Source organism: Coloeus monedula (assembly GCF_965178545.1).
Source record: "Coloeus monedula genome assembly, chromosome: 4".
NCBI classification, from domain to species: Eukaryota; Metazoa; Chordata; class Aves; order Passeriformes; family Corvidae; genus Coloeus; species Coloeus monedula.
The window spans coordinates 37,289,903-37,578,260 of NC_138784.1; the positions used below are offsets into that span (position 1 = coordinate 37,289,903).

General features: G+C 38.2%; 2 protein-coding genes across 3 annotated transcripts; one reads left to right on the forward strand and one right to left on the reverse strand.

Moving 5' to 3' along the window:
- The first annotated feature begins 1,701 nt into the window (after positions 1–1,701).
- PAWR (pro-apoptotic WT1 regulator) lies at positions 1,702–74,760 on the forward strand. Its single transcript, XM_082279772.1, has 6 exons — positions 1,702–2,181; positions 40,997–41,125; positions 60,109–60,143; positions 68,541–68,688; positions 70,058–70,162; positions 74,621–74,760. The coding sequence occupies exons 1-6, from the start codon at positions 1,708–1,710 to the stop codon at positions 74,705–74,707; spliced, it is 978 nt and encodes a 325-aa protein (XP_082135898.1). The 5' UTR covers positions 1,702–1,707; the 3' UTR covers positions 74,708–74,760.
- Positions 74,761–102,983: 28,223 nt separating this feature from the next.
- On the reverse strand, positions 102,984–224,504 carry SYT1 (synaptotagmin 1; the record flags this gene model as incomplete). Of its 2 annotated transcripts, none has more annotated exons than XM_082279559.1 (8): positions 102,984–103,190; positions 107,443–107,576; positions 151,340–151,457; positions 169,608–169,775; positions 173,033–173,200; positions 176,420–176,533; positions 188,975–189,159; positions 224,333–224,504. In XM_082279559.1, 8 exons carry the CDS (start codon positions 224,502–224,504, stop codon positions 102,984–102,986), a joined length of 1,266 nt encoding a protein of 421 aa, XP_082135685.1. The 2 variants fall into 2 exon arrangements, with proteins under 2 accessions (XP_082135685.1, XP_082135684.1); XM_082279558.1 differs by having other exon boundaries at positions 176,420–176,542.
- Positions 224,505–288,358: the final 63,854 nt, after the last annotated feature.

The following is a 288,358-nucleotide window of genomic DNA, read 5'->3' on the forward strand; positions in this document are numbered from 1 at the left end:
TTTTCCGTGCAGGGTTTACCCATCTTATCACCTACACAAGCTGTTCAACAGATACCACGGACTCCCATCACGGTCCTTGCATGTTCGTTTTTCCTAACCTTTAACCCAGTCAGGTTTCTCCACTGAGGGCTGTTATTATTTATAAACGAGACATCTCTCAAGTCTTTGCAGCGTGACTGGCGGAAACCCCTTGAATCCTGGCTTCTTATAACGTCAGGAAAACACAGGATCTTTCCCAACCTTCCGCCCGCGGGAGTGAACTTCCACCAGCTAGCATGGGTCTGCCCAGCACCGGCGCGGCCCAGAGGAAGTCATTCTGCTGCGGGAGCCACTGACCTCGGGCTCTTTCCCACCGTGCCCCGACCCCGCCGCACAGCGGAGCGAGCGCAGCGGCGGCACCACGCTTTGAGGCCAAGCCGGCGCTCCCGTCCCGGCGCGTCTCCGATGACAGCGAAGCCGCGGGCTGACCGAGCCGCCTCCGCGTGCGGCTCCTCGGCTCGCCGCCGGTGACAGCGGCCGGCGGTGCCGGGGAGCCGCCCCGCCCCAGGGCCGAGCTCCGCACCTGCCCCGCGGGAAGCGGCCGCACGTCGGGGCCCTTCAGCCGAGGCTTTCCGGCAGGTGCGGGACGGGTTTGGCGAAGCCCCCGCGGAGGGGTGTGACACCAGACCGCCTTCTCCGGCCCCTCCTGGCGGGGCTCCGACAGCCTCCGCCCGCGTCCGTTAAAGCCGCCCGGGAAGCGGAGCGCGGCCCGGGGCTAGTGGCGTCCCGGCCCGCTCATCCCCACTCCGCTCCTGCCGCGGCGCCCCTCGCCCTCTCCAGCCCCCGTCGTCGGGAGCGCCGAGGTCCGTGTCCGCTCCCGCGCCAGCGCTGCCCGGGGCAGGTGCCGGGGCACCGCTGCGGGCCGGCAGCCGGAGCGGTCGGGTCGCGGCGCGCACCGGGCCGGGCGGGGCCTCCCCGCCCTCACCCCATTGTCGAGGCCATCTCGGCAGTTTCCGCCCTGGCTTCGGCTGTGTCCGCGCCGCGCGGGGAAAGGGGAGGGAGCTCGGGAAGGCTCGGGGCTGCGCCGCTCCTTCCGGGACGGCGGGAGGCGGTGCCGCTCACCTGGTGCCGCCGGCGCTGTGCAGCGCCCGAGCCGCGGCCCCGCCGGGCGGGAGGTGAGCGCCGACCGTGCTCGCCCCGCCCTGCTGCGCGCGGGAACGCGGCTCCCCGGGCAGGCAAGCGGGTGGCGGGGGGATGGCACGCGATGGCCCGGGGGCGAGGGACGGCGTTGCGTGGCCGTCGTGGCCGCAGCGGGCGGGCGGGCGGGCGGAGGAGGCGGGTACCGCCGGGCGGCCCCGCGCCGAGGGGTGAGGGGAGCCCCGGGGAGTGGCGGGCGCCTCGGTCCGAGCCGTGGGAGCCGAGCGTGCGAGGGCGGGCGGTGATGGAGACCCGTTCCCCAGGGCCGGGGGCTTCCCGGGGAGTTAGCGAGGTGGCGGGACGGGAATGGGTAGTACGGTGGGACGGCTCACGTCCCCCCTTTTGTTTCTCTCCAGGGTGTTTGTGCTTCTCCGAGCCTCTCTCCCCGCCCCCGTCTCTCCCGCCCCCGTCTCTCCCGCCCGACCCGCTGGGACCTTTCCTCTCCGGGCGGCAGCAGAGCCGCCTCGGGGCGGGCGGCGGCGGTGGTGGTGGTGCTGGTGGGGCGCTCTCGCCGTCCAGCCCGCTGGGAACATGGCGACCGGCGGCTACCGCAGCTCCGGGGGCAGCACCACGGACTTTCTGGAGGAATGGAAAGCCAAGCGGGAGAAGATGAGGGCGAAGCAGGCACCGCTGGCTCCGGGCGCTCCGGGTGGGGGTGAGCCTCGTCCCGCGGGGGGCGGCCCCTCCGCCGAGCTGAACAACAACAACAACAACCTGCCCCCCGACCGCGCGGCGCCCCCCGCCGGCGGGGCCCTGAACTGCGTCAGCCTCGCCAGCGCCGCCCTGGGCCGCGGCGCCCCCGCCAAGGAGCCGCCACCGGCTCTCGCGGGGAGCCGCGGGGCCGAGCCCGCCGCCGCACCGGGCTCCCCCGAGGGCGAGGAGAAGCTGGCCGCCAAGGGAAAGAGCTCGGGCCCCAGCGCCAGGAAGGGGAAGGGGCAGATCGAGAAGAGGAAGCTGAGGGAGAAGAGGAGATCGACAGGTGTGGTGAACATCCCGGCCGCCGAGGTGAGCGGGGACGGGGGGGCGCGGCCGCTGCTGAGTCGCCGCTTGGGGCGCCGGGCGCAGCCCCGGTGCTGCTGCTGAGCGCTCGCCGGTCGTGCCCGGGCTCCCCGCGGGGCGAGGCGTTCTCCCCGCATGCGGGCAGCAGAGCGATGGGCCGCGCCGGGGTCGGGGCAGGGCGGCATCCCAAGCGACGGACAGATGAGGTGTCATTTATCCTCAATAAATTAGACCTGTCATAACTTGCGGCTTTTTTTTTTTTTCTCTTCTCTCTTAGTAGCTTCTTGTCGACAGAGAGTAAGTTCCAAGCTTTTGAAGGATCAAACTGAGACACGTGCTTGTTAAAGTATGGTCAAAACAATAGCAATGAGAGAAAATTGATTTATCAGGTTGGAATAGATGTTCAGGTGTAAATATTATTCAGTTTGGAACCCAGAAGAATTTCCAGCACTGGAAAAAATGTAGTGGTTTAAAGAGCATTTTTTTTAAGGCAGAGGAAGATATTTTTATCAGCCAACACCACTGTCCTCTGCGGTTTGCTACTAGTATAAAAAATCTGGCATTGATTTGTAATACTCCTAGAGGAATTCAGAAGAATGATAACTAAACTTTTAGCTTGTTTTGCAGTTAATAAGAAAGGCCACAGGAAACTTTGAACAGAGTTGGATTTCTGTCTACAGTTTTGCACTAGTAATGTGACCACCATATTTTTGTAGAAAAAAACTTGTAGATCTTTTAGTTAATATTATAGGTTATTAAAGTAATTCCAGAAAATTAAATATCTTTCTTTCTGAAGCAGCAGGAGAAGATGAAATCATGTTCTTCACACCTGAAGTGATTAACATCAGTTTGTGACATTCTAGGCACTTTCACAGCATACACTTTCATGCGTGGTGGTCTTGGAAGGTTGAGGAATGAGGTTTAGGAACAGTAGAAATCTTTGTAAGTCTGGTTTTTGAGAATGATTACATGCATACCCTTTAGTTTGAAGTGAAGAGTTTTGGCACAGAACTTCAGTATCATTGTTTTGTACAGTGGTGAATACAAGTGAATTCTTTTAGCTTTTTTCAGAGTGTGCAAGCCTTATAGACTGTATCTTGATGGTTTTCTATGGACCCCCCATAAATACCTGCCTGCTGTGCCTTTTATAGGAACCTTAAAATGCTGTATCTTTGCTTCTCTAAGGGAAGTAGTCCTAGCCCAGTCAGTAATGGTTTTGCACATTGCAGCAGGGGTTGTATGACATGATATTTTAGAGGTCTCTGTTGTGTGTGTGTGTACCTTGTCCCTAGTTGTACTCTCTTTGGGTGGTTGGTTTTGGGCAGTGGGTTTCTTTTTGCTCTTTGAGACTAATGTCCTAGTTCTTTGAACTAGTTTCTGAACTACTGTTCTTCTGGTAGTTTTTGGGTGATGTGGTTTGGGGTTTGCTAGTTTTGTGGGTTTGGTGATGGTTGGGGCTTTTGTTTGTTTGTTTTGTTAAAGTATTACTCAAAATATGTCTTGCTTTCCAGGAAAACACATTCCTTGCTCAGCAGCCATTAGAATCCTGTGTTTGAATTTGCTGCACTTTAAAGGGTATCTTTATTTCTTAAAGGTAACATATTTAGGCATTGAGAAACAAGTTCTCACCTACTCCCATGTTTTTGAGGGCCTAAACTTTGCTGCATGTCACCGTGTGCTAGCACTTCTTGGAAACTTCTTCTACCTTTATACTAATTGCTTCTATAACTAGCAATTAAGCATTTCATCACGTTTTTGGGGTCAAATTTTAACGAACATAGATAACTGTTGTACAAGGTCTTATTGGGGAAATTTGCTGCTAGTAAGTGTTGCATTTTTCACTGGCATATACTTATGCAAAGCATTCTCTTTTCAGTATTTCACCTTTCTTAAATGCATTCCTAGGAATTGTTTAGCTAGGGAACACTAGATCATTCCTGGTGGTGAACAACTTCAAAAACAGTCTCCAGTGTCAAATGTGAGTACCTACTTACCAGTTAATGCTTTGCAGGCTATTTTCTTGTCGTGTCTTTCATATAGCTGTGTAGTCATGAGAAGATGTTTTAAAATATTGATTCAACTTGGTCAGCTGAAGTTCTCAGACAAAAGAAGGCTGTGATGTAGATGATGGCTTGTTGGAGTAATCTGCAACACTCCAGTTTCTTGCTGTCCTTCTCACTAGATGCTAGGCATAGCTTTCCTGTGCAGTACATAGTGACTTGGTAGTAGTACACACTGAATTTAACCACTTAACACTTGTAGCTCTTCATGGTGTATGTTTTAAAATTACTTCTCAGGGGATGTTATTTTAGAGCTTTGCTGGGTGTTTCATTTTCTTATTTTTCAAGGAAATAATTTTTGTAAGGATGAAGTAGACATTTTATGCTAAATACGTCCCTTTTATGATCATCATGCCGCTGTGGTGGAGACCAATAATAAGGTCCTCTGAAATGAAAATGGGTACCTGTTGAAAAAATGCACTCCTAGAAGATACAAAGTGCCTAGAAGCTTTTCCACCCAAAACTGAATACAAAAATAGGTTTTGCTCCGAAGAAGTAGGATTTAATTTCAGTTGCAGTGAAGCTGGAGAATTTAATGATAGGAAAGGTGTCAGAATAAGAACAGTTTGTGTCGTCTCAGCTATCTTGAAATAGGCATGAAAAATGTTAGCAGATTATTACTCATTAATGATTAATTTCTCTCCCCTTCAGTGGGAAGGTAATAGAGCCAGTTCTTAAAGAGTTATGTGTTTTAAATGTATTTTGTATTGGAATTGGTGGAGAACAGAAGCCATTGTGGAAGCTGTGAAAACACATGGTGATAGGTTGGGAGTTGACAATGCTTTGTATTTAGAGACCACCATGATAAAAGTAAAGGCTGGTTTTTACCTTCTCAGCACTACTGCTTATCTAAAAAATGGTGACTTTTGAAAATGGCTTTGGAAACATTTAAAATGTTTTCCCTTTCAGTGATCCTAAAGTAGGTTCTTGAAAGTTGGATTTGTTCTAAATATTAAGCGCTGTGGGATTTGGGTTTTGTTGACTCATAGCAATTCTTCAGGTTGTAAAAGGTAATTGAATTACATGCAATTATCATTACTATGTATGTTTCCTTCCTTAAATATTAAAATTTATAACCATTTTAAATTATGTTTGGAATGTGTTTCTCGGTTTGTAGGTACTCACTTGCTGCAGGTGAGTTTACTTGCAGTGTTTTTCTCATTTACAGTTGTGCTAGTGCCTATTCAAGAAACACAGAGCTCCCATTATTTACTTACAGTGCTTTGTGAGGACCCACATATAGGGTGACAGTTATGTTTTGTCTTGTAATTCTGTCCTGCTCCAAGCAAAACAAGCTGTACTGATGAAACTGCAGCTTTACTTCTGTAACTTTACATTTGAGGGTTATGCTGGTAGAGCTGTGTGAGTAAGGTTTTTTGGGGTTTTTTTCTGAACTCCAGAAAGGAGAATAACAAGTATTTTTATGGTTACTTTTTAAAAAAGGTGTATATATAATCAAAATCTTAATTCATTTAGGAAGGACAGTTATATAGCTGGGTTTTATGTAATGTGTGCAGTATAGATAAAGTTTACATTTTTACTTAACCAGATGGAAGTCATCTTAAGTTTGGAAGTGTTGTTTTGTTAATAACTGGGTGATGAATGATTTAAAAAGGTGTAAGGAACGCTGATCTGTGTATCTTGTACCTGAGGCTGCCAGACCCGAGACGCAACAGTCTCCTGACCTGTTCGTGGGAAATACTGGAGTGAAAAGGTAGAAGCGATTCAAGTATGGACTCTTCCAAGAATATTCAAGCAGTCTGTGTTCATCATTTGTCTTATGAACAGCAATAAGGATATAACTTCTTGCTACCCTGCTGATGGCTCCCTGTCAGGAGCCTACCTGTCTGTTTAGAAGGCACTGCATATTTGGGGCTTGGTAGGTGTCATGCTGAGCAACAACTTGGAAGTAAGTGGAGCAGTGAGTGCTTTCTGTGGGGAAAGAGAGTTCCTGCTACTAGAGAAGTCCAGTGTGCTTAGCTGAGGAGACTAACTGAAAACTGCTGTGTTCCAGTTGGAAAAACTTGAAGAAAATTTAGGTACTGCATGTGTCGACCATAGCAATTACTGGGTGTGTTGTAAAGGAATTGAAATCCTTCTCTGAATGGCTGGAAACTAGAGAGGAGTGGAATCCTGTACTAGATGTTGAGCTCTTTTGATTAGAAGTTTGTCTTCAGCATGATCTTTTTTAGTGATTTCCTACCTGACGATTGAAGTCTCTTCCTAGTATATCTTGAGATTAATGAGGTAGTGTCTTTCCATTGTCTAACATCTGTTGTATTGTAAAACAACTTGCTTCTTTTTGCATGTGTTGGGGGAAAAAAAAAGCCTCAGTAAGTGGTTGTTCAAAATACTAGAAAAAAAATCCCTGCATCTGACCACTGATACCCTTACCATCCATGCAGATGTAGTAGTGTTATAATGGGAGTCTGAAATAGATTTATTTGACCTGGACAACTATTCATGATAGGTTAAGCCATTCTGCTGACTTTGTCTAGTGAACACATCTTACTAGGATTCCATTTATGGTTCTTCCTTCAGACGTGGCAGGGAGAATACAAGCATTTTTAGGTTCTGGTAAAAGAATTGTATTGAGATTGTTTATATCCAGTTTGTTTTACTGTTAATACCTTTGTGAATTCTGATTTTGACCAAGTCTCCTGACAATACCTGTTCAAGGGCATGTTTTCTTCTTTCCATCTTTTTTTAGCACATGGTAAGCTTATCTCTTTTTTTTTTTTTAATTTTTGTTTTGTTTGAGAGTATGCTTTAATATCCTGACATAGCTAGGTACTGGAATTTATTTGGTCAAAAAAACAATCACAACTAAATTTTTAACAAACTTAAAAGTCTGGAAAACTTTCAATTCCAGAATCCATGTAGCAGCTTCTAAGTCGCTGTGTGTGTACCTTCCAAGCCTGGTGCGCCCACCCCATTGCTTATCACTGGCAAGCCTGGGAGAAACCAGGTTTAACTGTGATAAGCAATGGAACTGCATGGCTAAATTTGACGAATTGTGCTCATGAGGTCCTTCAGTCCTCCCCACGAGGTGTTCGCTACAGTGAACTGCACTTGAAACATTCCTACACCAATGCACACAGCAAGAGGAGCAAGCAAGACGGCTTCCTTAGTCCCAGAGATGTGACGTCTTTGGCATAAGTGAAACCTGGTGGGATGAGTCCTGTGACTGCTGTGTTATACAATGGACAATTACAGGCTCTTCAGGAGAAATAAGGCGGGGAAGGTGAGGTGAGGAGGTGATGTAGGTAATAGAGGGGCTGGAATGTGTGGAGCTTGGAGTAGGCAATGGCACAGTTGGGAGCTACTGGGTAAGGATTAAGGGACAAACGTCGTTGTAGAAGTCTGCTATGGGCAACCCAGCCAGGATGATAGCACTGATGAATTATCCTTTAAGGAGCTAAGGGATATCTATAAATCAGCCACCTTTGTTCTTATGGGGGACTTCAACTTGCCAGATATTAACTAAGAGCACCATACAGCTGGCGGCTGTGTGAAGAGGTGACAGGTCCAGAAGATTTCTAGAACACCTGGATGGTAACTTCTTTATATAGATGCTAAGGGAAGGTGCCCTTCTTGATTTGTTGCTTGTTAACAGAGAGGGTCTTGTGAGTGGAGTGGAGTGATTGGTGGCTGTCTTGGCCACAGTGACCATGAAGCAATCAAGTTTAGAATCTCTGTTTACGGGAGGAAAAGTGCCAGCCTGAAGTGCCAGTGGCATCAGCCCTGGACATGAGGAAAGCAGACTTCAGGCTGCTCAGGGAACTGGTGAGTAAGGTCCGTTGGGAAGATGCTTTTGAAGGTGCTGTGGTCTATCAGTGCTGGTCACTTAAGTACCATGTTCTAAGAGTACAGAAGCAGGTAATTTGAAAATGCTGGAAGTCAAGCATGTGAGACAAAAGGCTAACTTGTCTGAGCAGGGATCTTCTGGAGCTAAGGCAAAAAAAAAAGTGTATGTCCAGTGGAAGTAATGTTTGTGGACACGGGAGGATTACAGAGATGCTGTTTCACCTCTGTGGGGGGAAAATTTGTGTAGCTAAAGCTCAGTCAGAGTTGAAGCTGGCCAGAACTGTGGGAGACAGTAAAAAGGGCTTTCTGAAATACATTAATAGCAAAAGGCAGTACAGAAATAATATCAGCTCATTATGTGATGGTCACCTCACAAACTGGAACGTAGACAGAGCAGAGACATTTAATGGTTTCTTCACTTTAGTCTTCAACACTGGTGGTGGCCTCTTGGAGTCCCAGTGCCCTGAGATGGAGAACCATGACTGTGAGAATGATATTTCCCAGTGAACCAGTTGAATCCTTCGAAGTCTGTGAGACCTGATGAGGTTCATCCCAGGGTACTCAAAGAGCTGGCTGATGTAATCACAACCCCTCTCTCAATGATTCTTTAGTGGTCTCAGGAATCTGAAAAGGTCCCAATCGACTGGAACTTGATAAATTTCCCAATTTTCCAGAAGGGCCAGAAGGATGTCCTTGGTAACCACAGGTCTCTCACTTCAGTTCCTGGTAAAATTACGGAGGGGATTATGTTGGGAGTTACTGAGAAACACCTGATGGACAATGCAGTCATGGGTCACAGGCAGCACAGGTTAATGAGGGGCAAGTCCTGCTTGTCAAACTTAATTTCCTTTTATGACAAGGTGAGTCCCCAGTTGATCTGTGGATGCCAGTTGTGATCTTTTTGGATTTCAGTAAAGTTTTTGATAATGTCTGTCACAGTATCCTTCTGGACAAAATGTTCAGCACACAGCTGGATAAACACGTCACGTGGTGGGTGAGCAGCTGTGAGCAAAGGGTTATGGTGATTTGGGTTACATTAGACTGGTGACCTGTCACTAGTGGGGTTCCACAGGGCTCTATCCTTGGCCCTGTGCTCTTAAACATCTTCGTAAGTGACTTGGACACAGGACTGGAAGGAATGCTGAGTAAGTTTGCTGATGACACTAAGTTGGGAGGAGCTGTTGACTGCCATGAGGGCAGAGAGAGACCTTGGCAAATAAAAGGGCTGGGCAGTCACCAACCCTGTGAAGTTTAAAAATGACAAGTGCTGGATTCTGCACCTGGGACAGAGCAACCCTGGATGTACAGACGGACTGGGGAATGTAACACTGGAGAGCAGCCCTGTGGAAAAGGACCTGGGGGTCCTGGTCAATGGCAAGTTGAACATGAATCAGCAGTGCCCTGGCAGCCAGGAGGGCCAACCCTGTCCTGGGTGCATCAGGCACAGCATCGCCAGCCGGGCAAGGGAGGGGATTGTCCCTCTCTACTCTGCACTGGGGCAGCCTCACCTCAAGTTCTGGGGGCAGTTTTGGGTACCATGATATAGAACAGACATTAAGCTATTGGAGAGTGTCCAAAGGAGAGCCACGGAGATGGTGAAGGGCCTGGAGGGGAAGCTGTATGAGGAGCAGCTGAGGTCACTTGGTTTGTTCAGCCTGGAGGAGGCTGACAGGAGACCTCATTTGGGTGTCCAGCTTCTTAAGGGGAAGCAGAGGGTCAGGGGTTGATCTCTTCTTTCTGGTGACCAGCGATAGGACTGGTCATGTAAACTGTTGGGAGACTTAGGCTGGCTATTGGGAAAAGATTTTTGACCCGCAGGTTGGTTGGGCACTGGAACAGGCTCCCCAGGGCAGTGGTCACAGCACCAAGCCTGACAGAGTTCAAGAAGCACTTGGAAAAAGCTGTTAGGCATATGGTGTGATTTTTGGGGATGTCCTGGGCGGAGTCAGCAGTTGGACCCTGATTGTTGTGGATCCCTTCCAACTCAGGATATTTTATTCTATGCTCTAGGATAATGCTGTTATGGAATAAGGCTGGGCAGTGCAGTAGTTTTTAATGGAAAAGATATGTGGAAATGATTTTGTTTCTCTTAAAGAGGCAATATATATCACTTACTGAATTCAATAAGCTGTTTTAGTAGATTGTAGGGCAGTACCTCCATGTGGAATCCAGAGGACTCTACCAAAAAATACCAATTTATTTACATACTTAATTCTTTTCAATTCCAGCCCTTGTTTCTATTGGAGTGGGAAGGATGGTGATGGAGAAGTAGCAGAAGTTGTTAATTTTCTCTCTAATTCTTTTGACTCTGCATTTATCTCTAAGTGCAATTTTGGGAAGGTGAATTTTTGAAATGAAACTTCCAATATTTCTGGGATTGCTTGTACAGAAAACCCTAGTGTGAGAGTTGTGAACAGTACTTGTTGAAGCTGAATTGTAAAATTGTCTATATGAGAGAAAATGTTTAGGGTTTTTTAGTTGCTTCTTGGCAGTGGAAGTGGTGGAAAACTTTTGCTCCTTCCAAGTCAGCAGAGAAAAAAATCGATTGTTTGAAAGATGGCAGGAGCAGGGAGGTTGGACCAGGTGACCCCCTGTGTTGCCTTCCAACCTTACCCATTCTGTAATTCTGTGGTCAGTCCATCTTGTTGCTTTGTTGTATTGTCTCAGGTACCAATAGTAAAATAGATTGGAACTTTGGAAGAGCAATACTAAAACAGATTTTATGTGGGAAACTTGAGATACTTTAAAATTGAAGTATTTAATATTATGGATGCCTAAAACTATAGTATTTTACTGAGACTGTGATGAATAATGAGTTGGTGCTTTGGGCTCATTCTGCAGTTGAACCCACCTTTGCTAAGTCATTTCTTATAACAGTTATTTAGCACTGTCTACTGAAGGTTATGGGATTAAATAGAAATCTCAGGTATTGGTAATAATGTTTGCAAAAGTAAGTGCTACTATTCATAGCTGTGGAGGAAATAATAACCTCATGAGTAAACACTGGAAGCTGAAAAAATGAAAGGATAAATGGAGAAGCATTCCAAAGTTCCTGCATCTGAAATCTCAGTGTTTGGAATTGTCACGTCTTCAAAATGCTTTTGTAACTTTGGGGAACCTGATTCATCTCCTGAATTATTGACCTGAATATTCAGAACTAATTACTGAAAGATTCATTTACTGAATTTATCAGGAAAGGGGCAATTGGAATAAAAAAGTGTATTTTATGATAAAATTAGACTTTTGGTTTGTTTCTGTACTAGAAGGAAAAAATTGTAGACTGTATGCATTTTAGTTTTTCTCATTTTGACTTTGCTTTGACTACTTCTAGTGAAAATGTATTTTACTTTTTAAGTTCCAAAGCTAAAAGTAAATTAGTCTGTAATTAACTTTTTATTTTTCTACTGTAGGCTGAAGATAATTCCCTCAGAAAAAGGCAAAGGGAGAGCATTTGTAGTAAAAAGAGTGAGAATTCTGTCTAGACTGGGATGTGGGATTTATTTGTGATTTATGTCTTCAAACCAGTATTTTTCTATTTGTAAGAGCTACTTGTATAAATTATTAATTAAAAAACCTGGAAAAAAGTAAAAAATAGAACTCTCCTCTATTGAATTCCACAGATGTAACTTTCTCTGAGGCTACAGGAGAGTAAAAACCATGAGTGGAATAATTTCCAGAGTCATTCATAAACCATGACAAACCTTTTGAATTATTTTGAAATGTCTCCTGAATTATTTTATAATGTCTTCATACTTGCATGCTAACTTTCCAGAAGTCTGTTTGTGCTTTGAATCTACTATATCCTAGATGGTGTTGCTTTCAAAAGAACCAAGCTAAAAAAGAACAAAAAACCTCCCAAAACAAATAACTCTCTACCTCCTCTGTGAGAGAAGCAAAAACCAGTCAAACTCTTGACTATACCTTAGCCTATTTCAGTTTTCTGTTGTGCAGCTTAAATATTCATGCACCTCTAATGGCAAGTGAGTTTGAGCAGATCTTTCTTTAATACTTAACAAAAAAAAAAAAATCCAGTGTCAGAAATGTAGTTTCTGTATATCCCAGTAAGAGTGTGTGGTAAATAGATTCCTTTTGCACAAGGAAAGTTAAAAAATAAATCCCACCCCAACTGTAAATTAAATACAATAATATTAATTGAATAGCTGAATATTTATTGGCATGAACTTCTCATGCATAGTTCATTGCATCTCTGGAGCATAGTTGTTTTGTAAGTTCATTACCTTGATGTGTACAGGGGGCTGTTGGAAGGGCCGCTGTTGATTAGTTTCATACAAGTTGGTACTGAGTTCTTAAAACTATATCTACTTTACATTCATTACTTATGTGTAAACTCATGTATGGTTTTTTCTGCAGCGTTTTTTTCCCCAAAGCTGGAGTTGTGTATTTAAAGAATTTTAATTGGAAGACTAAGTGGATGACTTATTTTCTGTACTGCACAAGGTCATGGGAAATTAAAATAAAAACCACAACCCTGATGTTTTATTTCAGGATTTTACTGTATTTGATCTGCTTGCATGTTGCTATGAAGAACCGAATGGAACATTTAAATCTCTCTTACTATCCAGGCCTGCAAATCTTATCTTCAACTCTGTTGTGTAGTCTTACCATGTAATAATCACAGCATTTTAGATGTAGCCTTGTTTGGTACAAAATACAAAACCATCATCCTGGGTGAAGGTAAGCTTAAACAAATAAATGACCTAACTGAAAAAAACCCGTCAGATAAACAAAAATAATGCCCTGCCATCTGCCATTTTTACTTATCTTAACTCTCAACTGTTACTCACTTCAAACAAAATATGTAAAAAACCAATGTGCTAGGTATGGGCTTTGCACAGTGTTTTATGCAGTATTTCATTAATTTTCTTGATCTGCAGCCTAAGTAAGAGACTGATGTCTTGAATCTCTTAAGTCAGAAGCATTTTAGTAGGTGAGAGACTTGTAGAAGCATCGTCTGAGGCAGGGCTGGGTGCTTTCTTTGTGTAGGCATTGAATCTAAGTGTAATTAAGGTTGAAAGGAACCTCAGGAGGTCTTGAATTCAATCTTGTTGCACTCAGACAGATCTTGAAAACCTCCAAGGACGAAGTCTGCACAGCTTCTTTGGGCAATGCTACCAGGACATGACTGTCCTTGAGATGAAAGTGTTTTCCTTTCTTTTGGACTGTCCTTTAAATTTGCATCCATTTTCTCCAGCCATGCACTACTGCAAAGAGCCTAGGTCTACACTTGGTGTCTGCCTGGGACAGTTGGAAAAAAGATGGGTTTGGATTTTGGAAGAGCAGCAATCTAGACAGGCCTGTTTAGTTGGCAGAAATAGGTGATATAACAAGATGTGAGCTACAAAGGTAGGATAACTTGGCAAAATACATATAGCACTCAGATTTGGAAAAAGTATTGTGAAATAACAGCTGAGTGTATGTATGGTGTCTAAGCCACATACGTCTGTGAGATGTATGAGAGACCATAGCAGTAGGCAGAAGCCAAGGAGGCACTGGGATTTCCCCTCTTTCACTGTTCCTCCTCTCAGCTCTTTCTGACCCTGCTACGTATTTTTGTGAATTATAGGAACTTGTGCATGTCCTACTTGTCCACTGTAGTTACTGGTACATATTTTGTGAACTGTTTTCCATGCAATGTGCAGTTTAGTGTTTGTGGGAACATGGGATTTCCACTGTACGCACTTAAGGTGTATTTAATTACTTTGTGAAGCTCTTTAGCTTCATTTTTCCTCTCTGTACACCAGTAAAAATAAGACTAATTGTAGTGTGTCTGACTGAAGAGCCACCTAGCTCAGTGTCCTGCTTCTACCATGGCCATAATCAGGAAAAGGTCTGCAGAAATGCTGTCTGGTGTTTCCTGTGAAATGGTTTTCTAGCCACTTCAGTTTTCATCTCAAAGACTTGCAACACTGTATGAAGATCGCTAAATAGATAGACATTAAAATGAATTTATTTGCAAAATATTTGTTCAGTCTCTTCAACTTGTATAAACTGTTAGCATACAAACATATTTCTAAGAACCCTCATATATGATGAGATACCTCTCTATGATTATTTCCTCTTCCCTGCAGAAACTCAATGGGTTATCTGTTAGCCTCATGCCACGATCCCTGTTCTCTAGTTACTCTATATGTTCCTCAGGATTGTTGAGCTTCTGAAAGATGACCTTTATTGGAAAGTTTAGGAGCTAAATAATATTCTGGTACTCTGACTCAGATTATTAAACAAAGTGAACATCAAAAAAGTCTTAAACCAACAATATATGGTGAGCAGCCATTTCAGAAGAGCCCTAGGAACTCTTAGCCTGCTCTTAGAACAAATTTAATCTGGATAATTCTTCCACAGTGCAGTGAACAGAGCAATCAGTGATACAAAGTATAATTCCAATTTCTTTTATAAACATACTTTTTTGTCTTTGCAGGTTGAACTGGGAATTATTATTAATATTGATCAATTAAGCGGTGCTTTGCCCAGCCAGAAGTATGCCAATGCCTTATTAGCCTTAGTTTTTTGAAGTTTGGCAGCGGTTGTGTTTGTAGTCTGTGTCCCAGACTGTTACTCTCAGATTGAGATGCAGTGTGTGTCTTTTTTATTCGTGGTGATGAAGCTTATTAAATTTTATAGACTAAATCCAGTCTGAAATAGGACCATGACTTCATGTTTTCAACAAGTCTGATCTCAAAAGTCATATTGATCTCTGGTCAGACAACAGTACTTAGCAGTACCTTACTCTTACATCTGTTTACTGATCAACTCTCCTCATTTTGTGTTGTGTGACATGCAGAACGTAGGAAAACAGCCTGGAACCCAGCAAAGGTTCCATGCATGACTGCTCTGTTCTTTATACTGCTTTAGTAACTATTATCTTTTCACAGGTACTACTTAATGATTTGTAATTTTTCCTGAAGCTGGTAGCTGCTACAGGTGCCTCTGAAACACAGTCAAAAGCTTATCTTTATTTGTTTGTTTTCCTTTGAGGAGTAGTTTTGAGTAAGATCTGTTTCGAGTAAAGATCTAGATATTTTGGAATGTGGAAATTGGAGTGGAGCATGGAAGTGCTTTGTCCTGTAGAAAATTGTGGTTTAGATCTGTGCTGAGTTTTTTAACTTCTATTACAGAGCCATATTTAGGGTTACCATTTTCTCCTTCCTATAAAGGCTTTGAGATCCTTACGTTAAAAAGTTCTCTTTAAATTAATGTAGTGACTCCAAGATGAAAGGTTCTGTGTGTGTGTGTCTGTAATAAGGTACTTCAAAGGATGATTGTATGACACTGTCATTTCAATTAGACAAAAGCTACAAGCATCTGTAAAATGCCAAGAAATGCTGAAAGATTTAAAACGGTATATAGAGCCATTTGACAGAGCAGTCCTTTGGGTTTATTATTTTAGTAAAATAGGTGAGATATGATGAATTGAGATGGTCCACATTATTTTTTTCATATTTTAAATTACATTCCTTTCTGCTATGTTATGCTGAGAAGAGGTAAAGGATATGTTTGGAGCTTAAATTATTAGCTTACAGATTTGTCATTGTTTTTCACGATGTTTGAAAATTTATTTGTTTGATGTTGAAAACAAATTGTTCGTTTGATGTAAAAAATGGTCACATTTCTTTCACAAAGGTAGTAAATACTGTAGTATTCTCAGAAATGTGGTAGTTTTTCAGACTTGGAATTCTGAAGCTGAATGTTTAAGTAGCATATGTTTGGTGTGTTAATACTCTTGATAAAGCATTCCAATGAAGTATATTGGAATTGGGCACTTTGAGCATTCTTAATTAAATTAGGGACCTGCACTTGACAACCAAATATTTAGGTACCTGCATTCAGATACTTCTGAATGGCATAGGTAGAATTTAGCTGGTCCTAACACATCTGTGAAAGAATTTCCTATTCAGCCCATTTCTCTTCTCTTTTGATCCATTACTAATAGAAAGAATTGAAAAAGGACAAAGTCTGTAGTAATCTTAATGGCTAGAAAGACACAGAAACCCTAAAGGTAATTTTGTGAAAACAGAAATAAGCTAAACATTAACAAACTTGTACCGTGAGTGCACATAAAGATACCTTGTATCCTCTTGAAGATGATGTGCATTGTAATTACTTTGTGTGAAATACTGCCCTTCAGGCAGTTGACTTCTGCAGCAAAATTTAGGAGTTATTTTTAGCCTGAGGCAGAAACTGAGGAGTATCTCCTTATCTGACAATCTTCTTGAGTTAAAACATAAATGGGTGTTTTAATATATCCCATTTGTGGGCTTGCTTCTTCCTTTCATTTAAAAAAATGGGGCTCATCAGATGTCAAATCAGTTTTTGTCAAACTTACCCAGAGGCTATTTGAATGCAGGTGTTGCTAAGCAGCTCAATGCAAAAAACCACTTCTCATAGCATATTACGTTTTTTATGAGAGGCAAGAATGTTTCAGAATCAAACCAAGGATTTGGAAATGGGGATATTGATGTATTTTTGCATGCATGATGTATTCCTACCTACCATTCTGCTTCCCTTTTTGATTTTTCATAATTTTTTTTGGTGGTCTGTTTATTTAGAATGATCTGGAAGTTGTTTGTATGCATTTATGTTCTAAAGCTTTCATCACTTACTGCTGGCCTGAGTAGAGAGACCAGAAAAAAGAGATCTGAAGCCAGAATTACCTACACTGTACAAGCTATCAGTTAATATCTATTCCGTTATGATGAGTGTAAACATCCCTACAGCTTTGTATTTAGGTGCTACAGCTTATTACTTTAGGTTGAGGGTAGCTACTCTTCTGTTTGGAGATCCTCCTTGGATCAATGTGGAAGGACCAGGATGATGCTTGTGCACTGCTGAACTTGTGGTTAATGAATCATGCTGACCTGACTTGGCTCCATCTGGAAGCAACTGGGATGTGTGGACATGCAAATGTGATACAGTGATGTTCGAGCTGACTTCTCAGACCTTTGGATGTCAGTGTTGCTTCCCACTTTGAGTGTTTGGTGAGCTTGCCACTACATTGCCTAAGTACAGTTGTTTTTAAATCAGTGCAGATTGTGCACTTATGCGCAGGCCTGAGGTCAGTTTGGAAGCAGCAGTATTAAAAAGAATAGCTTTTGTACCACTTGGGCAGAACGGAATGGTTTCTGTCCCTTTAAAATACACATGTAAAAATCTTTCTTTAAATATGCTTGGATTTTTTAGCCTGAGGCAGAAACTCAGGAGCAGTTTAGTAGATTTACTGAAGTCATAGTAAATAACAAAAAAAGGCTAAACTGAAGGATAAATTCAAAATGTGTCTATCCTGTAATATGTTACAGAACTTCTACAAAGATGACAAATGTCCTAATATTAAAAAAAGCAGATAATAAGGAAATATAGCTAACTATAGACATAGTTTAGAAGAGACAATTCTGTTGGTGTGTCTGGAGAGAGTTAATGAACATGATAAATAAAAAGCAGCTCTCTAAACAGAGGTGATTTTCTTTAGTGCTGTTGATTGATTGGTTTATTTTTATCTTAACTTTAATTTTTTGGTCTGTTGAATGCATATTGTATCCTGTGCTCATACTTGCACATGTGAGATGGTGTTTGTAGAGCCTTCTGCTTTTCTTCATAATATGAAGACTGAGATAAACTTTTTTGAAGAATCCTGGGAAAAGCCAGGCAGGGTTGCATAAGTGTTAACTGTTTTAAATCTGCAGTGACTATATGGCTGGATTCTCCCGTAATTTTCCACAAGACCTCCAAAATGAATATGGGATAGACAAAATTTGTATTGGTAAAAAGAGGTGAGCACATGACAAAGAGAAAGTAGAGCAGCAGGATTTGAGCGTTAGAGGGAGAAAGAAAAGTATGTTCCTGTCAAGTTGTGTATTTGTTTTTTAATTATAGGTTCTGAAATGAAAGGTATGTTACAACCATTCTTAAAACACAGGTGACCAAAATTCTTGTTCATATAAATGTGTGTGAGTTTAAGCTTAAATGTGAAAATGAGTTTGGTCACATTTGTATGAGCCAGTGTTTAAAATTTCAGTTTTCAATAAACCTCTTTATTTTCCCATGAAATTGAATTGGTAGCATTTATGCAGCCAGTATTTCAGGGTATTGATCTAAATCTAAAACAAAAGTTTTGTTGTTTGCTACAGTCATTGGTTTTGCATAGCAGGACTCCAGTGGAAGCTTGGTGGGACTGTATGAACTAGGATCTGTGGCTGGACTAGTATTTGGTCAGTATCAAAAGTTGATTAGCAAAAAGAAAGTAGGGCCTGTAAAATATTTTTCCGTAGTTTTAAATTGAATTTTTTTCCATTACATCTACTTTTATTCAATTTACAGGATTCAGATTTTTCTGTCTTTTGTGCAGGGATGGTTCTTGTACTTGGACACTGTTTATTAGGAAGCTGCACTAACTAATCATGAATGAATCCCCTAAAATATCACCGGATAGTTGGGGAGAAGGACTCTGTTTTTACCATTAGGATTCGTGTTTAAAGAAAAGCTTAAAAAATAAATGAGAACATTTTTGTTTGGTTTTAAGTGCATCTTAGATGTTGCTAATATTAGTATTAAAATAATAAATTTAGAACATTAAGATTACAAATATATTCTTAAAAAGCAGACTAATTTTTAGTCATCAACAGAAAAGTAGACAAGAGACTAGGAAAGTATGGCAGGAGTATCTGACAGGGGAATTATAGAATACATTTTCTGTTAGCCATGCATTCGTAACAGAGACTGCCTTTTCTCCTCTTTGGATTAAAATCAGTACTCAAATGTCATATTGGATCTTCTAGCTGATGAAGGTTCCAAATACCTGTTTATTATTTGATTTCGTCTGGATGGTTTGGAGATCTAATTTTGCATGTGGACACAGCTATTGAAATTGCATAGAAGTGGGAGCTTGTGTACTGCCATAAAGGGGTTGCTCTCAGGGATTACAGATGCTGCCTTATATCAGGAATTTAGCCCAGACCATACTTCTGTAGCTGTCTTTATGTGTATGAACTATTTGTAGGCCAGCACTCTGTGAACTTCACAGATGATAGGGTGTAAGAAGGGAGCTCAGAGGGAATGGTGCTGGCTTGGGGTACCAAGTGCACTGAATGGGATGTGCAAGAATGTGCTGGGTGAGATGGGAAGCTGCCTGTCCAGACAAAGAAGCTTAGAGAATCCAATGATAGGTCACAGGTGTTTGTGCCTGGGGATAGCCACCAAACTCCAAATTCAGCTCTACATCTAAGGCTTGAACCAAAGTAAGCGCAGTTGGTTTCATCTGAAAGGTCTTGGCTTCGAATCAACTACAGGTCCAAGGAAGGGCATGTTTTCTCTGTGATAGGCAGCCCTTCCAAAGAGGACTACAAATATCTTCTGTCTGCTCCTTTATTATTTTACATATAGAGAAGGCTTGTTTGAAAACTAAGGTTTTGCAGTTTACTTGGCTTGTTGTTATGTAATATGTGCCTTGGAATATTTTACTCTTGTGAAAATTTTGAGTTTTCTAGTCAGTGTTTTCATGAGTTAGCTGCTGGTAGAAGTTGTTTTGAAATATGCAATTGTAACTGAAAATGAAAATTTCTTGAGAACAATAAAAAATCACTTTATTTTCTCACTTTCTAACTTCTAAGAACTTGACTAAAATTTTAGGTGGCATACATCATGTCTGTAAGAGGACATTCCCTTTATCAGTTTTAGCCACAGGTTTTATTTAACAAGAACAGTCTCAGAATGGCATGTTCGGTCATGCCTTAACTGTATGACAAACAAAATGCCTGAAGCAGATAGAGATAACAGCAAATGGGGACTGTAGTCTAGCAAAGAGATGCTGGCTCATTAAACAATCATGTTCGTCCCTGGTATTCCAACCCTTTCTTTTCTGGCACTGCGAGATACTGGTGGTAGTATACTCCAGTAATTAAGAGGAGAAAGGATGTGAACCTATATGCTTGACAAGTTCATTTAAGGTAAAAGCGTGTGATACCAGTGCAACATTTCTCATTGATCACTGCAAGTATTTAATTTGTAGCAAATCTGTTTCCCAAAATAGAACAATGAAAACCCCACTTAAAGTGCACCCATTTAAAGTGTAGCTAGCAATCTTCGAAAGTCCTTTTGTGTGTGTATATAATAAAGGAAAGTAGGAGGGTGGATAAAAGCTAGAATAATCTTTAAGGTTCAGTTTTAAAACTTCATCTTAAACAGGAAAAAAAAAAAAGGGCAGAGGTACTGGTATTTGAGCCATTGTTTGGCTTCATTTAGAGCAAGCAGGTATATTTTCTATTTTGCAAAGTACCTGGCTGCTTTATTTCTGATTTGTTTTGTAGCCTGATCCTCCATTTATCTTAGTAATTTGTTTCTGGCTAATTTTTTAAATAGCCTGTTAGGTACCATGTCCACTTCTGTAATCAACTTATGATTTATTGTTGTTCATTCTCTAGCATAGTATCCAATTTAATTAAATAAGACAGACTGTTTTCATTAGTTGTGGTAGCTATTTAATTCTTAATTTCACCATAACTCCTGGGTGTACAGTTCTAGGGATTTTTTTTCTTATTTATTTCTTCATGTCTTCATTCTTAGTACAAGTTTGTGGTGTTTATGCAAAGCTATGCTTGTAGGGGAATTTTTATTAAATTACCTTTTGAAGTTTTAATGGATTGGTGTTTATAAAGATTGTGTGCTGGGAGCTTTAAAATAAAACATCCTTTCAGCTTGTGAATGCATATTGCATGCCTTGGCCTTTTTTTTGTGTCTCCAGGTATGTCTGAGGTAGAGCAAAGGTCAAATGTTAACCATCTCCTCAAGTTACGTTTCAGATTAAGAAGACATGAATGTTAGGAATTTGCAGGATTGAGTTTAGTGAGGCCAGTAATGTCAAAGTATTAGCTGAAAAAGTGAGGAGGGGAAGAAGGGAATGTGGCGAGAGGGAGGGGGGTATTTTGCAGATACTTAAATATACTTTACCCGGGGCAGACAATGTGTTACAAGGGATCACAGAACTGGTGGTGTTGAGATGAAAAAGTGTGTTGTGTGTATTTTGGTTTTAAATTAAAAACCAGTTTTATTAGCTGTGGAATGGTTTTGTTTTGAACAAAATTAGCATTTGCTGCTGCTTGCATTTTTTTTTTTGTCCTTACTTTTGGTCAAATTGTAACACCTTTGAAAATCTGTGGAAGTGTAATCACGGATGTTTAGTTTTTTGTATTTTTTTTTTTTTAATTGGGAAGCTTTGCAAGAATGTGCTTATTTTCTGCTTAAATGCATTTGCTGCTTATAATTTAAACGAGTTTATAGTTGAGTGCTTTTTACTTCCAAGACCAATCCTCCTCAAAAGATGGAGCGGTCCTTAAAAGGTGGATTTATAAAAAGTCATTTATCTCCAGAAGGCTCTTTTTATTGTTCAGAACATAATCTTGTCTTCTAAATATTTAATCTAGTAGTCAGAGTATTTTATATGCAGTTGAATTGAATTCCTTGATTTTTAGGGAATGTTGAGCTTGAAGATGATGGTTGAGTCAGTTCTTGTTGAAATATAAGTAGATACCTGCTGTTGCAATCAACTGACCTTGGACTTGAAGAACTTGCCAGGAATTCCGTCCATACAGTTGTGTTCTGTTTAAACTTGCTACTCTCTTGGAGCAGTTTACTTGTTGTGGGTATGTCATGATGCAACAACACCAAAACCTGGACAAAAGAGAGCAAGAAGGAGCAACTTCCACTCAACTGTTTTAAAGTATTTGGAAAGAGAACCTCAGAGCTAAGTGAAGACTTGTGAATTTTTGTTTTAAGCTTTCGTACCTTTTGCTACAAGATACTTAAATGAGCCTGTAATGAGGCAGAAGGAATTGTTATTGGCTGCTTACCCATTTCAGACATTTGGCAGATACCTGTTTACTCCTCATGAAATGTCCTTTGATTGTTGTCTCTTGGCAATAAATAGCAAGAGCAAAAGGTGTGAAGCTCAGACACTGCAAATCTCTGTGCTGTATCTGCTGGTAGAGTACTGTACCAGAAATGGGCACATCACTTGCAGATGTTAATGTCTGGTAGGAGGACTGTGTAGTTTGTTTTGAGAACTGAATAAAATTAAAATCCAAAATTAAAATACACTGAAGGGTGTGCTTTTTTTACTTGAGCTTAATTTGAAGGCAGCTTTCATTTCCAAGTCAAACTCAGTAGAGTTTATTTTATGCTGCTATGAATTGGTCAGAAAATTTTTGTCTTTGGTTCCTAATTTTGCTAAAATACCAATCTCCAGCATGGCCTTTGTCAGTACAACCCCTGCTTACTATAGTTATTGACTGGAAGTTTACTTGTTTTCGTCAAATAGCTCTTTCTTACTGAAGTGGGAAGGTTGGGGAATCCTCTTGAGAAGGTACTTTATAATGCAGTTAAAAGCTACACCTGCGTATCCCTTGGCTTCTCACTGAGATCATGCAGGAACAGGATTTGCAGAGTATCTATGTGACAAACATGCATATTGTCTCATCTTACAGAAGATGAAAAGGGTTTTTTGCTTTTCCTCTGCAGCTTTTAATCCATGAGTCCCATTTCTTCTTTTCCTTAAATCTGAGAAAGTTGCTGCTCTCAATAAAGCTACAAGGTCCATAATGAAAGGCCAAAAAAAGAAGTGATCCAGCTAATACGGAGCAGAGGGAAATCCAGTGTAAGTGAATGCACAGAGAGAAAGGAGTAGAAAATAATCCATGCAAGGGACAGATTTCTGATCTTGTCAGTTTTGATTTGATTTCAGTGAACTATCAGGTCACAAATCCATTGGAAGCTGACCTTTATTGGATTTGGTGCATTTGGAACACCTTTGCTCAATATATGGTTTTTATCATATAGTGTGTGATATGAGCTGTGACTTTACTGTATATCTATTTATGTAGCCAGTAGAGTGAGAGTTGGAACAGTGAAGCAGTAAAGGTACATTTGGATCAGGCAGCTCACTTTTTGGGGATGGGTAACTTTAACAAATATTACGGGAAGAAAGAAGTGTGCTTCTGTCCAGAAAAATGTGTGCATTTTAAAAAGTCCATCTTCCTTCATTCCCCTGATGAATAATAGAGAATCAATTGGCTGTTTCAAAACCATAAGCTTTGGCTTTTAAAAGATTTTTCCTTTGCCTATTTTAGGTGAACTTCTCAAATGCATCTGATTGTTTGTGTGTACTTTTTTTTCCCAATTGTTTGCTGCTGCATGTATTTTTAGATGCATCTTTGGACTTGTGTCTGAATACTTCTTTGCACAGAGCTTTGAATTACAGGACATTTTTGCCTGAATCATCTCAGAGAGGCCATATTGATATCAGTTGTTGCCTAAATGTGGGAAAAATAAAAGCCAAGTGGACCCTGAGATTTCCAGTTTGGGGGGAAGTGGGTGACAGGGCATTAAAGAGAAATCAAGCAGCCCCACTGGCTCTGTAAATGCGTAGAAATGTTGGTTGAAGAAGGCCTTTGGAAGTCTCAGAGCAGTACTTTGAGCAGTCCTGGATCAGGTCAGTCTTGGTTTTGTCTTACTAAGGCTTGAAAACCTTTAAGGATGTCTCTCCAGCTGTCTCTCTGTGTAGCCTGACCTAGTGCTGTGCTGCTGCTCTCTTACTGAAATATTGTTCCTGGTATCCAGCTGATGCATTTTGTACCCTTTGCTTTATCATGTGCTGCTTCTGAGAACAGCCTGGCTCCATCATCTTTGTAACTAACCTTCGGATAGTTTGAGGTTGCTATTAAATTGCTCCTTGACTTCATCTTCAGCAGGCCGAACAAGCCCTTCTTCTTCATATGCTTTTGCTTTATAAACCGTCTCTAGTTTCTTTGCCTACTGTTTACTTCATTTCCTATTTTCAGAAATTACTCTGGTTTTGTACTTTAATCATGTTCAAATAAGAGTAAAGCACTCTTTATTATTTTTGTTGATTTTCTTAGTCCTTTTGTCAGTGAGCTGAAACATGCCTGAGAGAAGGGTCTTTTTTGTTGGTTCTCCTTGCTGGATAACTGTGACGTCCATAATCTAAAATTTACAGATGCAGTAAAGCTCAAGAGTGTTTAATAATAATAATAATTAGAGTAGTCATAAAGTCCATTTGATTTTATTGTTGTCTCCTCAAATAAGGCTAAATAGCATATTCTCCCCCCCAACTCTTTTTCTTTCTTCATGACTTATATGTAAGATATGTAGTTTAATTTCTTAAATATTTTGCTATTAAACTAAAGGTCATGTGAGAATCCCTGGGAATCTGCTGTTTCCCAAGAATGTGACTCCTGAAAGATGGTTTGTTGTAACGTACTGCTTCTGCAGCCATGATGTGCTGCATGTCAGAGTAAATTAGAGCACAGCTTATTCATTCTCCTGCTACATCACAGGAGTTGGGATTTTGAATACCCATTACTCCTTATTCATCAGACTTCATTAATAGTTTTGGACCATAAGTAAAGTTCTAGGTCACTGGCCCTTTCCCCGTTAGTGTTAATGGAGCCCTTTTTAAGTCTACTGGAATGTGAAGAATGAAGTTTTACTTCCCTTTTTGGGAACTCCTAATTTTTGCCAGTTGTACGATTACTTCAAGCTTCTGCATTACTTTAAGGAATAAAAGAGTATCACTAATTTATTTACTATGAATAATTAGAATTTACAACACAAAGAAATGACATTTAAGCCTTAGCCTTTGAGGAAGCTAATTATCATGTATATGAAGATTCCCTTGAAGATGGGAACTGAATGCTGAGAAGACTTGTTTTAATGAGACTGGTTTAAATTTCTTTTTTTATGTTAAAGCCTGTCTTTACTCTGATGCCCTACTCATAAGCTGAACAGAAAAGTGAGGTTTGAGTGAACAACTAAGAAATTATTTTAAGCAAGCATGTCTCAAATCATATTAAAAAAAATCAGGAGTTGAATTTGAAATTGAGATGTACAATTCTAGTCTTTAATGTAAAATTGTCTTTTCAAGTTTAAAAGTAGCAGCTTCAAATATTGTAGGATTTTGCCTAGTTAACATTCCATAGTAGTTTTGAGAAATACAGGCAGGTTTAACTTGGTGTAGAAACTATATTGCAATCAGTACTTCTTGCTTCCCCAAAACCCCCTCACATTATCTTATTAAAATGGACTTTGCATGTTGATGGTTGTGGTTTTTCAAGGAAAAAGATCAGGAGGAGTGAGAATGTTCTCTTTTGTGTGTGTGTGTGTGTGACTGTATCCAAGTTACTATCCGTAACCCAGGTTTTGTTCTTTGGCAAACTAATTTAAATCCTCCTAGGAATGCACAATGTCCTTGCCAAAGGGTTTCACCAAGCAATTGAATGCTGTGTTTCAAAATAGGCATTCTTTACAAATACTTCTATTAAAATTTTTGTCTTTAAGAATAGACTGTAGCAGCACATGTGCTTTGTGGCAAATAAAGGTAAATGTTTAGTGTGTGCTGTTGAATAATTAAAAGCTCAGCATGGGTAGCTTTGCCAGGAGTGTTGCTCACTGGAGGGTGAGCATGTGAAGAAAACCACAAATTAAGGCACTGTAGGACTGTAATAAATAAAACAAACCATTGGATTGATTAAAAAGAAAAACAAAAAATTACAATTCTTGTCTCTATTTTTAAGAGTTTATAAATAAGTTATGTATCAAAGCCAGTGGATTCAGATAAATCCTCCATGTTTCCAGCACTTGGCTCCACACACAGATAATCTGAAAACCACTAGTTTTCAGATCTTTCCTCTGGAAGTGTACAGCAGCATCTCTTACTGTGAACTGTGACCACTTGCAGATTGGGTTGGACCTGTCCTGCTTTCAGTAGAACCTGCCTTTATCTGCCGGGGAAGATCCTCAAGGGACCAACTGCTTTAGACTTGGGGTTGTGGTCAGTCATCAGCTATGATGGTGTTAGTACAGGGTTTTGTGCCTCTTGCTTGCCTATCTCATTTAAGGCAGAGTTACTAATAGTGGGTGTACTGTTAGCTCATTCCAATGCAAAATAAGAGAGTTGTTTCAAACAGTAGGTTTAGACACTTTAAATGAATCTTTACAGTTCCAATGTCTGGTAGCTCCATTGCCATGGCCAAGTGCTACATTTCATTTGGAGGACCCATCTGACTTAAATGTGCAATTTTTTTCCTCAAAAAATTATTCAGTCATAATGTAAGTCATGTTGTTGTGTCTTTCTGGTTAGATTGGCATTACTGTGCTACATTGATGAGCACTTGCCGTTAGGAGTACATGTTGAAGAAATATTTCCGTTTTCTGCCCAGTAGAAAAAAGTGTAAGTTTTCACGTCAAAGAGGTTTTTCTAGGGAGTTTGGTTCATCTCCAGTAAGAATAAACATTTGAAAATGATCATGTCCAGATAACTTCCTCTCAAAGCAGTTGTTCAGAGTAGTTTCTGGTCTGGTAGTACTGATTTCTAAGAAACCTTGGAAAACTGGAGAAGTTTTCACAGAATTTGAGTATAAAATGATTATTATAATTACTAAAGGAATTCCAGGTGCGTAAATCTAAATCAGCAGATGTTAGCTAGATAGGAGTCAGTTCCAAGTAAATCGGTGGAAGATGTATTTTATTTAATTTTCTTGACTAATGAACATGCAGTGTAATTTAGCAGATCCTTTTCCCCTAGTATTTTAACTGAGAGCATCACAGAAGTCTGTTGTAGTTATCTTGTAAATAAATTGTGTTAGCAAGAAGGCAGAGGTTGCAAGAAAGGTAGTAATTTTGACTAACAGGGAAAGTAGATGTGAACTACAGTTTCTGCAGAAGGTGTAGAAAGACTAATAGTAATTGAAGTAATACTGTGATGTGGTCGGTTGGATAAGGTCAAGAAGGGACAAGTGTGATTTAGGAACTGATACTCTGTGCTTTAAAACAAAGAGCCTGTAATCAAAGTGATAGAAGAGCAGTTGTGCTCATTCAGGGGAAGCACTCCAAAAACATCCCAACATCCTTTCTTGGCAGGGATGCATGGCAATGTGTTTGAAAGCAAAGCAGGTGTGGAACAACTTTTTTTATTTCCTTTTTTTTTAGACTGTTAACCTTTTCAGATTTGAACTATATTCTGCTTAGGAGAGTTCTTGATGTGTACCTGTGTCTGCTGATGAAGAGCCGGAGTGCAGCAATCCCGTAATGTGTGAGAGCAGAATTGCCCTGCTGCTTTTGCTCATTTCTCCCAGTTTGCTGTGCAACTGCAGATGGTTTCTGTGGGATGTAGGCATGAAGGTTGGTGGGGATAAGTATGTTCTTGGTGCGGTTTGTTATCCGTATTTGTTGTTTCTGTTGCCACTGCAGCTCTTCCTGCAAAGAATTTACTGTTAAAAACTCCCTAGAAAATAGGGCTGCAGGGAACCTTGAAGAACCATCTAGCTTGTCGTCTTGTCCCAAAAGCATTCTTGCACCTGTGTTATTCCTGACATTTATATTCCATTGATGTGTACTTTAGAATCTCCAATGATGGAGATTGCTTTTCTAGGCAAACTGCTCTATGCCCCTTTTTTGGATGTGGCTTTTTATATGTTGTTTTATATGTTTTTTGTGTGTTTTTTCTGTAATGTGTTTCTTGTTTTTGCAACAAAATCTTAGGTTGAGTGAGATGAATAAGTGAATCAGTCTGCATCCTATTTGCAAGGTGTGTTTTTGTTGTCACTACCCAGTTGGTTGTTTAAAATGTGAACTGAGATTTTGGGAGAAATCCTTTTTTAGAGTTTTGTTTTAGTAGTGAATGACTGTGAAAGCCTTTGTGGGTGTTTGATATGAGAATGCATAGATGTACCTGTGTCTTGCTTCCCTCTCCACAGTTTAGAAACAGTCTTCAAACACAAACCATAAATTGAAAAGGAGCTACAGAAGAGAGTCAGAGCCTTTCTTTATCCTAACTCCATTTAATAAGATTCTACATTTTATAGAAATAAAGATAGCCAGAAAAATCCTAGGCCACATTTATATTCCAGAAATAAACTACTACAGCTAAATTATCAATACCTTCTTTTTATCTTTACAATCTATGTCATAAGTGCAGTTAAAAAAAAGGCATAGAAGTGTGTATGTGTACAAAGCTCTACTTATAAAAAGGAGTTCCCTGTTAAAAAATGTTGAAAATTTTGCTTAAAGCATAAATAAGAGAATAATAAAACCCTGGTAGCATAGGACATAGTGCAGTACCTATGTTATGATCCTTTGTGGTCTTCTTTTTAACACGTATTTTTTCCTAAAATGACTTGTATGTGTTAGCAGGAGAAATCACGAATACAAGGAAGGCTATATATACAAGGTATACATATTTTATTGTGTTTTTGTACATCTGTGCCAAGAGAAGGGGTAATTCATTACAAATTTCATATTGAGTTAGGCCAGGTCCTTGTGCTGTCACTTGTGTTTGTGCACCTGTTGTAATAATAGGGCCAGTGGCAGGTCTGAAGATTAACTTTTTTGGGATTTATTAAATTTAATTTAGGGTGGGATCAGTGTACATACAAATATTGTGCCAAGACAGAAGGATGGGCAGTGCAGGCCTCAGGATGAACAGAAGATGAGGCTGGGCTGTTCGACCGGTCTGACTTCGTGCTGTTTATGGTGGACAAGGCAGGTTAAGTCCAGCTTGTTCTTGTCTCTCCATTCTGTCATTTGTATTTGTGTTGCAGTTTTCTTTCAGTTGCAATGGCCCTGCTGCATGTGGAGCAAAGGCACCAGAAGGAGCATGTTAATCCAGTCTTTGACTCTTGATGGGCTTTTTACCTACACAGCGATCACAGGGCTATGCCGTGACGCGGCGTGTTGGTGAAACTTCCAGTGGTTGGATGGATGAGCTCTGCAGCTCTGTACTAGTCCTCCTATTTCAACTTAGAGTAATAGCAGCTGGGCAGGTTACAAGGGGAAAACTGTTCAGTAGCACATACAGCCTGCAGATTCAAGCAGTCACCTTGGCCTTGTGTTAGAGCTCTGAAGTCTGAATCAGTAGTTTGTTTCCCTCCAAAAATAGATGGTGTTTAATATTATCAGGGACACTCTTTATATCCCAAAATAGTTAATAATGTTAAATGCTAGTATGTACTTTTAGATGAATTTCTTTTGAACCCCTATTTCTCTATTGGTTTGAATTGCTGAGGTTTTAGTTTTGTGAGACTTTATCCTTTTCCGTGTCCCTACTGCTTTAGATTCTCGCTTTTACCGGACTTGCCTGTGCTGGTCCTGGCACCCATTTGATCCTGTAGTTAGCTAGACCAAGGTGTACAAAATACTGTTCACTTTCTATAAAGGTACACTTCTGCTAGGAGATTACCCTGACATGATTTGCCAGTGTCAGCGGAGGGCATGCAGAGGACTGGTAGATGCCCTTGGGCAGGAGCAGGAAAGAGGGAGAGTTGGAGTATGGCTAAATGGACACTTGCTGATTTAAGCTGCTGTGGAACCTCAGCCCTTGTTGTTGTTAAATTTCTTAGGAATTGTTATGTTGTTAAATTTCTTAGGAATCTTGGGGGAGGGAGAAGTCTTGTTTTCTTGGCTGGAAAAAGCAATTGCAGGAGGACATGAAAATAAAAAATAGGAAGTAGAAATAAAATCAAAGCAATGCAGAGTTATTTCAGTGTTGAAGTAAAGTTTGGCTTAGCTTTAGGGTGAAGGTTCAGTTCTGATTGTATCTAGAGTAGTTTCCTTTCTTTAAATTGTCTAGTGCCCTCACACAGTTATAGATATGCAAAGAAACTTCGTGTTTCCACATTATTTTAGTGTTGTTTATGAGACTTCAGGATTCCTTGCTCTTCCAGATCTACAGCCAACAATCATGTGGCAGGGAAGGGAAAGAGTTTTAAATATTTACTGAACAGAAAGCAATATATATAGAGCCTTCTGTTAATTTTTGTTTCATTTAGTGCAGGTGCTAAAAGGTTAATAGCTACCCTATCACATCTATTGTATCAGGAGATTCTTTTCTAACCTAAAGCAATGTTAATTTCCATTTAAGGAAGAATGTCTGCAGGGGCCAGTGGTATTTACTAACTGCGCCTGTAAAAACATTCCTTTTCACCCTCAGATGCTCACTCAGCCTTCTGTTTTCCAAGCGACGTTATTACAGGCTTTAGCTTGTAGTCTGAGACATTAAAAGCATGTTTTAATAACGTGAACAGCAGAATCCTCATTCCTGACTCCTCCTCGGATACTTCTTTACTTGCTTTCCTCTGATTTGGATTGGGCTATAAGTGCAGCAATGGCTGTGGGATTTATTTTGTTGTTTTTGCGCGTGTGTTTCCTCCTGCTAACAACATGAAGATCCCTACTGGATGAATCAATTTATATTTGAAAGGTTTTTTTAATCATTAAGATTCTTTAAATCAAGAGAAAAAAGTCTGGTTTTAACTATCATTTGGCTGTGATAGGTAATTATACGAGACAAATTGAATGGAATCCCATTTCCAGTGTTGTCAACTCATATGAATTCCACTCCTTGTCCTCTTTGGTCAGAGTGACAGGCTGTCAGGCTGGGCACAGCAATGGCTCAGGGCTGCTCCATGGTAACAGAGTGAATGCTTCTACTCTGTGGTACCTACAGGATGCATGTAATTGTTTACCTTTCTTTCACTGAGGAATGGTAAAGCTTGAATTACCTTGTGTTTACCACAGTTTGGTCTACAGAAAACAATGCATGTGAACAGTTGCCATGGTGAACACGATGCATGTTAATTTTGCATCAGTCTTAACCTTAACCTCCTGCTTTCATTACACTCAATAGAAGGGGGGGAAGGGGTGTAGCCCTTCTATTCTGTGCCTCAGCAAGAGAGACCCTTGCCAGTGCCTTGGGTCTCGAGCACAGAGCAAATCCATATCACCCTGTAGCAAAGTTTCCCAGTCACCAGTAGTGGGCAGATTTCTGTGTATTTCAGAAGAGAGGACTTTACCCAGTATTCCTATTTTGAAGTTGAGAAATGCATGTTACAGCTGATGTTACAAATCAAGATAATAAATGCTTTATAAGCTGAAATCTTCATGATTTGCTTGAGCTGTCTGGTCTAAAAAGGTAGATGGAGTGGCATACAGATAATTGATTGCTGAAGACCTGACCAAGGCTTACACTACGCAAGTAACTCTGTAGCTAAAAAACCCCCAAAACTTTACCCGTCACTGAACAATTAAAATAACAGTAATGGAAAATTGCCTTTTTTGTATAAACTCTGTACTTGTGAATATAAGCTTTTATTTACCCATCATTTTCCCTGCTTTATTTATTCATGCTTAGTTCTGGTTTGATTTCCTGTAGAAATAGCATTGCTCTCTTACGCAATGAGTTACAGTACTGTGTGGTTCCAGTGAGTGCAGTTGTTTTGAACCAACTGTGTGACGTGACTCATTCCTCCCATTATGATCCTATACTATGATTTCCTCACACCTGGATGGATTTGGTTTTGTGTCTATGCATGTTGTTCTCTGTTCTGAGGTCATCATATTCAAATGCTACTTTTGTACTAAGGTACTTGAACTTCTTGGTACTGTTTTGTGAACTTAGCGTGCACATGAAATACTCTTAGTGGCAAAGTCTTGTCTATTTGCATGTTCCCACCCTGAAGTCCTAGTTTTTCTTACCTACTGGAAGTGGAGTATGCCCAGCTCTGTCTTAGGCCTGGTAATCAAAATACAAAATTTTTGGATGTATGTTGCAGGGGCAATGAGGCAGCCCACTCTGACAGTGACAGAAAGACCACAAAAAATAAGTACCTTGTGTAGTTTTGCTTCTCAGACCAATTGAAACAGATGTGTCCTTTGTTTGCTTGCTTACTTTTGCTGCTGTAATATGTTTACTTGAGTAGCTCCCTCTCACCAGGCATCAGCTACATGTTCTTTCTGTGAGCCTTTCCCACAGCTCTTTCTGTCTCCCACGCTTTCTCCTTCTCGCTCCCAAGTCAATACCATAGTTCCCTTAGTTCCTCACAGAGCTTCTGAATGGGAAGAGTCAAACACCTGCTGAGCTGGCTCAGGGCTGTATACAGTGCTGACTGCTTAGGTGGAAGGGTAACTGCCTGTTTTGTCTAGTCCTTGAATTACTGTGGCAACTAATCTGCATATTTCACTTGTAGCAAACTTGAATTAACCCCCTCACACTTGTGCAACTTTCATATCTTAAAGAATCTATTACTAAATATTAATTACTGTCTGGAGCACAACATGCACGCACCCCGCAGCACCAGTGCCTTCAAAAAGATACTGGTACAAAAGAGCTGTGATTTCTGAGCAGTTTCCATAAGAAGCAAGGGTACAAGTGGAGGTAGCAGGAGACTCTTATGCTGTTAGCATGCAAGATTGCACTGTGAGAACCTGGACTGGATTTCGTTCAAGATCCTTGGACATGGATATATTTATTAAAAAAGTGTTGGCAAGGCCCCTGAGGAAGAGGACTTCCCTCCAAATACAGAGCTAAAGAGTGATTTTGGAAGTCTGGGTTTGGAAACAGCTTCACAGAATTGTCACTAGGTTTAGTTGTCACTAGGTATAAGGTGTTTTTCCAAGAAATAGTTATAGTATTGACTACAGCAACAACTTTAAACTTTTTTGATCTTACCTGGTTATATCTGTCCTAGGGAGGCTTCAGTACCACAGATGTGTTTTGTCTGCCTGCAGAGTTTCGATCGGTGCTGCCTATTCCTGACAACAGTGCTGGGTCCATCAAAAGTGCTTGTTTATTGCCTTAAAAGTCAAATTCAAACATTTCTTTCATCCCGATAAGTGCTTATCCTCTTTGAAGTGCTTTTTCAGTACTACTTCTCCCTTTCTGCTCCACGGCTGAATGTAGAGTTCATCTCTGTCTGGTTAGTACACTTTACTTGTATTAGGAGTCAAAAGAAGCATCTGGGAAAGCAGAAAATCTGATTGATATTTTTATCAGTTTTTCTGTAGATTGAGAAGATCTCACTCCTAAATGAGAAGTGTAGTACAATTCTCAGAAAAGCATTGTGCCAAAGTTTTCTTTTTCCCTTTGGGATTGGTTCTGAGTCTGTTGTCCTGGCTTGCCCGTGCTCAGTTGGTTTTCATCAGCCTTTTTGCCTTTGTTTATTTTGACCAATCCCACACCCACTGTATGTAAACGTTTGATGAGATTCAGTGAGTAGAATAAGAAAAATGACAACTAGCCCATTAGGCAAGAGAGCAGAATCCTATGAAGGCACTGCATTAAAAAATAATAATTAAATGCAACTTGATATTCAGACAGTATAAATAGCTACAAACTGCATGCTTTAGGGGATAGGGTAGTCAGAAATACAGTTCCACTGATTAACCTGTTTGCTGCTCTCCTTTTGGAACATTCTTCAAGTACTGATCTCATCTTTATTTCTTCTCATAAGCACCACAGATGTACTAGGGAAGAGAACATTCTTTTGTGTTATAGGCTCACATTAAAATGAATAATTCTGTTTTGAAAATAGTGTGGTAATCTTCTCCAAGATTTTTTTCTCTACCTGTTTCTATGTCTTTAAAGAGGAGGGTGCTCAGTCTGTATGGTCTTTTTCTACCTGACAATACATCTTTCTCTCTTTTGGAGCAGTGTTTGTTTGCTAAGTTTTGTCAGAAACACATGGCAGTGAAAGTCAGAATGATGGTGGTTACAGACATCTTTACTCCATTATCTGTTGTTTAAGTGGCTTTTGTTCAGCCATTGTTTACATGCCCTCTAATACCAACATCTCCTAAAATCTTACCTAATACAGGAGCAAGTTTAATAGAAAAAAACAGTGTAGACAGGCATCAAGTGTGTAAACTATCACTTGTTTTCTATACATCCAGGATGAATTCTTGTCTGCTGTTGCAGTCTATGATTGTTGTTTCCTGACATCCGTGGCATGACGCAAACTGATAAATATTTCTTCTGTGAACAGTGCAAATATTTTTAACCAATTTTTTTTTTTCCCCCTGGCTGAACCAGACGAACTTTTACCAAATTTCTTCTGCTCAGCCACTGGTTTGCCATCTTTGTTTCAGATAGGATGCAGCATTTAAGAATCTTAATTAGAGGGTTAATGAGACTGGTTTGGTGACTGACTCCACTTCTGTGTGTGTGTGATTTTGGGAAACATTTCTGTAACTTTTAGATTCATATGTTCAACACTGTTAGTGATTTCTGTGTGCAGAATGTAGTTTTTATTAACTCTATACCAGAAGTCCGCCATCAGTAGAGGAGGGAAAAGACATGTTGTTACTAACAAAACAGAAGGAAGGAGCAATGTGCAAAATTTGAATGAGGAGTGGGATTTTTAGTTTCACTCTTTCAGCACACAGAGATATGCTATATAAGGACCCTATAATTTTGGAAGTCGGGTATCCTGGAATTGCCTGTAGATCATATGAACAGCGTTAGGAGGATTTGGCTGGTTTTTTCTTAGACCCTTTATTTGATGGTGATTTACATTTTCTTTTTAAGAGCATGGGATTGTGACTTCTTCTGGATGAATCATTATTCATATAATAATTTCCCTATGGAACAGGTGTAAGCAGTTTGATGTCATTGCATAAGGATCCTCAGTCATTGTTGCTGCTCGATACTTCTGTTCCTAGGTGTTGATCCATCAGAAGGGCTCTAAAATGCTAACCGTGAGTTCAGGATTAAGTAGTTTGGTGCTTAATTCTGATAGTTTTTCCAATCCATAATTTTTGTTATGTCTCTCTCTTTTCTAGGAAGATTTTAATAATGCCAGATAGCTAGCTTGTCTTTTGCAAGACACGTTTTCTTGTATCCCTGGAATTTTACTCTGTGACTTTAATGTCGTGTACTAAGTAGTTAAATTAAGCATATCCACCAATCATTCTCTACAAGCCTTGTGATAAAGGATTTTTCAGTGATTAGTTTAAGTTAAACATTGGACTTTTGAACTCATTCTTGTGGTATGTTTGAAAACACTTGTGACCAAACAGTGTATTTTGATGAGTAATAAACTGCAAACATTGCTGCTTTTTGTTATTGTAATGAGGGATAATTGACATTCTAGTGTTGATGCAGTTGATGTTTTACATAAAGCTTTAAAAGTATTCAAAATACTTTGTTATTTTGCTCTTAATACAGACAAATATGTTGGGTTCTTTTCCAGAAACATTTCTAAGAGGATTTTGAGACTTTAAATTGTATTTGCTCTGGAATATAATTGAGTATACAAAGTAGGCACTTAAAAATTCTTATTATGGGTGAGAAAAGGGTAGAGTTAAAAAAAAAGGAAATGTGACTTATAATCAGGAATGCTGTGAATTTTGTAGAGCAAGATGTGCATTTGACTGATCTCTAAGCGATGCTTGTGGTTTTGGATTGCTTTGTGGGCAGCATGGTCAAGGATGAGCAAATCCTATGGCTGCGTTCAGCTGTGCTCTGGCCCACCTGCTGGGCACTGACCCATTGTTGTTGTCGGGTCTCTTTTGATCTCAGATTCCAAAGATTCCTGGCTTTACTCCTCTTCTATGTTAAAAGTCCATGCTTGTGATTATACTGATTGTTGATATTGGACTACGCCAGGTAGAGACGTAGACTTCTGGAAGTGCACAAAAGCCATGCGGATGAGGTGTTGGATTTCAGTATCCTTATCTGGACTCTCTTAATGTGACAACTGAATTCTTATAAAAATAAAATCTTTTACTGGGTAATCCATAAAACTGTTAGTAGGTTTTAGATCCTAGGAATACCATTTGCTCTTTTCACCTCTACTGGAATGGTTTTCAGCTTGTGAAGAAAAGTACTCGAGCAAGTAAAATGTGATGAAAGGCTTGCAAAATGAAAAAGATGCAATTTTTCCAATTATACTGTCATACTAGGAAAAGATTTTATTACTCTAAACCTGTTTACTTAAATTTTTGGGTGCTGTCTGGACATTGTAATAAAAGTGTGTTACAGATAGGATTAAAATTAGTGTTTCAGAGGGGAAAGGTTATATAATCTTAAATCATAGAGGTTTGGGATTTTTGCTTGGTTTTGATGGGAGGTGATTATGAGAATTTGATACTATGCAAAGAGGTAGGGAAGATGGTATTTAGCTGATATCAAAGTTGTGCATGGTAAAGCGAGGAAGCATTTGGTTCTCAGTGTTGCAGTAAGAAGAGTGATTTAGGGAAATGATGTGTAAAATAGCTGTCTTTTATTGGCAGTTAATTTTCCAGATTTTCTGAACAGTCAGCCAGAGGAAAGATAATGTTGAATCCTAAAATGTATGTTGCAGTAGTTAATTGGCTGGATAAGTTTTTTTCAGAGTTAAAAGCAATTCTTATATTTTGTCTTGTATTTCTACTGTGGAAGCTTTTAGAAAATACTTACATTTAATAGAAACCTTTGCAGCTTTACAACATCTTGAGATGAAGTTGTGATAGTGCATTTTGAACTTTTTCTCAGCATGGGAAGTATCCTTGTGGTAAAATTGATTTTTTTAAAATTGCGTTTTTTAATTGTTTGTAGTTGTTTCTGGGAAATGGGAAGATGTCTCAATTTGTTTCCTCTTCTAGATTACTACCTTGGTTAAGCTAAGAAAACCCATCAAGATAACTGATGGTGATGTAGAGTTTCTGTTTATTGCCCAATATAAAGCGGAACATGGGGTTTTACCGAGAGTACGTATCTGCTTGCACATCTTGCTGTACTGGTTAAATATGGTATTATCTCAAGTGCTCATCATTTTCGAAAAGCTGATGTAGCACAACCATTCCTGGAGTTCTGTGAAATAAATCGTTTGAATGGGCTTGTATCTGGTCCAGGCAAAGTCAATTGAGCTAATTAAAACTGCTGAAACTAACCTGACTGACCTTTCATTGAAATGAACTGGGAAGCCCTCAGTTATGTGCTCGGCCAGCAAAACACCAAGGCAGGAGCAGGTTGGTGCAGGAAGGGGGATGGGAATAGGGACATTTTGACTCAGGACGATTTCTTGTGGCAAGAGCAGCTTGTGTGTGCTCGTAAATTGATCTGCATGTAGGAATATTGCTTCTTTCCAGGGAAGAAACAGTCCCTCCCCAACTTTGCTTGTTCTTAGCAATGCACAAATATTTATAGGAGGCAAACCAGTGAATCATTAGAAATGTTCTTTGTACAATGTCTCCTTAAACTGCAGGTTGTGGTGTGCTGGAATGTGGGGATATCTTTGTGGCTGTTTCTTTCCTCAGTCTGATTCTTTTGAAAGCATCTTATTCTGCTTGTATTTTCCATACTAGAGGTTTAAAGAAAAAATGTTTATACTGCAGCTTCAAACATTTACTGAAATGCTAGAAAACCTAAAGAATTTCTGTGGATTCCTTATATTAAGATCAGATGTGGGAATGTCACATTGAATATCTGCTGTACAAGACTCAAATGATTTTAATGGAAAATAAGAATCTGAAATGGTATGTGCCTAGTGGCAAAATAAAAAAGCAGAGGAAAGGAAACGGGCAGAGAGAATTATATAATGGGTCACAATTACACCTTGGTGGTTACAAGTCCACTTCTCTGCTGTGCTGACAGAGAAAGTAATTGCTGCTTTTGTGTCTTTTTCAATGATGTGAAACTAGTTTCACAGCAAAATGCAGTATTTGAGAGAGCCTGCAACGTGAGCAAGAGAGTAATCCAGCTGATTGAAATGTCTTGTGGATAAGGCAGTTTCAGCTGCCGGGCAGTTTGAAAGAACCCAGTTTTTAAAGTGTGTAACAAGACTTTAAACACTTATAATTTTTTCAATAATAATGTATCAACTGAAATGTGGTTTTATTGATTTTTATTATTCTAAAAGTTAGAACATAAATGGCGATAATACTAGCAATCAATAAGTGAAGATGAAGTGCATAAAGCAGGATGTTTTCAATAAGAAAGCTTACTTCATCATGAGTCAAAACAAGTGGAGTTCCTTAATTAAGGCTAATGGTTATTGAAGCAAAACTTAATAACTTACTAGAAAGCGGTAAAAGGTTTAAATTATGTAGTTGTTACCATGTTGACTTGTGCTCAGCCTGCGTTTTGTAAACATTGTGTAAATTGGTGTGTCTATGTGTTTGGAAGGAGAACATAACCTTTGTGTTTGGGAAACCACAGGCTCTGCCAATGACTAGGCATATGCTTTAGGGCAGGAAGGCCTTGGCAGCCCGGGCCAAATATGCCATGTCAGCCACAGATGGTGACTCTCCTGTGCTTGTGACTCTACCACCTCATATCTTACAAGTGATAAAAGCCTGGTGCTCCTCTGGTTCTAACCACTCAAACTTGTGCTGGTGTCAGCTGGCATGGCACCTACTCCAGTGAAGGGAACTGGAGTGGGGAGCAAGCCCCAGTAGCCTTTAAAACGGAGGTTATATGTTCTGAATTAGATTTACATAAGCTGTTTAATCAACTGTCCCATGCGTGGGAAGAAGGCCTTTAACTTTGGAAGTATGGATTGTTTGGGGTGATTGAACACCTTTGAACACACACACGATGGTACTGATATGCAGACTTTGGTGATCTTGGACCTTCCTGAGAAGGAAGGAAGGGGTGGGAATGGACATTGCTGGCAAATCCTAACTGAAAATGTTTAGTTTAAAATTATGTGGCTAGAACTTTCATACCAGATTTTGTTCCTGTCCAAAATTGCTAAAAGAATAGTTAGTAACAGGTGATCTTATATTAAAAGAGAGAAGGACATTTTTTTATTACAGATGTATTCAGAGAAAAATATTTCTGTGGAATGCTCATGGTCTCTGGAAAGCTTATGAGAAGCATGTATCTAAAGGAGAGAATTTGTGGAGAAAGGTACACTTGTCTACTTAGTCACTACTAAGACTTTTTCCCCTACAGTATTGATATTTGAGCTTCATTTTTCTCTTTAAAGAATGTTGTTCCTTGAAAATGCAAAGTTATTTTGAGGTGTGTGAAGATTACTAGTCTCTTCTGTCTTGAGTCGGATTTCTCCTACGCATTCTAGAGGCTGTTTTCCAAGCTAATTTCAAACATTCTCTTTTCTTTGTGTTTATCTGGGATTTCCATTCACTATTACGGCAACTTGGAGACTGGAAGAACAATCTGAAAGTGTTCTTGTTTCTTGAACACAGTATCATTCTTCAAGCATTCTTCATCAGCATGACATTAGTTATAATTTTTATGATATCTTCTGTGTGCCTCGTAGTTCTTTCTGAACAAGGCTGGCTTTGTAAGAGGTGAAGATCACTCCATTTCTCGTTGCTGTAGGGCCTGATTATTTCTTAATTGTGTCACTTCATCATGGATTAATATGATAATGGGATAAATTAGGACCTAAGTTTATGTTATCAAATTTTTTAAGTTTTACAGTTTATAAAAGGTAGAGGATGTTGATTTAAAGATAATTTCCTAGAATGTGCCATGACAGTGTTTTTTAAACGCCTTGTTATAAATGAACGCAAAAGAATTAAATATTTGTAATTATTTTATTATAAAAACTCATTGAAAGTGTTTTTGAATGTGTAATGATTCAGCTGTAATAATCTTCTAAGTATGCCTTTCTAAGTGATAGGAGAACATCTGCATCAGTTACATTGAAAGGTTGGTTAGAAGTAGACTGGTGAAATTGCATTAGTGTTGCTGTCATGAGTGCTGCTGTGGAGAGTTTAAATGGCTTTTATTCGGGTTCACTTGTGGAACCATATCCCTTTCTGGTTTGTCAGTTTTCTAGCACCAGGTTTTGTATCACCACAATGTTTGCTTTGGAGGAGCTGGAGCTAGTTTTTGATATACTAGTGCTATTTTCAGCTAGCAAATAACACGGGTTTTATATTTAAAGATACTGTATTCCAGCATTCTCACTATATGCTTTTGACTAGTTTTGTGTCCTCTGTGTAAGATGATGACAGAGATTGTCAGTATCTGGGTCTCAGAATAGTGACTTTTGGTTTTTTGTGCATTATAAATTTCAATGGAAATAATTTGACATTCATCTTTGTTCTCTGCTAGTCCTGTTTTCTGTTTCTCAAGGTACTGTACATTAATCTAGAAGCTTTTTCTGATGTCTTAAACTGATCAGTTCCCTGTGTTTCTGTAACAAGGTTTCACACATCTCTTGTTCTAATGTATGGTGCTAGTAAACAGCTTGTGATGTCATGGTCAGGGTTTTGGGGTTTTTTTGAGCTTTGTCTGCTTCAAGTTGGTCTTCTAACCATAAGATTGTTTTTGGTTTTTTTTTTTTTTCTTTCTGTAAATTTGTGGACATTAAATTAATAGACTGATCTAGACATAGCTGACTTAGCCCAAAGCTGGTTGGGTATTCACATTTCTACCCTGGCACTAACATAGCTTTGAGCTAGAACAGAGGCAGTAATACTGATTGTTTATTTTTTTGTTTACTTGCCTACTTACTTTTCCTGTCTCTTGCCTGACAGCAGTCAGTGTTTTAGAAACTTAATCCTTTCAAAGCAAGTATTTCAGCAAATCTAGTATGAAACATTAGTGTTGAAGAGTCAAAACATTATATATGTTAACTGTTAGTGATTAATGACTGTCCAATTAAGTTAAAAATTACTGATTTTCAGTGGTCAATTTTTAAAGACAAAATGAAAACCAAGGGGAGCAAAATTAAGATGGGTGATTGAGACTGGTACTTCAGCCTCAATAGATGCCACTATGTCAAAAAGATCAGCTGTTGAGTGAAGAGTACAATTAACTCTTTTTTTTTTTTTCTTTTCTGGATTTCCTCAAAATCTCTAATGGGTAGAGGTAATACAATTGCATATGGCAAACAGGGTTCTAGAATCATTGAAATGGAAGGAACTTCAGGTGTAGTCTGAGCTCCTGCTCACAGCAGGATTAGCACTGAACTTGCACAGCATTGTCTAAACCTTTATCAAATTGGATCTTGTTTTGATTATTTCTTACTTTTGTGATGAAGAAAAAGCTGTTAGTTGGAAAGAAAAGCATTTAAACATAAAACTTTACTGAAATATGAAATTAATATTTGAAAATATTCACTGATGCATTAATTTTGTGAAATGTGGAAAGCATGTGAAGCAACATACAAAGACTATAACTGATAACTAAATATTTTTCATTTTAGAGCCTTGATGAGTATGAAGATGATGAAGCAGGGCAGAAGGAACGAAAGAAAGAGGATGCTATTACTCAACAGAATACGATACAAAATGAGAGTTCCAGTGCAGATACCTCTGGCTCATACTTACTCCAGGTGGGATCTTAACATTGTTCATTTTGGTATTTTACTCAGATTTAAAACTCATACTGCCTTCTTCTTTGTCTTTCATAATAGTAGATTATACCCTACATGAAAAAACCCTGAAGTTCAGGAGTTGACACATTACTGAAAGCAGAGTATGAGGTTGCATTCCTCAAACGTAACACTACTGAGGTGAAGATTCTGGCAATAGAATCTTCTCTTTCTGTAGAGGCATTGAAGGTAATAGTTTTGATGTTCATCATAGAACTAGCTATTTAGTGAGGGGAAGAGAAACTGGGATAAAAATTATTCAAGTGAAAAATACTGACAGGTTTAGAATATTCAATTAACTGGAGGTAGACTTTTAAATCAGGACACACTATCCTAATTTATTTTGTCAATTAACTTCTAATTACTGATTCTGGGATTGAAAGCAACACACAAACACCTAGGGAAGACACCCCTTGCCTCTGTGAAACCTTTTCTCTCTTTTTATTGCTCTCCAGTCCCCTGACCACACTCATTACTGCAGTCCTTTCCCCCTGACATCAAAACATTGCCAATTATGCCCAGTACACCCCTCCTTCATACTGTACCACCTGTGGCAAATGTTCTGTCTCCTTCCTGAGTGCCCTAAGTCTCTTTAAGCAGTCTTGTTTCTCCTTCTGTTATCTAACAGCATGTACAAACCCAGCTGTACAAACTGAGGCCATCCAGCCCAACAGAGGCAACAGGACATGCACAGGGAGAAAAACATGCAAACAAACCAACCATGTGGTGGTCATGGGTAGTTTTCTAACCACCCATAAAGACAGGGGGCATGTCTGGATTGGTGGATCTTGATGCACTTTCCTTCTAAAATTTTGCCCAGTCTTTTACATGCTCATGGTTGCTTTTAACATTGAGAAGAGCCTGGGGCAGAGAAGTCTACAGCTTAATTACCTGGAATGTCAAGATCAGTCTCCTTTTGCTGAAGTTGAATCTGTCATTTTCCATCTGTTTCGATATGATTTCAGCAAGATGTCCCAGTGGAGGACATGGGGAACTGCTTCCTCTTTATGTAACTGAGTGCTGCAGAGAGAGGATGGCTTCTCTCAGCTGCCTGTTCCCTAGGCTGAAGAATTCTATTTTACTTGGTTGTTTCTCATATGGGAGTTACTCAGTAATGTTCAATACTTTCCAGTTTGACTCTGTTTTGTTTGGTACCCAAAACCAGAACCAATAAAACATTCAGTACAGCATGCAGTCCTAGAGTGGTTTAGTGGTGGGGTTTGTTTTTTCTCAGTTTCTTTCCTAATAACTCCTGATACCTGTCTATTTGTCTCCTGAGCACTGAATTTACTGTTTATGTTGTGTATGCCTAATCAAACGTAACATTTTGGAGTTATCTGTGAGTGAGAATAACAAGGTCAGAGGTCAATGCCTGTGTAAATTTAGAAACATGTTCACCTTTTGTTTCACTTATGTACACTATGCTTATGTACATTAAATTTAATCTCCTGTTTTACCTTCCAGTCACTCCCAGTAAAGGAGTCCTGCATGTTTTTACAGTTGATCTGTATCTTTTCTGTTCTCAATAGCATCTGTGGACATCTCCTCCCAAATACAGGTTCCAGCACAGGTTCCTGTGACACTCCTTGGTTGGTTTTTCCATCCACTGTAAAAGCTGACCATCAGGGTCCACCGTTATTTCCTGCCTTTTCACCAGTGATTTATTCACAAAAGGACATTTGTTTTTATTCTAAGAGATTACTTTCTTTAAGAGTCTTTAGGGGGTGTCTTTGAAATGCACTATGCTGTCAATCAAATTTGTCCTGGACATGTTTCTATAACTTAAAAGAGCTGTATTAGATTTGTGAAGTGCAACTATTCCACAAATGCCCTGGTGACTCTTCCACATGATATCATATTTACTCAGTTATTCCCTAATTGCTCTAGATTTAGTAGCAACACTTTATCCAATATAAATATCAAGTTTACTCTTCTGTAGTTCTCTGTTTGTTTCAAAATCTTCTTGAGGATAATGTTTAGGTTAGCCGGTGGTACTAGGGCAGTTTTATATTTTAGAGAAGTGATATTTTAAATTTTAAATTTTTTAGAGAAGTTATATTTGATGTCAAGTAGTAGCTATTACATTTTTCAGTACCATCCATAGTTTCGTCAAAGCTCAAGGAGTAAATAACTGTATAATTCTGGCAGGTAACATTTTAAAATTTATTTTATTAATTTGTTTTCACATTCTAACAGTGCTTCTGCTGTAAATAGGCCCTTCTCCAGAGGGAGTGCTCTGATGTGACACTCTTACCATTCTTTTCCCTGGTAAACATCAACAAAAATATTTCTGCAAAGCAACTGTCTCCTCTGAGTATGCCTCATATAACCGGATCTGTTGTCTTTGCAGATTCGTCAGGAGTCATCATTCTGAAAAGTTTTTATGCTTTTTTCCAAGTTGTTTGTTAGACTGTTTCTTACAGTGTTCACTCTGTTTTCACTTCTTCAGCTGATATTCCGAAAGTTGTCATTTTTAGTTTCCCCTAGTGGTATTACTGTATAATATTTTGGCTATATTCCCATGCCCTCTTTTTTCCATCCATATTTTCTATTCTTCTTGACCAGCAATCTCAGTTTTTATTTACCAGATTGTCTGTATTAATTGTATCCTACATGTTTCCAAGTTTGTCACCTCTGTATTCCAACAGGCACTACTTACTTGTTGACAGAGCACAGCAGGAGTGTCCTGTTACTGACAGTACAGAAGAGAGTTCTGGGTTTTGGATCGGGCAAAGGCCCAGGGTGGCACATGTACAGAACAGGTGGAACCTTAGAAAGTTGTAGCCACTGAGACTTAATCGGTTTATTACTGGCTCTGTCAACTCGCTTTTTATTAGAAGACTTAGAACTTGCCCATTTTGAACAGAATTTGACAGCAGTGTTATTTTGGCTTTGATTACTTAATTTCCTTCTGATTCTACTATGTGCAAGACTAATAATCTTTTTAAAAGTAGAGCTTATGCTGTAGTTGTAAGAACTCATTTTAAGGTGCGATTGACTAATACATATTTTACTTCTGTGTACTAAGCAGAATAAATACTTTTCTGTAGTTACAGCTATTTTCCCCCACTTGTCCATTCTTATTATCATTTAATGAAATTTATAAATACATAATTATTGTGAATATGATATTGACTTAATATTTGATGAGGAAATGTGTTGCTGAATAAGGTTTTCTTTCCAATCCTTAATCTGATTTTTCAGTTTTGTTTTAATATTATCAGAGATGGCAGTTCTCATTTTCTCAGGCAATATGTACATTTTTTGAAAACTCTGGCTAAATTTTAAGTTCTTGATCCAAAGCACAGACATACCAGGTTTGTTTAAGAATAGATCTAAAAATATAGCAGACTTGAGTATTTTCCCTGAAGCAGAGCTATTTGACTGAAATAATCTTCTGAATTATTTTATACTGGCAATGTGGAAAATGGTAGGTCTGGCAATGTTACAAGCACTGAAAAACTATTAAAATCAAAGAAATTGTTATTTCACTTTAGCAAAAGAGAGTGTGGAAAGCCACACCTCACCAGGTGAATCAACATTAAATCCACTTCCAGACACAAGTGTTATATCTGGCTCGGACCTTCTTGCTTGATTTTCCCCCTGTTCTTAGCTGCACTTCAGTTGTTCTAATCTTGTGAGTTGCAGAGCTGTGGGCTACTCTGATGATGTGTATGGGGATGCAGACTGAGGGTGATAAGTCCTATATCAGTAAGCTTAGAACTCTTACAAGTGAGCTACAAATCTGCAATGCTAAGGACAAGCATAGTTAAAACTACTACTTAAAAGTTTCTTAAGTTTCTACTTTAACTGGAAATCTTTGGAATCTGGTAATTGTAGAAATCTAACTCTTGTTTAGCAGAGATGGCAAAATTGAAAGTAGTGCAAAACTATTTGATAGCAATGTCTTTCTTGCAGGTGGATAGAAATGATATATTCAAAGTAGCGAACATTTCTTAATTGAAAATGGAGTTAGTATTTATGTGCTATAAGGAAAGCTTGCATCAAAAAAACCTACAAGATGTGGCAGGAAAAAACAATTTGTTTAATGATGATTTATTTTTAAGTCTTTTAGAAGACTTGCTGAGTTCCAGAATGTGGAAAAGACATTACTATTAGCTAATACTCAAAGAACCCCTGCCAAAAACTAGCATATGCTAGGCTTTTGTATCAAAGCATTCAGGTTTACTGATACCATGGTTGTATGCCTCTTGGAATTCAGTTGTTTGTGGATCTGGCCTCCTAAAATATTCCCCAAATATGTGCCCTTCTTCATGTAATCTTGTGGCAGTAGGGTTAACATTGCCTGTTATGTCATGACAAAAGTGGTATCTGAGCATGGTAGCATGTTGTGATGTGTATGTCACCTTACGGTGTTCTTGGGAAATTGGAGAGCCAATTGGGAAGGCTGAGAAGATTAATTCAAAGCTAATATAAAGCCTTGCAGTGGGAGACACATGGATAGGTCCTCCATCCATTAAAACCTTCAAATTACAACTGGCTGCTTTTTGGCAGTTATGCTATAATAATACAGAAGTATCATTCTCAATATCTTGGAAAGAGTTTGAAATCATTTGCTTTGTTATCTTTGATTCCTTTCTGCTTGCATTTTATTTCAAATGTTGTAGTGTCTGTAAATGCTAGTTGTGCACAGCACAGTGTACTGAATGAGTACACTGCAGAAAATTTATCAGCTGTGAATAACTGACATTTGAGATATGGGAGTTGAGTAAATGTGTATTATCAAAAGCATCAAGAGACCAAAGGTGTTTGAGATCTTCAAAATTACTTTTGTCTTTGGCATGAGGGTGGGGTTTATTGTGTTCTAAGATGTGTGTTTTTCTCCTCACTGAGGACAAAAAGGGTCTTGCTAGATGAGCTGAATCCTCTCCTTTCCCTGGAAAACTTGAACCAAACGTGTCAGGATGATTTTTGCTACTAACATAACATGGAAACAGGAATCAATAGAGTGAGAAATACTGATTCCTGTGCCTGTGAGCATGGAAAGAGGAAATTCTGAGTGACTTAGATAATGAACTTCAACCTCTGTGAAATTAATACTCCAAATCCTTTAAGTGAAAGGTAATGATTTATAAATACTAGAATGATTTAGAGTATCTTACTATAGAAAGGGAATGCTGATCTTTTTTATTGTCATACAGAAGCAAAATTTGTCCAGTGTATTTCTTAATTCCATATTAAGAAATTGAAGATCATAACTATCGCAGTTACTATTATGTTTTGTATCTGTACTGATTGCCAAAGATCTCTGTGCAGTCATCTGCTAGAAACCTGCCTTGGTATTTGTAGTGCTGGTATGAAACTGGTGAGGGAATTTTCTTCTCAAGCATTATGAAGCCTGGGACCCCAGTATGAGACATGACTCACTCTTACTTTAAAGCCATGACAACTGTTTTGCTGTACCTAATTGCATATTATATATTGCTGCAAAGCACAGGACGTCATTCAAGATCCTTGCACTTCAGTTGGAAATAACAATCATTTTGTTCCAACCATTTAACTTGCTTTGTGTATGCAATTGTAATGCACATTTCTTGGTCTCCCTGTAATGCTCTTAGAATCTATATGATCAAGAAATTAAGATCTTAAATCTTACAAAATTATTTTATACTAGATACAGCTTTGTGAGATACATTTTAGGCAGTTAAACATCCACACTGAATTGCAGTCACCAACACAGAATGGATTTGCTAGACAAAAAAATGTCACTTCATTTGTAGCACTTAGCCTTGTTAGACTGTAAGTTGTATTATATTCTTGCAGTAAGTACAAATTATGTGCATTAGCAGACAGGCTAAAGCTTGATCCTAGTACTGAATTCCTGTGGAGCTGTTAATCCAAGACAACGAAAGGCAAAGCTGCCCTAGTTTTCAGCTCGGAGCACTGACTTACATACACAATAGTATTGCCATGTCTTGGATTGCTTTCACTCCTCTCTGTAACAGCAATGCAGGTTTTTGTTCTCTCTAAGAGATTGTGATAGATGCTTGAATAATCATTCCGTTTGCTGTAGAAATTACCCAGGACCTTTGAAAGAATCCTTGTTTATTGGAAGTGAGGATGGGATGAAATGTCAACATAATCATCATTAATGATACAGTTATGAAATTGTGTCACAGTAGGTTGGGTTCAATTGTATTAACTTCAGTAGTGAATAGGTTAGGTGGCTGGTGAAGTCATCTAAGCTTGATTTATTAACATGACCATTTAGTTATGCCTTGTGCATTTAGTTGTAAGTCATTCAAAAGCCTTTGAAAATTGGAGGAAAACCACATCTGATCTTTTTTTAACCTTTTTTTATAAAAAGTCTTAATGTTTCACCAAAACATTGCAGGCACTTTCTAAAAGGAACATGGTCCAAAGATATTTCTACAGAAGTGTGGTTTGTAGTTCTGTTTGCTTAAATACTATTCTTTTCTTTAAATGTGACCTAACACATTGAAATTTTTGGAAGCAATGTGTTACAAAGCTATAAACGTTTAATAGAGGCACCTTATAAGCTTTGTTGAAAGCAGTTAATAAAGGTAAGGAAAAAAATTCCTTCTTAGCTTTGTGGCAAACTGTGAGAAATGCAGGGATCTGAATTTGTTACATGTATCTCCTTTCAGAATGACAGCTGAAAACATGCTTGACACAAGCTTCCCCAGAGTTTTGTACTTGAATCTTTTGCCAAGAATATACTGCCAAATAAGCCAGTCAACTCAAGTTGCACTTTTTTCCTGTTTTGCCTCTTCTGGCTTTTCATTTTGCACAGCAGTGTAATGTCATACAACATCATTTTACAATTACTCTCATTATCCAAAGTATGTGGTAGTAATACACATGCCCATTCATACATGACCACAGCTTTTCAAAGGTGTCTGGCATCTAGGTTTCATGTAGTTCTTGCAAAGAAGAACTGTGCATGCATTCCAGAGTAATAATTCATCTTTTGTAAGTGTATTGCCATGATGTTGCTTGATGTTAATTTCCATCCATAGAGAAAATGTGGTTGTGCTACACTATGCATGCCCTAATGTATTAAACATGTTTTCTTCTCAGCACTACATTTCTTTAGATGTTAGGCCAGGAATTATTTTGCATAATAACATGATTATAATATTGGTATTATATTAAAAAGTAAGAAAGTAATTGGGATTAAAATACATAAATTAGGGAGATGTATGTTTGAGTTTGTGAAGTCATAAGTAATTCTGCCAAATCAGGTTGTATGATTCTAATATTTGAGAATTAACTACCAGGTAATACTCATCTTGGGTCTTCTATTTGTAAGTGGAGTGTGATGCACTTCACAGCGATGATATGAAAGTAGTCATTAGTATTCACAAGGCACTTAAGCAATAATAGTGACTGCAGGCAGAAGGACTCAAGAGGAAATCCGACTATATGGCTAAAAGTGTTTGCATAAAATTTAGTTGAAAAGTATTCAAATTCAGTGTTGTTTAAGTATTAAAAGATCACTAATTTTTACAACATATTTCCTTAAGTCAGTTTTGTGTGTGTGCAGTGTTTTTAAAGTGACAATAGTTGGAGGGAATTTGCTGCCCTGTACAGGTCATGACATGAACCAGGTTTTTCAGTTACCATGGCTCCTGTGGCATGGGAGACCCAGATGATTTCTGTGATCTGTGTAAGGAAAACACGAACACAGGAATTTTGTGTTTTCATGGTCACACATGATCAGACAAATCACTCAAGTAATTTCTATCAATATGGGCCTATATTCAGAGCAGTTTGAGTATGTTAATAACAGTAATTAAGGCACATGTCCATGTGGTGAAGAGCTAGCAAATGCAAAATACTGAACATTACTCACTGAGTACTGTTCCTTGTGTTCCACTTAGGAGATGTTGTGGAAAAATACGTCAGGAAGGGCAGTATCATGAGTTTGAATGAAAGTTGCATAAGTCTAGGACGTTCTGACCTGTTCTGAATTGGTTGAATTTGCAGTCTTGATTTGCTTTAAATGCTTTTTTTCTGTGTGTATTATTGGAGGCTGGAAAACCCCCCACTCTATATGGTAACTGTTTAATCATCAAGGTAGCTTCTGACTTTAGGAGTAAAAATGTTGCATGGTGTTCTTGTCTGGTATAACTGGAGGCTTTGACTACACTCAAGGATTTGTTTTGAAAAAATTAGATTGCTAGTTTTTAGTTACATTGTATGGATTTGTGTTTTTAGTAGATTTCTCATGGGAATGAACTATGTCAGAAGACACTGGCAGCATGGGTTTTCTGCGAAAATCTTCCTCCTCTCCTGCCATGTGAGCAAATTTAGTATATGTGTGTCTATTGGTATAGTGCTGCTGATCCATGCGTGTTCAGTGGGTTTTACTGTGCCAGAGGATCTGCACATGCTCAGCAAATCTGATTCAGCTGTATCGCACATGCACTATCCAATACTGCTGCTTTGGAAAGCGCTTTCAAGTGAAACTGTGGTCCTTTTTGCCCGTGAGAAATGAGGAAGCTGAGAGCTAGCAGTTACTAATGTGAGACCAAAGGGAAAGAGAGTGGCCGTAAATTGCCTATGAGCCATCTAAAGTTGCTTGGCTAGCAGCATGTAGCCTTGAGGATGCAGCTTGGGCATCCCTACTTTGAGTTGCCTGACTTCTGCTCTTGGAGGGAAATGCTGATAATGACTATCAAGATCTGTCTTCTGACAACTGACCGAGAGGAGAAATCTTTCCATTTGTTTGTGGAAGGCATAATTTGTGTTCAGTGCTTGATCACTGTCAGCATAAATTTGATTACCTTTTATGGCAAACTTTGCTTTTCTTAGAAAGAAATAAAAAATTATTAAGGTTTTAACATTTGTGCTCAGTAAAGTTTATTTTAGTGGATAAGTGGCTTAAGCTTAAAATTTTGTTTGATGAATGCATTCACTCCCAGTAAATAAAGCTAAATGTACCCATGAAGTCTCTTAAAATTGAATATTTGATTTTGTGTGCCTGTGTATGTGTGCACAGCTATTTGTCACAGGACGTGCATGAAAACGAAAGCTGAATCAAGCCTGTGTCTGTGAAGACTTTTTGTTCTTAATTTAGATTCACAGTTGTGCCTAGGAACCTGCAGGGTTTTCAGCACTGCCTGCTCTTCAGGTAGTTTTTAGATCCTTATGCAGAACAAGTGTGAAGCAAAGTGTGTAACTTATGATTAGTTACTTATTATTAGATTACTCTTCCTTGTAGTTTCTCTTAACTCTGATCCTTCTGCTAGGATTTCATTTTCTGGGACCTTTGTTTACTTTTATTCCATTTTTTTCATTGTGTACAGATCTTGCTGCTATGTACTCAGCCTGTATGAACAGATACTTGTTTTGTTGGTGCCCTGTTTATTTCTTTCACTGTGGAGTTCATGAAGCTGTGCTCCAGAATTACACCAGCATTAGCTGTTGTCACACAGGTCTGGAGTCTTTTTTGTAACCTCTATACAGATGTAAGGAATAGGAAGCAGTTTCTCAAATGCCCAGCTAATGTTTTGAGCAGTCTAAAGGGGCCTCATGTAAAAAAAAAAATTATTTTTTTCTCCCCACCTGTTTTGTGTTTTGGACTGGCATGGCTTAAAGTCAGCTAGGTTACAGTGGGTATCTCCTCCCAGTCTTAATTTTTTTTTGTGGGGAAAAAAGAAAAGTGATCATGGAAGTATAATGACACACTGTAGCTGAGGTTTCTTTGGCAAGAAGAGTCTTTGAGCACGTACAAATTTATTGAAAAGGAGGATCTTCCTGACATATCTACTTGTACAAATAGATTTTACAACCTGCCTAATACCAAAAACTTCTGTAAGGTATGGTAATACTCCTGATTCCTGCACTTTTCTGCACTTCTACTCTAGAGAGAGAATTTTATTTAATACTGCTTTCATGCCAGATGCAAGTCTGAAACCTAGGTAACAGTTATGAGTACCTGCTGGGTGTGTACAGAGAGGGAGGAGGTTCTTTTCTGCAAGAACCAACATGGACCAAGAGGATCCCTGCTGCTGAGTGTCCTTGTGCCAGGTGGAGAGGGGAGACAACTTGCTTAGTATTGCAGAAAGATGAGCAGAAATGTATACTCTGCACAAATACACATAGGAATAGTTTCAGACATTTTGTAACATGTATCATACATTCATGTTATTAATACCAAGTTAGAGAATATCATAGCAGTAGTTATTCAGATGTTCTGGTGCATTTGGAAGCTGCATATTTCAGTTCCATGGTGGTGGGAGGATGGCGGGGGTGGGAGAGCCTGCTTCTCCATCTCTACATCCTTGCAGTCTGGTGTAATTAATGTGGTGGCTCAGGAGGGAGGAAGAATCCATAATTCAGAGTTGTTTGGTGGAGACAGTCTGGCTGTGTTTATACTGTTAAAAGGTGCAAGACCTGGGTGTGAGCTCAACTGCTGCACTGCTGATAGTGCCTGTGGCTTAATTATTAGCAACATTTTCTGGCATGGTTTTGGTTCATGCTTCCTAATGCTCTCTTACATCATACTCAGGGACTGTTTGAGGAATAATGTACCAGGAGCCAGTCCCTTTGTATAATATGAACATCACAGCACCAGTTTTGGCTGCCTGTGTAGTGCTACAAGGACATTACTAGCCTTTGCTAGCTCAGAAACAACTGCATACCTTTAACCAACACGTTGGGGTATGCAACACAGACCGAGGTTTCCGGCTCTGAAAACACTGCTTTGAGCTGTAGTTCAGCCCTTGGATGATTTCAGATACTTTTGTCTGAGGGGAGCCTACAGATTCTTATTTCTTAGGGATACCACATTGTTCTTCTGGTCATTTTTCCAGCTCTGCTTTTTCTGTGAGTCACTTGAGATCTAGTCAGGTTTTTTCAGCCTGATCTAATCAGCTCCTTCACAGCTTTTGTTCTGAGTGCCTAACTGCTTGTCCTGAACTCTTTTTCTGACTTGAGTGTTGAATATTGCTTGGGTACAGAAATAGAGAATAACGAGTAAAAGAAAAGCTCTGTTCATGTGTTTAAATGTGTGGTTTTGGTTTTCTTACTTCTGGGAGCTGTTTTCTTCTGACAGATGCTTGACTTACCTGGGAGTTACTTGTGTTACCTGCAGGTATTTCTTTAATTATTTTCTCTCACCTAGTGTCCTTCATAGATTTCTTCATAGGTATGAATTGAGGGTACTTACCTTTCTGTTAGAACTCTGATTGATTCCCTAGGTATCCTTGCAGTGTTTCTGCATGGCTGCCTGGCTCTGTGTGAACAGGTGGATGAGTCATAGCTGCCTTGGCTTGGCAATGATAATATCTATCACTTGAACCCAGGCATTTTAGCACATCTCTTAGTTCTTGTTTGAAGTTCTATTAATTGCATATTACTTAAAGGTAGTGAATGAGGCTGTAAAAAATAATGTTAAGGTTCTCATAAGTGAGTGAACTGAGTTAAGGACATTGAACTTTTCCCTGACTGAAGTACATTATTCCAATCTGGTTTTCTTGATTTTTTTCAGTTCTTCCCTGCCGCACACCTCCCCTGCGTTTGGGGTTTAGCTCACTACACAGGCTGATCACTATGTGGGAATAAAATTTTCACTACTTCTTTCATTTTTTCCCATATTCTTGTCTCCCTTTTTTTTTTTTTTTTGAGAAAATTTTCATCTGTAATTAATAACGTGGTTTATATTTCTTTACAAGTTATAAGTAATAATTTTGAAACCTCTGGAACATTGTAAACATATTATAGTCTTAATTTAAAAATATGTCTTAACGTTTATCAATCAGCATGAAAACAATATGCTACAATTTAACAGGAGAAGATATTACATAAAAATACTTTTATGTAAGCATTTAATATTTGTAATATAATGTCCCTTCCAGTCTTATAACCATTCATGCTTTCTTAACAGTTTTAGAAATAAAAGCTCATTTTTAGAATGTCTGCTTCCAAAAGAGATTTATTGAGTGAGTAAAGAGTGTTTAAGGTCATCCCTAGGAAATCCACACAAGTCAAAAATACGGTGACTCTTGGAAATAGATGTAAAATCTTGGCAGGTGGGAGGATAAGGGAAGGGGAAGGAGCCTAAGGTGGTTTTGTATGTACAAGTATTCTATTCAATAAGAGATCTAGAAAATGCACAGTTATAAGAGGTGCAAGTAGTTGAATTAGAATTTCTGCTTGAAGCTTATTGAAAGCATTTTGAGGGCTTCTGGAAAGAATGACTGGAGGTTTTTTTCCCCTCCTTGGACGTTAAAGCATTTTTGTTCAAAGTTGAATTTGTGTTGCATTTCCATGAAAAACATCTCTAGATGTTTTCAAAGGGATGATGCAATTGAGAGGAACTGTCAACTCCCTCAAGGGCAGAGAGGCCCTGTAGATAGACCGTGACAAATTAGAGAATTGGGCAACCACCAACTGTATGCAGTTTAACAAGGGCAGGTGCCAAATCCTGCACGTGGGAAGGGGCAATTCTGGTTGTATGTGTAGACTGGGAAGAGGCAGTGCAGAAAGAGACCTGGGCATCCTGGTTGATGGCAAGTTGAACACAAGTCATCAGTGCCTTGGCAGCCAGGAGGGCCAACCCTGTCTTGGGGGGGCATCAGGCACAGCATCGCCAGCCAGGTGAGGGCAGGGATTGTCCCACTCTGCTCTGCACTGGGGCGGCCTCACCTCAAGTCTTGTGCGCAGGTTTGGGTGCCACAATGTATAAAAGACGTGAATCTGTTCGACGGCATCCAAATAAGGCCGCAAGCATGATGAAGGGTTTGGAGGGGGAGCTGTATGAGGAGCGGCTGAGGTTGCTTGGTCTGTTTGGCCTGGAGAAGAGGAGGCTGATGGGAGATCTCATTGCGGTCTTCAACATCCTCACAAGGGGAGGTGGAAGGGCAGCAGTTGGTCTCTTTACTCTTGTGACCAGTGACAGGACCCAAGGGAATGGCATAAAGCTGAGTCAGGAGAGGTTTAGGTTGGATATCAACAAAAAACTCTTCACCCAGAGGGTGGCTGGGCACTGGAACAGGCTCCCCAGGGAGGTGGTCACAGCACCAAGCCTGACAGAGTTCAAGAAGTGCTTGGATAACGCTCTCAGTCACATGGTATGATGCTTGGGGTGTCCTTAGGGCCAGGAATTGGACTTGATGATCCTGGTGGGTCCTTTCCAACTCAGCATATTCTATGATTCTGTGATTCGAGTAAATGGTATCTCTTGACTGCTGAGAGAAAATGGCTTTTGGGGAATTTTGATGGGAAGAAAGGTATTTCATCTGTCTATTAGCTGTTTTTCATGCCTGCAGTTACTCCTGGTTTGTATTAGGATCCCACTGCCTTTCAGTTATTAAGCATTCAGATGTTATCTCACTTCAAGAGCTGAATGAAACGTTGTCTGCATTGCAGATGATGTGTAACTGCCATTTCCAAACAAATCTCAGTGCAGAGTTGTACTGAATGTGAAAAGTAGCTGTAGTTAATCAAGATGTGATTTAAGGTGTGAATTAACTTGATTTGCTGGATGGAGATAGAACCTACCTTGATATATAAAAAGGCAAGAAACCCCAGCAGTAGACCTCCTTCTTCCATGTAGTGAAGTTGTATTTGCTGACATCTTGAAGAATGTACAGGAAGCCCGTATTTGTAGGAAGCCCGTATTTGAATTACATATGTAAACAAAATTATTTTGATGGCCTAATTTCAGTCAAAATTTAACCTTGAATGTTGCAGGAATATCATTATGTAGTGATAATTCGCACTACTGTATAGTTAAATTTCAAACAATTGCACATATTCTTCATGTCAGTATATATACCAGTGAGCCCTAACAGCCTAATTGGATCCAGGGCATTTGCTTTAATTTTTTTTGCAAAGTTTTTTTTTTTTTTTTTTTTTTTTTTTTTTTTTTTTTGCAAAACTTTTTAAGTAGTGTTTCGAGGGATTCCAGTGAACCATTTTCATAGTCCAGCTGACTCCAGAGTCTGTACTTGTTTAAAAACAATGTTTGTTAGTGCATTTTAACCAGCAAATTTTAATAGTAGGGTTGGTTTAATATCTGGAAAACTTTGTCAGACACTTGTAAACACAGACAATTCTATTTATTTAAAGCCCGATGACCAGCTTGTTTATGTAATCTCTCTGTTGGCCAGATGACATACCAATGTGAGCCAGGACCAAAGAGAAGAGTTAGCCAAGTTCCTTGCATCCTAGTTTGACAGAGATTTAATTGGCAGTAAATGGTTTCATGAATTGAAATGGTCTCAGCTGCCTTTTCTGTCCTTGTATATTCTCTTGTCAGCAGGTGCATGTCTGTGTGTTAGTCTGTGCAGTGAATCAGATGAAGGAGCTCATATGGAAAGAGAGAAATCTTTGCTTTCTCCTTGTTTTTTTTTCACGTAGATCACACTCTGTCCTGCATTACTACCATCCACACAATCACTTTTGTAGACAGAACAAAAAGGGAACATGACCAGTTTTCTGGAGCAATGCTGACTTAGTCACTCTGCAGTGGTTTGCAGAGTGTTCACTAATAATTTGATTTATTAGTGAAGTATATACTGTTAAAAGGTAATGCAAGCTGCCTGAGATCATGTGCAAGAAGTAAATTTTAAAGCTGTGTTTGAAATACTGCATTGAAGTGAGTGTTTGATTTCAATCTTGGATGAAGAACTGATGTTGGTAGATGTCTTTGGCAGCAGTTACTTTTTCACCAGTATGAAAGAAACCATTGGCATTGTTATGGATTACTTCTTTACTTACTGTTTTTCCATCCTGGATTTCCACAGACTGTAAAAAGATTTCCTCTTTTAGAGGGAGACATTCAAATGAACTGATCTCTTCATTGCTCATGACAAATCATTCACTTTTATAGTAATGATTAGGTATTTTAAATGTGGGTTAAAACTCAAAGTTAAAAAACATTAAGGAATATAAACCAGATTTGTAAATAGGAATTTATGTTAAAAAATATTCATCTGCTTTTAGGTCAATTCTTGGTCAGAACAGGGATGTCCCTCCTTTTCTCCTTCCCTTTCTTCATTTCCTTCCAACCTTCAGTTCTCCAAAAGTGGAGGAGACAAGATCTTAGATTGTAGATGCTCGCCTCATTTTAAGATCTTATGAATAGTTAGAAATCTTAGATTAAATCTTGATTGATAGGCACATAATGCTATTTACAGTGTGACTACTTATATTCATGTTGCCAGTGACCTTTGGACAAAGAATGCACACAAAATAAATTTCATAAGATGAGAATAGAGATGAATAATACATTTTCCTAGTGTTTTCATCATCACTTTAAAGCATGGTTGGTTTGCATTTACATTAGAGATTTCAAAGTAATAAAAGTCGTAATTTACCAAACCTGCAATATTAATTTGGAGTTCAGAGGAATTTTTTTTATGCATCAGATGTGCATTTTTAACGTTCTGTTCATAGTAAAACTACAGAAATAAAAACCACTAATACTTACTGTAGAAACATCTGTTGCAAAAGACTTGTTAATTGGCTTAAGGTTTTTTTGTTTGTTTGTTTTAACAGCTGTCATTTGTAGCAAATGAGAGAATTTGCCATGCACTTTGTCTCTGAGCATTTGTTTGCTTTCCCAGCTTTTACTGAAGAACTAACTTTTCTGAATAGTACTGCCAAACTTTTTAAAGTGTCCTGTTGAGTTAAATGTACGAGTCTAAGTGTATGTAATTGCTTTACAGCTTATATTTACGTTTAGTGTATGAAAATGTCTTAGTAAATATGAGGGTATATGGTGAATTCATTGCATCCTTTTAGTGTCTAGAGTACAAAACAAGCATCTGATACCTTAAGATTTTTTAGTACAAGTGTATGTGTGCTTCACTAGACTGCAATCTCAGAGGCAATTTCTCCCTTTATCGTGAATTCTGCCTTTCACTGCAAACAGAGGCGAGAAAAAGCAGCTGTTAAAAAAATAAGAACTGAGGAAGATTAGAGCCCAGAGTTCCTACTTGATTGTATCTGCAGGCAGTTAGGCAAAATTTAGACCCGATGTAGCTCTCCATCCAAACCTAAAAAGGCAATTGAACCACTTGTCCATAGCTAAGGGGGCAACTGGGATGTTTCTGAGACCATCACCACCAGGAGATGTGTCTGCAATTACTGATGTGGCATTTCAGTTTTCAGATACAGTGAACATGTATCTGAATGTATTAGATGAAACAATTTGAATCCCTTTAGGTATGGGAAGTCTCTAGTCCAAGCTTTCCAGACAAAGCAGGATCACCTGTAGCAAATTGCTCAGGACTGTAGCCAGTTGGGGGTTTTTTATTACCATGGATAGAAATATGTCTCCATCATCTTTACCCCATAAGGAATTTGTACACATTGGCAAGATACCTCCTGAGCATTCTTATTCTCCTGGCTGAACATTTCCAGCATTTTCAGCTTCTCCTCATGTGTCAGATGCTCCAGACCTTTAATCATGCGTCCAGCTTTGCTGGAGTCTCTCCAGTATATTGTTCTCATACTGAAAAGTCCAGAACTGGACCCAGCATGCCAGCTGTGGTCTCATCACGGCTGAATTAGAGCAGAGGGGGATTAGAGAATAAACTGAGTTGGAAGGGACTCACAAGTCCAACTCCTGTCCCTGAGCAGGACACCCCCAATGGCCACCATGTACCTGGGAGTATTGTCCAAGTGCTTCTTGATGTGTATCTGGTTTGGTGTTGTGACCGCTTTCCTGCAGAGCCTGTTCCAGTGCCTAACCACCCTGAAGTGTGAAGAACCTTTTCCTAATATCCAGCCTAAACCTCCCCTGACACAATTTCAGACCGTTCCCTCGGGTCCTATCCTGTCACCAGAGAGAAGAGATCAGTGTCTGACCCTCCTCTTCCTCTCACAAGAAAGTTGTGACTGCAATGAGGTGTCCCCTCAGTCTCCTCTTCTCACAGACCAAGTGACCTCAACAACTCCTTATATGAATTCTCCCCATGTCCCTTCACTGTCTCTGTAGCTTTCCTCAGGATGCTGTCCCTCAGCCTGCTGGCAGTGCATCCTAAGGATGCCGTGGGCCTTCTTTGCTGCAAAGACACAGTGATGGCTCATATTCGACTTGATGTCCACCAGGACACCCAGGTTCTTTTCTGCCCAGCAACTTTCCAACCAGTCCACAGCATGTACTTGTACTTGGGATTATTCATCTCCAGACTCAGGTACAGGACTTTGCATTTTCCTTTTTTTTGAACTTCATGGGTTCTCTGTAAGTCATCTCTGGATGACAGCACAGCCACCTGATGTATTGTTAACCTCTCACCCAAGTTGTTTGTAGTGTGGAAAGTTGCTGAGGCTGTACTTTGTCTCATCATTCAGGTCATTAATGAAGTCATTAAACGGTACTGGTCCCTGTATCAGTCCCTGCAAAGTGACTGGCGTCCAGCTGGACTTAATGCTGCTGTTCATACCTGTTGGACCCAGTAGTCACTGCATCGTGGTCTACTTACCTGGTCCATATTTCCGTATACATATGTTGTGTGGGAAGGTGTTGAAAGCTTTGCTAACATTGAGATAAATATCATCTGCTATGCCTTCATTCACCAAGCCAGTCCTCTCATCATAGAAGGCTGTCAGGTTAGGTGTGGTTTCCCCTTCATAGATCCATGCTGATTTCACCATCTTGTCCTTGAGGATTTGTTCCATTTCCTACTCAGGGACTGAGTTAAGGACTTTCCTGTAGTTCTCTGGATGATCCTTCCTGAAGAAAGGAGTGACATTTACTTCGTTTTAGTCCTCAGAAACCTCCCCCTGCTTCCATGACCTTTCAAAGATAACCTACCCCTAAGTAAACTTTAAAAATAGTGTTGGTACCATTTAAAATTGTTTCTCTGCCCTTTTAGAGGTAAAATTAGATTTCTGTTTCACAGCTGTGAATCACTAATTTTCAGATGCTGTCATCAATGATAAAAATAGTTATCAGTGTTAAACTGGCAATTTTGCCAAGTTTGTGGGTTTCTTTAAATAGTTCCCATGACTTGGTTGAATTTTGTTCTTCTCCTTGTCTTAGAGATAAAATGTAGAACATATGGCAGAGCTTAAAAATGCTTCATAAAATAAAATGTACTTTCAGATCAAATTTTTCTATAATACAAATAATTTTTCAATTCTATTTTCTATAGTAAAATAATATTCTTTGGATCCTAATTTTTAGCTTGTTTACTTACAAAATCACTAATGTGCTGATCAGTGAAGGCAGTGTAATGTTTCGTAGAATTTTCAGAGTGGATGGAATTTCTCTTGCATCTTGTTTTGAGAACTCATTTACTTCTTTGCCTGCAGTAAGTGTTCTAAGTAGACAGAATTTCATACTTCGCCATTATTTTTTTCTTGTAAAGGCAATTGTCAACTCCTTAAATATTCTTTTCTGACTTTTTTACCTGTTATTTGCTGGGGGCTGTTTTGCCTGTGACTAAGAAAATAATTGGTTCATGTTCTTACAACGTCCTAAAAAATATTTATGGACTTACTCTGTCAAATCTGAGCCATTGTTTACCAGTTGAAACATGTCTTAATTTTCGTACTTGACAGTGTCAGTTTTTGTTCCCATCCAGAAGGACAGCAGTGGTGCTGAGGAATTGGAACAGTTTTGCTCTGCTGCTCTTAAAGTTAGTGAACAGCTATCAAAGTGCATGTGTTTCCATATGAGTTAGTGGTAGTGGAGGTGTGCTGGTGGCAGGGTGTGAGCTGTTTCACATCTTGTACATGCAGGGGGATGGAATAAGTGCATCCAGTTTTATGATGTAATCAGAGGTAATTTAAGGCTTCTTAGGTGGTGTTCAGAAGCAGTAACTTGTTAAGAATAATTCTGGTATTGTCTATACCTGACAACAAAAGAGTGCAAAACTGAGTTTTACAGTGGCATGGGACTGCTCTTACTGCTGACTTAGTTCTCTGTGGAGGGATAAAGTATTTTGGCAGTATAGATACAAGAAAAATATTAATTAGTCTTTCCTTTTTGTTTCTTTTAGGACTCCTCCAGGATGGTTTCAAGCAGGTATAAAAGGTATGCGATCTTTGTACACAACACGTTTTTTTTACATTTCTGCTAGAAATAATGCTGATTAAATGTTTGTTTGTAGTAGAGGCCATCATACTGCTACGGTAGATATGTAGCCTGATATTGGGCAAAGGACCTGAAAGATGCAGTAAACTTATCCAAATCCCTCTATTATGTTACTATTTTAAAATAAATTCAGCTAGTGTTTTGCTGGGTCTTACTAGGACTGAATGGTTTCCCAACCAAATGTCGAACTTGACTACTCATTGCCTAGGAGCCAGTATTTTTACAGTTTAATTTATGAGCCACTGTATTCCAAAGTTTAATAAAGGAAGATAATTTTGTTGCTCTCCACAGTAACACTGAAAGATGGTTTTGTCATACTACTGTCTCAGTTGTAACAGATGTTTCTCATATATAGCATGTCCTGTTTGTTACTTGTTTGTCTTTGAGTCAAGTATTACCCTGGTCATTACTCCAGCATTTTAATCAGAAAAATACTTCAGAAGCTCTTGATACACCTGACCAGTGTGTGAAATTTTTGCCCATGTGGAATTAAGACTGAAAAAACTATCACAACTATTAGGAAATGTTATGGTAACATGGGGTTTAAAATATGTCGAGTGAAGCAAGACAATCATGTAAGAATGTTTTTATTTGGTACATGGATACATTCTGTTTTAGGTATCCTTTACTTGGGTAAAATGTGTAGATGGTTAATTCATCATTGTGTATATATCATGACTGTAGAAGAAAGTGCAAAGAGCACCTACAATTATCTAGTCTTCACTGCTGTGTTTTCTACCCCTCAGACTTGTTCACCTGTAGAATCATAGAACTGTTTGGGTTGGAAGAGACCTTGAAGATCATCTAGTCCAGTCCCCCTGCCATGGGCAGGGACACTTTCCACTGAACTAGATTGCTTAGAGCCCCATCCAACCTGGCCTTGAACACTTAGAGGGAGGGAACACCTGTAGCTTCTCTGGGCAACCAGTTCCAGAGTCTCACCTCCCACACTGTAAAAAATAATAACTTACCCTGTTATGCTTTAGCTTTTCTAGCATGGTGTCTTTTATATTTATATTCTCGGGTTCTCATAAACCCAGCTGAGTGATGCTTTTTGTTGCTGTAGGTTTTTGGGTTTTTTTAAATTACTTTGTCATTGCAGAATGGGTGGGCTTATTGTCACAACCTTAATAACTATATAATTTCGTGATTAATTTCTTGTTAATCAAGCACATTTTAGTTCAGTCTTTACTTCCTCATCAGTCCTGGTGCAGAATTTTATTGCTGTTTGTATCTGCCAAATACTTAGTGGTATGTGTCATACTTCCGTGGCTTTTCATCAGCCTTATCTCTGCTTGCATGCTGTATATACTCACTTGCAAAAACTTGGTTGTGCGTGGGGTGGTAATAAATAGAAGTTTGCACAACCACATTCATAACTTACTTGAAAATAACCTGATTCTTCTGATTAGCATTGCAAAAGTAGGGAACGCCAAATCTAGAAAATGCTAAATAAGACTTGGTTGTGCAGTCTTCCCTCAGTCAGCTTTAGTTATATGTGGGATGTAGGGTCTTTGTCAACTTCCCCTGTCAGGACAGGCATCACATTCAGGAGGAATCTGACTTGCTGTGAGGTGCAGCTCAATATTTTATGGATGTTGCCATCTGCCTTACTCATTGCATAGTCTTGAAACTTCATGTTGAAAAGGAAGGATTACTTTCCACTGTCAGCACAGTGCCCAGTACTCACAAATAGTGGGTTTTATTCTAATTGTACCTCCCTGAGGTATACAATGCCCACTGTGATTAGAGTTAGTAGTATCTATTAATTTTCCACAATGTTTGGGAATTTCTACCTTCCTGAAGTAATTTTTCCTGTAATTTTTCTGTTGAGGTATGACTCCCAGTGGTTTAACTTTCTGGTATGAATGGTAAAGGAGTCAGAACCAGAATTGTTCTGGGCTTGTTAGCTTCCAATATCTGCAGTAAGGGTAGGTCTTACAGAAAGCAGTCTCCTCTACAGTAATTCTTACTTAGATTACTCAGATCTCACTGAAGTCCCAAATACAGTAGGAGTCCCTTGGAAAGTCAGTTGTTGGAACATGGTGCTGGTAACACTAAGGCTGCGGATTCAATTCCTGTATGGGCCATTCACTTAAGAGTTGGACTCCATGACCCTTGTGGGTCCCTTCCAACTCAGAATATTTTGTGAATCTGTGAAATGGAAAAATGCCATTCTGTGCTTGCACCTAGAACTGGAATGTGGATGCCTAAAGGCTGAATTGAGATCATAAGCTGCTTCAAGGCTCAAATACGTTCAGCTTAATGTGCTTTTAACAGTCTTGAGTGTACTCCCTTAGGTTGTCAAAGCAAACTGAGAGTGAAGCATATTCTTACATAGGGACAACCACTTTGAGATCCTATTTGAAACTTACTTGCAACAGCAAGTTGCCAGTACTTTGTGGGAGAGAGATTGTTGGTAGACTTCATAGACATATGATAGCAAAAGGAAAGCGTGTTTTCCTAAAATGTTGGATTCTGTAATAGATCCTCTTTCCCTTTGAAAGATTGCATTATTTGCCAGAAATATTCAGGTTGCTTTCTTCCATCTTTACTACTTCTGCTTCTTCTCTTTTGTCTTCTCGCTCTTCCCCAGTTATTCCTCATCAAACATGGCATCTTCCTCATCTCAGCATTTTTCTTCACTTCACTGGTTTCCATTTCCTAGCCCAGTTAGGCACCGTTTCCTTTCTCTCCCCCTTTCTCTTACATCCTTATGTTTAATCATTGAGGCCCTAGTCTTCTCTTTGTTATTGTTCTGATTTCTTGTGGTTTTTTTGTTTTTTTTTTTGGTTGGTTGGTTTTGGTGTTTTTTTCCCTTCCTGTTTTCTCTCCATTATCTGTCCTTTTCTGACATTTCGTCCTGGATTACTGATACCATTGTGGACTTCCAGTACCTTTTCTTTCCCTTTCCATGTAACTGTTTTCATATTTTATGTTTGGACTTGATGATCTTAGAGAGTCTTTTACAACTTCAACAATTCTGTGATTTCGTATCTACACTGAGACACCCAGCCTCCTGTTCCTGACAAGAGAAGAGAGACTTCAGAGCAGAGAAGATCTGTTCTTACAGAATCACTGTTTTCTTGGTGTGTTCCAGGACTCAAGCAATTCTACAGATTTTACACTATGAATTACACTGGCTACTTTCCCTTATATGGATGCAACAATCTGTGACTAAACATTTATATAACATTGCTGGGAAACCTGTTTCACTGAGTGTCCATTGACTGGAAAACATGTTTACAAATGAACTATGCTGGCTGCTGTGTGTTTCTGTGTGCTTAGTGACTTGGACAAACTGAGCCTGTCTCTTCGTGCTGTAGAGTAAATAAAAGTTTGTGATGAGGATCTTAGTCTATAAGTGTAGTCTGTCTTCTGAATTTACTTCAGAAATTTTCATCCCCCCAAAAAGTTTGTGAAGGGGTTCCTTTGTAGTTGCATGATTCAGTGCATAAAATATTTTCAAAAGAAAGTGATGGCTTTGTTGTGATCTGGAGTGGTACTGTGAGATCTATTAAAAGCATGACCAGAATCTGCAAGGTCATGCTGACATGAAGGCTGCAGGACAGGCAGGAGAGTATCTGGGAGCTGGGGTCAATCATGTGTCCTAACTGTGAGCTTCATGTGTTTTAAATGTGTAGGTATACTTAAGTTGTAATAGCCCATATCAACTTCCTATTCTTCCATTTTCCGCTCAGGTTTTCCTAATGTGATATGGCTCATCTTGGCCATTTCAAACTACTGTTATGAAACTGGGTATGCCATTTTTTGGCATTTTTCACTGCTTTGTGAGTAGTTATTTTTAAGTACCAAGCACGCTGCCATTAGTAAGAATGGTTTTCCAATTTAGGTTTGATGGTATCAGCATAGTTGGTGTTACCAATGATTTCTTAAACATGAGAAGAACAAAGTGCATTCCTTTATTGAAATATTTGAGTCTAATCTACATGTAAACGTGAATTATGTTTTTCTTGTGTTCTGTGAACTAAAAGGCTTGTTTGCAAGTAACTGTAAAGCAAGGTGTGTATGCTGACATAGGAATATTTTTGTAAACACAGAAAGTTTGTTTTATCAGCTTACTTTAAAGACTGTCTACTAGTTTTTGAACCAATTCAGTTTCTTTTAAAAAAATTGTAAAGCAAACCTTGTAGATTGGGATTTAAAGATTTTTGCATGGTTCTTGAATCAGAGAGATCAACTGGATCAGTTTACAGAAGGAGCTAGATTAAAATCTCTTCATGGTTCAGAAGTGTGTTCCCCTTAAAAGTTTGTTTACTAGTGGAAATGAATACAATATGGTATGGTTTTGTGGCTTCCAGTCGAAATGTCAGAGAGGATTTTTGCCCCCTCTTTCAGGATAGTACAGCACATTAGCATGGAACCGTAGAGATAGAGACCATTTAGCACTAATTGTAAAAGACTACATCATACTCCAGTTTATCATTCATGTAAGAGCTGAAAAATAAATGGGAAAGTAGAGACCATAAAAAAAGAGGAAGGAGGTGCTTCAGAGCACTCACTGGAGGGGCTGTGAGGGAAATGTTTGAACACTGCTGAAATTACCTTGCTCAGGGTTTTTAGATAATTATAAAACTTAAACTATAACAGTTTACTTTCCATCATAGTAACCTTGATCTCACTAATTAAAGAAAAACAGAGCCACAAAATACTGTTTCATAATGCTATGCCCAAACTTGCCTGCTTGCCTGCATTTAGGAGTTTTGCAGTGAGGGCTGGCTTTGGAAGCATTGTCTCATCTAGCTTGTTATCTTAGGACCACTACATTGCAGAAAAGAGCTTTTTTTTTTAGACAGAGGTCACTCAAGATGTTTTTCTTGACTTTTGTAGCCCTTTTTGAGTCACCGCTGATGTTATGAGAAGGCATAAACACCTAGGGTTTATTTCTGAAGAACATTTTGATGATCTAAGTTGATCTGGCTGGAGTTCCTCACTGCCCCTTGGGCCAGTGCTCATGCAGCCAAGCAGGGCACTGCTTCAGGGAGCCACTGTGACTGGAAGTTGATGGCTCGCTTTTGCTTGGCTGCTCAGTTGCTGCATCAGTTCCTTGAGTAGTTTCCCATTCACCTGAAGGCCAGAGGCAGGAAAAGTGGAGGGGGCTAGGGAAGTGCACTGTAGAGAAGACAAGACTGTCTTTCCTTAGTTCAACTCTGAAAGCCACAAATTTGGCTTAAGCAGTCTGAAGTAACAGAAGGCCAAGGTGCCCTATTTAGAAATAATTGTCCTTTGCTTCTTCTAAAGAAGCTAATAGCAACTGACTGGATTGCAGTGACATAAATAACTAGGAGTTTCCAAATCAGGTATGGTTATAAGATTCTGGCATAAAAGGAAACCTGTTGTAGTTGAAATACAGTTTTGACAGGGTGAAATGGCAATTTGGACAGTGCTTTAGAAAGACATTGAAAGAATCAAAGAAGCACTAGAAGGTGCAAGAGGTCTTCTACCTTGCTGTAATAATGCTTTTAAACCATATCTGTGTGAATAACTGATTTTATTGTAAAGGAAATAACTAGGAACATCGTTCCAAACCAAAATTTCTGTTTCTCTGTAAGAGTAGTGAAACTGATTTTGCTATATGTTTTTTGTTTAAGTACAGCTAGAAAAAAACCCTTCTAAAATATAAATATATTTGTCTATTTTTTATATAAAAATAATCTAGAGGTATACTTCCATAGACAGTATCTTCTTTGAGGGTGGTTCATAGATATTTCCTCTAGTAGACACCAAGTTCAGTGATACTGTTTTTCTGGTCATCATTGTGCCCTGGCAGCCAGGAAGGGTCCTGGGGTGCATCAGGCACAGCATCACCAGCCAGGCAAGGGAGGGGATTGTCCTGCTCTGCTCTGCACTGGGGCAGCCTCACCTTGAGTGCTGGGGGCAGTTTTGGGTGCCACGATATAAAAATGACATGAAGCCATTAGAGACCATCCAGAAGAGAAGCAACAAGGATGGTGAAGGGTCTGGAAGGGAAGCCATATGAGGAAGGGCTGAGGGCACTTGGTCTGTTCAGCCTGGAGAAGAGGAGACCGAGGGGAGACCTCATTGCAGTTATAACTTCCTTGTGAGGGAAAGAGGAGGGGCAGGTACAGATATCTTGACACTTGTGACCCATGACAGGACTCAATGGAAGAGCATAAAGCTGAGTCAGGAGAGGTTTAGGTTGGATATCAAGAAGAGGTTTTCCAGCCAGAGGGTGGTTGGGCATGGGAGTAGGTTTCCCAAGGTAGTGGTCACAGCACCAAGCCTGACAGAGTTCAAGAAGTATTTGAACAATGCTCTCAGGCACATGGTGTGATCCTTGGGGTGTCCAGGGCCAGCAGTTAGACTCAATGATCCAGATAGTCCCTTCCAACTCAGCATATTCTATGATTCTGTGATTCTTTCTCATTTAATGCTCATAAAATGACATTGCATCTGAAGACTTAAGTTCTGTTCTTTGTGAAAGATGTGTCTGTTATGTCTTGGATAGTACATTTTTTGCCATTGCTGTGTACTAGCCATTGGTTATAACAACCAAAATAATGAACTTTTTATCTGTCACATTCCTGTTAATGAAACCCTTCCTGTCTAGGTATTCTTCTGTCTAATCTTTGTGTAGGAGCTTCTGCCAGTATCACTCACTGGAGCTGAGTTGAAATACTCCAGTATGTTGGCAAAAGTGTTCATTTTTGAGTGATGAAAAATTGAGACTTTTTTGTGTGGTTTCTCCTTGAGACATTAGCAGCATGAAACTACATGTCTTTCAGAAAGCTAAATAATCTAGAATTTATAGAGTTAAGTTAAAATATTTCTCTTATGTTGTGTTGCAACATGCATATCCGGTCCTAGAAATGTTTTTTAAAAAATCTTCTGGATGAAGAATAAACAGTGCTAAATATGGTAATAACATTAAGCTACAAAATTCCTTACAATTGTGTCAGTGTGTCTTGGAAACTTCACACATACTGGAGCAAAAGAATATTTATATCCACAAAAAGATACCCCTTTGCCAGATACTCCTGCTTTTGATTTGCAGTGTATCCATCTAAATCTGCACGTTGTCAGCAGGGGTTTTCTAGAGTTATGAAATGCAAAATTGTTAAATGAACACATTAATCATACACTCTTCTGTGTTTTGAAGGAAATGTTGTAGGGATGCTCATAGTGCTTTTCGTTCTTTTCCTAAGTGGTCTAGAAAACCAGTGTATACATACTTCAGCTGTGTGATTTTGCAGAATCACAGGCTGGTTGACGTTGGAAGGGACCTCTGGGGAAGATCTTGTCCAGTCCCCTCCTTAAGCAGGGCCACCTAGAGCTGGTTGCTGAGGACCATCTCCAGGTGTTTCTCTGGATTTTTTTTTTTTGGTTTTTTTTTTTGTTTTTTTTTTTTTTTTTGGTCTTGGCAGTTTGTCTGTATATTTTCTGTCTAAGAAGTGTAATTTTGTTGAACTGGAGAGGGAAAATCAGTGTCTTCTTTGCCTGCTCCAAGGGCACTCTGTTCTGTTGTTCTTAGTTATTCATTGGAATCATCACTGAAGGTAAGTAACATTACTGTTAGGAAGAAAATGGCTGTGGGAAGGACACTGTTAGAAAATGGTTGACTTGTCATACATATTTTTACATTAGCACTGTTTTTGTACACAGCAGTAGTAATGGAGAACCCACGTGCTTTTTTAATAACTAACTTATGTGCACTTGCAGTGCTTATCTGTTGATTCAATGACAGGGATTTTTAATAGAGACATAATCTAAACCAAAAAACCCCATAGAACCACTTAAGGAGTGTCTACCAACAGAGGTGTGACAAACTCCTCTGTATCAAAGTTTTGAGGTAAAATATCTGGAGATGGCATAAAATTAGTTTGTTGGGTCACATCACTTTCTCACTTCAGTTTGCATTCCAGTCCCTTACAGGCCAAATCCATAGATCCTGAAAAGTCAGTCAGTATTCTTCTTAAGTTTTGGACATGTACTTGTTTTTCATTCTATGTTTTCATCTACTTAAAAAGGTGCTTGGTTTAAACTTTGTAGTGGCACTTCGGTTCTTGAATTAAAGTTATTTAGCTTGGTTTTTAATGTTCATGAAACTTGAAAAATAGGGTAAGTTTGTGTTTATAGTGTATTACCTATGTGATGAAAGCTGCATTATTCAAGTATTTGAATCCCTGAGGCAGTGAATTTAGTGAGTTCTCAGCTGCACAAGAGCTGTGAAATACGTTCTCTTCAGTTTATTAGACTGACCTATTGACTGCTTTGGAGAACACTTCTGTGACTGCTCTAATTTCCATGTTGTTAAACGTGTAAATAGGTGTCTGCTTTGCTCTTTGCCTTTCACAGTACAGCTAATGCACCAGAAGACGATGCTCCAAACAGATATTCCCGAACAGAGAGGACAACTTACAGCAGATACAGCAGGGATGCAAATTCTTCTGGCAGTTCTCTACCAAGTAACACTTTGGAAAAGAGGATTGAGGAACTTGAAAGGGTAAGTACTAACTAACTTTCCATTACATATATCTGAAATAAAGTACTTTTGAAACTCCATGGGGAAATTTACAAGTAAAATACATAGAAATGATGCTAAATGTTTGAAGTACAGATAGTTATGTCTACAAAATGTATAAAGAATCAGACTGAATGAGAAGAATGTGAACTTTCAAATCACAGATGTTTAGTTTTCATTTGGTATGTAAGTGAGAAATAGTTAAGGTAAAGATAATACACTTAGAGAGCCAGCAGTGCTCTGCATGCTTCTGTTATGTACCTTGTGACACACCAACGTAGACAAATATCTTGGGGGAAGAAGAGGCTCACTGGCTGTTCAGAAGGTTACAAGCTGTTTTCTGATCTACTTGTTGGTGTGGATTTTTTTAGTATACTGAAATATAAAATTTAATTGCTATCCAGTTGTTTGTTAAAGTTGTAAGCAAGTTGTAAATACATATTTAAAACAAGTTTTCATTGTTTCGCGTTGACTTCATACAAACCATTTTGGGAAAATGCAATAATGTTAAGCTGAGCTTTTCACCTAAGCCAATATATTGCTAAATAATGTCATCTCTGTAATCTATTACTGGTTTCTCTGTCTTCCTCTGAAGTGGATTTTTTGTGGGTAACTTGCCAAATATTCTTGAATTGTATAGGTGAAAGTTACTAAGTAAACACAATTTGAATGGGTCTTCTTTTGGAAAGGGTGAAAATAACATCTATTTTGTAGCAATTACTATTTTTTTTTTTTTTAAAGACTTAAGGAACATTTATTTGAGTAAAATACACCATAATCCTCTCTTCTAAATCAGCTTATTTCTGAAATGCTTAATTGCCAGTAACAAAAAACAGTAGAAAATTTAAGGTCCTTTTTTCAATATCCTGAATCTTGACTTACTGAATTCCTAATGGACAGTTTCATTTTTTCTCACGTTTGGGCCCACAGATTTAAAACTGAGTCTTCATTTCTTGTTAATGGTATTATAAAAAAACCAAAACAACAAAGGAAAACCCAACCAACAACAAAGACTAACCCTTCCAATATAAGAAATTTGAAAGCTGATACTTTACATTCACTTCTTCTGGTTTGGGCCCCTGTCCAATTCTGTAGTCATGCTTAAATTAAATATTAATTAAAACACATGAGTCAAATATCAAAAATATTTGCTGTTGGTAAAATATTATCTTAGATATGATTCTTTAGCTCCTTGAAATGTAAAAGGACTTGAAGATGTGGGTTTGACTTGCTGTAGAAAAGGAATTATAGGTGTGTGTTCTTCTTTCTTTGTTTTAGATGGTATTAACTTAAAACTGTCTCTTAAAACAAAAATTTACATTTCCAGCTTCATTCTGTATTCTGGTTATAGGAACTTGCAAAAGAAAGACAGGAAAATGCAAGATTAATGAAGATGGCGCAGGACAAAGAGGAACTAATCGGAAAGCTGAAAGAAGAAATTGATTTATTAAACAGAGTAAGGAAATACTTTCTTACATGGCCCTCTAAAGAGGGGATAAAAGTCTCTGCATTCTCTGTTGTATTCTTCAGGCACCCGCATCCATTGGGCAAGGTCAGAAGAGAAGTAATTGAGGGCTTTTTTGTATTTGTGTAGCTTTTCAAGAGGTATGTCAGTAAGTTATATTTCTTTCTAAGGCGAATTTTTACAATGACAATATTTGTCATAATTGACTTCCCTAAGTCCAGTCTTATTAGAGTACCTCAGTTCCTTGTTGCTCTGAGTGTTCATAGAGCAAAATAAAAGCAAAAGCTCTTTATGTGCTGACAGATATTCTCATACTCTTTATTGTTGATCCCAAGTAAACGCAGAACGGGACAGAGGGCAGGAGACAAGAGGTAACATCACCAGGCAAGGTGTGAAAGCAGAAGAGGGGTAGGAGAGTGAGACATGCTTGGAAATGGGACAGGATGAGAAGTTTTAAAGTTGATAGAAAAAAGTTCCACCAGTTTTAACGGCAATCAGGAATTCTTTCATAGAGTGTATTATTGACCTCATCCTGTGCTTCCTGGCTGAGGTGTGGAGTCTGGATGTACTAGAGATACATGGGTCTCTTCTAGTCCAGTGCAGATATGGCTTTGGTCAATCCATCAGTGAAGGGAGGCAATAACTGCATGAAGCGCGTCAAACTTAGATATTGCAGCTCTTCATCTATAGTAAAGGAGGACAGCATTCACAAATTTGCAAACTAACCTAGAAAATTAAAGGACATGAGATTATTCTGAAATACGTATCTTGTTTTTTATATGAAGAAAGTTTTAAGTTAATCTGTAGGATAAATGAAGCATTGTCTGTTTTAGAGAGATTTCTATTTTAATTGAGGCATTGGTCTTCATGCAGTTCTTTCATTCTGCAAAGAATCTGTCATATCTAAGCTGATGACCTTTCTACAGTTGAGGCAGGTGTTCGTTCCTTCTGTGTAGTGGATGGCAAAGCTATTTAATACTGTTGGTCACGTCTGACTTCCTGATTCAAAGGTTGGAAAGAACAAATCAAAAGAACCTAAACCACTGAAATCTTGTGGTTTAGGACCATGACTTTTTGAGAGGTTTGCTGTTCCAGAAGCAGTGTTATTTTTTGGCTATATTTGAAGTATGATATGCTAAATGAAATCCATCAAGTGTCTAACTAGAAACTGTCTTTGAAAATCTATTGTAAAGTTAGGCACTGTCTGTACCTTGCCTATGTTAACTACAAGGAGTGTTTCTGCTTGTTGGAAGAAAACATTAAACTGTCCTTTCAAAAACAACTTTGTTACACAGTGACTAAAACTGTAACTTTCCATGAGATCTACAAATCCATCTTATAGGTAGATGCTTTTAAAAGCAGAAGAGAATGGATTTTTTTTTTTTTTCTCCATCAGGTCAGCATTCTTCATAGCTTTAATGTTGTCTGTTTGCTCAATAGAGTGCAAGTTATGTCTGTGTCTCTTGGGCTTTTCTTAATGATGAAATAGCTGCCTTTTGATTTTTTGAGCGGCATAATTATTTGTCTCCCTGAAATCATGTCTCAAGTTAACTGTTAAAATACAGTTTTACTTTCCTGTTTATTAACTCTTGGGTTTATGATTGCTTCTATATTGGCTATCCATGTGGATTTAGAAAGAGAAAATGTTTAAAAAATTAAGCTGCAGAAATACCACATCATTCTCATGCTTGAAGGTTAGGGAAATTATTAGGGCAGTTATATTTGCTTCCGGTTTATTATCATAACTGAGAACATGAGAGCCAGCACTTGGACATCCATCTGTTCTTCATGGAGTGTCCCTCTGTAGGCCTAGCACCAGGATTGGATGTTTTTCGTGGAAGAACAGTTGTGATCTTCAGCCTTCTGTTCAGATAAAAGGATGTCCTGAGGACTAAACTTCATTTAGTGAGTCTATGCAGAGGTCTTCCTAAAAAATTTTGCTGGTAGGCAGCCTAAATAGGGGTCTCTAAATTTGAGCATCTACACATTCATTCATTCTCCAGCTTTTCTGTTCATCAAAATACACGGTTATTGGATGTTAAGATGCACAGGTATGGAAAGAATGTCACATCAAAGACCCTAGATAACTTCTTAAAAAGCCATTTTTTTGCATATCTTTCTGACTGCCCCATCCATATTTAAAGAAATGTTCTTTCTAGAAGTTTCAGTCAGTTTGTAACCATGGATGCATCCCTGATTGGCAAAGACCTTGTGTTGCATTTGAAAAACTTTTTCCAAGAATCATGAAAATTTCTTGGTAGAATTTTTCTGATTTTAGGTAAGTATATTTATTTAATGTGACAGTCAGTACGTCACAGAAATACTTAAAGAATATGAGCTGCATTTATACTGAGGAACAGAAAAGGTTTTCTGCAAAAAATAGCATTCTCTCATTCCAGTATATTAGACACTAAAAGTATGTCTGCGATGTTATTTGTAAGAAAGGCGCAATTGCTTTATAAAAATCTTAAATATCTTAAGGGAAAGGCATCTCAAAATATTTAAATACTTTGTAGGCAAAGTTCAGCTGTCAACTAGTTTACACTTACTCATCTCTGACCTCACTAAGATGTCGTCGTAGTTAAAAGTGTGTTTGGAGAGAGTCTGTCAGTGAGGATTTACAGTCCGGTTAGTGTCAATTGTGTAGTTATCAGTTCCTTTGGTATGTGAAGTTCAAGCTTTCCTGCTATTGCATGTTTTTTTGCTAATAAGCATAAATTAGTGTTGTAATTTTGAATAAGAAACGCTAAATTTCAGAATAGCAAAATCCCCTCCATCTCTCAGCCCATTGTTTCTGTAGATATTTAAACTGCAGCAGTTATTTTTCCTGGCTTATATTGAAGAAAGTCTTACATGTAGTAATTTTTGGAATGTTACTTTTGCAGCATAAACATTTCACAAACTTTTAATATTTGATTTTGAGTCAATTATACTAGAATTTTAAACAGGAGGTTTTTAGGTAAGCTTTAATTGAGGCATCCGTTGGCTAGGTCAACGAGTTTGAACATTATTTAAAGTTTTATGTATACCAAACTAAAAAAACCCATATTTTCTTGAAAATAAGTTGTCCTTTCCATCTGATTACTGATCTGAATTGCACAAAAGAGAATATAAAGTGTCTTTGTTTATGGTAAATTGTATTTATAGTATCTATCCATCAAAACTTTCTCTGTTTAGATGTTTAAGTCACTTTTATCCGTTATGTTGGAGTGATCAAATGCTTTTCCTGGAAGTGATTCATACTGTGACACAGCCATTACTTCTGTGAGGCAAAGAGGAATTTCTGCTAGTGATTTCTTGATTCCACACTAGAAAATAATAAAGTAATTGCAAAGGTATTGTGGTATGGATTTTAGCTTGGCAAACTGAAGAGGCTTTTTAAAATCATTATACCAATTGAATATGTGATCTCTATTGTGCATTTCTGGAATGACCTCACTAAAAAAGAAATAAGAAACTGGGCTTTGTATGTCAAATGCTGCTTAACAACTGAAAGGGCCAAGAGAGAGAAAAATCTTCTCTTCACTACTTAAGGCAACAGGACGGTTTTGCAGACTTGATTCAAAAGACACATAGGCTTTCTGGTGAGAATTCTGGTTTGTTTTCCTTTGCCCACCTTTCATTTTTCTCCTTAAAATCCTGTCCTTGACATCACCCTTCTGTTTCTTCATTCTTTTTTATTTCACATTGTTTCTTGCATGTGATTTTTGTACAGTAAAATAATTTTTAATGAAGTAATGTTTGTATTAAGCAGCCATTATCACTGGTTTTCACTTTAAAGGCTTGAAAAAACTTGGTAGGAGTGAAGAAGTGAAATGGGAACTGGACAAAAATGGTAATTAGTGGAAAAGACAAAAACATTGGGGGTGAAAGCAATCTGTTTTGAGCACCCATTACTACCGTGTGTGTGCTGTCTGTTCTTTCAGTAGCAGTTTAGACAGAAGGTACAAAATCCAATTTTATTTTTTTTCCACGGAAAACAGAAAAAAGTGGACAGGCATATATTTTTCTGAAAATTTTGATGCTTAATGCACAAAGGAGGTCTTCTTGCAGTTATAACCAGTGGTCTGTATGTGTGAGTGCCATAGTTGAAGACAAGCCATCAGGGGAGTAGGAGTAGTAGCTGATTAATACACTCTTTGTATATGCCAGAAGAATAATCACCCCTCATTCTGTTTTGGTTTCTTTATGCATTAATTCCTGATGTAGCTTTGATTTGAACATGTTTCTATTTAAAGGTGCTTGAGAATATAATATTAATGTTTTGTAATTACAGTAACACTTGGAAACAGGCTGGTTTAACAGTTTTAAGGGTATCTACTGTGACACTAATTCTTCCCTACCCCAGCTTCCTCATTTCAGAGCTGAGATGCTAAATTCCTGCTGCTACTAATTGAGAGTTTGTATTTCCGTCCTGAGAAGTGTTTATTTTTCTTTTTTCTTGTACAGGATCTAGATGATATAGAAGATGAAAATGAACAATTGAAGCAAGAAAATAAAACCCTCTTAAAAGTTGTTGGACAGCTGACAAGGTAGAAGATCCAGGTGTCAAAGAGGAAAGATTTTAAAAACTACTGATTGAACATTAAGGTCAATATAGTAATATTTCCTGTGTTGCAGTATGTTATAATAACTGTCTTTGTATTTATTGTTAGGAAACCAGATGAATGTTTATTTTCATAGTACTTTCTCCTTCGTTCAATGAAATGGCATAAAATTTGGGGTATATTTTTAGCTTCCTTTTCACATAAGCATAATTAAAATTTTTGACATGTTTCAGAATATTAAGTTCAAAAATATTTGGATTTTGTATCTTCAGATTACAACTGCATAAATTACAGTAATCTAAAATGATTAGCACCAAGATCACTTTCAGTCCATGTGGGTGTATATTTTTGAAATGTATGGAAGCAATACATATAAGCTTTGTTTACACAGATTCAAAATATGTATTTTGGGAAGTGCTTCCTTTTTTGTTCAAACAGCTGTAAAGTGGATGCCTTATTACTGATGTATAACATTTTGCAGATTGATTACTTGCTCTAGAACTCTCATATGTTGAGTTTTTTTACTGTGTCTGAAAGATTGACAATAGTAGAGAGTAGCAATTTTTTTTCTGTGTTTAACAGTATTCTGTCAGAAGGGGAAGGTTTTACTAAAAAACAACAAAACAAACAAATGCAAAACACCACAAAGCCAAATAAATCACCTCTGGCATCAGCATTAGTAAGTTCTTAGAATCATATTGAAGTTGTGCACTGCAGTTTATTTTACAGCCTTTGCTATTGCAATGAAATTCAAGTTTGCAATCAGACAGTTAGTTTGCTGTGTTGAGAATTCAGACAAAGCCTGGAGCTTTCATTTTAGTAGAGACACTTTCTGTTGTCATCCTAAAATTTGTAGTGATCATAACCCATACGAGTTTTTTGGTTTTTTTAAGCTGAGTGAAAATTTTTTGTACATAACGAAGTAGAGGGGCATACTAGTGATTTATGCCTTTTTGAAACATCAAATAGATAAAAACCCCCTTTTTATTCTTGATTTTAAACTAACAAGTTGTTTAAAAAGTGCCTGGTTAGATGTTATGATCCAGTTATGATTGTATACCGATTCTTCTATAACATGATAGCTGACAAAATTTTCCTTAGATTTTAACCACAGACCTCAGTTAACATTTAGACTGAAAATCATTTGTACTTTATTTCATCATAATACAGCCCATTTTTCATTCTTGATCAGATTAAATGTACATGTCCTTTGAGGAAAGACACTAGAAATTAAAACATTTCAAAGAGTCCAGGCTTTTTCTTGACAATTTTGAAGTTTGGTGTCAGAAAGTTACATACATACACTTCTTGTTACCTTAAAACTTAAAAGCAACTTTAATATAACAATATAACAGTTGTTATATTAATATATATTTATATGAAGTATATATAACAATTACCTTTTCAGATTTGCCAATTGTTTTCATAATGTGTATTTAATGACAGTGTTTGTTAAGTTTAAAATCCAGCTATTATTGTTACACTTGGGATTGTGTTGGATATAGAATAGGTTATTTGGCATTTGTGCATTCTGATGAGGAAGAACTTTTCAAAGCTTTAAAGTGTTTTTCAAGACACTTATAGTCCAGGATGCCTCATTGTTTTCCTTCACAGTGGATGAGATCCCATGGAACACCGTTTAAAACCTTTACTTAGGGGGTTAAATGGTAGAGGGGGTTTGTATAAGCCCTTTGAACTACAATATACACCAATGAGTATTGCTTGTAATATTACTGAAACAGTAAGAGGTCCCTTAATTATAAGTTTCATGAAATTAAACATTCAAAGTAATAATAAAGTCAGTTGAAATGTATGCCTTTTGAATAAATATGAAGCTTTCTCTGGAAGAAATCTGATTTCCTTCTCTGTGTACGAGGTAGGAAATAAACATACCCATGTACTGCGTGGGATGTCAAACATATTGAAGCATTGTTAAGGACTTACTGCAGTACACACAGATATCAATATGAAGTTGCAAGTGAGATGTTTCATAAAATGTGTTTCATGTACATTTTAAGCCAAAGAAAAATAGCAACAAAGAACGTAAACAGGAGTTATTTGTCTTCATATTACCTCTTCTTGGCAGCAGTAATGCCAGAATTAGAATTTTTTTTTTTAACTTGTACATAAAACTGACACAAGTATTGGGCAGAATTTCTGGATTTCTAATGTAACTGTTCTTGTTCGGGTTGTGGTTTTTCTGCTCTGGAAAACTTGTGGTAGTTGAGTCTTCCTCTGAAAACAGTCTCATAATCATAATGCAGAGTAATTTGCAAAAAACATCCGTTTTATGTATTTAAATAATTTAAACATCGTTAACCTACGAGTAACTGAATATCCATTTTAGTTTTGAGCATTGACTAGTTGTGGTGATACTTGTTATCGGATTAAAAAAATGATTTGAGATTCTTCTACTGCAGGTAAATGATACATGTTTAATAATAAAGATTGTTTGCCTTTGTTCAAATAAAACAAAATGCTTTTTAATCCAGGTTGAGTACTTACTGCCTTTTAAAGGAGAATTAATACTGTCTGTCTAAAATTCTAACTGGATTTGTCCCCCATATTGTGAAGTTCCCAACCTGAATGCTAAAATTAATTTTGCATTCACATTGGAATTTTCAAGTGTGTATGTATATGCAGACACGCAAGAGAAGTCTGCAAATGTACACTATACTTATTTTTTGCTTCAGGTATGTACTGAGTATCCTTCCATCAGTTCGATAGAAATGATCCTTGCTCCTACTTCAAGGTAGAAGTATAACCCTTCCCAGGAAAAGGAAGGATGTTACAGTGCTGTTTCCACGGAAAGTGAATTGATTTAACTTCATTTATCTTCTGCAGGTTCTATATAAGTACATGTTCTCTTCTCCCACACAAGCAGATTTGTTAAAGGCAATCTCCTTTTCACTCGTTGCTGCAGACTACACATAAAGAGAACAAGTGGACAATCAGTTAATACCAGAGAGATAATAACTATATCACAGTTTATCATAAAGTTTATAATGTTGTTGTTTTAAAAGAATGTAAACATAAATACCACAAGTAACCATGCATTCAACACCATGATTACTTTATGGATAAGACATTATCCATTAAGAGCATTTGCACTTAGTAAATTTAAAATATGAGGTGAATTTGGTTAAGGATGACTTCCTTTATGAAATCGTGGTGGCTTTTAGATTTGTTTCAAAATACAAAATTATGTCTTTCCTCAGGTTTTGCCTTTGGCATTTTAGGTTCCTCAGTCTTGGTGGGAAATTTTAACTCCCAAGTACACAAGTGCCTGTTCTGTGTTCCTCCTTTAGTCACTGGATTGCCATACAGTAGTTTCCTGATCTTAGCACTTGGTATGCTTTCATGTGGATATTCTCATTTTTGTCTCATAACTTGACTCTTCTTATCTTTTGATATAATCTTCTTTCCCTTGTTATAGAAATTTAAGTGGTATCTGTGAAGTGTAACAATGTCCATAAACCTGTTTGCTGGATTTTCTCCTTTCTTTAAACAGGCCTCAAATATTTATATGAAACATTTTTCTCATACAACTCTGGGTTCCTACACTGAGGAATGTACTGCTGCTGAAAGTTGGTTTGGGACACTTAAGAGCTTGCCAAGGTTTTGAGAGGAATTGAATATTGATAAGGATATTAAGCCAATCTCATGCTCTAGTTGTACTGTAAAAAGTTCTGTTAGTCTCCAACTACTAAAAGTGAAACCTTGTGGGAATATCCCATGTAAGAGTAATGGTGGTGTATGGAAACAATTTGGACAGGAGCCAACAACAGGATACACATCTGTCTAATGTGTCCCAAAATAGCCCAATTCTCTGTGGAGGTCTAGTGGATTTCCACCTAAATGTACAGGTTTGCAGTTGAGTGCTTCCTTTTTAGCAGCTGACAGCCTTTCAGGTATGGAAATTGATGCATATGTTTCACTTGGCATTCCTTGAGCAGGAAGGCCTTATTCAGACCAAATAGCCATAGTCTCTTCTGCTGGTATCTCAGGAAGGATTTCTGTTTAAACAAAATTGACCTTCAATTTTTGGATTCACTGAAGACATTTGATGTAATATTAAGCAATTGGCATGTTTTAATAATTGTTTAGGAAATGGGTGACATCTTTTATACCACATAAAAAGAGAATGTTTCATTTTCTTATGTGCAACATCAAGGCCACGAGGCCTTTTCTCGAAGTGAAAGTTGCTGCCTCCGGAAAAGACTCTTCTAATACCTTTAGGTTGGGCTCATTTTATAGCCTGATGAACATCCTCACCTCAATAAATGCAAACACACCAGGCCTTCTTTTAACAGCACTAGAAGTTAAAATGTCTTTGGAAGAATTCTATGAGCAGATTTGAGGGTAATGTCTTGAGACTGAGAGTCCTTGTTTTCTTTAGGGCTTTGAGCAACCTGGTCTAGTGAAAAGCATTCTTTTGCATGGTAAGGGAGGGGGGAACTAGATAATTTTTGAGGTCCCTTCTATACCCAAACCATTTTGATTCTTCATTGAAGAAAATCTGGCTAAAAAGACAACATCCAGCAGTTTTTCTGAGTGACTACCTTTGGCCATCTTTGGTATCTTTTAACTGATGCCTTTGTTTTGTATAAAAGCTCTTTAAAAGCCTTATCTGTACTGCAGAGATAATCCAAGTCTACCTTGATTTTTAATTAATATGTTGTAAATGTTAAAAAATATTAAATAACATAGGAGTCAAGCTTGGTTTTCAGATCTCAAATTCCTTTAATAAGGGAGGTAATGAAAATGTATGCACATTTCATGTTAAAGCTCTGCCTCATTTTCTGGTAAACAGAACCACTGTTGAAAATGAACAGGTTTTATAATTGATTCTCTCATTGTTGACCTCTTTAGGTGTTACAGCTAATAAAATGCTTTCTGAAATAGCAAAAATATATGCTTAAAAAGTGTCAGCAGCAAAAATGAGAACTTAATCTCCTCTTAGTATTTTAGGGTGGGAACTCAAACAATTTTTATTGGTTTTCCTTGATTAAGAGACCTGAAGATATTTAGGTATTACAGGCTTATTCAGTGAGCTGTTGTGTAATCTGCAACAAAGTAGCATTAACTGTTGTCCTTTCTTTGTATCAGCATTTTCTAAGAACGCTAAGCATAACTTAAAAGAAAGATGGTATTTTTCTGTTACACAAGTTTATATTTTAGAAATCTGGAGCTTGATAATTGGCATCTTGACATATTCTCCATTAGTATTTCTCTCTGGAAATCAGATTTTGTGGACAAGTAGCCTTTGGAATGAAATCTTTTTCTCTCTCAGAAATGTTAATCTCTGCTTTTGCCTGAAGGCTCATTATAACAATGATGCATTTTAGACAGTTTAAAATTTTGATTGCAACAGTGTATGTGTGTTTACAGCCAGCTACCAAATATATTTAATGGGTGGGGACAATAAAACCGCTGAAGCTTTGCAAGTTGAGACTCTCTAGAAATAACTCTCATATTTCTCTGTGAAGCAATTATGGAGAAAATGCTAATTGTTCCCAGATGAATCACTCTTTCTTCTCATTTAATTGCTTCGACTCACTATGGTTTGTAATAAAATATCACTAAAACCCTCCTGTAATTCTGTTTCTTGGCTTTGTATGAGAAGTGACATTTAAAAAAGAGTGGTCACTTTCAGTTTTCATTATCCAGATCCTAGGATTTATAAGGATGCTTTAAAGCAGAGAGAAAACAAGGAAAAATATGTGGGTTGAGATTATGCAGGATTGAATATTAGGAATAGGAAATCTGTGTGTAAGGATGAAGAAAATTAGGTTTTCTTCAGCATTTTTTTCACCTAGTTTTCAACAAGGAAATGATGACAAACTGGATATTTTACAGAGATCTAGAAGTAGTTCCGGATATCACTGCAGTACAGTTAAGTGTTTTTTGTGAAAAATGTCATCACCAGCTTTTCATTTGCTCACCTTTGCACAAACACTTGAGAAGAATATGACTTTCTACCCTTGAAGAAATGCAAATAGCTATCTTTACCCAGACCTTTGATCATATCTTTCCTAGGCTATGCTAGGCTGTAGATGAGTGGGCAGAAATGTCAGACAATGAGTTTCAAGTATTGCATAATTTGTATTATGCTATGGTAATAATGATTAGTATGGTTAATGTTTTGGGGAATGGCTAGCTCTAAGCGTTTAGATCTCTAGCAGAAACGTAACAGAGCTGGTTCTCAGGATAAGATGGGAGCCATTTGCTCAAGTGCCAGGACTGTACGGAGAACTTCTGGTTTCCCTGTATCCGAGAGCCCTCCTGCTGCATTTTGCAGATTTAAATATAGAAAAGTCTTCGTTAACAACTGCTGAGAGATTTATGAAAAAGAAACACTCCCCAAAACAAAATACTCCCTGCTTTTGTAGTGTGCCACTAGGAGTATGCAAGTGTTGTGGAACAAAATAATTCAAAAAGTCTTTTAAAAAGGATATTGAATATAATGTTACTGAGTGAAGTACTGTAGTACATTTTAATATAATTCACTGTGTCTGTGTATGGTGGTGCTTGCATGAATTTTTTAAAAAGGCTTAGAATCAGAGGAAGGATACTCTTCTGGGTGCACTGGATTGTAAAAGCCCAGAACTGGATATGGATCTCAAGAAAGGTGCTTCTTATTTTGATATAAGTGGTTGGTGCAGCTCTGTAAGCATGCTCTTCATTAAGCTCCCTTTTATGCAGCTGTCAGCAGTCTCCACTGAGAAACTCTCTATGTAGGAATCACAGCCTTTTTATTTGGCACCCTATCCATTGAGTTTACATGGCTTTTCAAATGTCGCTAATACTGTAGCTGAGGCAGTTGAGAGCAGAAAAAATTGCACTGGCTTCCTTCTGTGGGAGTGTATTCCAATATTTGGAAGCTACTCCTGGCACTAACTGTGTAACTTACTCCACTGGAAGAAGAAAGTAGATTGCTCTTTGGGGTTTGTAGTAAGAAGTGATAATGTTCACTGATTCAAAGGCAGCAGTGACCAGCAGGTGTTCATGGGGTTGCCTCTGTAACACAGAGCAGTACCACCCTTCTGAATTTTTTTAAGAGGTCTGCCCTACAGAGTAGTAGATTGACCTTAGATGACAGATCAAAGTATTCAAAGTAGAAACTAAGTCCTGTATTCAAAAGTGTGTTACTGAAATGGATGAATAAAACTGATGTCTTCGGTCTGTCTGTTCTGTGGGTAAGCAAAGATCCAGACCTTTCAAGGTCTTTTGCTTTGGTAGTTTTGTCTAATTGAAACTTTTCAAGTCTGTCACTTCATGACCTTTTTTCTGTTTTGAACCTGTTTTGAACAGGATTGAAATATATTTTATGATACTTTAAACAAAGACAAGTAGTTCTCATTTGGCTACTTGAGGATTCTACAGTAGACGAGTGCAATTGTCCTTTTTCTTGGTTTCATTTTCTTCAGTTGTCTTTTGCCTTACAGATACGTCTTGAGATTTTTAGTGCTTAACGTAAAACGCAGTTCAGTTTACATTCTAAATCTAAAGAAGGTTATCCCAGCAGATGATTATTTATCTCTGCAATTGGAGTGTTCTGTGTATTTTACTCATTTTTTAATACCATAGAGTCAAAACCACTTAACTGAAGGGTTCAGGAAATGCCTGTATTGATGCTGCCAAATACTTACTATTTGAATCTCTTAACAATCTTTTCTGGCCCTGTGCTGCAGTCAGAGCTGTGTGATTATGGAAAGTAAACAACTGAAGTACCTGTGCAGGGAGCAAGAGTTAGAGGCAAGCACTTTCTGTTTGGTTTTTTCCTCTCTCAGGCCCTGCACTAGATATACTGTGCTGTCCACTAAGCTGCTGCAGCTAGACAGCTGAACCAACATATTTCAGGGTAGTATCATTAACTGAGTGCTGATACGAAAACCCACTGGACAGCATGAATCAGCTTCCATGTATTTGCAAATTGGCAAAGCGTCATGTTCTTCCTCTGCTCTTTATGAAAATTTTATCCATCTTTCCCACTGCTCTTTTGCAAATAACAGTGTGTCCTGATATTCAGAAACAGGAAAGTTTTAAAGCAAGATACTGACTGATTTGTCAGCTGCCTTGTTCGGCACTGAGGCAGTGAGACACAGGATGCAGTTCACTAGGCGTTGGCACCAAGGAGAATTTTCCTCCTTGTAATCTGGCAAAATGCCATATCTCCTCACCAAAGAGATTGAAACAAAACATATTTTTCCTCATCATTATACAAGAATTAAAATAATAAACTGTTTTGAGATCTTGGCAAGCATCACTTTGAATTTTAATAGACTTTAATAATCTCTTAAGTAAAGTAATAATTAAATCACTTTTAATTAAATCACTTCTTCTTAACATGGCTCTAGGATCCCAGGCCCAGGATGGAAAGCTGTAAGGCCAAGGAAGGCAAGCCTCTGCTTTGAATTTGGTGTCATCTGGGCAAACAGCTGGCTGTTTTAGACAGTCTTTTCTCCTTCCTCTAAACTACACTTTTATGAAGCTTGACTTCACTGTAGGTCTGCTACAGTATTTTTTGTTTGTGTGTCACAGCAAGAATTTTGGGTGTGTCAGTGAGAGAGGGGAACATGAGCAAAGGTCAGGCTGGATGGCAGGTAGGGATCGTGGCTGGTGAGTACACCTGCAGGGAGGATATTTGTATGAGATGATGATATTTGGCTTGGGAGGGGAAGTGGTAGTGTTCTTTGGTTCAGGTGTTGACATGGCAATACTTACCACACTATCTAGGCTGTTGAACCTGTGGAAAATGGTATTTAAAAATAAGTCCTCATTCATATTGATTCTGTTTTTCCTTTTATTTCTTTAGTGCAATAAAGAGTGATAGCTTTGGGGTGCAGAGGAATGAGAAAGGGACAGAAGAAAAGTCAAGAGTGTAAAAGAACAGGACATTGCCAACAGGCTATAAAGCAAAATGGTTACAGTAAGTCAAACGCGAGAGGAGGGTGGCTGGAGCCCTCTTGCTAGCAGACAGCCTGTCCCAGCACTCAGCAAAATAATAGCAGTCAACCAGAAAGGCATCCAGCCAAGTTGGAAAGGCATCCAGACTGTGGGCTGTGGAAGGTGAGAGCTGGGGGGTTTCTTCCTTTTCAGGCAGAGGAGTTTTAAAAGCTACTGCTTTTGTCAGTTTTCAGCTGATAAAAAAATCTGTATGCTGTTATTTAGCCTATATGATCCTTGGGAAACATGACAAAAAAGGCTTAAAACTTACTATTTATTTTCAGATATATTTTGAAAGTGTATTTGGTACATGTAGTTTTTACATCCTGTCTCAGTGATAGGCAGTAAAAACATAAAGTATCCACAGGCATTGGAGGTGGCTCAGCAGAAGCAGTAGCAAATTCTGTGGAAGATCTCTGTGTACTCTGCTGGGCCTGTGCTTGAGTTGCTGTGTGGGTGAGTAACTGATGCTGGCTGACAGCAGGGTTGGTTCAGTGAAGCTGCAAAAATATGGCAGTTGGCAAACTCTGCAAGAACCAGGAAGAATTTAAAAGTTCATTAAGAGATACAGGAGTGGCTGTGGTGGGACTTTGTTCACTGAGGAAAGGAGTAATTCAACAATGAGTGGTAAGGACAGAGCAGTGTGAACTCTACAGACTACTGTTCTAGCAGTAATAACCCATTCCTTTGAATAATACCAAACTAAGAATAAGGAACTAAAGAGTAGCACAGAATGAGCTTAGCAGTGAGTGATTTCTGTGCTCAGTGTAAAAAAACCCTGAACACCTGGGCAGCATCTACTCCTTTGAAAAGATCCTTTAAAAGGAAGGAGAAATGCCATTGTGTTACTCATAGTGCCAGGTGTGTTGAAGGAAATGGAGCTTACCTTTTCATTTCTGGTCTGATGAAGAAGGATTTTGATTTTATTTAAGAGGGATTTTTTTTTTTTTTCTCTAAAGGGGATAGATCTGCTAGTGTGTTTCCACAAGAACTCAACTTGGGAATTTTCTGTTTTTTCTAACTCGTGTTCAAGAGAAGTAATGTTTTAGCTATCTAGATACAGTAAACACTTCTCATTCCTTCCCCTTTCAATTAGAATAAAATGGTAGGGAAAGGATTTAAAGTAATTATTTCTTAGAAGGGGAGAGGTGATCATGCTAAAACTGTGGTTTAATGGGTTTTGATGTCATTGGAGAGCTGGATATTTTGAAAAACATACATGTACTTTGGATGGCTGTAGTAGAATCTTTTTTAATATGTTCCTAAATTATTAATTAAAACCATATGCAGCATAAGATTAATTTGTCTCCCTGTAAAAGCCAAGTTTCCCTTGTCACCCTGCAGTCCTCCTATGAGAGCTGTATGCCAGAAAGCCGGGAAGAAGGCAGTCTCACTACAAGCAATTCCATTTTACAGGGAAAAAACCTAATTCCCAAGTATCTTCACAAATATGACCATGTTAAATAGAAGATATATTCAGGACTGCATAACTACTTCTGTAGCAGTGGAAAAACTATAATAGCAAAGCACTTGTGTTTCTAGCTCGTGTCTCTGTAAGGTTTTCTTTCCTTTTCTGCTAATCTTATACAGATATAACTGTGCAATCCATTTTTCTCTTCAGCACATTTTTTTCTCATTTTCTCATTTGTTGTTTCTCTTCCTAAGTGAAATGAGCGGAGTTAGCCTGACAGAGCTAGCCAGCTTTCTGTTGACCAGGGACATGTGATTTGTGGCCTGTAGTTGGGAAACCACTGGTATTAAGTTGTTCATGAAATCTGTTTGAGCAGCATGATGACTAGAGAAGGATGTCAGCCCTCAGGAGGGACCAAACTGGATGCTATGCTAAGGAGTGGGAGAGAGAAATCCTGTAACTTGCTTGACCACAGGCTGCTTAAATCACTCAAAACTCGGGTTGAAACACTGATCTCCCTGGACAATTAATCATAGAATCTGGTAACTCTTTGCCCTGCTCTCTGATTTGATGCTGAGAAAACAGGATCTCTATCCAGTTTATTGCTAAGTATATATGTACTGCTAGATTATGTGAACGGGTGATGCAAACTTCATTTTGAACCAGCATTTCTGTTTTCAGCAGCCTGGTTACTTGTTAGAGATATTTAGATTTCTCAGTCAAAATGTTCCAGTCAGCTGTTTCCTAGAGGCAGTGGCTCCTCACAGACCTTGCCTGTCCACTCTTCAAGGTGCAGGATGGGGATGAGGCTGCTGGGACTCTGAGCCCTGCTGAAGACAGAAATACTGCTGGGCAGCATATGCTGATAAATTCATAGAAAGACTATGATCAAAGAATTGTAGTGTGGGAAGCAGCCAGCTGAGGAATGAAATCAGAAGCCAGTTCAGCAATCCACTTTTTCAAAAGAGAGAAAATGGGCCAGCTGAGAGCTTTCTGAGGGAGCCAAAGCAGAGGCCAAGGCAAAGAAAGGATAACTTGGTGCCAAACTGCTGCCTGCCTGTGAGATCCCAGGCTTGCTTCCTCTCCCACTGAGGCTGAAGGGGACACACCTAAATGGAGTTGGTGGTGTGAAAAGTCCTGTCCCTAAGTGAGGGAAAAAGGACCTAATGAAAGACCCTTGTGACTGCTTGTGGTACAAGGTGAGGTGACTTGGGGAGCTGTGTACTGAGTGTAAAGGGCTTCCCTACCTTGACACGGTAAGACACCAAGGCACCCGGTGAGGTCCAGGTGTCTGTGTCCAGCTCTGTTTGTAGGGAAGGTTTCCATTTGTGTTTTCATTCTGAAATGGGAAAGAAAGACATCTTTGGCTGGAGGCCAGGTCATTTCACAAGGCCAGGAGAGACCAAAACAGATGAAATATCATATGTGGCAGCACTAGGTGTTAGAAAGTTACTTTCATACATGTTACCTGTATTGCAGTGTCTCTTGGAATTGCTGTTCAAGATAATTTGTTGTGTATATCATCTGTATTTTTGCAGTCATAAGAACTACTTTTAGTTTTACATGAGATATACAGAACTATTAGAGCTATGTAAAAAAAGGAAAAAATAGCAAGACAAAAACAACCACCAAAAAACCCCAAACCTAAAGGGGCCTTCATTTAAAGGTAGCATACTGCTTTTTAATTGAGGGACTTGCAAGTTTTCCTCAGAAGGAAGAGGTGGGACTTGCCTTGTTTTGCCCAGATGATGACTCACATGCCAGTTTAATTCAAAGGGGAATAAAAATTAATTGTCTGTCTTTCCTCCTATACAGAATATTTTAATGTACCTTGATTTCTCAGAGTATATTTCATAAAATAAAAGTTGAACAGTTCTACCTAGTCTTCAGAGGCAGAATCCTGGAGTTGTGCAAGGACACAAATTGCTGCTCTCCCAGCTTCCAAATTCAACAGGAGCCAGAATTTGGTTGAAGTCATGTCTCTTGACCAGTCTGTTTATTGTCTCCCATTTTCAACATTCTTCTCTTGACCTGCAGTATTAGTTTATGAACTCCATTACAAATTCCAGTACTGCAGGTCAAAGTAGGTGGTGTAGAGGTTTTAAGTAATTTGAGGCTGGTTTGGTGTGGGGATAGGGGTGTGTGATTGAATCAGGCTCAAAGTTAGGTGTGGTTTATCTTGATTTTACTCAATTGAAGTAAACCAAATGATGAGGAATATATCCTAATATAATTGTAATCAACTTCCGTGAGATATGGAAGTGCTGTATGGTACAGGAAACTAAAACATTAATAAAATTGCAGTTTTGGAGCTGAATCTGTTCTTGAACTTTAAGTGAACAATAATTTCAAGGATAACTTAATTAGTATGTATTTGTAAATAATTTTCATAACTCATTGCTAAACAGTATCTGTGGCTTATTTTTAATGCGTGAACACTTTAAACACAGTCCTTTTTTACTGCAAATTACTGCTGCAGGTAGAGGTCTTCAGATCAATAGTCATAAAGAATAGGTGAACCAAAAATCTACTACCCCACACCCTGCTTTTTGCTGAAGGCTGGGACAGCAAATTTTTTTTGTGCTGGGGAACTTAAAAAGGACACTGGCTCTTCATTTGAAATCCAAACTGTTCTGTTCTTTGGTTTTATGTAAACTTGAACCATTTGTGGATTGCCAGCTAGAAGGAAAGAAAGTCCATCTCATCACATGATCATATAATCTATAGGGGGCTAAACCTGGTGTTTCTGCAGGTTTATAATTATAATGTAAAATTTAAAAAAAAAGTGACTTGCCATCTGGTGTGTTTGAAAGTTGACACCAGAGTGTTGTTACTGCTCCACTTGTCATCCCAGTGCTCAGTAAAGATTATGGATGGGTATAAGGAAGTAGAAAACAAGTCATAAAAATCTATTGGAGTTACATTCTTTAAGGGCAAAAGCCAAAGACTAGATAAGCACTGTAATCATAAATTGTAGGTCTACAATATACTGAACTCCGTTGTCTTCTTATTAATCAAAATCTTCTCTTGAGCACCTTGATGGAAATCTGACATAAAAACTGCAACACTCAAACTAATATATTGCATTAAAACCTTTTCAGTCATTATGGAGCTTTTAATATCTAGTACACAAACTTTAGCTTCAGGACACTGTTGTGGCAGATACCATGCTTGATCCCAGAGGTGTGTATGGCTTTGTGTGTGTGTGCATGGGTATACACAGGCATGTGTGCAGGTGTGTTGCTTTGAACAAACAGGTCTCAGTGGAATGGCTCTTTTGAAATATTAAAAGAACTAGTATGAGTAGTTGAGAAACTTACTTTTAATTTTGAGATGTAACAACATCAGAAACCCTGCTTTCTGTTTCTCCCAAATTGGCATTTTCCTTAAGCATGAGGTAATAGCAGGGTATTGGCAATGACACTTCTGCCTGTGCAGTGCTTATCAGATGGGTGTTTATTTCTGTGGATTTGGCCTCCTCGGGCATTTTCCCTGCTGCCCCATCCCGGTACCCCTTCCGGCCCCTTGCTCACGGTCCATGACTGACATCTTCTGGTGGCATTTCCGTACTGCACAGTAGCCTGGACGGCAACTAATGAGGAACATCATAGGGCCTTAGGGCGTAAAAAAACCCGTAACTGCTTTCGTGAAATGTACTAAGGCTTATTTGATAACCCTCAGAATCACTGTCATCGTGTTCTGCTTCATCACCTTGTTTACATTTGTGAAGTCTTGCTCAAATTCTGTATTTGCAGTTACTCCTCTGTGTTTCCTTTGCAGAGTTCTTGAGTTTGATGACATTAAAAAAGGGAGGGAGAGGGGAGTATTTAAAAAAATAAGTATCAAATAGACAAGATGCATTTTAACTGTATTGTGAAGTCAATGAATTCTTGAAATGCATTTGGCCTCTTATGTGCAGCTTTGGGACTACTGTCATGTAACAGCAAAACCTCATAACAACACAGGCTTTAGATTCTCATAAATATAATTTCCTTAAGTAAAGCTTGAAGCAATGTTTTTTGGATGCTAGACCACTGCCTTTGATACTTCTCTGGAATTTGCTGAGCTTCTATGCATATATGCACAGAGCAGTGGGAAGATAGGTATGTGTTTAATTTAAAAGAAGCTGATGGTTTTGTTTACAGGAATTACATTCTAGTCCTTCATCTCCATTCCTTCTGCATTCTTTTCATTCAGGAACTCAGACTGTTTACATGGTCTGCTTCTCTGGCATTATGCTAAACCCTGGATAGAAAGATGGTTTCTCCATAGAGGTCTGCATGGGAAACCCCCCCAGATGAATGGTCTGTGGAGAGAGCTGGTGGGAATTTAAAGATTGCCAGCACTAGCATGGGGTGTTTGGCAGCAGTCCTGAAACAAGGGCTGTTGCTCATGCTCCAGATGTCTGCTTGCTTCTTAATGTGGTTGAGGATATGGTGTCCTTGGGCCTGGGACACACCATAGCCACTTACTAGCTGTTTTTATTCCTTTAATTTCTTCAAAGTAAACAAAACCTTCTAGAAAACTTTCTCCTCCCAGCTCTGACTTCTTGAGCAGGCAGTCCCAGCCAGAGCTTTGTGTGGTTCCCTGTTGCCAGCAGTGCCAGTGCTGTCCTGCAGTATGAGAAAGCTTCAGGACTGCTGGCACTGTCCTGCAAGAGCTTTCCCATAATTTTAAGTAAGTGAGGTATCCAGCCTCATTCTTCCTTTGGGCCACTATTAATTTTTGAGTGTTCTCCCTGCATGTGTTAGCCTGAGTGGATAGAACTACCTGTGGTGCTCCTGCACAGTGTCCATCCCTTGATGTTACATGTCATCTTCAGCGCTCCATATATAGTACAAGTACCCTTCCAGGCACTTTCCATGTCATATGAAAAACTTTTCTCTTTTTTCCCTTACTATTTGCCTCCCTGAAAGTTTTCAAATGCCTTGTGAAAATTGTTCAAAAAACACCTATCTTCTGCTTCTCACAGAAACCTGAGGTTTTTTCTTAAGACAAGGTCTTTCCTGAAATGAAACTAATTGAGACAACAGGGTTGTGGGTGAGCATTTCAAATAACCTTGTCTGTTTTCACTTTTTTGTGCTGGTCTGGTTTGAGTACAACCTACAAAGCATTAAAAACATTGGCTCTAAAATCCAAAGCTGAGATAATGCCCTCACCTACTAAAAGGATAATCCATCTCCTCTCTCTTTGTGTTACTATGATGTGGTTTTGATCAGATTGATGTGACCAGCACTTAGCGAGGCTTTACAGCTCTTGCCACAGTCTGACATTACATGAACTTAAAATTAAGAGAGCATGCTGTGCTGAAGTGTAGAATGGGGCCAGCACTGAGAGGGGTTCATAAACCCCTGCACAGTCACTTTAGACCTAAGTGCCAGAGCAGTGCTTTGTCCTGTGCAGGGCTAGCTTGTCAGAGGGCAGCTCTGAATGGTTTGGCAGAGATTTATTTTGCAACTGGCATTAAACTGAGGTGCCCACTTAGAGGTGTCTGGTGGTGCCTGAATTCCAGTGTAGTCACTGGAGCTCATTTAGAGAATGATGCTACTCCCTAATGCACAAACCCACTGCCTTGTGCATGGAATTGTTTCATTGATCAAATTTCTGCTCTGTATACTTGGAATTAAGCAGCAGCTACACTTACAGATAACTGTATGTGGATACCAATAGTCAGATGTCTTAAGCCAAATCCACACCCTCACTAGAAAGTGATCCTCTTTTTTCAACATCCAGAAGTATCAGCATTTTCTAAAGAAAGTCTATTCCAAATTGCCTTCCTGGACAAGTCATTTTAGTTCTGTGCAGTCAGTAGGTAGCCCTGTCAGAAATCCAGTCCTCTTCCTTTGTATGGAAAACAGATTTTAAAAACAATTTGTAAATATAATTGAAGTATTCTTATTAATGATTTAATACCTTTAAAAAGACTCATAACTGTAGCCCCTGGACACTCAAAACCACATCAGTTCAGCTCCAGCATGAACTCTAGAACCAGAGAATTTCCTGAGAATCGTAGTACATGAATTTCTCTCCAGCTGTTCAACAGCATCCTGAGCAGATTGAAAAATCTTCCACCTTCTTTATGAAAGATGAATCTGTGGTCAGGCAGTTTCCATGACTGCATATGTAGATATACAGGAAATAAATTTCTCTTCAGTTTTTTACATGCAGTATTTTACAGTTTTTTGTATATTTACAGCTGGGTAGGAGGAAGAAATACAGCAAGGTGTTGATTTGAGTGACTTGAGATGAGTGAGAAATGGTCTTAGTCCTCACTAATTGTTACTGGCTGATTCTGAAGACCACATGTTTTATACACCTGCCAGGTTCAGAAACTCCTCACACCCCTGCAGTTAACACACCTGGGTTGCTCTCTGCTTTCCTCATCTTCCACAAAGTGGAGCTACAGCTGCACTATGAGAAGGGAATGTGGAAAAACAATTTAAGCATAAGGAAATAATACTCTTTAGTGAAAAAAGTTGAAGCTTGACAGCTGAAGGTGAAGGAGAGAAAATTCATCAGTCTAGCTTTGCAATGCTCTAGATCCAGAAATCACAGAGGCTTCTCACCTTAATCCATCTTGAGTGAGCAATGAAGGGCGTGTATGGCTTGTACATGGCATAGCTTTTCTTTACCATGGCACAAACCTTACTGGGGATGTGTTTCTTGTGGGAGACAGTGGTTGGTTTTCAAAACTATCTGGTTTCATTTACAGGTAGAAATGTGTGGTGGCATGTATTGCAACACTGAGTAATGGTGACTAGTTTCTACTGTAATTACCCACAAGACAATGTGCAAGCAGCTGGGTGAAATCTCTAAAAAATCCTCACTGATGCTTTACAGCTGAGTGAGAGTATCCAGATATTCTTGAGGTTTGAGCTGTGTCAGGATCAAAACTCGAATCACTGCTGCGGCCCTGTGTGACCTGAGGTCAGGTAAGTGGCATTCAGTTGTGCCAACAGAAGAAGTGTAACAATGCTTACAACCTCATTACCAAAATAATTCTTTAGATATGATGGGCAATGTTTATACAACACATTGAAAATAAGTTATATAAGTTCCTAATTAGGGAATTACTGGCCTTGTTAATGTGTGACTCTGCTACATATTACCTACAAAACTGTTTTCCTCAAATTCTCAAAGAGCCAAAGATTTTAGTTTCCTACTGACATGGAACAGAGGGAGCAGACACATGAGTTACGTAGGATTCCCAAAAAAAGGCCAGTGAGAAGTAAAACCTGATCATCACAATGTAGCATTCTGCCAGTCAGGCCATTAAGTACTTAATTAGCTTCTAAGCACTCAAGGAGTTCAATTAACTAAGATAGTAAACCTGACCAAAAACCAGCTGCAGCTGTGGTTGGACTCAGAGAAGATTTCAAAAATGCACCTGTGGACTGTAAAGCTGAAGAGACAATACATCCAACTGTGGGATATAGACAAAGGCAGTGTTTCCTCCAATTTTTATTGACAAAAACAGCATAGAAGATGGATTTGCCATCTTTGTATGAACTGATGCTGACTGATAAAGGTGAGAAGCTTGAGGGATGAGAGATAGTGGCTGATGGAATCATGGGACTGTTGAGACTAGTCAAAGAATAGATGGGGTTGGAAGGGACCTTTAAAGGTCATCTAATCTGACTGCCCTGCAATGAGGGCATGGGGTCCAAACTGACCTTGAATGTTCTTGGGGATCGGGTATCTACCATCTCCCTGGACAACCTGTTCCAATGTTTCAAGACCCTCATTGTAAAGAATTTTCTTCCTTGCATCTTGTCTGAATCTACCCTCTTTCAGTTTAAAACCACTTACTGTCCAATTGCAACAGGCCCTGCTAGTAAGTCTGTCCTCATCTTTCTTTAAGTCCCTCAAATACTAAAAAGTCACAATTAGGTCACCCCATAGCATTCTCTTATCCAGGCTGAACAATCCCAAACCTCTCAGCCTTTCCTCATAGGAGAGGTGCTTCATCCTTGTAATCATCTTGGTGACCTCCTCTGGACTCACTCCGGCAGATCCATGTCCTTCCTATGCTGGGGACCCCAGAGCTGGATGCAGCACTGCAGGTGGGGTCTCACCACAGCTGGCAGAATCCCCTCCCTCACCCTGCTGGCCACACTGCTTTGGCTGCAGCCAAGGACACAGTTGGCTTTCTGGGCTGTGAGTGCACATTGCCCCTCATGTCCAGCTTCTCATCCATCACTATCCCCAATTCCTTCTTAGCAGGGCTGCTCTCAATTCCTCCATCCCTCAGCTTGTATTGTGGCTGGAGATTGCCCAGCCCAGGTGCAGCACCTTGCACTTGGCCTTGCTGAACCTCATGAGGTGCCCATGGGCTCATTCCTCCAGCTTGTCCAGTCCCTGTGGACAGCATCCCATCCCTCAGCTGTGTCCACTCCACCACTCAGCTTGGTGCTCTGCAAACTCACTGAGGGTGCACTCAAGCCCTCTGTCTATGTCATTGATGAAGATATTAACCTGTACTGGTCCCAGGACAGACCCCGGAGGGTCACTCCTTGTCACTGATCTCCATTTGGATACTGAGCTGCTGACCACTACCCTCTGGATGTGGTCATCCAACCAATTCCTCATCCAACTAACAGTCTATCCATCAAATCTGTATCTCTTCAACTTAGAGAGAAGGATGCTGGACATCCTTACAGTACAGATACTCTGGCTCCTTGCTGTTGTGTTTACCAGTAAACTTCTGACTTCCCTCTCTTGAATGCCTTTTAGGCCAAATGGGGAGGAAAGGGATGCAAAAAGGGCTGATGCAAAATCCAGTTCTGTACAAGCTGAAGTCATCTGCTCCTTGTCAGGACCTTCCTTTTTTTCATCCTGCAAAGTCTGGTGAAGACCTGACTTTATTGTCTTTGCTACACACACTGTACTTTTTAAACATGGGAAAACTGCCTGCCTGTATCTGCAAACTAAGGAAATAGGTCACTGCTCCTTAAAAATCTTTGATTTCTGTTATTACACCTTGGGCCAAGTCTGGACAGTATTCTCCAGGCAATCTCTGGGAGCCAGGTGTTATGAATCAGTTATTTTGTGGTATTATCCAGATCAGTAATTTCCAATGCAGGATTTTTTTCCCCCCTTGATAAGTACCCTGTGGCTGTGTTACCAGACATGTTGAATCATTTTGCATGACAAGGAAGAGACCATGTTGCTGCTAATAAGACCAAATTCACTCCATGGGTAACTGTTTTAGATAATTAACAGGATCAAATGTTTTCATTATGTTCCAAGTACTTCAGATGAAAAGGATACAATTCTTGCAGGATTTTGAAAATTACCTAGCTCTGCAAACCATGTCACAGTAAGTGGCTGTTCTACTATATGGGAAACATATTGTTAATGAGATGATCAGGAAATGACATTAATCTTCTCTCTCTTTTTTTTAAATTTTTTTTTAAAATTTAAGGAAGACTATAGCAATCTTTAAGGAAATAAAGATACAGATGCTTTTGAGTAAGATTATTTGGCTGATCATAATATATTTATCAAATTATGTCAATGATAATTTCAGATTTGCAGTGTTAAAAGCTGTTGATCTTTAAGCCGTTTGCTGTGGCTTCAGAATTTAAATAGCTGGCATTTTCAGTGTAGTAATTCTCAGATGTTCAGATTGTGGACCAGAAGTGTGTGTGCAACAAACCCTAGGACAAGTGAACAAGGCAACAGTGTGGGTATAAACGAAAGAGGAATGTGGTATATGCCATGTAATGCACTCATCAAGGAATGGTGTGTTACTGCTTACACGTGGAGGAGACCTAACCTGACGTACTGGGAAATACCGAGTGCCAGTGCATACCTGTGTTTAGCAGCTGCTAATGCTGAGTAATTGTGTGGGGATGTGAAATATTTTGTCATGAAGGAGCTCCTCATCTATCCTTGAACATATCAAGAGTGCAAGAGGATTTATGGAGCTGTCACCCAGGAGATAATGAATGCACACACATACAAAAGAGTGAAGACATTATAAAACTGTTATCCAGGCTGGCAGGAGAATGAAGGAGTTGCTTGATAATGCTTTTAAGTTGCTAATTCTTTCAATGCATTTTAAAGTTTAGATTGCAGTGGACTTCTGTGTCACTTGTATTGACATTCTGCTTAATGTTTGCTGTCTATTCTGTATCATGTAAATTTTTCTTTAAGATAACTAAGAGTGGGCATGGGATAGGGGTCTGAACAAAAGTTTGCTCCTCATGAGATGCCTTAAAAAGAGAATGTCAGTAAACCAGCTTAAGTGAGGTCATGAGCAGGGACAGTCCTCTTAGCATGTAATCAGATAAGTATTAGTGCTGCCAACTTCAAAAAAGGCTGGGAGGAGACTGGTGAGGCTCATGTGAAGCCCATACTGATTGTTCAGCTGCCTGAGTTATAATGCAGTGGGATTCTGTTATGGTGCTAGGCAGGGAGCATGTCCTCACTCTCTTAGGGAAAAGGTTACAGGAGGTTTTGTGAAGGCACTTGACATAATGGAAGTTGTGGTGGAAGCTGATGATGAAAGTCATGGTTGGAAGTGATTTATAATTTCTGGTGCAGGAAAAAAAAAAGCCCTTGGCTTCACCCAGTCCATCGTATTTCTTCTCCATTAAAAGTGCTGCTGCACTTTGGAGTGCTGGTTGTGACTCATCATTGCTAATAAGTTATAGAATATGATCAAGAAAAAAAATATACTCTACATGGCATAGGTACAGAACATAGGTTTTGTGCTGTGGGAAGTGAATGAAACACTGTAGCATCTTTGTAGTTTATATTCTGAAACAAGTATTAACTGGTTGAAGAGGCTTTCCGAACTCAGCATTTTTCCCGGAACCCATGTTCCTGGGAGAGTGTTGCAGAGTAGTTGAATAAACTTTAGAAAGTTGGCTAGGCAGAAGTGCAGCAAGGGAAGCATGAGAACAATCAACAAGGGAACAGCTTGTACTCAGCTGGATTAGGGAACACAGTAAATACAACACAGTAGCAAACTGGGACCAAAAGTTCAGTTAGAAGAGATCTTGGGGCTCTATTGACAGAACAGTGACATGGGGGAAGACAAAAACATTTAAGACCTTGTGGATTGGGACTCTATGGCAAGAGGGAGAGATTTGGTCCCCTGATTTGCAAAGCGATTTCTTTTTCTTCCTGTATTTTTGCCAGTTTATTCCTCTGTGTTATCTGTATTTCAAAAAATGTCAATTGGAGAAGCGTGCCTGCTTTCTTGCTTGCTGTCATTGCATTACTAAATACTGCAGATTTAATTATGGTCATGGTGCTCAAACCTTTCAGGCAGCTATTTGTTTGTGTTAAATCCAAGGAGCGAGAGCATTAACCAATTCTCCTCATGACTGGGCTGGAGTAGGAGAGCTAATTCTTTGTGTTAGGAAAAATGCTCTTTTTGGAAGCATGGAGCAAAGCAGCAACGATAACCTGAATCTTCTCAGGTTTTTATTTCGGAGACTTGGAAGGCTCCAACACAAAGCAGTATGTAACTTAGGCAGGACTCATCTTTGCTCTGGTACATATCTATGTACTTTTTCTGTAGTACAGTAGAACTCTGGATAGCTAGGATACATTTTTACTCATTAGCCCTACAGGGTTTTTTTTGCTGTTCATTTATATTGTCTCCATAAATGTCTTTGTTTCCCTCAAGACTGGGTCTTTTTAGATGTACTTTTCAGAATTTCTTTCTGCCAAGGACTCCCTCAAATCTTTTTATACCCCGTGTTTTAACTACAAAGACTTCCCTGATTCGGCTGCCCCGGAAAAATCTTTACACTGCACCAGACCATATGACAGCTCTTAATGGGATAGTATTTTCCGGTTTTCCAACAGGTATTTTCCAAGGTTTAGTCTGATCTTTGAAAAGCACTTTGAGACATTTGCATGGAGGGTGTGATGTCTCAGTGGCAGCAGTCCCACACTGAAGTCAGGAAGCATCTGGGCATCTGTACAAGTGCTGCGCTGGGACACAGAGCATGTTCTGTCCATGTGTGAAGTTATGTCTACAAATAAACATATTCCAAATAACATATATGAAGGCTAAATATGTATATGAAGATTGTAATTTGAACATCCTTTGTGTACTCCCAGTTAATCATAAGCTTTCATTACCTTCTTAGAGACTACTGAGAAGACAAATCTATTTTTCTGGAAGTGATTCTTGTACAAAAAAAGAGGTTCTGCCTTCATTTGTCTTAGTGGCTTGACTAGCTCTCTTACCTTCTCATTCGAGACCATCTTTAGAGACATTCTTTGTACTACTGCTCAGAAATTTCTCAAAAATATTGGGTGATCAGTAACATTTGAGTTGTAGTGCCTGTTTGGGTACTTGATTCTCAAAATATGAAATTAGAGATGGCTTCATAATTTAGATTTGTTCCAGCTGAAACAATTTTACGCCACAGGCAAATTTTGTCAACTCATTCAGCTGTTTTCTAGATCACTAATAAATGTTCATCTGCAGCACTGAACCTCTTTAGCACCTCACCCTTAATCATACACTATGTTGAAATTTGACCATTTAATCTTCATTTAATCCTTGAAAAGGACTCTGTGAGTCATTCTGATTACTTAATTTCCTTGATAGCCTTCCATCAGAGCTTTTATCTATTAATCAGTGTCAGATCACAGTGTATAGCTGGAGAGGAGTAAGTGAAACTAAGAAGTTTGACGAAGCAGGGAGTTAAAGCCAATTAACAATTTAGCCACTTATTATTTATTTTGGAGAACTGGTTTTAGAATTCTTAAAACTGAGTTAAACAATAGAGGCAACCTTGTATTTGAAAGAAGAAAATGTATAAAAGATGCTTTGAGTCTGACTGTTACAGGAAAAAACAAAAAGGGTGCCATGAAGAAAAAAAAACATCCTGGGCAGTTTCGTGAACATTTCGAGCCATTTTGAGCAGGATGCAAGTTACTGAGGCTCAGTCTGTCTTTCACCACAACAAGTGGATGAGAATGTTTCTGACTAAGTGTGAAATAAATGACTTCAGTGTTGCATTCTGGGTTCCAACCTGTCAGGCTTTCCATCAGGATTAACAGCCAGGAATCCTCCTCCATGTAATGAATGGTCCAAGGGAGAAGACAAATATAGATTGAGCTCAGTCTGGAACTCTTCAATGACAGATCCATGTCGTGGTTTTGGAACAAATTCTTGGTGCCAGTGGGCACTGCTCCTTCTTAGGAAAGCCATTAAACCTTCTAGGCTAAGGTACGTGTTTGTGAACACAATGGATAAAGGTCTGTGCAGGACTTTGGCGTAGTCTTCATTAGGGGAGCAGAGACTATTTTGCCACTTTTGTGCATTGGTCTTTTGTTTATGAAGAAAACTATGTCAGCTCTGTTTGGTGCTATAGCATCAGTGCATCACCACCTACTGTGTGTTTGCTCTCTTTGTTGTAAGTAATAAGACAGTATACAAAGATCTGAAATTAAATGTGAGCTGTCAAACTGATGAGATTGGTTCTGTCAGAAGATGAAACTCTTCATTTGGTAAGGTAGGTGTATTTTTTTTTGGCTAAATGGCTGTTCAAAATCTCAGCATGTTATCACACAGTGCATGCATAGAACAAAAAGACTGTACTAGCTGTACCCTCCACCTTCACCCCAGAAGCATGGAAGAGCTATCTTCACTTCCTCAATTTATTTGGCCTCTTTATAAGCTCCATGAAGGACATCCAGATCATCCCCTAGTTTGTAGAACTTCCTTTTTTATCTTGAACACAGCATAATCTTGACATACATCTCTTTGTATGGCTTTTGTGTCTGCAAGTGTTGCTGCAGGTGTTGGTCACAAAGTAGTACACACTGTCCTTTGTACCAGTTTGTCATTATGCTTTTGGAACTACTTTTTGATGCAGTATTAAAAGTATTCTCTATATTGAAGATAAAGATTTAATGCTTATACAGCAAAGGTTATGGAGACTGCTTAAAAATGTTGGTGGTATGTCAAGAAGACCCCTTTTTCATACTTTCTTTAATGCCTGGATTAACAACAGTGCTTGAACTGATACTGAAAATTGGGGCTGGACATGTATTGGTAGGTTCATGTTCTGAAAGGCAGGTCAGAATGTGTGAAACTAAACTGGCAGCCTGGAGTAGAAATGTTAAAGCATAAATAAATAAAAAAAGGCTATTAGAGTAATCAAAAATAAAATGTTTTAATTCTTGCTTTGCATAACCAACAGGCAATTAACTTTCATTGACTCAGGATGTGAAAAGTGATGGAGAGACAGATACTTTGCTTTGGTAACAGTCTGACAGTTGGGAAGAATGTTTTTCTTGACAGTTGATTAGAGGTTAAATGAGCTGAATAAAATTGGTAATTTTTGCTGCTTTCCCCACTTAATATAACAGCTATTATATGAAGCATTTTTCCTTACATTAGTTGTAATGACTGACTTTAACTGATTACCCTGTTGAAAGAACTGGTTTTGATTGACAAAGATGTCTTCTTGGTATTCTTGACAACTGTAAAAACGGCTGGTGCATATAGAACCTGCAGTACCTTCTCCCTGCTGCCCCTTTTCCCTCTTTAAGCATTTATTTAATGATCTTTAGTCTACAACAGGTTTAATTTTATGGTCAGCTTAGTGCTTGGATGTAAGTTAAAATATCCCATCTCTCTCTAAGTGAAAACTTCAACCACAGCTTTAGCACAATTGTGTGCAAGAGTACTGATGCGTAGGCAAGTACTTGGGAGTTTTTGTCATGGTCATGTTTTGATAGAGAATGATGGTTTTCGAGGCAAATAATCAGGCTCCTGGGTAAACAAGGTAATAGTGCTTCATCTGCAGTAGAGGTGCAGAATTCATCTACTGGAGCGCTGCTGGCTGTGACTTCTTACTGATGAAAGCAGCTTTTCACAGCCCCTCGAAACGTGCTGTGCTATGTCACTTGTGACACTTCAAAGTATGTGATTGTGTGAAAGTCCTGGAGTGAAATGTCTTTTCAAAATTTTAGATCAAAAGAGAAATGCCAGAACATCAACAGGAAATAAAACATTTTTATTGAATATCTGTGTAATATGTATGTTATTTTAACGACAATTGGAAAACTCTACTGTGGGAAGTCACTACACAAAGTGAAACAAAATATAAACCACCTCATCAAAAATGAAGGTAAAATACGGCTAAAGTTGTCAGCTCGCGGGCCACGAGCGATATGGCAGGATAAAACACCCCAAACATTTCTACAAGATACAGAGAAAACCCACACAGAGAAACACTCAAGCAGGCAGTAAATATACACAAAGGCAACTAGGATCTTTCTACAGCATCAGATTCTAATACTTCACACAGCTTTGTCAGAAAGGTACATGTGGCTTCTTTGAGGATGAGAAATGTCATCTTGGTCACATGGCAGGTTCAGTCTTTGAGAATCATTGTACCTTACAAACCAGTTCTAGGGTGACATTCAGTCTGGCAGTGTAGGAAGAGAAAGCATTAAGAATACCTTAACACAATGAGTCAAGTCCTGGCACTTCGAACCTGCAGCTATCCTGAATGAATAACTGAAAGCTGGAGACTTTGAAGCTCTTAGGCTGGAAAGCTGACTGTCTACTTCTTCTCTTTGGTGGGGTTTGGTCCTTAAGGATAAGATTTTAAAATATTCCAGCTTGATGCTTTGCATGTATGTGCCTGTTTCTATCAGAAAATGTCTCGCTTGTGTTTTTTCTATGTTTCATGTAAAAATGAAAGAAAATGGATCTTGCTCTTCTCACTTTTGGAGGTGGGGAGAGATACAGGCTTGTATTCTCCTCCCAGGACTTTGCTGCTGCTTTTACCCTCAAAGTACTGTAAAACAGGGGTGCTTGGCCATCCCTGCACTGACCACTGACTACTGTCACACCTCTCCCAGAAGCAGAGCCTTGAGGGAGGCTGTGGAATCTAGTTTTCAGTGCACAGTTCCCCGAATACATTCATCTTTGTTGTTTCAGTAGTTTCTCTTAGATACAGAAGATTGATAAGAACATTAATGGTTAATTCTCATGCCTCCCTCCAAAAGCAATAGCATTTCCATATTTCTAGGGTAGTTTGCATTGCTGAAAATAATGAACTCTTCAAAGCATTATAAATATATTCACAGCTTGGAAAGATAAGCGAGGGGCCTCCAAGGACGGTACATGAGCTAGAAATGATGCCCTGAATGACTTGATGAGATGGTACAGCGGAGGTGCCATGCTGGGGAGCTGTAAGATGACTCTAGGGGAAAGCAGCAGTGGGGAGGGCGGTTGGAAATGTAGAGTATTGCACAGGGCTTGACAAAATGCTGCGTGGTCAACCCATTCACTAGAGCATCCTTGTCCCCTGCATAGCTCTCCAGTTCTACATTGGTCCGTAATAACTGGAACTGCTTGTGCTATGCGTTCCTTCGGCAGTGCAGTAGAAGGGAATGGCAGTATTGTTACAATATCACTACGGAATAAATTGATTGCTATCCACTGAGAAAACTACATTTCTAAGCACACACGGCAGTCACAGTGATACACAGAGCAGTCTTTCAAGACTCTTATGGAATGACTAATAGCTTCATAATAGTGCCATTTACTACATAGTAACATTTAAAACATTTAAAAACTCCTCCTGAAACGAGCATCTAGTATACAGAAGAGGTTGCTTCAGTTTTCTAGAACTTGTTCTTTGTTTTCACTTTTTTTTTAAAGGACAAATTAAAACTTAAGTATAAATAGTATATAAAAGGTCACTAGCTGTTCTCTTTTGGCTTACTTTGAAGTGCATTTAGAACTATGGCTAAATTTTGTCATCTTCTGATGGGATTACAATACTGTCTGTTTACCATGAAACTATTTTGTATAATAAACTCACACGGCTGTGTCTAAAAAATATTCTGCATTCCTTCTAATCTGAGTTAGTATCATAAAATATTTTGTTACAAAGTCTAATGTGCAAACTCATTATAATGTGAAATCATGAATGGAAGTCACAGTATGCAAATTTTGTATAAAGGTGATAATGGAGAGCTACTCTTGTTTTCATGGCAGCATTTTACTACTGCTGCATCTCCCTCTTCCCCCTCCCTGCACAACTTCTGCAGTGGTCTGTCTTTGTATGTTAGATGAAAGTGTTGCCTCCTATGGAACTGCTTCCTCAACTTTCAGTCTAAAGCCATTTCAGTCTGTTATGTGTTTGCTTTGGAATATATACAAAAAAATTATATCCTGGCTTCTGGCTACATCTCCATGAGGTCAGCCATGGAACTGCTCAAATCATGCTAAGTTGCCTGTGAAAGAAGTCTACCCAATTGGATTTGCCCCTCCAAGATTCACTGTGGACGTGAAGTGTGTTATTAGTATGGTCCAGTTGAAAGCTCAGATTTAAGTTGTCCTTTAAGATGTCAGTGTAACACTACTAGTGCCTTACAAGTTGGATATTTTTTTTTCTGGAATGCAGACGATACAATAGTTACCCTATAATATAGTATCAGCTCTCCTATATCTCAGTCAATTTACATAATTTAAAATAGAACATCTTATTAAAAACATCTAGATATACACAGATTAGGAAACGCTTACAACATACAAATACACAAACTAGAAATAAATTCTCAGCATACTGGTGTATATATACAACTGTGTGATACAATAAATAATTTCTGTCATGCTCTATCTACACATCATATTGCTTAAAAGAAGAGTAGTTCTGGGGCGGGCAGTGGTGAAATGAAGCGCCTTTAAAAGGCTCTCTACATTTAAATTTGTGCAAATTAAAATGGGAATTTAAAAGTACAACTGATCTGTGTCAGGAACACATGGCTAGAAATGAAAGGACCCATATTACTGAGGTATTTACAGATACTGGCTAAAGAGCACTATGTGGGCAAATGCAGAAAGGCTTCTTCTTCATCTTCTTCTTTTTCTTCTTCATAATTTATTTTATTTTAATTTAATTTAATTTACTTCTTGACTGCCAGCATGGCATCTACCTCCTCCTCGGGCTGTAGGGTGTGCCACTGTGCAATGGGCCGCCGGGGGTTGGCCAGCATGTCTGACCAGTGCCGCAGCTCCGCGCCGGTGCTGTTGTAGCCCACAAAGACTTTCCCGATGGCATCGTTCTTGCCAATCTTGTCATAGTCCAAAACAGTCACAACAATTTGCACTTTCTGTAATGAGACAGAGAAAGAGCAGTGAACATGACAGTAAGGGGAAAGTTGGCAGGGATGAATGTGAGGACAGCCAGCCATGGAGAAGTCATGAAGGGGGAAGTGTGTGACAGCTGGAGTAGATTTCCCTAATGAGAAGCAAATTCAAACTTTTGTCTTTGCTTCTTGTGAGCCTTCCAAATAAAATTACGTTTACAACCTCCCTGTTAGCTTGAAACTTGCCCCCTTGCACTGAATAACTGCATATGGAAATCGAGGTTGTTTTTCCTTTAACAGATTAACAACTTACAGGTAAGTTAATTCAAAACTTGTGTAATTTTACACCCTTATTATTTAAGTAAATAAGTTAGAGACATTTCTGAACTTTAGCTGTTATGTTTGCAATGCTGTTCTCTATTCTGTTAGTTGCTTTTCTACTTCTGAACATCTCTTACCCAGCCATCCAACATGCTACTCAGGTATTTTCAGACACATTCAGAAGATAGCCTTTATGGTTATTATATACATACACACAAACACATGTGTTCTCATCTCTGTGCATGTGTGTGTGCACTTGTGCAGACATACAAGCATGTGTGTATACTGTGTATATTCTGTGTATTTATAGGGAGGTCTAGAAAACAGGCTGGCTGCTTAAGGGGGTTGGAACGGGTGGATAAACCCCCACTGTCTCAGGGCTCGGACACACTGGCACTGCCTATGACTGAGCTGATGCTGGAGTGCCACTTCTGTAGGAATGGTAACCTCTGGCAAACAGGGTTAAACAAGTCCCACACAGTCTGTGCGAGCCCATCTGTCACAGCTCATAGACAATTTTCCATCCATTTAGGCTGGGGCACACTGGGAGGTGTTTGAGCCAGGCATTTATGTTTGTAGCTGTGTGCACATACACACAATTCCTCTCCTTTAGGTCTTTAATATTTGTCAAAGAGCATAAACAGCTATTCCTTCAGTTGAGTGGTGTTCTTTCCCAACAGCACCTAAGACTTTCACAGTCTTGGGCTGATTTTACTAAATTGTAAACACTTCTCCTTATAGAGCTTTATTGTTAAAGATGAACATACAGTTCTTTTCCTGATTCCAGTGGGAGCTTCCTGAATAGAAGAAATGCCCTGAAACACATTTTCAGAAAAATCTTCTGTTCTCTAGAATTAGGTTTTTAAATTTAAAGCTTTAAATATATCTACAATCTGGACCTCTTACTAGAATGATTAATTTCAGGGCTTATAATAGGATTATCTTTTAAAAGTAGCAAGACCAGGGTCATGAGGTTTATTTTATAAAGTCCATTTCCTTACAGGATTGTACAATTCAGTGAGCCACAGAAAGAGATGATTCCAACAGGCACTAAAGTATTTATATAATTGTTAATGACAAAAGTATGCATCAAACTCAAGGTTTTCCCTCCCCAGAGCACTCATGATAAAAGGCAATAACCCAAAGCAAGTATTTCTAGGTGCCAGAATTATGTTTCAGTGTTGCTGTTTGCAATACACTCACTTTTAATGGTACTTCCCCAAATGAACACTTATGTTTTAGATGCATGGTACAATCACAGATATAAAAAGTAAGCATGAGACTATTTTTTTGCGCTAAAAAAAAAAAAAAAAAGCTTGCCTGCTGTACCTAGAAGCTTGGGGGTTAGTTATTACTGGATTTTTAAAAAAATGTTAATCATAAGATAAAAATGAGCACTGTAAATGAAAGACCCTTTTCCTTGCTCTATAAAGATGTAAGAACAGCCAGCTCAGATGATTAACTTGGAGATGATTCTCCCCTTGTGAACTCTGGACTAAACCTACAGAGAAATGTGAGTATCTCTTTGCCTTTGTACTGCATATTAAAGGAGTAACTGCATGGCAAAACCCAAGAGGTGTTAGTAGAAAGCACTGCCTCTCCTAATAAACACTTGGATTAGCAGTTTCCACGGTGTGATTAAGCCCTTTGGACTGAAAGGGCCTGAAGGCACCGCTGCCTACACAGGCAGTCTGTTTTGCATGTGGCAAAACACGTGCCTGATCTGCCCGTAGCAACAGAAGATTTGACTTCTCAGTGGTGTTCTCCCATTACCCTTGAAGACATCACTTTCTTTCCCTTAAGAGCCAAAACCCAATCACTCTAAAATTGTTGAAAATGTTAACGTTTGGCTCCTTTAAAATTACATAGATGTACTGCCATTGACCTGCTTTCCTTCCATGACCTCTCTTCATTCTCCAACAATCAAAAAACTTGTATGACCATTATTTTTTGACTGTGAAAGTTTGTTTAATGACTTTTATAGGAACTGCACAAAAGTCACAGTGATTCCTACCATATGAAGTCTAAATACCATTTAAAATATGTTTTTCTAATGATGAAATCACTTCAGTATCCATGATGAAGTAACTTCTAAACATAGTCTTTTATAACTAACTCAAAATACTTTGGCAAATGACCAAAGTCCATAATTGCAGATTTAAAATCGGGGCAATGCAGTCAAGTAGATAGCTAAAAAGTCATTCAACAAACTTACTAAAAAAAAAAAAAGGCAAAAATTTAAACACCTAAACCACAATACTTTCTAAATAAAGTATATCCACCCCAAAAAATGACTTGGGATTAGAAGGCAAAATGATCAAGTACCAAGAATGCCCCTAACCATGCCAAAGCTTTGATAGGGTAATTTGGAGGTAGCCATTCCAGCTCTTCAATCCTGTCCCTATTTGGAAATCAAGACATTCATTCCCAAACTGCCACTTGATTTGATTCATCTTTTTTTGCCTCTGGGTCTTTGATCCTTGTTATGAGATCTTTCACAAGCACACACCAGCTTTCATTAAAATCAAGGGAAATTAGCCCCCAGTAGATTTCCCACTTTTTGATTCCTAGAGTCCACAGATACCTGTACATGCAGTAGAAATTCTAAATTGACTAGTCATGCATCCAAGTCACTGTTCCCATGCTTCACCTTGTCTAGTTTTATTATCTTTGTTAGTACCAAGTCAATAAAATGCAAGCACACAGTTTTACTTGAAAGATAGGCCTTGGCTCCTGGGCTTCTCTCCAGCCCAATTGCTATCCAAATCCAAGATACAGAATGTGAAAACCATGTGTACCATGCTCTCACCTAATCAAGAGGGGGCTCCAAGCAAAGAGTTTTGTCCAAGCAATTTAAACCCATTAAAACTTTTCAACTACAAGTTTAAAAGCATGGCACCTAACTTATGCCATGACCTCTCTTAAAATTCACAAAAGGATGTATTCCCAGGCATTTTAAATTATGGTCATTTATATTGGGAGGCCTCTCCAAGGACACTTTCCCCACTCAGCTCCACCCAGAAAAGTTGTTGTATTGCTTAACATCTCCACAGTCCAGGGGCTCCATGGCCAGGTGAGAAGCCAGCATGCAGTTCTTTTCCCACAGGGCTCCTGAGATGGTTAAAAAAAGCTTCTCTCTTGAAATAAAAGACTAGTTAACATCAAAAAAAGTTAATTCTATCTCATGAGAGATGATTTGCCTCCCAGTAGCTCAAAGATAGGCAACTGAGTCCCTGAAAAAAATTACACGATGCTTTGTCCTGGTATTTCCCGCTGCTAATGTAGGTGATTTTCATCTCACTGTGCTGATTTCTGAGCCCCTTAATTTTAGGTACTGAACTCTGGGAGTACCATCTGGACAACTACTGGGGCTCTCCTGAGGTGCTGAGAGAACAGGTACTGCAGTACTGACTGCCAAGATTCTCAAATGTCTTTTTCCAAGGGATGTAGGAATCACTGAAGAAATTTTCAGTGTAGTGAATAACTGAAAAAAAGCTGTATATGAATTAGGTGTTTTACTTAAGACGGGTGCAGCAGTGCTTTCATAAACAGGGCAAATAAATGCATAAGGAACACAAATTTAACTGATAATGCCAATTTATTATTTCAAATAATTTAGGGAAAAATGCTACATATGGCTTTTCTTTTATCCCTATACCTTTTTGCTGGCACATTCCTTTGCTATCTCCCTGTGGATTTTTTTTCCCCCAAATCCATTTCTGTTAACAGAAAATGTCAGTTATCCATTTCTCACTGATGAATCAAAGCTTCATAAGTACTTCACATTTTATCATTTCCCTCTTGAAGCAGTAACACTCATCTAATGTAGCACAGGGCTGGCACCTAGGTGCTAATGAAGGCACGCACATGTGATAATTAACAAGATTCCTGTTAAATATTTATAAGGGCTGAGAAATGGAATGCAGAGGGAAGACAAAACACTGTTTGACATTACCTGAATTTGCTCAAATGGTACTTCAAAGCTGAAAGACTCATTGTAGTAGGGATTCAGAGTGTTCTTTTTAATTGTAGTCTTTTTCTTCTTCAGCCTCTTGCCATTCTGCATCAGATGGATCTTCACATAGGGATCTAAGCATTCAAGAGAAGAGGTAGAGCTAAGAAGGAGAGTTCAGTGTATTTTCTACGAATTTTTAATTCCATACATGTAAGAGTAGATTAAAAAAAAAAAAAAAAGACAACATCTACAGCTTGTATTTAAAAAAAATCTTAATTTCTACTACAGAAAAACTCCTCTACAATTGTGAAGTATTCCTGATGGAAAAACGTACAAAGTATTTATTGCATCATCTCCTTAACATCATGAAGGCAGAGTAAATTCCACCTAACTTTGTTCCACAGCTCATTAACCATCGTGCAAGCATTTCTTAGCAATGGTTAGTGGGGTGGTTTTCCCAAGACCAGTGAGTGCTGCCAAATGCACACAGCAGGTACAGGGCTAGCGTGGCTGGATGCTGTGCAACCACCTGGCAACTACACCCATCACTCCAGGGGCAGGTGCTGCACCATGGTTTTCCTGTCCTCTGACCTCCCTGGTGAGCTGTGGCTGACAGGGTCCAGCAGGGTCCAGAGCTGTCTGGCAGGAAAGGACTCTGGCCCCTTCAACAGCAGCCCTCTGCCTTAGTGCTGCAGGCAGCCAGAGTCCAGTGGGGGCCACAGTGCTGGTATAAATTACAGATTGGCTTTGCCTCTCTCTGTTGAATTCTCATTGTCATTTCACACAACTCCTGGTCTGAGGTAACAGAACTCATTTGGTACCTAATCAGGCATTCCTTGCACAAGCAAAACTTTCCTGGACATTACAGTGCTGATGAGCTATCTTGGTGATGACACTTTCAATGGAAGTTTTGCCTGCTTACAAGAAGAGCACTGTGAGTCCTTAATCCATTACAAGAGCCATGATGCTGTTTGGAGACTGAACTAGCATTCTTCCATGGAGGTGGTAATTAGCAGCACCCTCACTGAGTTCAGCTATTTTTCTGTTTAGGCTTACCACGAAGCAACATTTGAGGCATCTCCAGCTCACACTTTTCAACAACTTGTACAGTACTGTCACCAAAATTTGGGTAGGTACCTCTTTGGCTTTAGGTAGCTGAACTATGATGTAGATCAAGGCAAGCTTCCCTTGAGTGAGCTGGTAGGAGCTATATAAAATGCCTGCCAGACATAAGTCACCTGCAGCATAAATAAGGGAGCCTGAATAATGCAAACTATCAAAGGAGAGGGCTTCCTTCTCTCCTGAGAAAAGGCTGGGGCTACAGAAGGACACATGAACACTGCACTTACTATGAGCAAACCATGCTTTACGATTCTGCAATGAAATTAATTATTAGAAGAGTAATTGCACTCTTCTACAGTCAAAATAAGTCTTTCTGTGGAAGACCTGGGTGCTCAGGACAGTTAAAGCTACTGGAGTCACTTGATCACAGTCTACAGTTCCTCTGAAGGGAGCGTAATTTTGGTAGTAGATTCTTCAAGACAGTAGACAAGGGTATAAAAAGATCTAATGGCTGTGAGAAGGAAATAGAGAAATTCTAACTTAGAAATAGGCACATATTTTAGCAGTAAGACTGAAACAGCTGGAGTAGCTTCTCCAGTGGTGAACTCTCTGTTACAGAGGGTTAAGACTCCTTCTCCCTCAAAAGACTCAAAGTTCAAACAGAAATTAGATCTGGGTAGGTTAACGCTTCAGGCAAGATGGGATTGTAAGGGTTCTTTGTGGCTGCACTATGTATGAATTAAGGAATATCAAGTGAAGAGCAAAATGCTAGCAAAAAGCCAACAGAGGTCTATTTCTCTTTTAATACTGAGTTCAACATCACTGCACACAGGGTTTTGAAGATGGAAAGGAGGCGAATCAGGACTTCTTCAACATTAGTTGGTACTTGAGAAAAGCTTATCGCTTTTCCCGAGGTTCCATGCAGAATGCAAAATTGTGCTAACTTCAAAATTATGGTTTTGGTATACCTAATATATACTAAGAAAGTTTAGTAGTCAATGAGTCAGTGGTAGAGTGTTAAGAAATGAGAACAATATAAGATGCTGTAAAAATATAATTTGAGTTACTAGACTGGAAGGCTAAACAGGACAATAATACATTATTATTAAGGGTATTAGAACAAAATAATTCATTAAAATAAATGCAGGTGATATAAGCCAATTCTTTGCTGATCTGTGCCTTTGCACAGACAATACACACAGGTTTGATGATTATTCATATGTCCTTAAGGAACTGTACAGTAGGATTTATTAAGTGATGTAGAAATATTCCTATATTTATAACAAAATCCATATTTTGGAGAAGAATATTTTCAAACTAGAAATCAATGTATGTGAATGCTTGTACATCGACAAGTATGTTTGTTTTAAATTATTTGTTTCTATTGACTCTCTCTAGTTTCTATCTCCATGCTTGTATTAGAGCAAAACCTGACCCAGACAACTCACAGCCATGGGACAACACCTACGAGATACGTTTCTGTGGTTTCTTTTTCATGTCCTGATCGGTTTTCTTCTGTTTGTCAGTCTGGGGAGCTGAGTTAGGCTCAGTCAAATACCAGCTGTTTAGTAGGAAAGACCCAGTGGTGCCACTGTAGTGCAGAACTGAGTGGCAGAGGTACCAAATGGAGCACAGAATGGAGTATCACATGATAATCCAATTTTCTTTCATCTGAGCGTGAAACTGTCATGCTAATCCAAATACAAATCTATCACTTAACTGAAGCCATCTTCCTTCTTTTCTTGTTTCACAAGAAAGTATTAAATAAGTTTACGCATCACAAACATTTAAAATCAGAACAGGGCGTCCAGCTCAAGTAAGTGGATGGGCCATTAGAGATTTTGGCTGAGTTTATCCTCATTAGATGGTATATCCACTTCCTATTTTTTGAAGTATCCTGTTCCTAACTAATTCGCCCCTCTCCTCATTCTTCTGTGCCCCATACATGAGCCCCTCCACCACTGCACTATCTTGAGTAACATTCTCCCATGTTCCACAACATTAACTCCCTCAACTCCCCAGTAATCTGTTTGCTTGCACTCTACACAGAAAACCTGATACCTAAGCACAGACTTTCTTGTGACTTCATGAATAAATGTCTGAAAAGGACAGATTCTCTTCCACTAAATAACAGAAGCTGAACTGCTTGGAATCAATTACTGGAAGAAGGGATGATAATCAAAGAAAGCGGAGCCTCTGGGAAGTGCCAGTCTCCAGTGATTTTTGTGAGATAAAGTTTAGTGCTAATGGAAATGTTTCTCCTCTCTACTTGCAACATAACCTCAGTGCTGGCCCCATTACTCATGCTGAGTAATACTTTAACATGTAAATAGTCTCACTGAAGAACTGAGACTACTAAGGATGACAGAACTGATATTACAGCCCTGCAATGATAAATTGCCTGTTAAGTGTGTAGCCTGGTCATAAAGGGCAATGCCAATGAAAATAAATAAGCATTTCTCTTTATGTACCCTGGATAGTTATCTCATTCCAGAGTAAATATCTATCTTTAGTCGAATAGATTGCACCTCAAAATATTAACTTCTCTTAATGGGTAAACATCACTGGGTTTTTTTTACCAGTTTGATTCCTTTCAAGTAAACAGGGATCTAGAACCACATTATATCCATAGATATCTCTGGATGGACCACATCCATCTATCTGGAAGAAAAGATGTTGCACCCAGATGTCCCTCTGCTGAAGGAGACAGAATAGCTTTGTGTCTCTTGCTTAATAATTCATTTCAACAAGTGTGTGGGATTAAATAAAATTGTGCTATTTATTCCCTCGTTAATGGTCTACCCAGGAATGCTAAAAAGATGTACAATTCACAACTAATTGTGCATTGTGGATTTTACAATAATGTCTCAACAGAAGCTGGATGAACTGCTTTCAAAGTGTGGGGGGACCAGCTGACACATTCTGTTTTCCTGAAGTTTGCAGTCAGATGCCAATATGTTACTTAAGAAGTAATCGACACGGTATGTAATATCAAGGCTTCTACAGCAATCTGGACCATGAGGCACATATATATACACGTAACTGGAACCCTCTTAAAATAGTGACTAGTTACAGACATATTGTAGACAAGATGCACTTAGTTGTTAAAGAGATTTTACAAAAGCAAACTTTAAAAGGAAAAAATACTACAACTAAAGAAAATTGTGGCAAAAAGACAGTATGTCAGGAAAAGGTAGAACTTGACATGACTGTTTTTCAAGATGAAAAATGTTAGAGGGGTAAGTAGCTAATGAAAAATCATTTTCCACATAGGTAGGAGAGAATTCAGCACACATTTCCATTTGTACGGATCTTCAGGAAAAAAAGCAGGGTTAGGGTTATTCAGCTTGGGATGGTTTTACTACAATAGTTTATTCTGAATGCAAACAGAAGGACAGTGCCCATCCTTTTAAAAATAAAATTAAGCTTCTGTAATCTAATCAAAATATGCAAAGTAAAGCACCTAGAAGTTGATAAATTTGAAAAATGCCACGGGGATAACACTAGAATTGACTGGGTGTGCAGTACAGTCCCAAAGCTGCGGGCAGGGGAAGCATAATTGTTTAAAGAAAAAAATCCCATGCAGGTCTGTGCAGTAGGATCGCAGAAAACCCTCTACAAGCCTTGAGAAAGCATAACATGATTAACAAGAAAAAACGGAACCAGAACAAACTAGTCATAGATAAAGCTGAATAGTTTCACATGACAAAACATTGTATAAGATGTTCTCAACTAAAATGTAGAAATGGAGAAGAAACACAGTGCCAGAACTGCCTCCAGCTGTATTTTTGTCTTCAAAATGTTCAGGACAACTGGGTGCTCATTAGCACGTGTTTTTTCCCATCAGAAGAAAATTTATGCGCAACCATGCCAAAGCTCAACATCATTGATATTTAGAGCAAAAGTGTCAGCAGACAGTGGAGTTTCCATTCCAGGAAGCAGAATGAATTCCTGAAGAGCTTGGAAATTGATTCAAGAGGTAAAGAAAATGAGGTTTGGAAATGCAGCTTTACAAAGAGCTGTGCAAATGCAGTTAGGACAGGGGTGACTTGCAGGGTGCATTGGTAGTTCCAGGCTAAAGAGCCACTCTCATCCTGCAACACAGCAGGGTGGAAAGCCAAGGAAAGACCAAGCCAGGGGCTTAGACCAGAGCTGAAGCAGGGCTGGATTCAATACTGCACCCTTAGCCTGTCCCCCTTCTGTGCCAACAGGCTTCAGGTGAAGTTCTCTCGGCAGGCAGTGGGGAGAACAGTCATTTAATACAGCAAACAACTTCATTTTCTATAGAGACTGTACCTGAGATGGAGGCTGGCAGCAATACCTGCGTGCCTTTGGAGAGAAACAGCAGCACAGGCCAGAGCTGGGCTATGGAAAGCAGCAGGGCTCCAAGAGCAAAGCGAAACAGGAACAACTTTGCTGGGAGTTCCCACAGATTTGCTGATTTTTCCCAAGAATCATGGGACATGCTCCCTCTGTGGGCATATAAACCCCTCTTCCCAAGGGAGAGGGACAATTCACACGACGCCTGTGGCATCCAGGCCATGGATAATTTCCCCCGATTTTTTTCTTCTGTATATTCGTGTTTGGATGAGAGAGGATAAAAAGAAGTCTCTGAAGTAATGAGTTTAGAGTGGTACTCTGCCTGGATTTTCTGAGCTAGTATTTTTTCAGGTGAATGGAAAGCTTTGAATGGGAAGGAAAGCCAGAGGGGGGAAAAAACAATATATGGTACAATGACTAAGAAGAAGCACAAGTACCTTCTAAACTGCATAAAAATTATAGTTTATATTCACTGACACAAGCTGTTGGGCCTTCTACCTTCCTCCACAAATGAGCAAATTAAAGTTAGGACATTATTTTTAAGGAGCAGCTGATGTCCCAAGAGAAATACTGGAAAACATTCTCAAATTGGAAACAATCCTCTTGGGATAAACTATTTGGTTTGCAAGGTTTTTTTTAAAATCAGATTTCCTGAAAAACAGGCCTTACTTTTTTTTTAAAGTTGATTAGCTACATAATGTCCAATCCTCAGCTAATGCTGATATTTTGGTACTCTCATCACACTTTCCATAACCCCATGAGGCTGGCTGCAGATTACTTGATTTTATGGGCCCAGTCTATGTAGCCAGTACTTGAGAGAGAGGTGAGTACCAAAAAGTATTTGCTTTAGGTTCCTGTGCAGAGTCTATGCCAGTCCTGACCCCAGCAAATCACATTTTAAAATTCCTTTTACTGAGGAGGCTGAGGATTGAGGAGTGGAGACGCTCCCAACACCACCCAGTAGGCCATGAATGGAGTTGAGAAGTTGCAAATAGTCCAGATGGGCCATGACAGCTGCGAACAGTTTAACCCTAAAAAACTTGTATCACACTTGCCAGTGTCTGTCTATGCCATGGAGGGATGCTCCAGAGCCAGTGCACACACACAAATCATATTATATATCGCAGTGCAACAGGGGTTATATAACTTTGGATTACATACTTCCACCAGCATCTTTAAAAGAAGATACTGTAAGACTGGGTAATTTATAAATGAAAACATTTGCAATTTTATACTCAATAATATTAGACAGATTCTCATAGGAATAATGGAGTCCAGGAATCCATTTACAGTGGGAAAGAAGGGGTTGGTACTTAAAGAAGCAACAACAGCCTGCCTAGAATGAAAAGAGTTAAATGGAAAGTGTAGTAAGGCAGTCTCAAAATACCAACTCTTCACTGGTGTGCAGTTACACGAACATCAAGTTACTACTGAAATGCTGAATTCAGAGAACCAGGGAGCTTTGGGAAGAAGGAGGTGCTGTAAAACCAACAATTCCCTCACCCAAGAATCCCAAACTGAGGTTGCTGAACATGTAGAGCTGACAGTGGAAACATAAATGTTCTCAGTGGTCTAAGGGCTATTCAGCCAGCTCTTGAGTCTGCAATAGTCTGCAATTCCACCCACAGTGCTTCCAACTGGAACATAACAACAAATGTTACAGTGCCAGATGGGGAAAGTAGCAGAAAACTTAAAAAAAAAAAAAAAAAAAAAAAAAAAAAAAAAAAAAAAAAAAGAAGCCAAAACTCTTGTTTAAAACCAGCACAAATTAGTGCTTATGAGCTTATGATTAAGTTTACTGCCAGAGCAAGGACAGCTGATCTGTCTGTTGCATCCAAGGGGTTCATTTCAGCAGTTACACACAGGCAAAACAAATAGTTTTATAAAGCGCAAGTGTGGGTTGAACCAACAGGAAAATGCACCTTGAGTTCTGTCTGTGGGTAAACACAGAACACTTTTGTGGAAAAGCAAAGCTACTCAGCCAAGCACCTTGTAAATGTGATTACATGGAAACTACATGCATCAAAGCAGTAAACCTTGTTCCCCTGTATTTGCACCGAAAGGGAACTGACTGCTCATGAAGCTTGAAGGTATCGAGGCGGGGAGAGACAGCATGGCATTTTAAAATTTTAACATACTGGAGAAGGGCACCTGCAATCTCCGATAGTAATAAATAAAGAATAAAAGTGCATATTGCAATACCATGCCTGTATACAAACAGAAAGAATACAATAGCAATACGATGGAGGATTTATATCAGATAGTGGGAAGGTATTCATTCGAGCTGCTGATATAGGCAGACTCTCCAGGACAGGAATCCAGATTGAAACCAGAGCAAACTGGCAATACCTCAGGCAGCAAATTCCAGCAGACTGCTGAGTTGGAATTTAGGTAATGCCTTTTGATGATGCAGAGAAAAAGAAATGAAATTTTTATTTATTAAATTGATGGCAGTGAAAATACCAGGAGATAATACATAGAGGCTTAGAGAGATTCAAAAGACTGACCTCAAGCAAACTGGGGAGGAGGGAAGGGGGAATACACACGGCCTGAGGAATAACAACAGCCAGAAGAGTGAAGAGAGAATCAGAAGTATAGATTACAGAACACCCCAAACAAACCAAGTTAAAAAGCAGTTCTTGTGGGATGTCTTAGCTGAAAACAATAGGAGCTTGTGTACGTAATGATGTTCTGCACTGGACTGTCAGTGAGTGCCTTGAAACCCTCCAGAGCTGGGCTGGTTTGGGGACAGAGTTGGCCCATGTCACTGAGGCATATACTCCTGAGTGGAGGCCACAATCCAAACACCAGGTGGAAAAAGTGAGTACCCTGGGAGCACTAGGCGGCAAAGGCTGGGGTTTGGAAGGGCAGACACTGGGGTGGAGAGCTGCCTCAATACATCTGCATAAAGTGTGATGGACAGGAATTACACTTCAAGTCTCCACTGTTTTCCTAGAGCTGTGCCAGCTTAGGGGTTGTTGTTGTTTATTTATTTTCTTTTAGAAAATTAAGCAATTAAACACAGGTTTTTGCTCTCTACCTGCCTTTTTCTGATAGCCAAGAGGTTAAACTGCTTATTGCTGATTTAGGGTATGTTCTTCAAAGCTCTCCACGTGCTGATAGAATCCAAATCTACATTTCCCACCTCTTGAGAGAGCAAGATAAGGCTGTAAGATATACAAAACAGGTTCTCAGTCTGCTCTGGTGAGTGCTCCTTTCAATTACTCAGTGAAGGTTTTAGGAGTTTTAGTGAAGGGTTAGAAGGCTGGTGCCAGGTCCAAGTTCACTGAGTGCCCTTGTTCACATTGCCTGTGTGATCATCACCTTTGACCCTCTGCTCTTGTGGATATTTACTGCATAAAGCTATTTGACTAAATCCTGGGATGATGGTGGAGAAGCATCGGCTTTAAGAATCCCAGCAGGTGATGCTGCTGAATGGTGGTGTGAACATCAAGATTTTAGAGGACTTGAATGAAAGAACCTGGGGGACTGAAAAAAGCTTTGGTTAGTCAAGAATTTCTATTGGCATGACAATATTTCTCTGTGCTTCCAGGCTTAAATAGCTGGGGAGGAAAATCAGTATGCCATATAGAGACAGGGGTGATGACAGACACCCAAAAAAACCTGGAAGAAAGCAAAAAAGTCAAACCAAACCATGTAGTGAAAAGCTAGACCAATAGAAAGAACTGACTGAAAGGAAGTAATGCCAGTCAGAAAGAACTATACCCATTACAAAAAAAAAATTATCATGGTAGAGCGATGAGACACCTTTACTTAGGACAAATGTTATGGAGACTTAGCATGGTAGGGAACAACCTTCCTTGCCCATTTTTCTGCTCTGAAAATGTTTTAGGTTTTTTTTTCTTTCATAAAGTTCTGATTGATAATAACTAAAACTCCTGGTTTTAGTTATTTCCCCACTCCCAAAACCCCACCCATCACAAAGACCCCAAACCCAAGAGCTGTGAGGTAAAATAAATCCTAATCTCAAACTGCACTGAGAACAGATAGGCATTCCAGTATTACTGGGTAGTAAAGAAAACCACATCTGAGTGAGTGTCAGTGTTCACTCCAAGGAATTCTTCAACCCTGAAACACAGAGAAAGTCTATTAAAAACAAAAATTGGCCTAACTAGGGCATTAGCAATTTACTGTAGCAAGAATATACGTTTTGTAGTCTCAACTCTCCACGTCAACACTGCCAGAGAAAGGTTTTATTGCTTCACTGCATGCCAGCATGGCACTACTGTGTTTGATTGTCTTTACATGGAAAAAAGTGAATATACCCTGCTTAGGGGTAATCTGCGTACTCTTCCACAGAGGGTTAGAATCAACACACTCAAAACCAGGCAAAGTCAGTTATAAAGGCTGTCTCAGATCAAAACCACTGAACTATCATGTTATTTACACATGAAAATTTTCTTCAAATGCAGCAAACCCAGTTACGTCTCTGTATTCCATCCATACCCTCACACTCCAAAATAACATTAGGTGAGTTGGGAGGAGAAGAAGAGGACAGAAAAAACAGAGAAGCAAAGCAGCAGGGAGTTTTATCAAGGTATGATCGAAAGGGTAGGAAACACCCAATTACCTTAGCCTGTACAAATGAGTCACCAGAAAAATGCAAGCCAATAAACCACAAAATAATTCTGATGCTTTTAACAAAAACCTAGTGCTGCCACTTTATAAACTGCTTCTCTCATCCACGTAAGCTTTCAGTCCCAGATAATGTGAAGGAGAACATTTTTTTTTTAATTCTGATAATTAAACTAGAAATAGCACAGAGCTAATACTGCAGGAATGCTGCAGTAAAGAAGGCACAGAAAAAATAGTTTCAAAACATCAGTGTCTACCAGGTAAAGCAGCCTGACCTGAACTCTTCACAGCTGAGAAACCAACCCTAATTGTGCTTTATCAAGATTGATATTTATTTTAAGAGCATATCAAGACTTTCAAACTACATTTCATTTATCAGTGGCTGCACATATAAAAGGATTCTATCAATATCCAGTTCTCTGTCTCAATTTAAAATAATACTCAGTACTTTTTCTACCTGCGAAGTTTATATAAATCTTAGTTCTTATTTTGTTTTTATTATTTTTCTGTTGGATTTGAGCTTCAAGGAAAAATCCATAAATGGAAGGAAGAAGATACATAATTGTAGTCTTGCTTTTAGCCTACAAAACATGCATTCAGAATTACTTGCAGAAAATACTCAACAGCTCTCTTTCCCCTCCTATCCCTGCCTCCCAACATATCCAGTGTCTGTTAAGCAGGATTTTCAGAATTCATATAGGCTATTTGTGGCACCTAATTTTAGCATGACTTAGAGGATCAAACTCTATTGCCTCAACACACAGACCACCCATCCCATATAGGAAACCTAAGGCAGCCCACGATACAGTTAGTTTTTTGAACTTCTTTAAACACAGAGGCCACAAGAAACCTTTCCCTATTCCCTGCTCAGAGCCACAGCTAAGGACAAGCTTAGCTGAGGGCTTCCTGGCAGTGAGAAGATTCCTGGAACACTGCAAGGCAAGAGCTGCACCTGCTCCGAGAGTGGAAAGGGCTCTTCTCGATGATGTTTCCCAATATTGTTGGGAAAACCGGTTTTGTTTGGGATTAAATTTAACCACAGTAAGGAAAAAGAGATCAAAATCAGATTTTATTGGGATGGACAATATCTTCATCTTAATCCCACCATGAGAAATTACAAGGGTAGGTTAAATTTATCAGCAATTTCAACTGAGTTCAGCTAAATTATATCTGTTTTTCAAAAATGACAGCTGAGTGAAAACCTGTTTTTTAGAATCCCCAAACCCCCCAGGTTTTAAAAGCCTGAAGGTCAGATTTTTAACATGAGTACTTGCAGAGGAAGGGCTGGGAGGCTGCACGCCTGCTCACATTGCTGTCGATTACACATAATGAGAAGCAGTGACCTGAAACTTAAGGCAAATTTTTACTTAGACAAGAGTAACATTGAGATTATGTTTACTGAAGAGTCAGGGAAGTGCTGAAGTCCTTGGGAGAACAAACTGTTTACTTTGTTTTTTAACTCCAGACAAGTTACAAGAAAGAACAAGATGAGGAGTTATTTAAGAGCTAAGATTCAAGGAAAAGAACAAGCATTCAAGGCCAACAGCATCTGCATTAAGAACACTCTGCTGCTGAGAACATTAGTCCTGCTATAAGACAAGAGGACAGATAACGTGAAAAATGGTGCCATTAGGTGAGAGATGGAAGAATTTTTAACATGACCAATAGCTCACGCCCCAAATTCTTCGTCAAATTGTCCCAGTCACTTAATGGCACAAATGGATATTTGACTGACATGTTTGCCACTGACTGTACACCACTTCAGTTTAAAAGGCAGTCAAACGTGACACAATCTTTCAGAAATCCAAGGGTACATGATAGTTTTCAGCTCAGATACCTGCTACAAATTTATACAGCAGATAGCCAGTATGGTACAAAAGTGGTGGAGTGTGCTTCACTGCCAAACCAGATTGAATCTGGGGAGCTCAGCATATTTCTGCCTTCTACTCCATTGAACAAGATCTTGATGCAGTCTAGTCAATGGATCAGGATCTGTCATAAAACCAAATAACCCACGAATCCAAAAAGCACACAGGAATTTCTGAAACCCTTTGGTTCTTCAGAATTGAAAGGAGGAGTATTTGAAAAGATAAGCCTGAGTGTTAGTAGTTACTAGATGAGGAGGAGGAGGAAGAAGGGGATGACAGAGGACTGAAACTGGTGTTTTTATTTGGAGTCAATAGTTAGAAACCATAGTAAAGGAAAAGTGGATGACACTGCTTCCAAGCCAAGGAAGTACTCATGTATAACAGAATAGAAATAATTATAGCGAAACTAACCTCACAAACTAGTACTCTTTTCAAGCAGTGTTCACCAAATTTAGAACAGATTTTCAAAGGTATCAAGTATTTGTAGATGGGTCCATTTTCAAAGGCACCTAGCTCCTGTTAACAATCACTGGTATGAACATGAAGCAATCAATTCCCCCAGAGACGAAGGCTTCAGCTTCCCTCTGGAGATTCCTATTGGACGTTTCTCTGCATTAGTCAGTACCTAGGTGACAACAGCCCTCTTTTTTTTTGCTTGTGAACAGTGACAGTCAAGACAGTCATTCAGCAGCAATAAGAAATAATTTAAATTCCTTCTGTTTACTGCATATCCCACAAATGGCAATCAGCAAGCAGTGATACTTAACTGGTGGGTTTCAGAAATACAAAACACTCTCCTGTTAAAAATGAAGATCACAAACATAAAAAAGAATATACTAAGGAGAACTGAGATTTTAAGTTAAAAAAAAAAAGCCAGATTTAGCAAATAATAAACCTGTTTTTCTGATACTTTTAGGAGAGAGGGAGAGAAAGAGAAAGGGGGAGAATGAGGGAATGCCTCTGGTTAGCTTGCCATTAACACAAAGGAAAACAATTGGAGGGCTTAGGGAGGATTTAGCTTTAACAAATGCTTATCACAAAGTCATGTCACTGCACACTATTGTTCTGTATTTGGAATGAAATTAATTTCCAACTCCACATTAACCTTTTAGAGATCCTGCTTGGTAGAGGAATTTAATCCTTTGGATTTTGGTATGTCACCAGCAAAGGCCATTTCTAAATTTGGTGAGTTTGATAAGACTATTACCTGAAGAACTTTTATTAAAAGGAAAAAAAAAAAGTTTACTAGCAGTGGCTATTTCAGACCACTGAAAAGCTGAGTGTTGAATCAAATAGGCAAGAAAAACAAAATAAAATCTAGGAAATCCTAAGGTTTTTTCAGTTCTCACAACGTATTATTCCTCTGTGCTATAATGAATCCACTGATACTGTGACAGCATGCTCTCAAGTCATACACTAACATAAAAAACTTCATTGTGATGAAGTAGATCTTTTCTAAACTTCATGAAAAAGAGGCCTTCTGATGTGTCCAAGAAAGACCATTCAGCTGGGTAATGGGAAACAATTTGTAGCCTTACCATAAAGTAAGGGAAACGTGGTGATTTAGATAGTAGTAAAAACAGGAATTTCAGCACATGTGGGGAAGCCCATTTTCTGATCCTTATTAGTATTAATGCAACAACTGTCTTTGTTGGCCTCTGCAGGACTCTTTCCCTGCTGCATTCCAGGAGCTGAGAAGAGCCCTCTGGAAGTCAGACAAAATCTGCTGTCGCTACCATATTAGGAATCTAACCGAGTAGCAAAAGCCTCCAGCTGAGCGGAGATAAATCAGCAGGGAACGCGCTTGCCTCCCAGCCAAATGAGTAAAGCAAAGTGATTGAGGAAACAAAGTAAATAATAATTAAAAGACAAATCCCTGGCAGTAGGAGTGACTACCTCCTTTTTACTTTTATCATGCTTCTTACTGAAGTACAGGTCCAAACAGGATTTACGGATATGAGCACACCCTGTTCCTTACATTTCTTTCTTGCTGCAGAGGGAAATGATCCCAAGACATGTATCAATGATCAGCTTCAAATGTTTTTAACACATTCTTTTTAGCTGGAAAGACAGCATTTGACTGCAGTAGAGTTTAAATTGCTCTTGACATAAATTTTGGTTTACATCCAGTCTGGTCCTTCCACCAAGATTTCCCCTAATCACAGATATAGTCACTCTTCCACTTCTTGTGATCAGCCTTGTAGTCCATAGAAAATCTCAGCTGAAATACAATGTTTGCGAATGATTCAGCTCTTTGTAGAGGCAGAACAGAGGACTTGCAATTACACTTCTGCATATGTGCATGGATCTATTCTGAGCATTCCTTATTAGAGAGAATCTATAAGGTAATTAATTTATTATGGCATTGGCAAAAGGATGCAATTCCATGTAGACATGATTGAAATCCATAGATTTTGTATCTGCTGTGTGTGAACGAGGGCCAGATCTGCAGGGCATGCCAGTTCATAGCCTGTAAAAGGTGGGAAAGTCTTACTTCCATTGCATGGCATTTGGAGTCCAAACTCAGCCTGATGAACTGCCCTATGAAAAAATCTGTCTCTATTCTCTGCATGGCAGATGCTGTGAGATGGTGGATGCCCACAAGATGCAGGCACTGCAGATACCATCCCAAGAAAGAGGAAGGACTGCTGTGCCTGTACCCATGTGCCAGCCCCACATAAAGACCGATGCGCCATATCCCCTCCTGCTCCTCAGCAGCCCACAGCACAACCATCCCACCACCTGCTCTCATGCTGCGGAAGTACGCAACCACTGCAGGTTAGGAGGCTTAACAAAATCATGGTATAGGTAAGTTCAGGTTTCTATTTTGAAATCCAAAGAAGATTTGTTCTTAGCAGGTTATTTCACAGAAAGAAAACAGTCTTAAGAGAAAGAAAACGTAATGAGATGGATACATTGTTAAGCCATTGTTAACTGGCATTAAGCAACACCAGCATTTCAGCATTAGTAACCTTGCACGTCACATGTGATTGCTGTCATTGGTTGGAATGGGTCGGAAACTGACACATACACACATTTTTCTAATGCTCAGCCATTAGGCTCCCATGGCAACCCTTCTCTCATTCAACCAAAATGAATGGGGTGGTCTCCCCACAGAACTTAATGCAAAGCGTTAAACAAATAGCGGCGGAAATAATATTTTGCCCATTGAAGTATTGCCACCTCTTTGGAGAGGAAAGGTGGTTTCTGAAAGGTGGCAGACTAACAATAAAAAAGAAGATTGCATGTATGTCTTCTATTCATTCACAGGAAGAAAATCAGTAGGATTCTGTCAACCAGCAGGTTGTCTCAGTAAAAATAAGCAGCAGCTGAGGGAATGCAGAAATAGAACAGTACTCACGGCTTTCTACAGCTTTTGAGGCAAGAATAAAGCTGCAGCTTTCTAATTATATAGTGCTCACCCTCTAGCATATTGATTTCATTGTTTTATTTTCTCCTTTCTTGGTAAGATGCTGTAGTTGAATACTGTTGTCAGCTCCCAGTGTGTTGTTTTTCTGAAAGCCTGTATTAACTATTCAAATACCCATAAACTGTATCAACATTAGCAAATAAAAACTGTGTATAATACAGCTGAAGATGTATCATGATACCCCGTTTCACCCCCAAAATCAAAGGAAGGCAAAGCAGAAGCTCACAAGTCATGACATCAGCCAGTGGTGTAAGAACATAAACATTCACAGGGCGTCACACCAGTAAGCATTTATCACCAGTGGGAGTCTGGAAACTGGACCCTGGGGCCTGGGAAAGCCCTCTGGCTGAAGCTAAACTCAGACTGATTCACTCTGAAGGGCAATGTGGTGGCACCCAGAGGATGGAATTGGGCAACTCAGCCTACAATCACCTTGCTGCTAATTTGAGTATTTGAGTTCATTTTTCTATTATTTTTAGCTTGGAGTCAACAAGGAGGTTACATCCCATTTTCTCAGTTATGTTTGTGTCTGATAAGAAATGCTGGTGTGCTGGACAGAAATTTAAGGGGAATAGGGAATGGTAGGGTTTGAAGCCCTGTTCGCTTCCATTTCAGGTTATGGCATTTGTATCTGTGCTACTTATTGAAAGGAGACAAGCAGGGCAGAGTATTTAACTGAGATCTAACTTTGAATTAAGTTCACTAGATTTTCCTTTGCAAGACAGTTACCACATATTTTGTCATAGATATTGCTCATCTATAGAGTAGTATTGTTAAATTAAGAGATGGTGCCTAAGGAGTAACACCACATTTACAGCAAAAGTTGCAGATTGCACAGAAAAACAGTGAAAAGGTGTGAAAAATAGAGCTTTCATACTGCAAAAAATTTCTGTCAATCAACTTTTCCTCAAATCCAATAGAAGATAAGCTCTGAGTCTTACTGTCACACATTTGGATCTCAATTAGGTTTTCACAAAAGAATGGCTTAAAGTGCCTTTCAAGCTTTGAAATGAGCTCTCTTATATAAATTTGCCTACAACACGCTATGCAGTGCACTGCAGCATTTCAGATTTATTTTTCTTAGCATCCCTGTCATTCTAACCATACCAAATTCCAGGCAGGGCTCTAAGCAAAACCCACAGAAGCTTTTCAAAGGCTCTTTATTTTCCTGCTTCTCCTTGAATTATCAGCACCTTTGTTTCATAAACTTTTGAACTTGCCATAAACATGTCTCATTATGTTAAAGTACTGTCCTTCACCCAGCCCCTGACTGTGAAAATACAGTAGATTACAAAAAGAATTGACACGTACTTAAAAAACCCAAAAACCCTATAGCCCAACTTCATATGTTTTACTTTTTATAGGTAAAGAGGTGACTTTGCTAACCATTTCTAAAGGATTAAAAAGCCTGCTGTGTCATATATCTCCATTTAGTTTCTAATGCAGCCAGAGAACACAAAGGCTGAGAGAAAACCTTTTATCACTTGCAGTTATCAACTAGGCCAGAATACAGTATTAGGAACCTTAGAAACTTTTAGCTAAAACTTCTTTGCTTTGAAGAATGGCTGATCTCCTGAGTGAAGGAAAGCAGTCTACCCTCAAAAAGTTTGTTATTATTATTCAGAAACCTAACATATTTTAGGGAAAAATTGTTGGGGCCACTTTGAATGACAACCTATTTTCTACTGCATTGCCATAACAGTCCAAAGGTTTTTGGATGTTCTTAATCACCTCATACACCAGCTTTTGGAGAGTTTTAGCTGCCTTCAAAGATAAGGTCTTTTATTTTGAAAAAAGTGTATCTATCAAAAGGCAAAGGCAGTTTAAAAGAATTGTTGCTTCAATGAGAGTGAAAGTTAGTGTTTTGTCCTGAGGCTCTTCATCCAAGATGCAGCTGATCTTAATGTTAGGGTTTCCAGCAAAATGCAGGCAGAATCCTTTTGTTCTGACAGCCTCTTGCTCGTGCACCATGGCATGAGCAAACTGTAAAGTCAGATATTAAACACCAGAGTACTGCCCCAAACTAGGTGCCAAGATCTCTGCAAAGCAATCATACAAAATTCTATGCTTTTAAATTTGGAACTTTTATATATATAAATATAAAAATTTATTTTTAAAACCTTTCTACTTGCTTATGATTCTTGGGGTTAGGTTTGCTTTTGCATCCATCTTCTCTTTCAGTATGGATCTTATTCTTGACCTTATTCAAAGGCATCAGTCTGTTTACTGACCAGAGGTAACCCACTGAAGACTTCTGGCATTGATTGATAGTCAAGCCAGCAATCAGCTCCTGGAGGTACTATATCAGCTGAGAAGTGAGACTGCAAAATCACTATGCAAATTGTAAAAATATCCACCACAGCCAACTCCTGTGATTTTATCACAGTCCCTGAGATACTGAGTATATTTCTTGAAGCCTCAGTTTCCCAGCATTATGTTACCATCAGAGATTTGCAGCTTGCATTTAAAAAACCCAAAAAACTTCTCTAACCCTCAAGGCTAGAAATAAAAGTCTGAAAGCACTGAATCCAAAGCTTCAAGTCAAAAGTAATTTATTTAATTAATATACTTAAAGTATATTTATTTTTAAGTCACGAGCAAAAATCTGGGAACCTAGGCTTGGCAATACCACAACTATCTCCTCTTTACCAACAGCATGCTCTAAAACTGAACTGCTTGTGACCTTTTCCTTATTTATTATTTCCCATTGCAACCACTGTCAGCTTGCAGTGATAAAAGCTTGAAAAGTATAATTGAGAAGGGCTTTTACTTGTTTTGCTTGACATTTTCCCCAGGAAATTTTCAGAACTGAGTGAAATCGAAATCAATCAAAATAAAGTCTTCAGAAAATTCATGGTGTCCTCCTCGGATAGTGGCATCACTATCATACTGAACTGAGGAAAACATCAAAACAGACGTGGAAACCCAACCAGAACTGTACTGGTTGACTCTCTGTCAGGTCAGCATGAACTCACTCAGGTTGCCACCATTTTGGTAAATATTTTTCTAGCTACTGCAATCTGTGTTACACTGTTTTTACTGTTGGGAGACTTATCACTAAATTTTCTATAGTCCTCTTCCAGCTTAAAGTGCAATAGAAAGCTCTTTTCTCCATTATTATTTAGGTTTCCTCCTGGGGAGAAAATAAAGCAATTTAGAAGACTAATCAGACAAAGGTAGGATTTTGAAGTGCTGGACACAAAAAACTCTCCCTGCAGTTTCCACAGCAAAATAGCTGTGACACAATTCTCAGATGCTGCTTGTCTATTTTGCTTTAGTTTTGTTGAAAATCAACCTCTGAGCTCAGGCAAGTGTGAAAGAAGGGTGGCAAGCAAAAGGAACGGACACAAGACAGCACTGACTCAGTGCATGACTGGTGGCTCCTCAAGCAGGTGGTCTCACAGAGTCATGAGGCGAGCAGCACCTGGGTTATGCTCTTCCCCTGGATCACTCAGAAAGAATCTGTCCTTCTCTGCTGTTTAGAAAGGGACATGGGGAAGAAGTAGGGGAAAAGCTCTGCCTGCAGTTTAACTATTAACCCAAAGATTCCTGACTAATCTAGTATCCCCTCACACAGATGTGCAGCACCTGTGAGACCTCTGCATTTTTTCATGCTCAGCTACAAACACCAGGTTTCTTTCCCCATTTTGTTAACATGGAATAAAAACTTGGATCATGGTTTCTCCTGCTTTCTCTTTATGTTCTAACTGTAGAAGGTAACTATCTCATACCTGTTTATATTGTGCTCTATAAAATTGAATCAATCTCTTTAAGAGAGACTTTCAGGGAGCAGTAAATATCCAGATCATCATTTCATTGAATTGATTCATAGTACAGGACATTTGAATTTGACGGATTGTTGCCATGGCTGCAACCTGAATGAAGACATTTCCTTCCAGAATTCAGTAGACAAGCTTCCTTGTTTATTTTTCACTGAATTTTATTTGTACATGTAAAAGAAAAGGGACAACAGTGACCCATAAGTCTGTTCTTTAGCATTCATGTACCCTATTTCACCACATTATTACTTCACCAAGATAGTATCTTCTGGCCCAGCTAAGGAGGGTCTTTTAGAAAGACAACAAACCAGATTAATGGACTTTAGCCAGATTTATTGCCTCATATGCTCTAAGCTGGTTTCACATTAGATCTTGTAAAATGACTCTCTTATTACTTATATTATCAACTGTCCTCATTGCTCTGAGGGGCTTTGACAGAATTTAAAGAAATCCAGCAAACTCCAAAAACCTACTAAAAGCTATGTCTGAAAGTGATACAGTCTTTCTTCATGTAAGGATTCTGGAAATCTCTGCTTATGTGGTAGCATTCCCACATGACTTAATTTTGACTATTTCATGCTACGAACTGAAAATAGCACAGTAACACAGCTATTGCAGAATACAAAACTTGATTCACTAATTGAGAAAAATTTTACAGTTGACCAACATTACATGAAGTAAAATTTTATAGAAGTATTCAGAGCTATTACAAGCTACTCACATCACCATAGATTCAGCTTGGTACAATGATGATACAGAATATACTGAGCTTCCTCTAAAGAATGTAACTTTTCTTACCTGTTGATTGCAGTAACTTTTTCAAAATCATATTTAGGAGAAGCACTGCAAAGGTTCTCTCTATCTTTGTGGTACTCTGTATGTTTTCCAAAGTACTAGATGAAAACATGATTTAAGTCCTAGCAGAATTAATCAAATAAGCTCAAAGAACAGCAACCCATATTCCAGGCCTAGGGTCAATAAAACCAGTTGACTATTTCAAATGTGATTTTTCTTGAAAAATTCAGGAAGCCAGATAGCTAGTCTTTGCATCATATTTTTTTCATCCTTTAAAGGGATCATCCTTTAAAGGCCTGTTTGGCCTTTTCTTACAAAGCAAACAAACATTCCCCGACAAACAAACAACCAGAGTGAGACAACAGTGAGGAAGGAGCACTGAACCTAATAGCTAACAAGTTTACCTGAAAGGAGGGTGAAAGTGGTTGAAGTGCCTTCTCCAATGAATATTTAGTTACTTACAAGAGTGGAATAATTTGGGCATGGTTATGCTCTAGTAGCTGCTAACCTAGCGTAGGAAAGGACTCCTCTGGGAATGAGATTCTCCACCCTGCTCCAAATGGAGTTTACCCTCTCCAAACACAGAATTTGAAAATCCTTCTGTCTGTGTTCATCCCCAGGAGTAAAAACCTTGGTAGTATCAAGTTTTGAGGAAGTCAGAGTTTTGAGGAAGTCAGAGGCGCCTAAAGATGCCCTTTTTCTAAACTGTTGTCTTGATTTCTTAAACACTTCTGTGAACACTGTTATTTTCACAGAATCACAGTGAGCTGAGTTGGAAGAGACCCACAAGGATCATGGAGTCCAACTCCTGCCCCTGCACAGCACTATTCCCAAGAGTGACACCATGTGCCTGAGAGAATTTCTCTCCTGTAATAGAAATAAAAATTTATTTTCCACAATCAGTGTTTGCCCATCCTCCTCTGGCATTTTTGCACAAACAAGGCACCCCAGATTGGATTTACTGCCAGTTAAAAATGCCGCATACAAAAAAACGTAGATAGCCTGAGAAACAGGAATTGGCTACGTCTGTTGCAGACTGAGTTATGGCAGAACAAGCACATGGGCAGTGCACACGAGGTGAGTCAGTGGGACTTTTGTTTGAGTAACAGCTCTGCATGACACATATAAAGTAAAGGCAGGCACAATTACAGCATTTATGGTCGTGGAAACACAATTCCTCAGCTAGTGCTCAAGAGACAAAGACCGCTGATCAGTGAAAATTAAGTGGTACTCTCCTACAAAGGAAGAATAAGGCCCATGCTGTGTTACATATTTAGATGCTAGCCAGCACCCTGCTACGTCCGGATCCCAGGCTCAGCCCCCAGGCCACAAAAACCAATTGTGCTGCCCAAAGCTGCCTTTGAAGCAACCCCGGTGAGAAACTGATTCTAACAAGGCAAAGACAAGGAGGCACTTCAGACAACATCAGATAATTTAAAACTGTGCACAGCTCCCTGCTAGAATAAATGGGCACATCATCGTCATCGTTGGTGAAATTTTATCTGTTCAGATAAGCAGAGAATTAGGCCAATAATGCCCTACCAGACTAAATTATGTAACTACTTATCTGTAAAGGTTACTTTTGTTATCTCTATAATGGAATTATCTCCATGAAACAGTTATTTAGCCACTTAGCTATAAAACCATGTAGGAACACCAGAATTTCTATCATCAGTTTATGATTGTCTTTCGTTATTAATTTCAATCGTTCTATATAGTGATAATGAATCACAACAGGGGCACTGCTTCAGATATTGCAGCACAGTATATACACCAGACCAGAACAATTACCTGCTGCATTGGGATAATTCTGACACACTTTTCTCTTTTTTCCTGATTTTTTTTTGTTGTTTTGTTCTCTGTTTATCTGCTCTCAGCTTCCTAATCTAAGCAAAACCATTGATAATATTTTCCTCTTTGATAAAAGCCCTAGTGACATCTCAATTTATTTTTGAATCAGTCTGCCTGTCAATCGTCAGGTCCACCAGACACACCAAGACCAGCAAGTGAAAAGGCATACTTGATGAAATTGGAAAAGCCAACCCTAAACATACCACCCAACATCTAAAATACCGGGATCACTCCTTGAACAAATGACATGACATACTCGGTTGTTCAAAAATAATGGCATCACCTTTGTTTTAGACCTGGTCACAGCATTTGACTGAATCGTTTACACCTGTGCTGAATTTGTATAGAGCCATGCCTTGATAGTCCAGTAACACTCTACATCACCTTTCACACACACTGACATGATTGAACAAGTCTTGCTGAACTAGAAAATCAGGTTCATGTTCATCCCTAGACCAATTCCCTAATAATGATTTTTCCATCTTGCAATCTGAAGTTCAATTTAAGGACCAAGGAGAAATGAAAAGTGTTTCTTCCCTCAGAGAATTTGTCTTGTTCAGATCTAAACATCAATATAAATACATGTTAGGAATGTACTGTTTTCATTATGTGAGTAACTTTTTACTTGCTCTTTCTTTCTCACTTGAGCAGGATAGTCCACGTCCCCCTCCAGCATCTAAACCCCCCACCTTGTACCAGGGAAGTCATTTACTGTTGAGACTAACCTCTTTTTTGCAATCTGATGCTCATGCATATTAAGCATGACAGACACTGCACACACTTTTCAGGCCCTTACAGCAACAAGTCCATAAGTGGGCTGCTTAGGTCTGAAGTCAGCAGTGTTTACCAATATGATAGAACCCATGGATCTGTATTTCCTGCAATATATAAGATATACTGCAAATGCACGCTGTGCACAGAGAAAGACACTCTACCTCTTTACTGTTGGAAAAAAAAATTTTAAAATGTTTTTAAAAATTTTATGGCACCATTTTTATAAAGGGATCTGCTAATATATTGACTGGATTTTATACTGATGTAATTTTCTTGGCATGTCATTTTTCAGAACTAATGCTCATACAATTGTGATCATAAAATGCTTAATTAATATGTTCTACAAAATAGTTTATCTTTGAGACTTAAGTAAATACTTAAGGATGCTGAAATTGAACGTAATCAAAATATTCAAAAGAGCCTTCGTCCTTAGCAGAAACAAACAAACAAAAATATTAGTAATTGTTTTCTATACTTCCACAATAGGCTGATTACAGAAAAATGAGCATTTCTGTAACCATTTAAAATGCTTACATGGAACAGAATATGACAATTATTTTCAGAATGGTTAAAATGCTCCTCAGTTCATGAACATTTATCAGTGGCAGAACACATTCGTCCAAGGACTGTTGTTATCTCAGTTTCTGGTGCTCTGTGACCCTGCTCCTACCTTCAGCTATCTGCGATACAAAGGCTCAAGTTGTTGCCTTGCATTTACTAACATATTTTGCCCTCCCAGGTGGGCAGTCAAGGATCTGCTTGGCACAACAAGCAGAGCAGCCTGAACAAAAATAATTTTCAGCTATTTCCTAATCTCCTTTCTCTTGGTCACATAGTAATATGAAATTCTTATTCTCTATACATGGAGGTTAAGTAAATATTGCAATACTTAAAGAGAATGTCTTTCTCTTCTGTTAGAAATCTTACCCATGTATCAAAAATAATGAGAAGAGTCCATTGTAGCTGCTGGCCATGTTCTTGATCCATGTTAGACCTGATAACCTGTGGATTTTTCCTTTTTCTGTTATACTGTTGTCTGTTTCTTTTTTTTTTTTTTTAATTACTGGCATCAAGCTCTCAAGTTTTTCTTATATAGGATTGGTAAAGATGTTTTTCCCTAACTTCAAGATTCTTCTTTTGCAGTGTATGATTAGCTGGAACAATGCTCTGTTTAAACCGATGTTCAAAAGTTTCCTTGCAAACTCCTTTTGAGACTGATACAAATCCAGAGAGGGATTGCATATGTTTTAATACTGAACAAAAACAAACACGAAAATCCACGCTGCCTTTTTTTCACCTGATTGATACTCATACTAGCACAGCAATATTTACATGACACAGAAGTAAGAATTTACTCACAGCTGGAGGCTAGTACTCACAACACTGCTCGTTTCCCATCATGAACTCTCTCTTTACACAGTGTGAGTTGGAACCTGATCCACGACCAAGACTACTGCTCACAAATAACAATAACAGGATCACTGCACTGAAGAATCATAGGCTAAACTGTCAGACTAATGTCCACTACTATCACATCACAGGTTTTGGGTTTTTATATAAAGAAGACAAAATGTTTTTATTTTGCACTTGAACAGAAGCATTTAGTAGCAGCTCTGAGTTATGCTTAGCTTAACCCAAGTTAGGCATGGAATATCTGTATTTCAGACTGACCATAAATAACTTTTTGAGGATAAGAATCAGTTGGAGAAGGAGAAAAGCCAAACACTATTTCAGAATTTTGGTATTAAACACCCTTTATACAAACAAAATTATAAAAATATTGTCTGTGTAAGCCAAGAGAATGTCATGTAAGTGTATTAGATAAAGTGATGCACTTCTTTCACACATGCCATGAAAGCAGAATAAACATGACAGAGGTGTTTGTTACTGTTCCAATTCTGTGGTGGTACCGTACACTGAGGTATGTGAAACTAACATAAAAGGTTGACATAGAGTTCTTCAAAATAAAAGTATTTTTATGCAAAAATTTTGTTTTCTTTCATCCACAAGGCAATTAATAAAGTGATAAAAAAGTATTCAGCCAAAATAATTGAAACGTGTATAAACTTGCATCATTATTGGGGAAGCCATAAAAAGGAGAAAAAGAGGAAAACGTGCAAAAAGCATTACAAAAATGGTTGCACAAGTTTCCATAAAACACGTGACTAGACAAAATAGGCGGGAAAACGTTTGCTGTTCCAGGCAGTAGGTAACAGTATGCCAATAAATACCTGGAATCAGCCACACTGGCAAGCTTCTACCAAATACTGTTGCTCAGAGAAGTAAGCAGGTTCCCACTACAGCCTTAATAATATACTGAGTCATGAAGCAGTTTGATGTTTCCTACCTCTGCCCTAACCCTGCTGCTGACCCACAAGAAACAACCATGTGGAACTACTTTTTAAATGCTGGATAACAGTTCTGAATGATACCAAGTGCATGGGTACAGATGTGATTTTTGGTACTGTTTGCTTCCCACTCATAAGTCCCAAGTATCCATGAACATGTAACAAAATTTGGATTTCTGAACATTACTATAAAGCACAATATATAAATCTCACAGAAATTTTATTTTGCTCTGGAAATATGGTTACAGGCTTGATTTTTAAAATACTACTAGATCAGAAATTTCCATCTGTTCAGTTTAAATACCATCAATACTTGACAAACTAAAACATTGTTACTTAACAAAAAACTCTGCATCCATGCTTAATAATTTGATGTATATGTATACTGATCCCATACAGATGCAAATGTCTTCTGGGATTGGCCACAGATGATGCAGAATGCTAATTCAGTATTGTACAGGGGGAATGTTGGTTAATTTCTTCCAGGATGTCTTGGTTATAAGAACTACAAATTATTCTGATTTGGGAGCAGTGTGGGAATGAAAGAGGATGACACCTGTTCAGTAGCACTCCTGCAGGAGCTTACTCCCACACAAGGGATTTGCAAGATAATAGAAAAGCAGTGTTTTCAGGGTTTTATTTACTACAGAAATATATGTACACTATAGATTATTGACCAAAACACCAAGCATAACAAACTGGAACTCACATCTCTGCTCACATTTTCTGTTATAGCTATCACTCTTTTATGTTCCCTTCCATTATTGCTACAACAATAGCTATGCTGCTATATATATTTTTTTCCAAAAAGTCATACATATTGCATGATTAATCCTTTAAATAATGAAACATCAGCTTCACAATATCGTTCCTATTACTTGTGTGATGTATGTATTCTCAGGTACGTGTGACAAGACCAAAACACCACTCTGGCAGTGAAAGTTTCCTTAGATATATCTAGTATGATTCAGTGACATTTTAGGCAATTGAAAAGTTTGGAAAGTATTTTCTAGTCATTTCACAAAGTGTATGTGTGGCTGATGCCCCTCATCACTGCTGGATGATTCACAGCTGCCTACCTCTGAGAAGCAGTTCAGCAGAAATTACTGTTGTGTTTCTATAGCAAACAAAAGCACTGAAGCTGATTTCTCCTGAAAAATGCAAACCAAATGTACACAACTTCAAAAAGTAGTGATGCTACCTACTCTTAAAATTATATAGTTATTTTAAACCTACACTAATGCTAAGGCAAAAGACTCCCTCCCCAAAAGAAATGGCCATCTTGCATACCCAGATCAATAGCAACTCCAACACTTCCAGCTTAAACCAGCCACTGTCTTTAGTCAGGACTGTGGCTTTGCAGAATAAAAATGAACCAGAAAGCTAGAAAGCCATTCTGCAGTTTGGGGAGTGTGTGGATTGAACCCTCCAGGAAATCCACAGCTCAACAACCTGGACTGCAAGGTCTTCTCTGCATGTCCTCTGGGAGAGAAAGGAGGCAAGGGCCACAGGAACGTCATGCTATCCTTCTTGTTATTCATTTTCCTATGGGCTTACAGAGCTCCCCTTACTGCCAGACTACAAACACATTCACTCTATGACTGCAACACTTGCTGTCCACAGCATGTGAACAGGCAGGCAGGGGACACCAGCTCTTTAGTTGTGCGGTGAGCATATTTTCTGTTCCATGATGGGAGGAAGATTGGAGAATTTAAGCCCTGGCGTGCTTGCATATCAGGTGAATAGTTCCTCATTGCTGCTTCAAATTATAGACTTCAAACTCTTTGGAAGAGCTGTGAACATATGAAAGCTGCAATGCAGTTATTTTTCAGTTTTCCAGCTATTTTTGTATTTCACTTTTTAAATTATCTTGTTACATAAAATGAGCTTATCCCCACCCACTACTCAGCATCCTTAATTTCGTATCTGTTCCCCCCCACTTATTACTAAATCTTCTCCCAACGTAATTTTGCCTTTTTTGTACCTTTGGGCTATTTTATTTAAGGCACCCTCGGATATATCAGTAATCTCATGACCGATTCCAGTTCTCTCTAAAGATTTCCTGTATCATTCATTTTTCTCAGCTTAAATATTTTGCCTGATTTCAAAGAGTTAGCAGCTAACAACTCAGAATGACATACAAAGATTCTGTTCCACACATGCACATCAGGTGACTCCATGTTCTGCATAACTAATAATACATGTCTAAAAATAAACGGATTTGAGATTAATCTGATCAATCTATTTATTATGTAATCCAATCAGTTTGCCTTTAAATATGTTTTTATGTTGTTATTGGCATTTAGGTACCTCCTAAGACTAAAATCTAGTGATAAATTAATGATACCCACGGAGACTTTTCAAGCCCCAATTACTTCTGTGCTGCAGCTGCCACTAAACTGAGTAAACAGTCTTTGTTGCAGTACAGAGAATGGAGACAATGTACTGTGATGTGGATCCCAGTCCTGTGCATTAGCACAGCAGCTGAGAGTATGAAGTGTTTATACTGTGCTAACTTAAAAGAACCAGCTTCGTTCCCATGTAATACACAATTAACAATTACATTGAAAAGGCTGCAATTAAAGCCCTACCTGAAAGCTTTTCAGACCTACAGAATCCCAAAGAAGGAATGGCCAATGTCAAATAAAAATTAAAGCAAAATAATTTGATAAAAACCTTAATTAAAAGTGTGTCAGAACAAATACATCTCACTTTATGTCCTGAAGCCTATTAAATTTTCATATGACAAAGTGCCACTGGGCATGAATGTCAGAGCTTCAGTGCTGCTAGAGTCTCAGAGCTGGTTTCATCAAAGCCCTCCTTGGACCCATAAGCTTCCCCTTCTGCATCCTGTCTCTGCAGGTGGCAGGGAAAGTGACATCTTAGGAAGTGTACCTCCAAAGCACCCAAACCCACAGGTAGCTAGTGGGAAGTGGCAGCGAAGAGACTGGCGTTACATACAGAATGTGCTACCAGCACCATTTGCATCAGCTGAGAGCTGCTGTGCAGCTGGCAAAGACTAACAGAAAAGCAATCCTGGCATTTGGTTTTCTGTGCATTGAGACTCCATGTGCACATGAGTGGCCGACCAGGGCTGGCTAACCACTGCAACAGACCCTTGTTCTGCTCCAGTTTGGCAGGAGAGCAACATCAAAGTGAACCAGCAACAACCAGGGCAAGTCCAAACTGTCTTTAGAAGAGTGGACACAACACTCTCTCCTTCCAAAACTGAAACAAAGTCCCTGCAAAATTCTCTACAAGTTTCCCCTACCAAAAGCTTCTTATCTCACCCTGAGCTCATATAGGGGACACTTTTTCAGACTTATACTTTTGCCATTGAGGAGGAAGATAGAGGAGCATAGAACCTAATTGCAAAATATCTGCTGCAAAAAACTCCAGCTGTTCTAGCCAGAAAATACCAAAAAATCCACACCAACCAAGCTGTCAAAGAAAAATAAAGCAAACAGGTTTTATTCAGTTGTTGTTTAAAAAATTAAAATTAGTAGACTAACACAATGGAAAACCATTGTCATTTCTATACCTTGGTATTTTTTACAAACATAAGGGATATCTTGAAAATTTTCTGATAACAAAATGTTGAATAATTCAGTTCCCTATTATAAAAATCTACCAGAAAGGGAATCTACAAATCAGTGGCAAAACCCACAGAGAAGAAACCCAGAAAGTCATTACAGCACTATATAATTACTTGATGATCTTATCACTGTGTGTGTCAGCAGGAGCAAGAAAGAGACTGCTCTTCAGAGACAATTCTATCACAACAAGGCTTACAAAGATATTAATGTAAAAGCTTCTCATTGTCTGAAAATCCTTTGCCATGGCAACTTAAAATCAGCTGCTTCCAAGTAATTTTAAAGCTTAACCATCCATCCTAACCCTTGTGTTTCAGACCTGGTATTTCAACCACAACTATTACATCTTCCAGACAGGTGTATGCACTACCTCTACAAAAACCTGCATGGCGAGCAGGTCCATTTACTCTACGGGGACAAGTAATCAATTTGGGTCTCATATGTAGCAGAAATTACTGTATCAGGAATCCTGTATTCAAATCACTCCAACCCTTGCACATGCACTACAGGAATGACCGGGGTGCTGGTTTTGCATTACAATGAAGCTGCTTTTCATCAAACTGTATTTTCATGCTGCTTTGAACTTGCTGACAGCATTGATCCTCTTATCATCTTCAAGGATATCTGATAAGAGTTATCTGATTCAATGGAAATTTGAGACAGTTTCAGCTACAGATGTACCAAAATTTGCTTTGAAATCTACAGATGCTCCTCCATTCAGTCAGTGAGACTGAGTATGAAGGATAAGCTGAAAAAAAAATTCTGTTTCAAATTTGAACAGTGGAATTATGTACCTCAATTTCTGCGAATATAAAAACCTGAACAGCAGATTTTCAGCTGTGAGATTTTAAACTGTGTTGGCTACTGCTTCTCAGGCTTGCATGCTGCTAGCAGTGAATGTAAACAACCTAACCTCCCTGACAAAATACTTGCCTCTATGCATTTGATAAGGAGTACTTACCATTTCCTGTTTCCCCACTATATTCCTGATTCATGCTAAGGTGATGGGACGAAGAAAGAATACTTAAAACACTGCTATGTGGCTTTTATTATTAAGTTTTTCAGGGCATGAGCATGATCCAACTGACTGGAGATCTTAAGTAGAGCCATGATACGAATAATGCACAACAGTCCCAGGAAAGAAAGGGCTCTGAGCACAGATGAAAGAAGGAGGTAAAAATAAGGAAATTCAAGACTTACTGTCATTATTACTGCTACAGGAGTACATGAGAAGTCCCTCTTAGTTGGACATTGGCTCTATACAACAGGGGGCCTGTCCCACACTGGAAATAAGAGTGCAAATAAAGGCAGAAACAAATGCTCTCCAAGGTCAAACTTAGCCCAAGACCTTTATTTATGGCCAAACAAGGTACTAGTAAATCTATGAAGAGTCAACTTTAAGGCTCAAAGCAGCATTCAGGTGCATACAGAACAATGTTGGAAAACTCTGGACCCCAAAAAGATGGTGAATTGTAAAAAGACCTTACATATGCATGTGAGAGGACACAGCTGTTAGTGTTTTCTGGAAAATATTTTCTGAAGTGTCCAGTAACACACCACTGCATCTCCCATAGAATATGTTTGCTCAGTCACTCAACGTGAGGAAGTGCCCTCACTCTCCTAAACGTTTAGAGATATGGAAAAGTGCACACTTCAGATTCCTCTAGGATGTACACTGGTTGGCTCAGCTCATCCACAGAGAGACAAACTGAGAGGTGGTGACTGAGCTCTGCACAGAGAACAGCCTTTGCATGCTTGGTGAAAAAATGCAGCTGTCCCTGCAAACAGAGAAGGTTGTTCTGAAGACCAGGTTTCCATGAGTAGAACATGCACCAGGGAAGCCGTAATCCCAGCCCTATTTCTACTCTATGTGAGGCAATTTATTCCTCTACCTTCTCTAAGCATTTTCTATTTTACCAGGGTATATCTTGGTTGGAGACCAGGAAATTAAACCCTCTTCTAAAATCTACACACAAAGAAACAAGAAAGCGCCTGGGACAAGGGCATCTGGCAGGATATGCCCTAGTTAGGACTCTTAGGTGGATGAGGACAGATAAAGGTATTGAATCTACTAGATTTCACTCCTCTGGGATCATACAAGCATCTTAGGTTAAGAAGTTGAGAGTTAAAGCCCACCCACAAAGCATACTCCAAAGCGGAAGCCAAAAAGCAAGAATTCTTCAAAGGTTCAGAGCAGAAACTACTACTAAATTAGTCACATTTCCATGCCACCCATATCTCCATTGCCTCATGCAACTGCATTTGCAGAGACATTTGGAATACTAATGTTTAGAGACTCCCTGAGAAATGCTAGAGGTACTTCTCAGACAAAAAGGGTGTCTCCTTTTATTATTGTTTGTGATACCTTAGAAACCGAAGTGTACTAAACTCTCCTTACAATATTTTTATCATATGGTTCATTGACACCCCAGAATCAGCCTTTGGATGAAGGAGCTCAAGGGAATGAGCAATATGCACATTTTTCTTCTGAGTGCTCCTTTTCAAATTTGCTTATTCAAGTCACCTGATAGAGGGTTAAATTTCCATGCCCTCTCTCATCTTCCTATTAACTGCATATCCAAGAGACTCAGGTAAGCATTAACTTAAGCCCTAAAATACCTATTAAGCCTTGAGTATTATAAACTACTTTTTGAATTGAAGTCCTCTAATTCACTGAAAAAAACATTAACAGCTTTTCTGTTCTGTCAGAGCTGTCTAAAAGAGTTTAGATGTAACTGAGACACCAACCTCCTGCTTTTCAGTTTATCAAAACTTGGCCCTGAGCTGCTGATTCAGTGAAAATTTGGTCTTTCTGACTGGACCAGGAGAAGTTGATAAAAGTATAGTTAAAAATGTATTTAAAAGCCTAAGTATGGATAGGATTTTTAGAAGTACACAGCTAAGCACTGAAGTCCTGTCACCCACCACAGCTTACATTCATGAATTGTCCTTATTTGAAATAAAATACTAGCAGAAATTCCTGCTTGTTTTGGTAAGTCCTGTCTTGCCCTTCATTGCCTTTAATTGATTAGTATGTTATCTATTAAGCTTCATGGCTACACCACTAGAACTGGAGGTCTGATACCAGCATATGCTGTCTAATCTGTTGATGTAAAGTTTGAAAATATGCAGTTGAACCAACTTTAATGCTTCAGTTTACTGAAGGAGGACTTTGGAGCTGGAAAGGCCAGCTGTATGTGGATTTAGTGTGGCTATTGAAAATTGTGCTTTTCTACAGTGGTTTGTGTTTTGTGTGACATTGTCGAAACCACGATGTGGCTGTGCCCAGTCTTTGGTGATGCATAGATGGCAACTCTCTGCCTCTTTTATGAGCCCCAAATTTTTTGCCTTCCTGGCAGTTGGCACGCAATTTCTCTAAATTATGTAGCACTGTCATTATTTAGGGATTTTTCCCATCTTGCCCAGTATCTTTATCATGGAAACATGATCAAGTCATTAAGTGGTATAATGTTTCTCCTATGCCTTATTTCTTTCGATTCATTTGTGAGGCACTAATTGCTGCATTTTTTCTCTTTACTGTGGCTTGCAGATCACTTAGGAATATGTGCTATTCAAACTAGTCTATTACAGCCCATATAAAATGCACATAGAAACTGTTGACAAGACATAAAACCCACAGACAGCGATAGGTAATGTGTCTTGTTTCCTAGGAGGAAAAAGGTGGCATTCATTTATGCACAAGCAGACCAAACATTCAGTCAACACAGAGCACTCTAGAAACAACTGAAGCCTTTACTAATATGTGGCCATGAAATGCTTAAAAAAAAAAAAAAAGCATCAGAACATCCAAAATCTGAGTTCTATCACCCTTCATATAATAAAACAGAAACTTCACCTAATGGAAATCCATTGGACAATTTGAAAATTTGCCTCATTGGAATGTTGTGAGATGGCAGAATCTAACTCCATGTGTTCCAGCCAGTTTTCACTTCTTCAGATATAAGTGCAATTTGAGAGACAAGGAGGAAAATAAACACTCAGTGTATGTGGAAAGATAAAACTGGCAGATGGAGAAGCTGGCCTTTGTGCTTCTGAGAATAAATAAAAATCAATAGAGAAAAACAAGGCTAAAAATACAAAATTGGGCATGAACATTTTGCATGTGACCAGAATGTTATCTTTCAATGAAAGAACACAAGAATTAATACAGAACATTATTGTACCATATGGATTCTTGGATCTCTGCCAGAAAAACTGCACCACCTTCCCTTTATAAAAAAAAAATGGACTGAAATGAGTTACCAGTCTTTTCAATACGCCAGACACAATCTTGATTAGCAAAATATACTTCTCAGTCCAGTAAGACCAGCATTGGTGCTGAGCACTTGTAACCAAGTCTGACCCAAAGATACTGAAGGATTATTTAATTACTGTGTCATACTTCACAAGCCCTGGTGAGTAACATAAAATTTGGTCACTATTAATGAGGAATTGTCATTATTCATATTCAGAAGCAGCTCAAAGTTCTTCTCTCTGGCTGTAGTATAAATTTGTTAACAGTATTTTAGACAAGAAGTCCAAGCTTCTCCACTTTCCTTATCAAGCTTAGCACAAGAACTTTATTTTATCTATAGATGGCAGTGCTATCAATTTACTTACTTCACTCTGTTACCAAATGCAACATAAACAGCCATATACAACACACAGAACATGCACTTATATAATGCATCTCATTTAGTATGCCTGATTGCTATAATGTAAGTCAAACAAACAAAAACCCCACATCATTTCCATCGGGTCCTTCAATTTTGAAGCCTATTTCATGGAATTTTAACTCAATTTCAGGAATATAATTGAACTAACAATCTGTTGTCTCAGACAGGATGTTCTCTGCTTGATATTATGCAGGGCTGGACAGATGCCAAGGCAGATTTGAATGCACCTCAAAGTACCAGTGAAAAATGACTGGGCTGTTCTGAAAGCAAGAGGCGTATGCTGGATGGGTCAGGCACCAACTGTCTGATGCCTGTCTTCCCTTCCATTTAACCTATCAGGATTCAAGTGTGCTGGAATTGTAAACAAAGAGAAAATACAGCAAGCAGAATGTAAACAAGAAAAGCCAAAGTGCTTATCCTGCAAATGCTCTGCATAAAGCAAACCTTGCACAACAACAGAACGCTCGGGGACCATGCTCTTTGCTGAAGAAAGATGCTGGCAGCCAACACAGATAACAACTGGTTTCTAAAATCAGGGTATAGGTCAAGATATTCAGATTCAGAAGAGGGAGTAATGGAGTGATTTGGATCATTGGAATGATTGGAGCAGCTATCTAGATTAAAAAAAAAAATTAATTTCCTTTATACAGAGATCAAAAAGAAAAAAAAAAAAAACCACCACATGGCATTAAAATGAGAATAGATTTAAATATGAACCAAAGCATGTTCGTCACTGGATTTGCAATAAAACAAAATACACTTTTTTTCCTTAATTCCCAAGGAAACACCGTGTAGGTAATAATTTTGTCTTCTTTGTGTGCAATTACCAGCCTGGTGACTGACTGCTCCCTTTCCATACCTTTTTAGCATACTGACCAGGATCACAGGCCTCTTAAAGACATTAAATTCCTGCAAATTTTCCGAAAGCAGGCAGCAATATGGAATACAGAAAGCCTACTAAGTATCCCTGTATGAGATGAAAGCTCCAAGACGGTATCACCTCTTATTACACACCAGAAAATACACATGTAAAAGAGATACTATAGATGTTCAAACTGTGGAAAAAAGTTTCAATTGAAGCACTTTATTAGACATCAGAATACCCAGTCACACTCTGAAATTTAAGGAACTCATGCCTTATAATTCCATTGCTCACAAAACTGTATTTGAAATTACCAGAGGACTACTGCTGGCCTTGAGCCTTTGCCAACTCTTAATATGAATATTCCACCAGTGCAAAACTTCCCTCAAGGCTGAAAAGCAATCAAGTCATATCCTCTGCTACCTTGTGGAACCTGAAGATGAGGACCATAATACCTAGGCTCAACAGCAATGGGTATTTCATAATATCGCAGATGTATTAGTTACACAAAGGAAAGTGTGCATTGATATGTGTGAAAGATGTGCTTGTCTGAATAATTTCATTTATAAATAAATGGCTGTCAATGCTTTGATGTGGATTCTCTTATATTACTTCATTTTGTTGTGTGTAGAACTCAAACCTTGATCAAAGAAATGTAATCAATCCCCAGATTAGACAAAAGCAACATCTATCTCATACTTGAGTCTATTTCTTGACTAATTCATGTCAAAGAACTCAATCAATGTAGGAAATCACTCGCTGTGCCACAGGGACTACCAGACACAAAAACTGGGCAGAGCAGTAGATGAAAAGATTATTCTTATCAATTGCTGGTTTCCTGACCAGAATCCAGACAGTAACTTCCTGAAGTAGATGTTCTGCGGTAGTGCGGCAATACAGTCTCCAGGAACGTCTGAGCCAGTCCCTGATTCCCACCACCATCCCAGAAGCAGCTTGGCCCAACACCCTTTGAGCTTGCTTAGCCCCAGTGAAAGCAACTTTGAATAACAACAGCAGAAACCTCTGTCAGAAACACCTTTGCTCACACAGCTTTCCAGATCTAGATCCCAAACACCTTATTTCTAAAGTAATTTGCACTTGTTTTAAATTAAATATTTCACCCCTCTATTTTTTTATCCACAAGGGAGCAGCCTGAATTAACTTAGCTTCCAACCAGCTGAAACAATTTGCAGCACAAGACTTGCTGATGCTGTCACATCCTTACATAAGCATTTCTTCACATCCCACATAGTCAGGGCTTCTGAACTTAAAAAACCCATTTTGTTGCAAGCTCTCATAATTGCTACTTTTAGCATCCCTCAGCTGATGGGAAGCAACTGATCCAGCTGAGTAGTTCAACTCAGCTTCCTGGAACTTACTGCAGGAATGCATCACCTCACAACAGCGCTGGAACGAGACTGGCCCTGGAGCCAGCTGTACCGCAAAGATTTCTGAACAGGCTCAAAAAGAATTTAAGATGCTTTTTTCTCACTAGGGCTCAGTCAGGATATTCTCATATTCACTTCACTGGAAAGGTAGACTTAACCTGCAGACCTGTATATGTAAAGTGTTCTGTGATACCACTGGGAATCTGGAGAAAGATATTCCATGAATTTGGCTTGATAGCTGAGATTAAATAGAACCCCTTACTTCTTTGACCTGAAGCCACTCCTGCAAAGATGCTGCTGAGCTTCAGAGATTACATTTGGATCCCCAAATGTTCATACAGGACAGGAATTAAAATTTGGATCTGCCTACTGTAAGATCATGCATAGCTTTTATTAGATCATGCATAGCTTTATAATGTATATCTCTATCTTTATTTGATTTTTGACAAACTCAAACATGAGAGATTATATTGTGACAAAGTTCACAAAATCAGATCTTATAAATCCTGTGTTATGCTTTCCCAAAACAGGTAGAAATCAGAGGAGCTTTGCAGTGGATGGGATTCTTTATGACAGATTTCTTCTTAGGCATATTTGCTAAGAAAATGTCTATATGTTATCCATTCCACATTGGTCAATTGTGTTACATAACATTTGAAGTCTGCAGTCGAATAAAGAAGTTTTTGTCTGTCAGTACATATGCTGGACAGATGTTATGTTATCTCAGCTTTATTTTTGTCTTTCCTTAGCTAGAGTTATATATTTTATTATGCAGTAATTATTTCGTTAATATCTAACGTGATGGGATGCAGCAAGAAGCCCCTGCACAGAAATTACTTTGATTTAAACACAGTAAAAAAATGTTGCTATTTGTAAATGTGAAGACAGCTCACCAGAATTGAAAGGCATTCATGTGGGGAATAAGCAATTGCATATTCATCAAGAAGACAGAAAAAAGAAATAAACATGAGAGGACTAGAGTCACTGCACTAATAACCACAAAAAGTCAGGATCTGTTCCCTCTATATTGCCAATTTCACTATTTTATTATGTTGGTCGTAGGTGCATCAGTTGCGAGAAACACAGCCAGCTCCATCTTATCAACAACGCCGGTATAACAGAGGAAAAAACCCCACAGTTTTGGCTTCAAAAGTAGTCTTATTAGATAGACCAGATTCTTCTCTTCAGCTTTGTAACATAATTGTTTAGCACCTTAGCTGTCTTAAATCAATATCTAAATAAAGGGGTTACTTGTGCAGATCCTTCACTCATACCCAGCCTTATCTTTCCCCTCAACACATCTTCAAATTTCACAGAAATGACACACACATGTTAATGATACTAAAGACTACCCTCATGAAGAGGGGACTGTGTTGACTTTCACAGCTAATAAACAAAAGGACAAAAATGGTAGCCAGGAACAAAACCCAGGTAATTCTCACCTTCACCCACCTAATTCCTTCTTTACTGGGGAAAAGGCATTTCTGGGCTTTGCTCTTTGCTTTTTCACCTTGTTGGCAGGTAATCTCCAGTTAATCAAACTCCCCCCCACCCCCCACCCCATGACTGTCTCAAATAGAACAAGGTGGCTCTAAAGCAGCATGACCTGTGCTGGAAGGGAAAAGACAGGGCTAAAATGCCAGCTTTTCTACCTAGCATCATGGAAGTGAGAGTGAAGAAAAAAATATTTGGAAAGAGAACCCTATTGAGATTCATATCACTTTACTGAGACAGACAAAAGGCACAACGAGAAAAACTGAATGTGGGCACCCCCGTTTCAGCAACAAGATTGTATTTCTCTTCTGTTACCTCAAGAAGGGCAATGGGACCTTTTTGGGGAACTGCATCAATCGTAGAGAGGGCAGGACTTGACTTTCACCTCTAGTTAGAAACGTTTTGGAAAATAAACTTTGGAACTGGAAAGGGAAAATTCCTTTTCATTTTTGCCAAATAGCATCTTGCAGCTGCCATTGGAGAGCTTCACTTGCCAAATGTGTGAACAGATTTGAACAGCTATGACCCATAAAGGATTTATGTAAAGTAAGGATACCGACCAAGAACTATAAACATCAGTTTTCTTCTCTCTCTTCTTATGCTGAAGTACATGCTTTCGCTGTTGTCACAGACATTTTCAGCACAGTGTACTAGAGGAAATGTGCAGTTCCCTTCTTAGCATACAACCCCTGCTCCTTCCAGGAGTAATCTGAGATCAAGGTTCTAATTCATGAAATGTTTCTTTCCACTGACATGTGCACATAAAGGAGTTACACACTGGAAACAGAGTCAGAAGGTCTATAACAAGCAATCACAAAACAAATCATTTTTCTACCCACATGAGATTAAACAAACAAAAGATGCATGTGGGATTTAAACTAATGTAAAAACTCTAAAACAGTTTCTATTTCTTCAGACAGTGCCACAAACTTCATATAATCTCAATTGTATCAACAGTGCTAACAAAAGGCTCATCATGCTGCCTTAAAAATCTGTATGACTTTACTCTGTTGTGAAAAGGAAATAGCCTCATTTATACTTTCCTTGCTTTCTCTGCACGTTTAAGCACTTTCCTAAACTGTATTTATAAAGATGAAAAAGATACTTTCTTTTTTAGTTTATATTTTTTTTCTTAAGACCCATTAAAAAAGAAAATATGTAGGCTGCAATTTTCAGAGAGTAAAAAGAAATTAAACTTACTTGTAACAGAACTGACTAATTTCCCTGAGGAGTCTAGAATCTATCTACAGTATTTCTACATCCATTTTACAGCCACTCACATTGCTATGAAATTCTTGAGGAACCTGAAAACCTAAAGCGTTAATTACTTATATGAAAATGAGACGATTAACACACACATCTTTACACTTGCTTTGGGACTGCACAACCTAATAGAAACTTCTACAATTTAACCAGGAAGAAACAGGCATACAAACACAAAATGCATTGTTTAGATGTGGCTATTCAAATAAAAGAATAAAAAGTCTTCTTATTCTTTGTTTTGGGGAAGGGAAGGAGGAGGAAATCAACAGAAATGCCAGAAAGTGATGACTATTGGCTGGCAGAGTCCAGCCAGCTGGGTGCTGACCACCTGTACCTTTGGTCAGTGTCTACATGAAATAACCTTTCCTTTCTCAAATCAAGAAGCTATTCATACAGCTATTGAGCCAAGGCACTTTTTCAGCACAGTGATTGCCCTAAGGTTTCTCACAGCAATGCCCACAGGTTTTGTACAACTTCTCTGACAATCAGCAAGCATGGTCTTGTTTTCCTCATTTTAAGAAAAAAAAAGAGCAGAACAATTTGACTCTGCTTCTTTGTATGAATCAACAAATTAGACTGTTCATCTACTACAATATATTGTAGTGTGCAATAGCTGTAGCCTATGATGCAGTAGAAATTGTGTACTCACTACAAAATGGACAAGTACCTGAAAATCTCCTCTTACATGAGAGTTTGTGTATCCTTTAACATAGCTTCTATGATGAATACATTGTACTTTGGAACATATGTTGATTCTGGAATTTCCCTCTTCAGCTTTTAAATTGAGGAAGATGATGGCTTGATGCCAAAGGCTTGAGTAGGGATTAGAAGAAACAACTCCCTAATACCTTAACTGGCTGTTGAGAAAGGATCACTTCAGGCAACCCCCCACCTACTGCCCAGTTTTACAGAAGAGGTCACCAACAAGAATGTTCTTTCAGGCAGGAGAGAAAGGTTTTAATGTGATGGAGATTTGCTGACTGATGTCATCACCACTGTAGGAGCCCACAGAGAACTTAGTGCAATGCTGTGCGACTGCTTTGCGAGCGTTAGAGATGCACTGCTGCAGCCATCTGCTGTTGGAAGTTCTGCTGGTGTAGTAGAGAGACTGAGATGTTAGATGATGCAGAAATCCTCTACACTAAGTAGAGATCCTAAAATATTTGTTGGTACTGATCTCTGTTGGATTCCTTAGGATTAGGCTAGTTGAAAATACAGCTGTGGTGGTGGTGTTTGTTGTTTATTTTTACTTTCATCTTCTAATAAGGCTGTTTTCTTTTCCCTTAATACTTGCTGAGTTATGTTTACAATAGGGCTTATAGCAAGACCATGGCATTAATGGCGTATTTCTCTTCCCATAATATTGCACTCATGTTAGCCAGCTTTTAAGGTTTCTTATGTTTTAATGAAGTTATTAAAGTGAATGCTCTGACTGCATAATTTATGCGCATTCACTTGGTCTTCAGAGAGCTGGTCTCTAAATAATTTTTAATTTCTCAATTCTTTTCTAAGACATTGAACCAAGCCTTTTGAATTTGAATGCAATCTTTCAAATTGTAGAAAACTAGCTGTATTTTCTGCTATAGAACCATTTGGTCCCCAGAGATGGTTCAGACTGAGTATTTACTTGGCAGATACAAAGGGGTGCTGTGCATTTTCTATTCATAACTCATAAATATTGAGATTGGCTTCCACACATAATGGGCCGATTATGGGCTGCTTTCTTTTCTCAACTATATCTGCAGCTTTCTGCAGAAGGAAGAGAACATAGATCCAATGACAATCCTCTTCTCCTTGCAGTTCTTTCTAAGCACTAATTTGCACTAAATAGTACAATTTAGGGTCTGCTATAGTATCTGTTACTTGGAAACAGTTCCTAAGGCAATACCTGAGCCCATGCCAGCTAGGGCATCTACTCCCCACTGAAACTGGGGAGTGGTGAAAGGCAGCAGTGCTGAGGACTTAAGGGGAGGGTGTACTGCTTGCTTCTGGGATGCATTCCTGGTAAACAGATTCACTAAAAGCTGTGTGTACCAAAATAATACAAAGAGAACAAAAGCACATTAGCTCTCATTCAATAGTAAATCTAATGAAGTACCATAACCAACAGGCAGCCATTGTGAACTGAATGGCATTGGTGAGCTGCATTGTACCCTTATCAAGGAATTAGCTGGGTTATGTCTCTAAGGACTGTTAGGAGAGATTAAACCATAAGATGGTTTTGAAGTCTTCCAATTCTGCAAATCACCTAAATGAAATTAAAACAAAACAAAACGAACAAGAGTAACTTGGGACTCTAAGTTCCTTGTAAGACCTAAGCTTCTAAGTCTCATAGACATTTTGGGTGAAGAATGCTTATAAAACCACCCAAGACCACCAAGTTCAGATAGACAAAAATAATTGCTTTACATCCTAAATTCCTACACATCACATTCCAGATGTCAGATTCATTAACAATGCATTTGAATATAATTTAAATAATCACAATTCCATTTTAGAATATGCATAATTGCTTGCCAGAGGCCCTTGCTCACCAGAAGCAATAATTTCCACTTGTTGCAGTGACTTGATAAGCACAGGCTAAACAGTTTCAGTGTTTGAGCCAAGGTTCGCTCTAGTCACAGCCTCATGTGTAAATTTAAAATGAAAAGTTTAAGACCTGGGAGTTTATTGCTCAGATGGGTGATATGATTTTGTTACAAGAAGTCTAATGAATTTGATGATTAGTTTGTTGTCTCTTATTGTCTGTTTCCAAAGTAATTTACATTCAGCTTTTGACTGCTAATGAAATTTATGAAAAATGCTGGTGATAAATGCTTTTATAAAGGTTTTTTTTGTTTTTTAAACAGCTGTAGTAACCATTAAGTATGATATAAATGCTGACTAGGAGGATTAAGGTTTACCAGCTGAGACCCTGTAAAAATGCTAGGAAAGTGCTCTCAATCTACTTTGATCTCTCTTGCTTTGGGTACTTTTGTAACAGGGCTCGACCTGCACAACATAAACATAAATGTTTAAAAAAATCAAGCATGTATTTAAGCCTGATTGACCGCAATTATGGATTTAATAAATTTATACAGAACAGCAGAAGTTCAGATGACTACTGAGCCACAGTGACTGGTTCTCTGTATTGGGACTAAAGATAACATAAATGCTGAAACCTCCCACATTGTTGAGATGCAAAGCTACAGCAGATATTTACCAGCAGCAGTAACAGTCAAGATGTGGAGAGAAGCAGCCAGAAAGAAGTCACAAGGTTGCCTACCACTGTGCTGTAAATGCTTGTCAGTGTTCCCTGCAGGAGCCAGGGCCTTGCTCCTTCTCTCTCTCTGTGAGGCAGGTAAACTTCACAGAGGCATAAAGGATGGGTGCAAGAGAAAAGCAGAACCCTTTCCAAACATCTGCATTCTGCTTTTCCAGCATCTCCTCAAAAATAGGAAAGAGTAACTACAAGGTACATCCCAAACTCCAAACAACAAAAAAAGGTATTTTTTGCCTGTTTTTTGACAAACTGGTAAGGATTTTTTCCTCCATCTGTGTCAACTACAGCATTTTCACCTCTTGTTAATGGTGCTGTTGAACATACAGGTAACATTCAGTTTGAGTTCACATTTGATTGTTAACCTTTTCCCACCTCCACTGCCATGCAAAATTTTCAGTTTTACAGGATGACAAGCCATTTTAGCAACTAGAGAAAGTAACAAAACTAGGGGGAAATATTTGCTAATCAAGATAAAATCTTGTCACCTTTGTTAGCACTTAAGAGAGTAGGTATTATTTACTGTGAATAATGACAACAGACTCTCAGCTTGATTTCTGAAGTTGCTTCTGCATAATTTATTCAAAAGATAAATTCCCTAATGAAAGATACTGGATCTACTTTAAACCAACATTATTTAATCTATAATTACTGCCTCAGGAATACTGTACTAACTGCCACTTATCACTGTCAGTGACTTTTCAATTTCTGCTACAACCACGGTATCCCATTGGGTTTGTTTGTCTCTAAGAGAACATGATGTTTCAGGTTTGGCATGGCCCTAAAAAAGGAGAACAAAACCTCCCTTTCCCTAGAAATTTAAATGTCCTCTGTGTGCCTCAGAACACAGAGAAGAGTAAGCCCATTCATCTCCTCACAGTTATTTCCAACACAATGTACTATACTTTCCATCTGAAGTTCGTAGAAGCTCTTCAGTTCATTAGTGCTTCCCCTGCCCCTCTCTGTCATTTCTTATAAGCTGAGTACCCATTATCCATCACACGTCTTGCAAAGTTTGGAAAAGAATATAGATGCTCTGGCTGTCCCTGACCGAGGGTATGTCTGAGCATACCCTCAGTCAAAAATCCCCACACTTTGTCATTATGAGACTCTAATCTTTCATTAGGAAATCATCAGGACTAAATGTGCTTAAGAACATTAATTTGCAATTTGTTCATTATGAGCATTAGGGAAACTATTAGTGGTGTGTCCTAATCAAACGTCCACTGCAGACAAGAAAAGGCTAGACTTTATTGAGTAATAACTACAACAACACTTGTATGGCCTTTACTTTTGTGTCTGTTGCTGTGCAGTGAATACTTCGGATGCAAGTAAAACAAAACAAAACATAACTGGTTATTGATGGAAGACTTTGTTTCCTTCGCTATGTGAAGGTCCTTCAGTGGAGAGAGTGGTAAATAAAACCTTCACGGTTGCTTTTAATAAGTTGCCATTTCTGTTTACTTTGCATATGACCATTACCTTGTGCTAAGATTATAAAAAAAATAAAAGCAAAACACTTCTTCTTGTCACTTGGTAAATCAAAATGAGCAATTACATCATCTGTGTGTTAGTTGCAGCTGTAAAAATTTTCAGTCCTAGAACTGTGCTGGAAATAGCCTCATCCTCAATGATGGGCAGCAACTGTTTTCTTCTAAACAGAAGGCATACAAAAAATTCTCCTGGAAAGACCTCACCTTATAAAGCATCTTGTTATTTAATTTAGTCTCAACTAATTGGCAATTTAGACAGTAATTTGTGTCCAAATTCCAGATGCAGCAGAGAACAGAAACCTACAGGGAGCTGCACCAGGTCGCTGCGGCCCAGCCCAGATGCCATCCGTGCTGACTGCAGCGTCCCTCAGAGGTGGCACACATCCTGTCACGCATGGTGTGCGCGGCCTCACCCCACAAAAAGGCTGCCAGGACTGTGTGCAGGTACTGAGCATGTTGGATGTACCAGCCTCACTGCCTACCACACGTGCAACACTGTCATTTGACTTCTGGAGTGCATGCAAATGCAGAGCACCTCTAACTCTGCACGTGTAGGCAATCACACCTGAGCCCCTCAAATGCAGAAATAATCTTCCTAGCACCTCAAACAGCAGTCAGCATGGCAACCTGTGGCGAGTTCCTCTATTACCTATTATCTGCAACATTGCAGTGAAATGCTTACATTTTGTGAGATTAAACAGACAATAGGAATTGTAGTCAGATATTTTCTCTTGCCTGAAAAGTCTGTCTTTATCTCTAGGCAACCGGAGAGAAGGGAAGCCCAGAGAGCTTGCACTGTCATCTGATTGTGCGACACTTCGGACCTTGTATTGGAGTGGAATGTCACGTATTGTGATTTTTTTTTTTTTTAAGCTAGAATTAGTTCTGCTATACTCACTCATGCCCTAACTTCCAAGAAAACACAAACCACATCTTTCAGACAGGGAGCAAGAGCCCTTACCTTCTCAGCCAAGAGATCTCCAACAGAAAACCAGTTAATTTTCTGCCTTTACAAAATATGTTCAAGCAGATTTTAACACACATACCTGATAGGCCACCGACATCCATCTTCTTCAGGTTCTTTGCCTCCAGAATGACGACTGTCAGTTTGCCAGCAGTAGGCACATAACGGAGGGAGAAGCAGATATCACCCAGCTTTTCTTGCTGTGAAAGCAAACAAGACATGATGTTTTACTTTAATAATTTTTCTTACCCTTTTAAAAATTCAATTTTGAAAGCCCCACAGAAAACTAGCAGGATTTCATCTCTGCCTGTTACTGCTAAAGAAAACATTCAAATGAACAATACTGAGAAAACTACCACAAATTGTCCAGATTAAATCCTTGATAACCTCAAGTCTGTTGCAGCAACTATCCTGTATGGAACCAAATGGCAAGATATGTGCTGGCCACAAAGTAAGTTATACGATTTCACCCCTGAAAATAGGGGTCCACAAATACTGTTTGTTCTTTAAACCAAGCCAGGATTTTTTTGTTTTCTCCAGGCTGTGTTTCAGTGGAAATCAACTAACAAACATGCATACACAGCTAGGCTGTTTCCTGTGACACAGTAGCACGGATCTTTCTCATCACACTTTTTCACAAAAGGAAAAAGTATAAAAAACTCACAAAGTACAAAATATTCAGTATAAAAAAAGACTTGTCTCCTATCTGTCGGGAGAGAGGAAAAAAAAAGGCAGATACAGGCCATGAAAGGACACAGTACATCCCTCCTCACATAAGGAATAGCTGGAAGGATTTGGTTTTGCTTTCCAGCCCATCATCTGAGATCCTGCCAATTGCAGCCTTTTGCTATTCATCGCTTAATATTTTCCTAACAGTCCTGGCAAACAGGGGTAGGCTGAACGATATTCAGAATTACAGGAACTTTGTTTTAAAAGGATGAATAAGAGATAGGAACTTGCAGATGAGAGAGAGAGGATATTGCTCAGAAATGATGAGTAGGATGATCCAAGCTGCTTTCCTCCTTTCCTTCAAGGCCCACGGTTATCTCTAGGGGGGCTAACAAAGATGCTTTTGAGACAAGAAGGATGGGCTTACATTGAACAGACCAATAAAGAATTTCAGACAGCCATGTTTCTCTTTCAAAGGCATTAGTTCTTATTGCATATGTCTACTTCCACAATTTATTCTGACAGTAGAGTATGAAGTACATTTCTATGATCATGTCTCTTTGGTTCCAGTGTTTTCTTAGATACTACTGACAGCAACTCTCTCACATGCTCATGGATGTAGTGGTATTTCCTACAGAATAGACAGTCCATGTGAAAAGGACTTTACCTATAAAGCAACAGATTCTAAACTGATTATGTCAAGTTGGGACTGAAATCTAGAGATTGTAATAGATAGTTCCCTACCAGACATCATCTCAGTGACCACCAGTGGTCAGGAAACATACAGAACAAACACAGCTACATGTAGTTAAGAAATGCTCAGACAGAACAAACAAAATAGCTCGTAATGCTAAATGCATGTATTGTATAAAAATGCTGTCAGAATGCACGTGTGCCAGTATCTTGAAAACTCATGGTGTCCTTCTCACCTCAAAAAGGGTATGGTAGAATTGAATAGGGACAATTTCCAAGAAAAGCAGCAGGAATAAGCAAGGATATGACACAGTTTCTGCAGAAGGAACATGTAAGCAGATTAGGACTCTTCAGGTTGTAAAATGAGTAGCTGGGGAAGAGACCTCTATCTGACCCAGAAGGGCTAGAATGATGTTCCTACCTTGTTCAAAAGGACTGACACAAATACAAAAAAATTTACATTTTTAACTCATATCTAGAAAAACCCAAGATGTCTTTCATAACATGGACGGCACTGCCATGAAAAAATTTACTATTCCTCCCTGACTGCATATATTGTCATAAATCCCAGCAGAGATTCAGATCATGAAAATACAGATTTCAGCCATGCAATCTGCATAGCTCATGCCTGGCTTTAGCTGAGCTTCAAATGGCACAGTGACAGCGAAACATGCTCCTGTTCACCTGACATTTAGTTTTGGAAGTCCATATTGGATAGGGTAACAGTGAAGTTGATCTATCACTTGCCGGTTATTCAGAACGAAAGAAATCAATTGCTTATTGATTTGCGTTATCATGATCACAGCTCACCCAACCACCGGTGTTCTCCACAGTCACTGCTCTATTACATTGTAAAGTTGGCTTAAATTTGCCTGTGGATTCATGGGGCACTGAGAAGACTGAGACAAGGTATGTATGAAAGCTTATTTTAGTCCATTCACCTTAGAGATCTTTGTACCCACTTACTACACAGTATTCAAGGGCTCTGCCTCACCTCCACATTCATTAAGCAGAGCTCTAGTTGTAGCAGCATAGGAACTTTTATCCCCTTTTAAATCAATACCATGCTTCTAATTGTTCCTTTCAGTGGGTATTTTAAAGGCTTTTGTCAGCTTTTGTTTGTTTCCATTTTTGATTTTTTTAAGAATTTGTCTGGTGGCTTTTTTCTTTTGTAATCTTGTGTTGAGACAAGTGTGTTTAGTGAGCATAAAATAGTGTTAGGATTGTTGTTTCTGATCTGAGTGCTTCAGCAGTAGCTGAAGGAAGTACTTTATACTCACAGTTATTGCCATAGAGACCATCACCTCTCACCAGCACTTCTCCATTTGTAATCATGTTATGCTTCTGTGCAAATACTAAAATTACTCCTGGATAGACAATCGCAAGAGGGCATTTAATGCCTTTTTAGCCTCTTTTAATGTAATTTGAGCTGCAGGAAACCCAAAGAAGGCCACATCATGCACACAGCCAGTTTTCCATAGATCACCAGGAAGCCATGGGAAATGGCAGCAGATGATGGGCTCATTCCAGTGAACGACCTGAAGAAAAAGCATAGGCACCACATTAAATGCCTCCAGAACCAAGTTTAGTACCGTTTTTGTTGGCATGAAAATCTATATCAACTGCATTTCTACAATACTTCTTGTACTTGTAACCTTTTCTCTGCATGACTGCTGCACTTTTTTTTTTTTTTAAATTCAAAAAGTATTTGTCAGGCAAAATACTGAAAGTGGCAACACTGCAATGAAGCACAAAAAAGCAATCACTAGAGGTGTGGTTTGCAGGAGATAATTACAAACCCCTGCAGGGCTACACGGTACAGATGAGTGCTGCTGGTATGGTGATTATCCCATGGAGATGCCTTACTGTTATTATTAATTTCTTTCAGTCCTGTGTATAAATAATTTATGTTAGTAAATTACTTTGATCTCTGATGGAAACTCTAAGTTAGTGTTAGAAACTTCCAGCTGGGAGGTTCACAGTCATTAACCTATTCATGTATAGTGCCTGAACACCAAACAAAAGATTCTCTCCATCTAAGCAATTTCATAACTTCATTACATTTAAAGAGGATGCAATGGAGCAGAACATAAATGACAGAGACAGTGCTGCTAACACTTCTTCAATTTAGGAAAGGCTATTTGAAGTCCTGTTGAGAATCTGGACTTTTTAGAGATGACTCTCAAGTGGCTCCTGCCTGTTTTGTGCTTCTCCTATTTGTCAGTAATCATGTTTGCCTTGACAGTACACTCTCCCAATTAGCTACAGAGAAAAATGCTATTTATGCAGATTACTCTCATTTGTACTGCAGAATCTCTAACAGACACATCTATGTTATTAATATAAACATTCTCTTCATTTTTTTGTGGAAGATATTATAAGAAAGTTGATGCTTGCAGTTCTCTTAGTAAAACAATACCAAAGTAACAAGCCACAGCACCATATGCTTCTCCCTAACTGGATATAAGACTTAAAAAACAATCAGTATAGAAAGAATAAAAACACAGTGAGGTGGATTTCCAGCTTTGGTAACTGGTTTTGATTGTGAATATTTGCATAAGCCTGAGAGAAACACAACATGGTGCAATTTATGGGCAAAGACCCAAAATAATACCATCTTACCCTAATCAATATTTACAATGAAAGCTTGTAATGTTCACTGTAGTTTTCACAGCAACCAAAATGCTTTAAAACTCAGTGGAGAAAATGGGGACAGCATAAAGGTGGGTTATAAGCTAAATTAGTGTCTTTCAAATTCAAGAAGCCCAGGCAAACTGTAATGACAGAATCTCTAATCCCAACTGCCACACTTGACGGGCTTCAGACAGTTTTAAGGCCATCACATGCTGTCTTGCACATGAAGATCTCAAATCAAACAAATTCCTTTTCTTGGCATGTAAGGCATGAACACACTAAGCCTCAAAAAGTGCCACAATAACACTAGTGACAGAATCACATGGATGCAGAAATTGAAGACATAGACTGGCCCCAACTTCAATTAAGCCACAGTAGCAAGTGGGTAGAATTAGCAACCCATATACATAGCTGGGATCTAGAATTATGAAAGCATTGCTCCTTCACACCCCATAGAGCAAACAGGGATCACACCGGGGAAGGGCAGTACTGGTTTGTTGAGCACCCTTTTGTTTTCCTTTAAACATGAAATTTTATTGCTACCACAGCTAACATTACCAGCTGCAAAAGCATTGCATTTTTGATAAATACATGGTTAAAGAACAAAGCAGAAAACTTCAAACCTGTAATAGGTATAATCACGAAAGAATCTTTTTCTCTTATATTTGCAAATCAGGGTCCAGATGACCCCACAGCATGAAGATGATTCAGTCACAATTAGGCAAAGGAGTGGGAAGTGAGCAAGAAGCTCTTAGAACTCAGTTTGCAGAAGTAGGCCAGAAATAGATGGTGCAGCAGGGAAAGAAAAGGAAGAGGAAGAAAAGCTGGAGCTAGCATGTCAGCCCTTATGGCACTTTTGGAGACTGTTACATGAATATGTATACACACCAAGTACCACTGTATCCCAAAGTCTGTGCACTACTTTTGGGATAAAACACCAAGAGCAAATAGGAGAGGCAGAGCTCTCCCAACCCTTTCAGTCAAAAGGCTCATTGCAGACTTGCAATTCAGACATTGCAGACCTATTTCAGACTTGCAAAATATTATCTATACATCCAGTCAATATAAACCTAAGGGCTTTAACAACTATACCATTAATCTGACAAGCAGAGTAATTCCTTTGCTGTCTAAAAGAATTTCATGCCCATGAACATAACAGCCAAGCAGGAAGTAAATAGGTGCTAAAAGCCCCTGGAGAGAAGGCAGAACCATCTTCATCATTGTACCTACTGCAACTTAAAAGAAAATATTTTAAAACAATAAAATACCAACAGACAAGTGCCCTAGTGCATGGCTCCTTACTCAAGGATCAGTGTGTATTTTGTCTTACAAAATGGAAATACAGAATGTCCAATCAAAATCTCTCCTGTTTGCTTTTACTAACTTTTTCTTTTAGAAGAGTCTTCATAGTAACACCCGGGTTACACCCTCTTCAAATGTGCACACTTGGTCATAAAAGGAAGCCCCGGATAATGTATGTGCAGTTACAAGCCATGTAACAAGTAAATGAAGCAGCAAAGTGAAACAGGTTATATAGCATGAGACCTTTGAAGAAACATAATTTTTGAGACAAAGGTACAGAGGGCTCACTTTGGACCCTGTAGAAAAGGGACTAGCAGTGATAACAGGCTAAAGAAGAGATGGAAAAGAGACTGATATTAGGTGAAGAGAAAACAGAAATAAAAGCAAAGGTCCATGAGGCAAATTTTAAGAGGGAGAAGTTCTAAGGCAGACAGGGAATAATCTTTCAAATGAAGTGAATTTATTTAAGTGGGAGGTGGTATCTGTAGGCATACAGTCATGCTATAAAGTGTGAGGAAGAACCAAAAGAAAGGGTTTAATTGCACATTCCTTTTGACTGATTTCCTTACCACAGTCCTACTTTGACTCGTGATACAACTTTTTTATGCCAGCACTACTTTTTACCTTTGCTTAAAGGGAACAGACCTACCAGGATCTTTCTTTGGAAAGAAAAAAAAAAAATCTACTTCTTTTCCCTTCCTTCCCACCAGCGCCCTCTGAACAGCAGTAATAGAAACAGAAATTCACGATACATGTCTGTCCTCTTATTGCAATATATATATATAAAAGAAGGGGATTGCGTTTCTTTTGACTGCCATAGCTATGAAATATTCCCCAACACAATGGTAAACTGGACTTGAAAGCAATTTGGGCCATAAATTTGAAGCAGCCAATGTTATTAAAAAATTAACAAACTAGGTTTTGTCAGCTTCCTCCTTTTAGTCCTTACTACATTTTTAACTATTTCGAGAGAGTACTTCAATTACTGCTTTCTAAAAAGCAGAGAAAATGGAAAGAGAAAACACTGAAGAATTTCTTCAATAAATGAGAAAGGGAGGAATGAATGAAAAGAATCATATATGGCTGAACATCATGGCCTGGTTTTCTATAACTCTTTGCCTACTCAAAAATGCTTGCAGCTGGCTGCTCTGCTTTAATGATTCCATGTCCCTCTGTTTTGCCACTTGGCTTCTCCTCAGCTCCTGCCTGATCATATTTCTAAATGTCACTCATGTCTATGCAGTCCAGTGCACAAAACAAAATTAATTTAACTGAATGGCACACTAATATTATTACTTTTGACAGCATGGAAAACTTATTAACTACAGTATATCACAAGGCTAGTCTTCTAGTGAGTAGTTTAAGTACAACATTGAAAGGAAATGTAATACATTTGAAAGGTTTTTTTCTTGGCTTATCAGACACTGTGAGAAGTCAAATCACAAAGCTTTTCTCTAATTATTAGAATATTATATATACACTGCAGTCACTCTACAAAAAGTCATTACCCTCCTGTGATAGGTTAATAGGAAACCACACTACAGTACCCTTGCTTGATTTGAAAATTCCTGCAATAAGTATGAGCATCTTAACGCTCAGTTAATGTAGTGTCTACTACCAAGAATGTCTTAAGTTTCCAAAGGAGATTGAATAAAAAGCTTTAGACTATGAACTGGAATTACAGCACACATCCAAAAATACACAGGATCAGTGGACAGTAGAGAACTGCAATTAAGAATCAAAATAATTAGCAGTTTCTTACTTTTAAGATGTACAACTGCTTGTAGTACTGTATTAAAAACCTGGTACAAAGAGAGTCCTTGCTATAACAGCCACACATTATTGATTACCTCAAGACAGAACAAACAGATTTGAACAAACCAGTAAAAGTGGGAATGATTGGTATGATGGAATAATCATCTATGGCTGCTGGTAACGACTGCTGAAATTCATCAGATAGGGAAAGACTATCAGGCAAAACCAGTGCCTCCATTACTGAAGCCACACAGTATATTTCTATCTGTTTTGCAAAAAACCATAAAGAGAAATTCAGTGGAATTCATGGATTACCTTCACAGGCAGCCATCTTCTTCCCTTTCCTGAAACTCTTAACAAACTACTAAGACATAAAGACCTTGCCACTCATACCAGTTTCAGCTACATCATAAATAAATGTTGACTGATGTCCTCCTTTCTCTCCTCATTTGCTGCAGAGCAAGGAACAGCACACCAAGATGAAAAGGAACTGGATTTGCTAATGGGAAAACCACAGACAGCTGATCTAAGTTGAGAACTGACAGGTGAAGACTTAAAACAAGACAGTTCTCCACCTGTAATTTATCAAGGTGAATAAGCTTTCATGTAAAATTTCACACAAGCCAATGTCATCTTTTTTTTCCATTCACTGCTTCTGTGCTACAAGCACAGATAGGATTAGAAGTCCCTTTCTGTATCATTACTTTTCATTTGGAAGGTTTTTCTCACATTGTCCTCTTTTACTGATTTTTGTACTGGAGATTTTTCAAGAGCATCAGAACTGCCTAAACATGAGGTGGGGTAAAAGATATGCAGCTGGAAAAGAGGCAAGCTGAAAACCCTCAGAAAAGTTCTTGTTTTAGTGCTCCCTAGTTTGAGGGAAGTCACAAATATGTAAAATACTCTCTCAGAAAATTTCAGTATTTTTGTCTTTGGTTCTACTTGAAATGAAGAAACTAATGCATGTCTCCTACTACAAGGCCTTGCATTACGTGTCTTAAGTTCAGCACGTTAAATATTTGTGCTCAGTTCAAGAATGAAGTCCTTCAAACTAGTCCTACATATTCAAATCTATTAATTTGCCCTTACCAGGCTTATATCCACTTCTAAACTAAGCATTCAAACATTTATTTTTATTAAATTACTGAAAGATATTAACGTTGTTGAATAAATATAGAGTGGCAAACTCTTCTTTTGTTACTCTACTTCTCCTGACTATTTCACTTTAAAAAAGTCTCTTAACACATTCTTTAGGAAGGCAAGGCAGCTCATCAAAAGTCATCATAGCAATCAGTACCACACACTCGATTTTATTAATCTCTTCAGTAAAAAGAAAGAGTTCACTGCAGTTATCTAAAAATCTAGGAAAGAAGACTGCACTTATCATAAGAACTCTGGCTCAATGATGTTCATTTTTAATAAATCTTAGACCACAAGGGAAATAAGGCTGAAACAGTGCTAATGTTATGCCCATCTTACTCAAAAAAGGCCAAATAGGATGAAGGTGTTATCTATCAGTCATTTGTCTTCTATCAAACCCAGATGAAACAAAAGAAGAATTCATAAAAGTTTGTATTAATGTTGATTTAAAGGATACAAAATATAATGAATGTGAAGTCACATTGCTTATGGAAAAAAAGTCTTTTCAACTAAAACCAGATTCCCTCTTTGGTAAGATTGGAAATTTGCTTGATGAAAGAAGCACACAAATTTTTTTCTTTTTTCTGTTCAAGGTCTACTGCTGTTTTTATAGATGGGGAAGACATTTTACTGACAAAGGAGGCAGCTGATATAAAAACTATTATAACAATAAATAGTAATGCAATAGGTTGGTCAGAAAGGAAGTGCTTAATCAATCACCTGTAACCAGTCACAAAGAGGACATTTTCATACCGCCAAAAGCAAATTTTCTACGTTCTAAGGCACAGAACTCAAGATGTTTTGGAAGTATCTTCTGAATCAGGAAGTATCTTACAAGTATCTTACAAGGCAGTACCTCCTGCTGAGGATTCAGGGTCATAAGCTACAGACCATGAACTGCTAGTTAGTGTAATGCTGTGCAAAACAATCAACAGCAGACATGATCAGAAGAGGTTGGTGACTTTGTCTGCCTGGAAAAGAAATAAAGTGTACTGCACACAGTTCTTGTGTACACATTAATTTTCTTTTTAGATGCTGAAAACTACAAAGAAGGTAAAAAGTCACGACTCTTACCGGAAAAATGAAAACCTGATTTTGAAAAACATAAAAGATTCATTTCTGCAGCTTTCTGAAAACAGGATTGGATGTGACTTGATTACAGTGTAAAAGTACTGTAGAGAAGAGGGAGCATCATGTATTAAATGGCTTGAAACTACTGAAGAAGGGCATAACAAGAATCAGCAACAGAGTAGTATCCAGTAACATCCAAGTTACAAATGAAGTACCTACTTTTAACAGAGATAGAGTATTGCTGAAGCTATAAGGGACGTGTTATTTTCTTCATCTACTTAAAATCAGAAACTTTTCAAACTCTTTGGGTTTAAAGACCCTCTAAGAGTTTTCCAGTGGAGGTGCAAAGCTGCCTGTAACAAACACTCGTCTACTCTCAGCAACCTCCTCTTTGTATCCTTTGCCAGTAAGGTCTCAAACAGATCTTTTTTTTTGAAAGTCAGGATGCCATGAGGAAATCTGAGCTTTTGGAGCTTGCATTATCCCATGCAGCCAGGACAAAATGCCAAGGGCTGAGAATCAGCCCGTTTCTAGCTCCTTGCTCCAAAACCAAGCAAGGTCTAACTTTCAAGCTTTTAAGGGGATTCCCTTGTGCCACCCTCCTCCCAGCTTGGTACTGGGAGAACTCTACTAGCTCCAGGATGCTGCCTGTTTCCTAGACTGAGTTTGATTACAGGGGTTCTTTGAAATGTTCCTTGAAGATCTAGAAGCCCTCCAGATTTAGGGAAAACAACACCACCTAATTTAGAGAAATGCCCAAACAAATTGATAGGAAATAGCACTATTTCTAAACAAAACAAAGTTTTTTTGAAATGGGAGACTTTTTTTAGAAAGAAAATTTTACTGTTAGCTAACACAAATGACCCACATGTCATAGAAAACTTGTCTGCTCTAAAACACCACCGAAAATTAATGTTTGTCCTGATAATTAATGTGAAAATCTGAGTCAGTAAAACCACTTTCAGCATAATACACTTCTAAATCTGGGCTGGGCATTAACTGACAGGGGATGTTAGCTGCAGACACTCCCACAGGGCACTCCCATAAAAATGAGATGCTGCCAGTTTTGAAGCCCAGGCTCCACTCATCAACAAGAAATCCTCCTGTTAATTTTCACAGTTACTGAAGGAGATACAAAAAACCAGAGATAAAATAACTGGATTCCAGACAAACAGAAATAATTTAAATAGCACCTAATATTAAGGATGAAATGGGAAGCTCAGGCACTGTCTGCCCATTGCCAGCCACAGCACTGAGAAGCTGCAGTGCCATGTTCTATACCAGTGGCATCAAAAGCAAGTTATAAACCCCACATAATGGTAATTGTACAGGGAATGCCTTGAGTCAGAATTTTATGACAAGCTCTTTGGCTAAGAAGAAGAGATTTGAACCCAAGATCAACCACAAGTGGAGAAAGGCACAGAGAAGGGTTCCCAAATTTAGTTGCCTTTATCAGTGTTAGTGGAAGTTGCAGTACCTCCTAATTCCGTTCTGTTGTAGGCGAATGCATGCAGCTGATCAAGCAGCAGTAATACCACTTTCAACTCTCTCACTGTTAGTTAGGAAACTTCTGCCTCTGACATTATTTCTGTAATTGTGATTGCAGACATAATTGTAAAGAAAAACATCGTGACCTCCATGTCACTGGATTCAGTTTCAGGTACAACTTCTACTCTACCTTTAGGCCAGCAGGAAGCACATACAGAACACATCTGGGTCCAAAAAGAGACCGGAAAAGGATTTCATCTGCTCACTGATGATTGTAGCTCAAAGGGAGTTGTGTTCTGCTCTAATGATACAGCAGTAGTAATTCTGTTGCAGTGATCATACTACAGCCCTCTACAGAAAAAAATCATACTCTGTAAAGTCTGCTAATGGAAGGGACAAAACAACTACAGTACCTCTCCATCCCCTTAGTGAGTAAGCCACCCAGGCAGTCCCTGAGTGTTTCCTTAGTTATGATGGTAACAATCACAAAGTAAGCTGCAGAAGGCCACAGAAAAGGAAGAGGAGAGAAGTACAGGTGCACTAAACTCGCCCTGCTGCATTACCTGTAACACACTAACAACACATCAGCCACTGTGAGGGATTTCTTCGGCCTTTGCTAGAAGGGTGACTTATATGATACAACTGAACAGGAAACTGTATGACTGAGTTATTGCAGTCTATCATACATTTAGCCTAGAAATAAGATCTGGTAATACTACCTAAATTCATGTACTCTACCTCTGGAAACATTAGCATAAACTAAATAAAAGTCTAATACCACTGAATTGAAAAGACAGTCCTATGTTCTGGATTCTAACTGTGATTAGGGTATTTGGTGCTAATTCCTGTCACAGGTACAATGCAAAGTGCTTCAGATTCCAGTTAAGCTCATTGTTGAACTAAAAGGAAACACAACAGGCTCTGAAAAGAGGTTAAATGGTTACTATGGTAATCTCTGACATGGTCTAAATCAGAGTTTAAAAGGTGACAGAGGAAAAAAAAATAAAGTGTCTAATCCCTTTCTTTCTTGGACCACTATTCCTAAACCTTTGTCTCCCCTTTTCAAAAATATATCTTTCTCTAATGCTTCTGGAAGCCAAAGTCTCCTAGTTCTGCATGGAGTGGGCACAACAAAGCAAAGAGACTGGAGTGGAATGCAACTCCTCCTCAAGCTTCTAGTGAAAATGCTGTTGTCTTTGTGAGACCTGCTCTTCCCTTGTGACTGTAAAAATGCTGCTCTCTGTTCTGAAGGTCCTTCTGATGACACTGTATTTTGATACAGCTGTTTTACAGCTTCCCTTAGCTCCTGATCCTGACTTATAACAGCAATCAGATAATGATTTTTGTCACTGTTGGTTTGCAGAAGGAGGGAAGAAAGGGAAATAAGGTATTAGCCTGGACTACCACAAAGCTGCTGCCTAGAATCTCAGTGAGGCCATTTCTGCCTCTGGATTATGCATTCACTGATGCTGCTAGTGAGAAAAATAAGTAAGTACGTAAAAGTCCAGTTGGAGCACAATGCTGAACAATTCCAGATATAGCACATTCTGTGGCCCTTTCACACTTGTCAGCTGATCCTACAGATCCATTTGCAATCTCTCCCAGAGTACAGAGCTTTATACTTAGGAGTACTCCACAATTATAATCTGTATTTCCTGGAATTCCTTCTGCAGTTTCCATCGAAAATATCTCTTAATACTCTAGCTTCAGATGAGTTTGATTCCTCTCAGTAACTTCCTCAAAACTCTACAAAAACACTATTCAGAACACTGCTTTCCAATTGCCATTTGGCTGTGTCTTTGAACTTTAAAATATCCTATGCTTGAGCAATAAAACCCCACACAATATCATTAAGATGTGGAGGCTGGGAATTGCCCACTGTTCCCTACTTTGGCCTTGTAATTTTCTACACGGTTCTTAGCAACACACTTTGTCTGAAACAAATATTATTATTATTTTGTGTATTATGGGTCATTAGAGGCTTAGCACCAAGTGTAGGATCTACTATTTCAGCACAGTTTAAACTCAAGATGCCCTTCTGCACTTGGAAGGAAAATGGTAATAAGAACGTTTTTGACAAATAAGCAATACATGTTTTTCTGATCTCAGAATGAATACTGTCCAGGAACAGAAAGGCCCATAAGAGCCTGAATTTATCACTGAGCTTCTCCTTCTTTTATACTGTCCTCTGTATTTGAATTTAATATCTGTAAAGACAGACAGTCTGAGATGAATCAAGACAAGTTCCCTTTTGATTTCAAGTAAGTCAATTACATTCTTTTTATTATAACGCAAGAATGTCTCTCACCTCCTCAGGTGTCTCTTCCAGAGAGGGAGCTAAGAAATGAATACTTTGCAAAGGTATATAGTGGGATTGTCAGCACTTTGAGTATGAAAGGAGAGAAAAGAAATGCATAATTCTAATGAATTGAAACAGCACCCTAACAGCTCCACTTGAATCATATTGTTTTACCTTTAAAATTATTTTAGCATCTTCAATTTCAAGATGAAAACAACTAATTAACTGCTGAAGAATTTTAAAGCAGCTTTCTTATTCTCCAACTTGAGAGCCTGTTTTGCTCCCTGTCTCAGTAAGAAATTCAGTTCCTTGGCAGGACAGATGCTGCACTTACAATGCTGAACAGGCATTCATCATCCTCTGCTTACGGTATAAACTCTTCACAAAACCTGAAAATTAAAATGTCCTTAGATTCAACATTTTAAAATTTTAATGGGGTGTAAGAAGAAGTGAACTTAAGAAAATGTAAACACCATGAAGAAAACATAGTGTTCCAATATAACATGCAGCTAAATAAAGGAGACCTTACATTTTAAAATTTGTCTGACACTCTGACAGCATCTCCATAGGGATAATGATACTTTCTTTTGCAAAGCACTGTGCTATCTGCAAAGCTGTAAAAGAACTAAGTGTTATTACCAGAGATGGGAAAGGCCTATTAGATCATCTGTCCATCTCTCATATAACTACAACAGAAAATAACAGCGATTTGCTGCTGTAATTTGACAGTGACTTTTGTAAAAATGTCCTTTCCTCTTAGAACTCTGCAAGTTTCAGTTCTAAAGAGTCAATAAGCTGGGTGGCTCACTAACTTTGTCTGTCTCCAACTTCTATGAAGTACACCAAGGTACTAAATAAACCCATTTCAGGCCCACTTTTCCACTTCCTTCCTTCACCTTTTATTTTTTGATAAGGAAGGAAAGAACAATCCTCATGAACAGCAGCCAAGCTTCACAGAACTGCTCTTTCACTCTCCAGCTGCAGAACGCTTGCCTCTCATCCCTTTCCAAGGCAGTACCGAAGCATCTCTCCCACTGGGGGTTGTGCATCATGTAGGAGTGACACTGGGGTTTTCCAGCAAACTTCCCACTCAGAAGCCTTGTATAAAACATACCCATCGTTACCCACAGTGGTATGAGCACGCATCCATCACGTAACCTAACCATAGTGGATGCCTGATCAGATAATGCGCAGAGTCTCATGTGATGGCAGTTGTGAAAGATCTGCAGAACTCTTGGTGGTGGGTACTATCAGGTCAACAAAGATCCTTCTCCTTATCATGTAACACTCTGCTTCTCCACTGCTTTCAAGGGAAAGAATTGTTTCTGCTCTTCCTTATATTCCCTAAAATTTCTTGGCATGTTTGCTACAACAGGTTTTCAATTTAAGTGCCAATATAACAAAATGTCTGGAGGGAAATCAGCTGAAGTATTCAGAAGATGACTCTCAGTATGATTCACACTGCTGTGAGCAAAGAAGAGGTCTGTCTGGCCTTCTGTACTGGAGTGATAACAGATATTGGATGCAGTGTGTACTCAGATAAAGCTAATGGCAATGACATCTGGTAGATGACAGAGAGGAGCAAACTCCTGTGATCTGCTTTTTAACACTCTGTGCCCAAACCATTATATGTCAGACTTGGTAAAAGTGAATAACCTTTCAATATCTACCACTCCTCCCTCCCACACTCTCAGTCAAATGAGACTGAAGGACTACTAGACACAAGGACAGCAGAGCTAAAAGAAGCCAAGGAAAACGGATTCAAGGTACGCAGCTCATTAGTAGTGGCCTCCTCAAAATCTAGCAGTCATTGCACATTCCCAAAGCCCTCTCACAGTCTTAACAAATGCTCACATAAAGGCTTGTACCTTCAAAGTACTTCCAACATAAATATATTAATAAGACCTTTCCCAGAAGAGAATGCAGTGTCAGAGAGATGCCATTCAAATGGCTAGGCTGTGAGAGGTAGAGCTTAACATTATTTCATTAAACCTTCATCGTCTGTCTTCAATTCCAAACCCGTTTAGAAAAAAGGACAGAACGTACAGTGGAGCTTTATGAGCAAAAAAGAAGAATAACTACTTGTAAAATTATTTTGCCCCCTATGATTGAAGTGTTAATTAAACTGTAATTCTGTGATATGCATCAACTGAATTTGACATAAACTAAAAATGAGATTTTTATATTCACTTGGATGTCATCTAGATAGCTCTCTTAAGGCAACTGGTAACAACTGCGACTGATTCATTTTGGTATACATCTTGTCTAGGGGTCATAATTAAAAATTTAAGGATATTTTGGCAACTTACAATTAATTTCAAACATATTTAGAATTATAATTAGCACTAGGTTGCTGAGAACTGACAAACTCGCCTAAGTGTTGTAAGGGCAAGAAAGGAAATAAAGCCTGTCATTCTTCAACTATTGCAAATCTCATGCAGATGTGCTTTTTAAGGACAAATTCATTACACAATTATAACGTGTAATGTCTACAAAAGATTTTTTGTTAGCAATAGAATTACACCTGTCATAAATTTTTGGATGAAATCCAGCCGCTTAGATTTTAATTTGTTATTTTAGTAAGGCAGACCACCATATCATGTTCATGATCACTACCAAGAGACAAACATACGTCTGCTGCTAGACATCTGGTATAGGTAAATCATGTTAGCCTTCATATGCTGTATTTGCTAATTCTGAAACCAGGGTACTTCTTGATTGCAGCTATATCTTCCACGAATTCTGCAACATCTGCTGTGTCAGATGATAATCCCTTAATGCAGATAGGCTCTCTCCCATCCCTTCTTATTATCACTTAGAATATACTAGAGTTTTCTTGGAATCTTTGCTGTAGAGCAGGGACTGGAACATCAAAGACAGTAAGGTACTTGAATCAAATATGGAATATGAATGACATTTCATGTGAAACGTAACTCCCAAACTGCTGACAGGTGCACCTCTCTTGTTTCTTGGTAGAGATTTCTCCTCCAAATTGGGCTAAGCAATTATTTGAATCTGCCTCAACATATATATTACAGAAGCAGAGATTCCACAATGGAGCAGAAGTAAGTGAAGACTGTTTGGATTAAATACACTTGGCTAGGGGTAAGTGGCTTTTGTAGGACCACTTTTTATTTGTACAGTGAGCTAATGAGCTGTTACAGACCAGCTACACATAGTATATAGAAAACTAAGATTAAAAAGTCTCCATATAACACAAGTTATTCTATTTCTCCATATTGACTGGATACCTTGCATACTTGAGCATCAAAATGCAAAAATAAAACAGGAGCTCTCCTGTAGTATGAAAAAATATTTAAGAAGTTGGTGTAATCAGAGTTTTTCACTATGTTTTCATAGGATCATATTGCCTGGCTCCTTATAAATAAAATAGCCATACTTTGGTAGCAACTTCAAAAAGGTTCCATCAAAAAAGTATAAAAATAACAGTGGTTTTCCAGCATATACACTACCTGAAATTTGAAGAAAGGTGACAGCAACCTAGATTTTGTCTCTACAGCAAACTATTCAAAGCTCCTGCAATACTCTTTTAATATCCAAATACTTCCAGAATTATTTATTTAAATTATCTCCCTCTGTTTTAATAAATGGTATTTTCCAAGTCAGAATGCATTTCGGGAAGTAGCTCACACGCTCAATATCTGTCTCAAGCAATGTTTTTATCATGTTGTATTAGTAGGGTATGAACTTTATGAAAGCAACCAAGCAAATGAGTCAGGTCTTACTGTGGATGTTCCCTAGAACACTTAAGAAGCAACTTTCTGTGCAGTGAGGCAGATGAAACCCCACACTTAGAGATAATGTGTTATCTGTAAGCTGCATATAGGGGTATCATTGTTTATGTTCTAAAAGCTTAAAGTTATACTACAAAGGCAAAGTGTCAATTCCTTTTTGCATAGTGTTTGTCTTATTTTATGTATTTTGAAACAGAAAAGCATGAAACACTTTGAAATCACACAGTACTTTTTTTACACAATAGTGTAATAAAAGACCAATTTGTTAATTAATAAATTTTGTAAGGATTAATACACTCCAATTTCACATTTCCAGCTTTCTGATATGCTGAGCACTTAAAAGAACAGGGTCCTTAAACTACAAACTTCCTTTTTCTCTTTTTTTCATTTTCATATTTAGCTCTAAGAGTGGAAGAATAATGCCCCATAAAGCAAGGGTACTGATGTCACCTGCAGAAAGAGAGACCTGCAAATATTGCCACTATGAAACAATGCCATGCAGAACAGTCTCAATAATCAATAAGCAGTTGAAAAAAGCCATCTGAAAAGACAGTCTTTAGAAACAAACACTCAAAAATGCAAGACTAAAATCCATCGTTTTTGAAATTCTGAGAAGGCTGCATGACTCTGCATCTGCTGCTGTTTTCGCCACTTTTAGTCTAAATCAATACTCAGGTTTTCATCACTTGTGAGAAGGAAAGATTTCATGCAGAGATTGTCCCTTTAATTACAGAAAGTAAGGTTTGAATCCAAAGCAGTTTATTAGTCGAATTAGACAAAGAGAAACTCAGACTCATGATTCCTTCTCCTCCCACCAGAGAATTAAAGCATGTTATGCACTCTGAGTGGGCAAGTACTGTGTATCAATCAAAAGGAAAAAGAATGTAAAAATGAGTACAAAATGGTCTCATAAGAAGCAAAAAGTTGGATGTATCAGTATGAACAATCTCACAGGATGCACAATCTGGTGATGAAATATTTCCAAGAAGTGTCTTGTGTACATGTAAGCACTATACCTAATAAATAATGAATCCAAGGGACGTTGACAATGAGAGGAAAATGCAAAAAGTGATAAATATTTGAGTAAGATGCCATTCCAAGGTTTTTGTAAAATTCATAATTCTAATCAAAGGATATTATTGAATAGCAGTTCAATAGAACCATTATCATCATCATGCACAGTAAGATGTCTTGAGATGCAAACCCCGAGAATCACCAAGAAACCTAAATGCACACCACTTACAATGCAAATGAAAATTCTATGTACCCAAAATGCACCAATTCAAGAAAAAGTCACACTCATGAAAACTTTTTTAGTATGTTGTATAAAGTATCAAAAAGATTGATTGAATTAGCAGAGGAGAATGTCACATTCTGTGAGTATTGGAAAAGATGGTTATCAAAAATTTACCAGGCAAAGTAAGTCTGAGAAATGCTGATAACAGACGAGAGCTGTCTCGGCAAAAAAAATGTTGCTGGTTTGTCTGTTTCTCTAGGTGAGGATAAAAGCGTGCTGGGAGAAAAAAAAGTCTGATTTTTCTTACCTCTTCTTTTTCCGCACTTTGCAAGTCCCTCCACTCCTCAGTGACATGACCGAAGTCCACAGTGTTCATTGCAACTTTATATTCCCCAATGATATCATGTTTGGAGAAACGATCAAAGTCATAAACTGCCATCACTAAAGTTTTTCCACCCAGCTCAGAGTACGGCACCTGCAATGACAAGAAAATTATAAACTCCGCATCTGAGACAATAAAGATTGGCCCACTACAATGCAAATCTATTTCTTTGGGTTATCAGCTGTCATCTCGGGTAAATTGACTGCAGAGAAAATTATGAGGTGTATTTGTTTCAGAGTCACCAGATGCAGTATTTCTTGAGACACGGCTCTGGCACTCGATTGAACAATGTGGCAGCTCACTCATCACTCCTGGGTTTTTCTCATTCTATTTCAAATCATTTTGTGGGCGATGAAACTGAAACAAGAAGCCTAATTACTTGCACTGAAGACACATGAACTTTTCACACACAATGGTGTCTTTTCCTCAATAAATCACCTGTCATCACTCAGAGATGGCTAGCTCCCAGACTGATGAAAAACCAGAACTGGCTTACTATATATGACACAAAGTAATTAGACACTGGATAGTTCTCTTACAGTACCAATACCTATTACTTACCAAGGCATATTTTTCAGTACTACACCTTTCACATGTTGGACACTAAGGTGCTTTCTAAGTCACAGTGCATAACTAGAAATTGTGGTGGCAGAAGGCCAAGTACTGACTAATTCTCCAGCTGTTCTCATGTGGTTCAGACAGATGCTGTGGGTTAGGATGTTTATGAGTCACGTTTTTAATATTCAGATGGAGACATGCAGCTCAGGTAAGCTACACCTGAGTGGCTGTCTGAAATGGTCTGATATAAGAATTGTTTGGATTCAAGTGAAAACCTGGTCAATCTGAATATATCCTGCAAGTAGAAATGGTTTCCATGGAATTTAGTAACTATTTCTTTATTAACTATCTATATAAAAAGAGAAGTGAAAGCATTACCATTGGCCTTGTTAGCCTCTATGTTCTGGTCTGTTTAAACCCTACGACTCTTGTTACTGTTTTGCTTCCACTTTCTTATTAAAATACTTACTAATAAGTAGTAATTTTCCCTTTACAGAACATCTTATATAACATTTAAAATAGGCTTATCAAGTTGAGAGCCAGATCTAGCTTCCATTATTGAGTAGAATAGTGTCAGCAGTACATGGTTGTGTATTAGAGTGAATACTACAGAAAAATCTATTTTCACTCTGTACATTATCTAAAATAAAATTTCTAAAAAGCTAGAAAGGGCAAATGCACATGAAAGGAAAAACTCTAAATAATATAAGCTTTATTTTTGCACAGCCTCAAAAACAGAAGCAGAGAAATATTCTAAAATTTATTTCTCTGTGAGTTTACAATACCACTTAATGGATACTGGTCATTTGGAATGCATACAAAGACTACATTCATCATTATTTACTTTTTTGTACTTGACCTCAGTAAAGCTCATTTTAGCTACCTTCCTTTCTAAATGTTTCCTTCATTTATTACTTCTAAAGTATGCTCAGTCTCCAGCTTTATTCTGGACTATCCAGGATGGCCTCAGCTCTTGTGAAGGGCTGCTCCCTCTTCCTGCTTTCTGCTCAGACATAATCAGTCTCTTGACCTAACGCAAGTGAGACCTTGGTAGAAGGACACATATACAGGAGTGTTTTTCTGGCACAGAGATGTCATTCCTCTAGACAGGAACCCTGTTCCCTCTGCCAGGCTGGTGTAGTCCAGCTAGGATTTCTTGGTTTCCTTTTGGCAGTGCAGTGTGGGTATATAACTCAGACAGCTGCAGTCTGACAAACACTTGCACCCTGGGACAAAACTGTGGATGTCTGGGAAAAAGAAATAAAAAAGGGAAAGAATAAGGTTCAGGGCTCAAGATGCAATCCAGCAGAAACACAAGTCAACTCATTCCCATTAGCTGTACTTGGGGAGGAAGGCAGACAGCTCACAGCTGTGCCCTTTGAGAAGGCAACAGCACAGGCCTGGGCTGCCTGGTGGGCAGCACTGCCAGAGAGATGGGAAGGATGCCAACAGAAGCTGTACACCACCTGAAGTGGGTCACAGGAGTAAAGCTCTGCACAAGTAAAGGAGATACTGTCAATAGGTCCCACGAAGTTGTTATTACAGTTGCAGTTCCAGTTAAATGGTCACCGTAGTCCTCAGAACAATGACAGTACTAGGCATGCTCTGCTGGTTTTCTCTCAAGTACAGACCACAGGCCACGGGGGATGATCACTACCATATTGAGATGCACCTAAACACTCTGTCAGGTCTGGCATGGAAAACAAACTATTTCCTGAAGCATAAAATTTAAATATTAAAGATACGACTTACAAGTGGACATTATAGTCCAGAAGTGGCTGATCTGATTTATAACTTGTGTCTTCATCTTAGATGACAGCATTATTGGTTCTTTCTTTGTTTTTGTGAGCTGCACAGGAATATGTAATTTAGAACCCTGTTTTCTTTTAAATACTCTCTTAGGAAAGCTCCAGAAAGAAGTAACTCCCCACAAAAGATTACTTTTATGAACATCTTCAAGGAAAAAACAAGCTTATATATGCAGTAGTAGTTCTGGCCTACAGGGATATCTTTCTCATTGAATGATTTCATAGCCTGAGTCTTTCACTGTTCCTGTTTCCAGTCTGTAGCTGTCATTATAAGATTGGGCACAGAAGAGAAAGGCCTAAAGTAACAGCAGAGGAATGTATATTAGAAGAAGCCCTGTGAAACATGCTGTACAGTGTTCCTTTACTCTATTTAACTGGGGTTTGAATACAGCCACAGTTTTAGAAAAACACTATTAATGGATACTATTGGAACGATGTAAATACTGCAATGTAAGGCTTACCTACATTTATTTAATTAATATTTTATTAAACCCGAGACAGGATTTCTTTTCATACGTAAAGCAGCATGGCAAAGAACCGCTATGACAAAGTCTAGCAAGATTAATCTGCCATATTGTCCTTCACCCATTTACTTCCCTTGAGTTTTAATTTATATTTGAGGAAATGTTATCCTGAATTTTGTAAATCAGACTACAAAGGTATTTAAAGAAAACGCTGGTCTAATGAAATTTACATGGCATTTGTCAAAGTGTCACTGTTTTCTGAATTTCTTGTATGTTTTATCCAGCCATAAGATACGGATCAGATTGTCATCTGTCAGGATAACCAAAGTGCCTAAAATCAAACTGTGCCTTTTAAAACTATCTAACCCTGTATTACAGCACGACTGAGTATCACGGCTTTCTACAACACAAGAAATCATTTTGCTGTAGGTATCAATTAACTAAGACATCTGAGTTCATAGCCAAGGATGAGATACGTAGTGGTTAAATTAAAAAGTATCAATATTGATCAAAAAACTACCTTGAATGTAAATTGCTCATTGAAAACAGGGTTAAGGGTCTTTCTGTGGACTTTTGTCTCGTATTTCTTCTTCTTATCAGGCAGCAGGAAGACTTTCACATAGGGATCAGATGTACCACCCATATCTAATGCAGGCAGCTCAGCTGCTTGAATAATCCCAACCAGAAGCTGAAAAGAGAGAAAAACAGCAGAATGTAATTTCAAATAGATATTTATAAAAATACTGTAACAGAGGAATGAATATGCAGACTCTATTTCTGGTCTAGGAGAAACTATACCTCCCCCACTTCCCCCGCCTTAAGGAAGGCAAATGAAGCAACACTACTGACTTTAGAAAACCAATTATGGCAGATGCAGACTGTACAAAGGCTGTTTTAAAGCAGAAAAGAGGTTTTCAAAGGGCAGCTGATTACAGCTAAATCCAGACTTCATCCTTTTAAAGACTGCAATCAAATAACTTTCAATTGCTCTCTCTTCTTGTGCATTATTTTTCTATGCTGAGCATCATGAATAGAAATCACATTATTAAACAATCAAGAATGTCTAATTTTGACTACAAAATTTGTATTCTAAACCCCCAACACATAACCTTCCCCCAACCAAACACGAAAGGTGATAAAATCAAATGCCAATAATCAGGCAGAACTTTATTGAAAACAAATGAATCTTGCAGTCTTCCTTATATTCAAGTTCTCTTGCTATGTATATGAATGGGCCCAGGCAATAAACTAATGACAGCATTTTAAAAAAAATACCCCATGAAAATGAACCTTTGGTAACTAAATCCTAGTAACAATTTGTAATCTCATTGAAAAACAGAAAAATTAGATTTTTAAATCTCTTATGCACTTTAAAAATAAGACTGAAGAACAGATGAAACTTGTAAATGTCTTGGCTGTTTTTTATGTGTTATAAATGAAGGCTTATGATGTGTTATGTCATGTTACGGCATGTAATGTCATGTAATCTAGACACCCCAGACTTATTAGGCCTCATCAGCATAATGAAGCCGACAAAAAGGAAATACTTTTCATCTTGTTTCCTAGATACAAACTGAAGTAAACATTGAAGTGATTCTTCAAGGTCATTCTGAAGATAGTAAGAACTGAATGAAATCTGAGAATATTTTCTTCTAAATCAGTCCTTCAATCACAAAATATTTGTTTCTCTTATGGATGAATTGTTTAAAATTGGAAACAAAAACTCTAATAATTGGAATATAGAACAATATAGTCAATCTGTGAAAGAAACTTCTGGCTTCTGAGAGATTCCTCTAAGTTGGACTTACTTTTACCAGTTTTAAATTCACAGTATGGCCTGCATGCTTTCCCACTGATAGGACTCTTAAGTTCTGTGAAACATTTTCCTTTTTCTGTATGAAGCACTTCTCCTTTTGTGTCTCATTTTTATTCTAGATACATAACAGCTAATAAACACATGAATAGGCTCAGGATGTGCATCAAGTTTTTCACATCAAAGAGTGAAGTCTGTGATTTTTAGTTAACAGTGTGGAAAAGCAATTCCATTTCCCTTTACAATTTCTCTCTAAAACTGAGGCACAGTGCTCTGGAGAGTTCATTGGCCGTCTTGTAATCTTAACCTTATGCAATATATTAGCTAAATTTTGGCACTGTAGTTTCATGCCACTGCACTATACTAACCTAACTGAATCCCCTCTCCTACTCTTTTAGATCATCTATCCTCTGACAAATTTTAAGCACGAAAACACAGTCTAGAGCAGCAAAATAAAATAGAAATCCACAACTCAAATAATTTATTATCTTAATTAAAAACAACACAAACTTACAGATTTGTGGCTCTTCCATCCAATTTTCCTTTGTAAAATATGTGTCATAAAATCAACATTCCCTTTAATAAAATTCACACAGAAAATTTGTTTTCATAGTCTAAGAAAACTGAAATCCATTTGTCAGAACACATTTGCAGCTTTTCCTTTCTCCCTCTTTAAATCTTCTGCTTCTGAAGGGTCTACACTTCATAGTGATTTCATACTGATTTCAAGGGGGATCAGTGTGACTCATCACAAGGCCAGGAAATTTGCTCTGGGAGTTGAGGAAAAGCTCCTTTAACCACAGTTTCTTGAAAGGCTTCAGAACTCATTTTAGCTCTCACACTGTAGAACAAGCATTGGTATACAGAAGACTGTTGAAAATACAGGCAAACAGTATTTATTTTGCCAGGTCATAGCTGTGTATAAATACCTTCCTGCTAACAGAGAAATTTTTCCTAATTTCTCTTATTTTCTTTGTCTTGCAACAAGAGTATCACATTCCATGAACAGCATCAAATAAAGAATAGGAATGTGGAATTAATCACAAGTTCATGTGGAAGGCAGTTCAGGTGATGAATAGGAATTAACTGGGATTTACCTTCAGTAGTAATTTCTTTCCCTAAACAGGAAAGAATGATGTGATTTTGCCTGAAATTGTCAAAAAAGTAAATGCAGGATACGTGTTCTCAAGTTTACTGAAAGATACACGTAGAAGTGAAGAACTCCGATGTGTTGGTATACTTCGGGCCCAAACCAGCACAGTGAATTTTAATGCGAGGCTGTGAATTGGTTTTATAGACAAAACTGATTCCTGGCAAAGAGGCCAGGGAGGGGAATTAAATATGAGCTAGTTCAGCATGTGACCTGTTAAGCATAAGACCTGTTAAGTTGGTTGATTCTAGGTCTACACCACATTATAGTGTCTATTAATTCTGAAAAGTTGGTAAGTATGGCAAAGTTTAGTCTTACCAGCTTCAGAGTAGAGTACTGAAGGAGTACCAGTCCTTAAATTCTTGTCCAACTTTCCTGGTTTTTTGGAGTACAGACCTTTTTATCTGAACTATTATTCCAGACTAGAATTTTATGAAGTGTACTTTCACGGAGAGCAACAGAACCCGATGCAGCTAGTTATTACAGCAAAGTGCACCCACTTGATGAAGTGAGGAAAAGTCACTCCTGGCAATCTTACCAACCTTCTAAAAGACCTAGTGAATCCACTTACCTTTATGTCCCTCTGTTTTTCCTCCCATTTGTGTTTGCTTACATTTTAAATACTTGAAGGCTGAAGCTACATTTTAGTATCTGCATGCAAACTCCATAATATTATGTGGGTTGACATTGGTTGGTGACAGTTTAAGTTATTAATAACCATTAGATAAAACTGCATCTTCAGTTTTTGATTAAAGGTGTAATACAAAGTCCAAGTGCATTCAATACCAATTTAGTAGTACCTCTGTAATGAATTTTCTGTCTTGTTTTCTCCCTTTACTCCATGCAAGTAGTTAGGATTTAAGAAATATTTACTTTAACTAGTAGAACTTCATTCTCCACATACACACACAGAAACGAAATGTTACAGGTTGATTGTTTCAAACCTGATTGTTCTGGAAGTCATAATCCAAAGAATACTGGATTTTCCCTAGCTTCTCAACTTCTTTGGCTTCTTCTTTCTCTTCCCCATCAGTCAGCCCAGTCTCAGCATCATCATCCTTAAGAGCCTAGAAAGAAGGAATGTAATATTCATAAATGAGGCAAACTGTTAAGTAGCAGTTTAAAACACACATGATCCTCAAATCTATTTTAGAGCCATTAAAAGCAAGCATAACAGCAGAAATTCAAATATGCAGTTTTCATATATATCTCTACTTTCTGAGTTGCTCAGTAAGATGTCATAAATCAGCAAGCAAGCAATGGAAGTGGGAAGAAAGCTCCTTGGACTATAACAAGCAAGGATTGTTATAAAACCTGAAAGTAGAAACAGAGTATCATCTTGATGTAAAATATAGTTCTTCTGGACTCAGACTGGCTCTCAAAGAGGCACAAGGAGGCAAACATGCTATTAAATAAGCAAAGTCACGCATTCATTCAACTTAAGAATCTTGGCAATGTCAAACCTGGTTGTACATGCTGTGCATTGTCTGCATTTGGCAACATGTTTCTGTAGGACTACCGTGATAAAGAGCATGTGCTGTGGATGAGCTCTTTCTACAATCATATGCCAAACATTTTTCATGTTTTTTAGAATGAATATGGAAGCAAAGTTTCCACCATGCCATTAGCAAATGCATGTTCCTCCTTTTCCCTCCCTCCCGAGACCAATTTCCTTTTTATTCATTCTCGCAACAAAGCTTGGCTGAACCAAATTGATTGCAAGTTGATTTTAGTTTGCTTAGAAAGAAACACAAAGAAATACAGAACTGCTTGCAGCTTTGTCTATTGCATAAAACCTGTTTTTTAAAGGACACAGCAGTTATCTTAGATTTTATACATAATTAAAATACTAAATGATTTTTTTTTTTTTGCTGTACCAGAAAGCAGAAGTATTTTCACTGTGGGAAAGGTAATTCATAAAATTATTAAACCATATGAACCATAATTAACTATGACTATGTAGATCTTATTCCAGCAGATTCTTACCTGGGTAAGAAGTGAAAAATAGACAAAAGTTATGAGAAAAATAGTGAAAAATTGTGGAAAATGTGAAAGTAAAGTGGAGAGTGTGAAAACAAAGAATCAATACTGAGCATTCATCCAGATTTGTTATTTGCATGATATAGTAAACAGCACACTTGTCTGCAAGAGCCCCATCCGGATGAAGGTTCTTTCTATATGGAGCTTCTGCTTGCAAAGACAAAGTGCCAGAATAAGATTTATTCTTTTTTGCAATGTGAATTTTTTTCAATTGTGATTTTTTGGGCTGTAGGAAACCTACAGCATTTCTTAACAATCGGTTGTGGCTGGAGCTTTCTTTCTGAAGAAGTAGCAAGACTGGAAAGTAGCTATATACACAGCTGGTAGTGGTTGGGGAAAGAAGAAACATGAAAGCATTAACATTCTCACTCAGCCTTGAACACAGTGAGGGCCACACAACAGTTGTGTGGGTTTGGAAAGAAGGAAGCTTCATCTCTGAAGTAGAAAATGTTCTTCTCCAGAAGCCAGATCTAAACTCGAAAGGTCATACTCCAAACTGTATGATGCTAAGCAATTATTTCTCTACTTTTTGAAATAAGCTAGAAATTCTGCTGACATAGCTCACCTGAAACCAATCCAACAACTTTGATTTATGTGAGCTGAGGAGCTGGGTCTCATGTAAATATCTGAATGTTATTGAATGATGGACTCTCTACTAGAAACATAAATTACAGTGTACCTGGATGAGACTGGTAGGAAAGGTCGGTACTGGACCCGTGAGACTGGAAGAGTAGTACTTTTTGAACTAAATCATTTCTATTCAGAAGGGCTGAACTGCTTGAAATGAAACTTGATTTGAGACATTTTATCACTGAGCTCTTAGTAAGTTCCCTGACTGTAGCACAACATTTTTGTTAGTACAACGAGAAGTGTGTGACACTTTAAAACTGATAGGCTCTCTGGCAGAAAATACATGGGATTTTAAGGATATGGAGTGATGTGATTATGCCAAACACTCTTGTTTTTAGTAATAAAAATAAGCTTAAGGTTTTGTGATCATAAAAAAAGAAGATGTGTTTCAATCCATCTGAAGCATCTGAAGGTTTATCCAAGCCTGGAGACAACAGGAAACAGGAAGTCAAAGTGGGATGTTAACTCCAAGATCCACTGCTCTGAATCATCCCAGTATGGTCCTAAAAGAGGACTCCATAATAAAAGAATAATATACAGCTTCAGTATATTATTGTTTGTGGGACAAGTACTGGACTTCCTGCTTTTCCATCTACTTTTGACCTGGATTTTCCTTGAGAGGAAATATCCTATGGCCATTCCCCAGGGATAAAATGCAAGAGAGAGAATGCAATTATATGCTAATTTCCAAGTAAGAAGAATTTGTAAACAGTCCACCAAGGCAATAGTTATATATCCATACTTTCTCTGGGAAAACTACATACTCTCCTGCAAAGCTGATCAGTCCAGATGACAGAATTGTGGGTAACTCAATGTGAAAAAAGTTCTTACTGTGACTACAGAAAATATAATGGAAAGCTAACATCCCTCTTGCAAGGGATTTTTGAAGTGCAGGCAGAAAACACTGTGTGGTTAAGAAACTTGTTTCCACAGGTTATGAGACATCTTCTGGAAGGTGAAAGCTATTTCCATGAGAGATGGAAAACATTGTACATTACTGACATCAACTAAGGAGCTACATGATTCTTCTTGACCTTGACTCAGAAACATTGAACCACTAAGAAAAAACACTAAAAAAGAAACAGTGTTTGGATATGGACAAGTTTGTGGCATTGGGGAGAGGGAAAAAAATGACAAATTATTATCTCTACAGAAGTCTGTAAATAATAGTTTTTACTGTTAAGAGAGGAATTTGCTTTCAAACTAGAGGCTAATGCTTCAGGAAGAAGCTGAGTCAAAAGAAGCACCCAAGTTTCTCATGTTTGATTTAGCTGCTGAGTTCCAAAGAGGAAGAGGAATTGGATTGCTTCAAAGTACTTGAAATACCCCACAGGGATTTTAATTTTGCATTGAGATTCTCTGAAAGATCAATATTTAATGGAATACTACTACAACCTTCAATTTATAGCATACTGTATCACACTGTATTGAATCTTACTGTTGCATTGCTACAATCAATTCAAAAAAGCAGCTATATTTTATTTGTTTTAGAAACAATAAAATATTTTTAATCATAAGAGAGCTTTTTCCTCAAGCCTCATAACTGATAAACCATAACAAAAAAGACTGGATTCAGATACAGAGGAATGTAAGCCTTGCCTTCTCTAACATTTTCTTTAACTCCATGACATTTTAAATGTTTTTTCTGTGAAACAAGCAACACAGAAATGCATGATTGCATTGTGCTGGAGACTGGATTTCTCTCTTCTAATTTGAGATGACCGTGAATTTTACTCAAGCAGTTTCCTGATTTCTGCATAACATATGCAGAAACACACAACAGTGAAACATCCATGTCCTCTCAAATGTGTTTAAGTATGTGAAAAATGTAGACTTATATGTAAGGAGGTGTAGGAATGTACCAAGAAAGTGTTAATCCAGTACAAACATTACAAGGTGATGCATCTGTGTCTACTGAAATTAGAACCAGTACTCTGCAGTGCTTCTTACAACAAAAAGGGCTAAATTACAGCAATCTGGGATCCACTGTTCAATCTGCTGGTTGCATCTTCACTTCTATAACATTATCACAAGCTGTTTTGCAGCCTCCTCTTTTCTTTTGAGTTGTTAAATAAAATGCTTAATTTTCAATTCTTTTGAAACTCCACACCTTGGAGTGGGTTTTTACACTTCCTGGGTTTTTTTCTCCCTCTCATTCCCCTAGCTGACAAAAGCCTCTCTCTGGTGACACTGAGTCCTGACACTGCAAACATCCCTTGCTTTCAGCTAACCCTTGCACCTTGTCACCAGGTTTACCCCACTACTATAACCACAAACCACAAAAGAGATTCTGGGGCTTAAAACAACTTTACTGTAATCCCTCCCCAAACTGTGTGTAGAAAATGAGAGGGTCTGCAAGGGCAGTTGCCTCCAGATTCCACATGTGCAGAAGCTTCAGGAAAGAAAAGTGGCAGGAGACTCATACAACAAAGCTGCTGGGGGAGCAAGTGTACTTGCTTGCCTCCTTTACAGGGAGGCAGAGGCCACAATCATGTCTGAGTCAGGTCTTGTGAATGACTAGTTTATGTCACAAAACATTTAAAATGCAAAGTGTCTTTCACTGTTGTATGCAAAGAAATGCTTTCATTAACAGAGTTTTTAGGGTTCCTTCTGTTCATGGGGTGGCCTACAGCTTCATTTTTAAGGAAACAAGCTACCAGTAAGCAAGAAGGCGAGATACTGGGAAGCAAAACAAAACACTGACTGCAGCCTGTAAGTTTGTTTGCTGCATGGTGCATGCTGCTGTCCTGATTTCCATCTCCACCTGCCTCTCCATCATTCCTTTTGGAATTGTGAAGAAATATTATTTTAATGTTTGAATGATGCCCAGTCCTCAGGCTTGTGCAATGCCTGGTGAGCTGAAAGAAGAAAACAACAAGATTTTGTAGCAAGAATGTTCTGTGCCATGTCCAACAATGAATTTATTGGAAAGGCAATTTTTCCTCCACAACTAGAAATGACTGCTTTTCCACTAATGGTTGTGTACCTCTTATCAATTTCTTTCACATTCGAGAACACCATAATTCTGATCTGGCCAATTTTTATCCCAAGGGAAAACAAAAGCCTTTAAAAATTCCTGTCTGGTTCTCTATCACAAAGCAGACAAGCCTACAATTGTTACATATTCTCTATCAGAGTCCCACAGAAGGAAAGGCAACATTTCATTCATTCAGCATCTGCTTTCTCTCCATGAGTTAATTTAAGGAGCATGTTGTGCCTGGGTTTCCAGTGGCTGCGCCAGGCTTTGGTCATTGTGAAATCTACTTTGCCATTACTACTGTAAGAATGCTGGCCTCACACACCAGCAGTGGGCCACCGTGATGCACACAATGAGAAAAAACCTGCTGGGTTCAGCATGTGATGCCTTGACATTACTTCCTTGCTTGTTATCCAGCTTTTAAATGGTCTTGGTTGGGTTATTCAAAAGGTTTTCTTTCCTTAGGAGCTCTATGACATGAGGTCATCGTGTTCAGCTTAAGAGCTTGCTGAATTGTTTGGGTACTAAAATACCAACTTAATCTGGTGCCATAGAAGAATACAGAAAATGCTGCAGGTGTTCAGAGTAAAATATGAACACATTAATTTAAGTTGGAGCTATTAAGCTCACAAATCAACCTGTTCTCGATGTTTTATAAATACCTGTAGCCGGTGCTTATAGGCTGAAAAAAGATCTCAACCTGGAAGCCTATTTTGGAAGCTCACCCTGTGGGTCAGGGCTCTGCATTGAATGCAGGGCCCATGTGCGTGAACTAAAAGTAGCAGGCACTCCTGCAAGTGTGCTGCCGTGCTCTGCCCCCACCTGCCATATGGCAGGCAGCGCTCGCTTGCACTGAGCAGCAGGCTGTGAGTAGGAGGCAGCTTTAGGCTGCTTGGCCAGTGCATGCTGCTCCATCAACTGTTCTTCGTTGTCCCCAAATTAATGGCAGTGGGCCAGATGGAAGCATGCTTTGGGACAGAGCTGGCTCCTTGACCTGGGAGGACCACTCAGAGTACTACATTTATTTCTGCTTGAAAAATCTGTCATACTATATAATTAGTACTACATGTATTTGATAGTGAAAATTAACCTAAATATAGCCAGACATGATTTACTGAGTGCCGCTTTGATCTGTGGAGAAAAAATAGGCACAGACCGGTTCTACTGGCTTAGTTCCTTAAAAAGAGATAAGATAATCCTCTGACCATCCTCTAAATAGGACTTTATGAAGTACCTGATATTCTCATGTTTGAAGGCTGTTAGCCATTCATATTTATTATTTATCAATTTGTAAAGAGTAAATACCCTTGCTTAAAAGGTAAACAATGAAATATTCCCAAATAATTAGTTTTTATTTTAATTTTTTTAAAAATGTATACCTAATTAAAATGTATACATATACATTTGAAATGTATACCTCATTAATATGAAGTGCTGTTCCTGTTTTGGTTATGCATACCCACTAACTTCAGACATAGTGTAGGAGTTTAGCTCTCCATACAGTCTGTGGATATAGGTAGATGTCTTGAGAGTCTGATTCAAGTCACTTAATTTAGGGACTAACTGCACAATTCCTATATGCCACTCATCCGGAACTTGAAGACCCTGATCTCGAATAAAGAACTCAAAATTTGGTCTTTTAACCAAAAAAATGAAAAATCGTCTTTGAAAATGGAAGCTTCCAGTGGTAAGACCTTCAATATAGAAAACAAGGTAAGTAAAAAAATGAGTAGGATCTGCATCTTCATATCATTCTAACTGTACAGAAGGTTACAACAGAAGTAACAAATTAATTACTTTACAGAAAGAAAAAATAGTTTAACAAAGGAAGAAAACAAACTCAGGAAGCATGCAAAGCAAGCTCCTATGTTTTCTTGGGAGTGACGGAAAGGAAGAGACAGGAATGCAAATAAGCCCACTCCTGTGTCTCACAGCTATTGCTCCCATATTTTCAGGCTTCTGAAGTCTAATATAAATCTAAATTTCAAAAGAGTTTTACAGAAAACCTATTTGAAGAACACAAACACTCATCTATAACATTTTATCTTCATAAACATGTTATTCACATTTTTCAGGAAGTTTTATGCACACTGCACAGTTGTCTTTGAGGCAGGTGAAAAAGCAGGACAGTTGGTCAAGGCTGAGATTGAATTAGTGTACAAACAGGACTCAGCCAATCCATTTTGACTGCCACAGTAAACTTACTGGGCTTGTTTTCTAAGAAAACTCGTCCCCATTGTTTCTGACTAACCTTCTCCACCTCATCTTTCTGAGTGTGAATGAGGATGTCTCACTGCATTGTGGATAAGCCACAGTGAGCATTAATGCCACCATGGGCTGAAGATGACAACAAATGGGAAGTGACATGCTGACACCAAGATAGGAAGCACTGTGGAATAAATACACTCACTGTTCTCTAGGCATTCAACTGGGAAAACAAACCAGCACGTGACCAAACATTGCAGAAGAAAAGACCACTCCCAGCAACAGAGCTCCTGTCCCTCAGAAAGATTCTCTTGGATTTTTTTCTGGCAATAAAGGCTTGAGTTGCTTCAAATGAAATCCAGGCTCTCTAGATGTCGGGGTGGATTATCCTGACTTCATTTGGGCTATTGTCTTCATGCTGCCAGGTCAATGCACCCTACTTTGAAATATTTCAGGGCACCTACTACTAAATATCTTGTTTCTTCAGTATTTTGTCTGCATGAGGGCAAGGGTGTTTGCTGATCAACAGCTAGAATCCTAAGGTGAATTAGTCTAAGGAAACCATTATATATTGAAGTTCAGCTGGGTGCAATTGCAGCTCTCACTGTCATGTCACTTTATAACACTCACTATTCAGAGAGGAACATCAATCAGAATATTCTGATTAAGTTAGTACATAACCCCAATGTAAAAGGGAGGCCTGTGTAAAGGAAAAAACAAACATACAGAGAAGTCAAGTGGCTGACTGAAGGCCACAGTAAGTCAGTAGCAGAGCCAAGAATATACTGCTCATACTCCAGGCTGTAGTACATATACCTAATACCAAATCTCCTGTTTCACCTAACACACTCATTGTAAGCCAAAAATTCTTCACTAGTAACAGTGTTTTAGCCTGATGCAATGAGAAAGGGCTGAACTATTAAATCTCCCTTTCTCAAATGCTTTGTGATCTAATAAAATGTTCAGACCACAACAATTATTCTCCAAGCAATAGGGCTAAATTTTAGTAAGTTCTCAGTGCCGCTGCTCATGACTGAAATGATTATGTCTATTCCTTTTCTTAGCCCAAAGGCTGAGCTTAATCAAGAATTTTGCTGTACCAATGCATTAAACTCAGATGTAATAATCTGAAACTATGACAGCATCTCTGAAACCAAGTCCTCAGGGCCTTTTTTTCCCCCCCTTAAAGAAAAAAAGTAGTGGGACCCACCAGGGGCATTAGTAGAGACTGAAAGTTATAAAGATGAAAACCATCATGGGAAGATCTCACAAAAACACTCGTGCCAGTTGCCACTAGTTCACATCAACAGAAATCTGTACTAAGACCACTTTAAATTCTTAAGTGTTCCATACCGAAGTCTTTTATGCCTGAGCACTGTACTGAGATGATGTAAGAGCCCACAGCAAGTTTCATGAGGTATCAGTCATTTTAGCAACACTTAGAAACTAAGACATTAAAAATACACATTGCTTCTGTCTACTTTCGATATGGTGACATTTATACAAAAAGGAAATAAAATTAGCAAGTTATTTTCATGTGCCAATCAATTTTAAACTTGAGCTTTCTGGTACAGTTTCACTTAATATTTTAACTATAGAAAGAATGACAAACCTCTTTTCTTCCACCCTCCTCCAGCTTCCCCTCAAATATATATCAAACCAAAAAAATACCCAATCAATTTAGTTCATCCTCTTGATGTGTGTATCAAAGCTACTACATGTCCATCTCTGCTAAGGAGACAGAGCTGTCAGGAGACTATGCATGAGAGCTTAAGTCTAGGTGCGCCCAAATAGCAAAATAAACCTACCGCAAGTGACATTCCAGAACAGTCATGAGACAAAACATAGACAAGGAGGACATAGGAGGAAGAAATAAAAATTAAAACATCCACACACAAACATTAGTAAAAAACATGGAGAAATGACCTTTTTTACAGTTGTACATTCATTAACAATTTTTCCTTTCCTAGAAGGAATCTAATCCTCCCAGTAGCCCTTGCTGGAGCTGTACACTTGACTCGAAAAAGTAAGCCTTGCCTGCAATGGAAATGGGTCTCAAGACTGAAAATCTAACCTTTTTTTCAACTCATCTCCCTCAGCTACATTTTTTGATAATCTACATATAAAGACAGTTTCTCATTTGACATTGTGTTCAGGGAAGTGGACATTTTGAAGCACAAATATTCTAACAGACAAAAATTTTATTCCCCTTTCTGTAATATCTATCATGTATAACTTTTGAGTTGACTGTGTCTCTATGTCTAAAGGATCTTCAAGTATGCCAAGTTACATGGCTCTATAATGTTTTGGCATGGATGGGCAGGTCAGCATGAATAAAACTAGGCCAGAAGTTCTCTTCAACAAAAAAAAAACAGACTAAGAGAAAAATCATATTTCCAGGAGATGATACTTTCAATTTACCAAATGGCACTCCATTTCAACTTCATGTGCCTAGGGAACTAGGATCCTGCAAGATGCCATGTGACTAGCAACTGCTGTTACGCACTCTTAGCTGAAGGCAGAAGTAATTAGCACTTGCAGGTTCAGGCCTAACAATGACTGAAGTAGGTTTTTCAGTTTTTGACAACATTAGTACTAGATGTTGCCCTTTATAATGGCATTAGATTTACATCTTACTCTTCAATTACTTTTTTAACAATTTGCTTCTTTGAAGAGCTAAAAGGCATTCTTATTATTCCCCTATTTTATGCCAGAGCCTCTAAAGTGCTTCAATTCTCTTAACTGAAATACGCTACATTTAGCATTGCCCTGAGTTCAGCTAGGTATATTAAAACCTGCACTGCTAAGTCACGATCAACTGTTAGAATAAAAAACATGTCATACAGAAAAAAATGACAGCCAAAATGCTGCATTAGGAATCAAGTTGGCAAAAGTTCCTGAATGCCAAGGACTTAAAATCTGTACACTGTCAGACTGCTAGGAATGAATTTACAGTGCTAATTTAAGAACCTTTTAGCCTGGGTTTGAAATCCCAGAAAGTGAGGAGAGGTGGCTGGAGAGTTGGTGATTTACTTATTAAAGGTCTGACATTTACATCAACTGTGAATCTACCCTCCTTAGGTTTAACTGTGCAAAACAAAACATGCTAGTTAAATCCCAAAATATCTGGGCAAAAGTAGGTTTAAATAACTATACCAAGTATTTTGAATGGAATCATCTTAAAATACCTATCTGTGCAACATTTCAAAGTCTGAGCTCTTTTTGTAGACAAAAGTTGCAGGATTTAGCTTTTTATCAAATTTTCCCATTAAAAAGATACAAATGGAACTAATAATAATAAAATAATGTAAATTTGCATTTAAAATACTTATTTTTCAAGAATCCATGGTCATTTATCCAGGTCCTAATGAATATAATTAAAAACACTTAATAATTTATTGTAAATACAACAAAGGCCTTACACGATATGGAACAAATTCCACATAAATATCGATCAACAAATTGCACATTATTTATCCTATGAGAAAGTATTAGGTTTGTTATCATTAGCAGAACATAACAAAGTTCTCAAGAAATTTTTCCATCAGCATAATCGAAGCAGTTCTTCCAAATTATTCCTGGTTTGATGGGAGGAGTTAGCTAACAGTAGCCTAGGATAACCCAACAACTGATGATTTGATTTTCCATACATTGAGGGGGAAATATCTCGCAATTTCTTAATATTAATATCTCAGAACAAAGTCTATAAATCAAATACAGGGATGAATGATAAATCAAAGTGCATTAAGAGAAGGAGTTCATTTCACATTTATGACACGGAGATGCCCCCCCTCCCCCTCCCGCACAGTATCTTCTTCAATTCTTCAAAGAATTCAAAATTTCTGCTCTGATTTTTTTGAGCTCAGTCTCACTAATCTTTCTAACCTTGGAATACCTCCATCTACATTAGTGATTTTGTGTACTGAGGATGTTTTTTTTCAGGTGTGAATTTGTGGGTGTCATACATTCCAGTACACCAGTGTGGCACATGAAGCATCTTATCTCCAGAGGGAACCAAGGCTGAAACTGCACCCCAGTGCAGTATCTAAAGTACTCCACTTGCAATGGGGATATAAAGGTCTCTAGCATTTGCTCTTTGTCATCTTGTCTCTGAAATTGAAACTGGAAATAGCTCGGATTGCTCTACACCTTTGAAACTTATCCATTATTTTTCTTCCCTTATCTGAGGTCCTTTCTGACTCCACTCATGCGATCTATTGCAGCTGGTCATCACACTTGTAAGGATTCCTCACACACTCTCCTGATTTTTCCCTTCCCCTACTACATCCTACATGTCTGGAGAAGCATGCTAACCTGTTCTAGGACTCTTTAAGACTAGCTGATGAGCCACACTGGTGGCTGCTCCATCACTGAGCAGTGGCATTTCACCACTTGTTCTGGACTGGTCCATGGGCCTTCTCTAGCTACCATGCTCTAAGATTCTCCTTTTGGATCTTGTCCCTGACCACCTGTTCCCGGTCCTCAGGTTCCCAGCTTTGACTTGTATTTCTAATCAACTTGCCTTCGGCTCAGCTTTCTTCTATGCTAGATCCCAATTTGTGGAATCATCTCCTTATTCCTGACCATGCTTTTATTCTCTCTTTTTGGCTGGTTGATTGTTCCTGTACTGCTCATCTCAACTTCCCCAGGAGTCTTGGGAACACAGACTTGACTATGCAATATCTTTACAGTTATTCGTGCCTACTTACAGGGGTTTGAAAGCAATTCTCTAAATTTCTTCAGCCCTTCCTGCTTGAAAAATATAGCCCTTTGTCTTCTTAGCTTAAAATCTCTGAGCTGTGAGGACAAATGGATACTTCATGTTTATTTCCTCATTCTACTGCTTATTCCAGTTTGCTCCAGGAAGAGCAATACTAAAACCCTGTCAATAAAAAGCTTTATTTTCTCTCAGGAATGTACAAGTCAAGTCTGTGGCCCTTAGTATTAAGTCCTGCTTCTCTTCCACCAAGCAGATCTGAAGGACAAGCTTTTCTGCCCTTACGAAAATCATGCTGCTCTCAAAGGGCATTATATTAATCTTCTCCTCCAAGTTACTCAGTTGACTTACAGCTCCAAGTATGGCCTGTTATCTTTAATCATCTCGTCTCTAATACAAAATGAATTCTCCAAACATCACTGTGTTGAATGTCCCTGTGGTTTTCCTTTTCATTATTTTCTCATTTCCGACTCATTTTTGCCTCTACACTATTCTTTCCTTCTCAGCTGAAGTTCTGTGTGAAAAGAAATTTAGAGCTCAAAACTACTTTTCTTTATAATGTAATCTCAGAAATACTGTTAGTGAGATATACAAACACTGTGCAAGGTCTTGAAAAAAGTACGGTGAAAATTGCACACATTTGCTCCATTTTTGAAGCAAGCAGGATACCCTTGATAAACTGGCCCCTTAAGGATGAGTCATTATATGCCTGCTCATTTTTTTTTTAGCAGAGCAGGGAAATCAGCCGACTGCTTCATCAGTGATGCCACACCCAGGTTCATCCCTTGTGATACCACTGAGAAGATGCTGTCAATCAGTTCACTCTTCACAGAGCCACTACTGAGACAACAAGCACAACTTTTTCTAGACACATCAAACAGAAACCTTCAAATGCAACCCAAAAGTTCAAGAAAAGGAGAAGTACTTTACCTGATCTTTCATACTTTTCCCTAAATCTTTAACATCTTTCATGTTAATAGCGTTCTTCCCTCCCTTCTCCTTTCCCTTCTTCTTGTTCTTCTTTTTGAACAAGCATTTCTTGCAGAGACAAAAGCAGCAGGTGAGGATTAATAGGACTGCAACTATGGCTATGGCTATTAAGGCCCAAGGTGGCACTGGAAGAGAAAAAGACACACACACACACAAAGAAGGTGGTAAGCTGTTAGTAGGGTTAAATTCAGAAACAAGCACATTTCTCTCACAGATAAGCCTTTTTAAATGAAAATGCCTTCCAGAAATACCTGAGATCCTTTCTAAAATATCCTGTCATCATTTATATATTTCTCCCAACTGAGCATTTGCCCATACAATGCCAATTTAACACATCTATCTATATACAAGCCTGGTGACACATATCAAACTCACTTGCAGCTATTTTGATTCATCAACCATCTGAAAACAGTATATCCAAAATATTTATGCTGTGCAATCTGTAAAATGCTCAGCACATTTAAGCAATTACTAGTTTCTTTCTTTAATCATCTCCCCAACCCACCTGGCATTGCGGCTGAATCAGGTGGAACTGACTGGAAATTTCCCTTTTCTGGAATGGTATCTGATCCAAGCAGTCAGTTCTAATGAACAGCCCTTTCCTCTGCCCGCTGCTGCACTTGGCAGATTCGCAGATTCCTCGCAATAGCTGCAGGTCAAGGTCACCAGTGAAGACCGACAAAGGACAAAGGGCTGTCCAACCCATGGGCACTTGCCCTATTTGGCATCATGCCCTTAATACTAGCAAAGTTTCAGCACACAGCTATATTCTCACCTATACTTTCCTATAAACAAAAGACCGTGTCACATTTTTTCATTCAGTTCAGGATGCAGGATATGGCTGAAGCATGAATAAATAAGAGAGGACACTTAATAGGATAAAATGTTCTTGTTAAAGACCAGAATTTTTGGGAAAAAAGCAATTAAGATGACACTTAAACACTCCGGAAGACAATTATCTTCACACAAATCAGTTTTAATGACCACTGATGCCCACATTTAAGCAGAACACCTGACAAAATTTTAAATCTTGTAAACTGTCATTTTCTAGAAATCTTGAAATGCATTCAGTCGGTCTGCAAGATAGTCAGTGCATTACCTAAAGGTCTCTAATATAATACAGAGCTACAGAGCAAGGCCAAAAAGCGAATCAAATTTGACATGTTGACGTCAGTGAATCACAAAAGGGAATGGACAATATAAATAGAGAAAATTAATTGCCTAAAGAAGCTAAGCAGAGTGCAAAGCATAGTCACTGGAACTTTCACTACAAATTACCCGTTCAGGAAGGTGACAGAGCATCTACACCTTCCCTACTCTATATTTAATGAACTTCTTTTCTAACTTTTATTCAAATGACCCTAATGACAGATAAAAAGGCAGGAGAATAGTTAAACAATAATTTCTGTAATATTTTTGTGCCTCCAATTGTTCATTAAAAGCAGCTGCTATAAAAGGGAAGCTGTACCATATGTAGAACAAATGAGAACTGATTACTAAACAAATGAATGGTAAGAGACAAACAGTGAACAGATCAACAGCTGTTTATGGGATGTATTTTATGAAGCCATCAGCAGCAATTCTGCAGTTAAAGTTGCATTAGATTTGCACTTATCACAACTTAAAATCTGTATTTCATGCATTAATATTTAACTTTGTCTTCAAATCTGGCGTAGTAACATTTTGTATATAGCACAACTGACTCTTCTACATTTTGTTTCACCCAGCACTCACAAATACAAAACCATCATCTTTCATAAGAACGATGTGTTCTACTCAAATTCTAAACTTCATATGTGTACTTAGTCTGTTAGACACTTAGCACCTGAAACAGCATTTACATAACACTGTATCTAAAATAATCCACAGGAGTTATGCCAAAAGGAAATGAATGATGTGCCCAAATTTATCAGCTTTTTGTTTCACTGACTTGTCAGCAGTGCCTGAAACATGAATATGGGGAGCAGCAAGAATATGGGATGGGGTTCTGCCAGCAGGATGCCTCTGTGTGAGGTAAGAGAAGAGGAACACATCAAGGGCAGGTAAACTGTGAGAACCAATGGGTTGAGGAGTCAGGAAATGTAGGCATTATTAGGATAAACACATATGCATCCTGCAGATGAAAAAGCTTGTGTATGTAGTGAATTCAGGGGCCTTTTTGCTGAAAGTGTTGTATCAAGTGGTATTCCGGCACTGTGGCCTTGGTTCTCTGGAGCATGAACAATGTAGGATACCTTGGGGAACATTTGAAACACTTGCAGATACCTCAGCTTCTCAGCTTCTTTTTTATCATGTGTTGTCTGCTCTCATCTGTTTGTAATTTAATTTCACCCAACAGCTCTTGTGATGCAATTAAATGATCATCAAATTAATATCTGGGACACCAAGAGTTATGCAGAATTCCTTATTTATCTCTTCAGAAAAAATATGCTTCCTTTTTTTTTTGACTAAAGCATAAGCACTAAAGTAAAGAAACTGTGGTGGCATAAAATCTGGATATTTACAAACCCACTTCAAAATTCGAGTCTGAAAAAACAAAGAGGAATGGATTATTTTTCCCAATAAAAGTGTACTGTCTCTGTCAAGGAAATGGCTCATTTGAACATTGCCATTGACAGATTGCCCAAACCATGGATGTAAATAATAGATTTAAGACAAATGAAACATACAGTTACCCTTGGCTTTGAAGGGATGTTTGTTTCCTTTCAAAAGCATGATATAAATATTTAAAAAATATTTTACATAATATCAACAAGATTTTCCAGAATTACTAAAGACTTGGAGAGCTTTTCTACCTGTGCTCCCCAATTTATGATACTGCCAGAGGAGCTTTAACTTTGGAAAAAGATAAGGTTTTAAAAGCTACTTTTCTATAAAGTCACCTCCAGGTGGACAGACCAGAATCAAGTGATTGAAGTCACTAGCCAATTCGGAAGACTCAATTCTGCGGCCTTTAATTTTTAAGGCTGCTGTTTACCAACTGTGACTAGTATCTATAAAAGTCTTATCAACAGTGTAAGAAATTTCTGTTTATGCAGTGGCTCATTTTGAAGATCCATACTGATTAATTTCAGTTGGACTTTATCCATGCTTATACCAGATTTTTAAAAAATTATAATTTACCAGTGGATAAGAGTGGGAACATACAGTTTGAAGACCACCTCCATCCATATTATACCAGTTTGATCAGGTTCAGCAGTTTGAAACCTCAGGAGGTCTTTGGACATGAACCATTGAACAGAAGACCTCTGTGGCAGATGAAGCAGGGTGGGTGACTTGGAAAATGCAGATCTTGACCCGGGGATCAAGGTGTCAGCGAGCCAGAAGCTTCCTGTACAACTTGTCTTACCGACTGCCTGCACAAGGGGGTGCTTTGAAACAAGCAATACTTACCCACCCAACAAAGCAAAAGCTATTGGTTTAAGGATAATTAATATGTGTGTAAACTTTCTGGTGTTTCAGTGCTATTTTCTTTGTTCTGCTCCTCTGAGAAAATACAAAATACTTATTTTGAAGAAGCTGTCATGCATGTCTACGTGATTTGGTGATTCTACAAAGCTCTTAAAGACAAATCTATAAGAGGGGATTTGCTGAGTAGCAGTTAGTAAATAAGGTCTTGAATTAGTGTTATTGATCCAGTCAAGAGTATGCTCTAGGACTTTACTCAGAAATGCAGGAATGAAGCCTATTTGTAGAAGGAGAGTGTACAGAAAAACACACGGCTTACTCCTGGGCAATAGCAGGACACTGAATGAGTAAGCCCTAGCAATGTGTCAAATCAAGGCATTTTGGGTACCAATTTTGCATACTTCACTCATGCTGAACATGTCAGACATGGATGCAGCTAAATGTGAGCTCTCCTATCCCTCTCTGTTGCTTTCTTCCACTAATGCCAGCCAGACTTGTGTGCATATTGTGGGTCATTTGATGCATTTGATACATTTCACAAATAAAGCAGCTGTGATTATTGTTTCAGTTTGGAGGAGTGTGTTTACAAGGCTTATCTCCAGACCATACCCACAGATCATGCTTGTACTTGTGTTCTGCAGCAATCTGCGAGGGCACAATGGACTGAGTGGGAATACACCATTCCCAGAGGTCACCAAGTGGTGCCAACTACAAAAGGCAATTGGCCCATGGGAGCAAACCTAATCCAAAGCACTGCCCCCACAAACCTTGAATCCTCAGGACTGACTGCTTCATTTCACTGACTTGCTTCTATTGAGCTGTACCAGGTACAGCTTGTGTCCCAGCCTGTCATTAAATCTTGGTCCTCTGAGCATGCTAGATTCAAAGGAAAGGATGTATTACTGAGTTATTAAATTTAAGAGCTACAAATTTTGTCCTTTATATAAAGACATCCTTACTTGGCCTTACAAAAACACTTGGAAAGGTACAGGCCTTGGGTCTAAAACTGACATTTCCGTTAGATGACCTAAAATTATCAAATGCCTTGGAGGACATTTGACTGCAGAGGGAAGACTTCAAGGAGGAAGTCACAAAATCTGTAACAGCACCAAAGTGCTACAGTCTGTGAAAGAGAAAAAAATCCTTAACCCTAATTATTTTCTTCCCTTTCTGTGTGCAAGGTCAGAGGAAACTCTGCTAACTTAGAACCCAAATATTGGGAAGGTCAACAAACATCTGAAGAAAAGAGCTGAATTAAAAAGTGAAGACTTCCATACCAAGAACACCGTTGACCAAAAATTCCCAATTAATCAATTAAGCAGCCCCATTTAAACTGTGACTTTGTGATAGTTCTTTGTGATAGAAAAGGACTATCAGATGATGGCAGCTTCCATACCATTCTGCAAAAGAGAGCCATAGCATGATAAATACTAATAATCTACGTTTCAGAGGGCATGATGCTTAACAGGAGGCTGCGACTGCCGAACAGCTGTATGTGAAGCACACTGCTATAATCTAAAGCTCTGGTAGCCTGACATGGGAACATGTGCAGTTTTAATTTATTAGACCATAGTTTTATCTTAGCTTTTTGCACTTAGAGTTTCTAATCAGTGAGAAAATTCCATATATAGCCATATTCAGACTTTCTGTATAGAAATTCCCCAGAGACCATGTTCTGGAAATCAATCTGACATTCATTAGAAGTTACTTATAGAAAATGTCCTGAAAGCAAGGACCCAGGTAAAAGATATCACTACTACAGCAGAAGGAATACAAAGGTGATCAATGCAAAAAAATGACAATGCTGATACGTGGTAAAATGACTCATGAAAGACAAAAACTGACAATACATACTTGCATACACTGATGATTTCAATACTAGCATTCAGGCTTATACAGCTACATTTCCACCCCGGAAACTCTTATGTGTGACCTCTTGTTTTAATAGCACGTTTGCAAAATATTATTTTTACTTTCTTACATTTGCTGCAACTTTTTATTTTGTGGTTAATGATGCGACCTTTGACCCATCACTAGAAAGAACCACTACTAAATAACTTAATGCATGTGCTCACGTTTGTATTTCTCCCCTTTATTTTTTGAGCAGGTGCAGTTACGTAAGACTCTCCCTGCGAATAGTTTATGGAAGTTACTGAAGCCTTAACTCCACTAAAAGAGGCATGTTCTAACAGTGAAAGCTCCCCACATGCAAAACAGTCCATGGAAGTACACTGATCAGATGGGTTCACTGAATATACCCCTGCCTATGGCTTTTTAGACATTACCATGCAAAATTATGCAAAATTTGTATGACTGAACATTCCATTTTTGAAATAAACCCACACAGAATTTAGCAGGAATCCTTGATATGGCTACAAATGTAGCCAAAATGCTTGGGGTGTTTGAGAATATGATGTGCCTACTGTATGCTCACAAATCTGGAAGTCAAAATGCATAAAAGAACTAAGATATTTACTTGAGGGCAAAACCACACCCACTATTGTAATTTGCAGGTCATTTATGTTTATTACTGCTGGTATTAACTGGCCTTTTATGGCACGTGATATGTTCTCTGTCAAGGTAAAACACAATTACCTGACACCGTATCTTCTTTCTGCAGAGCACAACTATTTGTCCGTGTTCCTACCTCCCTCTTCCCAATGTGTTTTGCTCCCTCTCTCCTCTAGTTTCTCACTGCTTAGTCTCATCAGCTCCTCTGCCCCTTGTCTCTTGAGACACATGGGGGAGAAAGCAAGATAAAGCAAGATGGGAGTTTCCAAATGAGACAGGATGGTGAAGCAGCTAGAGGGAGGAAGTGAAGCTGCTGAGATGTCTCCTTCCTGAAGGAAGTACCTCAGAGAGATTGTGAAGGCCTTCAAGCTTAAATGTCAGGTTTCATCTATATAAATACTACAATGAAAACAGTTCCTCTGTTAACCTCCATATTGCCCTCCAGCCCCAACCAAAATGAGACAGAATAAGAGCAGAAGAGTTTTAGCACAGCCCTGTGCTCTGCTGGCTCTGTCACTGTCGCTCGGGGCTGCTCTCTTGGGCTCACTTCCAGCTCAACCAACGCATCACCTCTTTGGTGGCCACATGGTTCCTCAGGACGGTCCCTCCTGTGGTCTCTGGCACCTGGCTGCCCTTCCCAGCAGTGCCATGCTTCTGTGGGGATGTCAGCTCTCCTCTTACCCTTTCACAGCTCTCAGAGCTCCTGCCTCCTCCTGTTTACCACTTCCTCCAGCAAATACAGCCACTTCTTCCACTGCCCTCTATGAAAGATGATACATCCCACCCAGCATACAATGACCCAGAGGAGGAACCAGCAACCCAGCTTCCTGCTGCACAGCATGTCCCTTGGGAATGATGGCGACGCTGGCCAGTGTGACAAATAAAATAGTCCCTCCTTTCCAGCAAAACCTCTAGGTCACTTAATACAGAAAACAGGGTAGGGAAAGGAATGACTTAGGTGAAAGATGTTTTCTAATCCAGTACGGTGGTTGCAGCCAGGCAAGGGTTGGTCTCTTCTCCCAGGTGACCAGTGACAGGACAAGAGGACACTGCCTCAAGCTGTGCCAGGGGAAGCTTAGGCTAGATATCAGAAAAAAATTCTTAACAGAAAGAGTGGTTTGGCATTGGAATGGGCTGCCCAGGGAGGTGGTTGAGTCACCAACCCTGGAGGTGTTTTAAAAAGCTTTGATGAGGCACTCAGTGCCACAGTTTAGCTGATAAGGTAATGTTAGGTCACAGGTTGGACTCGATGATCTCAAAGGTCTTTTCCAACCTAGTTCATTCTGTGATTCTGTGAGATAATATTTTTAGAATGATGATTCTTATCGGTTCATGTATCTGTTACCATAAAACTTTCAAAATTAAAAAATAAGTTCAGGATCTAGAAAATTGCCAGAGACAGTGCTAGGGTACACTGAGCAGCTGGGAAAGATGAAGAAGGCTGGAGCCTCCATCCAGACATGGAAGCCAGAGAGGTTTGCTGAAGACTTTCCAAAACCTCTATGTACTAACACCAGTTGAGGCCAAATACTTCCTTGAGAAGGGACAAAATAGTCCACGAGGCTAATATTCAACTATGACAAACAAATATGTAGAAGTCTGAGATGACTGCTTTCCATTATGTGGACAATTCTATTTTGTGGTTAAAACACCTTTCACTTTTCTTGCGACATCCACAATATATTGCACTTCTAACTTCAATGGATAGACAGTAAGAAAAAAAGAACAGTAAAAAAAAAATCTGACTTGGAACTGAAAGTTTCAAAGGGACAAAATACTCCAGTCATATCAATCCCAGGACTCAAAAATCAAGAGAATAAGCCTCAAAAATAATGAAACTGATGGGAAAAATGAATTATGCCTATGTATGTTTGATTTTCTTGTTTATTCTTTCTTGCTTATACATCTTTGATTTTACTGTACACAATGAACACTGGTCTTACACTCCATTTCAGTTTTTGAACATTTGGACATATTTGTATCACATTTTCCAGGTTTGCCCTGTGAATGTGAGAGTCAGTCTTGTACTTCAATGTTTGAAAGTGGAATCACATTTCTTGCATTCTAGAATTAGTCATGCATACTACATATGAATATTATAAATTCCCACATCAGGTATGAACTCCATTGCCTAGGAAGAAAAAGCTAATTTGCACACCTTTTTTATAAAATACTATGCAGCAGTAAAGTCCTTTAAAAGATGAACAGATTTGCAAATTCTGACAAGATGAACTTTTAGAAACTCTGTGTTTGCCAATGTTCTGTTAACATACACAATCTTAACACAGGATGCTATTACACAATGGCTCAAGATTTAAAGGAGAACAGCTACTATTAAAAGATAACAATCACTAGAGTAGTACATTAATTTCCCAGTGAAAGTAAGAACTAGTTATTTATTTCTGGTATTTAATATTAACGTAGAAGTTCTCAAATAGAAATGGCTCATATAGAGCAATTTTCCCTAGTAGATCACGAAGTGTCTTATAAAGGAGGTAGGTAATAATATCTGAACTTCACAGGTGGAGACACTCATACATACAAAATAAAATTACTTTGGTTAGAACACAGAAAACACTGTGGAAGCATTGGAGCAGCAAAATTCATGTCACCTGCAGGTCCTAGGCACGCACCCACAAGTACAGGGAGCTAAGGGCTGGAGGATGTCGTGCACATGGTGCAAGCAAGGCCCTGGGGTGCAGTGGCAACCTTGGATTCCACCACAGGAGGCACCTGCTGCGCCACCCTGGGGTGCATGCACACTGCGTGGGCCCCTGGCAGCACAGAGGTAACACAAACTCACACCCAGAACAAACCCCTTCAGCACACCAAATCATCAGCGTCGCGTGCCACGTAAGACAGCAGAACCACACGTACATCAGAGTGTGGATGCCCTGCATCCTAGCATCAGGCCGCTCAAGGTTCTGATCTTTCCAACACATCTCACTGGCACCTCAGCTACTGCAGTGCCAGGAGCCCTGCTCAGGCCTTAGGGCACCTGCTTCTCTCTGCTTCTTCCCAAGCAGCAAGTCAGAGGACCACTCTCAGATTTTCTGCATGGATGTTTCATACAGAAGAGTGATGCTGCTGAGGACTGAAACGTGGCACTTCCTACCCTGGTGTGAAACAGTATCTGTTACTACTGCTACTCTACTGTGCCGCAGAGAATGTAATGACATGCCATGCTCTGAAAATGTTCCATCGTTGCAGAAGCCTTTGGGACCTTAAAACTGAGTTTTACCATTATAGATCTGTAGCAAAAACAAAGAGACTTGAGTTTCATTTGTCATGCTCTGCTACTGTGGTGCATTAACCCTGGACAGATTCTAGGTGCCCACCAAAGCTACTCTATCCCTCCTCTTCTCAGCTGAGCAGGGGAAAGTAAGTAACACCAAAGGTCCTGGGTCAAGATAAGCACATGGAAAGATCACTCACCCATTACCTTTGTAAAACAGACTCAGCTTGGGGAAATTAGCTTAATTTATGACCAATCGAGTAAGGTAATGAGAAATAAAACCAAATATTAAAACACCTTCCCTCCACCCCTCCCTTCTTCCTGGGATCAACATCTCTCCTAACATTCTCTACCTCCTCCTCCTCAATGCTGCGGGGGGACAGACAACAAGTTTGTGGTCAGTTCATCACATGTCTCTACCACTCCTTCGCACTCCTGGAGGGGGGGCACTCACCACACTTTTCCCTTGCTTCAGTGTGGGGTCCCTGCCATGGGAGTCCCACAAACTTCTACAATATGAGTTATTCCCACTGGCTGCAGTTCAGTTCTTCACAAACTGCTCCAGCGTGGGTCCCTCCCTCAGGGTGCAGTCCTTCAGGAACATGCTGCTCTGGTGTGGGTACTCCATGGGTCACCAGTCCTGCCAGCAAACCTGCCTCTAGTATGGGCTTCGTTCCTCATGGGGCCACAGCTCCTGCCAGGACCTTGCTGAAGCCCAGGTTTCCCATCGGGTTACAACCTTGTTCAGGCCTCCACCTGCTCCAGTGTGGGGTTGTTCATGAGCTGCAGGTGGATCTCTGAATTCCTGTGGACCTTCAGGGGCTGCGGGGTCACATCCTGCCTCACCATGGACTGCACCACCAGCTGCAGGGGAATCTCAGCTCCAGTGCCTGGAACACTCCTCCCCTTCTGCCCTGACCTCAGGGTCTGCTTCTTACTTAAAGCTTTAGAAAAAATCTTTTTTCTTCCCTGATTCCTGATTGACATTTTATTATCCAGACAGCAATACTGCAACCAGAATCCATACGCTCAGATGAAACACTGAATTATGGGATACCACAGAGTAAACAGAATTCCCTTCTCATGCATACCAAACTGATGAACCTGCCCACTGAAACAGGTCTGATGTTCCTTAGCTTTGTTGCCAGTTCAGATTTTAGTTTTCCACCTCATTAAAACATTTGGTGAAATTCTCAGTGAAATTTACTGCCTCTCCATGTGAAATCAGGTCAAATGCAAAAATGTAAGGTACTTCTATTTTGTAAACAATCAAATTGTCTTCATAAAGGTATGACAGCCTTTCCTTTGGGACTTGATCTTTTGCCTCTATCCATTACCCACCCCAGGAGAGCTACAGTATTGCCTTTGAACAGATACTAAGCAGGTTCTTATGTCTGTTTTTATCCAGCCCTTGAAAAGGCCTGTGATGAACCTGTTTTTTTTCTCCCTCTGAAAGGTACGATGAAGACAGATTAAAAAGACTCTTCTACAGCCCTTAATGTAATATATATATATATGCATTGTATGTGCCCTCCACTCATAAAAGAAACATGTATTCTGCAGTTAAGGATTTTGGGAACAGTTACTTTCAAAAATTTATTAATACTTTCAGACATAAAAGCCTTTGTTGGTGTTTTTCATTTTTTCAAATTGGTTCAACAGGAAGCATTCACATACTTAAGTATAGTCAACAGTAGGAAAGGCCAATTTTTAATAAGCTGGGGACCTTTTTCATACCTTCAGTGTTCAGAATGACTTTAAAAAAATTAATTGCTTAGCTATAGTACTGATAAATGAATTATAAAAACAATCAAGGAGCAAAGCAAAACCAATCTCCTTCTTCCAGACAGAATTATGTTAGTACAATTGCAGTACGTAGGCAGCAACTGACCATGTAAGAAACCGTATTTCTTTCTGTGACAGGAATGTATCTGTAAGAGCATATTTCTTCTGCTGGACTAGTGTGTGCTCAGTGAAATCAACCAAATATCTGCATTTCTTGATCTGTTGCTTTAAATGTGCAGCTAAAACTTTGAACATGATTCTTTCATTAAATATTATCATTATTAATAGACATTCATTTGTGTGTGGGTAGTGCCTACAGGCACTGACTCAGAAGAAATGCCTCACCAGATCAGACGCTTCACACAGATGAAATAAAAGGACAGTCTTGCCTGAGAGGCTTTTCAGTTAAAGGGCCCAAGCCTGTGTGGTGGGCACGTACCCTTCTTAGTCTGACTGGTCACAAGAGCTGTGCCCTTGCCCAACCATTAGCCTACAAGAATGCACCAGACAAGCACACTGCCAGATCGAGTGTGTCCAAGATCACAGTGTTCCCCTGTGCATGGCCCTTGCTAAATAGCCTTTCTGTCTTCCCAACAAGATCCTCCTAGGATCCTGTCCACCTAGGACATGAATGCCCTCTTTCTGGAGGGAATCCACACAGACAACCTGGCAGCCCCATATCTCACCGGTGGCCAAGCTTATGGCTACGACTGGGCCCTGAAACAAAGGCCACAGAAAACAAAGCAGCTCTCTTTGCCAGAACCCCCCAAAAGAAGTATCTAAGCTGACTGTGCTATTGAGGCACTTGCAGTTTGCCCCAGGTAAGACTATACAGTCTTGTGTAATTTTTTGCATAAATGGTTGTATGGCAAGCACTTTCATATTGAACCTTCCGTGTGAGATTAAATTCCCTGTCCTTAGTCACCATGACTGAAACATCACGTGTGGTTCATCATTTTTGTTTATAGGGTGTCTGTAACACCAACATTGGTCCTATAATATTTAGGTGCCACTGTTGCAGGTACAATTAGCATGAGCCACACACATGTTCATGGGGATCATCAATAAGATGGACTTTTTTGGTTCAGTGTCCTCTCAAATCTGAACGCCAAGCGGGTGCTAAGATTGCCAGGTAATTGTGGTGTTGGTGCATGGCCAGCAATACCTGAGGTACACCACACACAGGCAAGAGCTCAGACCGTGTATCAGGCATAAGAAGAGGCAGAGCAGGGTGCTGGAGTTGTGACTGAGCTATTCCACCTCAGGCTGGCTCTGCTCACCGCAGTAGGACGAAGCGAGGCTGGTCGTGGTTGTATGTATGCATCTTTCCAAGGGACCTCAGACTGTGTATCAATAGTATCAATCATGCAGGGGTATGCAGGAGTGAATTCTGGGCAGGCACTCTGCTCAGCTCAGGAAAGGGCATGACACTGCTTCATGAGATGCTGTGGGCTCTCCTGCACTGGTTCATGGTGTGTGCCTGGCTGGTCAGGGCAGGTGGGCCATCTCTTCTCCAGTGTGGTCTGCCAGACTGCCTGAGAGTGTGTGCTGAAGGACTCAATGGCCCCAGGCTGGCCCCAGGCATTCAAACTAAAATCTTTTCATGACCTCTTATCTATTAAGCAGGGGTGCTGCTTGCGATATTTATACCAGTTCTGCAAATTTTGAGAAAACAGCCCAGCTAGTCTAAGCCTCATCCCAGTGGTGGGATGGTCAGACAAACCCAGTCCAATGTCACACCTCACCTCTGCCTCAAAAAAGCACCACAAAAGACAAATCCCTTTGCTCCTTCCCTGCCAAGACGAACTTGCCAAGAAAGCGCCACTGGTATGAACACGCGCAACAGCTTTTGCAGCTGTCTGCTCTGCTCCACCAGCACACAGCTATCACCATCATGTGTATAAAAACACATATTATAAAAATACAGTTTCATGGAATCTACATGTTATTTGACACTTATGCTGCTAATACAGAAAAATGAAATTTAATCTGGTTATTCATAGACTGTATACAACTCAAGTCCCTTAGACAAAATGTTTTCACCTGCTATTTAATAGAAGAGCAGTCTTTGACCTTTCTTTCTCCTTTTAAGTGCTCAGTTTCATTTTAAAAGACCAAAGCAAAGAATCTAAACATGGATTGGGCCCTTGCCTACCATTTTGACCTCCTTTATTTTGCAAGAAACTATCAAGGTTGCAAGCGTAAATCAGCAGTGGCCTTTGTCAGAAAAAATTCTATTTTCAAGGTATGGTTAAGGTTAATAGCCATGTTCCTTTTCTTTTTTAGAAGCTCATTTAGCAGCACAATTATGAGGAGGATGATGATGATTGATTACTAACTTGTCTTTTTGCACAAAAAGCACCATTCCTGACTGGATAACCATCAATGCCATTAACATCGTTGGAAGGAACCACTGCCAAAGTGATAAATAGATTTGGTTTACATTAGCTACCAGTCTAAAAGCATCATTCGACCTCATTAATTGATCTAAAAAAATCTGGGGTCATGCTCCCTAAGAAGGAAAACTGTCCTTTTTAGAACAAGAACTTCATGGCTTTTTTCTGATCTCCATAAATATAAAAGCTGAAATTTTGTACCACTGTAAGGTCACAATTCTCTCCAAAACACTTTGTACAATCGCCAGGCATTCAAGTTTGTCTTACTTTTTGTTCAGTCTGGAAGAAATTTAAACTGTTCCTGGGAGGCATTAAAAGATACCTGTACATGACCAGTGGAGCTGTGTTTCTTGGAGAAGTGGTCAGTTTGCTGAAGGAACCAAGGACACATTTATGCATGCAGGTCTGTAATTTCCACGTTAGTACATTGAAATTACCTCAAAATTATATGGCTGATGTATAGATACATCACTTTAAATTTGTGAAAAGACAAAGCCGCAGACTGCATTTGATGCCTTAATCCACATCGCCTACATACTACTGTTTCTCGTTTCATTCACCTTTACTTCTGTAAGGTACATGTATAACACACTCCTCACTGCTGCTGTGCTTCTCACTTTGCCTATCTAGCAATGTCAGAAGTTCATAATTCAGCATGCCTGGAATATGTTTTCTCTCATACTGTGCTTTAGCCTTCTTCTAATTAGCCTAAATAATTTGTTTACTTGAGCTCTAGTCAGGCCTTATATTCAGCTAGGCCATGAGAATGTGTTATAGCTGTAACAATAAAGTGACAGTTTTAGTTTCGCATTCAGATGATGTGGATCTGAAAGAAGCCTGGAAAAGACTGTTTTATAGCTCACATATCATTCTGAAGGACAGCTCAACATGTTCTTGTATGGTATGGATTAACAGAGCTAGCTTATACCAATGCTTTTTTGGTGGACTTGTCAAGCAAAAGCAACTACTGTTAATGTGTCTCTTAAGAGAGCAACTCTCCCTAAAAATCTCACCTACTATTTTCATCACCCTTTTGTAAAAAATGACATAAAGTAGAGGGTGAAGTATGACTAAGCAAGAGACAATGGAGGAACCATGAAAAATAAGACTTTTCATCAACTTTGCATTTTATTTGGTGATTGCTGCTGATTCTAAAATTCAGCAATGTTGATAATGGGAACCAGAAATCTGTTCTCCCCTCTCATTTTGGCCTATAGTTTGAATTATTTCCTACACAATGCCATGACTTATAGCATGAGTTAGAAGTGCTGTCATAAATTAAAGCTTCTGGTTGGATGAAGAAATTTAATCTAAGTCTCTCCATTTTGTGGAGGAACACTCCAACTGTAAGATTAATACATAAAGTTTATATATATAAAGAGTGGTGAGCTGTGCTACCAGTTTAGTATCAGAAGACCCAGCCTGGTTTTACTCCTATCCTCGTTCATCCAAAACAAGGACTATAGGCATCTGTCCTTCAAAGGGATATTTTCATTCCCCAGTGTTAGGTGGACAGGTGAACTGGTCTGCTGCTCTGAGATGTGTTAGTGGTTTAAGATGAAAAACCTCCATTTTAAATCCCTGTATCTGGCTTGCTGCTAGACAGCCAGCCTGGGAGGCTTTTCATCATCCTGAGACCCCATGACTCCCACCTGTGCTGACTCTGAAGGCCAGCCATGTAACACTAAATGCAGGCTGCAAGATTTTCTCAAATTATGTCAGTCATTCTTCCTGGATATGACAGAAATAAATAAATCCCCTCTCTCAGTACCAGACTCCACCTTTGATTATCTGCAGTAGGTGTCAGTTTTGCCTTATGCTGCCCAAATGAAAAGCAGACACATTCTGGGCACTTATACCCCTTATGGGATCTAGTTGTACAAGCTCAGTTCATAGAAAGAACATCCTTTCCTCCATCCTACTGACACTGACTGTGCTCAGCACAGATTGATCCTACAGGTATGTCCAGACCAGACTTTTTGCACTAAGTGAAGCATTCCTGTGAGGGCACATTGAAAACTCAATGCTGAAATGTCACAGCTGCTTCTTCTAATTGGGAAGAGAATAGGAAATGGAACCATATACCAGGTCTGAAAATCAATTATTAGAGACTCCTGTTTGACTTTGCTGCAGTAAACAGTCATCAGGATTTGACTCTAAAGTTCTATACTAGACTTGAATCTACAGTCCTCTGGCTGACACCACTCCATGTTCACTGCTTCTTATCTTTGAACTGCTTTCTGAATGATTTGTTAGTTGCATAGTTAGGGAATAGTGTTATGTTCCTTTTAAAGATAGGAAGCCAGCAGACTTAAGGATCACAAAGAATGCCACTAAACCTCGAGAGTTATGAATTTAACACCACACCCTGTGTACGCTCCTCTCCTGAGGCTGGCATACATTTTATTACAAAATAAATTTTTCACTCTAGAAATATTTTGCTCCAGTATTTATGGCCAACCTTAGCAGCTGCTCTTGATGAACACATTTTCTTATTGCTATTTAAAAGCCACTGCATCCCCTCATTGTCAAGAGTTCATCCCACTTACTAAAATCATTTAATTAAACCCTCTTCTTCTTACTGGATTAATTTCATTTCTGCTAATCAAAGAGGCTGAAAAAATCATCAAATCTTAACATTAGAAGCACACAGCAGAGTTCTTGCTTCTGTCTCTATATAACTACATTTTTAATGGATTTGAAGTGATTAACCTCCAGTTTGGCCAGAAAGAGAAATAAAAATTAGAAGGGACATCCATAACTAAGCCTAGGAAAAACAATCACTTCCAGAATTAAAAGTTAGTCTGCTGAAATCAAGGGTCATGTTTCTGATGACTTCTGTCCAGTAAGTTTTCTGTCTGTCCCAGGTTTCCAACTCCTCTTGCAAGTACTCTGCCATTAACTAAAGAAGCTCTCTTTAATAAGAACTTTGCAATAGCTGATCAACCATTCTTTCAAACCTAAAGCATCACGAGTAATGAACAATTAATCCTCTGCCTTCTCAGAACCAGTTAAGCTTGGAACAGAAAGGGAGAAGCAGTAAAAGAAAATGGGCTCTGTGAAGCATGAAAAAATTAAAATAAAAGGATTATAAAGAAAATAAACATTAATGGTAGATAAGCAATCAATAAAGTCCAAAGCTTGCAAAGATTGCCTTGGAAACTAAGTGCTCTAAAGGAATTTAAATAAGTATAAATGGAATCTCAGAAAGATTTATTTAACAGTGAATTAATTCTTCAGCGCATTTTCCTTTTTTTCTTTCCCGGCATGATTGTCTCTGGCTACTTCATTTTCTGCATATGGTGCCACAGAACAATAACACATTAATCTCTATGCTATGTATGTTCTTCCATAGTGAGTATTCCAGCAAGCAAAATGTTAACACATTTAAATTAATGCAAATGAGAAATGGTGGTTTGTTACTGGCTGAAAGAGTTTCAAAAAAGACTAATAGTGATACACAGATGCAACTTTGCATCTGCAGTCTAATTAAAACTAATCTAATTAAATATGGTGCATCTACAAAGCTGCTTGAGCACTGCAGAGAACACACAGAACTCCTTTTATAGTTGGACAGAGCTTCCAAGAGCCAGTTTGTCTGCCATTTCACTTCATCTGGAACCACTATAATCGCAGGTGAGTAATCAGCAAATAAATTCTCCTTGGCTGCTTTGGAATTGTTCATTCAGAGAAGCAGTGATAATGTATCCATCAATACAACACAACAGCAATGGAGGTCACATGGAGGCAATGTCCCTTCATTATGCAAAATGATACAGCTGGAAAAAAGAAAAAACCTTGAAGCCGTAAGTCCTCCTTTAGCCTCACTTATTAAGGAAGAATTCTACAAAAGCATGCTTTTGCAAATGTGTTAAATTACTGATGTGAGCTGTTCACAGCAAAATCAGGCATCATCAAAACTTTGTCTTGTCTAGTGATTCCTTGTATTTTTTTTTTTTCCCTGGCAAATAAACATCCCACAGACACTGTATTCAGTAAGGAAACTTACTGCTTTTAACTGAAATTCTGCCATAAGCTATTCTAGCACTGAGAACTAAAATGGCAACAAGGTAATAAAGTAATGTCTTCCCCTCTCAAAAAATTCAGGTAAGAAATCTCATGTTGGAAAACTGTCTTAAAATGTGTAAACCAGCTATAGTCACATGCAAGAAGGTCAAAGGAGGACAAATCTTGATGAAAATAAACTGTCTTCACAACAGACTTCCATAAGGTATTCCAGCAGAAAAAAATACTCTGTGCATTCCCACCTTAGAGAAATAGTCTGAACTGTCTTGGCCTATTATAACCTAAAGTAACTATGTTTGTTGACAGCTAAAGAGATAAATGTATGGTGCGTGGCAGGAGTCTGAATCCATGCAGAGTGAAGAGGCTCTCCAGATCTCAAATTTGTTCCTCTTTAATCCTTTATCAAGGCTCATCAGACTACCAAAATGTTTAATATCCATATTAATATCCATAAAATGTTGAATTCCAATATGTCCTTGACTCTGTGGGACAGGTATGGCTCTATATTCCTGGGCAATTCTCCATATCAGGCCACACTTTGTGTTAGAACAGATTAATGTAATGAGAGCATGCAAGAAACTATACTGTAGATAGGGACACTCTCCTAGAGAGCCAGCAAATCAAGTCTTCCAACCATTTTAGATGAAATATTCACTGTGTGAAAAATGAAAATAGGCTTGAGAGTAGATCTCTGAAGACTTCTCCTTCTTCCTCAGTTGGAACCCTAACCAGTGAGATGTTTACCCCATATGGGCCAGAGGCTGAGCCATGTCTCCCACAGAACAATATTTTGAGTCCCTGGCTCTCCCACAGAGGATTTCTGTGCCACCCTCAGTGAGACAGATGAGTAATGCATTCCCCATGCAGTCTAACCTTTAGGCTACAGGCTCTCTCTTCTCTGTGGGGTGAGATACATTGGTTTAAATTTGTTTAAGCTGACTAAGATGCAAGCCATGTTCTTTCTCATCTCTTGGCAGTGCCTTAGCAACTATTTCCATTATAAAATAAAATTGGTGACAACACTATTGGCATTTCCCTTTCCTTCTTCAGCGCCCCTGTAGTCCCACTAGCTCCAAGGATGAAAATATAACCTCCAAGTAAAAGAGCAACAGATATGACAAGGAAATCCCACAGTGAAAATTGAGTTTGCTGTTTGAAAAAACATACACAGAGGGCTCTGTTATGAAAAAGAAACAATACATGATGAAAAAACTCCAAAATGGCCCATTAAAGTAATTTTCTTTGCTACCTGGTAAGTAGAGCTCCAATTTGAGTTCTTTCAGTTATAAACAGTTACACTAATTTCAGCGAAACTATGCTGAACAATGTTTGTAGGATTATGTCTTGAGGTGAACTTACTAAGGCACAGGGGAAAAAACCACTGCATGTTTGTGACAGCATTCCTTTAACTTAGGAAAGATAAGTCTGGTGATTTATAGAAAAGGGATACTTTGCTAAGTCATAACTAATTTTCAGACTGAAATTGCTAATCAAAGAGTGATTTTCATGGTGTTTTTCTATATCCCAGTGTGAAATTGACTCCATTTTAGAAGCTTGCAAAAGGCATTTTTCACAATACAAAACCTGCATTAAGGGGAGGTTTGTGTTGCACAGGCTGTCACAGAGAACCATGCAACAGAATGAATATTCCCCTCTGTGAATATATGCACTGATGGTTAACAGCACCATGCACTACACTAAAAATCCTCAGGGTAACAGAGACTTCTAAAATGAAGAGTTTTTATTCTCCTACATATGTAACATGAAGAAAAGTTGAAAATAAAAGGAGTTTATGCGAGGGAAATTTCATTCAGATCTAGATTTTCTTGATGTATTTCATGATAGATATTGATGTATTGCACCAATGAGGCCACACCTAGAGAACTGTGTTCTTTTTTGAGTTCCTGGCTTCAAGAAAGACATTGAGATGCTGGAGAGAAGGGCAACAAGGCTGGTGAAGGGTCTGGAGCACAAGTCCTATGAGGAGCAGCTGAAGGAGCCGGGTGAGGGTGTTTAGCCTGGAGGAAAAGAGGCTCAGAGGAGATCCCATCACTCTACAACTGCCTTAAAGGAGGCTGTAGCCAGGTGGGGGTCGGCCTCTTCTCCCAGGCAACCAGCAACAGGACAAGAGGAAATGGCCTCAAGATGTGCCAGGGGAGGCTCAAGACATCAGGAAGAATTTCTTCACTGAAAGGGTTGTCAAGCATTGGAAGGGGCTGCCCCAGGAGGTGGTGGAGTCACCATCCCTGCAAGTCCTCAAGGAACGACCTGGCATTTAGTGCTATGATTTGGTTGACAAGATGGAGGTTGGTCAAAGGTTGGACTTGATGATCTTGGAGGTCTTTTCCAACTGAAATGATTCTGTGATTTGGTGATTTTATCGTGGTATCACACATTTCCTAAGGAATGGAAAGTGAACTGTCAAATACATTATTATTTTAATATACATTATTTTATATATATTTATATTATTTTTATATAGACTTCTATATATTTTGATTTCAGTACAATTTGGAGCTTTTAGAGTGTGGTACATACATGTGGCTGTACATACATCACACTAAGGACATTTTATTTACTTTTTTTACTCTTTTTATGTATTATTTAGTTTACCAATTAGTTATTATTTGCTATTTTTATTTATTATCTTTAACTCTTGTATTACTTTGATCTCACATTTCTCCTGTGTTCACTCAATGTACAGTATGCATAAGACAACCTGCTTTTATAATACATGAAGGCTTTATCATGGCTCAGCCACCTGTGAATTGTCTTTAAATCAGAACAGAGTTTTGGGCCACCACAAATGTAGAAAGGTAATTAATATATGGTAAAAACCAGGTAAGACACAAGATACAGCAAGATGGAAATTATTTTTAAAAACAACATAGCACATCTGATGTAAAGTTTCTAACTTCTTCTTGAGTTCCAAGTCAACTATATAGGTGAGCACAACTTAATAAAATTTGAATCTTGAACTTGTGCTGCCTTTTCAGTGATTTCAATAACTAAGGAATGAAGCAAAATAATATTGTCTTGCCAAAATTATCTCAGAAAGAAATCTGCCAAAATTTGCCTGACATTAGCATATTACTCTGCAGTACAGCAGAATTAGGGTTTGTTGGGTGCAATCTCAAAAAGGGTTTCCAGAAACCAGAAGACAACTTCCACTTATTTTGAAATGATTGTTCCTAATCTGACTTGTCACAAAGTCCTGGATCAGCTAGGTGATGAGGCACCTGTCCTTGAGCTAAGGAAAAGGAAGTCCTCATCAGTATTCCTTTTCAATGGAGCTTCAGAGCCGAAGTTGTGGCTACATACAGGAACACTGTACTATATGAGAAGTGTGGTCGGCAGAGGTAAAAAAAGGCCAATAGGTTTTATTCTTATGGTGAACTAGTCCTTTAATAAAGATGAAGTTTTTGTCTCTGTCACCTGCAATATGCAGTGAGCTTGGAAGGTAGTATTTTTTTGTGCTGTGACTAGTATTAAACCCATCTTAAATCATAAATAATTTATGTTGGCAGTGTTGTCCCAGGAGAGACCACTAATATAAGTGAAGCTAGTTATTTATTCAGGCACGTAACGGTAGAGGTGACACTTGATGAAAGAATAAATCCTTCCCTGGAGCAAAACTAAATGCCATTTACCTCACAGCCAATGGCTTAGATATCTAGTACCTCTGCAGTGGCTTCCAAAAATTCAACCACTGAAGAGATCAAAATACCACCCCAAAATAAACATGATTAAATAACTCTCTAGTCATAGTACTTTAACTATGGCAAACATGAAGACTGTATTTTTTGATCAATAGCCTTTTTATCCCTTCATGAAAGCAGGTTCTGACAGGCGCACCCCTTGCAAGTGGCTAGGAGTCATTTAATTGGCCTCGCGTGCCTTCAAGTTGAGCCAGCTCCTGCCTGGGAACAACCTCCTGTAAGCCAGCTCTGCAACCAATTTTCCTTTGGCTTCACTCTGAACTCAGCAATGCTGCGATTTATCCTGGCTTGTCTCAGTTGCTGATCCTTATTTGAGGTCACATACAAATTTGCTGACTGCTACTGACATCGCAGGGCCATACACAACACACTTCCTGTCTCTCCTTCCGAAAATGTTTCTTGTCCAACTAGTAGCACAACTAGCAGCAGTTAGAAAACACTTGAGCAAGGATATGAGATTTCTAGATCATGGTTCAGTGCAGGAATATTCAGCATATTCAAGGAATAAAGAACTACCCCTTACAGTAGCCCTGTTAGTCTTAAACAACAACAAAAAAAATAGCTAGTCCTTTCCTTATAACTTCTGCCACTGTGACAAGAAAAAAATAAGTGTATTTTACAGTACATTAGACCTGAAGCTACTAAAAAATACACATCACTACTCAGTTTGCTTTGCTAAAATGTTAGCTGAAAGCTTTCCAGTCCTTCTCCACCAGCTTTGTGTGAAGTAGAGGGAAAAGTAGACAAATACTGGTTTACATTTATTCCTTCTCATCAGAAGTATCCTATAGCAGACAGCCTGGAAACAGAGAAGAGACTAGCATTGTCAGGTAGCCTTAAGCCTCTCAGCCATACGTCAAAAAATATTTCAGAGGCTTTAACTTTCCTTCTTCCTTCTGTAACAGTGTTCTTCATGGAAGTCAGCATGGCAAAACTGTGTTTTTTTCTGGAGAGGCAGGAGGTGTAAATAAGAGGAGAAGATGCTGCGTGATGAGGGAACCAGGAAAAAAGAAGGAAAAGAGGCAGCAGGTGAAAGAGAATGAGAAGAACTGGAAATGTAAGTCACAAATTGGTTATAATTTACTTTCAGACCACATGTGACCTCTAATACTTACAAGTTATACATCCTGTCAACATGCTCTGAAATACTGATTCTCAGAGTATTAGACTTATTGGTGTGGTTTGTGAAAATATGTACTGACTGTCATTAATGGCCACCTGTCTGGTGGAAGCAAATACTGCACCTTCTTGGAGAAAGAATCACTGATTATAAATTTATTTTTCAAAAAGGCAATTTTATGTTCACCTAGCAAAACCAGAGATATTTTATAGCTCACAGTCCTCTACTCCCAGAATGTCAGTACAAGCCCTTTATTTTCTTTGTCTCATAAAATATTTTGGGAAAGCAGGGAATATCAGCACTGCTTTTGCACATCAGGAATTCTCATTGACACTTCAGTCTGCTACTGGCTCCCAACTCTCATGATGACAATGCTGTATGAGTAACAAACTTCCGTAATAGAACATCCTCACAATTTGGGTCTAGTAAGTTAAGTTTGGGAACTGGTGTGGTAAGGCCACACACCAACAATATTTATTTATTTTAGTCCTATGCTGATGTAAGTATATTACAGCTTGTCTTTACCTCTTACGAAAACCAAACCAGAGTAAAATCAACTTTGAAACAGGCATCAAAGTGTCTGCCAATCTATAAAAAGTGATCCATCTTAGGAAACAGGACTGACACAAAATATACTCCTAACACTTTGACTCCCCTGATACTGGGGGAAGATAACAGAAGTCTGCCCAAAGGTACTATCAGTAGCATTGGAGGCAATTCTGTAATTTTGTCTGCAAGGATTAAAGCACTGCTGGGGTCCAGTCAGGGAAAAAATCTTGAACCCTGTGACAGTCTGATGCTGACTTTGAAATGCTTCTCAATGCCACTCAGTGCTGAAAGGAGCAACAAATTAGTGAAGCATCACATTTACTCCCTGATCATTGCTACAGCACTCCAGTACATCCACCAAAGAACTGAACAACTCACTAAACCTCACGGATGACGTAAACCCAGAAGGAAGCTAAACAACATCATCTGCCAGTATCCTGGATCCCTCTCAGGCACAGAAAGTGGCACCATGGTGGCCTGCTTCCCCCCGAGCCAGTAATGCTGGGGAACAGCAGTGGTGACATGCTGATGCAAGGGCTGCTGTACTTTGGGGGAAACATAAAACCAACATCCTCAGCTTTTCTGGTGATGAGAGATCCCCCAGGATTTTCCCTAAAGGATTGTAATGCCTTACAGCCCCATCCAGCTCTCATTAAACTAAATGGAAACAACCTCAATCACATCTGTGGAAATCAGATGTTTGCTGAGTTGGCTCAAGTCCCAAGTGAGGTAATTACATTCTTCCAACAGCTTCCATTGGAAAATTTCAGTGTGTGTGTCCCCTTCCCAAATGATCTCAAAGTAGCACTCTACTGATCATTTAAACTAAACAACTGCCCTAAATGCTCTTTTTTGACAACAATGATGAAAATGTGTGCAGTGATAATAAGCCATGTGACAAAAGCGGGTACAACTCTCAGCAAGCAGCCCACTAAAAACAAATGGAAGGTATTACACTGGTATTTATGAAGGTCTGAAAAGAAATTTGTTGCTACCACTATATGTGTGTGTGACACGTCTCTAAAATACATTACTTGTAGAGTTACAAACTTTTAATAAAATAAATATTTTATATCAAAATAACCATAGCAAAAGTAAAATTAATTTACATTAAAGTAAGAACCAATGTAGCAGTTCATCTGGTAAATTACAGGATGCATTAGAAATGTTATTTACAATTTTGATCCTCCAAACCACTTGTGTGTAACAAATTTAATTCAATGCACTATTCAGGAGCTTAAAGGTTAGTACACATTTAAATACTTTACCAGACTAAACCTTTGGAGATTCTAAAATCTGCTGTGTAGCATTTCAATACCTGGACTCAGCCTGCATACCCATGCTACACTTAACATGGCTCTATCAAATAAGAATGCAAATCTATTGTCTTTTAAGTTATTTACAGGAGTGGTGCAGGTCAGTAAAGAAAAAAGACTGGAGAACAAGAAAAAACTTGTTCACCAATTTGCAGTCATGCTGCACTGCAGGGTTCAGCTAGCTTTACTATGCCTTTAGGGATTTGGTATCACAAATTATTTTATGTAATGGGGACGTAATTTAGGAGTTTAGTTGGCTGTTTTAAAGAGGATATATTTTCTGTTCCTTTTCTAATAGGAATTATCAGGATAAATATTTGGTTCAACAGAGTAAAATGATTCTTGTCATTACTGTTATGAAATCACAGACAGTTTTCTGGGAAGTAGCAGTGATGTTGGATAGATCTGCTCATTCTGCAGAATCAAAACCCAGCTGTCAGTACATTCCTAACAAAAATGGGCTGTTGAAATTCAAGGATGTTGCACAATTTAAAGACTTCAGTTTATGCATTAACTGAATAGAGAAGAGATTGTTGTAATTAGTTTCCCTTTTCCATTTTGCCTGTTCCTGCATACCTATATCGATATCAAGAAGAGCATTGTGCAGGAATATTTTTGTACTACACAATCACTGTTAAATAAATGCATGGCTGTTTCAGACTAGTCAAGTCAATGTTGACATCTCTTCATGCTATGTTATCACTGTTAACACTATGTCCTGAGTTCAGGGAGGATTTTTTTTGTCCATTGGTCCTCTCCACCCATCATCCTATTTCCCATTGTCCTGGCCACCTCACTGTCCTAACACTTGAAACTCATCAATAAATATTTCATGAGGCAAGCAAATTCAGGAATTGGTATTCTGGAACAGTTTCCTATAAAGTGATTACTATCACTGACTTGTAATCTAAAAGGCTATGCTAGGCTGAAATTTATGAATAGCAAGCTTGCCTTATCTTTGTCTGTCCTCCTTCCCTTGCCCATGCTGCAAGTAAATCTGTACCCATGGCATATAACAAACAAACAAACAACTGACTCCAGGGTTGAGACCAGAAATGCCATATTCCAGCTTACAGCATGTGCTTGATGGAAATTGAGTCCTGAGGTCTTAGGAAACATGATAAAATAGCTGTTTTGGGAAGAAATGTGAGTTTGATACCTAAAGAATAAGCCAAACTGAATGCTGGATTAGCAAATATTTTTCTTGCGCTGATTTTTTCATGTGAGTTCTGGCTAGGAGAAAAGTGTTAATAAATACATATGAAACAGCACAGAAGGAAAATAGAAAATCCACTGAAATCTGGTAAGGAAGAAAGGACCATAAAAGTATCTATAAGAAATGTGTACAAGTTATTGAACATTGTTAACCATGTGAAGAATATATTTCCTCTCTAAAAACTGTCTCCAGTTAAAAAAAAAAAAAAAAGAAAAAAGAAAAAAATCTGATGCCTGTCCTAGTACTGGAGGTTTCCTCCCCACTGGGCTTTATGGGTGATGGTCCTGACACAGGTCTAGGGGAAAAAACTTCTTGTATGTAAATGACTTTCCAACCAAGCAGTTTTCACATACTCCTTCTCCCTTCTTCAAGGAGCTGACACCCCTACTTCACTGTGTCAAATAGATGGTTTGTGTGGCTGCTTCACACTGACAATATAGGAGCTGCCAGCAAAGACTCAGGAGTATTGTTCAGGCTGCAACCTAAAATACCTGAGCCTCAGGTCTTCCTGAGACTACAGGAAACCAAGGGATGAAGCTGGAAAACTTGGATGTGCCTTTCCTACAGGAACAGCTACAGAAGAAACAAGGGATTCACGCTGTCATATTCCGTAACCTTGGCGAAGACATTTGTTTAAGCTCAAGGAGCCTTAAATACCCAGTGTTACTTGCTCATTTTGTCCAAAGGCATTTTCACAGCAAAATGCATAGCCTGTCCTTCAGCCAGGCCTCTGGTCCAGTGAGCTCCCTTACTCTTCATCAGATTGTGCATTGACAGAAGAAACTGAAATAATCACTCTCCAAGTGAGAGAAATCAGGTCTCTAAGCCCAGAGAAAGCGTTTTCAGGCTGTGAATCCCTCTGTTAAAAGGGCTTAGCCTATAGGCCTTCCTGGATATCAAAGTATATGGGATCAGTACCAGTGCAGACACCAGTTCTTCCTTCTGGATAAACCTGGGCCTCCTATTTCTGTGTCATTCTGAAGAGGACCAATGCATTTAACTCAGATTTGTATAACTCAGCTTATAGAGTCTGATTCTTAAAAGCTAAGTGTAGAAATCCTAATAATTTCTGAAGCTCCTTTTTAAGATGTGGGTTGAAATGCCTTTCCCATCTGAAATGATAAACTTCATCTTCCATTTTGGTGCCTCTCACTGTAATAGGAAAACAGTGCCAGCTATAGTACTGAAACATGCCCCCAGATGATATAGGGTCTGTGAGCAAATTAGGGAGCTCTTGCTGAAGTTGGTAATTAAGAGTAGATTCAGACTCTGAAATCTGCACAGGAGTAGGCAGATGGCTTGCTCAGCTGCCAGCTGGAACTCAGCCTTCATGAGGCAGTCATTCAAGTTCAGCACCACAGCTTCTTTCTATGGAGTCAGAGCAAAGTCTTCTCATACCAAAATTCTTCTGAATATTTGAGCCCACTTCCAGAGCTCTTACAAGTGGCTTCATGTTCTGGAAGCAGTAGCGATGTTCAGATCTAGAACCATTCAAGAGCTTGCTTGACATAAAAGCCCAGACTAAAAAAGATAAAATGAATGCATGAAAGGATGCTATGTACCTACAGCATTCCTGAGAGCTCCTCTTGGTGGACAGTGTCTTAGTTTTTCACCCACCTTGGCAATATGGCATTGACGACCAGGTATTTTAATTCATATATCAGTAAAGGCATTCTTGTCTCTTTTAAAATTTTTTAAACACTTTAAAAAACATATTAACCAATGTAAGGAGAGTATTATATATTTACAGACCCTCAGGGAAGGCTTTAGTTTGGACAATTCTTAGAAGCAAACTCACCCAGTTCTAAGCAGAATAGTTAACAATAACAACAAAGAATGACATTCTGTTCTTAAGCCGTGCCAGCTTACAACAATTTCTCAGAATAACAGTGGCATTATCTACTCTTGGTTCTCATAAAACTACAAGAGAATATCTTCTAGCTTGCCATAGTGCCTAGACACAAGTAGCTAAGGTAAGGATGGAATATAAATCTTAACAGTAATTCCTATATTTTCACTGTGCATTTAAACCATGCTTTTTAAAAGCAAATCTACTAACCACAGTCACAGGTGCCTTCTTTTATGCAGCACATTGCTGAAAATGAAATCTTTAAATGTATTCTCAGTTCTAAGTTCAGAACAATTGTTCCATGAACTCTTATTTTTAAAGCAAGATTACAAACAATTATAACAGATATGTGTAATTCTGTAGGCACTTTATATGCAGGGAAGTTTGAAAAAGGCTAACAAAGACTGTGTTTCTTTTGTGCATGTAAACACAATTTTAGTGCACTTTCTCTCACACAAAGTAATGAAATTTTAAGATACATTACCAGAACTGAAAGTAAGCCAGCAACAATGTTCAGTTTTTCTGCTTGTAAATTGAATTCTCTACTCAATTTATAAGGTACTGGCACAACTTGACATATCTATAGTGCAATAAAATACCTACCAGAGTAATTGTAACATACAAAATAATAATCACAGTTATATGCTAGAGGAGACTCCTGGGGGTAGCCTGACACCCCTTGTTAAAATGCCATCACCAAGCCAAAGATAGGTGCTCATCTCTGTTTCTGCTATAGATGAATTTCATCCCCTTGGCTTTAAACGTTCATCTGAATGTGGTTTTTTGTTTTCTTATATTTTGTTAAAATGCCTTCAGCATCATGTGTTTTACAGAAGAATTTCTCCTTCCCTTTATTTCAGATTATACAACTCAAAACCAACTGCTGTTTCTGAAAAGGGTGTTCCAGACACATGCAATCAATAATGTATAATTCTGTTTGACACTGAGGTTACCTTCCCAGTGTGCTACTGGCTTAGAGACAGCATTTCCTTTCTGACAGGACAGTGCATTCTCAAGGTGATGCAGAGGAGGATATGGGTTTAGCCTGCAACAGGCTCTCCCTGTGCTGGGGATGGACAGTGGTGCAGCTGCTGCTCTGGTTCAAGGTCTAGGAGCCTGCTCTTCTGATTTCTCCTTTCCTCCTTGGCTTGTCCAAGGAGCCAAGATAATGGCCAGGGTAGGAATGGGGGACTCCTATTCCTACCCTGAGTGTGTCAGATGCATCGGTTCAGTTTGCTTTGATTGGAAGAGATTATTTCCCTGCCCATGGCTGGGGTGTTGGAACTACATGATCTTTAAGGTCCCTTCCAAGCAAAACCATTCAACGATTTTATGTAACCTCCTGGCAAGCATGGGTGCTTGCCAGTGCTTGATCCAGCTACATTCTGCAGCAGCAGCACTTCTGGGTCATGCTAGAGCAGCTTGTACTTCTAACGGCCTGAGGTTCCTCGCTTAGTCCTGCATGAGGATCAAACTGGCAGCTGTCATGAACGCAGAAGTTTAAGAGGACACGTTAAGGGGAGCCTATCAGAAGGCATATGAAAATAATTCATGGATTGTAAAATGTAATAATGTAAAAAAATAAACAAATGCTGCAAGACAGAATCAATCATTAAAATGCTGATGGAGTATAATTTGGTTGGATCTCAGACTACATGCTATTCCTTCCAGACAAAGATTTTCATCTGCTTCATGAGGTTTTACTTTCATTCTTCCACCCCTCAGTATCTATTCAGACATTTGGGATTTAAAAGATTTTTCAGGATTCCTCCTTTAAAGCAGTCAAAATATGCTGGAACCCTAGAAATAATCACAGCATTTTCATGTTATGAGTTTATAAAATAACAGAGTTCAACTGGTTTTGTCTCATGATATTTGTGTCCTCTGGATGTGTGTGGGCAGTATTTTCAAGCTTTTCCCTATCAGCAGGAGATCTAGAAATTTTATTTAACATAAAAAAAAGGATGAAGTTCTCATCTACGCTCTGGGACTGGGGGTTCAGGGAGAAAACAAAGTAACCTGAGATTTGCATTTAAATTGCTATATTTAGAAATAATGGGGCTTTTTCCTCATCTAATATTGTACTGTAATAGCTCTGTCTTTTACTTCTTCTGTGTTCCAAAATAAATCCTTATTTCTGATTTTCCCCACTTCTTCTCCAGTGTAAAGCTGCATGTATTTGCTTGGCATGAGTAGTTGCCAATGATTTGATGACAGGAGGGGAGACAAGAAGACTTAAATTCATGCCTTCCCACTTCCTCCAGAACTGTTCTTTAGACTTCCCTGAACATCAAGAAACTTCTTTATCTTCTCAAAATCTCTCCATACAAATATTCTTTGCCAAGATACATAAATGGAGTTTGCCAATGTCAGACTGTTCCTAAGCTGAGAACTCTGCTTACTGTTTTGATAAATCTATGTGTGTATACATATAAACATATGTATACATAGTCCTCATTTCTACAGGCAGTCAGCTACTACTCAAGATGATCTCTGAAGCAGAAACTAAATTTTTTTTCGGGACAACCTAAGATATTAGGCAATGACTAACACTGGCACGTGCTGTGAAAATATAAATCATAGCTATTGCTGCAAACTTTATTCTGATTTTGTGGTAGGCCTACTCTATAAATCCACTTTCCAAATCTGAAAGCATTCTATTATCAGCATTTTGCTTCTTTTTTATGAAGTTAGAAAAGAATATGCCCTCTCCTCCCTGTGCCAGTAACACCTGCGCTCCGGGAACCATTAGGAGAAGCCTAATGAATTCATTTTCTGCAAATGATCAAGCTGTCAGGTTATAAAAATTAAGTTTCAGAAAGACCCCAGGAACAAAATTCTCAATTTTCTAATAACACACATAGTCTGGTAATAACTCCTTGATAATCTTGATGCCACATAAGAATGAAAAATTAAGAAATTAACTTTACTGCCATTTATAGAGGGCAATAAGCACTCTTAATACACCTCAGCTGATCAATCAAGAAAGGCGGGAGGGCAAAATAGCAGAGACCAGCAGGGAGAAAGAAATGATGAGATGTGTCTAGGATGACTGCTGAATGCTGAAATTTTTACTTAAATGGCTAAATACATAAATCCAGGATTATTTTATTTGCTAAATTACCCAAATATATCTGTAACTTGGTACTCAGCTTACTAAGATATTATTTAGAATTAAATTAGACCTAAGTCTTACAGTTACTTCTACATTTTTACTACAGTTCTCTCTACAGCCTCCAGTCCCATTTTATTTTGACAGTTATTCACTAGGCCAAGGAGAGGGAAATAAAACTTTCTCTGCAAACAGAATGTGAGACAAGTCTGCACAGAACATCAGGTTTTAGCCTGAATTATCACAGAGATTTGAGCTTCTGGTTTGGGGGATTATCAGTCAGTTGTACAAGATGAATCAAATTTAGGGCTTTTGAACACCAGCTACTGAGGCCAAATGGAGCGGCAAGCCAGCCAAAGATTTCAGAATACAGATTGTACAGAAATGTAACTTTGCTATCTTACATTGCAATTGTATAAAAAGAGCATTGGAAATATGCAATATCTTCCTATTAAAGAGGCAATAACAGTATCCTGGATTCAATGCAATCAGCTATTGCAGCTTTTCCAGATTTTACCCCAAGCATTAACAGCATATCATTATTCAATCAGATGTATGCTGGAATTTTATTGGATTTTTGCTGTCTTATTTACTGGCAGAATGAGGTCTCCTGTTCATACAGGAATGTGCCATTAGAAAACACATCAACATCACTTTGATTTCGCAATTATTAAGTAAACTAGTGGTAATTTATGTCAGTTTTTATTTGTGTATGGTTAGTATCAGTATCCTGACATTTAAAGTCTCCACCCAAAAGCTGTTGCTGCCATTACCACAGTCTTGCTACAACACACTTACTGTAAATGTATGGCAGATATTTTCCTGGCCTGTAGACAAAGACCCAGATGTAAGAACAATGAGAAGGAAGAAGGAAAGAACTGATATATCTTATAAAATCTTTTAATGCATTTTGTTTTCAGAAGAATAAATGCTGGTTTATCTGCTCTGTTTTCCCCCTTTTTTTAGGTGTTGCATTTACTATATTTAAAATGTAAAATGTTAAAGCAGAGATGGTACCTTTTTTCACTTTCTGGTAAAGAGATTAAAAAGTCTGCAGACTAAAGAAAAATAAGGATTGAAAATATAAGAACCAATTAAGTTAGAGTGACATTTATACACAGTTCAGTTACAGAAAAACAACCGTACTGTGATTATGCAAATCAGCCACTCACAACCAAAATGCAGGGATTTACATAACGGAGAAAAAAATTCCTCACAGTTATGCTTCAGTAACTTACCAGATTCCTGTACTTTAATTGTATGACTCACTGTAATAAAATTATCCCACTTGCTTTATCCAGAGTGAAATGTATGTTAGGATATCGCCATTCTGAATGGTTTGTATGCTTTTGGAAGCCTGCGTTCTCCTGTCACAAAATGTGGTGGATGTTCTATTTTAAAGAGATACAAATCAAGAAAAAAACTCTGTATTTTCTGCTTGTACCTATGAAAATTTTAACCTGGTTTACGCACTGCATCACTGTTCTTGAAATAATGTATACTGATACAAACAGGTCTTTTCTTTTTCTTGGAACTTTTATTTCCTCCTTCTACTAAATTCACCCTTTTTTTTGGACAAAACAAGACTTCTCTTGTGCATACATCACAGAAGAAAACACCAGTCTAATTTAAATTGTGCAGCCCCTATCTTGTAGTTTTGCTAAGTGAACTTTAATGGGAATCCTAATATTTTTAGTAAGCTAGTATGTCTAGACTATTTAACTTCTGACATATGTGTGTTCTACAAAACAGTCTTTTTAAAAAACGAATCTTCTATTATAAGCCACATGAAAGGAACAGTATTTATTCAGCTGGATATAGTTTGCTGTACCTTTATCTTTGTTATCATTAATTCCCTGATTAGAATGTTGTCATTTCTTTTTTTTTTTTTTTAATATAAACATGACCTGATACTATATAATTTCTAAGATAAAACAGAAAGAGAAGACTACATAAATTAGTCCCTACTATGGCTTGGCCTTTTTAGCACTCAAGCCAAGTTGATTGCAGGTGAGCTTTTTCACAACACTCTATCCTATTATACATCCACTACATCATGACAGCTTATATTCCATCTGCAGACATCTTAGGCAGAGGCAACTAAAACATTTAATTTTTTATCTCACACATAAGCAAAAGGGCACTGAAAACAAAATCCTCTCGTATTAAGTACTGAGATTTCAAAGCCGTTCCTGTCATGTGGGGATGAACATGAGACCTTTGGAAGTAAAAATGATAAAGCACATGAACTAGAAAACAGGCTTGTCCCTCATCTGTAAGGATTAGAGAACTTGCTGACTACGGCATTCCACTGCCACGTGTAAGACTCAAATCAGGTCTTCAGTTTGAATCTACCAGAGGAAAAACCTGGTCCATGGTCTTGGAAGTGTTCTTAAACACAAGCATCTGTGCTATCCCAACAGGGCCCATGACCGTATTTCTTCTCTCTCACAGAGCAAGGAATTCCCAGAAAGGCACTATACAAACAATTTGGTTTGTACTAATTTACATTCTGCTCTGTTTTAAGAGAGATTCTCAAAAAATTTGCAGCCAGCTGTAAGAGGTTAAGTCCTGAGAACTTTTCCACCACAATTAAATTTTTCTTGGCAGTAGACTGAAAACACAACACTGACAACTCCCCGCTGACATAAACTGAACAACTCATGAGAAAATGCTATAATCTTCCAACATGGAAATGAGGTCTCCTCTGCCCTCCTGCCCCCAGTATTCTGTACACAGCCTAACTAAACTTGTTTTATGTTTATGTTAGTTTATAAATGAAAAATACATACAGAGCTCTGTGTAACGCAGCCCATTCTTGCAGGATTTATTACTGAGGAAAATGGGCAAAAGAGAAATTATCTGGAATATAAAATGCTCAAAACATGTCAATGGCACGAATTTCATATATAGTATTTCAAAAAAGCCCCCACACAAGTCCCTTGCCCCTCTGTAGTACAATGAACATTCATCTTTCTTCTTGAAATGGCAGACCCCCCCAGTACAGCAAAACATTATGTTACATAATTATAGCCACAGCATTTGATAGAGATCCTGGGAAGATCCAATCACATCTGCAGCCTCTATAATAAGAGCAGACAATTGGCATGGGATTTGTGACTACCTTAGTTTCATTTCTCCTCAACAACAATACTGCATGATCTTGGATAAGAGACCAGATTTTTAAGATGGAGGCAATATGTTCTGGTCTCAGTGTCAGCATAAGGTACCACATTTTATAAACACTATAATGTATTTCACAATAAGTAAGACTTGCTTTATGGCCTAATATTCTTTTCTAAGTAAGAATTTTCATTATGTAACAGTAGGGTTTTTTTTCTTTCATGAAGAGAAAATAAAAGTTTTAGTCAATTAAACTTGAAAAGATTCTCCAGATTGGACTTTCCACTTGTTTTTGCTGTGGTTTTAAAAAAGCATGCAGCAGGGCATTCCAAGTTTCTCTCTATCTACAGGCCTCTTCCTACACCTACCAACTACTGAGTTCCTCATACTGGAAACCATTTATGCCTTTGTGAAGTTAAAATGAAAGTTTAAAAATAAGAGAATATCTACATAAAAGTCTCACCTACATTATTTACATAGCACGGTGAAATAAAAATTACAAGACAAATGTTTCAAATTCTGGCTGTTTCTCCCTCAATGTCTTCTCATTTCCCCTCCTTTTTTTTTTACACTTGTATTTTTGTATTTTTATTCTTAGTTTTGTTTTCCCTTGATATCATCAGACAATTTCATTTCAGTATGGTTTGCACGGGACTGCACAAATCACCAAAATAATGGCACGCAAATTTCTTGCCTCTGTAACACCTTAATTCTTGCAAGTGAGAATTTGGAGTGACAGAGCAAAGCTGTTTGCTATCAATTTTGCAAAAACCTCATCTCATCACATTGCCAAGATCCATTTATAGATTAAAAAAAAATTAATATTCTAATTTGTTATCTGTCTTTATCAGTCACAGAGCATTTCTTTACACAAAGGATAGCCTTTTAAACTGAAAATTCTTACATATGTTAAAATACTTCCCTGAAAATATTTTACATTTACTTATTCTTATGAAGAAAAAATTTTTAAAGTTTGAATGACTCTCTAATGCCTGCTGTTAAAACACATACACAAACAGACTTCACCTTCATATTTACAAAAATGACAAAATGATCTGCTGGTAGCATTAGGTAATTTTTCTCTCATTAACAAAAAGAATTTTTTCTGTATTATATGAAATGCCATTGACAATACTGAATTAGTTCTACATGTGATACCAGCATATGTATAGTAAAACATACCAGACAGGTTCAAGAACTCCAGTAAAATCATAAGTAACAGCACAAAACTAATGCTTGTATTTTTTTTATGTGAACAAATTGAGGCCTCAAATTTGAGTCAATACTTTTTAGCACAAACCAAAAGAACCCTGCTGACTTTAGTTCTACTAACTTCACAAAAATATACATTTGTACTTCTAAGTTTTCTGCATAGGTATGTGAACTTGTGCAAACAGCATCAGTGGCTGATCTACTAGAATAACTGAGTGGGAAAAGCATAGTTACATTCATACATTACTGATGTATTACCTATTTTCTTGTGAAAACCTCATTTTCCCATTTCTCTCTGCATCTTCTAATCTCCAAAGATACAAGTCTCCTTGTTTTCTCCATATTTATGAGTTCTTGCCAAATACTACTTCAAGGTAATATGCCCACACACATATGTCATAAACATGAAACCTTAAGTGTTACATATAGGAAACATTTTACTGACTGGTCCCACAGCCACAGTGTTGTTCTCTAGATTCAGTTTTAATGATTCAGCAGTAATTCATCATTAAAAATAGACATAAATTACATATGAGTTGGACTCTCTTTTTCCTACTTCAGTTAATTTTGAGGAACTTACAAAACCAGTTTAATCTTGTGATTTTACCAGCTTTGACTAGAAAACATTCAGTATGCTGTCTAAATAAATGTCAAGGAAGAAAATGTCAAATTAAATCTAGTCTGCCAACAGAAGCTTTTTCATCAATCAAGTTTTACTTACATGGAATTTTGTTCAGTTCATTCATGAACTTCTCTTTTAGCTTAGAAAATGCATCTTCTTTTCCTCCCCCTCCTCCCGGACTGGCTGGCTCGGTGACATTACTTGGAGGGGCTGCTGCTACTGTGGTCGCTGGCGGTGCTGCCAGGGCCTCATGATGACTTTCACTCACCATTTTCACTCCTGGGTAAGCTGCTGGAATAAAAAGAAAAACACAACAAAAAACCAAAAGGTAATATAATTGAAATGTATCTCTCATCAATAAATGAATAAATAGGCAGAATATCACTTGGTTCTCATACTTACTGCGTAAATATGACTGCATTTTCATATAGTTTCAAGTTCTTCATAAAATATTTATTAGACAAGAGAGTAAAGTCTTTTGCAGGGTTAATTTCAGCCAGAATAATTTTATTGTTTAGAGCACTTTTCCAATGGTTTGCATTTTGGAACCGCTACATTTGAAATATCAAAATTCCTGTAAAAATCTCATACAGATTTACGTTTTGCTCTTCAATTTGAAAGTATAAGCAAATTGCGTAATAAATGCTCCCTATGTGCAAATTTCAATGTATTTACATATTTATTTTTCTGTGAGAATTACAGAGGTGTGGATCAGGGACAAAGTTTCTATATAGGAAATAAATGAGGTGATAAGGACATAATACACACTTTGTGATTTCCTGTTGAAGTAGTAACTTATTGTTTCCTATTTAAAGCTGTGTATCAAATAGAAATTGATTTGCATGCATTTTTATCTTTACTAAGTGAAGACAATGTTCTTTCCAGTTATTTAGTGTGACACTTGCTACTGACAATATTCTCTTAAATTATTCAGGTATCTTACTGTATTCATGAAAATACAACATCTGTAGGGAGTCTAAATGCAGCCATTTTGAAATATCTATGAGGCTGTCACAAGCATAATCCCATACCAGTTTATTTTTAATTTCATGTTGTTTAATGGGCATTTTGGAAAACCTTTATTTGAACGTATATTACTGTATTGGGTTTGCATGGCCAAGTGTTGGTAGTGGGGTGGCTACTGGCTGGTGTCTGTGAGAAGCTGCCAGACACTTCCCCCACGTTCCGCAGAGCCAATTCCAGACGGCTCCAGGATGGACTTGCTGCTGACCAAGGCCAAGCCATCGGCAATGGTGGTAGCACCTCTGGGATAACAGATTTAAGAGGGGAAAATACTGCTGCACAGCAGCTACTGGGAGAGAGGAGTGAGAATATGTGAGAGGAACAGCCGGGCTTACACCGAGGTCAGGCCTAAAGGAGGGACAGGAGGTGCTTCAGGTGCCAGAGCAGAGATTCCCCTGCCGCCTGTGGAGGACCCCACACTGGAGCAGATGAGTGCCTGAAGGAGGCTGTGACCCCACAGGAAGTCTGTGCTGGAGCAGGGTCCTGGCAGGACCTGTGGCCCCATGGAGAGAGGAGCTCACACTGAGCAGGTTTGCTGGCAGGACCTGGGACCTCACGGAGGACCCACTCTGGAGCAGTTTGTTCCTGAAGGACTGCATCGTGTGGAAGGGACCATGCTGGGGCAGCTCATGGAGAGCTGTACCCCATGAGAAGGACTCAAATTAGAGAAGGTTGTGAAGGACTGTCTCTTGTGGGAGGGACCCCACACTGAAGGCAGAGAAAGAGTGTGAGGAGTCCTCCCTCTGAGGGGGAGGGAGGGCAGAGACAATGTGCCATAGACTGACTACAACCACCATTCCCCATCTCCCTGCACTGTTGAGAAAATCCAGAGTGAAGCTAAGCCCTGGAAGAAGGGAGAGGTGAGGGAAGGTGTTTAAAGATTTGGTTTCATTTCTCAATACTCTACTCTGCTTTGATTGGTAATAAATTAAGCCAATTTCCCTAATTCAAGTCTGTTTTGACTGATGGTAATGGGTGAATGATGTCTTCATGTCCTTAATTTGATCCAGGAGCCTTTGGTTGTATATTCCCTCCACTGTCCAGCTGAGGAGGGGAGGAATAGAGCAGCTTTGGTGGGAACCTGGCACCCAGCCAGGGTCAACCTACCACAGTCACATAGCAAAGAATTTTGGGCCAGTGGGATGAAGGTGAGAAGATATGCACAAAGAAATTTCAGCAACACAGGAAGGCTAGCTGAAATGTTTATCCAGGTTTTGAAAACATTGTTCTGATTTTCTGCTGCATCATAAATATCACTGATCTGAATAACTTCAGAAAACCAGAGGGAGAAAAGGCTTGAGAAAAAGCAAACATTCATTATTGCTCTGATTGTACAATTGCTTGCAGCCCCAAAAGACTTATGGCCTTTAACCTTTACCTGAGAAATTTAAACATCAACATAGGAACAAAAGGCAACACATCAAAATCAAAGGGGCATAAGAGCACCTGACTGCATAAACTATGATGAATCATGACCTTTCTTGTCTTATGCAATTGTTTTCATGGATGTTGCTAAGAGTGCCCAAATCACTAAATCAAGATAAGAATTGGCTTTTTGTCCTTCAACTTCAGTTCTACACGTCCACAGTCATGAAAACCTGCAGGTGCAGACCTCACTGCAGCAGAGCAAACCTTTTGAAATCATCCTCACCATTCCTATCATTCAACAGGGGCTTGCACACTGGTATAGTCTGGAATACAAAAGCCATTCCCCAATACTGTCGTATGACGAAAAAGATTTTAACAAAATAGGGGGTTGGTCTTGTTCTGAAGAAGCAATTTGGTGGATATTTTGTAGCAATTTTATTGATGCAGCAGCGAATAAAGCAGTATTCCCTGCCTGCCCATCACTTCTGTCCTTGCCCTCAAGTCTATAGCCTAATATAAAATCATGCTGATGTTGACACAGAATATGTATACAATACAGCTCCATAAATATTTCATAAGCATGTGGTCTTAACTATTTCCCTGTAACAACATGGGAGCAGTTCACTATTAAAAGCAGATGAAAACTGATGGAAAGATTCCAGTTAATATCCATGAACTTTGGCTCAAGCCTGAGATACCTGTGAGTATTTCCCCAATTGCCTCACAAAACAACAAATGGAAAAAACAAGTGGTACATAATTTGGGTAGCATGAAATAACATGCCAGCTACTCCAGACTAAGAGGCTTTTTCCATGTGCTCTGATGAATGCCAAATACTATGAAGCAAAACATGTAGAGTCACAAGCTGTAAACACTAGTGCTGTTTTATGTTATGGCATTTTGTCAGTGACTGTCAGTTAAGCCAGAAGGAAAGTTGTATGTCATAATTAAATCAAAATTAAATTGCTTAATTATAATATATTGCTTAATTATTTCAGGCCTGGCAGTTGACTATTTTATTTTGTAATGGAAGACAAAATTTGCAGTGATGACTTTCAGCTAATTAAAAATTAAGGCAAATGTAATTTATTTGCTTCTAGTTTTGGAACTATATTTTGAAAATATGTTTAAAGAACAAATTTGAAGCATTACACTTTGATTTACTTAAAAGGAGGAAACCCAACAAAACAGACTATTCCTGTGATCTCCAGGAACAACCCTCAGTAGAGTCCTAGTGCAGTTAGAGGTCACTTTGTCTAATGAGGCATGCACAAACGGTTTGAGACTTGCTACAGAACCTTTGACCTTTACATGCCAATGACACAGTCCTGGTATTTCAAAAAGGTGTCGAGGGGCTGAAGAGGAATCTTGACTCAGAAAAAGCTTTCTGCAAAGAGCACATGCCCACTTGCTTGTAACATCTGATGGCTTTTGTACCTCTAATGCTGCAGCTTTCCACAGTAACGGTATAAACACCATGGTATTAGAGACTGCAGAATACAGAATAATTAGATTTAAATTGGCCTTTTTAAAAAAAGGGGGTTACATGAATGCCGCAGTGCATCGCTCAAGGTAAAGATCTACAAATCACTAGCAGATTATCTGCCGTGTATGAAATGGTAGGTGCAAGAAAAAATTTCTTCTAAGTTAGAAAACGAAATGTCATACAACTCAACTACAATTTCTAGTTCAATGTTCACTACAATGTTTATCATGCTATGTATGAAACATCACGTTTCATGTGCAACATCCAGTCATAAATGAGTACATTTGTAATCATAAATAAAAGTACAATTTAATTTACGTGCTTCTATAAAATGCAGCATAGACTACATTTCCTGAGCATGTCAATTCTTTGGCATACCACTGCCCATTCACTGCCCAGTAGTGCCATATAATCATTGTAAGACATGTGAAACAATGAACAATGAACAAACACATGGATTACTTCAAAGTAATGCTTGTTTCTATTCAGAAGCAGGTATGTGCTGACTGAAAATCCAGTTGAACCCTTGAGGAGACCAGGCATTTAGAGCTTTACTGCTTCCTATGCCAGAATAACTCTGAGAAACATGAATTATCAGCTCAAACTTCTACATAATTTCTACATAATTTCCTCTGAAAATAAAGCAATTGAGTAATACACATATACAGTCTGGAGTTTTGTAAGAAGCAAGGGATTTGGTTATGGAGGTACAAAGTATTGGCTGACTGCCTTAGTACGCGCTAGTATGAATCCTGATGGTGAGAGTCCCATTGGAAAGCACCTCTTAAGAAAGCAGTACAGTAGCAGCGACTCTTGGGAGAGGAGAGTAAGGAGAAGAGAGGAGTAAAGATGTGCAAAACTTCACACATGGATGAATACAGAGCACTGAATGGATCCTGGAAATCAGAGTTGAAAGAATGTGTTCAAAGGGCAACAGCCTGCAAACATTCTGGCATATGCAAAGTAAGATGTGGACAACTTGAGAAGACTAAACTCATGGGAAATTTTAGTTTTTTTTAAAAATAAACTGAATAGTCAGAAAGTTAATGAGAACCCTGTGGCATTTCCACAGTGATTTACCCAAAAGGGGGATTTTTTCAAATGAGCAAAACTCAAGAACAGGGTATCACCTTCTGGAAAATCATGGGGCGATTTATGATAGCCTTACAAAAAATACGAAAACAATAAAATCACAAAGGGCAGCAAAGCTAATTGCTGTGTTTCTAGGTGGTTAAATTACAGTAGGTGTACCATAGCAGCTGCTAAATGCATAACCTCATAGATATAAAATAGGTGGCATTCCTTCTACATGGTGGATTTCAGACAATTTATATTTGCTCATTTCTCCTCTTACCTCCTGAACACAAAACTGCATGCAGTGAGACAGCAAACAGGTCACACATTCGATGCTGACCAAATAATTTCCTCACAATGAGAAATTTTCTGGAAAGTGTCATTTTACTTTACTGCCTCTCTTCCTTTTTCACCATACTAAAAATTAAAATTAATGAAATTATTAAAAACATACAAATATAGTGTTGCTATGAGTAGTTGTTTTAAGTTTTCAGAAGTAATTGTCATCATTCATTCAATGTTTGATGCTGCAACTGTAGTAGAGCTAGTGACTCCTCAAGATGTAAACTGGGATCTATACTGTTTAATGGTATTTCCTGGAAGCTTATCTTTTCAGCATACAAAACATGTTCAGCTCCGCAGTTACATCCAATGTAATGGATGAAATGTAATAACAAAACTTATCCAAGAAAGAAGAAAAATCACACAGTTGTGTCCCTTGGTCATTTTTGTTTACAGCTTCTGAGCACTGAAAGAGAAAGCAACTACTAGCTTTCACTGCTGGTATATCCAGGATAAGTATGCAGTATTACCAGAGAAAGGTCTGCACCACATTGAAAATATACCTTATTCCATTAGAGTTTTTTTGATGAAATTAATTCATCAGAAGATGGGATCATTAGTGGAATGTTTAAAGGTATCAACAGCAAATGATCTCTTCCTAGATTTAAGCATTCTGGAATGCTAACAATACATTTTTTACTCATTCATCTTCCTACTAATGAAATATGTTATCTTTCTAGCTTCAGTAAAGGACAGTTATTTTAAAGGACAAGCTCAGAAAAGTGACTTTCTTGACCTTTAATAAAGATGGGTCTGTAAGTACATTTTCAGAAGAATGGAAAGTCATGGTAAAGATGTCATATCAAAACAGCCTTTTCATGACTACCACAAAGGCCTTCAATGCAATCCAGATTTAGTACTGCTTTAGAGAAGGTACATGAAAAGCCAGCAGTTCATGGGGAAAAATCTTCTGATGAAGAACCTTGGTGTGGGAATTCAGGGGTCCTCTCTGCGCTTCTACCAAGGCACAAGAAATGTTCCAGCAACACCCCCACCCCTGCCTGCCCCAGAGTGATCCCTACACATCTTTCAGGGGAAAAGAGACACTTCTCCTGCTGCCATTTGTGAAACACGAACTGACACTTTCCAGACACCACCTGTACATCAGCTCTTTAACACTGTTTTCCAATGCTTCTACCAACACCACAGCAATACTTTCACTGGCTGAATGAACAAGATAAAGCACCTACACCTTTCCCCCAAAGCCCACAGCTAACTTTATTGCTCAGTTTTAGAAACATCTATGCCTGCATGTCCTGGCAAAGGAGTATCACTTGTCCTGGGGCAGGCTGGAGGAGTACAGTGCTGCAGATAGAAAAAGAACCATGAGCTGGTGAGCCAAGAGTGATGAGGACCCCAGTACACAGAGGGGAACACGTCTGAGCCCAAGTTTAAGCAAGTGTGGGGGAAGAACAGCAGTCACATACCAAGTCAGGCAGAAGTGCTGCAACCCCAAAGCAGCAAAGGGAAGGAGAGCTTGGCAGAAATATTTTTTGACAGTTAGCACAAACTTCTAGTTTTGAGGGCCAACAGCAAGGCTGACAGTTACCTACAGCACAGTTTTGGACCAGGCAACAAATCATCTCATTATTAGACATGAGCTCTGTATCAGTCTTCAGAATTTACTCAAAATAGGAACAAATATTTTTAGAAAAACATCTGAAAGACAGTAACTTGATGGCCAAATATAAATTAATTCTCATGAGAAAGTAAAATATTGTCAGATTTCCAGTCTAACATTCACATTGAAAACCTGTTGAGTATGAGTTATATCAAAATAATAGCCATCTCTTCTTAGCCTAATTCACTTTTTTAGTATATCTGACAAACCTAGAAAATATGAAGAATAAGCATAGAATAATTCACAGTTCTCTCTCATGATAAAAACATTTTATTTAATTGAAATCATTATAATGGACCATTTCATGTCTAAGCGTGTTTCAAAGCTAACCATATAATCTCACAGAAAAAAATCTGTCCATTGTTGGGGACAGCAAACCATCTGCAAATTATTAGGAAGAATATGGACACCGTGAACACCGGAGAAAGAAAAATGCTTCAGTCCATGGCACAAACTGCATGCTTCTCTTTCAGCTGCCTGCTCACCCACCTATTAAATATGGCAGAACTCTTCAAAGTACAAAGCTCTGAAATATCTTACACTACAGTCTGTGGAAAAGAAACTTTGCCTCGAATTTTCAGGAAGCACCAGAGTCTGATATGTAATCTAAGAACAGCTAATCACTATATTTTGCAGCACCAAGCTATGCAAGATGATATTTTCAGATTCACTCCTTAAGTTGTTGATAAGACCACAATTAATTTAAATGAGAACAGTGAAGTTGACACTATTTTCTTTCCAGCTAAAAGCCAGAATTTTTTGACTGCACTTCAAACTTCTGCTCCTGCAATGCAGAAGAGCACATAGGAGCCAGAGAATTCACAGCAGTTACAGAGAAACAGCTCTGTTTAGGTCACATTGCAAAGTAAGTCAAGAGTGGTGAGTCCCTTACAGATTCACTACATAAATGCTGGACCACGTTCTGAAACCTTTATTTTCCCCTAAGTATATGATATTTCTTAGTCATGTGTTTCTTTTGATATTTAGAGGTAATGGGGAAAGAGACAGCCCTGTGTCTCTAGGTGTTGATGTTACTGTCATGTTTCAGCAGCAGTGAGGTTACCTGTCAAAGCTGCACAATATATATAATTTAAACCCTGTCTTTGTCTACTACAGAAATTGCTGCTTTAAAATGTCTGAGGTCCTTGATAATACCTAGTTATTAATAGAAATAAAGGAAAGAAAGAAACTACAGTAATTTCCTCCCACATGATCATTCTGTCATCTTTCACACTTGCATCTCATTTCCTGAAGCTGCAATCTGCATTTCTACTCCCCTGGTATTTACTTCCAAGCTTCCTTTATACAGCAGTGTAAGACAAGAGAATTTATATAAAAAACTAGTGTTCAACTGAATTTAAGCATGAAATTCTAATGCAGTCCACAGAGAGTTCTTGCTGTTCCAGAATCATTTTAGAATAATACTACAAATAATGAAGTCCTTTATATCAATAAATTTTTTGTAGAGTACATTGCATAAAATCAATTTATGTTCCCATATGTGGCTCTTGTCCAATCAATGGCTCTAATAAAGCCTATAAACTAGTGAAGTGACATAGTTTAACTATGACACAGTAAAATTCATAAGGAACAACATAACAGAAATTGTAAAATAATACAGAGAAATGTTATTAATATTCTTGCTTTGGCACAGCCTTAAATTCACTATTTCCCATTTGAATTTTCTTTTTATTAGTATTTCTTATATGTCCCAATTTTTTCAGTCAGTAACCATGGGGTTAGCAAAATTAATTAGGTACATGCACTAAGGAACCAAACATGGGGAACTGAGATGTGCAGTTCAGGGCTACCTCTCAGACTAGTTCAGTCTTGGACTTAGGCTGTGAAATAATTGGCACCTCTGAATGTCATTCTACTCTGACAAGTGACTACATAAAAATGGCACCTTCTTTCTGAAAAGGATCTGCTCTCTACGTATATTCAGTCATATATGCTGAATTCAATGAGCACCACGTTTAACTTCATCATAAAGTGTTTTTTCACCATTGCATTTGCAGTATCATAAAGCTACAAGAAAACAGGGAGAATGCAGTGAGGTTGTATTCCTTATTTGCATCATGAATACAATTACAAACTGAACTTCAGAAACCAACTGGTTGTACCTTTGAGAACTTACTACAGACCACACAGTAAGCTCATGACATTTGGGCTACATTACTTGGTGGTAGGTGGGAAAAGGCAACAGCTCAGGTACTTTTTCAGATCCTATGACAAAATTATGTTTATGGCATTTAGAAAAATGTAAATAGTTGGTATTTGGCATTAAAGCTTTAAGATGCATCACCCAAGTATACTAATAGGAAAATATCACATGACTGAATTTTATAGACCAAACTTTGCTAATTCTGTACGATCAAGATTCAGGCTTTTCAGGTACATTCACTTGTAGTTTAAAAAAATCTCAGTAGGTCATCACACAGATCTCAATCAGACACATGTAAAGTACCCATGTGGGCACAAATATATCTTTCTCTAAATATATATTATATATATATTCCTCCCAGGTGTGCATTAATTATATGCTACTATTATTGCAAGAAAGCAAACAATGGCAGTTTGAATCCAAGACTTTTCTTGTAAACAGATGGGGGGGCTGTGGGGAAATACACAATTTTCATAGATTGTGATACTGTGAAAAAGATTTTTCACGGTTTTCTTCAGCAACATCATATGAGTACTGAAATCAGGAACAATGCTGCAAAACCATGAACAAAAGCTGACTGATTGAGACAGGTTCCATTAATTACAGCTACATGAAAATTACTGTGTCTTGAAAGTTACCAATGCAGGAAAGAACATGGGGACACAAGAAGCATCTGCACTTAGATTTGGGGTTTAGGTTAAAGATTTTTTTAAAAAAAATTTATTTGATATTTATGGTTAATTACTATACATTGGTTTTTAAGACAATCTTATCAGCACATAGAAGTAAAATGGTGAAAATTGAAACTAATTGTACCCATAATGACTGATACTTTTTCCTCCTGTTGAGAATGATGTGCCATCATCCAATAGCCTTCTGCACACAGCAGGAGGGAAAATTAACAATCAATTACATGACATTTAATTTCCAACTTGAAACATTGAGAGAAAGAAAGCAAAAAATCCTAATTTGAGACTAATAACCATGCATTCCCGACAGTGTTTTGGAAAGACATCTTTTAAAAAGATGCCCTCATGCATATCTAAAATTTTTAAATAACTGATAACCTTAAAATGAGGCAGTTTATAAAGTATTAGTGTAAGCACTGATTTCTGGTGTTAGTACAACTACTGCTTTTTCTGCAATTATTTCTTTAGATGATCAGTTTAGTAAGGATCCCAACAACAAGAATGTTGTATCCAGCTCGCACATGAGCAATATGAGAGAACACAACTCCAGAATAAAGATGAGGAAGTAACAAAATGAAAAAGAAAACTACTTGGTTTTGTCATTGCTGTTGAAATACAGTTAAGGATAAATGGTAATTCAGGGATTTTCACAGGTTTAAAACTTCTAGGGTTTTTTTGCACATGGAAATGCTTGGTGTGGTCATACTCCCATCTCTTCTGTAGACCAAAGAAAGCTCGTATGATAAAGCTTTGAATTCCTTTGGACAGATGACAGACTAAGCCTAAGGTTATCTTCACTGAGTGAGCTCCCATCACTTGAGTTTTGCATACCCAGTGTTGCTATCCAAGGGAAGTCATCACTGTCCAGCTTCTGCAAAAAAGGACTTGTACGCCTGTCTTCAGGCATCACCTCTAAGAAGGTGCTGGAGACAGTTGAAAGGAGAAGCAAGATTTATGAGTCACTTCTGTTTTTAGCATACCCTGCTGACTAGACAGCTTCTCACTCAGCATGCTGGCTGCTGAGCAACCCATTTTGAGGTACTCACAGCTTCTGGATATTGCTTTCTCTGAAGCAGTGATAAAGTCCAAAGATGGAAGGAGCATGGACATATATAAACACAGCATCAGGAATTCTCTAATCAAACCTACAACCTCGATTTGCTCTGCTTTCATAAACAGGATGACAAAAGCAGTCTGGTGTCTCTGCCTGATGGTATGGCCCTTCTGCGTCATGAATATTCCCCACTTCCATCTGGAAGCTCAGCACAGGTTTGAAAGAAACTTGGTGGACTGAGGCCAACTGAGATGCCTGGGCTGAATTCTGAAAGCAGTCCTCCTGAGTGCCTCTTCCAGGATGGCAGATAAATTCCCAGAGCATCATGCCCTTTTAGACTGAAGGATGGATCTACCCTAGATCTGGACAACAGTCTGCAGCAGCATTCTGACTGAGGCAGTGATTGATACATCATTCTGCCTCATTAGCCACTTACTGCTGCAGGAGGGCAACTAAGGTTAATGCTATTGCCAAAACAACCTGAGGGAGCTAGAAATCCTACTTAATAGGCAAGGCTGATTTATTGCTATTGCTGGCTTTCCCATTTTTGTTCTGGGCTCTTCTTTCTTCTGACCCAGTACAGTGTTCTTTATTTTATTCCACTGATTCAGATTCAGGGGAAAACACTGTTCATCAAAAGCCTTTAAGTAGGATAATTCAGTTTTTCAAGTTTGTGGATAGAAACTTGAGCAAATTTTACTTAACACACACTGGTAATTACACTTGGACTGCTCTGAACAGCTCACTGGTTACAGGACAGTTACAGGAACATTGTTTTTAACCCAGCCCAGTTGATACTGCTATTGCAGTCTAATAGCTAAACACCTTGAAGCATGTTGTCACATATCTTAAGTTTTCCTGTAGATTTAGCTGATTGAGTTAATTGTCCAACTGAGACATCAGAAGAAGGGATGAGTGTACACTAAGTGCTATACAGTTAACATTCACGCAGAAAGAAACAAGTTTTGAATAAGCAAATGAACACGAGTGAACCTAAGAGTTCTACTTTGTATAGACATCTTATTGATATTATTTTAAAAAAATCTATTCTGTTTCAGTTCTTATTTTCTTGATGGTCATGTTTTTTAACTGAGTGCTTCAACTCCTGTGATAACTCTTTGTATGTTTGTTTGCTGTTTCCTTTTTTCTCCCTATTTTGTTTACTGTAAACCTCTATATTCAGATATGAAATTATAACCATTTATTGGTCAACACCTCTAATCTATAGCCCTGATCCATTTAAAAAAGAAAACAAAAAAACTTACTGATTGTATTTGCACAGGAAAGTAGGATAATCTGTTGTCACAGAACGAAGACAATTATGTGTTCAGTTCCCACTTTTTTTTTTAGGTCACCATAGCTAGTGTGAAACTATGCATCTTTATCCAACTTTTAGCTGAAAACTGTAACTTTTGCTATTATGTGACCTGTGGCCTTCTGGGTGTGACACAGCAGACTTGAAGCTGGGGAGAGTTCCAGCACTAAGGGTACACATCTTCTGAGGTCATGTGTTACCCACTGTTTGGCTGGTAAACTTGGCCAACAAGGAGGATGACACAGAGCAAGAGGTTCAGGCCTTCTACTGCTCAAGAAGTGTGGCCAGCATAGACAAATGATAATTTTAACTTCATTTAGAGCTTCTGGTAGCTGGTTTTTTTTCCCTCTGCAATCTCTAAATCAAAGTGAATTGCTCTGGAAAAGGATGAGGGTACTGAGCCAAACAGAAGCAGGATGTAGGGAGGTTAGCATGACCTTTAAACTCCTTTCAGTACATGTGTTTCTGCTTTGTGGCGTGGGCATTTTATCTTCATGAAAGCATGTAAACACAGGACTGGAATCAAATGATAATGCCAGCACTACTTGCAAGATCCTGATCCTCTATAATGAATGCAGAACTAATTATTAAAGAAAACCTTAGCTTTCTCTAAAAAACTTGCAGCTAAGAGCATTCCAGAGATTATACCTATATTATAAAAAATGAGAACAAAAGAATTCAACATTATTGATGAAATTGTTTGCTTTATCTTTAGAAGAAAGTAATAAATAAGTCAGCATTTCAAAGTTCTGTGAAGAGAAAAGCTATTTGAGAGAAAGCACACGGATGCATTGTTCTGTAGCATGGGCATTTGATGAGCTCCAAAAGTCTCTTTGGAAGAGAAAAGATGTATTATAGTGTGTGAAAAGAAGCATCTTCAGTAACAGGCTGTTATCTAGTTGCTAAGGGCTGGTTCTCAATGAAAACAGAGCAGAATAGAATGGATAGTTTAAGCACTGTGAGGTAAAAGCAGAAAATTGGACTTAGAGCACAAGGGACATTCACAATGGAATGAAAGTGGATGCGGTAAAGTGTTAAGAATGTGACAAGAAGATTACCATAAATATGAAGAGACGAAAGTCAAAGTTTTGCCTTCACTTCAACAAAGCCCTTGGAGAAAAGAAAGGGAATTAGCCCTGCTGGAATGTACATTACCAGAAAGAAAAGAAAGATGAAAAGCAGAATACCACTTCAAGGTCATTTTAAACTAAGCAGCAACTACTAAACCTCTAATTACAAGCCTGCAATTCTTGTTTATTTATTAGCAATTGCTAGCAAAAAAAGAGATAAAAGCTTAGTTCAATGTAGTTTTGAAGCACATTCTGTTCATATTTTTGCTGCCAAAACCCCAAATAATTTAAAGTAATTTAAAATTATTTAACCTAGAAAACAAAGACAAGTTTGCAAACAGAAAAGTTTATTATCTAAGTCTTTTAACACACACTAAATAGCACATTTTTCTTGTCTTCTGCCCTTTACAAAACCAACAGCTTTAACTTAACAAAACAGTTAAATAAATGAAAGCCAAGGCGTCTCCCCAGAACTTAGGAACAAGTACAGCTTCCATGCTGTACACACATGCAATCCACTTTTCCTTGAAGAGTTTAACAAGCCTGGAGGCAAGTTGAGAAGTCCCCACCAAAAGCCCCTTCCAACTGAGATCCCTGCTAATGCAGCAACTGTGTTTCGGCCATTATTAGCTGTCACAGTAGGAGAGAGAAGCAGCATTTATGGCAAGGAGTGATATTCGTTTTTAATCCACAGGCATAAGCCATATCTGGAATTTTCATCACCTTTCCAACCATGTGAAAACAATAATTGTTATCTCTGTTAAATACCTTCTCTTTTGAAACCAATAGTCTCCAAATGTTAACTGTAGTCACAGCTGCAAAGGAAATCTACTGCCAAAATAAACCACTGGGAGAGAAGAAAATATAGTGGCAGGTGGCTCTCTCCCAAGTGGAGAGTGACATCTCCCCAAAATATTGCTGGGTCTTGTAGAAGAAATGCTAAAGAGCAAAGAACTGCAATATCAGCCAGGCATTGTCTGACAGTGGCTGCTATTAATGGGAACAAATTGAAGGCTGTACCTTTAGTAGAAAAAGAAGGAAAGGCTCAGGAGGGCTGAAGCACTGGGATGCCTTTGCCTGCACACAAGGGGAAAGTAGTCAAAATTTTGTGAAGACACTTTTTTAGTTAGGTTGGAACTCATTAGTATTCATTACTTCTCTCATTCAAATATTTCTTATTCTTTGTGTTTGCAGATTCCTGACTAAAGCCCAGTGACTGCTTCACTAGCTGTTTGTCTATCCCACATTCCAGTCCCATCAGTTAATCAGTTTAAGGGGACAGTTTAAGCAATAAAGCTCAAGGAGGTGATGTCGCCCCTTATTGCAGCTCCACCAAGCAAACTGTGATGGCACAACACTTTGAGAAATACATGTTGCCTGTGACATGGGAACAGCTCAACACAGCAGCTTTTTCTGCTGATAGAGTGGACTCAATTAAGAATGGGGATCTACAAGGTGAGACAGTGCAGCTCAGAACTGCCCTGGGCAGAGCTCACTTCAGAGGGAACTTACCTACAACTGTGCCAAAAGAACACTGAAGTTATCATCTGAAACTCTCAAAAGACACTCCTGAAGCCTTTATATTTCTGCCTTTATATTTCTACCTTTTTATCTAGCATAACAAGAACCTATAGTTATATGCTCATTATATATTTTACCGGGTCCTTTGCAATGCTCAAATGAAGAACTTTTAGATTTACAGTACAGCTACTTTCCAGCTCGTTTTAATACTAGCAGCAGTGACTTCTGAATCTAGTCTTTGTCTTGCTACAAAACCACTTGCAGGGAAGTAAATGAATACTGGGGTCTTGGGTATCTATATTCTGCTCACCAAAGGCAACTACTGCCTAGCATTTACAACAGTGGTTACAAACGTGACAGTTAGGTACATTTATTTCTTCTCTATTTAATTATTTCTAACAGGCAAAGGTAAACTTTGCTTCCTTTTGTTGAAGCCTACTCACACTCCCTATGAGTGTTTGTTTCAGCCATCCTGAAACACAATAGACAAGTGACACCTGCTGTGAAATGAGAATCTGATCAATCATAAAGGTGAATTATGTTGAAATATACTGACTAGCCTAAATGGCTTTTAGGGCTGCCTTTATACCTGACATCTAAATGTGCAGCCTTAGTGACATGTTGTAACAGGCCTTCAGCCTGGATATCAGAACTAGCACCCTGCGGTGCATGGCAGGAGCATCTACATGCAGGAGAGGTTAGACACGTACACTCTCTTGTTATCACCTGATATCCCAGCACAACCTCATCATCCCAGCATTAACATCTGTTTTGTAAGACTAAGTTTCCTCTACTTATTTGGTGGTCTTAGCCTCTTCCCCTTGCTCATGGCAGTTTTTTCACTCTCTTCATCATCCTGGTGTGTGACTCATACTATCCTAAGAATCACATTTCTCTGCTTCATTAACCAATTTTATTCTATCTCTTTAGATCCCTTCTCCAGAAATTTTTCTGTTCTCTATTCTTCCCCTCCATCTGTATCTCTATCCTTGCAGTCACTGTGCAATCTTAATAGGTTTTCAGAAGCAGAAGGTAGAATTCAGATATTTAGCTATTCATCCTTTGAAAAATCTCCTCCTACACCTTCGTAATTCTCCTGCTATGCAGCAAAACTCTTTCTTGCTTTTAACTCCCCTTCCTCTCATCACCTCTCCCTTCCTGCCTCTGTTCTATTTATTCAGTTTTGCTTATCTAACTGAGGCCATAGTTATGTCAGCAGATCTCTGCAGAGCAGACATGCCATCAGAACTTCTAAGCTACGTGGTTATTCTGATAGAAGCAGTTTTTGTCAGCCTGTGCTACCCCATTTCAGAGGACGGTGTAACTGCACCAGAAAACGCATCCCCTCTTCACCACTTGTTCTTCCTACACATGTGGTGTTGATGGGTCAGCAGTTACAGAACAGTCAGGCTGCTCAGCCACACTTGTCAGACAGTCCCTGATGCAGAGACTTTGCTTTTAGAACAACAACAACAACGAAAAAAGCAACAAAGAATGGTATTTATGGTGCAGGAAGAATACTTGCTTGAATGCATGCATAGACCCTGATATACTATGTGTCTATATAAATGGGCTAAGGAAGGGGCTCAGTTTGCAGAGTAAAACATCAGCTGCTCAGCACTTCAGCAGAAGCAAATAAATACACTCATTTAACATAGCTGGAGTGAATAATAACCAATTGTTCACAGGTCTCTTTTCAAAATTCGCAACTGCTTAGGAGTGATGGAAATTTTAATTTCGAATCGCTCTCATTAGAACACAGGACTGTAAAAAGATTTGTGTAAGAGAAGACATTACAATAGCATAGAAAACAAAGGACTGTTTTTAGCAAGCCTAAATTGTGTTTTGCAGCCTAATGATGCTGCACAAAACTTAATTGGCTATACTTTGAGCCCACCACTTCTAACGGAAACTAGTACTGAAAAGGTAAAAAGAAACTGTATCTTGAGAAACTTTCAAGGATGACTATTAACTTCTGTTAATACAGATCCCTGTAAACTCTTTAAGGTTTATATTCCAAAAATTTTCTTAGCTTATGTTCTATGCATACATAAGAACCTCTCTATCCTGACATAAGAGAGAGCGAAGAAAAGTACTTTGTGTAAACAGAAGTGTACTGGATGTACGCTTTGGGAAGAGAACTGTAATGTGACCTAAACAGTCTTCTCCCACCCTCTTTGAAGCCACCTTCACAATGCTCATTCTCATTCTCGAAGTCTCATTCCTCTGTCCACTTATAAAACTGTCAGCAGTAAAGGGCTGGAAGCAACTTCCCATGACAGATTACTACACAACAAGCTGGTTAAGGATTTCTTGCATGTCTGTTTGAAGCATTTGATTCTAAATACTGCCAGCCAATATATACTACATTGGATGGGTACTAACCTGTATTAAACTAGATGGAATATAGATTTAATCTAGTGTAGTAAATCTCTATAATTCTGTATAAACAGCACTTGGCCATATTCCAAGATCTACCACATTTCTATGGCATTCTTTATACACAAACCATGAATCATGGTTAGGCCCTGTAAACATGGGAAAGTAATAGTCATCCAACTCATCTTAATTTAATTATACTAAAATGGCTATTATGTTCAAGAAGCTGAGAAGTTAAACAACCCAATTCACTTCTGATGTCAGAATAACTGCTTGTTCCACCCTATAGTAATGCATGGCATGCTGCTTTGAAGTAATTTTAAGTGTCACCATCTAGGGCCCGGTATATTCGAGGCTAACTACAGTTTCTTGTCTGTTTCTGCCTATTAGCCCATCCTTTAAATGAAATCTTCAATTTTTATTGCCTAGTGTGGAATTTTTTTTGGTTGGTTGGTTGGTTTGCTTTATTTTTATTGAGTAAGACAGGGATATGAATCAAAGGACGAAGGAAGAGCTAATACTTGAAAGTAATCTCTTCACACATTAGCCACTCAATAATAATCACAAGTCCTTGTTTTCATTGCCTGAAGACAGTATTTTCTGAGTACATCTTAAACTGCAGATTGTAGCAAATTTGTCATGCTTTCAGTAGACCTGACTGAAATGCTCTGCTGTTTAAAGAGAATATAAGTAGTTAAAAATGGGATTTTTATTGTATGAAGTAATCACCTTCCTTGTCTATGAGAACCCTAAGGATCAAATAGATACTATAGCTAAAATTCAGATTTTGTAACTGAGCCGAGCTCTGGGCAGGCAAACATTATCTGTCCAATGCAGAGAAGAACAGTTTTTAACCAAGAAAACTCATTTGTGGTGAAATAAAAAGGAAGCAGAATCTATCCTGACATCTTTGTTCTGCTGTATAGCTTGTAAACTGCACAGCAGTGTTTTTTTGGTGGGTTCAGCTTCCTAGCACAGAAGAGACACTTTCTATGACATACTACATAATCATTGAAAGAGCAAACTGGTGAAAATTAATTCCACAAGCTGTAAGCATTGGACACAGTTCAAAGACCTTACAGCCCTCACAAATGTAACAACCTTGAATTTTTCCCTTGAAAACAGGAAAATAAAATGTAAGACTTAAAGGTACCAGGAGAGTAAGACTAAAACTGCTTGCATACTCTACCTTTGAGTATGCAATTCTGACATTTCTATTTGTTCATATCAAGATGCTTATGTTTCAAAATTAAGAATAATTTCTACTCAGTAATTTTTTGGTTTTACACTAATAGCTCTAAGTAGGCCATTATTTCAGTCACAAATACATAAACATAATAGGTTTCACAATAGAAACTGCAGTTAGTTTGGGGTTTTTTGAGAAGTCAGACAATATATTTGTAATATAAAATACTGCAAATTGAGTAAGAATAGATTAGCAATGGGCTGTGGTATTTAATTTACATTTTAAATTCTAATTAAAGTTACTAATTTGTAAAGACTTTAGATTTGTACATCTGTGAGAGTTGAGAGTTAATAAAAAATTTAAAACTTTACAAAAACTCCTAGTGGATTTTCACCTGCTAACAGAACAAGTACTTCCAGCAAAGGGCATAATATTGTCACACTTATTATATATGTATCAATAAAGAACTTCAATGCTAAAATTTATTTATGTCAACACATAAATAGAATTTTAAATTATGACAGCACATCAGATTTTCTTTTTGTTTGTGTTTCAGTGAATTCTGATATATGGAACACAGATTTTTTTAGGATACTTCATATCTTCAGTGATTTAGCACAAAAGAACCAATATGCAATCATATTAAAACTACCACAAGATAGAAACTGTAGGCATCAAAATTGTCATTTTAGCTGATGTTTTGTATTTTCTATCTCCCAAACATGAAGAAGACTGCTTAGGATTTATGCAAGATAGTTTCTCTCTCTAAAGACACATTAATAGTAGCATTTTTATTGTCTACATTCTAGCAGTCTCCTATGATTTGATTCCCAAAATATCTTATCAGAAATCTTGATTTGTAATTCATCTTTGAAGTTTGGATGCATTTTTCATAAGTTCTAAAAATAAGGAGTTCTGCCTTTTGCAGAGGCATGTCATGCATATGTATGAAGGCACTGTGACAAAATTCCAAGGCATTTTAAGAAATGTAAATTGAAGGGAAAACATACTAGCAAATTATGATGCAGCATTTTAGTCTTTTACATACGGAGAATCTTCAAGTATATCGATATAATTATGGGCAGCCCAGCGACAATGGCAGAAAAAACAGGGTCATGCACTGGTGTTACAGACAGGAGACTGTTAGAGATACAGTCCAAAAGTAAAGTACTCATTTTCTGGAGCATAGCATCTTATTGGAATGTGTGGATGAGCTTAAACATGCTATCCAAACTACACTGAAAAACAAGCACAGAGGAAAAAACAAAGCTTCTGAAAACTGCTATTATTGAGAATGACTGATCCACAGAGTTGTGCAAGCTTAGTTCACTGTTATCACATTAAAAGAACTCAGTCTATTTGTGTCAGATGGGTAAGATCCTATGAATGAGCAAATATATATACATAGTTTTTAGGAAAAAAGTCTGGGCTGTTTTCAGACACAGGTGTCCTTCTCCTCTTTACAGGTGATGCAATCTCAGGACAGAACTAGCACCTGCCTACTTCCATTCCTCCCACTGCAGAGGGAATTCAGTACTACTGATGATGGGAAGCAGACCAATCTGCGGGGAAAATGCTAATCTAGAACCACCTATGATGGGAAGGAGGAGGAAATCCTGAAAGGGGCAACATCAAGGGATAAAACCATAGGATAAAGAACTTAGAAAGTGCTAAAGGCAGTAAATAGTCATGGAAGAAAGTGACAGACAGAGAGGTGTGATCATTGAGTACAGTTCAGGAGAGAGAAGAGAAAAGCAAAAGGAGAACAAAGTGAGAGAACATTCTAAGAGAGAAGTTAAAATATGGAAGACAGGAAAACGCAACAAAAGAGTGAGTCACAAGTCCTATGAAAAGTCACAAGAAATAAAGTAAAAATTGCAAGGGATGAATAAATAAAATTTTCACAACGCTGAGGATCTTTCATGTGGTCTAGGTATTTTAATCACCATGCTTTGAACTCATTCTACAGATCTTCACAGTTTACACAGTGAGAAGTCTTGTTTTGATCCCTCCTATTGCACAATGTTATTGAATATGCTGGCTTACATACTTAAATAGTGAAAGGAGAAAGAGAAGTAATTATTTTTACTTTTTGCTAGAAAGCACCACCCAGGTGCCATCTTGCAAGCAGGAGAAGCAGAGTGAGCAGGACAGCTGTGAGGGATGGGTAACTTTTCCATCCCCATTCACGGCTTCTGCTCTGTCACAATCACTGGGGAATTTTTGCGGGATTCTGCCCATTAGCTGGTATGATCCCTGGTGACCCACTTCTGGTCTGTGCCTCCTAGCCACTAAGTAATCCTGCTCTAATCCATGCCTCTAGAAACCAAGAATATCAGCTTGTTTGGCACAAAGCTTCGTTTAAAGTCATCGAATTTTATGAGGGAATTTTAAACGGACTTTCATGTTCTATTTATAAATACAACTTCTTTATGAATTCTCTTTACATAATTTTCATTCATCCTTCACAGCTGGCCATTATCACATAATATTAAGCATTTTTTCTGAAACCAGCACCCCAGTTTATAACACCTAATGAAGCACCCATGCTTGTACATGCTGCACAGTTTGTAATGGAGCTGTCTGAAAATTCCTAGATACAGTAAACAACAGCAAGCTGTCTACCACATACAATACTGCAACAACCTTCTGTATTTTCTCCTATATGTCCTCTGAGAGGACCAGAAAATGTTCTGAATATAAATCATTTGACCAGAGAATCCAAATTGTTGTCCAAAACAAAGAAAACAGCAATACAACCAGTTCAACACACCAAACCCTACCCTTATCTCCACTTTATTGTTTTTAACTACTAAACCAATGTGGAAAATTCTCATTAGTGCCAGAAACTCAAAACTTCATGTTAACCATAGAAAACAATAGACAATACCTTCATACAACAGCAATAAGAATTTTGTGCATTTGTATCAAAAAATGCTTTTGCTTAGGAAAACTTCAGTATAATAGAGTATCCTGGTAAGAATATATATAATTATGATTTATATACGTAGAGAGATATATTTTTTTGTCAAATCTCAAAATAAATGCATCCTTAATCTCTAAAAGAAAAGGTCCAAACATAAAAGCAATGAAATGAGCAGTAAAATCTACAGAAATTTTCTTTGGGTCCATGGAATGGAACTGAAAACAAGAAATTTCATCCTAAAGACTACATATAGAGTATATGCCATATATACTGCTATATATGCCAGTATACTTACATTAATTACATAAGCATTTGAATAATTGAATAATTATACAGAAAAAATGTATTTCTCAGTTTACTAGTACATTCTAAGCAAATTGCAATCACATTGTAATTGTTGTAGCCAGTCTTATGCAAACCTTACTTATCCATTCACAGGCGTTAGAGATCTGAATCCAAGATCAACAAAAGAGGTCGACTGCTCACAGAAAGTGATACCCAAGACTACCTGAGTTGCTATTTTGCAAACACCTCCAAAACAGTACAATCCATGAGATATTGAAAACAAAACAAAGCAGATTGAAAGCTATGAAAAAAAGCTTTATGATTGCTATTGTTCCACTAATCAACATGCTTATGCTGAGATGTACTGTCCAGAACATGTATTTTAAATTTTAAAAGTAATTAGATCTCAAGGGGTGAAAAAATCTTAACAATGAGTACAAAATGTTTTAATAAAAATTTACATGTCTTTTGGATTTGTTCTCATCTATAGTGACCGTCCAATAAAAACAAACCAGACAAAAGAATCTGTAGTAAAATTGAGAATTGTGAGCAGATTATATGAATCTTTAAATATTTACTATCTAACAGATTAAGGGAAAAAAATCACATGGAACTAGTGGAAGACCTCTTCTAAAATGTTAACTATAATATAAGGACTTCGTACCTATATTTTTTATGACAGTTATTAGAATAAATTTAATAGAGTAAGTATTTAGACCATGGAGGGACTTTGGTCAAACTAAGAATTATTCTGGTCTGATGTAGCAGGTGGTCTGGCAAATGTTACTTCAAGTCAGGAATGAAGACAACTTGGTAGAATATTGTACAGATTTCATACAGTGGAATGAAAACGAATCTGGCCCAGAAAGGTAAAATTATGTGAAAGCGGAACTTGTGAATGAATTCTATTAATTGAGCTTCTTATTTGAATTAAAGTAGCTATAGAAGATGACGTGAGCAACATCAACTATAAATATTGAATATAATAGTCCATATGCTACTACATTATGACACCTCCTTCACAGTATTCCTTTTCCTTGTTTCCTCAAAATGACTAAAGGTCCTTTTCATCTGATGAGGTGATAGAAGTAGATAAATTGAGGGAAGTTCCTTAAAATTTTAACCTGCCTCTGTATTGAAGCTACAGAGTGAAGAAGTGGTTCAGAGGCCATGAATAAAGAATGCAAGTCCATTTTGGAATATGAGGGAATGTACAGATTTGCTGCAAAGTTGTTGCTCTTCCAGAAGTGAACTTTGGATATCTGATGTACAAAAAAAGGACCAAGAATAAAGACAGTAAATACTGATTCAGTGCTTTAATCCAGTCAGGATTTTTTTGGGTGAAAAGCACCATCTCTTTCTATGAAGCTCCCAAGTTCCACACGATCAGTAGGATTTTGCCTCAGAAATGGTAATATTTTAGCACACACAGAAGTGACATCAGTGAAAATGACACCACCCCACTTAAGAACATACTGAAGTACATTGTCTGCTTTAATAAAACTTTGATTTATAATTTAATTGTCTCAAAAGAGCTGAGCACCCTGATTTGCTTTACTGTGCAGAGTGGCTATTCATTATTAGAGAGAATGTTCTCTGTTTTTAACCTGGAGAATGCTGATATCTTATATGTAATCCACTTTGCTCAACGAGTAATTTTTAGCAGGAAATGTGGCACTTATTTCAAATGCAAATTTCTCTGCATATTGCATTGAAGCAATATATTTGTTAATATAAACACAGGAAAAGATATTTTAAGTTGTGGTTATTTGCAGGTATCATAAAGCAGCGACATACCTAACACTGATCACATCTTCATATTGAGGTAACAAAAATAAAAAGCTGAGTCTCACCTCTGAGATGAAAACAATCAGCTTTATAATTCACTTGGGTATAACTCATTGTAACAATGAATGGGGATGAGAAAGAGCAAGTCCTTTACTGCTTTAAATGACATTCAGCATATAAAGTATCTTTAGCAAACCAGCATCACCATGGATTTTCAGAGATTCTGAGAAGATATGAACCTCTCTGAAGACAACAGAAGAGAAGATGCTCAGCAATTTTGAAAATCAGGTTATTGAAAGGCTTTCCTAACATCAGATTATTTTAGCTTTCTTGCTGCAGAACAAGCTTAAGACAAATGAATCCTGATTTCTGGAGAACATGGTTTAACTTCTCAAGCTCAGCTTGTATTTAATCAAAGAGGTGTACATAATGTTCTGATCATTTTTAATGCTACCAGCTCTGCAAGCTTCTTTAGAGGCTGACAATCTCGGTGGTTGTGTTATTTTAGTCAGTAGATGGCATCAGCTGCCTCAGTGTTAGTTACGCTGTGTGATTTATCAAGAAGTGGGTCAGCTACAGCCTGTGGCTGTGTGCATGTTCCCAGCAGGCTGAGAAAAAAAAATAAAAAAGAGGATTTTGTTTTCTTTTGTTAATTACTCTTGCCATATTTTAGTTGTTTCACTGGACAATATAATTAGACAATAAGGAGCAGATTCAACAGCAGGTATGCATCTTCAGACAACAGTGTAAGAAATAGGTAGGATAGCACAGGCATTTGTGTTCAGACAGCAAATCCTTCTCCTGTAGGTATTACTCAGGATTACAGGGGGTTGGCTCTGAGGATAGAAAACTGTTCAAAGCCATGAGGGGAAAGACAGCTGACACAGCTCTAATGCTCCTTTCAACCCCTCTGCTCTACCAGACTCCTCCCAGATCCTTCTACTAATGAAGAGAGGAACATGTTACGTGCCATGTAAATTCATCAGCATGATTTATATTTTGCAGATATTTTTACATCTAGCAGTTCTTAAAAAGGACGTATTTCAGTAATTTTTATGATAAAACTTAGGCTTTTTTGTAAAAAATACACACATGTACATATACTACAGACAAAATCTTAATCCTGTATTATTCAAATATCCAATGGGAATGTTCAAATATTCCTCTGAAGTGATTCCAACCCAAACCCTGCAGTTAAACACAATAAAAGTGTGTTTGTACATGTTTGAGACCACAATCTGAAAGTGCCTAGTGCTGAGCAGGAAGCAATTATCCTTATGTAAAAATAATTCAAGCTGATATTTTTTTCCCTTCCGTAACAGGATGAATTTGACAAGCTTCAAAGTCCTTTTTTGCAAAATTTGAAATATTTCCACTCCCTGCTTCCAAAGCCTGTGATTATAACATGCACTGGGAATGTGCAAGAAGCCAAAAGACCTGTCAGTGCATTTGCCACAGCCCTGTATAATGTCCTGGCCACTCTACTGGGGCTATTTTGCAGTCTGGAAATCTCTTACTGCTTCCTCATCCCTCACAAACCAGTGAATACATTCCCATTGACTGTTTTCAATCTGCAGATACTAGATGCAGAACTGAAAAAATATTTGCATTTTGTGGGAAGGGGTTGGGTTTTCAGAGGGCATGAGAAAGGATAAAAGGGCAGATGACATAACTGGCTTTCACTGTGTTGTAGCACACCCTGAAAATATTCTCAAGCACTATTCTTGCCATTTTTTTTTTTCCCCAATATTTGATTTTCTTACATGGATTTCATGTTTTTTCACACTTGTATTTTAAAGGCAACAACTTACAGCATTTCTCATTTGCAGTTAGTGTTTCCTCTTAAAATTGCAGGTGTTTATTTTTGTTGTGCACCAAAACTAAAGCAAACTTCCAATAAAAAATGTAACTATTTTTCTGAGGAATACATGTTTTTAATTCCCAATGAATTTGCATATTATATTTTCCATTTTATGGCAAGATCAGTTTTATCTCAGAAGAACAGCTCTATTCCCTTATCTTACTTGCCAACTCTGATTATTGATATATATGGCAGGTGAACTCATAGAGTCCAATGTTTATATGCTCCAGCAATCAAGAAGTGACTGCACCAGTACCTTTAGTCCATCTACACTCAATCAGAGGCTCAGCTAAATTTTGCCTCATTATTCTGTATTCTGATATGTTGACCAAAAAGCCAAGCCAAACCAAGCTAGACTTTTTCTGAAACTGGCATTGCATCTAAGTGCAATGAGTAAGTTATAAACAAATATCAAATGTTGCCTTTCCTTAAAACTCTACATGAGCAGAATTACCATCTTCCAACCCTCTAACTGTAAATGGTTGGAGTTCCCTCACCTAACTATTCAAAGTATTCTCTTGCTGTAGGGGGAGTACAAGAACAGGGTGTCTGGCAGCAGGGAAATACTAACTCAGGTTTGCATGTGGGCAACTGAAAGACATAAAAATTAAAGGACTTCTTCAGGCTTGTACACAGTATTATGGAAAAGCTTGTTCCCAAATTTCCCATTGCAGTAGCTTTGGAAAAAAGAATATTGCAGATATCCTGCCATCTGTAGCTCTCTAAATGCCAGTATAAAACAAATGTTATACTGATAATAAAGTCAGAAGATTAAAAAAATAAGCAAAATCAGCAACACCATCAAACAGACAAATCTTAAAATGCTGCCTGATGCATTTTCCTTGCAAGCTTATTTCCTCTCCCTCACATTTCAGCATCTCTTATAGTTCAGTTTTCTGTAATGCCCAGCAGCATAGCACAGCATCTTCAAAACTTGGGAGGTAAACATGGGTTCAATGTTTAAATGAGACATTAATATACGGTCAGCCAGCTAGAACTCAGGGGTGTGATGCTATTTTTCCATAGTCAGTGCTCCAGAAAATAATGTGAAATGGAGAAAAATGAGTATAAGAAGTTCTTATATATACAGAAATGTGGGACACCATTTCATTAAGGATAAAAGATTTTGCTTCCTGCCATTAAAATAGCCAACACTGGAAGCATGAACCCTGTTGCCAGTCTAAGTATGGCATCAGACTAGAGAGCTCATAACACACAAAGCTTCCCACACGGAATTCTCAGCTAAAGACCAGGAAAAATTATTGCTGAAATAAACCAAGAAAAGAGAACCAGGATTCTTTAGGACTGTAACCCATCTTCCTCTGTTCTCACAAAATTTATGTCATATGTGAAAACAGCAAGCAATGTCAGGATAAATATTTATTCTACAAAAAAAAAGCGCTGTGGCTTCAAATTTTGAACATAACATTTCTTTCAACAACAAAGAAAAACAACAACAATTTCAGTCCCAAAACACTGACTTGGCAGGAGACCTGAGTTGCTGTCTGCAAATTCAATGACATTGAAAGCTCAATAAAGTAGCTTTGCCTTGGAACTCACAAGACAGAGAGAACAAACTAACAGACCCAGTTCTAAAGGGAAAAGAAGAATTAAAAAAGATTCACAACAGTGATTGTTCTAAAAATACTTTTCAGGGTTGAAACTGGTATTTGCTATTTTAGGTAGAAAATTGGAAGAAATGAAATTTCAAGACAAGCAGGAAAATATATGCAGGAAGATATGAATGCATGTCTAGATAAAGACAGATAATCATCCATATAAACTTAGCTCCCTGAACAATGCAATGACAATAAAACCTCTGCACACATTAGGACAAGAATTATTAGCTAAAACAAGTATCCCGAGTTTTTTCAAAACAGAAAAAAGCCCTCCAGCAACCCTTCAAACATGAAATGACAGTACAAAAGATTAATTTATTTTTTTAATTGACAGTCATTTCCAAATTTGCAATTTGTAATGACTTAAACATCTGCTGAAAATTTAGTGCCATATCTGAACAGCCTATTTCACAAAAAGTGCACGTTAACATTACTAGGCTATTACATATGAATTTGTAGACCTATTTTAACACACATAAGCAGTTCATAAAGCACAGGCCCTTTCCTATAGAGAAGGAGGGCAATAACGTCAATTATCTGTGTGAAATTATTTATTTTTCTAGGTTTCCTTGTCACACATCCAGCTTCATCTTTCCAGCAAAGTCAGGCCTAAGTGATTCAGAGCAATACAACCTTTTTACACCAGCTGAATTTCAATCTTTTTTCAGAAGTATTTGCCATTCTGGAAGACTTGGCTCGAGTTGTACAGATAAACACCACAAATATTGACTCATATCTGGCATTTCCAGAGCTTCATAATGTGATTCACACAGAGTTTGTAGTCCTGGAGCAATCCTGAACAACAAATAATATGTAGGAGGCCCAGCTGAATGTAAATATCGTAATAAATAAATAACTGGACTACATCTTCAAAATATAACCCAAATGTAAGAGTAGCCCAATATTATTCTGAAATGTAATTATTTAGTATAGAGGGCATTTTTCCAACAAGTTGTAAAGCAGTTTTTCCCTTTTATCACTTAGCTGAGCACTGTCCCGACCAGTCCATTACAAAAATACTGAAATACTGTTAAGCAAAATAGCACTTAGAAAGTATATGATTGAACTTACAGGTATTTTCTAACGCTATCTTTTACAAATGAAGTTGCATAAATGCAATGAGGAAACAAATTACCCAGCAGGGAAAATGCCAGTCTTGCATTTCTGATTCATTTCTGTCACAAGAGAACTCATATGAACTTGATGGGTCAGTACTTCCTCAACATGTTTTAGCAGATGCTGAATATCTTGGTGCACCACAGTGTGAACACACCTATTCTTTGTTGCAAGCTACTAAAATGCCATGAAGATACTACTTAAAGACACATACCTGAACAAAGTTTAATGTAGCATTAATGAAATTTGGTACAAAACTAAGATTAAAAAGTTGCCAAAGCTGGAATAATATCATTTCTTATATGGCATACTCAGGAACATAGAAAACACAGCACAGGGATTCAAATACTACTTCAAAGTTATGTTTTCCACTTGAGAATTAATGGAATTGTTTTCCAGCCTGTATTGACTCTTGGCTATTGGGACAACTGTGATTATTCCTTGGTCATTTTAATAAGCCTTCTCTTTGTCTGCTTTAATATGGATCTATCTCCATGAAAAAAATGATGGCAAGAACTTTATCTAGCATTCCAACTTTAATTTCACCTGTCTCTTTCTAAATTAACACATCTCCCCATTTCTTGCGTATCTTGTCCTCTTTCAGTTTTCTAGGATGTTATCTCTACTCACCCACAAGCTGATTTTTGTTTACCTTTTTTGCTGTTTTCAAGGGATGAGAACCCAGATGGGGTAGAAATTTTTTATGACTGGTTACCTTTCATTTTATACTTACACACTTGATCTATTTCTAATGATCCTCTCCTCAGCCTCTAGACATATCATTCCTTCTCCAAGCTGCCAAAACCCTCCAGTATGTGTCAGAAACAGATGTTTTAAGTTTTCTGACTGTTGGGGGCCAGTTGTTAAATGAATAATATTGACTCAAGATCAGTGTTCCTTTAAGAATCTCACTAATAACCTCCTTCCTATCCAGAAACTTTAAATACAGATCATCATGTTTGCTCCTTCTGACAGTTTTTTAATCACCTTACAGATTTTGTACACATTTCCAACAAAACTAAGACCTATTTTTAAATACGCTTCCACAACAAATGCTAGAAAGTCCATATAGATAAAATTTATGGAGGTTCCTTTCTTATCAAAGAACATGAGCAATTTAGTCTGGCATGCAATTCCATGTGGGCTTCAATTACTTCCATGCCCCTACTTACTGTTTTGTTAAAATATTTTCTAAATCCCTGTATTTTACTGAGGTCGATGGTCTACCATTGTCTGAATCACATTTAACATGAAAAGAAGAAAACAATTTTTGTGCATATCAAAGTGCCTTTTCCAGGCAAACTTTATATCATGGATTTTTAGAACATAATTTTCTAAATCTAGGACATCTCTAAATTATTTAGTTTTTGAAAAACCACATGCAATAGGAAATGAAAATAGGCATGATAAATCAAAAAGAAAACAATTAATAAACAAGTATGGTACAATTTTTAAAAACTTACGGCAATTTTCAACGCTGATTATTGAGTGAATATTAAAAAAATATGTATTTTAATTAATTTATTTTGCTTATTAAAATGGTTTTTAAAATATCAAACAATTAGCAAATACAAAATAGTTTAATCTTCCTTTTCTGGTAAATTAATATGTCTTTTAATATAATCCTTGTCTTAAGTAAAACATGGGGATGATTCTCAGATAGAGAATTTTTAGACTATTGTGTTTCACATTTCAGCTCAACTTAGGCATCAGTTTGTCATTTCATGATGTTTACCAGGTAGACTCAGTTATGATACACAAGGGTAACTGGTATATTAAACTGGTAATCTGGTAGACTGATACCTTAAACTAGTATCTTAAAACTGGTAAACTGGTACCTTAAAAATAATTTGATTTTCAAATTGAATTCCAAAGAACAAGGACTTAAGTGAACAACGTAATATATTCAGAGTTGCTGCACACACAGAGTTCTCTTTGAGATGAACAGATGCTTTGGGTTCTCACCATTATTTCAATGAAGGGCTCCCACTTGGGTAGCTTCTGTGTCCTCAGCTTTAATAACTCAGGAAAGTCATCTTTAAGTAGCACATGATAAGCATAGAGAGCACAAATAAGCAATTCTTAAGACAGATGTAATTTCCATAAAGTGAACAACAACATGTTACTTGCAAAGTGGTCCAGATGTGGTTTGAAGGGAAAATTGTATATACATAATACAAATAGACACATTTTCTATTAGTTTTAATATAACCATGTCCACTCATAAAACAGTGTATATAAATCACTGATACTTTAGTGATAATCAATGCTATTTTACAGTTCTGTAGGAAGGTTTGAAAGATGTTAATTAAGAATTATCTGAAAGGGTGTTAATATCCTATTAAAAATTCCCATGGCTTTGTTTTCAGTAGATCTTCGTGGGAGAAGAAGAAAGTTAGTTATCTCTGTAGATCAAGTACCAGTTTATGAGTTATTTAAATGGAAATCACAATAGATATTCATGTTCTGTTTTTAATGACAAACGGAAAAATAGAGTATTATTGACCCTCCCTATCACAGACACTGAAACAAGCTCACTCATGCCTCTGAAGAGAGGAAATCTGCACCCCAAAGACAGCTGGCAAAATCTTTATTTAGAGCCAGTGTGAAGGACTCAGATGCAATCTCTTGTGTTTGTAACAGTACAAACAAAACATCTGCAAAAAAGGGGAGCTATAAGATGAGGATGGTACGGGGTGAGGAAAGAGCAAAGTTCTTCAGTTCTTTAAAGCTAAATGCCTTCTGAGGCCATCTTTTATCATAAACTTCCATATAGTTTCATTATACAAACTGTTTTACATATCACTATTAGCACTTTTATGTCCAGCTCAACAACCTTTCTTCCGAAATACAATTTATATGCAAAAGTAATGTGACTGATTTAATATGCTTATCAGTTCTTGTACTAATTAATGCATACATATTTTCCACCAACAGTTGAGCTTAGTAACAGTAATTTAAAAAAATACAAACTCTATTTCGAAGTAATCACTAAGTCATCATGAACTCTTTCTTTATGCATGTCAACATTCGTACCCTTGTAAGTGTGCTTAGGATAGAATTCAGTAGTTTTTAGCACAGTAATTTAAATCACAAGGCTTTTGAGAGGGGAAACAGAAATCTAATTACTACATGTATTGGTCATCTCTGGAATCGCTTTTGCCAAAGCACAACAGATACATACTTCTATAGAATCCTTCACCACAATAAACACAACAGAACAGACATTTACAGAGGAAGCCTGCATCAGCTGTGATTAACAGGATCTGTAATGCCAAGGATTTTAATTACTGCCTTTGTCTGCCAGCAGGTTGCTGTACACAGAGACAGATGTCAAGAGTTGTAAGGACCCCCAGTTAAATTGACCAATTTTGTGCAAACTCTTCACGTTATTTTATCTGTTTCTCTCCAGCAGAACCTATTGACTTGAAGATAGCAGCTACAGCACTACCAAGACACAGCTCCCACTTACCTATACAAATAAAGTATTTTGAAGTTAATCGGGAAAGAATAATTTCTTTGAATGCCATTCAGCTATGGAATCCCACCACAAGCAGTATTTATTTTCATCTTTGGTCTTAGTGGCATGCAGGTTAAAAGCTGTAATTCTAAGATAAGGTGTACTCCCTGTCCCCTAAGCTGTGCTGAAGAATTGGTATTTAAAATGTTGCTCAAGCACCTCACAATATTATTCCAAAATGAATTTCGTTTCACTTGGAAATATTTTATTTAAACTTTTATGGACCCCATAAAATACTACGAACTTTTGGAACACATTTCATACACATGATAGTGACATTATTACTAATTATTACTGTGTGTTGCCTCTTTTTCATTTAGCTTCATGTAGTCCTTAGATAGATTAATATTTTAACCAGACCTCTTAGGGCACTGAGGGCTTAAAGACTGGTATTTATCTCACCTGATTTTAGATACTAAGTCTGAGCTAACAGCAGACTAGGAAGAAAAAGCAGACTGAAAAAAAGACACATGTAGAGGAAAATTTACAAAATTGTATCTGTTTTTTTAATGTATTTATATGATCTCTGACTTCTATAGATCTTAAATTGGGTAAGATTAATTCAACTATGGCAAGTTTATGAGATGCCATGCACTGAAGTAATGATTGCCCAAAAAGAAGGGGATGGGTGAGTTTTATGAAAATACTAAGTGAGGAAAGACTCTGTAAGAAACCTGAAGCCATTTCACAAGCATATAAAGAGAAAAGTTAAATTTCCTTTGTCTTAAATTATTTTATGTATAACTTTAGTATCAACCATGAGGAAGAAAAATGGAAAAATATAAAGCAGTTTAGTATTTTTTATTTTATATATTGTTGCATTTAGACTATAGTGCATATCTATCTATCTATCTATCTATCTATCTATCTATCTATCTATCTATCTATCTCCATACACATAAAAGTTTTAAAGATTCTATTTATTTGATTAGAAAGAGAATGAAAAGGAAGGTTTTTTCCATGCATTTGGTGTTTGGAGGCATTCACTGTAATTGAATCCATGTGAAAAACCGGGCTGCTATTTACCAGTTTCATTTATATGAAAATGACCACCTGCTATGGTAATGAAAAAGTCAGTATTTTAAAACTTTAGAAATATCTTTTTATGAGCTATTCCTTCACTATCCTTACAAATACCACAGAATGGTAATAAAAGGTATTTTTCATGTTTTCTTCCCGAAGTGTGAAAAGAAGGTAAGAACCCTTAACATAAAACAGTACTCTAGTAAGAAAACAGAAGAATGATTTGACCCCAGTATCCCATCACCTCCTCAAAACAAAACAAATAAAATACAATGAGTTTTTGGCTACCACTAAAGCAATTCCCTACTTTGTATTCAAGAGCTGTAATGCTTTCATATAGCCCCAGATATCAGAAACTGAGAAATGGTCAAGAAATCTACCTCATTCCCTACTGCCACATAATCCTAAGGAAGTCTATGAAATCCTTGGTTGAACACTATTGCCTTAGCTATCAATCTGTCATCTGTGAATCCTCTTCTGCTTACCTATTACTTGCTAACATAAGATAGCTATGCTAATACCTATTACAACTAATATAGTTCTGTTCTGGAAGAAAGTCTTTTACACTGGAGATACTGTGGATATCTGTACTTACAGGATTGCAATTATGTTTCAGTAGAAATAGTATAACAGTCTTGATTCAAAGGAAAGGAAGCCAAGGGAATATTGCCAAGCATTTTACTTGTTCCTAGCCTTTGGAATTCATTCTTCTCCTCTCTCTAGTTTACTGGGGACCTTACATGCCACTTGTTCAGACACATTCCACAAACTCCTAATTATACTAGAGCATGTGGCATTTGAAAATTTAGAATTTTGAAAATATTACTTTTTTTTTTCATATATATATATATATACACACATATATATATAGAATATGCTTTTCCAATTTGGAAACCAAAGATTATGCAGAGGTTGGTGAATTCTATGAATTAAAAAAACAAGGTATTTATCACAGCATTTCCAAAAAGACCAAACACAGACATGCTGTATTTTAAGTTATTAATTTGCTACCTGGAGACGGCCACACCACTAATACTTCTTGAAGAGGAGATTTCAATAGGAAATCCAAACACATTTTGGAGATTTAGGGTTGAAGAAACTTACAGTGGCAGCTAAATAACTGGCATGTGTTTTACACATTAGCACTGTACCTCAAGTTAGTTTAAAAAAGTAACAGAGAAGATGGAGGGAAATGCTTGAAAAATAGAAACAAATAATTCCCTGGAAGTCAGGATAAAAGGTGGCCCTACCAGAATTTAGGGCTCACAGATAGATAAAATACGTGATGCTCTTCTCATACAATAAATCTACTCAGATCTCATGCTACCCTTATTAGAAGGGTATTTAAGTTTCTAAACAGTTCAGTGGCTTAGGATAAAAATGTGTATAATTTAAGCAGTTAATCAAAGTTTGGCTTTCATTTTCCCTATGAGGATATATGCATTTGGTCCTGTCTTCGTATTGTAAAGCTCTTCTATGTTCTGAAGAGACATTGCAAAACTCTCATTCTTTGGAGCATCTGTGTAATCCACTTCAGCCGCCACCAGGTAGAGGATTATTCCACTAAAAGAACCACCCTTGCAAATAAGAACATCTTTCTGAAGCAGCAATTGTTTGACTCAGTCACTCCTCCAAGTATATCCCACTGAGGCACCAAAGCAATCATCAGCCACCAATCCAAGAAAGCAGGTTCAAAGCCACAGAGGCACTTGTTACAGCTGAACTTTAGGAAATCTGAAGTCTAGACAGGATGTATCTTATTTTTAACAACCTGCCACTTCTACAACCTGTTCCCTAAAAAGAATTTGCTGAAATAAACATAAAAGATTCCTACTGCCTTCAATTAACTTTTTATCAAGCTTTAGCTACTTCCTCTTATCCTCACCCTCCCACTCACCTTCCCAATATATGTATCTCATGCTTCTGCTCTATTTTGCTGCTTCCAATTAGTTGTGCTTTCTACCCCACTGACTCTCCTCTCTTGACTCTTCAGACTGATTTTTTTCATTCTCTTTTCTTTCTTGCAAACTCTACTTCTCTTACCCTTATGAGTCATGTGTTAATCATAATCTCCTTAGCACATCCATTACTTAAACACCTTGCTATGACCATCTGAAAAAAAAAAGCACTGGTGAGATCATATCCGGAGTGATGTGTCCAGTTCTGTGCTCCCCAGTTCAGGAGAGACATGGACATACTGCAATGTTCCCAGAGAACAGACACAAAGATCATAAAAGGACTGGAGCATCTGTCATCTGAGGAGAGCCTCAGTGAGAGCTGGGACTGTGCTCTGCAGGAGCTACAGCTGCTCCATCCCAGTGAGCGGGAAGCCAGAAAAAAATGCCAGGAGGCTTGCATGGATGAAAAAGGAGCAAAACACAAAAAATAAAGCATGCAGAAATGGAAACACAAAGGGGAGACCTGGGAGAAATACAGAGATACTGGCTGAACATGCAGAGATGCAGTTAGGAAAGTGAAAGCCTACCTGAAACTGGGCCTTGCAAGGGATATGAAGAATAAGAAGAAAATCTTCCTGAAGTATGCAGGTGACAAAAGGAAGACTAGGGAAAATGTGAGCCTACTGCTAAGTGTATCAAGAGACCTAGTGACACAGGACATAGTAAAGGCTGAGGTACTCTATACTTTCTTCACCTCAGTCTCTACTAGCAAGACTGGCCTTCAGCAATTCCAGGCTGTGGACATCAATGGGAAAGTCTGGAACAAGAAAATGAACTCTTGCTGAAAGATGATGAGGCCAGGAAATACTACGGTCCCTGATGGTATGCACCCACAAGTGCTGAGGGAGCTGCCTGAAGACTGAGGTGGACTGAAGACTGCCCAAAGAGCCAGGCACAGAAGGCAGTGATCAGGGGTACACAGTCTGCTAACTCGGGTTGTACCCCAGGGGTGAAAACTGGGTCAGCCCCGTTTAGCACCTCCATTAATGGTCTGGATGATGGGGCACAGTGTATCTCAGCACATCCACAGTCTGCTGAGAGCAAGCATTTCAAACAGAAAGTGGTGAAAGAACAGTAGGTAAACAATAACATTTTCTTCTGAAACTCCCACTCCTAGAGCTGGCTGCTATCATCTGTTACCTCTTTTGTCTAATTTTAGATTGCAAACACTTCAGGGCATGGATGACATTTTTTATTTCCCTAAGATGTGAACAACAGCTACAATTAACTATATAAATAATTAATAATGATAACAGCAGCACCCCAACAGTAAAATACAGCTCTGTCTCCACCTCCCATTTAATAATCAAATAATCTGAAATGAAAATCAAATAGGCTATAAAGGAGTAAACATTTTACTTAATTTTATGTTACTGTTCCCTATAATCTTTATCTGGATATAATGCAGAGTATTTTCCACCTTAATAATGATACAGAAAGTTTAAAAAAAAATGAAAAGAGATCCCAAATTTCAAAAAGAACTTGACTTGTTCTGCTGAATAAAATATTCCCTAATTCAAAAGTTCAGATAGAAAATGTTAATGAAAACAGAACCCAGTCAAGTCAAATAAAATAAGAAAATAAATCGGGATTTTGCTTCAGGCAGCTTGAATCTGATTTAAGCAGCACTCTTGGAAGAATCCAGCTGTTGTTTACTGAAATGTAAAATAGTGTACTTATTCTTTTATGTGACAGCATTCACGATCCTTCAAATCATGAAGTAACATATTTCTTCTCATCAACAATAATCATTTTATGTACAGCTACTAATCTGACCAATTACCTGAAAGCTAATTACTCAGGCTTTACAGAATGAGATAGCTAACCCAATGTATTTTGATTTTAATTACTGGTATTTAATAAGGAGTACTGCCAAATACATCCATAACATTAATGTTTTACAACAGCATTACAGATATTTTGTTAGTGACTGAACCAGTCTATGATCATCTTTGTTTTATAGCCTCAGAGAACAATCTAATTTTAGCTAGTGCAGAGCCGGACTATGGCAATTACAGTGTATTATTCATGTCAAAAATTTACCTCTTTTCTTGTATGTACACTGAATTTTCAGGTTGAGACATTGCAATTCTCTCGAAACAGCAGGAAAACCCAGAAGGTTCAAAATGATGCATTAATAAGAAAAAACACAGCCTTCCCCAGGAACATAACTGGTGGCAAGTTTAGACAGGGACTTACTCAGCCCAGACCAAGTGAGCCCTCAGAATTACCAGGTGCAAACCCCATCTGTGCTTCTGCCTAACAAATCTTTAAAAACGTGTAGTCTATCCCTACTTACAGTTCCTAATTTTTATAGGGGATTAATAAAAGCCTAGAGCTACTACAAAAAAAAGTTTCTTTTCTATATCACTGTGCTAAATGATGTTCTATTTAATTGCCTATACTATATATTCTGTATTATCACACTAAATATTCAGTGCAATTCTGTGCTGCCTATAAAAACTAAAAAAGGTCAACAGAGAGGGATACATTCCCACAATCCATGCTAAAACGTTTATTTCAGTCTCATGGTCTCCAAGCTTTCACAAGTACTTTAAGAGGAGATTGGAAAGAATTTGCTGCCCACTCACGATGATGTCTCATAAAAGGTTCTTCAAAAACGGATCAAAGGCTGTAATTTCCATGCCATTTCTGTCCAATTTCCTTTCTCTTATGTTTTCATTTTTGAAATGGCTATGATTGCAATCCACTTTTGCCCACACAGCACTGCAGGTCTAAATGAACCATTTAGCACAAACTTTTTGTCTTTTGGCTGCTCGTGATTTTATTTCCTTTGCAATTTTTTATTTCATTTTTTGGTACTAATGCTGCATTGCAATTACCTTCATAATTATACCTGCAGTGATTTATGTTTTCCTGCACCCAGATGCATCATTGAGACTTCTGATCCAACCCAACTGCACTTTAATATTTATGTTAATTTTAACTCCTCCTGCCCTTCCTCCTCCATCACCAAAAAGAATTTCATATGGATCTTTCCACAGGAAGAACTTTTCTTTTTGCCCTTCCCACAGCACACAGAGAATGCTGATATATTGTATTGCTTTTGCTGAATGCTACTGCCCTACAACTGAACCTCACTTTTTAAAAAAAATTCATTTATTTAAAAAAAAAAATCTGAGATGATGAAGTTTAGCATATATTTAATTAATTCTCATTATCTCACTAGACAGAATGTCATATTTTGAATAATAATTGTGTTGCTCTCCTTGAACATAAAATAGTACCAGTCATAAGCTGACAGGTTCTCCATCATTTATCTAAAACTGCTTGATTTGCCTCTGATTTACAAAAAAAAAAAAAAAAAAAAAAAGATAAATATAAGCTCTTATGACTCAGTTTAACCAACAAATGATCTTTCAAAAGAGATTTTAAAGCCCTCTCATCTTTTGTTTTTTCAAAGTTAGGAAAGAAATTTCAGAATTCACAGTCATCTAGTCATTTATAAAATACGCCAAAGACAGATACATTTTACTTTAGTATTTACTGTTTTCCTCCAATTTCCCTTTCTGTTCCAAAAATTAACCTTTAATAATAACATTGTTTATTACAGCTTATCCACACAAAAAGATTAAATAATATTTCAAGGATAAATTTTATTGCTATACTTTTCTTCAAATTTATCTTTCAGTATAAAACAATATGGTGTACTACAAAATGCAAAGTAAATTTATTTCAGATTTAATGGTCTTGAAGTGAGAAAAATATACTGTATGTAATCATTAGGGAGATGATTAAATAGTTAAATGAGACAGAAAATAAAGTAATAAACAGAGCAATACTAAGAAGTTCCTGCAGACTAGTGATACATGGCTGGACTACCTGAATTTTTTGTTGCCAGAGTACTCACATCACCAAGCTTAGAACCTCATAATATTTATGTATGGATGCCTGAGAAGACTAAATGAAATTGTGGTTGTAATTCTCATATTTGAAGGCAAAGGAATAACTAAACAACTATAGATAACAACCAAATAAAAACATATATATGTACCTATTTACATCAACATATGCTTGTTTATTTTACAGAGAATATACCTAATAAAAACTCAGAATACATCTAAAAAAATCTGTGTTTACTACTGAAGTCATAAACATGGAGCAAAAGTTCCCCCTAAACTTTCATGGATGGATCTGTTTTACACTTGGCCAGACTGACACAGCACAAACCTTGATAACCCATTTGGTGAGATGGTGGAAATCACTGGATGCCTTGTTGAACTTTTACACAGATACACCCACTTCACACACAACTTATTACCAAAGTTACAGGCAAACAACAGTACATGACCAAAATAAACTACAATTCATATGAAAGTGAATGGGCAAGAACAGATATCTGATAAAATAAAATTTATTGTTGTTTTAATATAGACTTTTCCCATAAGCAAGGATTCTTGTTGTTTCATAACAGAATGAACAAAGTGATAGAAATTATTTGAACTACTTTGATTTGGAGGTAGAAGTAGGAGATGTGCGCCACGCAAGAAATTAGGTGAAAGACTTTTCTGAAATATTCAACCTGGAGAAAAGGAGGCTCACAGGGGGAGCTCACTGATTTCTACAACTACCTGAAAGGAGGTTGTAGCCAGGTGAGGGTCTATCTGTTCTCCCAGGTAACAGGACAAGAGGAAATTGCCTTAAACTATGCCAGGGGAAGTTTAGATTGGAGAGTAGGAAAAAGTTTCTTCACTGACAGGATGGTCAGGCATTGGAACAGGCTGCTCAGGGAACGGGTGGAATCACCATCCCTGGAAGTGTTCAAGAAAGCCTGGATGTGGCAGCTGAGGACACAATTTACCGGTGAACATGGCGATGCCAGGTTAACGGTGGGACTTTTCCAACCTTAACAAATCCATAATTCAGCAACAATGAACAGGAAAACAGAATTATAAGAGAAATAAAAAATAAACTTTCAAATGAGAGAAACATTCTGTAGGACAAAAAAGAAAGACCTGTAGAATTCTGTGCAATACAGAAAGAAGTAAACAAGCACTTTTACTGGGTCTCAGTGCTTGAGAAATCATCTTAACAGCCATGCAAGTAGATACTTAAAGGAAACAAACCCTTCACTGTTTCTTAGCTTAATTTAACCAAGGGAGATTATGATGGCATAAATATTAGATGTTATTTCTAGAGTATTCTTTTTCATTTTCTATCTAAAAACAGTCAGGCCACATTCTATCATCAGAAATACCACTAGAACACAGAAAGTGAAATATGACATTGGTTTCAATAGACCAAATCCAGATTTACACTTACATAACTCAGGTAAAAATCTATCACAGTATATTACATATTGTTTGGTGGAGAATGAGAAATTCATCCATACATGAATGACTTTCTGTAATATTGCATTCCTTTCAAAGAGCAATTAAATAAGCAATCAATGCAATAACACTTACTAGAGCAACATGAGAAGCCATCCCTTCACACCTTAAGAAAAAAAACCCCGGTAAACAACAGTTAATTCAAGATGGTAATTCTGATGTCGTGGTGTCGTGGAGACCAGCATTTGTTCCACAGCAATTGTCAAAATGTCTATCATTAGAAATGTGACTTTTCCTCTTAGATTACTATGACCCATATTGATATAGGCATTTAGGAATTAGTAAAATCTACTGAATCTAGATTTAAAAATGCCTCATGAGCCTGAGCCTTAATGTGTTTTCTCTCAGCAGATTCATTTCAGTTTTCCCAGCTCTTATGATTCTTGATCTTACCTTTTTGTGGAGAAACATAAAGCTAAGTGATATTTTGTCCTCTTGACATTCAAGATAAAAAGGCCAAAATGATGGCTACAGTTTCAACAATGACACTTGTTCTGATTTCTGTCTAAGCCTATTAGTCACAAGGACATTATAAGGGTAGGGATGTTTTCTTCACTAGGAAAAATTATAATCAGTAAGTAGTTACTGTATTGCAGTAAGAATAAAATTATTAGTAAAATAAAATATTATTATTTGTTTGCAAGTTTTACCTAATAACAGCTCTTCTTTCCCTGCCAGGTGTGATGCAGACTTTTAAACAGGAAAAAATACTGAAAATGTAGCATACAGGACAGTGTAATAGGTAACAAAAGTAACAAAAAATGGCCATTCAGTTTAACACGCACAAAAGCATAGGTGCACACACAGCTGCTGTTTTTTACACAGGAAATAAAAAGCAATATTACTTAGCAGAAAATTCATGCAGCAAACCTTGTTTAGGATGCCATATGTATGTGTAGGAACAGTAAAATATATTTCAAATAGCTTATTAATATAACAATGAAGGATCTCATCAACTGAGAAGTAAGTATATAATCAAGCTGTATGATTAGCTTTTTGTTTTGTGTCCTGTACCCAAATCTGCTGTCACAGGCTGCATTTGCCTCAGGTGTAATATGGCATATGTTGATATGGACCAGTGGTCCTTGCAACTTTGCCGCATGTCATCTTTTATTACCACGGTCAAAGAAAAATTTTATACTTCCTTCTATGTCTAATGTGACTACTATAAGTAAATATATTAAAATATGCTACATTGTATGCAGATGCAGACATTCTCAAATTTAATTGATAGAAAAAAATACTGAAAAAAAACTCCCTCAAGCAACAGTTCACGGACATTTCAATGGAATTCTAATTCTCACAATAGTCTTGATTAAAAGCGTGATGAGAATGAAACGAACCTCACAATGGGATTGCACATGAGCTGAATGATCAGTAATGGGAGATTGTTACACAGTTATGTTCCTAGGTTTCTGTGGGATTTTTCACCCAAGTTTCACTACTGCTGCTGTATTTGATTGATTGCAATTTTCTCCATTTCTAAGCTTTGTTACAGAAAGCAACATTCTGTTCCACTCATCTTAGCAAGTGGCACAATGTTCCTCGGCATATGATATTAATAAAAAGTCATGGTGCCTATCTTTCTTGGTTGGTCACACCAAGGCTGATTTTTGGTAGCATTTAATATTCAATTACATTGGCAGTCACATCTGTATTTAAATTTGAAATAATCTTCTGAAAACAAATACATGTACTGGGAAGAAAAGGCCAAAATTACATAATTTACATTGAGATAATTTACATTTCACGTCTTCCCTCAGCATCACACTCTGCCCTCAACTTCTGTACAGAAGTATTAGAAAGGCCTTTGGTTCACTTTTCATTCCCTAGTGGTACCCTCGGCCACAACCCGAGGTTAGATTCTGACCTGGCCTCCCATATGGATCCTGTCTGAAGTTCTACCAAAATGCTTTGTAAAGTGACCTAGCACTGAATTCCCAGGTGACAAACCTGCCCATCACTGCAGCTTGCTACTCACTGAAAAATGATCCTGACAGTCTGAAGAGCTTTCCTGGGGTTTTAAAATAAGCATAGCAACCCAGGATTCCTGCATACTGTTTCAAACAGATTTTCACCCTTTCTGCAAGCAATGCTGCTCACGTCTCATCCAAGGCAGCTACTCAAGCACATTCAAGGGCATTTCCCAAGAAACAATATGTTAATTCCCTGTCTCCAGCTAAGCTGGGTCCTGGTGCACATCCAAACAGAACTTAAAATTGGTGACACAGACTGTGTAACATTATGAACTATACTGTCAAGGTATTACCATACAATAATACAACACGTATTGGACGTACATAAGCAAAATGATATTCATTGATGAATAACCAAAATTGTGTTGGAGTACAAAGATATACTAGAGATTTAATATAGTACCAGTCCAGACCTGATTTTAGTCCACACATTTCTTATGCACAACTTCGTTTAAGTAATAAAACTTGGAGATGTTACCATTTTAATATTAAAAAGACACAAAGCCCCCACATTACTCTACCAGTTTTATTATAGACTTTGCAGCAAATTCATAATTCCACATTATTTATACTGGGGTAAAGCATTGGCCTATTTTTGGCTGGTTTTCTTATCTTATGAAGCTTGTCTCGATGTGTCATATTTAAGCTCACGTGTATTTTATATGAACACTTTTTGAACACTCTTGAATAGGTACAAATATGCACAAACAAAAAACAGTAAACACAAGGTACTTTATTATGGAAAAAAGTAAATTATCTTCTTCAGGAAAGTAAATTCTTATGTGTAAGGATAAAAATAATGTAAGCTGTAGGACTAGCAAAGCATGCAAAAGAAGGGTAGAAAAGTACAGTGCAATGTAAAGACTCAGTAGAGAACTTCTGGAAACTGAGAGTGTTTCTTCAGTGATGAGGCACAGGTCATTTGCACGCAAAGCACTCACCCTGTGGTCAAACCTAAAAAACATACTAACCAGCAATCCTACAGAACAAGGAACAATTATTTTTCTCTAGTAAAAACTACAGGTGTGTTTTCTTAATGATTTTATCATTTTCAAGGAATCCAGTTATGAGTGCAAAAAAAGTTAATTACTGCTAGAAGGAAATACATTGACTGCTGGGGTGCCTGTCTAGATGGCTAGTGTTGAAGGGGGTAGTACCAAAGCTGTGGCTCTGTGGTTTAAGAAAATGGATGGAGAGGCAAATACTGCATTGAGAGAATACATATTTCATGAGGTAAGCTGAGGTATCGGAGAAAAGGGCATGGTTTTGGATACACAAGGTCAAAAGGAACAGCGGGGAGGGCTGTAAGAAACTGACCTGAATTAAGGGCTTATTGGTATCGAAAGAGTGTTTTGCCTTTATTCCTCCTTATTCCTTTCTCTATTACTGCCTATGCCATTTCACAAACTTTCTCCAGTCTCCTCACTATTCAGGGGCTCCCGCTATGAAATAATTCTACTTATTAGTACAGCTCTAAACTGTCCATCTTCTTCTGTTACCTTATCTATTTCCTAGATTAGTAAAATGTATTGGCTCACAGGAAGTCCCAGAGTTTTGAGAACTGCTGAGCACACAGATAGAGAAACTAGATTCTCCTGACCTTGGTGGCAGGGAACTGTTAGGCTACAGACAGAAACAACAAAGGATAACTAAACAGGCAAATAACATTAAGTATCAACTAACATTAATAATTTCTGTATCTACTGGCAAACATTCGACAGAGGCAAGGATGGGGAGATACTCCTTTTTCATTCCAGAAACATTACATAATGATGTAAAAAAGGTTCTAGGATTTTGTATACTCTTGGTTCCTGCCCTGTAAACACCCACACCCATTACACCATGGTCACCTGTGCAGAGTTAATCTGAGCCCTCTAGATGTACTTAACAATTCCACACCACTTTTTAGGAAAACTGATAAATGGCTTGGACACTCTGTCAGACTACAAACGTGAGATACACACTCAATGAGGACTCTTTTCTCTTTAATTCAGACAGGAAGGAGAGTGAAATGCTATGAGAAGCCAGATACTAAGTGGAACAGGGCCATGCATTCCCAGGGCTGTGCTGGCACTCGGGTTGCAGTGAGCTGTCATGACACTGCACTGGGACCTGCCATGGGGTGAGGAAGTGCAGAAGGCAAACATGGCCACTTCAGATGAGAGAGCAGGCTGCTGGCTGCTGTCTGCCACTCTGTTTGAAAGGAAAGCTGTGTTCCCTCTCATCCCTGGGATGCACTCTTACTTTCACACCACAGCTGAAACTTTGTTTCAATCTACACAGGTGCATTACTTTCCTTATCACTCAAGCAAAACATCTACCACTGTGATTCAAAAATGTAACAAAGATCATAGTTTCCAGTGTTCAACCTTTTCTATTATCTTTTTTTCCTCTAGTGCTCCCTCCATTTTATTATTTTCAGTCAGCCTTTTCTTGCAAATGTTTTCATTTTTAATAACACTTAAAGCAGCTACTTACTACAGTAATTACTTTTTAAAATTAATTAATACAATGAAGCCACATGATTAAGAACTTCCTAATTATTTGCACAGAACAGGTATCACAAAAATTGGGGGCTCTTTTGTGAAGTATACTGTAGTTCAAGTAAGCAAAGCAGTCTCTGTACCACATATTTATAGATATATATTGTGTGGAGTCAGGAAGTCATTCAGTGTCTCCTACAGACAGAAAAAGTAGAGAAGATTGGAGATGTGGTCACTTGGCCACATTTGCCCCACAACAATAACTGACACAATTGAACTTGGCCCTCCACAGCTTTATGACTCAGAGAGCCTCAGAGGAGGGCGTTTTGTACAGTGCTGATACAGGTTAAGTCTGTTGTTAACCAAAACACTGTTTTGGTTTCATACTTCCAGTACATTAGATGTCTGAACCATTCCAGCAGCTTCAAATAGTAGTCTATGGCAAAGACTGCAGAATTTTATCAAGAGCTATCATAAGACATTGAAAACACACTGCTTTCTTCCACAGGTTTTATACATCTAAGATAGCTATTTATATCCCCTTAAATGCTTGGTCATAGAGTACATGGACAGAGCTTTTGTGAGTATCACTGAAAAATGCCAAGAACCTGAAGAGAAAATGAAGGACCCCACAGCACATCCTACAGCTCCATGCATTCTATAACAATTCAAGTGAGGCAAGTTATCATGGATTTTGTGGTTTGTGTGCCAGACCTGCAGCTGTGACTGGTGATGCTAACAGTAAACCACTATGCTTTTCTCGCTCAACTAACACCACCAGCAAATGGAATCAAGACAAAAACATTAGAAATACTGTTGCTTTGCACTTTTTCTTTATATATCTCCTTCATAAAAGAAGCACTAACGAGCTAAAGAACCTGGAGAAAGTCTTGCATATTGAGGCAATAAATATCCAATTCTGGTACCATCCTATTTTGGGCCACATAGAATCTGTTAGCTACTCAGAGACTAGGTTAGGTGAATGAGTGAATTTTTTTATTATGCTACAGTTATTTTTATAGTGATTTCTACTCTGCTTTTCTGTTTTGTTTTAACCAGTCAGAGATCACTATTTGAAAAGTGCAGTTATACATGTGTCTTCTGCAGAACCTGAAATCAAGGAGGGAATATTCAGTAATAATAATGACAGTAAAAAAACTCAAGAGTTTGCAGAACTGTTTCTTCTTAAGCATTATCTTTTTGCTTTCCATTCTTTTTCATGTTCTCCTTCTTTCTTTCAGTGCTCTTTCTTTATTAAGCTCTAGTTTGGTAAACAGAGCACACAAAGTAGATAAAGATGCCAGTGTTCCCACACATCTACATAAGCAATTTTTATAATTGATGCAGAAATTGCCCAAGCATAAGGTCCACCTGCTGCAGAAGTGTAAAAGAGCTGAAAAACAACCAGATGTGGACAAGTGTGAATTCTCTTCACATTCCTCATTCTCATATAGCTCCCACCTGTTGTTATGAGCAGAACAGCCACAGCAAACCTCACACCAGCTTGCACATATGTGATGGCATTATGGCCAGGTGGCATGAATTCATACAGTCCCCCTGACATTTCGACCAACTCTTAGCTTCAGCAGAGCCAGATCTGCCACCAGAGCCAGAATGCTGTCATTACACCAGTGACATCAGTAGAACAAAGTACTACTTGTGGCAGGTTTTTACACAAAAAAAATTAACTCTGATAATAAAAAGTAAAATTCTATTAATGATAATTAAGTGTGTTCACCTGATGGATTTTCTTGCCTCAAGGCCAACAGTAATCTGAAGACTGCTCAAATACCTTTTAATTAGTATGACAGATTAATACGATCAGTCATTTAACTACGCTTTCTTACTTTAGAGCCAAGAAAGTGAGTGGAAAAGTAAAGTCCATACAAATTTGAAACATTCTTGAATATTTTATTACTTTAGCACATTTACTGACCACAGCCTTTACAAGATCATGCTCACTTAATCACCTGAAGAATTCCTACAAAGATCTAAAACAGGGCAGGGCAAAAAAAAAAATTCCTAAAAAATACTAACTCATAGCTTGTAATATATTCTGGTTCATTTAGAAGGTACTGCAATATAAACACACATGAACAATCAAATATTACATTGCACGTATCTATTTTTCTCACAGGGTAAATTAAACAAAATAAACATTAACAGTGAAAAAGTATTTTTTAAATGGAGGAGATAGATACACTCTGTAGTTGAAGTCTTGTGTTTAAAGAAAATGGTTGCAAATCTCTGTACCATGAACAATAAAATGTAATTCGTTCTTAAGGCTGCTATGAGTTCTTTATATTTTTGTGATTATGCACGCATTTTTACAGATCTATGCAGATACTTGCAATCGTACTATTTAAAATTCATTTGTAAAGAAAAAGCATATTTAGAGGCTAAAAAGGAAAAAAATTAAAGTATTTAATTTCTACTAAAATATGCTTATTCTGGCAATCTAAAATATTTCTGTGAGAGAAGTGAAATGTGTTAAGTTTTGCTCTTTGTAACTCTTTCAACTTTATTTTCATATTGTGATCAATAAGAAGTCCTAGTAACTTTTAACAGTAACTACTGGAAGTAATGTAAATAGTAATCACTGAAAACGTCCTGTACTAAAGCCATAGGCTAATAACTGCACAGAGAAGCTAGTATCAAATGGGTCTTACAAAATGACCACGTACCCCCTACACAGTATGTGGAAAGGTTTGATGGGGGGTCATCTGCAAAGCTGTAGAGATATTCACCCACTGTAAACTGCACTAAAGTAAATGGAACAAGCCTTGTACAAGGCGACGCTGATACTTGCATAACCTTCTCCATGAGTGAGCACACCTTCTTAGTTTTAAATTTTTTATTTGTCTTATTCTTGGCTCTGAAAGTAAATTGCTAAATTAAAATACTGTGTTTATGTCAGTGCTGAAGCAGCATGATTTTTCAGTAGCATTGTTGTGACCAGGAGTCAAGTTGGAAGTATCACCCTGTGGGCCCGCGAGCGTCTATAGAGGCCTCTTCTAGCTCAACTACATGTTCTGAGACCCTCCTGTCAGCACAACTCGAAGCCAACCTGTCTGCCGACACCCCAAGGCAGATTAGAAAGCCAGAAGGGATGATTGTTACCATGCAGTCTGACCCGTGTTATTACAGAGGGCTTGGGAATTCCCAGAAGAAATTCCTATTTGTAGCAGAGATTCTGTCTTAGAAAATCATGACTTTGATTTATAAACTACCTTCCTTAAAGAATTCACCATTGCTGTGCTCAGGTCCCACCATGGTTCTTTATTTATGGCATGAGTCACCTACTTTCAATTGCTGATCTGTTAACATGTTTGTCTGCTAGGTTTTAAGCCTTCTGTTTTCAGTTTTCTGTTCTCCACATGTACAATTATAAACTAATATCCAGTCTTCCTGTAATGATTTTGTGTTCTAAGTGAATTGAGTAAAACTCACTAAGATAATATATCACCATACAAGACATTTTCTAGCAAGTCTTGTGGCTCTTAAGGACATCAGGTTTTCAACATCCTTGCTGAATAGCGGGAAATAAGATTAGGCTTTGTATTCTCTAGCTGCACAGAGCTGAGAGATGAAGTGATTTCCTTAGTTTTATTCTATACTGCCCTGTTTATACCTTCAGTGATTATGTTAACTTTTGTTGGCTACTGTTCTGGATGAAATCCTTCAGTTATATCCATTATTATTACCCATTAGGGCACCTAAATGCTTTTACTGTGTAGCACCTCTCATTCTGTAACTTGAGCTGCGCTTTTAAAACACATTGTTTGCTTCAGCAGAGTTCAATCCTTTATTATTCAAGTCCCACACCTGCATTTCCATTATTTTGCCTGAGATTCATGTCAGACTGACAGGTTTATAATTACCTAGGTTATCTCAGCCATTTAAAAAAAAAATGTTAGTATGACCTTTACTCCCACAAGTTTCTGGAACATCCCCAGTGCTCCAAGTTATAATGAAAATCTATATGAAAAATCCAAAGAGTTCTTCTGCCAATCCTTTGAAAATATTTAGTTATTTGTTACCCCAATGCACTGACTTAAGATTTCCAGCATCAGTAGCTTTAGTGACTGTTGGAGTAGGATTTCATAATCACAATACACTACGAGTATGGCAACCTGCTTATCCTCTCATCTAGAACAGAAGTATTTACATATACTTCTGGCTTCAGCTCCAATTTAACTGCCACAGACTCATTCAATCAATGCCATCAACTCTATAAAGCTCGCTGAACCATTATTGCTTAGTACCCTTCACAATGGAGCCAAAGTAGACCAAACTCAGAAAACTCTAAACATGTATGTGAACACGTACCTCTTAGTGGTAACATGCAAGTGGCAGGAGCTAGCCACAAAAAAAACATAATTAAAGATATTTTTAAGGGAGAGGAAAGACTGTAACAAGAAGACTCATCATGACAAAAATCAGTATCCATGAAGCTTTCCCTCAAAAACTCTGAAGTTCAGGCAGTTCTGTGTTCATTCTTTATGTTTGCAAAATGTTTCACTCTTCTTTCCCAAGAACTAAACTCCTGCCTAATTATCTATAAAAGCAAAAAGTGCAAATACTTTGAGATTCTACCTAGCAGAATGGCAGTAAATTTATTGCACAGTTACAGACAAGTAAGTGAATTTCATAGAATGTTCAAAGCATCTCATGCTGGGCCTTTAACACTGAGAAATGCAAAGTAATGGGGTCGCAGAGGCACAGAGAGCAGTTCTAAACTCAACAAACTCCTGGCAATACACAGCTGGAATGAATTTCTTAAAAAAGATAACTCTTCACATAACAATCCATTCATCTTTCCTGTTGGTAAATTCAAAATGCATGAACAGTCAGGATAAAACTTTTATATTAGAGACAGATGTAGTACCATGGAATTAACTATCTTTGTATGGAACCGGTGACATTCACAAGTGGTAGGGATATTTAATAGGCAGAACTTTAGACAAATACCAGGCCTAGGATGCACAGCAAGAATGGCAAGGTTATCATCCATGTATGTAATTTTTTTTTTATACCAGTGGTAAATAATTTATTAAAAATGTGGAAAAATAAACATTCCACAGAAAAAGTAGTTTTAATAGGCTGATTCTGAGGTGTTCAAAAATATTTTTAATGGAGCCTGAGATCCCTCAATTTTCACTGAAATTGTCAGCAAAAGGGAATCCAATCCTGGTTGCAACAGTAGAGGCATGCATGCAGGTGCAAAGCTGTGTCTTTAAGAACAGAGCATTTTTATGCTACAGGTATTTTTAAGCACACTATCTCAGAATTCCCTGGAAATCAAACACAGAGCATGTGCAAACTCTACATATCAACAGAGTCATATTTTCTAACCTTTTGCTTGATACTATTCCATCCAAATAGAAAAATATTTAAACTGCTTGAATTAACTATTTCTTTACTACTTGTAGTTCTGGCAATATCAAGACATGATACAGCCTGCCTGCCTTTAAATTTTCCCCCCTCAGCTATTATGTAGTGACAGACCACTAACAGCAGCAAACTTGAAAATATAATCATCAGCAACAATACAAAAATAAAGATTGAGAGAACTATTCCAGTTCCCAGTCTATTCATCTGATGACATGCTCTTTTTGAACTTTAAGCTGCTAACCTTTTGATCTGACAATGAGATTGAGTGTCAATTGTGAGTGATGAGGCAAACACATGGGTAAACACTTTTTTCTCAGTGCACCTGCATGCACCTGGCCTTGACTGACACATCGTTCCTTTGAAGGGATGTTCTACAGAAAGATGTCCCAAAACACTCTCAGGAGCTGCCACAGCCTGCAGCAGTTGAAACCAACCCAGGACAGATTGGGGGGAATATTTTACATTGACTATTTGAAAAAAAAAAGTAAAAAAGAAGTATTATCACCAGGAGATTAACACTCAATGAGGTGACAGCTTGTTCCTTTCATATTTTAGCTAGATTTAATCTTATATTAATTAATTGACTTAAAATATTTGAAACTTGTTTTTCTTTTCACATAAGAAGAAACAGGAATTTATGAAAAATCAACTATGTTACAAAGTCTTCAAAGCAGTTATGTCCTTACGTTCTTTTGCAATATATTCTTTGAAAGAAAAAAGTAGAGAAATCCCAAATATTTTTTTAATGAAAGAATTTAAACCTTGAAATAGATTCCATCGAATTTTCTTAAACTCAAATACTCTTATGTGAATGTTCAAATTGAAAGTCATTTAGCTAATATATCCATAGGAATACACTGAGAATGGGCAAATCTGAGTTCTGCAGTAAAAAACTAGGGCAGAGACTTAAGTTTGCAACTGGAAAATTACTAATAATCTACATAGAACATATGCACCCTGCATCTGTTTCTTAATCAAGTGAAATTAGTTTTCATTCTGCATTAGACCATCAGGCTAGATATTTTCTAGTCACAATGGCTTCTTGATAGGGTTATTTTTGTACATAGATTAAATCTTAAAACATATCCTTTGTAGTATTTGAGCTGTTTCATTGCTACGTACTGGAAACATAAGTAAGCACATAAAAATAAAATAGTAAGTGAAGGAGAACCAGATATGGATAGGAAAATCAAATCTATTTCTTAAATTTTGCTGTCTTACCACACAGAAGAAATCTATGTATACTCTGTACACCAAATGTCCTGATAAATTTAAGGGCATAATATGCAATATGTATGAATTTATGAAGAATATTTAATAGTATCTGCAATAATATTCTTTAGAAGATAGCGCTTCCTGTGACAGCCTCATGACAGAGGACTGAACATAGGTCAGACTCCCTGTTTACCATCTCATACTTTAAAAAGTATTTTCTAATCATTAATATCTTCAAATCCAAATACTGCTTAAAAGAGGAGTGTATCTCCTCTAATGATCTGGAAAGAAAAGTAATTGCTTGCTATTAGATGTGTAGCTAGAGACAAGGGAAGCAATAGCAGTTAATGAAAAGTTTTTCACATTGAAGGAGTCACCTAAAAATGATGAGTAAATGTATAAAACAACAATAGGACAGAGATGAAAAGAGAATATTTAATTACTGAATACTTCAGCTTGTCCACTATCTTTGTAAATTCTCTGTCTTTTCAAGTGACAGGAATTCTTAGAATCAAAAATATTTAAATAACTTTTTCACACAAAAAAGTCTTGCTTACCCACCACTTCAGAATTTCCACTCAAACACAGAAGATAAGGTATTCTGCAAAGATTCTGGATGTGCATGCCCTAGTTATTTATATACACACACATCTACCCAGGGAAGAACATAAATGTATTTCATAAGTTACAACGTGATAAATGGTAGATTTATAGGAACTGGTGCATTGCAAACTGGCTGAGTGCTCTGAACATAAAGTGAGAGACATCATTATTGGTGCTATAAATACTCTGCACTGTAAAATCATACTGTACTTTATGTGGCAATACAGAAAAAATAATACAAAAATTGTCTCTGTTTCTGGCTCAACTTAAAATGTAATAACCTCTGAATGATCCCAACAGAAGCTGAACTGAATAGGCACAGGCATTGCTTCCAGTTTTTATAGGACCCAAAATCCATTGCATCATCACAGCTGCAATAGAGATAACAGCATTATCTGATTTCCTAATTGAATCACCTAGATCTCTTTCTTGAAAAGTGAAATGTTTAAGGCTCAGTTATAAGCCATATTCTTTCTTTCATCCATCAAACTCTACAAGATCCTGTGTACATTATGCCTTTAAAGAAAAGTAGGGATCGGTGCCTGAGTTCTTTGGGACCTGAGGAAAACTACTTTGGTAAAGACTTTTAAAAGGGAAGTGTCTGAAACATCATTCTAATGTCATAGTTAAGCATCTGAAGGTAGCAGTACCATGAAAAAGTTGGCTGGTAAGACAAATGTATACATCAGGGAGATGAAGACTTCCTGTGTATTGAGTTCATCTGCTCATTCCATAAATGTGTGACTGTTCTCTACTCATCCTTTCCGGTTTTTTAGGCATACTGAGTTCCCACAGCTCTCAGCAGGTTCAGAGGGAACTTTGGGCCAGTTACCTTGGTAAAGCTCAACCTAAAATTTGAGTGACTAAGGAGCTCAGAACCCTACTTCAAAAGTGACCATTTTTCAAAGAGCATGCCTAAATTTATCTGTCCCACTTTATCTATTATTTGGTGAACAATAATAATACTGAGTTACATTTACAAAGGACTTTGGGATCTCCAGCTGAAAGATGCTATTCAATTACTCTCATGAAATCATTGTTAAAAATGAGATTCCCTATTATGCCCATTTTCTAATCAGCTGAAGAACACTAAGTTCAAAAGTTCACCTTGATACATAATCTGTTTAGGAAATTTAAAAGAGAAGGCAGAAAAAGGGCAGGAGAAAAATGTCCAGGAAAAAAAATCTAGTGATAATTAAACAAAGGGAGAAGAGCAACCAAAATTAAAGAGATTGTAAACTGACTCTGAGAAGGCATAAGAAAAAATCAAATTATAAGTTTGATTGATTTAAGTAAGATTGATTTCACAGAGTGCTAGCAATACTGCCTTTGTCTTTATTCCTGCTATCACACATCATACACAATTCCTAATAGGTTTTTTTTTATTATTTAATGAACTTCCCTTATCAAAATTCCACACAGAAGAAAAGGTTGCGAAACCAAATGATTTGGGAACTCCAACCACCCACAACATACTTTGAAAGGTTAATTTAAGATGTCATATTGTAGGAGGTTTTTTCTCTAATTACAGTATTGATCTCATATAGACATAAAGCCATCCCCTCAGGCTCACAGCTTTGCAGTAACCAGTGCAGTCACTTCCCATGAAAAACAAGAAAAAGATCATATTGCACCTTCCATGGAGCCAGAATTCTTATACTGAAATCTGTACAGTAATGTTTTAAAGGTAATTTTAATAGTATTTATTTAAAATTTCCACTGCAAACACTTTAAATTGATATTATACAAAGGAATTATTGGGCACCAGTTTTTACAAACTTGATCACTGTGACCTAAGTACTAATCTTCATTAAACATCCAATCAAACTTTGAGTAATTTTTGCTTCTAAGATTTATTTTCTTAAAGTAACACCTCCGCTTGGTTTGGCAAAAGACCCAATGAGTTAATGTTTACACTAGATGGGAGTTTCATATGTCACAATCAAGCAAAATAATTTTATACTTTTCGGGTATTTTCCCTTTTATTTTTTCCAAAATAACATATATTCATGCAGCAAAAGCATGTCTGACCCATTCACTGAATCATCTGCTTAACTGAAGACAAGTATCTTCCCTTCCTCCTGATAAAAAAACCTAACATACACTGTTTATTGGGGAAAACCAGATAACTATAAAAATCAAATCTGTAACTATAAACATTAAGCAGTTTCGATTCACTAACAATGCACATACACTCCACCAAATGATTTCCTGTTTCCACTTCTGTGAACTACTTGTGCATATCCCTTAAGCACTTTTGAGTTTCAGATATGGCTTTTATTTCCAAGAGATGTACACAGCAAGCTGCATGGTAGCTTCATCTGCCCTGATTTAACTGACAGACACTATGTTCCTTCACAGCCAACAGCAAGAAACAGCTCCCTCAGAAGATGAGTCATCCTATCCTATAATAGAGGTTGAATTAAAATAAGATTAATTGCCGATCTGCTGGCTATAAAACCAGCTCACATCTGTACTGTAAGCTTACACACCTGACTAATAGGTATCTACAACTGGACAAAATGAATCCCAGTCCTTATTTCTCCAATTATTAAAATTAAGAAGAAAGAGTTCAATCATTTAAAAGAATATACTGCAAATGATCAGTTTACCCTGCCCTATTAATTTTTTTTTCCAGTTTCAGCAACAGCATTAATCCATTTGACTGGCACTGCTGACTGCAGTTTTCACCTTCACGCTTCACATATTAAAATATGTCAAGCCAGCCCTGATGTCTGATCTCTTCCATGCTCCAGAAGTGTGGTGTGGTGCAACAACCTAATCTACAGAAACAAAATGGCTAAAAACACATTTCACAGCATTGCAAAGGTGCATAAATGTTTTAGAAAGTGAAGCTGTTGGAGAAGGGGCAGAACATTCTTGTAACACTGCACTGACAAGATAAGTATCAGATCTCTCAGAAATACACAGCAGTAATCAATACCACCTGTAAAAGAACTTATTTATATTGGGTTAGAATTTTTGAGGTGAGTTGACATTGCATCCAGGCAAGGTAAATCAAGAACACATAACACAGAGTCACATATCAAAACAGTATGCTCACATTATTTACACATAACAGTTAATGTTAGGCACTGACAACCACATGCAAAGATACAGATTTGGCAGACAGTTATATGTTCTAATAATTTTGTTCTGAATGTGCTTTAAATCAGGAAGTTCAAAGTGGAAATTGCAGTAAAAGATGCAGGAAGTTTGTCTAAGGAAAGTGAAGGAACAGCTTTAGAATTTGACCTTTACATGCTAGACTGTAGCTTTCAAGCCTTTGCAAGTATTTTTAATTGTGCAATATCATTTCAGTGCCATTCAACAGGAAAGGAATCATGGTTCTTTTCCAAAAAAAATGAGCAAAAATATTTTTTATATATAAACAGCCACTCTAACACTATACTGCAAGTATCTGGCAGGAAAAAAAGCAACTTATATTAGTGCAAGTTTAAAAGTTCTTCAGCAAAACCTCTGAAATTGCCAATTCTTTTTATTTCATTTTTCTTAGGAAGCAGTAGCTGCTTAGCAGTGTGATACTATTTAATTTTATCAGGCTGTTTTACATTTGCACTGAAGAAACAACATAAGAATACAAGGAGTATAATTTGATGATACAAATACAGAATTAAATGGATTGATTGAGTAATTTTTAAAAGAAGCTGTATTAATAGAAAAAGTTAGAACAAGACTTAACCATCATGTTGATTCCAAGCTGTAGGTCTTCACAGAAACTTTGCCTAATTATTCTTTGAGGCTGTACTATCTTTTGAGCTTCTGAGATGTAAGTTTAAGGAATTTGTCCAGTAAATTTAGTTGCTGAGACCTCTTCCACTGTCATTAGGCTCTGAAGTGGCAAAAAACCACTTTTGAACCATTTCATCCCCGTTTTCAACTTCTGATTTTTCTGGCAAAGGCCGTAATCTGTATATTCAATAAATACATTCCTTACTTTACACTCAATGCCCTACCTGCAGAACCGCCCTCAACCTGTGTGCCGGGTCCAGGAGTGCCCCCGGCAGGGAGAGTGGTGGCCAGCAGACTGGGGCTGCCCTGGGACACTGTGGAGGGCAGGCTACCTGAGGCCAGGCCTCGTGCCTCTCACCCTACTGCTTTATTGTGAAACTTTCAGGTTCACTTGGACTAGTTTATATCCTGTCTCTTATCAGGAGCAGTTACAATCCAAACTACGATTTTTAAGTTCTACCATGACAGTAAACAAAGGTAGTTCCCCTTTGGTTTGGAAAAATACTTGCATTTGAAAAAAGGAGGAAAGAACAACACTGCAGAAAGCAAGGAAATGGCTTCAACTTGTGAAAAAATATCTCCTTTTCCACACTTGCAGTGGGGGAACTTTCCTACTTTCTTGGACACAATTTCTTTGTTGTCTAGGTCTGATACACTGGAAAGTAAAACCTTTCCAGGTATGAGCAGTGGGCTAACTAGCAAGCTGAGGGAAATTTCCTCCATATATACTAAGAATAGGGTAAACCTCCCTCCCTTATATGACAGGGTTATAACCTCTTGCAAGACATAGAAGTGTCAGGACAGAAGGGTCTTTGACAATGTGACTACTGTACCAGTACACCACATGATTGTGTCCCTGATCTAATACAAAGCTAACATTAAGGGGAGGAAACATCCTTTTCTTCATTTTCAATGAAGAAAAATCATGAAAAAGCCATTGACTAACTTTGTACAAACCTATTTGTGCTCTAATGACACATTTATATCACAAGGTGTTTGTACTACAGAAGCCTTATTTCAGTTACGATTAGGTAGTTTAAAGAAAGTGAGGGTACATATATTCACCATTGCCCAGTTTTGGTGGGACTCCTCTACCATGGCAGTCAAACATCCCTAAAGGTATCAAGTGAATCTATCATGCAATTGCAAAAAGCAGTAGTTCTTAGCACCCAACAACTTCTAATCTAGTATTACTGAAACTTAAGGTGACAGGAAATTCACAGCTTTTTAGAATATCCCTGGAACAGAAAGATCCAGTCCACCATGAAAAATGTTTTCCTTGAAATGGTTGTTAGCAATTTAATTCTTTTCAAAATGAAAAATGACTGTAATATGCACATGATATTAGGAACTACAAGTTTGTACAGATTTTCCATGAACGTCATATTTGGTTTTTGAATTACTGCAGAACAAAGGTGCAAAAAAGACTTTTCTCTCCAGTACGTTGGTTTTTTTATTTTTTGGCATTGAAAGATAGCTAGATAAAGATGATGAAGATGTTCATTCACACATCCCACTGCAGTTCATTCTTCTTCTTACTTCTGTTGATGCTTTTGAAAAAGTCTGAATAAATTCTTTTTTTCTAATTTATATGCCCTTCCCATGCCTGCACGCTGCCAGTTTAGATACGTCACCTGTAATAACAATGAAAAATTGCTGTGTGCAATGCTCTGTTTTCTTTATCTGCTTTAGAAGCTCGCTCCAGCTACCACAAGGGAGTTCAGTTTTGAGTAGTAACAAATCTAATTTAACCCTAACAAGTCACAGTTTTTTCATCTTAATAGCTATTCTGCACAGCCCAGAAAACTCATTAATGGAAAGACTCTCAAGTCTAGTAGTTCATGTCTTTTATGGGAATGAACTAGCTTACCAAAGAGAACACATTTCATAAAAAGATAGCTTAAACACACCCTCAACTACAATTGTCAGTACTCTACAGTTATTGACACAAGCAGTACCTTCATGCTGCTTCTTGTAGTATCCTGAAGAATCAAGTGTGCTTAACAATGACATACAGAGAAATTTAAACCAAAGACAAGCTGTAATGTTAAGTTTGGAGGTCACCACAGGTACTCAAATTACTTAGGAGGCAGCAGCATATTCTTTTACTTATCATTCTGACAAGTGATACTAGCTAGACTGACATTCAGAAGGCATGAGCAACTAACATGTCATCATTTAAATTTAAAGTTAACTAAGGAAGCAGAAGCTCCTGTTTCTTTCCATCCTGAGATAAAAATAGTCTTTCACTAATGTGAACCTTGGCACAACTAACAGGAAAAGCTGGATAGTTAGGTCTAGCCTGTAAGGTCAAATTTACTTGGGTATGTCAAAAATAACAATTGAATATCTGAAGCCCTTTAGTTGTAGAATTCTTCCGGGAAAGGAAAATGAAAAAAATGAGTGGAGCAAGATGTGGAAGAAAGGAGGTGATCACCAGTAGAAACATGTTTTCTGGGGGTGACTAAGGAGAATCAATGTTTTAGAGGAAAGAGAGGGAGAAAGAGAGGGAGAGAAAGAGAGGGAGAGAGAAAGAGAGAGAGAGAAAGAGAAAGAGAGAAAGAGAGAGAGAAAGAGAGAGAGAAAGAGAGAGAGAAAGAGAGAGAGAAAGAGAGAGAGAAAGAGAGAGAGAAAGAGAGAGAGAAAGAGAGAGAGAAAGAGAGAGAAAGAGAGAAAGAGAGAAAGAGAGAGAAAGAGAGAAAGAGAGAGAGAAAATCACTTTTTCTCATCTTTGCTGAAGATGAAAAGCAGAAATATGATCTGAATCTGCTAAGGAATTAGGAATGCTAAGGAATTTATTTCATTATAATCTTCCGGATACTTGCCCATTTCTAAACCATATCCACTCCTAGACAGAAGCAAAACTTTAAAAGCAAATCAATGCTGGACACAGTATGCTTATGCAACTGAAGCAGCGCCAAGACAAGTAAGCTTGGCTAGAAGTGAGTTAGGTCTGTGGATATACAGCAAAATACATGAACACAAGAACTATATCCCACATTCTGAACTGTCAGTGGCTGCAATAGCCACAGAATTTTGTAACGGATGAGGGCAAGTAAGCTAAATCCTATTCTTACAAAGCCTTACAATGAATAAATTACTATTTTCAGAAGTCGAAAGGACTTAAATATACAACAGAAGAGTCAACAATTCACCTTTCTTAGTTTTGAACACGAGTCAATGGACTACAGAGTTGGTATTGACTGTACTGGATGAAACTGCTGAGTTTCAGAGCACAGCCTTCTCTTCTTAAAGTAGGTATCAAAAGCAGACATACTATTGAAGTGCCTACTTCACCGATCATGAAAGAAACTATGGATGAGTAAGTCATGTATGTATATACCATGTACTGAAAAACGGCTGCCTTTGTTAAAGTCCACAACTGTGAACTCTCATGAAGTCCTACCCTGTTGCTTCTGTACAATGAGTTTTAATATGGAGTAAACTACTGTTTTCTACTCAACCCAAATGGAACAAAGATAGGCATGAACTTTTTAAAGACTTTTGATCCCAGAAGTTTTCATTTTCGTATATTCCTGCATTCTGGCAAAAGGAAAAAAAAGGAAAAATAATAAGAGAATAATAATTCTGACTGTTCCAGGATTTCAATGAAATCTTTTTTTTTCTAGTTAGAAACTGAGACTCTACCTAAGGAAAGAAAGTTTATAATTAGAGCTTGTGACAGGAAAATTAAAGAGATCCTTGTAGCTGTAAAACGTGAGGTATCATAGGTCAGCCTACAGTAGCATAGTATGAAGAAGATTCCTGGTAAGAGCTTTACATTCTATCATCTCGCAGTAACCAAGGTCTGGCTATTTTCATCCCAGCACTGATAATAATTCATTAAGTTAACAACCAAGTGAACAAAAAAAATGGTTCAGGTGCTGAATCCTTCCTTATAGAAATGTATAATCCTCCACAAGTAGAAATGGCTTACTCACTGTGATAAAAGTATTGTATCTGATTGCTATTCCTTGGACAGAAGCACTACTATGATGAATACACATCATGGTTGTATTTACTTTCAGCAGCTGGTTTAACTATTAAAATAAACAACACACAATAGAAACACTTTGACTGCAGAAGCCTCTTATGCGAGGACATGCTTTAACACAAGTAGTTTGAGTGCTCTCCTTCTGCTTAAATTGAGAATGATGAAATACTTGTTAAGGAAAACTACCCTGTGCTGTTATCACCAAGTATTCGGAAGGTACAGATCTCAAATCATGAGACTGATTGTGTCATACTGATTTGTTTTTTATAAGGGTAACTATGTGATAATTTTCTCAATACTAGGATGGTGACGGACTAAAATTTTTGCTTCCTTTTTTCCCCCCGCAAAAAACTAGAAAATTACATTCAAGGCAGAATTGACTATCATGTAATCAGTTTAATTCCATAAGGTGAGGCTTTAAAAACCTTCTCAACCCAAATATTGAGAGGTTTATAACAAGTCAAACAGCAGAAGTAAGATTCAAGTGTATTACATCACTCGTGGAGAGAGAGGCAAAAAAATGTGGTCCACAGTGTGTACCTTAAATCTGTCATTGGATAGCAAGAATATTCATAATGGAAAGAGGAGGTTTTTCATCCTCAGCAAAATCCATGAGATAACTCTCATATTTCATTTTCATTACTAGAAATAATTTAGGCAGTATATTTCTGTTCTGAATGTAAAGCTATTTCCTTATTTTCTAAATGATTGAGAAACTGAACAAAACCTAGTGAAAAACATAACCTAAAAAGCCTTAAAAAGAACCATCGAAAAAGAAAGGTGTAAAAAGGAAAACATTTTCAAAAATTATCAGAGCAATATATGCTGTAGAATTTCATATCACAGCTCTGTCTCAAGTTATACTGGTGCCTACTTTGCTTTAAAGAATGCACTCAATATGCAAGGCTGCAGGCTTGTGTGTTCAGTTTTAATTGAAGGAAATTTCACTAATTACTTACTAATCCAGTGCAGTGATTTTTCATATGCTCTGCTCATACAGAATAAAATCTGTGCCTTTAAAATTTTAATAAATGGAAGTTAGAATGAGGAGATTGGTGGATATAAACAGATTCTTTCACACTCATATCAGCAGTTTAAATCCACATTAGCTTTCTGGGGACCAAGAGAAACCATCTGTTTAGAAGCCTACATGAAATGAGTTGATGATCTTAAATATAACCCCTAACAGGCACATGTTCATCACCTGCTTGATTGACATACATGATGATAGATAGCAGGGAACAAAAAAATGAACTATTTTCACATTGACAGCTGAACCTGAAGTGCAAAAATGAAGTATATTGCTACGACAACCAGAAGTATTAATGCTGTTTATAGTGAAATTGCTCTAAAGATAATAGATAATTTCAGTTGTCATCAGCCATGTTATGTACTAAATTACGTAACAGATTTGGAATAAGGGACAATCTGTTATTCTAAGCCTCTCTGTACTGTTTTTCACAAATGTTTTGTCAATTCATGTAACCAAAAATGTTTCTCTAGTTCAAAACAGTCAACTTCAAAATTTCACTACAGTGGCTGAAAGCTGGTTGAATTTTGACACAAGGTTTAAGTTAAAATAGGCTGACCCAAATGCAAAGCATTCCTTTTTCACAGTATCTTTCTTGTAGTCCAAGTTTTTTGTCTCCCATTTACATTTTTCCCAATTCTATTTCCCTTCTTTATATGGTAATTTACTTTTTGAGCAAACCAGATTTTACTACTACCACAAAAGTAATTTAAAGTTTGTGCTTACATTTAATTTTTATTAAACCAAGAAGAGAAAATGACATGCAAATAGTTCTGAAACTAATACAGAAGCCAGAGAAAAATGGCTAGCTGGAAAAAAATTTTTGGAATCCACTGGAATCCACACATATTCTTCCTTTTTCACATTCTAACAGTGTAGAGTGCAGTGTAGAGTTTATGCACTCAAAAATGGTTTGCTACCACCACTGCCCCTTAATGAGAAGTCACACTATCATAGAGAATACTTTATAAATTTTTCCACATCATCTATCTTCGCACCAAGGAAAGAAACTGTCTTCAGCAGCAAAGAGGCACTGGAATAGTGACAAAGTCTAAGACATTCCACCTCACACCTTCACGTTTAGGCTGCCATAATCTGCAAATACATCCATTAAGTCTCTGGGCAATTTTTCGGCTGGACAGTTCAAACAAATAATTGCTGAAGGCAATGGGAGCTTTCTCGTACTTGCTCCTTTTTTAATACAAAAGGTAGATTTCAGTAATCATATGTAACTTTTCTGCACTGCAGCAATCCTGTAGAAAAAACTGTAACTAAGCTTTGATTGATTATCTGTGGTGTAAAGTAACAATAAAATAATGAAGACATTGGCAAAAAAGCACCCAAATTCTGCTATTTGGTATTTATTCGTGTCTAGATCATGACATTACAAATCCACACTAGCAGCAGAGTGTGGGCTGCCAAAATTGCCAGCAAGCCAGGATTGATCCATAATGATGTCTGATTTTTCTGCCCATGATTTTACAAAGTGCTGCAGCAACGCTGTGGCAGAAGTGGACACATCCTCCCTTTCATGATGCTACCTGTGATCTGGGAACCATCATGGAGGTCACTTCACTGTCTCCCTATACTTTCCTGAAAGACTTAATACAGCGTTTGTCTGGAACATGCACTTCACCATGAAATTATTTCAGATAGGGATAGCATTTTTTGTTTCAAGTTTCTATAGTGTTTGAACAAGTTGCCACTTGATCCTTTATGAGTGCTTTGCTTCCTATACAATTGTAATCAAATTTCATTAAGCAGTAACTGAACTAAAATTCAGCCCAACTGCTGAATTTCTGATGAAAGCAGAATGCTGGTTTTATGGCAGGCTCAGAAAAAAAAGAAAGTACAGTATCATCATAAGAAACCTAATTCACTTTTACTTTAAATTTCAGTAAAGAACAAAGATCACAGAGAAATAATTTTCATTCAGAAGAAAACTTACCTGTTCACAGGTTAGAAAGAAAAGAATTCTGTATTCCTGTGACCTTGGAGGAATAAATGTGAAGCCTCCAGTCTGGAGCCTTGGTTGGAGCTCCAAAATGCAAATATTCTCCACTCAAAGGTGACCTACCTTTTTTTCAACGCTTATTGAAGAAAACTGCCGGCAGTGACTTCCTTCTACATTCACTCTGTTCATGACCATTTTGCTTTGCTTACAACGAAGACAAGATGTTTACTTCCTTTTTCTGATCATTCTTTAAAGTATCACCATTATTTTATTGGCAGACATGATTTAAAAATGCATTTTTTACCCTGCCATCAAATGAGTAAGACCAAGAATAAGATGAAGTCCACTTTTATCCTTTGAGTAAGGCAGTCCCAGAATGGTAGAAGAGTCATAGCAAAAGCACTCTCTCCACGCCTGCTAAGAAATACAGTACCCTGCATGGAGGCTCTTTTCATCTCAGAGGGTCTTCGTGATTACTTGACCATATCTACAGTAGGAATACTTTGCTGGATATAAGTGTTTTCTCTGCCAGTGACTCCTGATTGGCCTTGACAGGCAATCAAAGTCTCCCAACAGGTGATCTGTTATTTAGTTATCAACACACCAAAGTGCAAACTTCAAAAACTAGCTTGCTGCGTGTAACTTCTCCCTTTTAGTAGTGGGGGTTCGAAGTAAATAAAGGAGCATCATGTTTAATGAGAGCTGAGCCATCACACTCACCTGTTCCTCACTTCAAAAGCAAAGCACAAGGACAAACAGAGAAAGATCTCCGCTCCAAACGGATTTTACAGTGTGAAAGATACACACAGAGCACTCTCAGTATCAGTTACAGAAGACTGCTGAAGTACTGCGGGTAACAGCAATTTATTAGAAAGCACCTTCTCCACCATATGCAGTATTTTGTTCAAATCTAACAGCAGAAAGTGATGAACAGTCCAATTTTTGCCCTTGAACAAGGAGCAAAAGAGAAGCAGCCTTATGTGGCTTTCACAGACTCGGTTCTCTTCAGAATTTTAATTGTGGTATAGCACAATTTCATCTGAACTTCCTGAAAAAATATAGGGCAGACCAACTTTTGGACTTGAACTAACATAATCTTCTTTTAACTACCAAAAGTTGCAGCCTTAAATCTTCCCCTACCTCTTATTGTGAAACAGAATATAATTTACATAAGTAATAAGGGTGAATGTCATCACATGCTTAAAATGGCCACGGATTCTTTCAGACAATTTTCTGCCAACTTTGTATTTGTTTCATGTTAAATGCTAGATTGTTTTCTTCCATCAGAAATGTTTCAAACTACTTTAGTCACTATCTTACTGTTTAATTACAGTTTATTTTAAGTGGTATTTTATGGTACACAATACATGAGAAAATACAAATAAAAGAAAATTTAAATCAAAGCAATTTCCTATAGTTCAACTCAACTGAAGAGTGTCTCACTCTTTAATGTGAGTCCCCCAAATCCTTTATTCGTGACTATCTAGTGTTTCTATAGTAATTTTATGGACAGTTCCATTAGTATTTGATTTTTAAGTCTGGAAAACAAAAATCATTTTTAATTCGAATGGGATGCCTGAGCAATATGGCTATAAATATATGTGCTGAAATATTATATCAGTTCATCAAAACCAGGCTTAACCTAAGCAAAGTTGCTAAATTAATGATTTGGGTAAGATGCTGCAATTTAGCGCTTATACATGTTTCAGGATTTAAATAGCTTTAAATGATTAATTGATAGAGGATTTTATGAGTCAACTTGCTCTTAGTCTCTTTACAAATCCACCTACTGTCCATACAGTAAAATTTCAATATTCTGTGGGGCTATTTTCTCTTTAGGCTTTTAGTTTTTTCCCCAAGAAACTTCTAAGCCCAATCCTCACACAAGAAGTACATGGTACAGTAAGAAGTATTTCCAAATTAAAAAGGTTTAGCGCTAGAAAATCTGACTGCCTTTAATCCTTTCTCTTGCCACCTCTTCTTA

Coding starts and splice junctions, on each gene's coding strand:
- PAWR (XM_082279772.1), top strand. CDS start 1,708: ATGGCGACCGGCGGCTACCGCAGCTCCGGGGGCAGCACCACGGACTTT. Junction 60,144..68,540: donor GTTTCAAGCAGGTATAAAAG/GTATGCGATCTT, acceptor TGCCTTTCACAG/TACAGCTAATGCACCAGAAG. Junction 70,163..74,620: donor AAATTGATTTATTAAACAGA/GTAAGGAAATAC, acceptor TTTCTTGTACAG/GATCTAGATGATATAGAAGA.